At 42.2% G+C, this 288358-nt stretch overlaps 1 protein-coding gene across 2 annotated transcripts; it reads left to right on the top strand.

Moving 5' to 3' along the window:
• The first annotated feature begins 66646 nt into the window (after positions 1-66646).
• LOC148055452 (guanine nucleotide-binding protein G(q) subunit alpha) lies at positions 66647-222059 on the top strand. Of its 2 annotated transcripts, none has more exons than XM_087760283.1 (7): positions 66647-66796; positions 109061-109245; positions 156309-156463; positions 183190-183318; positions 184290-184419; positions 215937-216090; positions 221131-222059. In XM_087760283.1, the coding sequence occupies exons 1-7, from the start codon at positions 66661-66663 to the stop codon at positions 221319-221321; spliced, it is 1080 nt and encodes a 359-aa protein (XP_087616409.1). In that variant the 5' UTR covers positions 66647-66660; the 3' UTR covers positions 221322-222059. The 2 variants fall into 2 exon arrangements, with proteins under 2 accessions (XP_087616409.1, XP_087616410.1); XM_087760284.1 differs by having other exon boundaries at positions 66766-66892.
• Positions 222060-288358: the final 66299 nt, after the last annotated feature.

Below are 288358 nucleotides of genomic sequence, written 5' to 3'. Positions count from 1 at the left end.
AAGGAAACAGTTTGATAGATATAAGGGGAGTGAGTGAGTTCAAATTGATAGCAAAATACAAGACTGAATGTAGAACAAGATAAGGGGTGCTGAATGGTTATAGGGAGGATGGAGAACAGCCAATAAGGGGTTTTAACTCATAAAATTATGAGCAAATTAATTTGTATCAGCCATCAGACTGATCTTTTTTGTGTGGTGTTTGTATCCCTTTCTTCCACCTTCCACATATCTTCACTTATTTTTTTTAAAGCAGGGTTTCTTCAGCTTTGGTGTTTGAGAAATACCTCATACATTTTAAGACCTGATACATCTGAAATGCCTTAACTCTTAAATAAGAGCAGAATCCCACCCAAATAGACCTCTCTGTCTCATCTGAAAGAATCCTGTATGGTGCCATAGCTTTAAAGCACAGTGGACTCCATGGGCTTTAGGCAATCTCACATCACAGTGCTGTGCATAACTTGTGGCTGCTTTTTAAAATTCCTTTGTCCAAAGGAAGGGATCTTTTGGGTGCTTTTGAAACTCTAGAAGCTGTATTTTGGTTTTAAAGTGCCTGTTTAAGCATTGATAAGAAATGGGCAACAGAAATGAGAATGGGAGCTGTGACTGACAGATCCCATTGAATCCTGAAAAACTTCAATTCTTCCTAAATCCTCCCCTGTACTGTCAGAATCAATATAACAGCAGGTTAACTGTCTAAAGCCATGGACACTTGTTTTCTTTCTCAGTTTATTATAACATCTGTAAATTCCTTCATATCTGCTCTTTGTTAGACATTTGCAAAGATATGTTTTACTTTGAGCTGCTGTATCCTACAGACTTCTCAAGTAACTTGTTAAACCATCTTTCTCCCTCAAGGAAGGCATTCCAGGGCCTACATTTCCAAAATTCACTCAGGAACTAAGTAGTTGTATGTCTATGTTTGCTTTTATACGTACTGTGACTGTGTGCCAATATTAGGTAACTGCATGTATAAATGATTAGATATGTGCTTTAAAGCCCAACTAGAGAAAATGTTGATAATGTATATATGCTAATGTTAGACTCTAAAATCCCTGTTTCCCTTAGTTCTGTCAAATGCAATGAATTCTTTGCACCTTACTGTGGATGCTGGTAATGGAAATGGTCCAAGTGCTCTGTTATGCATAGGCAGCCAGTTTCTGCTGCTTTTCTGGAATGGTCCTTAGACTTGTGGCAGATGCTCACCTAAGCCAACAGAACTTTTGGCAGAGACAGCTCTTATCCCTTTGGGGGGCATTATACCTTGGCCCTTAGAAGACAGACTGAGAGTATCACTATCATCCTGACTATATTTGACCTTAAATTCACCAGAGCCTCATCACCCCCGAGCACAGCCTGCTAAGTTTTCCCAAAACAGAGCAATTTACCCAAATGCAGTTTCACCTAGTCCACTGTTTTCTCATCCAATGCCTCCTCCCAAGTGAATGCTTGCATTGAAGATTCACGTGAGCATAAATGTGGCTCCAGTCATATATTGCAGGTAAGAGTGTGGACCATGGAGTAGTCAGCATGTTACTGATCCACAGCTGAGCTTACCTTATTCTTCTAGCCATGCTTCGAGATGCCACTAGACTAAACCACCTAGTAAAAAAATATTTATATTCAGCAGGTGCCTAATTATGTCTAACTAGTAACAACTGACCCTCATTTCCATGTGAAAAATTGTTTTTATAAAATCCTAGATGAAGGCTTTGCAGAAATAGTACACTGTCACATCAAAACTCTAAAGGGATGTTAGGAGTGGCCACCACGTCCCACTGTTTTGGGCTCAGGACTTCCTCCTGCCTGGCCGTTGGAGCCCAGGCCTGTGAACCTGGGGACCTGGGGGCCTCTGCCCAGACTGAGAGACATGGCTGCTACTTTCCCATTTGAGGGTCAATCAGTAGCAAAGCTGAGCACATATCCCAGAGACACACAGAGAGGACAATGACATGGCCAGCTACAAGCAAGGTGCTGCCTTCAACAGCACCTACATATAGGACTCACATAAAACAAACACAGACAGACAAGTCCCCTTGCTCGTCTTTGGCTGATAGAGATAGTTTACTAGTGAAAGCACACACATGACACTCTAGATTCAGAAGCACATGCACATTCATGGATTCCTTGAGCACCAGCACAAACCCCCCGTCCATCCAATACCCCTGCCATCTTATCTGCTTCACAAGTCTCCTATTCGCTGGCTAGTCCAGCTTGATGCTCGCTAGCAAACATGCACACACTCTTCTCACAGGTAGTCTACGCTCGCAGGTCCCCCCGACTACCACCACAGACCCTCTGACCACCTGATACTCCTGTTCAGACCCAGGATCTCCTACTCGCCAGCTAGGCCAGCTTGAAGTTTGTTAGTGAATTACACAGACACACACATGCACACCAAGTTTGGGGAAGATACAGACACTCAGTCCCTCGTCAACAGCTGTCACCAGGCACATGGACCTGTGACTCACGGTCCCACTCCAGCCACTGGTGCTGAGCCACCTCAATCACCTCACTCATGCTTGTCCCTCTCAGTAATTGGTTTTTGAGACGCACACTGTTCCCATCCCAGTGGCTGGTGGCCGAGACCCTCACCTGCTCCAGATGGCATTGAGACCCCCACTCACTCCAGCTGCTGACACCACAGGCCCAAGGTGCCAACACCCCTGGTCTGACTTCAGTTGCTGGCCCCAAATCCACTCATGTTAGTCTTGCCAGTAGCTGGCCCTTAGTCCTCACAGCACACATACACATAGGATAGAGAGTGAGATTACGTAGAGAGATAGTTAAAGGATTTAAGAAGATAGGATAGACTGTGGTGATCAGACACCCTACCCCCATCTTTTGTTCCTCTCCAGTTCCCTTCCCCTGCTCATTCTTTCATAAGCTTGCATAGTTCCACCAAACCCTCTCCAACATCCTGGACCCTCAGGTTTTCATCCTTCATCCTTTTCATCAGTTACAAAGTCCCGTTTTTCCTGCAGTTTCTTGATAGCCCATTAATTAGTGTGACTGATGAAGTTTGTTTCTAGTCTTTACCTTTGTTATGTTTGCCTGTCAGGTTTGTGTCACTGTATGTTCTTGTTTATGGCTTCCTTTCTTATTATCCCCTTTGCACTGAAAAGGTTTTTGACCAGATACCCTTAAAGGATCAGACACTCTCTCTTTCCCCATACCATTACAAAAACCCAGTCACATCAGCTATCCTGGTCTTTGGTATAATACTAGACCCAGGGAGACTGATCAGTTTAAAAAGAGAAAGTGGTCTTCCCCAGGCAAAAAAACCCAAACCAAAACAAACAGAGCAACACTAATTCACACTATCAGCTGGAATAAGACAGCAAGCTTTCCACTCTATCTTCTTGCTCTCTCTTCAGCTGTCCTACCTCCCTAAAAGAAAAAAAAAAAAAAACACCACATGAAATCTGCCTCAACAGCTACTACAACTTCAGGGTATTATTATTATTCTTCCCCTAAACATCAGTTTAAGTCACAAAATTCTCGCTAGCACAAACAAAATGCTACATCTGTACACTGAGTAAATAGAAACGTGCAATGGGAATGGCAGTATGTTAGTTATCTCTGTCACAGGTATACTATCCTTCTAACTACAAGAGGTGCTGTTCCAACCACTCATTAAAGAGCTTGAATAGTCCTCTTTGAGTCCTCTAAATCCAGTGAAAGGAACTCCAAACATAATTGTGTTTCATGTATCCTCTGGCATTACCAATTCAGGCATCAAGGAAGTTCCATTCATGCAATGAAACCATGGTGTTTTCAAGTTTGGGGTTCCCCACTTCCCTTGTTGCAATCAACAGCTAAATTAATCTGACACTTCATCCATACAACAGGGTATATATGTGGTGTGTGGAGTGTGCTGGGGAAGAGAGGAACTGGAAAGAGGGTGGGGGGTAGGTAAAGGATTCAAAAGTAAAGTCATAAAAAATAATGAGGCTGTTCTGCCCAGCTTCCACTGCAGCAAAGGAGCAAACTACCCTTCCAAATTGGGTGTCCCAGCTCCACAGATGAACTAACTGGTCATAGTAAGCTGCAAGCAAATTGCTTTGACAATGGTATTACTGTTGTAAGAGTTCAAAGGTTTTGGACATCAAGTCAGCAGCTGCCAATCAAGCAGACAGAAAAAGCTGCTTGTTGATCCTATGATTTCTACCTAGGCTGCAATTATCCCTGACTATTCCTGTACCTCAGCAGCTCCTCTGATTAAACCAGCCTCCCTTTTACATCTCTTTCAGAGTGCGATTCACACACTAATAAGTTCCCTGCTCTCCACTGATATGTGAGACCCTCACTCAAATTATCTCTGTTTCAACCTGCTCAGAGTGACTTCCCCAGTTATCAAAAATTAATCATGCCTTCAAAAATGTTGAAACGTGGTCATTAGAGGCAAAAGGTCACAGGATGCAATATTCATTTTTCTCTATCTTCCAGTCATTCAGATGACATCTATAATGACAGCTGACATGCTGGAGGTTGTGAGAACACATTAATTTGTGCAGCCTTGCTTTTTCTATCATTTTGGTGCACCAGCTTGCTTTAAAGAATAGGTTTTAGCAAGGTTTGAGGTGAGAGGTTATTAATCATAGTAGCATTGTATGTGAAAAAGGGTGCTGTGTAGTCAGAAGACCGCTGTACAGCAGGGCAGTTAGGTTTTTTTACCACCTTCTCAGAGACAAAAGACAGTTTGACAATTGATTAGAACTTTCTGTAACCTTACAGTCCTGTGAAATGATGAGAGAGAAAGGGAGGGGAAAGAATGGTGAGAGGGGGAGGGAGAGAGAATGATTCTAATACTGACAATCTTAAATGTACAATAACTTTATGATTCTTGACTGAAACTGGTCATCAAAATCAGTCCCAACTCAATACAGTCTAAAAAAAGATCATTCTTGGAATAAGTCTTTTCAGCTGTATATTTCAGAGGCAGTCATAGGTACCAGCAGCCTGCAGTGACTCTCCTGCATACTTTGTATTGCACAGTGAAACCCTGGCATTGGATAACATCATTCCCAGCTGCAACATTCCAAAGTAGGTTTCAGCAAAATTAGCAGTGATGAATTGAAATTTGTTGACAGTAGGCTTGGGGGATGATTCTTAGTCCATCTTTTTTTCTTCCTTGAAACCAGAGGAATGATTTCCAAACCTAATTGCATGCAACTGAATGCATATATTTGCATGCGATGAACCAATGGAGAATACAAAGGCAAAATCTGAGTGTGCAATAAAATACTTGCCTTTGCCTATGGAGGGTTTCCTGGTGTGCAATGCATATGCAAATGAGTGTTGATAACTAGGTTTGCCTCATTTTTTTCATCTACCCTGATGCCTGTATTTTTCCCCTTGTCCAATGTATATTATCAGAGGCTCATAACTTAGAGTGGTTAGAGCCGGGTGCAGAGAGAGTAAGCATTGTTATGCTTCCCTCATAATGCTCTGGCAATGTGACTTAACCATAAACTGCAATCACCCTGCTATTTCAGTCCTGAGCTTTTCTCTCTACCACATGCAATAATTGCTATTTTCCGTGCTCCTGTCTTGGGATCTGAAACTGAAGAAGTCTCCTGAGTTCTTGTGGTCCAAACAGTAATGGAGCCTGACAACACGTTATAAACCAAACTTTACTGAGGAAGTAAGAAAGATGAACAACAACACGCCCATATGGCGACTCACCTGATCACCGATAGCAAACACAGGATCATAAGCGATGCAACGGCTCTGGCAGACTATCAATCATGGACACTTAATGTCCAGGTCATCTGACAGTAACAGCCAATCGTGCAAATGCCTTTTGAATGTGGGTAAGAGTTGTACCGCCCCTTAGCTCCACCAATGATAGTGTGATTTGAGAGAATCATACCTCACATGGCAGTAGCGTGTCCTACACATCATTTCAGATGATGTGGGCGGCATCCTGCCTACGTGACGATGTTGGTCAGGAGGCAGGGTGTTGCTTCCACCCCTTGATTCTCTCAAATCAACATTTGACATGGAGTTATAGCGTAGGATTTTATATGGCAGTTCACTAGCTATATAATTAGCTAGGTGAGGTTGGTGTTCTAACAAACACCTGCAGGGTATAAATTACATAGTCAAAGCTATATGCTCTCCACACTAGGCACTGATAACATCCTGAGTCAGAGGTCAAAAGCTGGTGCATCATGAGATGGGTACCATAGAACCATTTCTATCAAGTATCAGTTGCGTGGGCATCCGGGAGGGGATTACTACGGCATCTTCCCAATTGCTACAAGAGAGGCTGTGAAACAGATTACGACCAGCATCGAACTGCTCCAGTGAGGGTCCTTTCCACAGGGTGCAGTCCTTCAGGAGCAGGCTGCTCCAGCATGGGTCCCCCATGGGGTCACAAGTCCTGCCAGCAAACCTTCTCCAGCGTGGGCTCCTCTCTCCACAGGTCCACAGGTCCTGCCAAGAGCCTGCTCCAGCACGGGCTTCCCATGGGGGCACAGTCTCCTTCGGGCACATCCAGGGCCCACCTGCTGATGGCCATTCAGAAGCTGTGCAAAAACATTGTTTGGCAATTTATCAATTTGTTGGGGGGTGGGTAAACCCCCTTTCCAGCAGGAACCACCAAAGGCGGCCCCTCTCTGTCTGGCCAGTGGAGGTGCCCAGTCCTCTGCCCAGGTGAGGATTCCTCTGCATCTGACTGTGGGGCACAGGAGCCATTGCCACAGCACCCACCCCTGCCGCCAGGGCAAGCAGAGCCCCTGTGTCTCGCAGTCCCCATCACTGAGGTGAGTTAGAGCTGCCTCAGTGCGCCAGAGCCTCCGAGCCACTCCACCCAGCCTTCTCCTGGCTTTTTACAAAACTGGTTGCCCAGGGAGCAGAACTGTTCCCTGATATAGGCTTGCACCCCGCGAGTGCTCAAGGCAGGTAGAGGAAGGGCAGGGGTGTCTTCCCCTGTAGGGTTGGGAAGGGGGTCAGGGTCTGGTCCAGGGCCATTTTTGTCCCTGTCCCAATTATTATCCTTATCATTGTCCTGGTAGATAGTGGCCCTAACTTGGGCTGTTGTACCAGGACAATTGCTCTGGGCCTTGAGGGCCTGCTGGGCCAAGGGGGCTAACTTATGCTCGTCCCTCTCAGCCCCTTGCTTAGCTTCTCCCACCCGTTCAATGGCACCATGCAGACCGATAATTTCAGCTAGTATTTCAGACAGACTGTGTTGGCAGTGTGTCTACCCTGCGGATACTGGTCAAGGACAGGGTGTCAGCAGTCTGTCTATGCTGCTGATATTGGTCAAGGGGCAGGGTGTCAGAAGGCAGGGTGTCACTCACAAAGCACAAATTCAAATGCAGATTCAATATAAGTCTGAATGCCACATTATTAGTAAGTGTTCCCAGAACACCACTATAATATCCCATTAATTTTTTTTTCCCTTTCTCCTGTGCAAAACACTTCTCATTTTATAGAAGTGGAGGGACACAGAAAATCCATCAAAACTATAAAAATGAAACTCTGGTTCTTGCTTTTTATTCTCTACAGAAAGCTGGCTTGCTAGGAATGACTGGCTCAGACCAAAGTTCTCCAGAGTAATAAAAGCTTCCCTAACATGATTTTGTATTACCTAAGTATTTTTAAAAATATGAAGTGCAATTTTCACTGCCTCTGATGAAAATTCATCCTTACACAGTAAAAGCATCTAAACTAAAATTAAGACATAGACATAATCAAAAGCAATTTCTGTATTTCAGACTTTGTTTTCTTATGGTAACAGTTTTATTCTGTTAAAGGTTCCTATAGGTTTCTCCTATAAAAAGGTTCAACTTCCCCCAATACAAATTATTATTATTCTTCCACATAGATATTCTTAACTTACACTGTCACTTTGTTTTTAGTGTATATTAAGCTATAGTTAGTAGAAAGTCTACTACAGAAGCTACCATCCCAAGAAATGCAGTTCATATTAATGCAAAGCTTATCTCAGTCAGACAGCTCTAAACCCCACATGAGAGTACTAGGAACAGTATGATGAAGTTATTCCCACCTGCCCCCCCACCAAATGCATGAGGAAGATTAAGCAAGACGAAATTACTGTGCTCTAACTACCCAATCTTAGTCCAAATTTATCATTGGGAAGATTTTTTTTTCTAACTTTGGACTCCAGTAATCCTTGAATAAGTTTTACTGGGTCTACAGCTTGATCTAGCTCCCAAGACAAGCAAACTTCATTTTCAACTACAAAATCTTTAGATGCGTGGTGGTTTGTCCCTGGCCAGTGCTCTGCACTGGGGGATGAGGGGTGGGGGTGTGAGGGAGAGAGACTGAGAGAGATGGTGCAGGGTTCTTTCTGGATCTCAGTAAGAAAGGCCCAGTGACAAATGGCTTAATAAAAATAGCCATTTTAATAAGACAGAATAAAAAGAGGAATATAGATAGAGAGTAAATCTCATGTCCCTTCAGATGCTGGGAACCCCGCATTCATGCAGCATTGGATGGACCCCATATGGATTTCCCCACAGCATGATGTGAAGATTCTGTCCATGAAGACTAGCTCCTCCTTTTTGGTCACTGTCCTGGTTTCAGCTGGGATAGAGTTAATTTCCTTCCTAGTAGCTGGTATAGTGCTGTGTTTTGGATTTAGTATGAGAATAATGTTGATAACACACTGATGTTTTAGTTGTTGCTGAGCAGTGCTTATACTAAGTCAAGGACTTTTCAGCTTCTCATACTACCCTGCCAGTGAGGAGGCTGGAGGTGCACAAGTAGATGGGAGGGGGCACAGCCAGGACAGCTGACCCAAACTGGCCAAAGGGATATTCCATACCATGTGACATCATGCTGAACAAAAAACTGGGGGGAGTTGGCCGGGGGGGCCCGGCCACTGCTCGGGAACTGGCTGGGTATCGGTCAGCGGGTGGTGAGCAATTGCATTGTGCATCACTTGTTTTGTATATTCTTTTATCAATATTATTATTATTTTCCCTTCCTTTTCTGTCCTATTCAATTGTCTTTATCTCAACCCACGAGTTTTACCTTTTTTCCGATTCTCTCCCCCATCCTGCTGGGGAGGAGTAAGAGAACTGCTGTGTGGTGTTTAGCTGCCTGCCGGGTTAAACCATGACAGTCCTTTTTGGCACCCAACGTGGGGCTTGAAGTGTTGAGATAATGACAGATCTGACCAGAGCATGTTAAAATAAATATGTGATAAGCATTCATTATATTAGTTTAATAGTCACTGGTCGCAATGTTGATTTATTTGCTCTCAGAGTTGTTGTGCTTGTTCTCAGAGTTGTGTTATATAACACCTTACTTGCTGTGTATGTTCCGTGTTATGCTGTTTATCACCTCTGGGGGCTGGATTAAGGTTATTATTTTGCTGTACTGTGTAACGCTGGCTTATGATATGACAAAATCACTGGTCGTGAGAGTAATCTGGTATTTGTACTCAGCAATGCCGTCATCTCCATACTTCGGGAACCATTAATAACTATTAAATTATTAATAATTACAACCTTTACCTTTTCTCCTCGGAGAGCCAATTTATGGGGGAGACAAGGGGGGACACTTTCCCCTTCTCCTCCAGGCTAATTACTATCACTCTTGAGAATTTTGAATATCCTTGGGATGTTCAAGCCAGGATGTTCTTATTGCTATGTCTCCTGAATATGTTTCAGGTCGTCTTTAAGGTTAAACAAATATTTAAGAATATCATCCAGAGATCTGCCCCAAGGCTGGACAGTTATGACTGGCAGGGTGTGTGGGATAGTATGGGCAAGGACCTAGAACAGTGGTCACCTCCAATGTTTTGGAACTTCACCCCTGAACAAGGGCAGAATCCTGAAAAACTAGTAGAATATTCGGAAAAAGTATGCTGTCACCCTGGCAACTCCAGAGAGACACAAATCACTGCAACGTGCTGGGGCCTGGCCCATGCCTACCGAGCCCTGTTCAACACTATTCAGAACCCTCAAGGGGAAGAGAAGGTCTCTGGATCTGATGACAAAATGACAGGCACTGCAGCTACTCCAACCCCTGTGACAGGCACTGCAGCTGAACCAGAGAACAAACCTGTGCTGGTATCAGTTCCCCCTATACACAAGAAGAAATACTGAATGTGAAAGTCAGCTCATTTAGAAAGGGAAGAAACTCCTACTAAGAAGGGGAAGGCAAAAGAATAGGACGAGTCAGGCTACTCTGAATAGGGCCATCACAAGAAGAGGAGGAGGAAGAGGCAGAACCCATAAATGAGATGGTAACCACCCGATCCCTGTCCCTGAGTGAGCTGCGAGATACGCGAAAAGATTTCAGTTGTCGTCCAGGAGAGCACATCATCACCTGGCTGCTCTGATGCTGGGAGAACGGGGCCAGTAGCCTGGAATTAGAGGGTAGGGAAGCCAAGCAGCTGGGATCCCTTTCTAGGGAAGGGGGCATTGACAAAGCGATTGGAAAAGGGGCAAAAGCCCTCACCCGCTGGAGGCGACTGCTGTCAGGTGTGAAGGAAAGGTATCCCTTCAAGGAAGATGTTCTATGTCACCCAGGGAAGTGGACCACCATGGAGAGAGGTATCCAGTACCTGAGGGAATTAGCTGTGCTGGAGGTGATTTATGGTGACCTGGACAACGAGCAGTTATCCAAAGATCCAGATGAAATCAGGTGCACACAACCCATGTGGCGGAAGTTTGTACGGAGTGCACCATCGCTGCATGCCAACTCATTGGCAGTAATGACCTGGAAACACAGAGGGACAAATGGTGGATGAAATGGCTGGCCAAATCCGGCAATATGAAGAAAGTCTCTTCCTCCCTGCGGGTCTGTGTCTCGGCTGTGGATAAACTGTCCTGGGAGTTCCAGCAATTCAAAGAGGATATGCAATTCAAAGAGGGACTTTTGATTCGCTTTTACAAGAAGTGAGTCATGAATACTATGACCAGAACAAGAGGGGCCCTGCCTCCAGCCAGGTGGAGGAGAGGGACAGCTGGGTTTACTGGACTGTGTGGATTCGATGGCCTGGCACATCAGACCCACAGGAGTACAAGGCTTTAGTAGACACCGGTGCACAGTGTACCCTAATGCTATCAAGCTATGAAGGGGCAGAACCCATCTGTATTTCTGGAGTGACAGGGGGATCCCAACAGCTGACTGTATTGGAGGCTGAAGTGAGCTTAACCGGGAAGGAGTGGCAGAAGCACCCCATTGTGATTGGCCCAGAGGCTCTGTACATCCTTGGCATACACTACCTCAGGAGAGGGTATTTCAAGGACCCAAAAGGGTACCAGTGGGCTTTTGGTATAGCTGCCTTAGAGACAGAGGAAACGCAACAGCTGTCCACCTTGCCCAGTCTCCCAGAGGACCCATCTATTGTGGGGCTGCTGAGGGTCAAAAGACAACAGGTGCCAATCGCAACTACAACGGTGCACCGGCGGAAAGAAAGGCAAGAAAATAGTCCAAATCCTTCTGGAGGCTGGCTTTGCCATAAAACAAAGTAAGGTCAAGGGACTTACTCAGGAGATCCAGTTCTTAGGAATAAAATGGCAAGATGGATGTCATCAGATCCCAATGGATGTAATCAACAAAATAACAGCCATGTCCCCACCAACCAGCAAAAAGGAAACGCAGGCTTTCTTGGGCATTGTGGGTTTTTGGAGAATGCATATTCCAAATTACAGTCTCATCATAAGCCCTCTCTATCAAGTGACCTGGAAAAAGAACGATTTCAAATGGGGCCCTGAGCAACGACAAGCCTTTGAACAAATTAAACAGGAGGCAGTTCATGCAGTAGCCCTTGAACCAATCCGGGCAGGACAAGATGTAAAAAATGTGCTCTACACCGCAGCCGGGGAGAATGGCCCTACCTGGAGCCTCCGGCACAAAGCACCGGGGAGACTCGAAGTCGACCCCTAGGGTTTTGGAGTTGGGGATACAGAGGATCCGAGGCCTGCTATACTCCAACTGAACAAGAGATATTGGCAGCATATGAAGGGGTTAGAGCGGCTTCGGAAGTGATTGGTACTGAAGCACAGCACCTCCTGGCGCCCAGAATGCCGGTGCTGGGCTGGATGTTCAAAGGGAGGATCCCCTGTACACATCATGCAACTGATGCTACATGGAGTAAGTGGGTCGCACTGATCACACAGTGGGCTTGAATAGGAAACCCCAGTCGCCCAGGAATCTTGGAAGGGATCATGGACTGGCCAGAAGGCAAAGATTTCGGAATATCGCCAGAGGAGGAGGTGACGCATGCTGAGGAGGCCCCACTGTATAATTAACTGCCAGAAAATGAGAAGCAATATGCCCTGTTCACTGATGGGTCCTGTCGTCTTGTGGGGAAGCATCGGAGGTGGAAGGCTGCTGTATGGAATCCTGTACGACAAGTTGCAGAAACTGCTGAAGGAGAAGGTGAATTGAATCAGTTTGCAGAGGTGAAAGCCATCCAGCTGGCTTTAGATATTGCTGAATGAGAAAAGTGGCCAGTGCTCTATCTCTATACTGACTCATGGACGGTGGCAAATGCCCTGTGGGAGTGGTTGCAGCAATGGAAGCAGAGCAACTGGCCGCACAGAGGCAAACCCATCTGGGCTGCTGCATTGTGGCAAGATATTGCTGCCTGGATAGAGAACCTGGTTGTAAAAGTACGTCACGTAGATGCTCACGTACCCAAGAGTCGGGCCACTGAAGAACATCAAAACCACCAGCAGGTGGACCAGGCTGCTAAGATTGAAGTGGCTCAGGTGGATCTGGACTGGCAACAGAAGGGTGAATTATTGCTAGCTTGGTGGGCCCATGACACCTCAGGCCATGAAGGAAGTGGTGCAACATCTAGATGGGCCCGTGATCGAGGGGTGGACTTGACTATGGACACTATTGCACAGGTTATCCATGAATGCGAAACGTGCGCTGCTATCAAGCAAGCCAAGCGTTTCAAGCCTCTCTGGTATGGAGGACGATGGCTGAAATTTAAATATGGGGAGGCCTGGCAGATTGATTATATCACACTCCCACAAACCCGCCAAGGCAAGCGCCATGTGCTTACAATGGTGGAAGCAACCGCCGGATGGCTGGAAACATATCCCGTGCCCCATGCCACCGCCCGGAACACTATCCTGGGCCTTGAAAAGCAAGTCCTATGGCGACACGGCACCCCAGAAAGAATTGAGTCAGACAACGGGACTCATTTCCGAAACAACCTCATAGACACCTGGGCCAAAGAGCATGGCATTGAGTGGGTATATCACACCCCCTATCATGCACCAGCCTCTGGGAAAATCAAACGATAAAATGGACTGTTAAAGACTACACTGAGAGCAATGGGTGGTGGGACATTCAAACACTGGGATACACATTTAGCAAAGGCCACCTAGTTAGTCAACACTAGGGGATCTGGCAATCGAGCTGGCCCTGTGCCCTGGTTTCAGCTGGGATAGAGTTAATTTCCTTCCTAGTAGCTGGTATAGTGCTGTGTTTTGGATTTAGGATGAGAATAATGTTGATAACACACTGATGTTTTGGTTCTTGCTGAGCAGAGTTTACACTAGTCAAGGACTTTTCAGCTTCCCATACTCTGCCAGGTGCACAAGAAGCTGGGAGGGAGCACAGCCAGGACAGCTGACCCAGACTGGCCAAAGAGATATTTCATAGCATATGATGTCGTGCTCAGTGTATAAACTTGGGGAGTTCGCTGGGGGGCAGTGATCGCTGCTCAGGGATGGGATGGGCATCAGTCAGCAGGTGGTGAGCAATTGCATTGTGCATCACTTGTTTTGTATATTCTTTTATCATTATTATTATTATTTTCTGATATTCAGTGCCTGACTACCCTTTCAGTGAAGAAGTTTTTCCTAATAGCCAACCTAAACCTCCCCTGGCGCAACTTGAGGCCATTTCCTCTAGTCCCATCACTTGTTACATGGGAGAAGAGACCGACACCCACCTCACTACAACCTCCTTTCAGGTAGTTGTAAAGAGCGATAAGGTCTCCCCTGAGCCTCCTCACCAGCTTTGTTGCCCTTCTCTGGACATGCTCCAGCACCCCAATGTCCTTCTTGTAGTGAGGGGCCCAAAGCTGAACACAGTACTCAAGGTGCGGCCTCACCACTGCCGACTACAGGGGGATGATCACTTCCCTAGTCCTGCTGGCCACACTATTTCTGATACAAGCCAGGATGCCATTGGCCTTCTTGGCCACCTAGGCACACTGCTGGCTGTTGACCAACACCCCCAGGTCCTTTTCCTCCAGGCAGCTTTCCAGTCACTCTTCCCCAAGCCTGTAGTGTTGCATGGGGTTGTTGTGACCCAAGTGCAGGACCCAGCACTTAGCCTTGTTGAACCTCATACAATTGGCCTAGGCCCATCGATCCAGCCTGTCCAGATCCCTCTGTAGCGCCTTCCTACCCCCCCAGCAGATCAACACTCCCACCCAACTTGGTGTCGTCTGCAAACTTCCTGAGGGTGCACTCGATCCCCTCGTCCAGATCATCGATAAAGATGTTAAACAGAACTGGCCCTAGTACTGAGCCCGGGGGAGCACCACTTGTGACTGGCCGCCAACTGGATTTAACTCCATTCACCACAACTCTTTGGGCCCAGCCATCCAGACGGCTTTTTACCCAGTGAAGAGTACGCCCGTCCAAGCCATGAGCAGACAGTTTCTCCCCAGGAGAATGCTGTGGGAAACCTTGTCAAAGGCCTTACTAAAGTCCAAGTAGACAACATCCACAGCCTTCCCCTCATCCACCAAGCGGGTCACCTTGTCATAGAAGGAGATCTGGTTAGTCAAGCAGGACCTGCCTTTCCTAAACCCATGCTGACTGGGCCTGATCCCCTGGTTGTCCTGAATGTGCCACGTGATGGCACTCAGGATGATCTGCTCCATAACCTTCCCCGGCACCAAGGTCAGGCTGACAGGCCTGTAGTTCCCCGGATCCTCCTTCTGTCCCTTCTTGTAGATGGGCATCACATTTGCTAACCTCCAGTCAACTGGGACCTCCCCGGTTAGCCAGGACTGCTGATAGATGATGGAGAGTGGCTTAGTGAGTACTTCTGCCAGCTCCCTCAGTACCCTTGGGTGGATCCCATCCAGCCCCATAGACTTGTGTGTGTCTGAGTGGTGTAGCAGGTCACTAACCATTTCCCCTTGGATTATGGGGGCTTCATTCTGCTCCCTGTCCCTGTCTTCCAGCTCAGGGGGCTGGGTACCCTGAGAACAACTGGTCTGACTATTAAAGACTGAGGCAAAGAAGGCATTAAGTACCTCAGCTTTTTCCTCATCCTTTGTCACTATGTTTCCCTCTGCATCCAATAAAGGATGGATATTCTCCTTAGCCCTCCTTTTGTTGCTAATGTATTTGTAGAAACATTTTTTGTTGTCTTTTACAGCAGTAGCCAGTCTAAGCTCTGGTTGGGCTTTGGCCCTTCTAATTTTCTCCCTGCATAACCTCATGACATCCTTGTAGTTCTCCTGAGTTGCCTGCCCCTTCTTCCAAAGGTCTTAAACTCTCTTTTTTTTTTTTCCTGAGTTCCAGCCAAAGCTCTCAGTTCAGCCAGGCCAGTCTTCTTCCCCGCCATCTAATCTTTTGGCACATGCAGATGGCCTGCTCCTGTGCCTTTAAGATTTCCTTCTTGAAGAATGTCCAGCCTTCCTGGACTCCTTTGCCCTTCAGGACTGCCTCCCAAAGGACTCTGTCAACCAGGCCCCTAAACAGGCCAAACTCTGCCCTCCGGAAGTCCAAGGTGGTAGTTCTGCTGACCACCCTCCTTACTTCTCTGAGAATTGAAAACTCTGTCATTTCATGATCACTATGCCCAAGATGGCCTCCAACTGTCACATCACCCACCAGGTCTTCTCTGTTCACAAACAACAAGTCCAGTGGGGCACCTTCCCTAGTTGGCTCCCTCACCAGCTGTGTCAGGAAGTTATCTTCCACACACTCCAGGAACCTCCTAGACTGTTTCCTCTCCACTGTATTGTATTTCCAGCAGACATCTGGTAAGTTGAAGTCCCCCACGAGAACAAGGGCTAGCGATTGTGAGACTTCTCCCAACTGCTTATAGAATACTTCGTCTGCCCCTTCATCCTGGTTGGGTGGTCTATAACAGACTCCTACCATGATATCCGCCTTGCTGGCCTTTCCCCTGATTCTTACCCATAAACACTCGACCCTTTCATCACCATCATCAAGCTCTAGACAGTCAAAACACTCCCTAACATACAAGGCTACCCCACCACCTCTCCTTCCTTGCCTATCCCTTCTGAAGAATTTATAGCCATCCATTGCAGCACTCCAGTTGTGCGAGTCATCCCACCATGTTTCCGTGATTGGAACTATATCATAGTTTTCCAGCTGCACAATGGCTTCCAGCTCCTCCTGTTTGTTGCCCATGCTGCATGCATTGGCGTAGATGCACTTCAGTTGGGCTATTGATCCTGCCACCTTTTTTGGGGGAAAGCCCTAGTTCCTAAATGAACATTCTCAGGCGCTTCTGTGGATTCTAACACATCCATAGCCCTTGCGTCTTTGCTGCTGCATGGCTCTCCATTCCCTACCTCCACTGAGATGGCAGACCGAAGGACCTCACTAGCATACTGACCCTCAAATGTTGGTGTGCCACCCCCAGGCTTATCTGTAGCGAGCCTGGTTTTACCCCTTTCCCCCTTCAAATCTAGTTTAAAGCTCTTTCAATGAGCCCTGCTAACTCCTGTGCTAGGATCCCTTTCCCCCTTTGAGACAGGTATACCCCGTCTGTCACCAGCAGGCCTGGTGTCTTATAGACTGACCCATGATCAAAAAGCCCAAAGTTCTGCCAGTGACACCAGGCTCAGAGCCAGATATTGATCTGCTGGCTCTTCCTGCATCTTCCTCATCATTCTCTGCAACTGGAAGGATAGAGGATAGAGGAGAACACTACTTGTGCTCCTGATCCCTTAACCAGTCATCCCAAGGCCCTGAAGCCTCTCTTGATTGCCCTTGGACTTCTAGTTGCAACTCACTGCCTGCCTGAAAAATCAATAATGGATAGTAATCTGAGGGCCGTACCAGGGTAGGAAGCTTTCTCTTCATATCTTTAACCCAGGCCCCAGGGAGGCAGCAGACTTCCCTAAGAAGTGGGTCTGGTCTGCATATTGGGCCTTCTGTTCCCCTCAGGAGAGAGTCTCCTATGACAATGACCCATCTTTTTTTTCTTTGTGGAAGCGGTTTTGATGCAGGGCACAGGCCGACTTAACCTCAGCAACACCTCCGAGCTAGATGAACCATCGTCCTCGTCATTGTTCGGTTCCACTTGCAGAGTGTCATACCTATTATGCAAGGGCACCTGGGAAGGTGGGGTAGTCACAGAGGAGACGTGCCTGCTGCACTGGGCGGGAACTTGTCACCATTGCCCCCTATCCCTTAAGTCACTGTGTTCAGCCAGGCAGAGAGAGGATAGGGAATCCTCCATATCATGAGTCCTGTCTGCTTGACAGGCCTGTCCCAGGGAAGGTAGGATGTGATTCCAGTAGTCTATCTCTCTCTCACACTCCCTGATAATCCTCAGCCTACTCACCTCCTCCCGGAGCTCTGTCACTAAGCAGAGGAGCTCCTCTACCTGGGTACACTTCCCACAGGTGTGCTCACTGCTGCCATCTGGTACTGGCATAAGAGTAGGGCACAACCTGCAGCCTGACACCTGGGTGGCAGTGTGTTCCCGATGGAGCTCTTTCTGGGAAGCTGCGTCAGTCGTGGTGGGTGCAGAGCTTAGAGAGGCTTTTTGCCGGGTGGATACCATTGCTCCCTGGTCGATCTTCAGCGCCCTTCCGCGCAAACTGCCGCGCCACGGTCTGGTCGCTCGCGCTCCCTAAGGGCTTCCTTTATACATCGAGGAGGGGAGCTTGGCCGCCGTTGCTCCTGGCCCCGCCCAGGTCTCGCCAGTCGCTGTCGCGCGAGCTGCTGGCTCCTGGTGGCTCTCTCGGCTCCCCTGAGGCTCCCGGATTCCCTCTTGAGGGACAGGATGCCTTGCAGAGGGATCTAGATAAATTGGAGCATTGGGCTATGATTAATGGGATGAAATTTAACAAGTCGAAACGCCGGATTCTGCACCTGGGACAGAGTAACGCTGGGCACAAGTATAAATTGGGAGAGGAGTGGCTGGAGAGCAGCCCTGCAGAAAGGGACCTGGGGGTGCTGCTTGACAGCAGGCTCAATAGGAGTCAGCAGTGTGCCCTGGCAGCCACGAGGGCAAACTGCATTCTGGAGTGCATCAAACACAGCATAAGCAGCCGGTCAAAAGAGGTGATTATCCCACTGTATTCAGCGTTGGTGCGGCCTCACCTTGAATACTGTGTGCAGTTCTGGGCCCCACAATTTAAGAAGGATGTGAAGGTCCTTGAATGCGTCCAGAGGAGGGCAACAAAGCTGGTGACAGGGCTGGAAGGCATGTCCTATGAGGAGCGGCTAAGGACTTTGGGCTTGTCTAGTTTGGAGAGAAGGAGGCTGAGGGGCGACCTCATTGCTCTCTACAGCTCCCTGAGGAGGGGAAGTGGAGAGGGAGGTGCTGATCTCTTCTCCCTGGTATCCGTTGACAGGACACATGGGAATGGTTCAAAGCTGCACCAGGGGAGGTTGAGACTGGACATTAGGAAGCATTTCTTTACTGAGACGGTGGTCAAACACTGGAACAGGCTTCCTAGAGAGGTGGTCGATGCCCCATGCCTGTCAGTGTTTAAGAGGCATTTGGACAATGCCCCTAATAACATGCTTTAACTTTTGGTCAGCCCTGAATTGGTCAGGCAGTTGGACTAGATGATCGTTGTAGGTCCCTTCCAACTGAAATGGTCTATTCTATTCTATTCTTGTCTAGTCTCGTCTATTCTAGTCTAGTCTCGTCTAGTCTAGTCTAGTCTATCACAAACATCAAATCTTATAAGTAAAGTTTCTTGAGAAGATTGACTTTTTGCTTGATTTTAGTCTGTGGCGCCCAGAGGTATGACAAGCAGCAGGTATATTTTGTCATACATTCTCTAGTCAAGAAATCAACAACTGCTGTTGATATTTGCTTGATTGTTGCCCAGTGTATTGTTTGTCTTTTCTGTTCAGTTTGCAAGATGTCATGGTGAAACAACTTGTAAAGCTGGTGGCCTCGGACTTACTGTTTCAGTAAGTCTGGCACACTTGATTACAATACTCAGGGTGCTTCAGTTGCTTCTGATGTTAGTTGATGATGTGTAATATTACATCTGTGTGAACATACAGTATTCTACCAATGTTTTAAGGGCCTTAACCTGTTTATTTTCTCCAGAGTGTACTCAGCTTTATATTTTAATCCTTTTGCCTATAAGAAGACTAGAAACATAACTTGTTAAATAAGCAAATTGCTCTTAGTCATCTATTTATAGTAATATTTTCCATAAGTAGTTGGCAACCCTATCCGTGAATGAATTGCAAATTCTAGGATCAATGCATAGACTACATTTGAGTCATTTTGCCTTAAACGGTGCACCTTATAATGCTCTTCACTGAATGGTAATGAGAACTCAGATCTAAACTGAAGTCAGATCTATCTAAAGTAAACTAGTAAATGAGCAAACTAATGAGAAATGTAGCTGTGAAGGAGGAGGAATTTATTTCCTCTAAGACTGGTCAGACCAGCTGACTGCAGCTACTGTTGTAAATCAAAATGTTACAATATCTACAGAGCCAGTTATTTGTATAACACATTTTGCTAATAATAGTTATGCACAGTGTGTATAAAGACATATTAAAAGACAATATCATGTAAATGTGCTTTCATCTAGCCCTGCATTTAAAGCTTTTTTAGAAAACATTAGTTTCTGTTTAGCTGTAAAATTTCTGTCTAAAACCTCTGCCAGATCTCCCTTATCTGACTTCCTGCTATGGTCTAAAAACACATGATGTTCATGTGGGGACAAGGGGGAAAAATATTAAACTTACCCTGTCCTCAGCAGGAGCATTTATGAGGTAATAATGACTAAAATAACTAAATGTACCTTATTAACTCCTCAGATGCCAGTTTACCTTGGGTGCAAACCAAGCCAGACACTTCCAAGGTGTATGGCTACGGCTGGGAGCTGCCGGGACTGAGAAGGAGCTGGGACTGGCGGCAGGCTACTTCCGGCCTGCGGGGGGGCCAGATTGCCCCTCTTACCAAGTGGCGCTCGGGCACTAGCACTGGATGGACTGGAGAAGGAAGAAAAGAAGCTTGTCGCTGTCGCTGGGGCTAGGCAGGACCAGGGGCACTTGTCATACACGAAGCCCGCAGTTACGGGACCACAACCGCCCCTGAGGGCAGTCCGCCCGGCTGGTTGCCAGTGCTTCCCTCCCGCTGCGGCCAGTAAGTGCCTGCAGTCACGGAGCAAGTCACGGAGTTACAGCTACAGCGGCAGGGCGTGCGTATGTGCCCCCAGAACAGTTCGCAGCGCCCTGAAGCGCAACTAGTGGTGGGGCGGCTGTTGGGCGCGGCAATTTTGAATGTATGAAGGCAGGAGGCTAGATGGATATCTTTTTCTGAGGTGGTTGTCAATAGGAGTGCTTGTTTTAAGCACTACATGGGCGGAGGCCGGGCTAAGGATGGTTGGAATCCCGGGGAAACCACCGCATGCACAGGAGCGCTTCAGTGCTCCTATGGAGGTGGGTGGCTTCCTTAATGGTTCGAGTTCGCCGTGGCGCTCGTGGGGGAGGCGTGAGATTAGTGTCGAGGCCAGCGGCGCGCCTCAGCAGGCTAGGGCATGGTGGCTGGAGGAGGAGGCAGCAGGTAGTTCCTGCGTGGAGAGGAGGGCTGGGCTGGGCTAGCTGCCCAGCTGGCAGAGACTCGGCCCGGGGAGGCGGGAGCTCGCGCGGTTTGGGAGGAGTGCGTATGGGGGAGGGGGGGGAAGCAACTGTCCGCCTCCTGGTCCCTTCTTTCGTAGTCCCGTGGCTGTTGGTGAACAGTTCATGCTGGTTTAATGCTGTACTTTGTAGTTCCCTAGGTAGGTGGCAATATTGAGTGGGTGCAACATTATAAAATATTTTATTTTACCAGGTATAACCAGAGTTGTTTATTTGTGTGTGTTCGGTGGGATGCATACATTTACTTGCTTACAGTGGTCCTGCAGGTCAAATAAAATGTTTCACCCCTGCAGGCCACCAGGAGATGCTCCTAGAGCAGGAGGTGATTTGGGGAGGAACAAGTGTGGGGAAAATAAAGGGGTAAGAGGATAAAAAGGGCCGGATAAATAGCGTAGATAGTTTGTAAATAGCGTAATGGCATGTAAATAGTTGACTGGTCAGTATACTTGTCTGGATATGCCCTGCGCCTGATCAGGGAAGTCTGCCCTATCTTCTTATTAAATTCCTTTCTCTTTCCTGAGTGAGGGCTCTCTATTCTGTGTGCATGTGTGTGTATGGAGGTCTGAGTGCCAGCAACTGGAGTCAGATCATGAATTGAAGGGCCTGTGTGTCCATGGTGCCAGCAACTGGAGTAAGTGTGGGTGTGTGAGTGAGTGTATGATTGCTAGTGAAGATCAAGCCAGACTAGCTGGTGAGTGGATGAAGTGACCTGGGAGCTAGGGGGTGAGTAAGTCTCTAAGGGCTAGCTCTGGGTGTGAGAATGTGTGAGAATCTGGAGAACTACAGGCCTGTATCCGGGGAACTAAAGGCCTGTCAGCCTGACCTCGGTGCCGGGGAAGGTCATGGAGCAGATCATCTTGAGTGCCATCACACGGCACGTGCGGGACAACCAGGGGATCAGGCCCAGCCAGTATGGGTTTATGAAAGGGAGATCCTGTTTCACTAACCTGGTCTCCTTCTATGACAAGGTGACCCACTTAGTGGATGAGGGGAAGGCTGTGGATGTTGTCTACTTGGACTTTAGTAAGGCCTTTGACAAGGTTTCCCACAGCATTCTCCTGGAGAAGCTGGCCGCTCACGGCTTGGATGGGTGCACTCTACGCTGGGTTAAAAACTGGCTGGATGGCCGAGCCCAGAGAGTGGTGGTAAATGGAGTCAAATCCAGTTGGCGGCCGGTCACAAGTGGTGTTCCCCAGGGCTCAGTACTTGGGCCGGTCCTGTTCAACATCTTCATTGATGATCTGGATGAGGGGATTGAGTGCACCCTCAGGAAGTTTGCAGATGATACCAAGTTGGGTGGGAGTGTTGATCTGCTGGAGGGTAGGAAGGCCCTGCAGAGGGATCTGGACAGGCTGGATCGATGGGCCTAGGCCAACTGTATGAGATTCAACAAGGCTAAGTTCCGGGTCCTGCACTTGGGTCACAACAACCCCATGCAACGCTACAGGCTGGGGGAGGAGTGGCTGGAGAGCTGCCTGGCAGAAAAGGACCTGGGGGTGTTGGTCAACAGCTGCCTGAACATGAGCCAGCAGTGTGCCCAGGTGGCCAAGAAGGCCAAGAGCATCCTGGCTTGTATCAAGAATAGTGTGGCCAGCAGGACCAGGGAGGTGATAGTGCCCCTGTACTCGGCACTGGTGAGGCCGCACCTCGAGTACTGTGTTCAGCTTTGGGCCCCTCACTACAGGAAGGACATCGAGGCGCTGGAGCGTGTCCAGAGGAGGGCAATGAAGTTGGTGAAGGGTCTGGAGCACAAGTCTTATGAGGAGAGGCTGAGAGAGCTGGGGTTGTTTAGTCTGGAGAAGAGGAGGCTGAGGGGAGACCTTATTGGTCTCTGCAACTACCTGGAAGGAGGTTGTAGTGAGGTGGGGGTCGTTCTCTTCTCCCTAGTAACAAGGGATAGGACGAGAGGAAACGGCCTCAAGCTGCGCCAGGGGAGGTTTAGGTTAGATATTAGGAAAAACTTCTTCACCGAAAGGGTGGTCAAGCATTGGAACAGGCTGCCCAGGGAAGTGGTTGAGTCTCCATCCCTGGAGGTATTTAAAGAACGGATAGATGTGGTGCTCGAGGACATGGTATAGATGGACTTGGCAGTGTTAGGTTAACAGTTGGACTCGATGATCTTAAGGGTCTTTTCCAATCTTGACGATTCTATGATTCTATGATTCTATGAATGCCTGTGTGTCTCTAAGGGTGAGCACAGGAGGGTTGGCTATGAGATATGGGAAGTCCTGGTCAACTCTGGGTGGGCAGACTGAGCGTCCACCTTGTACATATGTATATATATATTCTCACTAGTGGACCTCCATCCTGCTTCAGCCAGAGAGGGGAGCAGAATGAAGCTGTTGGTGCTGTGTTCGTGTGAGGGCTCTGAGTGTCTGTCTGTTATCTGTATGGCCAGCCACATGTATGTGGTGTATATGTGTGCTCTGTGTGCATGTGCCTGATGGGTATACATTTTCATCCTCCCTACTGGTTGGACCTGGGGATATGGAGCAGCAGCAGCCTTGCCTCTCTTGGGCTGTTGGATCCGGCATGATATATTTTATTCTAACAAAATCTACCATGAGTATAGTATTACTTAAGCCCTGGAGATGAAAGGCTAATCTGTTGTGCGCTGTTACATCACCTAAATCAGTGGTGCTTTACAAGTGAGGGTCACTTTCCATATCTGAAGTATTGGGTTGTAATTTATTTATTTCTGTTCCTGTGACCACAATGTTCTCATTATCTATCTATATTATATATATATATTTGTAAATCGGAGAGGTAAAATAAAAGGGAGTAGAGGAACTAAGTGCAATGTTGCTATAGCTTCAGTCATACAAATATTTAAATGATTTTTTTTTCCTCAATGATATTCTTAGAAATGGCTGTCATCACATGTTTGTGTTTGTCCATTGATTCTTGTCCCACGTTGACATGCAGAATGTTTCAGAGGATCATTGAAGCTTCCTAATCGGAAACAACATAAAAAATTTTGGTAATGTGAATGTTAACAATGTTTTGATATCCTGTGTGGAATACTTAACACTGTCTTGAGCACACAAAAAAAGAGCAACCAAACCATTTTGGGTTCTCTATTTAGAGACAAGTGTTACTGTCTGACAGTAACAAGTGTTACTTACTGACAAGTGTTCCTGTCAAGGCCCTAGAATTATTTACTCTTTTAATAGCTGTGCATTAGTAGCATTTAGAGATTCTACTTGGGAGTTAGCACTGTTCTGCTACATGGGTACTAATCTGTAACAAAAACTTATGTCTCAAAGAGCTTTCCTAAGTTTACCGAGATAAGTATATAAGGTATGCAAGAGCAAAAATTAAGGGAAACACTAATTTTATTCTATGTTATAAGAATTCAGATGCCTGATTGCAGTAGTAGAGAAGCTCACAAGTAGTTCTGGGGGTATAAATAGTGTTTGAAGTAGTCCTTTGTATTCCTTGGTGTTGGGTCAGGGAGAGTCCAAGGCTTTCAGCAATTTGCAGACCCTGTACATTACAAAATTAAGTTTTAAGAGGAAAACTTTATAGCAGTTAGTGCTTGAACATTGGGCTGGGGGGGGAATAAAAATGTGCCCCCCCCCATTCATTCAGCTGGACTTAACACAGGTAGAGAGCATCACAAGACATTAATGTTATACCTACCACATCAAAGATGTAGGCTGGGGGTGCACAAGAAGCTGGGAGGGGACACAGCTGGGACAGCTGACCCCAACTGACCAAAGGGATATTCCATACCATATGACGTCATGCTCAGCAATAAAACTGGGGGTGGTGGAGGTTGGCCAGGCCTACCATTGCTTGAGGACTGGCTGGGCATTGGTTGGTTGGTGGTGAGCAATTGTTTTTTTTTTTATTGCATCACTTGTTATTCTTGTTATCTTTTTTCTTCTTGTCCTTGTTGTTTTCTTTCTTTCTCTCTCTCTCTCTCTCTCTTAGAAGTTATTAAACTGTCTTTATCTCAACCTATGAGTTTTCTCACTTTTACCCTTCCGATTCTCTCCCCATCCCACTGGGTAGGGGAATGAGCGAGCAGCTATGTAGTGCTTAGCTGCTTATTGGGGTTAAACCATGACAGATATAAAAAAATTAGAAGAATTCCAGCCGTTTGATCAAAAGATTGACTATAGCTAACTATGCAAATCTGTCAAAGGCTGTGAGTATATCAGATGTATTAAAAAACTTGGAACTGCAGCGGTTGCCTCTGAGAGAGAGATGTAATACGTTTAACAAAAGTTAGAATGTATTAGTGTACAAATAAATGAAACCATGCTTAGAACCTAGAGAAGCAGCAACTCAATTTTATGTGTATTTGTCACACATGGGGATGTACCTGTTTTGTGAGACATCTTTGCATTCTCCCTCATGTGAAGGTTTCTGCGGAAACACTGAGAGAGAGAGAGTAAGTAAGTACGTAAGTTCAGTGTTGCTTAACTTGTCAAAATTGCATAACTTTCCCTTGCCCTGATTCATCAAGGCTTATGAGAAGGTTCTTACAGCATCTCTGCCATGTGTTTGGGGCATATAATTTATACTTGTGACTGAAACTACTGTGCATGTACACAGAAGAAAAGCTGTGGGGCACCAAGAAGATAAAAGCAGCTCTCCATGGTGTGTGATCAGAACATTTTCTCCAGAATGCTCATGAGTGGCTTCTAGGAAAGGAGGTGGCTGCTTGTTGCCTGCAGGCTAGGGCTCCTCCTATGCTAAAGAAATCAACCAGCTTAAAGGTTCACTTCTCCCCTCCCATGTCTTGCAGGGAAGCACAAACTGTTCTTAGCAGTTTGGGTGTCTTGGTCTCTTCTCTATTTGGTTGTTGTTGTTGTTGTTCAACTGTTCTCCTTGCTTTTTCAAGCCAGTTAAAAATTATTTTTTTTTATTTTTAATTTTAAGGGCTTGACCCAAACTTCACCTCTGGAGAGTGTCTCTTTAGTCCACTGTCCAATTGGAGATGGAGGATTAGAAAGTAAGTTTAAAAAAAAAAAAGTGCAAATATACCTCTCCTGTCTTTTTTTTTCCCCCATGCTTTAAATAAGTTAAAAAAACCCCAAAACCTAAAAAAACCCCTAGTATTTCCATTCTTGTTTTAAACTTGTTTACAGTGATTAAAATAACACTCTTCACTTTATTTTACATGGCTTTACAATATTTACTTGAATTTGTTTACTTGATGCTAGTAAATGGCCATCCTATTTAATAATGTTGATTACACCTTTATTTAAAAAAAAAATCTATAATATTTGAAATTACTTCTATAAACATGAACAAATCAAGAAAGATTTAAACGGGGAAAAACCCACATTCTAGCTTGTTCAGACTGTCTCTACTAAACACTTGCTCTAAAAATATTTAATTATTTGAAATTACAGCAGTTTAAAAGTATTTAAAATATACTTTGTATTTCATCACTTGTTATTTGCCAAATCATTTGCCTATTAAAGCTGTTTCAGCTTCTTATTATAATAGTGAAAAAATGTGTTGTTTGTTCTGATGATCTGGCTGCGGTATGTGTGTATATAACATGCACACTTTTGTTTTCTTCAGCAATCTGTCAGAGTGTAAAGAATTCAGCTACTATCAGATAAGTAAATTTCACAGGATATGCTCCTCACCTGGTGAGGAGCATAACGTGTGGCAAATGTCTTAAAGGTAATTTAATCACCTTTCTTAGATGTAAATGTTCACAGGAACATAACTAAAAAAATCACTATATTCAGCTTGTAAACAAATGCAACTTTATTTCTTTTTTTTTAATAATTTGATAATAAAAGCAATACTACACCATATATTGTACCAAGCTCTCAGTACTGTTCTTGATTTAAAATTCCTTCCTGAAAAATTGTATTTTTGAGAAATATTGACACATGAATGCATAATGCTGAACCAATTTTAATGTAATCTGTTTCATAAACCTCCAAGTGAACATCCAATTTAAGACTATTAAGAGTAAGTAGTTTGATATTGCAGTAGATACAAACATCACCATGTATTACACATGCCATAATAAAGGAAAAAAATTCTGATTACCAATGTAGATAATTATTTTCAAATTTATTGGAAGACTCCTTAAATTTAAATGGCAGCTAAGACAAAGGAATGTTGTATTATCCTAGCAGCACTGTGTAGCTCTAGTATAGTGGATTATAATTGCAAATGATTGGGTATAATAGATGGTAAAGGTTTGTGCAGTTTCTAGGAGAGGCTGAATAGCTTAAAGGAAAAATCCACTGAAGATGCCTACAAAACAAGATACCTTCATTGTCCTAGCTCAAGGACTTATTAAGACAGTGTTGAGAAATGACTATATGCTTGCTGTCCTTTTACTCAGGTATTGTACAACAGCAGCAGATACCTAGTGTAGGGTGCGAGAAGACTTTGTCACAGTAACCCAGAATAGTTCACCTCCCCCCATCTGCATATACCCTTGCACGGGCGCCAACGTGGCAGCCAGCTGTGGATCTTGGAATTTGGACAACAGGACCTGGATTACATCAGCAAGTTCGCTAATGAGCAAAACAAGACATTGCATATGTACGATATGTTAATCAGTGCAAGTTTTATTATCCACCCCTGTGGTGCTTTCCCTTGAGCCTCACCCCGAGCAGAGCTCTGCTGCATCAGGTTTCTCCATTTTTACTAGCATCAGTGCCTAGGGCTCCCACTGTGGAAATGCTATGCTTTCAATAAAGCCAAAGCTTTTACTGGCTGAGTGTTGTGTCTTGTCCCTGAGGGATCCACACCTGCTTTTCGCTCATTACACCTAGACAAGAGGCATACTACTGGGCTAGATGAACTTTTGATTTAACCCAATATAGCTGCTTTTTTATGCGTGTAGGAAAACAAAATTAAGCTGTTCTTGGTCTCAAAAATTTACAGTTTAATTTTATTCTTTCCATCTTGTACTGGGTCTGGCTGGGATAGAGTTAATTTTCCTCAAAGCAGCTGGTATGGTGTTGTGTTTTGGATTTGTGATTAAAACAGTGTTGATACCACACCAATGTTTTCGCTATTGCTGAAAAGTGCTTGCACAGTGTCAAGGCCTTCTCTGTTTCTTGTTCTGCCCCCCAAGAGAGTAGGCTAGGGGTGGCAAGAGGCTGGGAGGGGACACAGTCGGGACAGCTGACTGGAACTGACTGAAGGGATATTCTAAACTATAGGACATTGTGCTCAACAATAAAAGCTAGGGGAAAGGAGGAGGAAGCAGGGGATGTTCATGGCTATGGCACTTGTCTTCCTAAGTATCTGTTGCATGTTCTGAGGCCCTACTTTCCAGGAAGTGGCTGATCAGCTGCCCACCAATGGGAAGTAGTGAATGAATGCCTTATTTTGCTTTATTTGTGTGCACAGCTTTTGCTTTCCTTATTAAATTGTCTTTATCTTAAACTATGAGTTTTCTCACCTTTGGTCTTCCGATTCCTTCCCCCATCACACTCTGGGTGGAGTGAGTTGGCTTTGGTGCCCAATAACTCAACACAGTACGCCACCTCTCCTGTTCTGAGTGACCACAATAACAGATGGAGCCCAAGTCATGGACTAGAATGAACTTGATGGACATTTGATGGATGTGGCCCATAGACTAAGGGAATGATATCTGTATATATGTCAAAGGACAGGAAGGAGTGTGGTGGTTAATGAGGATGTATTCGATAGTGTAGGACCTGGGCATGACAGAAACGGTACGGAATAAGGGATGGAGATTGTACTGGATCTGGCTGGGATGGAGTTAATTTTCTTCATAGCAGCCTGTATGGTGCTGTATTTTGGATTTGTGACTAAAACAGCATTGATAACACACCCATGTTTTGGCTGTTGCTGAACATTGCTCGCACAGCATCAAGGCTCTCTTTTGTTTCCCCCACTCTGCTCCCCACTTCCCCAGTGAATAGGTTAAGGGTGAGCAAGAAGTTGGGAGGGGACACAGCTGAGACAGCTGACCTGAATTGGCCGAAGGGATATTTCATGCCATATGATATCGTTCTGAACAATAAAAGCTTGAGGAAAGGAGGAGGAAGTGGGGATGTTTGTGGTTATGGCATTTGTCTTCCCAAGTAACTGCTACATGTGCTGAGGCCCTGCTTCCCAGGAAGTGGCTGGACATCTGCCCACTGACAGGAAGTAGTGAATAAATTCCTCTTTTTTGCCTTGCTCATGTACACAGCTTTTGCTTCACTTATTAATTTGTGGCTCAAGATAAACACCATTTTTTTTCTTGCTTTTGCTCTTCTGATTCTCTCCCTCATCCTGCTGGAGGGGAGTGAGCAATCAACTGGGTGGGTGCTTAGTTGCTGACCGTATTGGGAGCCTTGCAGGACGCATTGTATTCGAGGAGTTAGCGATCTTAACCAGGTCACATCTGTTCTATTGGACCTCATACATATGGCTTAGAGAAGCCCATTTGTTATTAATATAATCTGTAACTTATAATATCTTTGGGAAAGATAAACTGTATGTGGAAAAAGGGGTGGAATGTAGTGATCCTGACCGGGAGACCACTGTACATCAAGGAGTTAGTGATCCACATAACAGTTAACCTGAGTAGACCCAGGCCTGTGCTGTGCTGCACATACAGCATAGCCTTTAGGTCTCTCTTATGGCGCACAAATTCCTTGCCTGCAGGATAAACTCAGCCAGCTCATTGTAACAGAGGACCCTACAGGCAGCTCCCACTCTGTACAGGCAATTATGCCACGTGCATAGTCTTGACTTTATCTAAAATTGCAGCAAGAAGTTCTCATGCGAGCATCCTTTATGAATAGAATTGTTTTCTTATAAGAAAATCATATAATAGCTTGAATGACAGTCGTGGTTTAACCTGGCAGGCAGCTAAACACCACACAGCCGTTTGCTCACTCCCCCCCAGTGGGATGGGGGAGAGAATCGGAAAAAAGGTAAACTCCGTGGGTTGAGATAAAGACAATTGAATAGGACAGAAAAGGAAGGGAAAAGAAGAATAATAAAAATGATAAAAGAATATTAGAGGCGAGAATAAAAGAATATAAGAGGCGAGCAGCTTCAGAGCCGGCAGGATCGGCAGCGGAGCGCTCTAGCGCGGTGCACAGGGGGGTTTCCCGAATCCGGGGAGCCTCAGGGGAGCCGAGAGAGCCACCAGGAGCCAGCAGCTCGCGCGACAGCGACTGGCGAGACCTGGGCGGGGCCAGGAGCAACGGCGGCCAAGCTCCCCTCCTCGATGTATAAAGGAAGCCCTTAGGGAGCGCGAGCGACCAGACCGTGGCGCGGCAGTTTGCGCGGAAGGGCGCTGAAGATCGACCAGGGAGCAATGGTATCCACCCGGCAAAAAGCCTCTCTAAGCTCTGCACCCACCACGACTGACGCAGCTTCCCAGAAAGAGCTCCATCGGGAACACACTGCCACCCAGGTGTCAGGCTGCAGGTTGTGCCCTACTCTTATGCCAGTACCAGATGGCAGCAGTGAGCACACCTGTGGGAAGTGTACCCAGGTAGAGGAGCTCCTCTGCTTAGTGACAGAGCTCCGGGAGGAGGTGAGTAGGCTGAGGATTATCAGGGAGTGTGAGAGAGAGATAGACTACTGGAATCACATCCTACCTTCCCTGGGACAGGCCTGTCAAGCAGACAGGACTCATGATATGGAGGATTCCCTATCCTCTCTCTGCCTGGCTGAACACAGTGACTTAAGGGATAGGGGGCAATGGTGACAAGTTCCCGCCCAGTGCAGCAGGCACGTCTCCTCTGTGACTACCCCATCTTCCCAGGTGCCCTTGCATAATAGGTATGACACTCTGCAAGTGGAACCGAACAATGACGAGGACGATGGTTCATCTAGCTCGGAGGTGTTGCTGAGGTTAAGTCGGCCTGTGCCCTGCATCAAAACCGCTTCCACAAAGAAAAAAAAGATGGGTCATTGTCATAGGAGACTCTCTCCTGAGGGGAACAGAAGGCCCAATATGCAGACCAGACCCACTTCTTAGGGAAGTCTGCTGCCTCCCTGGGGCCTGGGTTAAAGATATGAAGAGAAAGCTTCCTACCCTGGTACGGCCCTCAGATTACTATCCATTATTGATTTTTCAGGCAGGCAGTGAGTTGCAACTAGAAGTCCAAGGGCAATCAAGAGAGGCTTCAGGGCCTTGGGATGACTGGTTAAGGGATCAGGAGCACAAGTAGTGTTCTCCTCTATCCTCTATCCTTCCAGTTGCAGAGAATGATGAGGAAGATGCAGGAAGAGCCAGCAGATCAATATCTGGCTCTGAGCCTGGTGTCACTGGCAGAACTTTGGGCTTTTTGATCATGGGTCAGTCTATAAGACACCAGGCCTGCTGGTGACAGACGGGGTATACCTGTCTCAAAGGGGGAAAGGGATCCTAGCACAGGAGTTAGCAGGGCTCATTGAAAGAGCTTTAAACTAGATTTGAAGGGGGAAAGGGGTAAAACCAGGCTCGCTACAGATAAGCCTGGGGGTGGCACACCAACATTTGAGGGTCAGTATGCTAGTGAGGTCCTTCGGTCTGCCATCTCAGTGGAGGTAGGGAATGGAGAGCCATGCAGCAGCAAAGACGCAAGGGCTATGGATGTGTTAGAATCCACAGAAGCGCCTGAGAATGTTCATTTAGGAACTAGGGCTTTCCCCCAAAAAAGGTGGCAGGATCAATAGCCCAACTGAAGTGCATCTACGCCAATGCATGCAGCATGGGCAACAAACAGGAGGAGCTGGAAGCCATTGTGCAGCTGGAAAACTATGATATAGTTCCAATCACGGAAACATGGTGGGATGACTCGCACAACTGGAGTGCTGCAATGGATGGCTATAAATTCTTCAGAAGGGATAGGCAAGGAAGGAGAGGTGGTGGGGTAGCCTTGTATGTTAGGGAGTGTTTTGACTGTCTAGAGCTTGATGATGGTGATGAAAGGGTCGAGTGTTTATGGGTAAGAATCAGGGGAAAGGCCAGCAAGGCGGATATCATGGTAGGAGTCTGTTATAGACCACCCAACCAGGATGAAGGGGCAGACGAAGTATTCTATAAGCAGTTGGGAGAAGTCTCACAATCGCTAGCCCTTGTTCTCGTGGGGGACTTCAACTTACCAGATGTCTGCTGGAAATACAATACAGTGGAGAGGAAACAGTCTAGGAGGTTCCTGGAGTGTGTGGAAGATAACTTCCTGACACAGCTGGTGAGGGAGCCAACTAGGGAAGGTGCCCCACTGGACTTGTTGTTTGTGAACAGAGAAGACCTGGTGGGTGATGTGACAGTTGGAGGCCATCTTGGGCATAGTGATCATGAAATGACAGAGTTTTCAATTCTCAGAGAAGTAAGGAGGGTGGTCAGCAGAACTACCACCTTGGACTTCCGGAGGGCAGAGTTTGGCCTGTTTAGGGGCCTGGTTGACAGAGTCCTTTGGGAGGCAGTCCTGAAGGGCAAAGGAGTCCAGGAAGGCTGGACATTCTTCAAGAAGGAAATCTTAAAGGCACAGGAGCAGGCCATCTGCATGTGCCAAAAGATTAGATGGCGGGGAAGAAGACTGGCCTGGCTGAACTGAGAGCTTTGGCTGGAACTCAGGAAAAAAAAAAAAGAGAGTTTAAGACCTTTGGAAGAAGGGGCAGGCAACTCAGGAGAACTACAAGGATGTCATGAGGTTATGCAGGGAGAAAATTAGAAGGGCCAAAGCCCAACCAGAGCTTAGACTGGCTACTGCTGTAAAAGACAACAAAAAATGTTTCTACAAATACATTAGCAACAAAAGGAGGGCTAAGGAGAATATCCATCCTTTATTGGATGCAGAGGGAAACATAGTGACAAAGGATGAGGAAAAAGCTGAGGTACTTAATGCCTTCTTTGCCTCAGTCTTTAATAGTCAGACCAGTTGTTCTCAGGGTACCCAGCCCCCTGAGCTGGAAGACAGGGACAGGGAGCAGAATGAAGCCCCCATAATCCAAGGGGAAATGGTTAGTGACCTGCTACACCACTCAGACACACACAAGTCTATGGGGCTGGATGGGATCCACCCAAGGGTACTGAGGGAGCTGGCAGAAGTACTCACTAAGCCACTCTCCATCATCTATCAGCAGTCCTGGCTAACCGGGGAGGTCCCAGTTGACTGGAGGTTAGCAAATGTGATGCCCATCTACAAGAAGGGACAGAAGGAGGATCCGGGGAACTACAGGCCTGTCAGCCTGACCTTGGTGCCGGGGAAGGTTATGGAGCAGATCATCCTGAGTGCCATCACGTGGCACATTCAGGACAACCAGGGGATCAGGCCCAGTCAGCATGGGTTTAGGAAAGGCAGGTCCTGCTTGACTAACCAGATCTCCTTCTATGACAAGGTGACCCGCTTGGTGGATGAGGGGAAGGCTGTGGATGTTGTCTACTTGGACTTTAGTAAGGCCTTTGACAAGGTTTCCCACAGCATTCTCCTGGGGAGAAACTGTCTGCTCATGGCTTGGACGGGCGTACTCTTCACTGGGTAAAAAGCCGTCTGGATGGCTGGGCCCAAAGAGTTGTGGTGAATGGAGTTAAATCCAGTTGGCGGCCAGTCACAAGTGGTGCTCCCCGGGCTCAGTACTAGGGCCAGTTCTGTTTAACATCTTTATCGATGATCTGGACGAGGGGATCGAGTGCACCCTCAGGAAGTTTGCAGACGACACCAAGTTGGGTGGGAGTGTTGATCTGCTGGGGGGGTAGGAAGGCGCTACAGAGGGATCTGGACAGGCTGGATCGATGGGCCTAGGCCAATTGTATGAGGTTCAACAAGGCTAAGTGCTGGGTCCTGCACTTGGGTCACAACAACCCCATGCAACACTACAGGCTTGGGGAAGAGTGACTGGAAAGCTGCCTGGAGGAAAAGGACCTGGGGGTGTTGGTCAACAGCCAGCAGTGTGCCTAGGTGGCCAAGAAGGCCAATGGCATCCTGGCTTGTATCAGAAATAGTGTGGCCAGCAGGACTAGGGAAGTGATCATCCCCCTGTAGTCGGCAGTGGTGAGGCCGCACCTTGAGTACTGTGTTCAGCTTTGGGCCCCTCACTACAAGAAGGACATTGAGGTGCTGGAGCATGTCCAGAGAAGGGCAACAAAGCTGGTGAGGAGGCTCAGGGGAGACCTTATCGCTCTTTACAACTACCTGAAAGGAGGTTGTAGTGAGGTGGGTGTCGGTCTCTTCTCCCATGTAACAAGTGATGGGACTAGAGGAAATGGCCTCAAGTTGCGCCAGGGGAGGTTTAGGTTGGCTATTAGGAAAAACTTCTTCACTGAAAGGGTAGTCAGGCACTGAATATCAGAAAATAATAATAATAATGATAAAAGAATATACAAAACAAGTGATGCACAATGCAATTGCTCACCACCTGCTGACTGATGCCCATCCCATCCCTGAGCAGCGATCACTGCCCCCCAGCCAAATCCCCCCAGCTTTATATACTGAGCATGACGTCATATGGTATGGAATAGCCCTTTGGCCAGTCTGGGTCAGCTGTCCTGGCTGTGCTCCCTCCCAGCTTCTTGTGCACCTGGCAGAGTATGGGAAGCTGAAAAGTCCTTGACTAGTGTAAACTCTGCTCAGCAAGAACCAAAACATCAGTGTGTTATCAACATTATTCTCATCCTAAATCCAAAACACAGCACTATACCAGCTACTAGGAAGGAAATTAACTCTATCCCAGCTGAAACCAGGGCACAGGGCCAGCTCGATTGCCAGATCCCCTAGTGTTGACTAACTAGGTGGCCTTTGCTAAATGTGTATCCCAGTGTTTGAATGTCCCACCACCCATTGCTCTCAGTGTAGTCTTTAACAGTCCATTTTATCGTTTGATTTTCCCAGAGGCTGGTGCATGATAGGGGGTGTGATATACCCACTCAATGCCATGCTCTTTGGCCCAGGTGTCTATGAGGTTGTTTCGGAAATGAGTCCCGTTGTCTGACTCAATTCTTTCTGGGGTGCCGTGTCGCCATAGGACTTGCTTTTCAAGGCCCAGGATAGTGTTCCGGGCGGTGGCATGGGGCACGGGATATGTTTCCAGCCATCCGGCGGTTGCTTCCACCATTGTAAGCACATGGCGCTTGCCTTGGCGGGTTTGTGGGAGTGTGATATAATCAATCTGCCAGGCCTCCCCATATTTAAATTTCAGCCATCGTCCTCCATACCAGAGAGGCTTGAAACGCTTGGCTTGCTTGATAGCAGCGCACGTTTCGCATTCATGGATAACCTGTGCAATAGTGTCCATAGTCAAGTCCACCCCTCGATCACGGGCCCATCTAGATGTTGCACCACTTCCTTCATGGCCTGAGGTGTCATGGGCCCACCAAGCTAGCAATAATTCACCCTTCTGTTGCCAGTCCAGATCCACCTGAGCCACTTCAATCTTAGCAGCCTGGTCCACCTGCTGGTGGTTTTGATGTTCTTCAGTGGCCCGACTCTTGGGTACGTGAGCATCTACGTGACGTACTTTTACAACCAGGTTCTCTATCCAGGCAGCAATATCTTGCCACAATGCAGCAGCCCAGATGGGTTTGCCTCTGTGCGGCCAGTTGCTCTGCTTCCATTGCTGCAACCACTCCCACAGGGCATTTGCCACCGTCCATGAGTCAGTATAGAGATAGAGCACTGGCCACTTTTCTCATTCAGCAATATCTAAAGCCAGCTGGATGACTTTCACCTCTGCAAACTGATTCAATTCACCTTCTCCTTCAGCAGTTTCTGCAACTTGTCGTACAGGATTCCATACAGCAGCCTTCCACCTCCGATGCTTCCCCACAAGACGACAGGACCCATCAGTGAACAGGGCATATTGCTTCTCATTTTCTGGCAGTTAATTATACAGTGGGGCCTCCTCAGCATGCGTCACCTCCTCCTCTGGCGATATTCCGAAATCTTTGCCTTCTGGCCAGTCCATGATCCCTTCCAAGATTCCTGGGCGACTGGGGTTTCCTATTCAAGCCCACTGTGTGATCAGTGCGACCCACTTACTCCATGTAGCATCAGTTGCATGATGTGTACAGGGGATCCTCCCTTTGAACATCCAGCCCAGCACCGGCATTCTGGGCGCCAGGAGGTGCTGTGCTTCAGTACCAATCACTTCCGAAGCCGCTCTAACCCCTTCATATGCTGCCAATATCTCTTGTTCAGTTGGAGTATAGCAGGCCTCGGATCCTCTGTATCCCCAACTCCAAAACCCTAGGGGTCGACTTCGAGTCTCCCCGGTGCTTTGTGCCGGAGGCTCCAGGTAGGGCCATTCTCCCCGGCTGCGGTGTAGAGCACATTTTTTACATCTTGTCCTGCCCGGATTGGTTCAAGGGCTACTGCATGAACTGCCTCCTGTTTAATTTGTTCAAAGGCTTGTCGTTGCTCAGGGCCCCATTTGAAATCGTTCTTTTTCCAGGTCACTTGATAGAGAGGGCTTATGATGAGACTGTAATTTGGAATATGCATTCTCCAAAAACCCACAATGCCCAAGAAAGCCTGCGTTTCCTTTTTGCTGGTTGGTGGGGACATGGCTGTTATTTTGTTGATTACATCCATTGGGATCTGACGACATCCATCTTGCCATTTTATTCCTAAGAACTGGATCTCCTGAGTAAGTCCCTTGACCTTACTTTGTTTTATGGCAAAGCCAGCCTCCAGAAGGATTTGGACTATTTTCTTGCCTTTCTTTCCGCCGGTGCACCGTTGTAGTTGCGATTGGCACCTGTTGTCTTTTGACCCTCAGCAGCCCCACAATAGATGGGTCCTCTGGGAGACTGGGCAAGGTGGACAGCTGTTGCGTTTCCTCTGTCTCTAAGGCAGCTATACCAAAAGCCCACTGGTACCCTTTTGGGTCCTTGAAATACCCTCTCCTGAGGTAGTGTATGCCAAGGATGTACAGAGCCTCTGGGCCAATCACAATGGGGTGCTTCTGCCACTCCTTCCCGGTTAAGCTCACTTCAGCCTCCAATACAGTCAGCTGTTGGGATCCCCCTGTCACTCCAGAAATACAGATGGGTTCTGCCCCTTCATAGCTTGATAGCATTAGGGTACACTGTGCACCGGTGTCTACTAAAGCCTTGTACTCCTGTGGGTCTGATGTGCCAGGCCATCGAATCCACACAGTCCAGTAAACCCAGCTGTCCCTCTCCTCCACCTGGCTGGAGGCAGGGCCCCTCTTGTTCTGGTCATAGTATTCATGACTCACTTCTTGTAAAAGCGAATCAAAAGTCCCTCTTTGAATTGCATATCCTCTTTGAATTGCTGGAACTCCCAGGACAGTTTATCCACAGCCGAGACACAGACCCGCAGGGAGGAAGAGACTTTCTTCATATTGCCGGATTTGGCCAGCCATTTCATCCACCATTTGTCCCTCTGTGTTTCCAGGTCATTACTGCCAATGAGTTGGCATGCAGCGATGGTGCACTCCGTACAAACTTCCGCCACATGGGTTGTGTGCACCTGATTTCATCTGGATCTTTGGATAACTGCTCGTTGTCCAGGTCACCATAAATCACCTCCAGCACAGCTAATTCCCTCAGGTACTGGATACCTCTCTCCATGGTGGTCCACTTGCCTGGGTGACATAGAACATCTTCCTTGAAGGGATACCTTTCCTTCACACCTGACAGCAGTCGCCTCCAGCGGGTGAGGGCTTTTGCCCCTTTTCCAATCGCTTTGTCAATGCCCCCTTCCCTAGAAAGGGATCCCAGCTGCTTGGCTTCCCTACCCTCTAATTCCAGGCTACTGGCCCCGTTATCCCAGCATCAGAGCAGCCAGGTGATGATGTGCTCTCCTGGACGACAACTGAAATCTTTTCGCGTATCTCGCAGCTCACTCAGGGACAGGGATCGGGTGGTTACCATCTCATTTATGGGTTCTGCCTCTTCCTCCTCCTGTTCTCGTGATGGCGCTGGTTCATCTACATCCCTTACTAAATGCGTTGATTTTCTTGTGTATTTTTTCTTGTGTATAGGGGGAAATGATTCCAGCACGGGTTGGTTCAGCTGCAGTACCTGTTGCAGAGGTTGGAGTATTCTCAGTACCGCCCACTGGGGCTGGAGTAGCCACAGTGCCTGTCGCAGGGGATGGAGTAGCTGCAGTGCATGTAGTTTTGTCGTCAGATCCAGAGACCTCTTCCCCTTGAGGGTTCTGAATAGTGTTGAACAGGGCTCGGTAGGCATGGGCCAGGCCCCAGCACATTGCGGTGATTTGTGTCTCTCTGGAGTTGCCAGGGTGACAGCATACTTTTTCCGAATATTCTACTAGTTTTTCAGGATTCTGCCCTTGTTCAGGGATGAACTTCCAAAACACTGGAGGTGCCCATGCTCTCTCACATACCCTGCCACTCATAACTATCCAGCCTTGGGGCAGATCTCTGGATGATATTCTTGAAATGCTTATTAACCTTAGACAAAACCGAAACAATATACCCAAGAAATACCAACAGAAGTATCTTGACTACCCAAGGATGTTCAAGATACTGAGAAGTTGTTGTAATGAAGGAGGAAACATCATAGAAGAAGGCAGCGAAGGTGCCATTCTGTATTTCCTCCATAAAATCTTCTCAGAGGAAGAGGCATAATTGCTAATTGTCTCCATGAGGTGGTATCCGAAGTACAGTAATGGCTTCGCTACAGAACCCAAATACCAGATAGCGCTCAAGGTCAGTGTTTTAATAACAAATCTCCCAGGCAAAACATCACTAATCACGGCAGAGCACAGCAAACTGCAACACCCACACATCTGTGTGGTTGAGATATGAACAGTTTAATAATTGAAAAAAAAAATAGTAATAATAATAATATACAAAGCAAGTGATACATGACACAATTGCTCACCACCCACTGACCGATGCCCAGCCTGTCCCCAGGCAGCGATCGCTGCCCCCCGACCAACTCCCCCCAGTTTATATACTGAGCATGACATCATATGGTATGGAATAGCCCTTTGGCCAGTCTGGGTCAGCTGTCCTGGCTGTGCTTCCTCCCAGCTTCTTGTGCACCTGGCAGAGCATGGGAAGCTGAAAAGTCCTTGACTAGTGTAAGCACTACTCAGCAACAACCAAAACATCAGTGTGTTATCAACATTGTTCTCATCCTAAATCCAAAACACAGCACTATACCAGTTACTAGGAAGGAAATCAACTCCATCCCAGCTGAAACGAGGACACTGCTGCAGTGACTGTGATTTCAAGATGAATTTTGAATTACAGCAGCACTGTCATTGCCATGTAAATGGAGCAAAAAGCTTTTCTGTGTGCAACTGATTAGTTATGTGTTGTGCACCAAGAATAAGCCTGAAATAAAAGCAAGATGAAGAGTGATTAGATATAGCTCTTATTATTTTTTTGCATGTCAAAATTATTCTCCATATCCTTTATTAGATATAGCCTTTTAACAGTCAGACGAGATCTCTCAAACTGCAGGCTCCATATATCATATTTAAGTTACACTCAAAAGGGAATTTTTCTTGTCAGTAAATAGACATCTACAAAGCTGAAATTCATGGTATTGCAGAGAATCTGCTACAAGTTTCTCCCTGCCAAGCTCCTTTTCTTTACAAAATAGTGCTGAGTGACCCTTTTCCTCAATGTTTGATTCATTGTATTTACTTTGCATTATACTTACTCCTCTAAATTTTAAGATTTATTTACATCTCTTTTTTTTTAAATCAAGTTTTGGTACACGTGGCACAGCTCTACCAAAAATGCTGGGTGCTGAGTAAGTGTCAAAAGTGCTCCTGTGTATGTGAATCATTGTGTCGGCGCTACATGCAGGCTTTGTGAACTAGACGATAGCAATATGTGTAATGGTGAATCTACAGCTGATGTCTCATTCCAAATACCAATATTTCATTTGTGTGATTTTCACAGTCTACAAACTAAAGTACTCTTCCTTTATGGCCACTGTATGCTTTGAAAATAGCATAAAGGCTTGCTGATAATTTAATAAAAGATTTAATAAAATATTATCATTCATGAACATTTCTAGATGTCCAAGGAAAAAAAAAGACAAGGGCAAGCATTGACCAGTTCAACAGTATTATGTGAGCTAGGTATACCACAGTCTCGCTTGTTTCGCAAATGATAAAACAAGCCATATTATCTTCCTGTCATATAAAAGTATTCTATAGTCTTTTATAGTCACAGGTTTCCATATAGTTATGCTAGTCTCTCATATTTGATGTAGAAAGAGCAAATATAAGACAGGATATAAACAAATGCATTAGAGCATTAAAGTTTACAACATTTGAGACTTAAAAAATGCTTATTCAAGATATTAGAAAAGGAGCTGAATTTTTGCATACACTTTTTGTGATTGACAAGATACTGACACTAATATTGCATTTTATAATAGTTTTCCTGTATTTCTTGCATTTCTTCATTGGTATATATAGGAGCCAAACTCATCAGCAATAAAGAATTCTTTTTTTACTTTTTCATACCTATCCATACAGTTCAGTAATATTTAAATATTTTTAAGCCTGTAATATGTATATAATAGCCTTGTAAAACCATATATTTTAGGGTACTTAGGTCTTGGAGTAAGCCATTTTGCTGTATTTATTTCCTTTATTCGTGTTCAGTAATTGCCAGCGTAGCACTTCTGATTATTCTGACCACATTATGAAGGCTATTTAGTTAATTTTGTCTCATTAAAGCATTAAAAATCGAGACTTGGAATTTTTACTGTAGTATTTTGCGTTTTCTCTTTGACTAGATTTCTTATGTTTATTTAAAATGTCCTATATTTTATAATTGACTATAACCTGTGGCCAAACTCCCAACTCTGCTGCTCTCTCACTACTCCTCCTCAACAGGATGGGGCAGAAATAGGATTTACAGGGATACTGCTTACCAATTACCATCACGGGCAAAACAGACTTGACTTGGGGAAAATTAGCTTATTGCCAATTAAGATAGATTTGGCTAGTGAAAAACAAAGACAAAAATTAAAACACCTTCCCCCCCACCTTTTCCCAGACTCAACTTCACTCATTCACTCCCAACTCCTCTACCTCTGCCCCCCCTGCCCTGAGCAGCACAGGGGGGAAGCTCAGTCCCTCTCTGCTGCTCCTTCCTCCTTACACTTTTACCCTGCTCCAGCGTGGGTCCCTCCACGGGCCACAATTCCTTCAGGAAATATCCAGCTACTCTGGTGTGGGGTCCTCCACAAGCTGCACTGTGGATACCTGCTCCAGGGTGGTCTCTTCCATGGGCTGCAGGGGAATCTCTGCTCTGGGGCCTGAAGCACCTTCTCCCCCTCCTTCTCTTACCTTGGTGTTCACATTGCTGTTTCTCATTCTCTTTTTTTTTTCCCCCTCCTCCTCTGTCTGTGTGGCATTTTTTACCCTTTCTTAAGTATGTTTTCAACGAGGTGCCACCAACTTGGCTGATTGTCTCAGCTGTGGCCTGCAGTGGGTCCATTGCAGAGCCAGCTGGAACCAGCTCTGTCTGGCACAGAGCAGCCCCTGACCTCTTCTCACAGAGGCCACCCCTGCAGCCCCTCTCCTGCTACCAAAACCTTTCCATGTAAAAAAAATTTACCTGATTTTTACTTGGGCCTATAACAAATCTTTGACATTATGCTGGATGCTGCTTCAAAGGTCACACAGCACAACTTAGTACATCCATCTAATATTTGTAACTATTTAAAAGAGCCTGAAACAGTTTTGGATTCACTGAGCTAGATGAAGCAATTGGAAGGAAGCAGAAAATTAAGGAAGAGTTTTATTATTATTGTTTAAGAACCTGGGAGGTGTCAAGTTCTTCAGAAACAAAAGATGGTGTTTATTAGTAATTCAACTATATTCAATATAATCCAAATTTAAAAACTGAACACAAAATAAATAAGGAGGGCTTCATCTGTTACAGTAAACAAACTCACATGAGTCACTGAGGATTCTGCACTTTCTCAAGCTTATGGTTATATAGGAAATTGGAAAACAAGGACTTTAGCAATTAACTGTAGTGCATATATGGTTGATGGAATTTAGAAAACACTAAGAGAAACATCCTGATGCGTCTGCTTAAAAAGTAATGTTTTTCAAAACTGTAGCCAAGGACAAGCACACTTTCACAACAGGACCATATAAAGACACAATCACAGTTGCCTGCCTCAGGAAAAAAAGTAGTGTGGCAGTGTGCTAGTTAACCTTGGCTGGCTGCCAGACACCCACCAAGCCACTCTCTCACTCCCCCTCCTCCATAAGAAGGGGGATAAAATAAGATGGACAAGCTTGTGGATTGAGATAAGGACAGGGAGATCACTTACCGATTACTGTCATGGGCAAAACAGACCACAATTAACAGAATTAAATTAACAGAAACTAATTTAATTTATTGCTAATTAAAAATAGAGTATGATAATGAGAAACAAAAATACCTAAAAACACCTTTCCTCCACCCTTCTTCCCAGGCTCAACTTCACTCCTGACTCTTCTACCTTCTCCCCCGCACTGAGCAGCCCAGGGGAACGGGGGTTGCAGTCAGTTCATAACAGTTCCTCTCTGCTGCTCATTCCTCACACTGTTCCCCTGCTCCAGCATGGGGTCCCTCTCACGGGATAAAGTCTTTCATGAACTTCTTCAGCATGGGTCCTTTCCATGGGGTACAGTCCTTCAGGAATGGACTGCTCCAGCGTAGGTTCCCCACGAGGTCACAGATCCTGACAGAAAACCTGCTCCTGCGTGGGCTCTTCTCCATGGGCTGCAGTTCCTGCAAGGAGTCTGCTCCAGCATGGACCTCTCCATGGGCTGCAGCTTCCTTCAGGGCACATCCACCTGCTGCAGTGTGCGGTCCTCCACAGGCTGCAGGGTGGCTATCTGCTCTGACATGGACCTCCATGGGCCGCAGGGGGACAATCTGTTTCACCATAGTCTTCTCTACAGGCTGCAGGGAAATCTCTGATCTTGCATCTGGAGCACCTCTTCCCCCTCCTTCATTGACCGTGGTGTCTGCAGGATTGTTTCTATCACATTTTTCTCACTCCTCTCTCTCACAGCTGCTGCTGTTTTTTACCCTTTCTTAAATATGTTATCACAGAGGCACCACCAGCTTTACTGATTGTCTCAGCTTTGGCCAGCGGTGGGTCTGTTTTGGAGACAGCTGGAACTGGCTCTGTCCAACATGGAGGCAGCTCCTGGTCTCTCCTCGCAGAGGCCTTCCCTGCACCACCCCCCTGCTACGAAAATCTTGCCATGTAAACCCAAAACAAATATTTTCTATTTTGGCCAGTTTTCAAAAACATTTCTAGAGCCTTAATTTGAGTCTGTTATTCAAGAATTGCAATAATGATCATAGAGATGTGTTAACAGAGTTTTGTGGTCATATTCCACAAGACAATTTTTTATGAATTTTGACTAGCAAGTGTGATGCTTAGATGTAAAATTCTGCAGAACTGCGAAGGCATTCATTATGCTGAATTATCTTCTGATTAAAGCCTCATAAATATTATGTTTCATGAGACAACACTTGAAACCAAGGTTTACCTTTGCAATAAAACCATTATTTTGAAGACTGAGGAAACAAGTTGCTCAACCAATAGGTTTTTTCCCTTTTTTCTCTGTTATCATGGATAGTTTGATATTTCAGAGTTTCATAAATGTTCAGAAACATGTCCACTGCAAATAAAAAAATACAGCCTTTAAATCAATAATCTACGTTAATGCAGGTCATAAAAAGAATGTGTTTTTTCTCCCACTAAGAGCAAAGTCCAATCAGTATCTCTATTTGGAAATCCTATCTACTGCTTAAGTAACAATAAATAATGAATAGCAGCATACATTTATTTTAAATATTAATATGTAAAAGTGTGAGGAGTTCAGTATCAACTGAACAGCGTAACCGTTACAGTATACCTGTTAGATGTATTATTCTGTGCATATTTGCAGCATGGCTGAAGTTTTCTCTGAACTCAGTTTGTACTCCTGTCTAGGCGGTATAGATGTATACAGCTATATGGAGGAAATGTATCCATTGAGAAAACGAGTTTTGTTGAAATACCTATATTAGCACACAGGGCTTCACATATATATTTGTATTACAACTACTACCAATTAGGACTGCAATCCCAATGTACTAGATGCTAAACAGAATTACAGAAAAAAAAAAAGAAATCCACTCCTAAACTATTGATTGCTATCTATCCATATGGGTTATAAAGTAGATCTGGTATTAACTTATGAAAAGACACAACTGTCACGTCCCACCTGGGGAGGAGGGGGGAGGAGTGACAAAGATTCGCAAATCCTCTCGGTGTGGATTAAGGTGGGCCAACACTCAAGGTCTGTACACAAACACCAGCTTTAATAGAAAGCTTCTATAGAGACAAATATTGAGCACAAATATTCGATACCCGCCAACCCTCTCACAGTTATATTCACCCCAGCTATGCGGTTTTACAGAAAATCAAGGTAGGCTATGCAGTACTTGACTTCAATTTAACAACTTTAACAACTTAATCACCTTAGGAAAAGTGAAACAAAAAGAGAGAGAGAGAGAGAGAGAGAAAGAGAGAGAGAGAATCACCAGTCCTGGATCCAGCGTTGGTCCTGCCAACAAGGGTATTCGGTGAGGGAAGAAGAAGATTCTTATAGAGATGTTAATTCTGCGCAGGGTGCTTGGTGAGAATAATTCCACAAATCACGCACGCACGAGCATGAGCACGAACGTAAACACGAGTACCAGTACACACACGAGCACACAACACACACAAACTACAGCACATTTATCAGGCTACATGATTAGTATAAACCCACCTAAATTTACACTTATTGGTTAGTGATTAACATTTCGTACACTATTGGTTTACTGTATTTAAATTAGCCTCGCTTGCTATGTAAATTAGCACGCATACTCCTTTCAGGTGTGGGGGGGCAAGTCTTTTCGGTCCTGAATTGAGTCGGTGGTCGCGATCTCCCCTCGCCACATTTACCTTTCACCTACTTTCTGCAGTTTTATCTTCTCTGGCCACCATCCAGTCTTTGGTGCCAAGATGTTCACATTTATTGGCTTGTTAGCTCTTCTTCAAGGTTAGAGCCGTTAGTTTTCCACAGTTTGCTATCTTTTAGCTCCCTCCCAAATTCCTTTCCCAAGGCACAAGTGGTTAGTAGTTTTGCTAATTGGAAAATTACATCAGCGACCAGTCAAAACCAAGAGGAGTGATACCAGGACTGTCCCCCAGGCAGTAGGTGTGTGTGGGGGAATAAGACGCTTCACAGATCATGGGGAATGAGGCCGAGGCAAGGCTGCCCTGTCTCCACAGGGCTCCCTCCCTCACCCTCACTCCAGGGTACTGTCCGGTCCTGGGTCCTAGCGATCGTCGCTCTGCATTGTGGTTTTAGCACCAGGCTGTTTGAGACATCTTGTTGTTTTACATTAGCAGTTCTCTACAACAACAGATGAACAAAGCAGTCAAATGGGGCAATGAAGAAAAAAATGGAATGTAAGAGACATTAAGCAAATTGTAATAACTAGTATCTAGCGTTTATAACATAAAATTCCAATAATAAATAGAACTCAGTTCAATGCTTGAACCAGAAATCATAAAGGTATAAAGAAAAATAATAACTGGGTACTTTTGCAGCAGAAAACCAGAATTAAAACGGTAATTAATTTTTACTTTATGTGATATAGGACACAGTAAATTTGTGAATGATCTGAGGTTAAAAACAAATTACTTCTTTATGAATCTTGGAGAGATACCTCAAAGTGGGTGCAAACCCCAATATTTTGTTTTTGCTGGTCTATTTTTTCATTAACTAGCACAAATGACCAAACCAGCAACACGATCATTTTGAAAAGAGTGAAGAAGCTGATATTTGGTGATATGAGGCCAAAGAAATAGAGGTTTGCTGAACTAATTTTAGGATATCAGGTTGATTAAAAAGGAGATTTCATCAAAAGAATTTTGAACTGAATAGAGAAACATAAGCGTAAGTACCAGTATACAAGATATACTAGACAATTTTACCTAATTATTGTTTACAACACTATCACCTTAAGGTCACCTATGAAGAGTCTAGCAGAAAATTTATGAGGATGGATATAATAACCATTAATGCCTGAGATATCTAGCACATTAGTATTTTGCAGCTGTTTAAAATAATGTAAGCCTAGACTCTGAAATATAGCTCTGTGTTTGTGCAAAAATAGCCTAACCTTTTTTTCTGGGAAAAAACATGCTAATAAACAGACAAAAGTGCTCTGATCATGAGTATTGATTACAATCTTGAACTCAGAATTTATGTTATAAACAAATCCAGCAACTGAGATTAAAAATTTCATTTCTGTGAAATGAATTCATGTGAATGAGCATAAGGATCAGACTTTTAAGTCTTAGAGTACTCTTTGTTACTTAAAATGACAGTAAAGCAAAAAGTAGATTTGAGAGTAATCAATTTATTAGAAATTGCAACCACGTGGGAGTTCCCCAATCACTTGTCTGAAAAAATAATAAATCATGCTTTTTGAAAGCTATCTGGCAAAATAAACGAAATTTATCACTTGTGTAAATGCACCATTATTTATTGATTTGTATGATGCACAAAATTTCAGACCAACAGTTAGATTATTTTCTGAAAACGGATTTTAGGGACTGATGGCAATTTATTCTGATTTAAATTCAAAAATGAACCAAGTGCTATAACACAGATTCACAAATAGCACAGCAGCATTTGTTGCCTCAAATAAAGGGAAAATCTTGCAACCTTTTAAAAAAATCTCTAATTGTATAAAATGTTTCCTTTCTGTTACTTCCTATTTGACTCTACAATATAATTTTACCTCTTCATTGCTGGGTTAGATGTAAAGAACTGACTAGTTTGTAGATCTCTGCATTTTTCTAGCACTTCACAAAAGCAAACTCATATTATAAAGGGAAGTCCCTAACTCACTTCTAATCTTCTGGTCTTTCTGTTTGCAACTTCCTGTAATACTGCAAAATAATTATGTTAAATGTCTAAATGGACAGTTTAATTATTTAATCTTCAGAGCCCCCAGTTGTACTTGAAGCGTCTCAACAAGGATTTTAATTTCATTTGATTTTGACATTTGACAAATTTATCTATTTAGAGCTCAGCTTCTGAAAGAATTTTCTACAGAGACAAATATTTCTAGTCACATGGAATTTTTAGCTAAATTTGATTCTAAGATTACAAGCTATTCCTACCAGGTGTTGATGAAATAACTAAAATAAATAAATAAATAATTTCATTAAAGTTGTAATTTATGCAAGGGAAACAAATGGTGACATTTTACAAAAATAATCTGTTTGGTCTGACTGTGTGCCTGGTATTAAGTAAAAAAAAATAAAAAAACCCAACAAGTTTTAGCTTCAGGATTTTCTCTTTGAACTGTACACCAAACATTTTTCTGAAAGCTATTCATATACTAAACTTAGTACACTACTTGCTTAACACATTGGATAGAACTTCAGAAGAAAAAGAAAACAAAATTCCAGTGATAAATTATAAAAGGTTTAATTTCTCTTGATTTCATCTTTTTTTTCTGTTTCAGAAATAATTTCTAATGGCAACAGCAATATTTCAGACTCAAAACTACAACTCGTAGTTTTCTCAGAATCTGGTAGTTGCCGGAAAAGAAGGAACAATGACGTGAGTTATATATGTTAAATTCTTTGCATCTGCAGAGAGGCAAAGTCTATGCGAAGAGATGGTATCTTTTAATAAAACAACTGATATACACATATTTGAAAAAAGAAGTTTTGGACTCATAAATTTTGGCATGCTGCTGATTATAAAGATATACAGACAATTTAAAGACAAAAAAATATAGGGCTTAACATATGTCAAATAAAGTTGTCAGTAGTTGGTTCAGTAAAGCAAATAAATACATACTGTGGTCTTCTTTACACAAGATTCAAGACAAAAAAAGCTGATACAGCAACTTCACTACTGCCTGCATTACTTCCTGGTTTACCCATAATTTACACATCACAGCATCCAATTAATAAAAAGATAAACAGTCAAGAACTTAATAAAACAAAGAAAACTGAATAAAAATTTTGAGTCTTAAAGGAAGAGTGCTATATAGTGCTATATAGCTTGCATCCATGATGTCACGGAGAGGCTGCTGAGCCTGGTAAAGCCTGTGGACTATCACCCATTCCTACTATTCCAAGTAGGGTTGAATGATGCTGCAATGAGGCAACTCAGAAATATCAAAACGGACTTTATGTCCCTCGGAACAATGTTAAAGGGATTGGGAGCACAAGTGGTGTTCTCCTCTATCCTCCCAGTTGGAGAAGGGGGTTTGAGAAAAAGGAGACAAATTGAACAGGTGAATGACTGGCTGTGTAGCTGGTGCCACGCTCAAGGTCTCGGCTTCTACGATCTTGGGCATACCTTTGAGAAAATGGGCCTGTTGACAGTTGACGGGGCTCAACTGACCAAGTGGGGCAAGAGTGTCCTGGGCAACAAGCTGGCTGGACTTATAAACAAAGCTTTAAACTAGATTTAGCAGGGGAAGGGGATGGAGTTCTAAGCACTAGAGAAGAGCCAGGGGCTGCTGAGACATTAGGAAGCAACAGGGAAACACCTGTGAATTGCCTCAAGGGAATTGCGCAGGTCGAGAGCTTATGGGTGAAAATTAGAGATCAAGCCAATAAAGGAAACTTTGTGGTTGGTGTCTACTACAGGCCACCCAGTCAAGGAGAGAAGGTTGATGAAGAGTTCTTTCTTCAACTTCAGGAAGCATCACGCTTGCAGGCCCTGATCCTGATAAGGGATGTCAGCCACCCGGACATCTGCTGGAAAAGTTGCACAGCGAACTGCAAGCAGTCCAGGAAACTACTGGAGTGCCTTGAGGACAACTTCCTAGTACAGGTGATGGAGAGCCCGACCAGAGGAGAGGCACTGCTGGACCTGTTGCTCACTAATGCGGAAGAACTTATTGGAGAGGTCAAGACTGTATGTAGCCTGGGCTGCAGTGATCATGCCCTGGTGGAATTCTCAGTCTTGAGGGGTACAGGACAGGTAAAAAGTAGTCAGGACCCTAAACCTCAGAAAGGCAAACTTTCAGCTGTTTAGGGTGCTAGTGCGTGGGATCCCTTGGGAAACTGCCCTCAGAGGCAAAGGAGTGAAAGAGAGCTGGGAGATATTTAAAGACATTTTTCTTAGGGCGCAAGAGCTCTCAATCCGATGTGCAAGAAGTCGGGCAGGGGAGGCAGGATGCCAGCTTGGCTAAGACCTCTTAGTCAAACTAAAACACAAAACCAAAATGCATAGGCAGTGGAGGCAGGGATACACATCCTGGGGAGACTATAGGGATATGGCCCGGGAGTGCAGGGAGGGGATCAGAAAAGCCAAGGCACAGCTGGAGCTGAACTTGGCTAGGGACATGAAAGAAGGGTTTCTTCAGGTACATAGGACAACAAAGGAAGATGAAAGAAACTGTACCCGCCCTGATGAGCGAAACAGGAGACCTGACTACAACTGACATGGAGAAGACTGAGGTGGTCAACAGTCTTCACCGGCAAGCGCTCTAGCCACGCCGCCCAACTCACAGAATCCAAAGGCAGGGACTGGGAGAATGAAGTACTGCCCACTGCAGGAGAAGATCAGGTTCAAGACCATCTAAGGAACCTGAATGTGCACAAGTCCGTGGGACCTGATGAGATGCATCTGTGGGTTCTGATGGAACTGGCAGATGAAGTTGCTAAGCCACTCTCCATCATATTTGAAAAGCTGTGGCAGACTGATGAAGTTCGCAGTGACTGGAAAAGGGGAAACATAACCCCCATTTTTAAAAAGGGAAAAAAGGAAGACACGGGGAACTACAGGCCAATCAGTCTCACATCTGTAAGATCATGGAGCAGATCCTCCTGGAAACTATGCTAAGGCACATGGAAAACAGAGAGGTGATTGGTGACAGCCAATGTGGCTTCACTAAGGGCAAATCGTGCTTGACAAATTTGGTGGCCTTCTACGATGGGGTTACAGCATTGGTAGATGAGGGAAGAGCGACTGACGTCATCTACCTGGACTTGTGCAAAGCATTTGATACTGTCCTGCACAATGTCCTCGTCTCTAAAATGGAGAGACATGGATTTGACGGGTGGACCACTCGGTGGATAAGGAATTGGCTGGATGGTTGAACTCAAAGAGTTGCGGTCAACGGCTCGATGTCCAGGTGGAGACCAGTGAGGAATAGTGTCCCTCAGGGGTCCATATTGGGACCAGTATTATTTAACATCTTTGTCGGGGACATGGACAGCGGGATTGAGTGCACCCTCAGCAAGTTTGCAGATGACACCAAGCTGAGTGGTGCGGTTGATGATACTCTAGAGAGAAGGGATGCCATCCAGTGGGACCTTGACAGGCTAGGGAGGTGGACCCAATGTGAACCTCATGAAGTTCAACAAGGCCAAGTGCAAGGTCCTGCACCTGGGTCAGGGCAATCCCAAACATGGATACAGGCTGGGCGATGAGTGGATTGAGAGCAGCCCTGTAGAGAAGGACTTGGGGATATTGGTGGATGAAAAATTGAATATGATCCTGAGCCATCAGTGTGCACTCGCAGCCCAGAAAGCCAATTGCATCCTGGGCTGCATCAAAAGAAGTGTGGCTAGCAGGTCAAGGGAGGTGATTCTGCCCCTCTACTCTGTTCTCATGAGACCCCATCTGGAGTACTGCATTCAGCTCTGGGGCCCCCAGCATAGGAAAGACATGGACCTGCTCAAGGGGGTTCAGAGGAGGGTCACAAAGATGATCAGAGGGATGGAGCACCTCTCCTATGAGGACAGACTGAGAGAGTTGGGATTGTTTAGCCTAGAGAAGGCTCTGGGGAGACCTTATAGCTGCCTTCCAGTACTTAAAGGGGGCCTATAGGAAAGATGGGGAGGGACTCTTTCTCGGGGAGTGTAGTGATAGGACAAGGGGTATCGGTTCTAAACTGAAAGAGGGTAGATTTAGATTAGACATAAGGAAGAAATTCTTTACTGTGAGGGTGGTGAGACACTGGAACAGGTTGCCCGGAGAAGTTGTGGATGCCCCATCCTTGGAAACATTCAAGGCCAGGTTGGATGGGGCTTTGAGCAACCTGGTCTAGTGGAAGGTGTCTCTGCCCATGGCAGATGGGTTGGAACTAGATGATCTTTAAGGTCCCTTCCAGCCCAAACCATTCTGTGATTCTATATAAATTTTCCCCTTTAAAGATTCTAAATTTGAATTCAACTTGTATTTCTACCTTCATAGGTTGATATGTTTCTGTCTGCATGTTTCTCCATCCATTGTTTGGTTAAGGTCTGTGGTGGATTAACCTTGGCTAACAGCCAAACGCCCACCCAGCCACTCACTTCCTCTCCTCAACAGGACAGAATGAGAAAATAGGATGAAAAAGCTTGTGGATCGAGATGAAGACGGGGAGATCACTGACCAATTACTGTCATGGGCAAAACAGACTCAACTTGGTGAAAATTAATTTAATTTATTGCCAAATAAAATAGACTTGGTTAGTGAGAAACAAAAAATAAAAATTAAAACTTTAGACTTGACATTAGGAAGCATTTCTTTACTGAGAGGGTGTTCAAACACTGGAACAGGCTTCCTAGAGAGGTGGTTGATGCCCCAAGCCTGTCAGTGTTTAAGAGGCATTTGGACAATGCCCCTAATAACATGCTTTAACTTTTGGTCAGCCCTGAATTGGTCAGGCACTTGGACTAGATGATCGTTGTAGGTCCCTTCCAACTGAAATGGTCTATTCTATTCTATTCTATTCTATTCTATTCTATTCTATTCTATTCTAAAACAACACCTTCCCACCTCACCCACACTCCTTTTTCCCAAGCTCAACTTCACTCCTTCATTCCTGACTCCTGTACTCCAGCAGCGCAGGGCAGGTGAGAGATGGGGGCTTATAGTCAGTCAATAACAGTTTGTCTCTGCCTCTCCTTCATCCTCACACTTTTCCCCTGCTCCAGTGTGGGTCCTCCCCATGGGCTGCAGTCCTTCAGGAAAACACGTAATCCAGCATGGGTTTTCCACAGGCTGCAATGTGAATATCTACTCTGGCGTGGTCTCTTCCACAGGCTGCAGGGGAATATCAGCTCCAGTGCCATGGAGCACCTCCTTAACCCTCCTTCTTCTCTGACCTTGATGTTTGCACTGTTGTTTCTCACTCTTCTTTCCCCTTCTCCTCATTCTGTGTGACATTTTTGCCCTTTCTTAAATATGCTTTCACAGATGTGCCACAAACTTTGTTGATTGGCTCAGCTTTGGCCAGCCATGGGTCCGTTGCGGAGCTGGCTGGAACCGGCTGTGTCTGGCACAGTGCAGCCCCTGACCTCTTCTCACAGAAGCCACCCCTGCAGCCCCCCTGCTACCAGAACTTTGCCACATACACCCAATACAACTTCTATCAAAAACTTCCACTGCCAAAATCTCCCACACATGAAACATAAAATCTTGAATTAAAAACATTGGTATGCATGCCAGAACACATTTAGGGTAATCTTTACTCATGGTTAGGCCCTTTTTCCATGTGCCAGCTTATTTTAGGTCATTAAAAACAGAATACATATGTGACTCAAGAACATCAGGAAGTGAAGGGGAAGGGTAGCCATTTATAATTACCTGAAATAAGATAACAGAGACATTGCCACTGCTGTGCACAGAAATTAAGTATGCTGTTTCTGATAAGCACTGAATTCATTCTTATAGCATGTCTTATGCTTTTTCCAAACAAGCTGCAAAAAAATACAACACAACTGATGTGCAATGCACTTTTGAACTAAGCCTTAAAAGGGGAACATTAAAGGCCATTGGTGTGATGGATTTAGATTTCCAGACTCCTAAAAGATATTTTTCCCATTAAAAACACTGCTTCTTGGTACACTGTGCAAGAAATTACATGAGAAGCCAAATTCTGTTTTTTCAGTATATCCACAGGGCTACTCTTTCACGAGTTTGAGCTGTTTACTTGTATTTAATGCTAAAAATGAGCCCTAAGGAAATACTTAGAAAGTTTAGCCCTCACCAAAAAGCCAGGAAAAGAAAGTAAGGCTTTATATGTAGGAGAATATGTAGATGCATTTTTTGTATTTGCTGAGCTTTTTGATATTCAAACAGGGCATCTGCCCCAGTTTCCTCCTAGAGCTTTTGGAGGAATAAACTGTATCTTATCCTGAATCTAACCTAAAGACTCATCCGAATCGGATTTTCATCCACAATATACGTAGAAACAACAGTATCACTGGCATGAAGTCATCAGCTTCCTTCTGACAACTGTGCACATATATTTGTTGACATTTATACACATGGGTCCTGAATGTGAAACGCATGTCATATGAACTATGGCATGACAAAATTTTTAGTGTACCCTTTATAAAGTGCAATTCCATTACAACCACATAAAATGGCTCTGCAGCAGTAAATCACCACATAATGTTTCTTTATTTCAACATTATGACTGACTTTTATACTGAATTTCCAACTATTCTATAACAGGATAGACATCTACCACCAGCCATGAAGTCTCATTTGGCTGTTGGGACTGGGCATTCAACTCTCCAGTGTTAGTAGCACATTACCAGAAACTGAAAAATACCCTTTCCTTAGTGTTAAAAATTTTTCTTGGGGTGCCATGTCACCATAAGACTTGCTTTTCAAGGCCCAGGATAGTGTTCCAGGCAGTGGCATGGGGCACGGGATGTTTCCAGCCATCCAGTGGTTGCTTCCACCATTGGAAGCACATGGCACTTACCTTGGCGGGTTTGTGGGAGTGTGATATAATCAATCTGCCAGGCCTCCCCATATTGATATTTCAACCATCGTCCTCCATACCAGAGAGGCTTGAACCGCTTGGCTTGGTGTCCATGGTCAAGTCCACCCCTTGATCACAAGCCCATCTAGATGTTGCATCTCTCCCTAGATGGCCTGAGGTGTCATGGGCCCACCAAGCTAGCAATAATTCACCCTTCTGTTGCCAGTCCAGATCCACCTGAGCCACTTCAATCTTAGCAGCCTGGTCCACCTGCTGGTGGTTTTGATGTTCTTCAGTGGCCTGACTCTTGGGTACATGAGCATCTATGTGACGTACTTTTACAACCAGGTTCTCTATCCAGGCAGCAATATCTTGCCACAATGCAGCAGCCCAGATGGGTTTGCCTCTGCGCTGCCAGTTGCTCTGCTTCCATTGCTGCAACCACCCCCACTCCATGAGTCAGTATAGAGATAGAGCACTGGCCACTTTTCTCATTCAGCAATATCTAAGGCCAGCTGGATGGCTTTCACCTCTGCAAACTGATTCGATTCACCTTCTCCTTCAGCAGTTTCTGCCGCTTGTCGTACAGGATTCCATACAGCAGCCTTCCACCTCCGATGTTTCCCCACAAGATGACAGGATCCATCAGTGAACAGGGCATATTGCTTCTCATTTTCTGGCAGTTAATTATACAGTGGGGCCTCCTCAGCATGCGTCACCTCCTCCTCTGGCGATATTCCGAAATCTTTGCCTTCTGGCCAGTCCATGATCCCTTCCAAGATTCCTGGGCGACTGGGGTTTCCTATTCAAGCCCACTGTGTGATCAGTGCGACCCACTTACTCCATGTAGCATCAGTTGCATGATGTGTACAGGGGATCCTCCCTTTGAACATCCAGCCCAGCACCGGCATTCTGGGCGCCAGGAGGTGCTGTGCTTCAGTACCAGTCACTTCCGAAGCCGCTCTAACCCCTTCATATGCTGCCAATATCTCTTGTTCAGTTGGAGTATAGCAGGCCTCGGATCCTCTGTATCCCCAACTCCAAAACCCTAGGGGTCGACTTCGAGTCTCCCCGGTGCTTTGTGCCGGAGGCTCCAGGTAGGGCCATTCTCCCCGGCTGCGGTGTAGAGCACATTTTTTACATCTTGTCCTGCCCGGATTGGTCCAAGGGCTACTGCATGAACTGCCTCCTGCTTAATTTGTTCAAAGGCTTGTTGTTGCTCAGGGCCCCATTTGAAATCGTTCTTCTTCTGAGTCACTTGATAGAGAGGGCTTACGATCAGACTGTAATTTGGAATATGCATTCTCCAAAATCCCGCAACACCCAAGAAAGCCTGTGTTTCCTTTTTGCTGGTTGGTGGAGACATGGCTGTTATTTTGTTGATTACATCCATTGGGATCTGACGACATCCATCTTGCCATTGTATTCCTAAAAACTGGATCTCCTGTGTAGGTCCCTTGACCTTGCTTTGTTTCATGGCAAAACTGGCTTTCAGGAGGATTTGGACTAAAGCAAAGTATGCCACAATTGATATCGCTAATACGTTTTTCTCAGTCCCTTTGGCAGCAGAGTTCAGGCCACAGTTCGCTTTCACTTGGTAGATCATCCATTACACCTGGAACCGACTGCCCTAGGGATGGAAACACAGCCCTGACCAGTCAAACCTTTTACGTACTGTAGAAGAGGATAAAGTCCCTGTAGTGCACATAAAAAAATATGCTGGGGAAGACAGTCTGGGTTACTCCCGCCTCAGGCAAAACAAACCCATTTGTGGGATCACTTTTGCGCAGGAACCTGGGTGCACTTGGTGGGTGATGCAGGAGGATAGGGAAGTCCAATGTGTACCTCTAGGGGAGGAGTTCATTGCAATGTTAAACCCAATGATCTGGTCCAAAGGGACCAGGGGTGGAAACTGTAATGAAAATACTTTAAAATTGTTTTAACCCATGATTTGAGTTGCATGTTATGGGAATTACTATAGCAGGAACCACCCAAACCAACGGAGGATAAGCCTCACAAGAAGCAGTGCAAGTGCAGCAGTGACACGACCTGAGCTGGCTTTGGTGCCCAATAACTCCATGCAACACACCACCTCTCCTGTCCTGAGTGACCACCATCACAGATGGAGCCCAAAGTCATGGACTAAAAGAACTCAGTGGACATTTTGTGGACATTTCTGGACATTTTAAAGACATTTTACAGGGCTGATCCATAGACTAAGGGAATGATATCTTTGTATTATATCAAAGGGTGGGAAGGGGTGTGGTGGTTAATGAGGATGTATTGGATAGTGTGGGACCTGAGCATAATGTAAATAGTATGGAATAAGGGGTGGAGAATGTGCTGGTTTTGGCTGGGATAGAGTTAATTTTCTTCACAGTGTCTGGTATGGGGCTGTGTTTTGGATTTGTGCTGAAAACAGTGTTGATAATACAGACATGTTTTTGTTATTGCTGAGCAGTGCTTACACAGAGTCCAGGTCTTTTCTGCTTCTCACTCCACCCCACTAGCAAGTAGGCTGGGGGTGTGCAAGAAGTCGGGAGGGGACAGAGCTGGGACAACTGACCCCAACTGACCAAAGGGATATTCCATACCATATGATGTCATGCTCAGCAATAAAAGCAGGGGGAAGAAGGAAGGGGGATGTTCGGAGTTATGGCGTTTTGTCTTCCCAAGTTACCATTACGCGTGATAGAGCCCTGCTTTCTTGAAGATGGCCCTAAACACCTGCCTGCCAATGGGAAGTAGTGAATGAATTCCTTATTTTGCTTTGCTTGCACACACAGCTGTTGCTTTCCCTATTAAACTGCCTTTATCTCAACCCATCAGTTTTCTCCCTTTTACCCTTCTGATTCTCTCCCCCATCCCATTGTGGGGGGAATGAGCGAGCAGCTGTGTGGTGCTTAGTTGCCAGCTGGTGTTAAACCACGACAACTTTATTACAGATTACCACAAATACCACAAAATTCACCACTAGCAAGTATACTACCACAAAAATCACCATTAGCAAGTATACCTATGATTAATAAAGTGAATATATATATAAGGCTATTACAAATTATTATCCATTATTATCAATTGCTATTAATAGCAAACGATAGTATAGCAGCAATAAATGGTATAGCAACAATCAATTATACCAATAACCAATAACAGCAACAAACAAGTAGGTGTATACTATTACAGGTTACTAGAAACTTATCATTAGTGAAGCAAACTTATTAACAATATAACAGCAGATATACTTATGATAGATTACTTTCTGTTCTTTCAGAGCAATTTTATTTTTCCAGACTCTTTTCCTGTTCTTGCAGTTAGAACAGCCAATGGCAATTACCAATTCTTATTTTCTCAGGATGTTTTCCTCCTCTTCTAGACTATTTTTCACCTTTTCAGACGATAAGTTGCCATTACAGTTCCTTGTTTTTTATGCTTATCGATGGTATCTTAGGATGTCTCCGGTTTCTAGGTGCCGAGCTGTACTTCAAAGATGCCAGCTGCACTTTTCAAGGATACTTCACAGGCCTAGTTCCCAGGCTAACAGTTCCCAGGCTTGCAGGCATTTCCTCTGTCAGTATTTTTTCCAGTAGACATTTTCTTCTGTTCAGTAATTTTCCCCTTCTAACCAGGCCACCTTTCTGGCTGCTCACATCATCTGGTTATTTGGGTACAGTGGAACAATAGGGGGAGCTCAACTTTTTTTTCCCTGGTAAATCCCACAGAATCATGACTAGTTTCTTAGCATAATCAAATATTAATGGTGGAATTTTCCTACCGTAAATACAAGAGGTTTGAATATGCAATACAGTTCAAAGTATAGTTAGAATTTTCTTAGGATCCAACCTAAAATTTAGCCACTGTCTTTTCTGAAAATTTCCCAGTCTTTTCAAAGAGAAGCTGTAATTCCATTAAACATTATCTAATTTGGAGTTAAAAACTCACTCTTTGCAATCTTTTTAGATATATCAGCACCAAAATAAAAACAAGATTTCAGAGTATTTTTCATCAGGTCCTATATACGGTAATGCAAATCCACAATTCAAAATGTAAATGGATTAGAAAGTGGAAATACAGCACCCTGAGTGCCTGCTTCATTGTTATACCCACACCAGATTAATAAATAGGTTTTATTCAAATGTGTATTTAAACCATCTTAGCACTCTATACAGCACTCTATATATGTCCAAAGAATCATTTTGTAAGTGTTGAAAAGTTTCTTTTCTCTCAGTCTCTTTAGACAAATGAAACCAGTCATGTTTCCCCACTAATGAATTTCCATAATTCTTTCAAGTATTATTATAGATTCACCAATCTTCATTCTTTTCCTTAAGAGAAGAGAACACGATCTATATTCAGTGCCAGGGGAATTTGGCTAATTGACAGTAATCACTGTAATACTATAGTTAGCTGTGCATCTCAGGCATGACAATTTTTCAATTTCTACCTGTGTTCAGGTTCAGAAATCATTCCATACTGGTTTAGGCAACATACTAACTGGCTATCTCTAATATAAATGGAGGTTTACAATACAACCCACATTTTTACTTCAGTATTCAACTGCCTCACTTCCTGCACAAGTACCAAATGAAAGCCAGTTATGTGCTATTGCCCTCTAACTAAGTTTTCTCCATTATTTTAAATACACTTGTAGGAATCGTATTTTTCTCAAGTATTTCTGGTGTCCTTACATAAGACTTATGGAGGACCATTTATTCTTAGTATAGCATGCTTTTTTAATAGATTCTCACATGAAAATAGAAAGATATCTCCATTGTTACTATATTTCCATTTAGAGGAAGACATTGATTAGTCATCTTAAAATCCTTCTCTGCACTCAGTTTAAAATAATAAATATGGGAATCAGTCTCCTGATGGACTTCTGTTATCATTTTATAAAATTATACATAGCTGCAAAAAGCATTTAATTGCCCATCCCAAAATGCAATTGACCAGGTCACAATTTTCATCCTCATGTCACTTATCACTCAGTCATGACAGACATTTCCTTTTATTTTCCATTAAGAGATTTGTTAGTAATGTGCAAAAGATATTTGATGCTCCTATTAATACAGGTTATAAAGCATATGCACAGTACAGGATTCACTACTGAAACTTCCAAATTCTTGCAGTGAATTTGAGTTTGAATTATATATTGTTAAAAAGACAATTGTAAGAAGACCTATTACACTAAGGACAGTAATTATTTTGTGTTGATATTTACTGGAAAATATCATACTGACTCATGATTTTATATATTCTAATGCTATGTGTATGGAAATTCTGTGGAAAGAGATATTTGCATAGCTTCCTAGCTGTGAACTGTCAGTTTGCATTCACATACAAATTACTTTTTAAACCAATTTTTTTCAATTTATGTCCTTTTGTTTTAATGTTTGCTAATCAGGAAAGTGTTTCCTTTTAAGACAACCAGGTGAAAATACAAATATAAATGTGAGAGAACTAAAATGCATTGTCCATTTAAATCTTTTGCTGATGGCAAACTCTCTTAGTTATGTCTTTTATTTGTGGCGTTGAATGATACCTAAAACTGTAATGATAGTGTGTGATATCTGCTGGAATTGCACCAAGAGTATCCAGTTATGATTTACTCAGCTACAGAATTATTTGGGCAGAACAATATAGAAATATTTTGACTTCCAGTTTTGCTGTAGTGGTGATCACTTTATTTTTATAGTTACATATAATGCATTCTGTGCTATAAGTACTTGATCCCATCTGGAACACTTTGCTTTCCATTGAAATACAAATATATTTTTTTAAAAGCCCAAATCTCCTATACTTACTACATACCTGTGTTTGATTAGGCATTGCTCAGGTATTTTAACTTCAGAAATGATATAATGCAAGATGATAATTTTTCATCTTCCATACTAACCTTTGTTATGAGGTTGTGAAAAGTGTTGTGGCATGCTTCGATTTTGGACTAGTCTTCCATTATAAAATTATGGCCAATGAGATAGTTATCCACAGTTATTTTAGTGACATATTTTGGACTGCAAAAATATAACCTCATTTGATACGCTCTTTGGATGATGGAAGGAATTATGAATAATACTTTCCAATTATATACTAAAAGAACTACCTCTATCAGCATACTGAATAACTGTTTTCTCCCTGTCTTGTGACACAAAAAGAAATAAGGTGGGAATGATGGCCTATCAAATTATTCTAATGGCTAGAATATTTTTGAGGATGTAGGATCAAATATTCACTTAATAAAGTGGAGGATTTACACAGTTACATTGTGTATAATAAAAATCTTAAAAGAGAACCCAGGGTCTGATACTACTATGTACAATGGTGAAAAACAATGTAATTCCATTGAAGATGATGTATTTACAGTGCTTTAAAACTTGAATGAAATCATAATTAGGTTGCATATACCAAATAATACACTATAGGAGAAGAATAAAAGCTACAGCAGGAAAAGAATGTTTGAGGTCTTAGATACATATCCCAAACATCTAATGTTGTTAACATTTATAACCCAGAAAAGCATGAGATGACTGCAAATAAACTAGTCAGTATGGAAAGTGTCTATAGGTTAATAAGAATGCACAATCATATGCCCAAGAGTTTGAGTTGCACAAAAATAAAAACCCTATAAAGAATAAAAGTTGCCTTTTAAAAAGTAGTGCGAATTCAAGAAATTGAAAGGAAAGGATAAATGTACTTGAATGCTGAAGAATGTGATAAATAAGCATAAAAGGAATCTTGATAGAAGTGACAGTATTCCTAAGCTGCCAAAATACAGATTTATAATTTAGGTTGCTTGGCATTCATTTCACGATAAAGACAGTAGATAAACAACAGGAAAAAAGTCATCAAAGAAGTGGCAAATGCTAATATTGAACACTTAACTATCTCCCTTTTCTGAGCTGCTGAATTACTGTAGTATCAACTTGTACTCTACTGATGTAACAGTGTAATTTGTGTCATATGGCTATATGTCAAGTGTTTTTTCATTGCTGGAACTTAAGATCCTTTTCCACCAGACCTATGTGGACTATATGGGAACAATTGGCTGATGCAGCTGATCCAGTGGCTCATTGCCACAGAAAGGGTGGTCCCACCTCCCCATACCTACCAGCCATTTCCCTTGCACTGGTTCTAAGGTTCGTCTGAACCTTTGTAAAGCCAATGCAACTCCAATTGCTACTGGAACAGGCTGCCCAGGGAAGTGGTTGAGTCTCTATCCCTGGAGGTATTTAAAAGAAGGGTAGACGTGGTGCTTGAGGACATGGTTTAGTGGTGGACTTGGCAGTGATAGGTTAACGGTTGGACTCGATGATCTTAAGGGTCTTTTCCAACCTTAACGATTCTATGATTCTATGAATTCTAACGTAATTCCTGAGAGCCAGAGCTGGCAAAAGAGAGGAAGAGGATGAGATGGTGCACAGCAGGGAAGGGAGCTGCAGAGGGTGATGGAGGGAAAGGATCTCCCTGTCTCTTCTGTCCCACTTGACTGCACTGTGAACACCAGAGCCCTCTGTCCACAGAAGCCATATCACCCGCAGAGCCCACTGCCCATGGCAGCCATCTCACCCTGTCACAGTCCATTTGGATCTCTCAAATTTACATGACAGATTATTCTGTAAATTAAACTTTATTTCATGAGCTCATTAGGTTAAAAAAACCCCAACCATCAAATCAAACAAGGGCTCAATCCCCTTTATACAGATTAGTCTAACAGGTTGACATGGAGCGAGCGGTGGATGTTGTCTACCTGGACTTCTCCAAGGCTTTTGATATGGTTCCCCATGGCCTTCTCCTGGAGACATTGATGCGTTATGGCCTAGACAAGTGGTCTGTGCAGTGGGTGAGGAATTGGCTGGCAGGCTGTACCCAAAGGGTGGTAGTAAATAGCTCTTTTTCAAACTGGCAACCCGTCACAAGCGGGGTCCCCCAGGGATCAATATTGGGCCCAACATTATTCAATATCTTCATAAGTGATCTGGATAATGGGATCAAGTGTAGCCTGATGAAGTTTGCAGATGACACCAAAGTGAGTGGGGAAGTAGGCACTCTGGAAGGGAGAGCCACCCTGCAGGAAGATCTGGATAGGCTGGAAGAATGGGCTAACAAGAACCTTATGAAGTTTAACAAGGACAAGTGTAAGGTCTTGCACCTGGGAAAACATAATCCAGGAGTGCAGCACAGGCTGGGATCTACCCAGCTGGGGAGCAGCTCTGTGGAAAGGGACCCGGGGGTCCTGGTGGACAGGAAGCTCAATATGAGCGAACAGTGTGCTGCTGCAGCAAAGAAAGCCAATAGAATGCTGGGTTGCATCAACAAGGGCATCATCATCAGAGATAAAGAAGTCGTTATCCCTCTCTACTTGGCGCTTGTCAGGCCAGACCTGGAATACTGTGTACAGTTCTGGTCCCCGTTATACAAAAAAGACGTGGACAGGCTGGATGGGGTCCAGAGAAGGGCCACCAAGATGATCAAGGGTCTGGGAAGCCTGCCATATGAGGATAGGCTGAGAGAGCTGGGTTTGTTCAGCCTTGAGAAAAGAAGGCTTAGAGGTGATCTCATCACCATGTACCAGTACTTAAAGGGGAGCTACAAAGAAGATGGAGACTTCCTTTTTACAAGGAGTCACATGGTGAGGACAAGGGGTAATGGGTACAAGTTACTCCCAGGGAGATTCTGATTGGACACGAGAGGTAAATTTTTCACAATGAGAACAGTCAATCATTGGCATAATCTCCCCAGGGAAGTGGTTGACTCCGCTACGCTGAACACGTTTAAGACTCAGCTGGACAGGGTGCTAGGCCATCTCATCTAGATTGTGCTCTTGCCTAGAAAGGTTGGACCAGATGATCCTTGAGGTCCCTTCCAACCTGGTATTCTATGATTCTATGATTCTATGATTATGTGATGTGAATTCTCTAATTCATTACTTCACTAATTCATGAGCCCGTTGCCCACAGGAGCCATCTCACACACAGAGCCTGGCACCAGGCCTCCGTGTCTCTCTTGCCCCTGCAGTTGCCATGGCACCTTCCCTTCTCATAACCTTCTCTCTACACTCTTGAGCCAGAGGAAAATTGAGCTGTGGACAAGACTTTATACTGCCCTGATGTCAAACTACCTCTCTTCAGCAGAGACACCAGAAGAGAAATACCAGGCCATAAGGAGACATTTTACAGAGGATTTTCTCTTGGCTACAAGGCGCAGTTTCTAGAAGTAGCTAGTATGTCGCAGTAAGCCAATATGGCAATGCGCCCCCTGTTGAGTGTCCAGAACAGATACAGCATGATGCGAGGTGAACAGCACACAAGGTGCCATTCCCCACGCGGAGCCAAGAACTAACCCTCACCGCGCTCGGGACTTGAACTGAAAAGCAATTATAATAACATCATAAGGGTCCTTGAGTGAGGGACGGAGGGACAAGTTACTATTCCCGTTTCAAAGAAGGAACAGGAAAAGGTCAGGATCGCCGTGCGTACCCTGGGCACCGTTCTCTCTCCCTCCTTGTCCCCCGGCTGGTGTAGCGCGGGCTCACCGGGGGTAATCCGGGTGGGCAGGGGAGCCGGGCTGCGCGGGGCGGTGGCATGCCTTCCAGCCGGCAGGTGGCGCCGCAGCTGCGCCGCAGGGGCGTGGCTCCTCCTCAGGGCTCAAAGAGGGGCGCCCAGAGGCACAGAAAACATATCTCAAACAATGAATATCTTTAGGTATATGGAAGAAATTAAAGACTGGGCTTGATTAGTGCAAAGAAAGATACAAAGATGATAGAGTGGTGGTTCCCCAATCTTTGTTGGCTCGTGGGCAAGAATATTGAAGATGTAGCATGTTTAATATCATACTTTGCTCACTTTGCTCCCTCTGACAGTCTCACTTTTAACTTTTAATTTCCTGTGACAGTGAGAAACATTAAAACATCTCACAGGCAATGGGTTTGCTATAAGACATGACTACTTGGATAGAGGAATATGAAATCATTAATGTTACAAGGAAAGTTTATCAGGAAGTATCTGTACAGGATTAGGTAACAGTATGGATAATATCTATGGATAATAATTATCTGATGGGTAATAATTGTATCTGTCCTTTACTGACAGTTCTTATTAGGATAAAATATTTATAAAGGATGTTTCATGTTTCAAAACAAAAGCCAACCATTATGGAGATGAGGGCTGAAAAAAATTTCCTTATAGGTTTATTATCACATAATTGTCCATTATAGGGGTTCTTCTAACTTCCACTAAGTCACAAAGCAAATGGTTAAAACAGTGTGTAATAGCTATCAGCTGATGCCTGATTCAGGACTACATGGCTCATCCATTAAAAATCTGAAGATATTTATTAAGTAGTGATTTTGAATCCAATTATGTCAATGGGAGTGGTACATACAGATTAAGTTTATGGTCCCTGGGATGTCTTTTCTCACAAAAAATGCAAAATTAAATGACAGTTTCACATTTGAGGTACACACAATGTTCATGCCTTCTACACTGAGCATGTAAAAGAGTTGGTTAAGAAAGCTGAGTCAGACTTCATCTACTGGGGAAGGTTGCAATAGTATATATTTTTTTCATAGGACTCTGTGCCCTCAATTTGGAGAGGGATTTTGATCAGTTGATCCATATGTCACAAATTCATTGACCCATTCATATCCTTTCTTTAGACTTGATGCCAGATGCTGTTTGCTGTGGACTTGAACTCAGTGCAGCAATGTTTCAGGCACAGAGCAGTTGTACATCCATTGAATATTTCTTGTAACCTGCACCACACACCCATTTTCATCTTTGTGGACCACAACTTTTAGGAGGAAATTCTGATATGTTGAGAATTTATTTCATGAAGAAAAATCTTTTCCCCTTTGGTTACTTATTTGCATTTTTACATTTATCATATTTGTAATTCAATGTATAGAAATCTTTATCACTGAATTTAATATTAACACATTAATCTGGGATCACAAGATAGACAGATAAATACATACATATACCCTACATACATATGAATTTTAAAATCCACATCAGGTAAATAAAGAAGATGCTTTTACTGAAATATCATTTTTGATTAATAAATAGGATTACAGAATTTAGAATAAAATTCACATATTCATTTACTGGAATAAAGAAACATACTTATAAAAATATTCCAAATTTTCTTAAATGCTTTTATACATTATACATAAAAATACAATATAGATCTAAACAAAAATCATGCATTTTTAAAGTAATGAAAGACATTTTCATGCTCTAAAAACTGAGAACTATATTATTCTATTGATTATTACATTTACATTTTTTTAATTTCCTCTTAGTCTTACACCTTATGGTGGACTCTACTTAATTCATATTGTCAGCATATATGAACAGTTGTAAGAAAGAGCATGTGATTTTCCAAACAGATGACAACAGGTGCTGGAGAGGACATCACATGAAACTAGAAGATGGAGAGTGATGCACCCCTCTACCTACTTAATAGACTATGACTTTCCTGGAAGATTTTGCAACATTCCCAGAAAACTAATTTAATATGGAGGTGGGAAAAGGTAGGGCAGGTGTGGGAATTTTGAAATATTCTACAAATCCACAAAAACTAGAACTTAATACATCCATCAAATTGTGTGCTATCACTCTGGGGGCTACTAAAGGCTATGTTAAAGACAGGCTTTCTAGTACTGGAACTGAAGGCAAACTGGCCTGGGGTTGTGAAAAAGGATGGTAGTTAAAAGCATTGGTTGAATAAAGGTCACAACAACAGAATATAAAATGCAATATATCGATGCCTTGAAATGATAGAATATTAGGTTCTTATAGGCAAGGGATGTATACTACTGTTTTTATTTGTTATAAAAGTCTTATTTCTTCTGTATATGACAGATCTATTCAAATACCATTTTCAGGATTACCAGCATAAAAAGTTACTAGTGTCTAGTATACTTTTATCCCCCACATTTTAATTTCCAGCTGAAGGTGGAGAAGATACTTCTCCCCTCATGTAAATTATTACATTTTTCCCCTTTCCCTATGAACCGAAGACATCTCTTCTAGGAAGAGAATGCAAAAGTATAATAAAAATGTGCGTTATCAACTAAAACCAAAGGTAGTAAAAGCAAATAAAACGTGCAGAATGTAAAAAAAAAAAAAAATCTGCCCTACAGGACAAATAAGAGAAGGCTGTGTTCCTCGCAGCCGTTTGGTGTGAGACCGTCTGCTCTCCTCCCCTCCCCGACGGCTGCGGGCCTGACAGGGGCGGCCTTCGAGCACCGGGCTTGGTTGGGGGCGGCATCCCGGGAGTTTTTGGCTCCACCAGCCGCTCATTCCCGGCGCGCAGCGGCGCAGGAAAAGAGTGGGAGAGGCAACGGGAGAGACAGTCCGCCATATTTCTGCCTCACCACGCCCGCGGAGCCAAGCCATTGAAAAGCCCGACGAGCTGGGCTCATGGTGTGCATGCTCCAGTCTCCGCCTGCCTGCCTTTTCTTCCTCTCTGGTAGCGCCCTTTTTACCCGCCCCCTCTCTCTTTCTTACTGTCAGGGCAGGAACGAGCCGCGACAGCTCTTCAGCAGCAACTCTCCCCGCGAGAGGGGCGAGCTACCGTGCCTGGAAGAAAGGTCCACCGTAAGGAAGTTCTCCCGCCAGGCGCACGCTGAGATTGCCGGGCGGCGGCGGGCTTGCCTACTTTCGTAGGAGCTGAACTATAGCTTTAGGACAGAGGGAGCGATAGGGAAGTGTGTGTGAGGGGGAGGGAGGGATTAGCGGCCATTAGCATTTCCGTGGGGGGTGGTTACTTCGGAAGGCGGTGGGGGTGTAGTTTGTGAGGGACACTCGGGGACCGCGTTGGTTGCAGGAGGAGGAGTTGGTGGCAGAGATAGCGGTGAGGGAAGGAGGGAGAGGGGTGTCTTTGCTGAGCAGCTTGGCTCGCCTAGATAGCACTGCTGCCGCTGCGGCTGCTATGGTGGATGTTTTCATGTTGCTTGGTGCATAATTTAGAGGAGAGGAGGAGTTGGAAGCGGCGACTATTAGAGGCAGGGAACGGGGGATCTGTGCTGCCGGGGGCCCCCTCTTTCTCCTTGCTTTTGTGTGGCATCGAGGCAGCTCCCTGCTTTTCCCCTGCAGCGCCCGGGTGGGGGCTCCCGGACAGAGAGCGTCTGTGTTCCCTGGGGCTGGTGCTCTGGTGGGGGGTGTGTGTGCGCGAGCGTTTTTAGGGTGGGGGGTGGGGGTTGTGTCTGAACCAGTTAGGAAGAATGACTTTGGAGTCCATCATGGCGTGCTGCCTGAGCGAGGAAGCCAAGGAAGCCCGGCGGATCAACGACGAGATCGAGCGGCAGCTGCGCCGGGACAAGCGGGACGCCCGTCGAGAACTGAAGCTGCTGCTGCTGGGTGAGTGCGGGCCGCCATCGGCACACACGCCTTAAGTGCCGCTGGGTGTGCAGCCCAGATGTCGCCGCCCCGGGCTCCCTCCGGCTGGCCCCACCGGTGCGTTACATGGCGCGGTCGGTTCGGTTTTCCCCGGGCGCTCGCCACCTTCGCCGCGGGGCGGCCGTGGGGGTGGCGGCGGTGACCCGCTCGCCGTTTCTCCGCCGCCGCGTTGTGTGTGTGCGCGCCCGTGTGCAGGCTTCGCCGAGGCTCTTGTAGCTGGGTAAATAACTGTGGTTCCTATGGGTGGGTTTGATATGGTAGGGAACCCAGTCTTCCAAAATGGAGAGGGAAAAGATGGCTGGTGAGTGAGAAGGTTTTGGGGGAATATCGGCGATGATGGGTGTAGGAGAGTGATGATAAGGAAGCAGATTAATGAAAGAACTCGCAGGGGGAGTTGCTTTGCAGATTGATGGTGACAGGCTTTAATATCTGCATTGTTCTGTGAGCCTTGGAAAGGTTGTTGGGTCACCGGTTGCATTTTTTTTAATTGTGATTTTTATTTAATGAGGCAAACTGGGATAAGGGGCTTATGTCCATATTGTAGACTGATTTTTAAAGCAAAAGGAGAAAGAAACCATAAAGACCCAGATGCACCCATGAAGCTGAAGAGTAACCTTAAGTATGCTGGAGGATAACAGGATCTTTAATACCTTTGGAATCCACCCACTATTCAGGAAATAAAATCTATTGTATCATTTCTCTTTAATTAAAACAGAGGTGGTTATTTTGGAGCCACAAGTGTGCAAAGGCAATTTTTGTTTAATAGGAATTTGACTTGTGTTAAAATAAGCCTTTTGAATTAAAATACATCTGTCTATATCTGATATGCTCTACTACATCATGTAGTTCTTGTGGCAATACAGCTTCTGCCTTAGACTAGCAGGCCTTGAAATATGTCTGCACCAGTGTTTGGTGTGTGGATGAATGGGAATGTTCCAAGTGGATATGGGGTGTTTATGCCAAAGACTTTTGTCTTGGGTCATGTACATGAAAGTAATGATTTATATTGGGGGAATAAACTGCCTTTTCAATAGGGTAAGGAGAGTTGAAAGGAAGTTAGAATTTATTTTAATGCTTGCTTATGAATGTGTTATTTCCTACTTTAAATAATACAGTTGGTCTTCTGTATATGCAGAAAGGTATTGGGATCCTTAACTGATGTGTAAAAAGGAGGGATGGAGACAGATAAAATGCTACCAGTAATAACGTTCTGTCTCATTTTGGCCTAATTTTTGGTTGATGGAAGTGTGTGCTGTGGCTATTTCAAGATCCAAAACCAAGAAAAAATAGAGGACAGATAGCTTGCATTTGTTTAATTTTATGGATGTGTAAGTATAATTACTTAACTATATACATTTGCTAGAGGAGAGGCAGTTGACATTTGACTTGTTACTCAGGTCCAAATTGTTTCTGCATTTCCTGGTTTTCTTGCAGTAATGCTAGAGGTTTCTCCCAAGTTTTTAAAAATGTGTGAAACTTATTGAATGATACCAACATATACCACCCAGAGAAGGACTTCAGAGATTTGGTTCTACAATCAGTAGTGCAGAACTTGTATTGTTTTATAAGATCCACCTGCTGGTAACGTTAAGTGTATGGATAGGTAACGGTAGATTAGGGTCTAATTGTGGCATTACTTTAGACCAAATGAAATAAGGTGATTTCAGAGCAAATAGATAAGAAGCCTTGGAAAGCTTTGGAGAAAACTCACTGATTGCCTGTATGAATGTTTTCTGCATATATCAGTATCAGTATAAACCATGCTTCTGAAGATGTAAGCATGATGTACGAGAAACCAAGAGAGGTAAACGTTCTGCTTCATACTTAATAGCATATCTGTATTTGAGTAGAAACCAGTATAGAAATTGTTATTGTGTACACATTTTTTTGTATTGTACTTTGTCAGCCTCAGTCATATATTTGATTGAAAGTGTTTGTGCATGTGCAGCTGTTTAACAGTTAATGATCTCATCTTGTAAAATGCAGTATAGTAGTGAACCACTGTTGAAGTCACGGGGTTGGATAGAGATTCAAGTTTCAATTTATTAAAAAAAAAAAAAAAAGACCCCACACCAAAACTTTCTAAAAATTTGTTTTAATTAATGGCTTTCTTAGGTATCTGACAGTACTTCTTTCAGTCACTCTCACTGCTTCCCCAGCATAGTCATTTGTTCAGTTCTTAAGTTTGTGTTATTTGTTTGGGTCATTCATATGGTTGAGATGGACAAAACCATTTTAAAAATAGGAAAATAATAATTAAAATGGTGAGACTGGGAACATAAATATCTGAAATTGCTTAAAGTCATCAATTTTGTTTAATTGACTTGACCTCTGCTGTCCCATTATGTATCTTTGTCCCTCAAAACTTAAAGTAGCAGTATTGCTTAACTTAATTTTATGTAAATGTTAGGCAAGCTTTTTTCAAAAGCGTCAACTTCTCAGTCCCACTTTGAAAAGTGTTGTTGGACTTAGAAGCCTAAGTGGGTTAAAGGCTTTTGAACATGGGGCAAAGGTATATCCTTTTGATCATAAGGGGAGAACACGGCTTAAGCTGAGCTGTGTTAATTGACCACGCGTCTTCTTTGAACTTGTTGCAAGTGCAAAGTAAAAAGGTATTAATTCAAAAGGTTTTAAGGAACAAATGAGCATATCTATGCCACATTTTTTTTCTTGTTTAAAAATTAGATGTACATACAAATGCACATATGTAGCAAATATAAAGAGAAAATTCTGGGTAAGAAAAGAGGATTTCCCCCCCCCCCCCCCCCCCCTCCTTAACTTGTAGAAATTATAGTGCTTCCTTGCAAAGTGAAATATTTCCCTCCTAACTGTGTAGGTTACTATTACTGTGTGACACACACTATGCTGTGTACACACTTCTTGTGTATTAATAATGATATCTTTTTACTTTTCATGGGATCAAAGATTTTAAAATGTTGAAAGTAATTTCTGGAAAACTTTTTTGCATTGTAAGATTATTTTAAATTATTAGTTAAAAAATAAACCCTCTCCATGATTAAACATTAAAATACCTCTTTTAGGTACTGCATTGAACATCATTGTCCGTTTCTAATCTATTCTAAAAATTAAGCAAAGTATCTTTTTTTATTATTGTAATTCTAAAAAATGAGAACTCTAACATATGCACTGAAGTGTATTACAAAGACATAGTAATAGTTCAGCTAGCACAACTTGGTTGTAATGTTTAAGGTACTTTGGAACAAATTCAGTCTTCCACTGAATTTGGTTTTCATCTCCCGTATTTTTCAAATTCTTCTGGATTTCATTACTACTGAACATTTTGTAAAACCTTATGATTGTTCTCCAGAGCGTAAAGTTGTTAATATCCATCTGTTGTTGGCTGTTGTAAAAACATTTATTGTTATAGTATGAAAAAAATGAGGTGTTCTTAGTGTTTTATATTGGTATATACCAATGTACAGTATTCTGCATGCTTGTGTTTTAAGCGTGTATGTACATATTTATTGTTAAGTAGTAGGAGCCGTGTGCTCTAGCTTTCTATATATATCATTTTGACTGTCATCAGTGGAAGTTTTGCCTGGTCTCAGAAAGCAATGTTTGGGCCTAAATGTTAGATTGTAGCCATAAACCTTCGCTACTGGACATACTATGCCTGTACACACTTATGTTATGCATTATTTTCTCATCAGGAAATGTTTTGAGTATCTAGAAAAATAATTAGCAATATCTTGCTAGCTATGTTTATATATCTATAAGCTTTGGCAAAATTAAGTATTGGAGGGCTTGACAGTGTGTTTGCTATTTTGTATCATGCTTGCAGGTATTGTGATGTGCAAAACATGGGTCTTAAGGCAAAGGTGTTCTTTTTGTTTGAAATAACAGATGAGTCAATGAAGCAAGGTGTCAAATATGAGTATCGTTTAATTCTCTGTATGTTACCAAAGGAAACAGGTGGAAGGTAAACCATTTGAATTTAGCATGAATTGCAACTAGTCTTAACTGGAAGACTTTTTTTGTTCTCTGAACCTACAGGATATATATATGTGTTTGTTTTTTTTTTTTTATACCTGTGTTAGCTGAATGAAAGATTTGTGTGCAGAACTTGGTGAATTAGGAAAGACTTAGACTTAAAAAAAAAAAACTTGAAGAGGAAGTGGGCCCATCAAGCCAACAATGAATCTTCCTTCCCTGCTGTAATCTGAAATGCTTATGCAAATAGACAGTATCCTCTACTTATATAAGTAGGTAAACTGATACTATGTGTGTTTCAGTTTTATGCACACAATTTAAAAATGCTGATATTGGATAGTATATTCTAATTGGCTCTTTGCTATTCATTAAAGCAGAAAACTTAATTATTTTGAAAGAGCATTGCAACCTTTTCTTATTATCTTGTATTGATCCATACTTGCACTGAACACTTGAAAATAATTTTAGGCAGTTACAACAGTATGTATTTATGATTAGAAAACAAACAAATACTTAATATATATCTTGATGATGTTTGTTTGAAACTAGATTGGTATCTCTTACTTCGGAGAAGCTGTTTCTAAGGTTATCTAATTTGATTCTGGATGACAAACACTGATATATTCTATTATATATAGACATATACATCCATATATAAAAATAACTGGTTTTGAGGAAAACATGAATCATCATCTTGATATCAATGTGATATCATGATTTCACATTTGCTGGAAAAGAGCATATTAATTTTTTTTAATGCATGATGAATGAATATTTTATTTTCAGCCTTTATAAAGGATGTTCTTGTGGGTTAGTTTTTTGTTGGTTTTGATTTTCCTTCTTCTTTAGAAGTGATCTACTGTAGTTAATGGAAATTAGCTTAGAACCTCAATAGTCAAAGAATTCTGACTAATTTAATTTTACTCATATGTCAAAAAGCCAAGGAACCCCAAATTTGTACTTCCCATTAAAAACAGTATTGAATTTGTACAGGAGGGAAACATATATGCTGAACAGAGGAATCTCTTGAGAAGGGACTTTTGGGTATATATTGTAATGTTAAGAAATAATTCTGTGTTTTTAGCTACTTCAAATTATTTTTGTTGGTGTATAAAGGCAATGGCAATTTCATAAAGGACAGCATTTCTTTTGAAGTAATATGACAGTCTCTGCAAAATTAATCCCAGGAAGGTGTGAAAATAGCATTATAAGGTAGATGTGTGTTTCTTGCTCTGCTGAATGGAATAACATTCAGGAAAGATGCGTTCTCATACTTGAACAAGATTGTAGAACAGCTGTTGCTAATAAAATTATGGGAAGTTTTTCAACATTCACCTTTTATTTGCTCTACTTATTTAAAGTCTGACTAGCAAGAATTGAGAGCAAGAAAGCAATATCAAAACTGAGGAAGGACTTGAATGTAGGAAATGCTATGGAGCCATATATATGGTGTTCTTAAGATCAAAGAAGTAAGCATGCAGCAGGCTTTAAGTATTGTGTTAACTCTGTGCAAAGAAATGAGATACATTAATACTGAAGGGCATGAGTCTAAGTGATACTGCAGTTTGGAAAGTTTTAAAAGTTATTAGGGAAGTTCCAGGAACAACATAAATGTGGGTGTGGTTCCCCCCCAAGTTAAATTTCAAGAATAGAATAGAATAGTTCAGTTGGAAGGGACCTACAACGATCATCTAGTCCAACTGCCTGACCACTTCAGGGCTGACCAAAAGTTAAAGCATGTTATTAAGGGCGTTGTCCAAATGCCTCTTAAACACTGACAGGCTTGGGGCATCAACCACCTCTCTAGGAAGCCTGTTCCAGTGTTTGACCACCCTCTCAGTAAAGAAATGCTTCCTAATGTCAAGTCTGAACCTCCTCTGATGCAGCTTTGAACCATTTCCACACAAGTATAAATTTAAGATTAAATCTTAAATGTTCTGAAAGCACATTGTTTCTCCCAAAGAATAATGTTCATAGAGAGAATAAACTGAAAGGTGATTGCTGACAGATTTTTGTTCTTTGTGGGTTTTGAAAGGACAAATTGCTTGGAATAATCAAGCTATTTAATTTGCATACTGTGTTTAATGTTTAGAGCTGGGTCAGTACTATAGAGTTTTGTCACAGAACTCCTGTGTGGATGCAGTTGCTAACAGAAAAATGCTATTGTTTTGTTTATGTGTTTGAGAAGGTGGTGTGACTATACCAGAAACAAACAAAACCCATCAGTCAAACAGAAGATTCCTCCTCTATTGGTCCATTCAAGCAGAAACATCCAACAAACTACTGTTAAGAACTACATGGTTTAGAAAAGCCCCACGGTGGTGGTGAAACTCATCTTTCTGTGGAGGGGAGGTGATGTCTAATATGTGTATAGGTTGAATAAAGCAATGGGACATCAAAAAGTGTATAAAAATGGAAACCCTTAGTGAATCAGTGAAGTGAAAAGATAGGTGTACTGCACCTGGCTGGGACTGACTTAATTTTCCTCATAGCAGCCCATATGGTGCTGTGTTTTAGATCGGTGTGTTATCAAACTCTGTTTTGGTCACCAATGTTTTAGCAACTTCTGAACAGTGCTTGCACAGCATCAAGGCCTTCTCTCTCTTTCTCATTCTGCTGCCCCAGGGAGTAAGCTGGGGGTGGGAAGAGGTTAGGAGGGGATGCAGCCAGGACAGCTGATCTGAATTGACCAAAGGGATATTCCATACCACATCACATCATACTCAGCAATAAAACTGGGGGGGGGGGAGTTTTTCCAAAGTACCTGTTGCTTGGGGACTGGCTGGCCATCAGTTTGCTGGTGGCGAGTGATTGCTTTTGCATCACTTCTTCTTTTTTTTTTTTTTTTTCCTTCACTTATTAAACTGTCTTTATCTTGGCTCACTAGTTTGGTTTTTTGTTTGTGTGTTGTTTTTTTTTTTTTTTCTTGCTTTTGCCCTTCTGATTCTTTCCCCCATCCTGCTGGGGAGGGAGTGAGCGAGTGACTGGGAGGGGGCTCACCTGCCAGATGGGGTCAAACCCACCCCAATAGGAGAGGCTGTATCACTGTTGTCTTCACGCAGCTGAGCTGTGTATTGGCACTTTCATCTCAGAACTTGGCTATTCATGAATTAGGCTAACCTTCTCTGTAGTGGAAGAAGCATCTGTTAGGAATGGCACTAGACTAGGGTTTTTCTTGGAGCAAATAGTTGGACTGAATGTCTTCCCAAGGTCCTGCCCTGATCTATGCCTTTTGTATTAGACGTAGGAAAATACCATGGTGGTTCTTGTTGAAATGCTTTAGGATTCACCACAAGCTATCAAGAGTCTGTTGCAGGAGGGTTTGTTTTTTGTTTGTTTTTGTTTTTTTTTTTCCTTAAGGGAAATTGGAAAGGGCAGTCAGCATTCAGCAGTTAGCCAATCTCAAGTTAAATTCTAGCGAAGAGCTAGAATTAGTTTAGAATTTAGAAATTAGCCATGATCTCAACCCAAAAAATCACCTTCTTGCTCATGGTTTTATAAATAGAGCAACTATGTAAGGAAATGTGTCTAGGTACATTTTGAAATTTTCCATTATAATAAATATTTTAGACATCACAGTATTTTCATTTATGGCACAGAACTTGCATTATTGCATAGTTCTGTTCACATGCCTGTCATTGTACCTGAGCTGTATGCTCACTGGCTGCTAGTGCACCACTTACTGGCACTTGGCTAGTTCATTGCTCTACTAGGTGCAAAGTCAAATGCCACATAATAATCTTTGGCAAGAGTCCTTGTACTGAGTGAGAACATTTATGTAAGTTAAGGAAAGTTGCTTTTCTCCTTGTTCTACAAACCCATCACAGGAGAGTTTCTCAACTCTTAAGTCTTTAATCTGAATGTTAATTCTCTTGCTCATGTTAGAGAATGTTGGATAAGAATGCCTGAAACTATTTCAACCCATGTTTCTGGGTAAATGGGAGTCATCCAGAAAGTCAGACTGAAGGTTTCTGTAGCAGCAAATGCTAACTTATAAGGCCAGAAAAACTCAAATGCATAAAAGTTGGGAAAGATGCCATAATTCCTTGTACTTTTAGGAACCTATCAGGCTTGGGAAACTGAGGATTTTTTTTTTTTTTTTTTTACTCTGATACTGGATTTACTAAGCACTATGTGTGCCACTTCATCTCATAGACCAGGGCAATACTAGCAACAAAAATTAAATGCTTATACTGGGTCTGGCTGGGATGGAGTTAATTTTCCTCATAGCAGCCTGTATGGTGCTGTGTTTTGGATTTGTGACTAAAACAGTGTTGATAACACACACCGATGTTTTGGTGATTGCTGAGCAATGCTTTCACAGTGTCAAGATTTTCTTTTTTTTCACCACTCTGCCCCCCACCCCAATGAATAAGTGGGGGAGGGTAGGAAGTTTGGAGTGGACACAGACAGGACAGCTATTCCACAACATATGATGTCATGCTCAGCAATAAAAGCTCTGGGAAAGAAGGAGGAAGGGGGGGGAAATGTTTGTGGTTATGGCATTTGTCTTCCCAAATAACTGTTGTACATGCTGAGGCCCTGCTTTCCAGGAAGTGGCTGGACATCTGCCTGCTGATGGGAAGTAGCGAATGAATTCCTCTTTTTGCTTTGCTTGCACGTGTGGCTTTTGCTTCACCTATTAAACTGTCTTTATCTTGATCCACAAGTTTTCAGCTTTTGCTCTTCTGATTATTTTCCTCATCCTACTGTGGGGAGGAGTGAATGAGTGATTGGGTGGGGGCTTAGCTGCTGGCCAGGGTCAACCCACCACAGTGCTGAAAACAAAGGAATGGCTTATGCATCTTCAGCTGGTTCTGAGGGGGAGGGAGAGAGTGAATGTGAATGCCTGAGGGTAATCTTCTACTGTGGCAAGTAGTTGAAAAAAAGCTTTTATATATGAACCTATAAGAGAAGACTGATTTTTTTTTTTTTTTTTTTTTCTTCTTCCTTCAAATAGGAAATGTATGACCAAGACCATTAATTTTAGGGCAAAAAATGCAGTCTTGAGCTAAAAACTCTTAGAGACAGAGGTACTTGCACAATTCTTGGTATATTATAAAAACTAACTTTCCCCTGTAAAACGTTGTCCCTGTTCTTAGCTTGAATTTGTTCAGGATTAGCTTCTAGTCACTTGTTATATCTTGTCTATTTTGACCTCTGATATTAAATATCTGACCCGTGGACACTTAGAAACTGAGACCAAGATACTCATTAATCTTTGTATCTATCGTGAAGCTAAATGAATTGATTTCCTAATGCTAACTGTAAGGTGAATTTTTGAATCTTTTAATCATTCTCATAGTTCTCTCTTTAATCCTTTCCAACATCACTTCTGAATTACAGACAATGAGAAATGAACACTGAGGTGTATATATTCTTTACTACAAGTACAGAAGTAAAATTTCTCTTCTGCTAGTTGAGATGCCACTGTTGAGATTTGTACAAGGAATACAACAGCCTTTTTAGTCATGGCATCAAACTATTCATGTTTAGATGTCTATCTACAATAACTAAAATATTTTTCAAAATAATTGCTTTTTAGGGTGGGTTCATTCATCGTTTGCAACCTGCTTTCTCTATTCCTGTATAGTTACCCTTACATTTAGCTGTATTCAGAAGCACAGTCTCTGCCTGTTCCTGGTTTACAGGTTATTCCAATTACTTCACATCATCATATCCTCTTAATTTACTAGTTCACAGCTTTTGTGTCACCTACAGGTATTGTCAGTAATAATTTTAGATTTTTCTTCTATCTTGTGGGTAAAGATACTGAAGTTTCTTATCAGAATTGGGGTATCACTGGGATCCTATTAGAAACAGAGCTGTCTGAGGACTTTCTTTTATGTAATTTAATACTTACTGCTTAAACAACTCTAATGTGTGCTATGTTTGTTTGAGGTATGACACCAAATCAGTTGCTTAGCAGAAGTCTAGTTCCTCAAAACTGCTGCACTTATAAACCAAACCATTAGAACTGTTGTAACTGCATAACTCTTGGTATGCAATCTCTCCCTCATCCCATTCCCTTTTTTTTTTTGTTTTGTTTTGTTATATTTCAAGACTTATAAGGCAGGAGGGCTTCTCAGTCAGTTCTTCTAAAACTCTTTGATAAGAGATGTCTTGACCTGCTGAGTAACAATGTTCTAACTTCAGTAACTGCTCTGTAACATCTTCAGTAACTGCTGTAGTGGAAACTCTTTCATTGTTACTTTAAATATGATCTGTGTTTCCCTAAAAACAAAACAGAAACATTTACAAACTATGTATGGATTTTCTGTGTTAATGTGAAGAGCCATATGCATTTAGTAAAGGACCAATGCTGTTTTAAGTATTTATTTGTATGAAAATGTGAAGTTTAAAAAACAACAACAACAAAAAAAATCAAAAAAGTCTCTGGAACCCTTGATTCTTCATTTGACTTTTTTTTTTACCCTTAACAATTTTTAATACTTCCCAAGGTTTTGGCTTACCTATTTCAACTTTCTCTTTTTACCTTCCCTCTTATCCAGACTGCTTTTACTGTTTTTCAGGCTTTCTTGTTTTGTGGAATTGAGGCCGTCTAGCTATTTAATGAAATGTTCTGAAATGACTCTCAGTTGTTCCCATTTTAAATTTAAATGCAGTTGTTCTCACTCCTAATTCTGTCAGCTTTTGTTCAGGTATCTCTCATGAAACATGAAATATTTGTACTACTGGTTTTGGACTTCTTTTGATTGCACATAGCAAATGTAATTGAGTCATGATCACATCTTCCAAGTGTTACTTTTTACTTCAGTTCTGCCACAAGTTCTTTTTCTTAATATGCTAAGACGTATTTCTGTATGGTGCTTTTCTGTGTTAGAAAATTATAATTTCTGAAATACAGAAATTCCAAGGTCATTTGCTTGAGACTTTTAGCATCAGTTACGTGGCCCTGGGAGACTATTACCTCCTTCCCTTTTCATTAAAGTTAACTGTTTGTTTAAAGATCCCCACTCAGTTGTCTGTCAAATCAGCTGTGACTTGATCATCTGTCATGGCTCCACCTTTTGTGTCAATTTTTTTTATCTATTAGAATTTAAACTGAAAACCTTAAAGATCACTGGCTAGAAGCCAATTTTGAAGCATGGAAATGTTAATCACTGAACTTTCACTCATGTAAATCTTTGTTTCAGTTATACCTCCCTGTTCAAATTTAATCTGTATATTAGCAAATTTTTGGGTTTGTCACCTACACAGCTAGCATTTTTGTACACACAGTTGAATTTCCTCTTTTAATTTGATGCTTTGTTTAATTTTAATCTTATTTTGATTTTTTTTTTTTCTGCTAAATAAGTGCACTATTGTTTTCCCTCTCATTCTTCCCTTTCAGTAGTGAAATGATACTCTGGCCTCTTTGGCCAGTCTGCCTTTCTGAATGTTGTTCCTTTTAACAATGAGAAGTATCCAAACTCTGCAACTCCATCTTCTACATACATCTAGTGACTGTTCCCCAAAACAAAACTCTCTATCGTATATTCTTTACCTGTCCAGGAGTTTACCTCTTGGTGTTGTGGTGTTTTTTTTTTTTTTCTCCTGGTACGGAATAGGATTATTGTTTAAATTGGGTGTCAAGCTAATAAATGTGGGGTGTTTAGATATTTATGATTTGGAAGAATCAAAATTATTGGTTTCATAGCAAAACTGAAGTATCATCAGTGGATACTCACAGATGACGTGTTCACACATGTTCAATTTTACTGTCATTGTCTGTGTTAGATATAGTTAAGCAAGTCCCTTGATCTATTGTCAGGGACTTGCTTGCATCCAAATAGAGTGCACTTTAATGGAATAGCTATCCCAGCTGTATGCACCTACCCCTTGGGATACCTGCAGACTTCTCTTATGTACTATATGCGCTGTGCTCATGGCTCATCTACCTCATGAGCACTATATGACTATACACCAATGCCTTTGTGCAAGGAGCAATGCTTGGTGAATGTTGGCAGCAGCTATTTAGCACTTCTGTGAAATATGAAAGAAGTGTCATGTTACACCTTGAGAAACAATGACTTTGGAGGACTGTTATAAGGCCTTCTGCATTTTCTGCAAAGGGTCCAAGTGTGTCCTTAACAGCTGCGTGGTTCTTGTTCTTCTGAAGGAATTGAATGCTCCAGGACTTAACTGCAAGTGGAAGAGTCTGGGATGCTTACAGTATACCTTCTCTCTCTGATCTGGCTTTTGGTCATGGCCAGACTTAATCTTACCAAGATGAGGATTTGGGGCCTGTGGGACTATGTTGTCCTACGTGCCTGTGATGACCAGCAGGTTGTGCATAATTTTCAGATGTGGATGAACACAGCTGAAGCATGGTTGGGATTTGACTCCTGCTCTCCAGCACTGACACATGCAGTCTGAGCTCCTGTGCCCCCTGGAAATTAGTTTCCTTGTCTAGTAGAACATTTAAACTGCTGCTTTGCTCAGTGCTCTTATGGTAACTAGGCAGTGAAATCCTCGAAGAGGGTTAGGCCCCAACAAATACGAAATCTCCCTTAGCCTTCAAGTAGTTGTGCTTGGCTCTTTGCCATTATTTTCTAAAAAGGGCAGGCAGACTTCTGATTTTTCCTTTTCTTACAATAGAATAGACTATTTCAGTTGGAAGGGACCTACAATGATCATCTAGTCCAACTGCCTGACCAATTCAGGGCTGACCAAAAGTTAAAGCATGTTATTAGGGGCATTGTCCAAATGCCTCTTAAACACTGACAGGCATGGGGCATCAACCACCTCTCTAGGAAGCCTCTTCCAGTGTTTGACCACCCTCTCAGTAAAGAAATGTTTCCTAATGTCAAGTCTGAACCTCCCCTGGCACAGCTTTGAACCATTCCCACGTGTCCTGTCACAGGATACCAGGGAGAAGAGATCAGCACCTCTCTCTCCACTTCCCCTCCTCAGGGAGCTGTAGAGAACAATGAGGTCGCCCCTCAGCCTCCTTCTCTCCAAACTAGACAAGCCCAAAGTCCTTAGCCGCTCCTCATAGGACATGCCTTCCAGCCCTGTCACCAGCTTTGTTGCCCTCCTCTGGACGCATTCAAGGACCTTCACATCCTTCTTAAATTGTGGGGCCCAGAACTGCACACAGTATTCAAGGTGAGGCTGCTTATGCTGCGTTTGATGCACCCCCAGAATGCTGACTGCCCTCGTGGCTGCCAGGGCACACTGCTGACTCCTATTGAGCCTGCTGTCAACCAGCACCCCCAGATCCCTTTCTGCAGGGCTGTTCTCCAGCCACTCCTTTCTCAATTTATGCTTGTGCCCAGCATTACTTTGCTGGATTCTGCACCTAGGATGTTTTGACTTGTTAAATTTCATCCCATTAATCATAGCCCAATGCTCCAATCTATCTAGATCCCTTTGCAAGGCCTCTTGTTCCTTGAGAGAGTCAGCAGCATCTCCCAGTTTGTTATCATCAGTAAAATTGCATTCAACTCCTGCATCCAGATCATGGATAAAAGTATTGGACAGAACTGGCCCTAGAATTGAGCCCTGAGGAACACCACTGGTGACTGGTCGCCAGCCAAATGTAGCCCCATTCACTACAATCCTTTGAGCCCTGCCCTTTAGCCAGTTCTTCACCCAGTGTACCATGTACCTGCTCATCCCATAGTTGGACAACTTGTCCAGAAGGGTGCTGTGAGGGACAGTATCAAAAGTCTTCCTAAAATCCAGAAAAAATACATCCACCACCTTCCCTTCATCCACCAGGCGGGTGACCTTATCATAGAAGGATATCAAATGAGTTAAACAGGACTTTCCCTTTGTGAACCCATGTTGACTGTGCCTGATGATTGCATTATTCTCTAAATGCCTTTCAGTAGTACCCAGTATGATCTTCTCCATAATTTTTCCAGGTACTGAGGTTAGACTAACAGGTCTGTAGTTTCCTGGGTCTTCCCTCATGCCCTTCTTGTATGGTGGAATAACGTTGGCTAGCTTCCAGTCAGTGGGGATCTCCCCAGACTCCCAAGACCTTTGGTAGATGACTGAGAGGGTTCCTGCCGTAACATCTGCTAGCTCCTTCAGTCCTCTGGGATGAATTCCTTCAGGCCCCATGGACTTGTGAACATTCAGCTGATACAGCTGGTCCCTTACAATTTTGGCGTCCACAAATGGAAAGGCACTGTTCCCACACTCGTGGTCTCCAACTCAGGGGACCGGGCAGCCCAAGGTTGATCAGTATCATTAAAGAATGAGGCAAAAAAGCATTGAATGCCTCTGCTTTTTCTTCATCCCTATTTGTCAGGTGACCATCTTCAGCAAGTATTGGTCCAATGTTTTCTTTAGACCTCCTCTTGCTGTTAATGTACTTAAAGCCCTTGTTATCTGAAACAACACTGGCCAGTTTCAACTCTAGTTTTGGTGGCACCAGTAGTCATTTGTTCTGAAAAACCTTATTATGAGATGTTCTAGACTATGCAGTCATATTGGTGTTTGGAAATAATTTTGACTAATATTTTTGAATGTGTATATGGAAGGTCTTGTCACTGTCTCCTCTAAATGTCTGTTTAAAACTACTGAAATTCAAGGCATTTATTTCTGGTACATCTGTCTTTAGATACTGGCTCCTCACACTGAAGCTATTGGCAGACTTGCACACCTGAATGCATGTATTTATGCTCATCATGTCACATTGTGTAGATGAAGAATCTATTTCAAGAGATTTCAGGATTCCCAGAGAGAACTGGGTCCTCCATCAGGGAGCACTTCAGTACCTGACTTATTTGCCCATTGACCTGATTTAGAAGTCTAGGCAGAATAGGATTAGTGAGTAGGCACATGTATAAATAATAACTGTGAGTTCAAGGCAGAATCAGAAGTCAGGACTCTACCTTTTGACTGACGGTGAGAACATGGTAATTTTTGTTCCTTTTATCTGATGATGCTTCCTACTTTTCAATACACGGAAGGAAGATATACTGCAGCGTAGACTGATAGCAAGTTTGCTTTCTTGAGAGACTGAAGATGGGAGTTTGAATTGTATTAGGCAAATGAGGGAAATGAATTAAAACTTTTCCACATCCAGCATGACTCTGCTAAAGACTAAGCTGTTTTATGTAGAAGAGGTTATTGCCTCCTCTGTCTGTATTTTGAAGCAGAGAAATTGCCCTCACACTGTATGACAAGCTTGCTCTGGTAGATAAACTCTGTCAGATGAGCCCCTCTGGGAGGCAAAAAGATGTTTTAGTTTATGGACTCTGGTGCTTAAGAATGTGGGACTAAACTCCTTTGTCTTGTCAACAATGGGATGCTTTGGGATGTCAGAAGCAAAATCCTAACCATCTGGGGAACTTAAATGTCAAAAACAGAGGCAGTATGGATTTTGCACAGTAGAAATACAGAGCAGCAGAGCAGATATGTAGAGGCTTTGCATTTGTGAAGTTGGGCCTAAATCCCAAATAATTCTTTCTTTTCTTATTGCTGTGAAGGGAAATTCAGACTGAACATGTCTTAGTCATTGAAAAAGGCCCTGCTAAAGACAGTCACTGAAAATCTCAAAAAGAACAGCAGGATGCACATCTGGAGTGTAAGTCAAAGCCTCAGTTCAGAGCCCTAGTTTCCAGGTAGAAAATGTGTTCTCATCACATACCTAACGAGAGACTTTTTGTAATAGTATATGTATTGCTCTATCCTCTTCTGCCTCACATTCAGGGGTCTGCAAGTTTGGGTCTTCAAATTCAAAGACAACTATTGGTGTACCGACAAATCTGATTGGTAAGGAACTTTGGAAACCTAAAAATAATGCTAAATAGATATGTTAAAGATATTTTTGAAAACGCAGTTCTGTTAATTAATATCCACACATTCCTTACATAATCTTTGGTTAAATTAAGAAAGAATTAATAAATAGAATAGATGAACAAAATACTAGCTGGTATTTGTTGCTTCTGGTTTTGTAGCAATGACATTGAGAAGGATTCAGTTAATTTTTGCTTGCCTTTTTTTTTTTTTCTTTCTTTCCTTTTTTTGATCCTGGTTAGTAAGTATTAAATATCCTTCTCGTGGTTTAACCCCAGCCAGCAACTAAGCACCACACAACCATTCACTCACTGCCCCACCCCCGGTTGGGATGGGGGAGAGAATCATAACAATAAAAGTGAGAAAACTCATTGGATGAGATAAGAACAGTTTAATAATTGAAACAAAAATAAAGTAGAATACTACTATTAATAACAATAATAAAAATAATAAACGAAGCAACCGATGCACAATGCAATTGCTCACTATCCACTGACTGATGCCCAGTCAGTCCCCGAGCAGTGGTCACTGCCCCCTGGCCAACTCCCCCCAGTTTATATACTGAGCATGATGTCGTATGGCATGGAATAGCCCTTTGGCTAGTGTGGGTCAGCTGTCCTGGCTGTGCCCCCTCCTAGCTTCTTGTGCACCTGGCAGAACAGGGGAAGCTGAAAAGTCCTTGACTAGTGTAAGCCCTACTTAGCAAGAACCAAAACATCAGTGTGTTATCAACATTATTCTCATCCTAAATCCAAAACACAGCACTATACCAGCTACTAGGAAGAAAATCAACTCTATCCCTGCCGAAACCAGGACAGTATCCACCCCTTATTCTATACCATCTACATCATGCCCAGGTCCCACACTTTCCAATACATTCCAATTAATCACCACCACTTTTCCTGTCTTTTGATATTTAATCATAGAATACCAGGTTGGAAGGGACCTCAAGGATCATCTGGTCCAACCTTTCTAGGCAAGAGCACAATCTAGATGAGATGGCCTAGCACCCTGTCCAGCTGAGTCTTAAACGTGTTCAGCGTAGCGGAGTCAACCACTTCCCTGGGGAGATTATGCCAATGATTGACTGTTCTCATTGTGAAAAATTTACCTCTCGTGTCCAGTTGGAATCTCCCTGGGAGTAACTTGTACCCATTACCCCTTGTCCTCACCATGTGACTCCTTGTAAAAAGGAAGTCTCCATCTTCTTTGTAGCTCCCCTTTAAGTACTGGTACATGGTGATGAGATCACCTCTAAGCCTTCTTTTCTCAAGGCTGAACAAACCCAGCTCTCTCAGCCTATCCTCATATGGCAGGCTTCCCAGACCCTTGATCATCTTGGTGGCCCTTCTCTGGACCCCATCCAGCCTGTCCACGTCTTTTTTGTATAACGGGGACCAGAACTGTACACAGTATTCCAGGTCTGGCCTGACAAGCGCCAAGTAGAGAGGGATAACGACTTCTTTATCTCTGATGATGATGCCCTTGTTGATGCAACCCAGCATTCTATTGGCTTTCTTTGCTGCAGCAGCACACTGTTCGCTCATATTGAGCTTCCTGTCCACCAGGACCCCCAGGTCCCTTTCCACAGAGCTGCTCCCCAGCTGGGTAGATCCCAGCCTGTGCTGCACTCCTGGATTATGTTTTCCCAGGTGCAAGACCTTACACTTGTCCTTGTTAAACTTCATAAGGTTCTTGTTAGCCCATAAACTGGTGTTAGCCCATTAATCTGAGTGATTCTTACTGTAATATTGTTGATATGGCATATAGCCACCATAGAAGTGATTGTAAATCAATTAACATCATACAATTTATTTCATTGGATATTCTCACCCAAAATCAAATCCCCTTGAGGTACACATCGGACTTCCCAATCCCCCTGCATCATCCACCAAGTGCACCCAGATCCTTGAGCAAAAGCAATCCCACGGATGGGTTTACCTTTGCCAGAGGTGGGAGTAACCTGGACTGTCTTCTCCAGCATATTTTTTAGGTGCACTACAGGGACTTTATCACCCTCTACAGTATGTAACAGTTTTGACTGGGCAGGGCCAGCTCGATTGGCAGATCCCCTAGTGTTAAACTAACTAGGTGACCTTTGCTAAATGTGTATCCCAGTGTTTGAATGTCCCACCACCCATTGCTCTCAGTGTAGTCTTTAACAGTCCATTGTATCGTTTGATTTTCCCGGAGGTTAGTGTATGATAGGGGATGTGATATACCTACTCAATGCCATGCTCTTTGGCCCAGGTGTCTATGAGGTTGTTTCGGAAATGAGTCCTGTTGTCTGACTCAGTTCTTTCTGGGGTGCCGTGTCGCCATAGGACTTGCTTTTCAAGGCCCAGGATAGTGTTCCGGGCAGTGGCATGGGGCACAGGATATGTTTCCAGCCATTCGGTGGTTGCTTCCACCATTGTAAGCACGTGGCGCTTGCCTTGGCGGTTTTGTGGGAGTGTGATATAATCAATCTGCCAGGCCTCCCCATATTTATATTTCAGCCATCGTCTTCCATACCACAGGGGCGTGAATCGCTTGGCTTGCTTGATTGCAGCACGTTTCACATTCATGGATAACCTGTGCAATAGTGTCCATAGTCAAATCCACCCCTCGATCACGAGCCCATCTAGATGTTGCATCTCTTCCTTGATGGCGTGAGGTGTCATGGGCCCACCAAGCTAGCAATAATTCACCCTTCTGTTGCCAGTCCAGATCCACCTGAGCCACTTCAATCTTAGCAGCCTGGTCCACCTGCTGGTGGTTTTGATGTTCTTCAGTGGCCTGACTCTTGGGTACGTGAGCATCTACATGACGTACTTTTACAACCAGGTTCTCTACCTGGGCAGCAATATCTTGCCACAATGCAGCAGCCCAGATGGGTTTGCCTCTGCGATGTCAGTTGCTCTGATTCCATTGCTGTAACCACCCCCACAGGGCATTTGCCACCCTCCATGAGTCAGTATAGAGATAGAGCACTGGCCACTTTTCTCATTCAGCAATATCTAAAGCCAGCTGGATGTCTTTCACCTCTGCAAACTGACTCGATTCACCTTCTACTTCAGCAGTTTCTGCCGCTTGTCGTACAGGATTCCATACAGCAGCTTTCCACCTCCGATGCTTCCCCACAGGATGACAGGACCCATCAGTGAACAGGGCATATTGCTTCTCATTTTCTGGTAGTTTATTATACAGTGGGGCCTCCTCAGCATGTGTCACCTCCTCCTCTGGTGATATTCCTAAACCTTTGCGTTCTGGCCAGTCCATGATCCCTTCCAAGATTCCTGGGCGACTGGGGTTTCCTATTTGAGCCCGTTGTGTGATCAGTGTGACCCACTTATTCCATGGAGCATCAGTTGCATGATGTGTACAGGAGACCCTCCCTTTGAACATCCAGCCCAGCACCGGCAGTCGGTGTGCCAGGAGGATCTGTGCTTCAGTATCAACAACTTCTAAAGCAGCTCAAACCCCTTCATATGCTGCCAATATGTCTTTTACAGTTGGAGTATAGCCAGCCTCGGATCCCTCTGTATCCCTGACTCCAAAACCCTAGGGGTCGACCTCGAGTCTCCCCTGGTGCTTTCTGCCAGAGGCTCCAGGTAGGGCCGTTCTCCCTGGCTGTGGTGTAGAGCACATTTTTTACATCTTGTTCTACCCGTACTGTCCCAAGGGCTACTTCATGAACTGTCTCCTGTTTAATTTGTTCAAAGGCTTGTCATTGCTCAGGGCCCCATTTGAAATCGTTCTTCTTCCGGGTCACTTGATAGAGAGGGCTTACAATCAGACTGTGCATGTAATTTGGAATATGCATTCTCCAAAAACCCACAATGCCCAAGAAAGCTTGTGTTTCCTTTCTGCTGGTTGGTGGAGACATGGCTGTTATTTTGTTTATCAATCACATCCCTTGGGATCTGACGACATCCATCTTGCCATTTTATTCCTAAAAACTGGATCTCCTGTGCGGGTCCCTTGACCTTACTTTGTTTTATGGCAAAGCCAGCCTCCAGAAGGATTTGGACTATTTGTTTCCCTTTCTCTAAAACTTCTTCTGCTGTATCGCTCCATACGATGATGCCATCAATGTATTGCAGGTGTTCTGGAGCCCCACCCTGTTCCAGTGCAGTCTGGATCAGTCCATGGCAAATGGTGGGGCTGTGTTTCCACCCCTGGGGCAGTCGATTCCAGGTGTACTGGATGCCCCTCCAAGTGAAAGCAAACTGTTGCTTGCACTCTGCTGCCAAAGGCATTGAGAAAAACACATTAGCGATATCAGTGGTGGCATACCACTTGGCTGCCTTTGACTCCAATTCATACTGAAGTTCTAGCATGTCTGGCACAGCAGCACTCAGCACTGGTGTGACTTCGTTCAGGCCCTGATAGTCTACTGTTAGTCTCCACTCTCCATTAGACTTTTGCACTGGCCATATGGGACTGTTAAAAGGTGAGCGAGTCTTGCTGATCACTCCTTGGCTCTCCAGTTGACGAATCAACTTATGGATGGGAATCAGGGAGTCTCTCTTGGTGTGATATTGCCGCTGGTGCACCGTTGTGGTGGCGATTGGTGGTACCTGTTGTTCTTCGACCCTCAGCAGCCCCACAACAGAAAGGTCCTTTGAGAGACCGGGCAAGGTGGACAGCTGTTTAATTTCCTTCGTCTCCAAGGCAGCTATGCCAAAAGCCCACTGGTACCCTTTTGGGTCCTTGAAATACCCTCTCCTGAGACAGTCTATGCCAAGGATGCATGGAGCCTCTGGGCCAGTCACAATGGGGTGCTTCTGCCGCTCCTTCCTGGTTAAGCTCACTTCAGCCTCCAATACAGTCAGCACTTGGGATCCCCCTGTCACTCCAGAAATACAGATGGGTTCTGCCCCTTCATAGCTTGATGGCATTAGGGTACGCTGTGCACCGGTGTCTACTAAAGCCTTGTACTCCTGTGGGTCTGATGTGCCAGGCCATCAAATCCACACAGTCCAGTAAACCCAGCTGTCCCTCTCCTCCACCTGGCTGGACGCAGGGCCCCTCTAGTCCTGGTCATAGCATTCGTTACTCACTTCTTGTAAATGCAAATCAGAAGTCCCTTTATTGAGATCGGAAGCAAAATCAGCCCTTCTGCTCTCTCTGGGGAACTGCTCACTGGAAACTGGAGCAGCAGTTTTCCTGGAAGAACCCTCTTTTGTAGTTGTTTTTCCTTGCAACTCACGTACTTGCGCCTCTAGGGTTGAGGTAGGTTTTCCATCCCACTTCCTCATGTCCTCTCCATGGTCACGCAGGTAAAACCACAGGGTGGCCTGTGGTATGTACCCACTATATCCTCTCTTTTGAGCAAAAAAATGCTGACTCCTAATGGCTGAGATACTGGTCCGTACAGGTGGGGAGTAGGATATATCCTCTTTGAGTTGCTGGACCTTCCAGGACAGTTTCTCCACAGCTGAGACGAGGGCGGAAGAGAAAATTTCTTTGTATTGCCATAGATGGCCAGCCATTTCATCCACCATCGGTCCCTCTTCATCTTTCCAGGTTGTTATGGCCAATGAGATGGCATATGATGATGGTGTGCTCCGTACAACCTTCGCCACCTCAGTCATGTGCACTGGACTTCATCTGGATCTTTGGAGAACTGCTCGTTGTCCAGGTCACCATATAAATCACCTCCAGCACAGCTAATTCCCTCAGGTACTGGAGACCTCTCTCCATGGTGGTCCACTTGCCTGGGTGACATAGAACATCTTCCTTGAAGGGATACCTTTCCTTCACACCTGACAGGAGTCGCCTCGAGCGGGTGAGGGCTTGTGCCCCTTTTCCAATCGCTTTGTCAATGCCCCCTTCCCTAGAAAGGGATCCCAGCTGCTTGGCTTCCCTACCCTCTAATTCCAGGCTACTGGCCCTGTTATCCCAGCATTGGCGCAGCCAAGTGATGATGTGCTCTCCTGGACGATGACTGAAATCTTTTCGCATATCTCGCAGCTCACTCAGGGACAGGGATCGGGTGGTTACCATCTCATTTATGGGTTCTGCCTCTTCCTCCTCCTGTTCTCATGATGGCCCTGGTTCATCTACAGCCCTTAGTAAATGAGCTGGTTTTCTAGTGTATTTTTTCTTGTGTATTGGGGTGACTGATACTGGTATGGGTTTGTTCTCTGGTTCAGCTGCAGTACCTGTCACCAGGGTTGGAGTAGCTGCAGTGCCTGTCACCAGGTTTGGACTAGCCCCAGTGTCTGTCACTGGGGTTGGAGTAGCCGCAGTGCCTGTCGTTTTGTTGTCAGACCCAGAGACCTTCTCTTCCCCTTGAGGGTTCTGAATAGTGTTGAACAGGGCTCGGTAGGCATGGGCCAGGCCCCAGCACATTGTGGTCATTTGTGTCTCCCTACAATTGCCAGGGTGACAGCATACTTTTTCCAAATATTCTACTAGTTTTTCAGGATTCTGCACTTGTTCAGGGGTGAAGTTCCAAAACATTGGAGGGGCCCACTGTCCTAGGCATTTGCCCATGCTCTCCCACACACCCTGCCACTCATAAGTATCCAGCCTTGGGGCAGATCTCTGGATGATATTCTTAACCTGCTTATTAATCTTAGACAAAACTGAAACAATATTCCCAAGAAATACCAATAGATGTATCTTAACTAGAATAGAATCATAGAATGCTTTGGGATGGAAGGGACCTTTAAAGGTCATCTAGTCAATCTCCCCTGCAATTGGCAGGGATATCTTCCACTAGATCAGCTTGCTCAGAGCCCCATCCAACCTGGCCTTGAACGCTTCCAGGGATGGGGCATCCACAACTTCTCTGGGCAACCTGTTCCAGTGTTTCACTACCCTCATAAAAAATTTCTTCCTTATATCTAGTCTGAATCTACCCTCTTTTAGTTTAAAACCATTACCCCTTGTCCTATCGCTATTGGCCCTGCTAAAACTACCCAAGGATGTTCAAGATACTGAAAAGTTGTTGTGATGAAGGAGGAAAGATCATATAAGAAGGTACCGAAGGTGCCATTCTGTATTTCCTCCATAAAAAATCTCTCAGAGGAAGAGGTATAATTGCTAATTGTCTCCATGAGGTGGTACCCGAAGTACAGTAATGGCTTCAGTACAAAACCCAAATACCAGATAAAGCTCAAGGTCAGTGTTTTAATAACAAATCTCCCAGGCAAAACATCACTAATCACTGCAGAGCACAGCAAACTGCAACACCCAACACCAATCTTTAACACGTACTGCAAAAACAAGAGCATGGTGCAGATCAGGTAGACTAATACCGAGAACAGATGAATCAAAATTATGACCGGCAACTGTTAACAGATACAAATTCTTTAATACACTCTGATTAATCTGTTATTACCTCAAACCCTTTGTGCCCCACGTTGGGTGCCAAAAAGGACTGTCGTGGTTTAACCCCAGCCAGCAACTAAGCACCACAGAGCTGCTTGCTCACCCTCCCCCTGCCTGCAGTGGGATGGGGGAGAGAATCAGGGGAAAAAAAAAAGTAAAACCCCTGGGTTGAGATAAAGACAATTTAATAGGACAGCAGAGGGAGAGACAATTATAATAATAATATTAAAAAAGAATATACAAAGCAAGTGATGCACAATGCATTTGCTCACCACCTGCCAACCAATGCCCAGCCAGTCCCCGAGCAGTGGTCACTGCCCCCTGGCCAACTCCCCCCAGTTTATATACTGAGCATGATGTCGTATGGCATGGAATAGCCCTTTGGCTAGTGTGGGTCAGCTGTCCTGGCTGTGCCCCCTCCTAGCTTCTTGTGCACCTGGCAGAACAGGGGAAGCTGAAAAGTCCTTGACTAGTGTAAACTCTACTCAGCAAGAACCAAAACATCAGTGTGTTATCAACATTATTCTCATCCTAAATCCAAAACACAGCACTATACCAGCTACTAGGAAGAAAATTAACTCTATCCCAGCCGAAACCAGGACAATGCTTTTAAGGCCTGTGAAAGACTTTTATTCCATAAAGGGCAGGTTTCTGTTTACAAAGCAGTATCTTAACTAAAATCAACAAATGCATTTTGTGTGCACGTGTCAGAATTTTATCAGCTTTTATGAAATAAATGTGCTGTCATCAGTGTTTAATCAACTGGAGCAAAGTTGAACAGTGGAGAAATTGAAGATATTTGAAATTAATTTTTGCTTTCACTCTGCTTTCTTTTTGGATGATAGGAGCTCAAAAGCACTTGTAATTAAAGGGAATAATTATTTAGCACTTTACATGTTCAGTGTACACCTACTAGCTAATCAGTGTGTCATCTTGGTGAGGCAGGTAAGTAGGTAATTATTATCCCAGTGATTGTACGTGGGGGAATGGAGACAAAGGCTATGTCTACTTTAGCAATTAGTGGGACAGGAGAGAGTGGGTCTGTAGGGCAAAACAGTACGTCTTGAGATCCTGATGTCCATGTTCCAGGGGTTGTTTTGTTTGTTTTTTTGTTTTGGGTTTTTTTTGTTGTTTTTTTTTGCTTTAGACCAGGTCTAGTCTGATCTCAGGGACTAAATTCCTGTTTGTGGCTAGAATGCATTAAGTGTGGTCTTGGAGTACATCTTAGTTTCCATTTGCCTTCTTAATTTCATTCTAAAGGAATCCAGTTCTTCACTTGAGGATTCTTAGATGCTCATGAATAGTATATGCATAGTAAGCAGGGATAATCAGGAGGTTAATTTCAAAAGTGTGCTCTTGAACCTAACTTAGGTCCAGAGGGATACTCTGAGCAGTGATTTCAAGTGGGAGTTTTGCCATGCCTACAGACTGAGAAAGCCAAGCATTCATTTATGGTTGGACTCGATGATCTTAAAGGTCTTTTCCAACTTAACCGATTCTATGATTCTATGTTTCTGTGATTTTCAGAGCTGCTAAGCACAGCTGAAGTGGCAGAAGGCTTATGTTTGCTAGACATCTCTAAATAATATTTTATGTACACAGAATAAAAACTTGGCCCTCGTGATTGAATACTACTTTGCACAAAAGTGGTAGAACTGGCATTTCACCTCAGGAACTTTCCTTCCCTTTTAATGCTGGGTGGTAATGAAATATTAATCCTTTAAATAGATCGATTTAGGTTTAGAAACATCTCTTAATTACGTCTGATTCTCATGAAGAACGTGAGCTGCGTATTCTCTTTTTTCTGTTTATCGGTGTCAGTAATAAGGTAAAAATCATTAGTCTCTTGGGTGACAACACTTTGAATATATTGTACTCTTTATGGTATTTCTATATTTTAAATTGTCTAAGCCATTGACGTTGTTCTACTTGTCCACTGCTTTGCTTTCCACATTAGACTGTAGAAAGTTTATATGGTAACCGAATTAATTGATTAGGGAAGTTTTTATTCTTTGATTAGGCAATGTAAAAACTATTCATTTATTTGTCTTTATTGACATCTAAATTACCAGTCTTTTTTTGTTTGATTTGACTTTCTTTCAGGTAATGGTTATAACTACTGTCAATTCACATCACTGAATTCAAGGGAAGCATCAGTGAAGTAGGAGATGATGAGAATTAATGTTTCTGGTGTTTTTAAAAATAAGAAAGCAAGCTGGGAAAACTGCAAACAAAAATTTCAGGCTGTCTTTTTGTCAGGAAGAAACAAAAGACAGCTCCCCTCCTGCTTCTCTTTGCATGTGCAGGTATATTCATACAGCCTTTAAATTAACTTTGACCTAGGCGATATGTGTAGCTGCACAACAGTATTCTTAGAATGAGAGGTTTGAAGTTGGCTTTCCCATGTTTCAGTTCTAAGTCTACCAAAATGACCCTGACTTCTGAATTTTTCCTATACTTAAACTGGGCCAGGTGTCTTTAACTTGATTTACAATTATTTTTTACACGTTTCTCAGAAATGCTTTACAAAGGTTATTGGTCACCAATAGAAGTAGAAAAGGAACAGTTTAAGTTAATAAAGAGATGGGAAGCTTTTGGTCGGATAGATGATAGAATAGGTTTAGAGTGTTGGAGAACTGTGTCTCAGAAAATATCCTAGACTAATTAGAAGGGGAAAAAAAAATCTTACTCAGCTGAGTTCGTAAGGGAGCGGACTATTACACTCTAATGTTATAAGAGTCAAATACTCCCCTAATTGTGGTCTTCTGTGGTATGGACAGCAAAAGGCTCCCATCCTTAGGTAGGCTATATAACATTGCTATAGGTCATGTATTATTTTTAAATAATAAGAAGAATAGTTGTTTATTAAGTGAGATGAAGAAGACAAAGCAAAATGGGTGCAAACTGAGACAAGATTGGATTTGGACCTAGGAAATTAGCTAGCCGAATTCACAGGACATGGAAATATAAAACATGAACTTTCTTGTCAATCATTCTCCAACTTCATGGACCAAGAGAATCTCAGACAATTTTTCTCTTATGGCTTCAAAGTAAATTAATAAATATCTCCTGAATTTAATTAGAAAGATGACCATTTCAAGTAAACAAATCATAGTGTAATTGCATCATGCATTGGTTTCTAGCTAAGATTGCCAATAAAATTAATAATGGTAAATATGAATAGATGCATCTTTTTATGTTAGCAATCCTTCCTAGCAAAAGCCAAGACAACATTATTCTTTAATAACATCTCCTTCCCTGTATTGGGTTTACATGGCAATGGGGGGGGGGGGGGGGAGGAGGGCTGCAGGTGTGGCTTCTGTGAGAATTCACCAGAAGCTGCCCCCATGTTGGGCAGAGCCAGTTTCAGCCAACTCCAAGATGGACCTGCTGCTGGACAAAGCTGAGACAATCAGTAAAGCTGGTAGCGCCTCTGTGATAACATATTTAAGAATATTTAAGCAGCAGCTGAGAGAAACAAGTGAGAAAATGTGAGAAATAATCCTGCACACAACAATGTCAGGGAAAAAGGAGGGGGAGGAGGTGATCCAGGTGCCAGAGCAGAGCTTCCCCTGCAGCCCGTGGTGAAGACCATGGTGAAGCAGGCTGTCCCCCTGCAGCCCGTGGAGGTCCACGGTGGAGCAGATATCCACCCTGCAGCTTGTGGAGGACCCCACGTCAGAGCAGGTAGATATACCATGAAGGAAGCTGCAGCCCATGGAGAGCCCACACTGGAGCAGGCTCCTGGCAGGAACTGCAGCCCGTGGAGAGGGGCCCACGTGGGAGCAGTCTGTTCCTGAAGGAAATGGACCCATGCTGGAGCAGTTTGTGAAGGACTGTATCCTATGGGAGGGGCCCCATGCTGGAGCAAGGGAACAGTGTGAGGAAGGAACAGTGGAGAGGAAGTGACTGCAACCCCCATTCCCCTGGGTTGCTGGGGGGGGGGGGGGAAGGTAGAAGAGTTAGGAGTGAAGTTGAGCCTGGGAAGAAGGGAAGGGTGGGAGTAAAGTGTTTTTAGTTTTGTTCTTATTTCTCACTGTCCTACTCTGTTACAATTAATTGGCAATAAATTAAATTAATTTCCCCAAGTTGAGTCTGTTTTGCCCATGACAGTAATTGGTGAGTGATCTCCCTGTCCTTATCTCGACCCACGAGCTTTTTGTCATATTTTCTCCCCCTGTTCTGTTGATGGAGGGGAGTGATAGAGCAGCTTGGTGGGCACCTGATAGCCAGCCAAGGCCAACGAACCACAGATGTTTGTGGTGCCCAATGTGGGGCTCTCAAGGAATTAGAGATACGGATAGTAATTGGGAGAGGTAACAGGCAAAACATGGACTGAACATTGCTAGAGAGCGGAACAATTGGGGGAATTTTTGTTCTTGTAATTGTGGTGAAGGAATGAGGGGTGGAGTGTGTGTAAATTGTCCACCTTTGTCAATGTTGTGATGACGTTATTTTGACTTTGGTATGAGGAATTCTTTTTGTTGATGTAAGTGAAGTTTGTGAAGATTGCATGATGGATATAATCTCACTGTCCTTATTTCAACCCACGAGCTTTTTGTCGTATTTTCTCCCCCTGTCCAGTTGAGGAGGGGGAGTGATAGAGCGGCTTGGTGGGCACCTGGTGGCCAGCCAAGGTCAACCCACCACAGGAACTAATCTGAGAAGTGATAATTCACATATAGCTGGCTTAACCACACAGGGCTCAAATCTGTTCTCATTCAGGTAAATGGATGTTTCACCACTGAATTGGAAATGAATAGGGTCAGGACCTGTACATATAATTTTGTGGTATCTTGCAAAGAACTGTTTCTCAAATAGAAATTAAAAAGCATTAGAACAGGTTAATAATAAACTTGTAACAGTAGAGCTGCATTAGACCAAATATAGGGAATTAGTGAAAAAATTAAGTGTTCTGCTCTTTTCACTTGACAGTTCAGTTTAAAAAATATAGTGGTTACTAGAAAATTAGAGTGAACTCTAAATAAATTTGTCTTCATTTGTTAGTATGCTATAACAAAGATGAAGTCACTTTTCAGGACAGCATTTAAACATGTTTAGTCTTATTAACTACTGAGTCCAGTAGAATTTAGTGAAATGAAAGAGGGCTAATAAATTAATTTTTAAAGCTTGGTATTTGTACATAACTAAGTTACACATGCAAAAAAAATTAATGTGGAGCAGCTGATATGTGGTAACTATTCACACCATGGTATCTTGGTTCTTGGACTCTTCCCATTTTAAAAAGCTGTTTAGGTACTTGGGTTACTAAGTGATGTGCAGAAATTTTTTTAAAGCTTCTAATGCTTTTTATTCTTTATTTTTAAAGAATGCCTCTGAAATGATTAAAAACCCTTGCAGTATATTCTCTTTAGCTCTAAGTTTTCTACCCTTATTCATGTTAATGAAGCCATAGTTTGCAGTAATCTGTTGGGACTACTTAAAGAGTAAGGATGTAAGAATAAAATCCTTAATAAAGTTTCTATGATTAACCTTTCCTGAGGTCATTATCACTTTCCTTAATTTATTTTTCCAAGCTGTTCTGTAACTTAATTTTTTGAAGAAGTGTGACTGTATATTTGCTATACTACAGAAATCAGTAAAATTGGTAACAGGAGATCATGAAGTGGTTTATTATTATTATTGAAAATGGTCTGAAGCTCTCTTCTGTTCACTTAGATGGTTCAAAGATCTTCAGGGGGAGATTGAACAGCTGGGTGTGGGTTTGTATGAAGGAGCTGTGTCTGAATGGCGCACACAGTCAGTGGAGGTGACACTTCATTCTTTGGTGGTGAATGGGGATCTCTAAATTGTAAATTCTGCAAAATGATATCCAAAGCCATATGGGGAGTCTGTTAATCAGAAATCGTGAAGTTAGTGGAAGGAGTAGTGTTTATATTAATATTTTCCTCGTGTTGAAAAATGATAGTTTTCAAAGGGACTTTTATTATAAAAGATTGAAGGCCTTTAAGGCAATAATGTTGTTATGCTGTTGCTTTTTTATATATCTAAAAGGGCTAGGCTATTTTTTTAGTCATTATAAGCTATTATCTGTAGTTTCTGTCTATGTGTCCAGGGCAGGCCTGAGAACAAAGAAAACATTCTTAACTTCTGTTGTATTTCCTAGAGTTTGTTTTTCACAAGACGCTTTCATATGTTCCAATCCCACTTAAGCTGTAGCCTCTAAATCCATTTTATATGATTTAGAGACTACAATTTATCAAAAAGTTTTTCTATTTTTAACTTAAAGAATTTAAGATCAATTATGGTTCCTCCACAAGTTCATGTACATGTGCCTTCTTACAGTTGCTGAAGAAGGACTTACAGGCCTGGTGTAATTTTAAATAAGCCAGTTGACAGCTGTTGTGTGTTGTTGTTGACAGCTGGTTGTGTGCCTGGTTGCTTGGTTTTTTGGTTGAAATGAAATTATAATATAAAAAAACTATGAAGAATGTTGCCTTGTGTGGATAACGTTTTAATAGCTGAAAATGTCAGCTAAAAATTTGGACTTGAACACTTTTCATTTGACTGTTGTGCAAAGGAATGACATATAAAATAAATGTTTATTTCCTGGAAGTAAAAGTTTCCTTTGCAAAAAGAGAAAAAAAAAAAGATGACAAACAAGCTACAAGTCCTCCCCCCTCCTTGTGTGAGCTGATATTGCATTATGATTCTTTGTCGGAATGTCGGAATATCAGAATAGGGACTGATTCCCTACCTAAGCACTAAGCATATTCTTAAGTATCTTGTTCCATAACAAATAAAAATGACTAGAAATATATTTGAGTCAGTTCTGCAAAACCAGAAGCAAGTATAAGTAGTGAAAAGTAGAAATATTGAAATGCTTATAAAACAAAAACCTTAATTAGCCAGTGACTTCAGTGAATTTAGAATTTTTCCTCAGATGCAGAGGTAAAGCAGGATTTATGATGTCAATAACTTATGCCAGTGAACAGCTTGTGGACTTCTATTAAACAAAAAGCCACATAACATTTCAAGAGAGAGCAGAACTATGAAGAAACTTTGGGAGAGAAAGGAGATGGTTTTTTGTAAGGTACATAAAGCTGTACCTCAGTAGTGTAGCTTATTTGCTAGAGCTGATGCTGTTTGAATAAAACAGTAGTTGTAACTCAACGCTTCTAATTCTTGCATTTATTAAGACTTGTCATACTGTAAAAGTACCAGTGAGTAGATACTGTTTCTGAAAGGCAACAAGGAACACTGCTTATCTATAATTTCCATTGTGTTCTAATTGAGATCATCCTATGATTTTTAATGCCTTTAATAGGGAGCAGTTATTTATTAATCTAGCCATTTCGGTTGATATTTTATGTGTGTGTATATATAAATTCTATAAAAACATTGCAAAAAATTATAAAAACTTTTTGAGGAGTTGCTGATTTGGTATATACAAGGTTACATAATCAAATCTAAATAAATATGTACTTTCAGCATATAACAAGCTTCTAGGTAATTATAAAGAGAAGCAGCTGCTTTTCTTGAAGAGAATGTTGGGAGTATTAGAACCATTAGTTTTGATTTGTCTGAAAAGGCCGGAAACCATTTTCCTTTTAGATATTGAATTAGCTCAGCTGAGCAGGTGGACAGAATGGAGCTGAATTCAAGCTAGTCTGGCTGAATGGGCACTATAGGTGAATGCTGTCCACATAATAATGCAATGCTCTGTTGTGCTGCTAATAATTTTGCAGAAGAAATGGAATATTAAGCTGTTCTTTTCAGCCATAGGAAAACAATGCTTTAAATGACATGGCGTGTTAATACACCGTGCTGTTATGAATGCAAATGCAAAATGAAGTGAACAGATGCTTTGACTGGTAAAATCTGTCCGTTTGTCCATGGTATCTTCTAATCTCATGTTCTTAGTGACCCAATAAAAGCTTCTGTCCTTCTCTTCCCCCAAGGTTAATTTTTTTTTTTTTAGTTTTCATTTATATTCATGAGCAAATACTGCATCTGAAAATGACATTGCATTTCAGTAATCGTGTAGTTAACATCAAAATACCTATATAGTATATGGTATAGTGCATAAGGCTAGCAAGGATGTCCTCTCAGAACTTAGCTATTCAATTTGCTTTCTCTCTCTTTTTTTTTTTTTTTTTAAATAAAAAGCAGGGATTTTTGTGTGTGTGTGTATAATCTAATTATTTTTTTAATTATAAATTTGTTCTTTGATAATATTGCCCTTGACCTGATTTCTTAAACTTGCAGAGTACCAGTAATATATTTGTATCTATAAAGTCTTCTTCATTCTGTGTGTGTCTGTGTACACACATGAAAGTATGCACATAGGTATGTTGATATTAAAATATACAAGGAACATGATTAAAACATGAATTTATTTAATGACTTCTTATTATTACTGTCCTCGTTTCAGCTGGGATAGAGTTAATTTTCTTCTTAATAGCTGGTATAGTGCTGTGTTTTGGATTTAGGATGAGAATAATGTTGATAACACACTGATGTTTTGGTTCTTGCTGAGTAGAGTTTACACTAGTCAAGGACTTTTCAGCTTCCCCTGTTCTGCCAGGTGCACAAGAAGCTGGGAGGGAGCATAGCCAGGACAGCTGACCCAGACTGGCCAAAGGGCTATTCCATACCATATGACATCATGCTCAGTATATAAGCTGCGGGGAGTTGGCCGGGGGGGGGGAAGGGATTGCTGCTCAGAGACTGGATGGATGGTGGCAAATGCCCTGTGGGGGTGGTTACAGCAATGGAAGCAGAGCAACTGACATCGCAGAGGCAAACCCATCTGGGCTGCCGCATTGTGGCAAGATATTGCTGCCCAGGTAGAGAACCTGGTTGTAAAAGTACGTCATGTAGATGCTCACGTACCCGAGTCAGGCCACTGAAGAACATCAAAACCACCAGCAGGTGGACCAGGCTGCTAAGATTGAAGTGGCTCAGGTGGATCTGGACTGGCAACAGAAGGGTGAATTATTGCTAGCTTGGTGGGCCCATGACACCTCAGGCCATCAAGGAAGAGATGCAACATCTAGATGGGCTCGTGATCGAGGGGTGGATTTGACTATGGACACTATTGCACAGGTTATCCATGAATGTGAAACGTGCTGCAATCAAGCAAGCCAAGCGATTCAAGCCCCTGTGGTATGGAAGACGATGGCTGAAATATAAATATGGGGAGGCCTGGCAGATTGATTATATCACACTCCCACAAAACCGCCAAGGCAAGCGCCATGTGCTTACAATGGTGGAAGCAACCACCGGATGGCTGGAAACATATCCTGTGCCCCATGCCACTGCCCGGAACACTATCCTGGGCCTTGAAAAGCAAGTCCTATGGCGATATGAAAAAGGACTGTTGTGGTTTAACTCCATTTGGCAACTGAGTATCACATAGCCGCTCGCTCACCCTCCCCCCACCCTGTGGGATGGTGGAGAGAATCAGTAAAAGAAAAGTAAAACCCCTGGGGTGAAATAAGGACAGTTTAATAGAACAGCAGAGGAAAATAATAATAATAGTAATAATGATAAAAGAATATACAAAACAAGTGATGCACAATGTAATTGCTCACCACCCGCTGACCAATGCCCAGCCCATCCCTGAGCAGCGATCACTGCCCCCCGGCCAACTCCCCCCAGCTTTATATACTGAGCATGACGTCATGTGGTATGGAATAGCCCTTTGGCCAGTCTGGGTCAGCTGTCCTGGCTGTGCCCCCTCCCAGCTTCTTGTGCACCTGGCAGAGCATGGGAAGCTGAAAAGTCCTTGACTAGTGTAAGCACTACTTAGCAACAACTAAACCATCAGTGTGTTATCAACATTATTCTCATCCTAAATCCAAAACACAGCACTATACCAGCTACTAGGAAGAAAAATAACTCTATTGCAGCCGAAACCAGGACAATTACCTGTTTTGCTAGATTTGAAATGGTTTAAATTAGACTTGGGGTCTCTCCTGAGATACAGGAATATAGAAGTTGTATTGTTCCTGTCCAGCTAGAGAGCTGGCTGGCCCTGGTTAATTTGTGAGGGAACATGGCCAGCTCCCATGAGGAGTGCTGGTGAAGGGGAACTGGCCAGCCTCTCCCCATTCCTTGCAAGGATAAAGTCTGTGGAGGGGCTAGTTTCCTTTGAGAGGGGCTGCTTGGTTCATGTACAGCTCCTTGCAGTGGCTGTGAAGACACAGAAGTGCAAGAGGACAGCAAAAAATAAATTGCTGGTGACTCTCTCCAAGGGAAGTAGCCATTAAAAAGCACTCTCAAGGTAAGAACATCCCACTGTAAGCAGCAGGAAATGTGTCACAATATTTGGAACTGTGCTTCCCTCTCTGGGGATTTATAATGGTGTTGCCCTTGAAACAGTATGGGTTTCTCTGTGTGCACACACATGTGGGTGGGTGGGTGTTGTGAGAGACAGATCAAACTGTAAGTGACCCTATAAATTTAGGACCAAGGGGGAATACAAACTCAGTGCTTGAGTCCCTCAGATTATGCGAGAGATGAAAATAAAAATTGAGTAGTGTTTTCATTGTCTTACTTCTGTGTCAGAGCTCCTTATTGTGAACTTTCATCTAGTCTGGTCTATGCATACTCACTAGGGGAGAAAGGATGAAGGATTACTGTTAGTTTTAAGGAACAGGTCTTTCAGGGACATAGCCTCTCTTAGCATTTCTTAATATCCTGTGAGAAACTTTCACTCTGAACAGTGGCTTTCATAAGGAAGAAATATGTTTTGTGCATAGCCAAGGAAGCAATAGTTGCAGTCTTGGAGCCTTAATGTGAGGGGAAAGAGGGAAAGGATTTTACAATGTATTCTCAAAGCTGGTAATTTTTTAGCCTTGCCCTCCCGCCTCCCTCAGATTACCTCCTTTTCTGTTCCTCTGTTGGAGGTTATGGCTCCTAGGTAGAGTTTCCTCTGTGTGTGTGCTTTTGTGTTTGTTTTTTTTTTTAAATTTTATTTTATTTAATTTTATGGAAGGGTGGTTTTGTTTGTTCCTTATCAAATGACTAATGCACCTCTTCCCCCCTCCCCCTTATGTTTAATTATGTAATCACATGTAATGACACTGAGGTAAATCTGAGACAACAGAGTAGCCAGGATGACAGTATATAGGAGTGAGATGAATGCTCTCTTAGAAACATCTATGAGTGGCCTTGAAACTAGGTAGGTTTAGGTCTAGATAGTTATTGCTCGTTCAGTCTTCTTAATAAGAAAGAGGAGTGTGAAGAAGTTCTTTACACTGGTACAAGGAAAAAGGGTTAAATATGAGAAGAAAATATTTACCATAAGACTTAATATTTAACTTACATTGTTAAGATAGTATTATGTTTATGGTACTCTCAAGATGTATTCTCTTTGGAAACCAATAAGGATATACAATGCATAATAAATATTGTAAGGTATATTATTTTAAAATTCATGTTATCCATGAGGATTCCTCACTGAAGTTGGTGGAAGACTTTGGTTGCAAGACTCTGGGCTTGTACTTTTTTGTGTTTGTTTGTGGTTTGACTGAAGTAAGAATTATGTTATCCTTTTAGTACAAGTGGTATGTTTGAGCCTTGAAAGCATCCTTCTCTTTTGGGTGTAGTGCTGACTGAGCAAATGGAAGTTACAGATAATGGAAACTATAAGACAAGCATCTGAATACTGATATTTGATATATAGTAGCTCTATGTTTCTAACATAAGTTGATAATAATACGAGTAAGTTGACTCTGTCTAATTATGTGTTCATAAACAGCTATCATGTTGTTATCTTACTAGCACAAAGGACGTGGAGTGTTCTGAAGCACAACCAACCAAAAAGCACAAGCAGAAGAGTCAGGGGATAGTTTTAGTATCTTCCCCAGGAGTATATTATATAGCACAATGAGATCCCAAATAGCTGCATGGAAGAAATGTTCTTAACCCATCACGTTAGAAGAACCAGCTTGATCTGCATTTATGTTTTGTACCATCTAAACCCATATGATAACGTTCTTTCTTTCGCATGATTAAACAACATATAAAAATGTTCTAAACCGAAGCATCGGTTGCCAGCAGGTCGAGGGAGGTGATTCTGCCCCTCTACTCTGCTCTCCTGAGACCCCACCTGGAGTACTGCATCCAGCTCTGGGGTCCCCAGCACAAGAAAGACATGGGCCTGTTAGAGCGGGTCCAGAGGAGGGCCACGAAGATGATGAGAGGGATGGAACACCTCTCCTATGGGGAAAGGCTGAGAGAGTTGGGGTTGTTCAGCCTGGAGAAGAGAAGGCTCCAGGGAGACCTTATTGTGGCCTTTCAATATATAAAGGGGGCTTAGAGACAGAGAGACTTTTTGCCAGGGCCTGTAGTGACAGGATAAGGGGTAATGGTTTTAAACTAAAAGAGGGTAGATTTAGATTGGACATAAGGAAGAAATGTTTTACGATGAGGGTGGTGAGACACTGGAACAGGTTGCCCAGAGAAGTTGTGGATGCGCCCTCCCTGGAAGTGTTAAAGGTCAGGTTAGATGGAGCTTTGAGCAACCTGCTCTAGTGGAAGATGTCCCTGCCCATGGCAGGGGGGTTGGACTAGATGATCTTTGAATGTCCCTTGCAACCCAAACCATTCTGTTCTAGAATAGAATAGAATTCTAGGCTAAAGCCTAGAATTTGAGTGAATATCTCTTCTGGAAACAGTGGCCAACCATTTTTGAGGGGAAAAAAACATGAAAGCACTAAGAAGCACTTGCTGTTCTTAGTCTCTCATTTAAGACAGTGACATTCAATAATATCAAAAAGTCTGCTTGACATAAATATTGCACTGTAACAGAAGTATAACTATTCCTATGACTTCTGTTTTCAGTGAAGAGATGTTTATGCTGGCTTTGATATGATAAAACAATTCATTTTGAAAGCATTTATACATTTTAAGAAACAAAATGCTCTGCAGTATCCTTTGATTTCCTGGATGGAGGCCCTTAATACAAGTGGGAGGTCAAAAGTTAATGTTAGGCTGTCAAAATAGACCTTATAAATGTAAAATATGTTAAATATTACCACCCACCCCCCTTTGGAAAGTGTACTTTTATGTTTTTGCACTTCAGTTTTTAACATACTATTAAAAATTAACAAATTACATAACATACTGGGTTTTAATCTGCATTTCTGATGTATAAAAATATATATCAAGTATACTTTCCAGATATTACAGTACTTATTTAAAATATTGATTAGAAAATCAAGCACCAAATATTTTATCTACAATTCATGAAAGCAGAATGTACAAAGTATAAAGTTGTATTTGTATGGTAAATGTGGTTTTTTTTTGTTTCCTAGATGTGTTTTGGTACATGATAATTACGTATAATACTAGAAAACATCAAGAGATCCAGACTCATCTTTTCCAGTTATAATGACTGAAATTTCATTCAGTGGAGAAAAACGTTAGTCAGAGGGGCCGGAGGGAGATGACATGACAAATTAGGAGGAGCCGTTGATTCCCTCGAGGGTAGAGAGGCCTTACAGAGAGATCTTGATAGATTAGAGCGCTGGGCAATCACCAACCGTGTGAAATTTAACAGGAACAAATGCCAGATTCTGCACCTGGGACAGTGTAATCCTGGATGTACATATAGACTGGGGGACAAGAGGCTGGAGCGCAGCCCTGCAGAAAGGGATCTGCGGGTTTTGATTGATGGTAAGCTCAATATGAGTCAACAATGTGCCCTGGTGGCCAAAAGGGCCAACCATGTCCTGGGGTGCATTAAGCACAGTATAGCTAACCTGTCGAAAGAAGTGACTGTCCCACTATACTCAGGATTGGTGCGGCCTCACCTTGAGTACTGTGTGCAGTTTTGGGATCATCAATATAAGAAGGACATCAAACTATTAGATTGTGTGCAAAGGAGGGCAACAAAAATGGTGAAAGGCCTCGAGGGCATGACTTATGAGGAGCAGCTGAGGATACCTAGGTTTGCTCAGCTTAGAGAAGAGGAGACTGAGGGGTGACCTCATTTCTGTCTACAACTTCCTTGTGAGGGGGAGCAGAGAGGAAGGTGCTGATGTATTCTCTGTGGTGTCTGGTGACAGGATGTGAGGGAATGGCTTAAAGCTGCATCAGGGGAAGTTCAGATTAGATATTAGGAAATAGTTCTTCACTGAAAGTGTGGTCAAGCACTGGAACAAGCTCCCCAGGAAAGTGGTTATGGCCCCAAGCCTGTCGGTGTTCAAGAAGCATTTGGACAATGCTCTTAGATACATGGTTTAACTTTTAGGTTGCCATGTGTGGAGGCAGGAAATTGGACTTGATCTTTGTGGGTCCCTTCCAATTCAGGATATTCTATGATTCTATGATTCAAAGCATATTCTGTTTTACCATTTTGTAGTTTTATTTTTGCAGGATGTGCACTAGGAAAAATAGTAGTAATGCAATAAATTGTGCATGATGTTTGTGTATAAGGGGTTAGTGCTGCATTTAAGCAACTTGACTATCTTCCTGGCTCTGCTATGAGTGTGATATCAGTCAATGTCTTGATCTTCTCATAATGCCGATCATGGGACTTTAAAAGGTCAAAAATATATAAAAATAGTGAAATCAAGGTTTAACTTCAGTGCTGTAATAGTTTTAAACCCCACTTTCCACCAGGAATAATGCTGTAATCATTGCAGCTTTGTTTAGCTAACCTTGGAGATTCATTATTCCCAACTTGTTTTGTTGTAGTTAATAACGTTGCTTGTTTTCTTCCCAGTTATTCTAGTTGTGGGGCAAGTATCTGAGCAAATCCCTAGAGACATGCATGTATTTGGTGTTCTGCCACTACTAAGCAGCTTTTCACTTAAAGAGGATTTTTTTTACAGAAATATTTGATTTCATAGTTTAAAAGAAAAAACCTGAAACTTTCTTTGTGTGCTTTTCTTGTCAGTAACAGTATAAAAATATTGACTTTCTTCCCCTTGATCATAACAATCTAAGAGAAGCTATTAATGTGAAGATTTCGTAAGTTCCTGTATATTGTGCTGAAAATGACCGTATTCACTTCCTAATAATTTCTGTGCAATCCCATACATTTTATTAGATCTATAATTCATATTCTTGTATTCTGTTTTAGTGCATTCTGTGCTGGAAATTTTCCATTATTTCCTTTTTCACCAGGACTACTTTTCACACTTTGCCCCTGTACATAGAATCATTTAGGTTGAAAAAGACCCTTAAGATCGTTAAGTCCAAACCTAACACTACCAAGTCCACCACTAAACCATGTCCTCAAGCACCACATCTACCCTTCTTTTAAATACCTCCAGGGATGGTGACTCAACCACTTCCCTGGGCAGCCTGTTCCAATGCCTGACTACCCTTTCAGTGAAGAAATTTTTCCTAGTATCCAAACTGGCTCAACTCGAGGCCATTTCCTCTCGTCCTACCGCTTGTTACTAGGGAGGAGAGACCAACCCCCACCTTACTACAACCTCCTTTCAGGGAGTTGTAGAGAGCAATAAGGTCTCCCCTCAGCCTCCTCTTCTCCAGACTAAACAACCCCAGCTCCCTCAGCCACTCCTCATAAGACTTGTTCTCTAGACCCTTCACCAACTTCGTTGCCCTTCTTTGGACACACTCAAGCACCTCGATGTCCTTCTTGTAGTGAGGGGCCCAAAACTGAACACAAAACTCGAGGTGCGGCTTCACCAGTGCTGAGTACAGGGGCACTATCACTTCCCTAGTCCTGCTGGCCACACTATTCCTGATACAAGCCAGGATGCCATTGGCCCTCTTGGCCACCTGGGCACACTGCTGGCTCATATTCAGCCAGCTGTTGACCAACACCCCTGGGTCCTTTTCCACCAGGCTGCTTTCCAGCCACTCTTCCCCAAGCCTGTAGCATTGCATGGGGTTGTTGTGACCCAAGCACAGGACATGTGACAGTCGATTCAGTTAAGGCGGGCTAGAAATGTTCTCTTCACTGTTGCTGCTGGCTTAACCAAAAGATTAGTCTGTGGGAAGAAACAGGATGGTTTATTGAGCATTAACCTAAGAAGGGACAGACTTGAGGAAGTACATAAGCAGAGAGAAATGACATTTTTATATATGTATGTATAGTATTATACTTTTTTTGTGTGCGCGTATGCGTGGCTTTATGAAAGAAGACATTGGTCCAATTCTGTTCCCTTACAGAATTCCAGAAAAGCTGAAGATAGGAATAGTTTTAATTCAGCACCAGTGAATCATAATGTTTGCAAATTTTAGCATACCTTTAGATCTCCAAATATAGTTTATTATCAGCCTTAGGCTAACAAAGTCTTAGTACAGTGCCACCCAATTAAAGAACCACAAAGCTGAATAAGATATAGACTCCTTAGGTTTTACTTTCTTCTTTGGATTTTAATTTTCTTTGCCTATATATTGCAATTTTTATAGACTCACAGTGTAAATAATCTGAAATATTGTCTTCTCTAATGTAATACAGATGGCTTTATCAGCATCTTTTCTTTCCATTTGTGTGTGATTTTGATTGCTACCTAAACTCCCAGTGAAGAATTAAAAGCTTCAATTTTTATTTTAAAACAGAGTAGATAATACAAACATGTTTTTACCATCTCAGTGGCTAAATTTTTATTTTATGATTTTTTTTTTTGAAGGAATATGGATTCCCTCTTAAAGAAGCATTATGTTGACCAAAAATGGAAGTTACTTTGTATTGCAGTGATTTAGAGACATTTGGTGCAAATGATTTTCTTATGCATTAGTTAAAGCAAAATTTTTGATAAGAGTTAATCATGTCAAAAAAGCATACCATATACTATTCTGTGCTTTATGGGTTCATATTGAACAGACTTATGTACTAAATGTGTGACATATATCTTGCAGGAAAAAGTGGAAAATATTACAGAATTATTAAAGCAATGTGTGATATGGTACTTTATTTCACTTCATATATAAGAACATGACTACATTGTGTAGGTTTTAGAAAAAGGGAAAAACTGAGATCTAAGGGTAGCCTGAAGCATTTTTTTTAGTATGCAGTAGTTCTGCATTGCCTAGGTCTGTAATTTTATAAACTCTTGAGAAAAGTCATGTTCTCTCCCCTCTGGTAGATTACATCCTGGTGGCCAGTCAATGCCCTGCAGAGATGGTCTGTGTATTTGGTGCTTTGCTCTTGACCACAGCACAGTCTGGGGATCATAGTGAAGGCTGATTGTGGAAGGAGGCTCAGTTTAACTTTTCAACTTTGGAGAAGTTTCATTGCAATAACAACCATTTGTGTTTCCACAGAGGAAGTAAAATAGGTCTGTATATAACATTGTGCTTGATTTTCTGGGAATGTGTGTGTAAGGAAGACTTGTGTTAGAAGTTTGTTTTATACACGTGGGAGATGGGGCTGAAGGTTTCAAAACAAAGTCCACAATGTCACGGTCTGTTTGGATCTCAAATTTTCAGGACAATGTACTCTGTGATTTAAACTTTATTTCATCATCTCATTAAGAAGTACAACAAACAAATATGACAAACAGGGGCTCAGTCCCCTTTTGCCCAGACTAGTCTATCACATGAATTCACTTATTCACCATTCAAGTCATAAGGTTTCATAATTTATAACCCATAACTCTTAATATCATGCACCTATGAACAAAAGAAAAGAATTAGTTACCTAGCCAACAATGAGAGTGCTTATCCTTCGTCCTCCGTCATGGTGCAGGCATCCCCTGTGTCACACCGGAAAGCATGAAAGCCTCAGCAGTCCAGCTGCTGTTGGATCTGCTTCAAAAGCTTTTTGGGTAAGCTGATGTTTTATACCTTCCAGCTTGGAGGTTTGGTCTATACTATTTCCATAAGTTAGCAGATTCTGGCAAGACTGGCAGACATAAGATGATAGCTGCAGTAGACAGCAATTTGCAGGTGATAATGGCTGCATAATGACCTTTTAGCTCTTTCTGGCCACCTGTCCTGCCTATGTGGTGCCCTGGCTTTGACCTAATGGCGCTTCTCCCAGCATACATCAGGCCTTAGCATGAGCTGTGTTAGCCAAAAATCTAAGCAGGAGTTGAGTGAACAGTCACGCACAGTAAAGCCAAAAGCTTTTAGAGGCTTCCAGGTTAGAATTTGCAATGTACTACCGCAGAAGTACTTAAGGGTTGCCAGCACAGCATCATGCTTTAACCTTACATTGCACTGCTTGTGAAATACACTACTCTGAGACACCTAAAACATCATGTAAAGCCATAAGGCTTTCTTTGTCCTGGGAGCCAAATATTAGAGCATGAATGAGGCATGAAAGCTTTATAAAAATTATCAAAATAAAATCCAGGCTGAAAGGCTAAGGACTGCATGCAGGTAAATGCATTGCATTTCTTAGGGGGCTAAGTAGCTAGGTGAACATACGGCATTCGTATGGCTGTGTAACTGTTTGTTCTAAATTTCGGTTCCTCCTTATAAATTATTCATATGATTTGTTTGCTTAGATAAGCTCTCCTAATCACAGAGAGACTGAATTGGGCCAAAGGAAAAAATGCTGTGATATCTTCTGTGCGAAATTCCCAACAAGCAGATCTTAACTTTAAATTGTTAAACATTCAGAATGTTAATTTATAAGTTATTATTTGTACTTTGTGTAAAGTACAAAGATGCAAAGAAATTTAAAGGAAGTAATGAGTCTTCGTTAACAAATATGAGCCAAATTTTAATTAAAGCTGATTTTATATGTTTCTGTGGTTGAAGTTTGCAGAACTGTAATTGTTATATTATTTGCCTTTCTAACAAATTTATATATTCATTGTATATTGCTGCTTAACATAATGTCCTGAAGGTTGGCCAAGCAAGATAATTTTTGTTATTATTCTATGAATTTTTGTGATAGAACATCTCATAATAATTCCCTAAAGTTAGTTGTTGTTGAGAACTGTATCTTCAGGAACGGAAATTTATGCTTATAATTTTAAATATGCAGTGGTATATTCTAGATATTTTTGAGAGTATATTTTGGTTTAGTTATTAGTTTAGTTATTAACTCATTGCTATCTTTTTTTCTACTTCTATTTTGTCTTCAAAATAAAAGTTTTAATTCAGTGTTGTTTCAGTTGTTACTGTGTTACTGCTGTTTTGATAATGAACTGGTCCTTGTAGCAAGCACCTTGCAAACACCGTAACCACTTGACAGTGTTCTGCCCTGCACTGAACAAGCTGTCTGCTTTGTGCAGAAAAGTCATGTTTGTGTCCAGTGGCTGAAGTATATTCTTCTTATTTGTCATGCAGGCACAGGAGAGAGTGGCAAAAGCACGTTCATCAAACAGATGAGAATCATTCATGGATCAGGTTACTCTGATGAAGACAAAAGGGGCTTTACAAAATTGGTGTACCAGAATATATTTACAGCAATGCAGGCCATGATCAGAGCCATGGATACCCTCAAAATCCCATACAAGTATGAACATAATAAGGTGAGATTTTTGTTTATTTCCATAGATGAAACTTTTCCTCTTTTATCTTTAGGAAAAGTACTGAAGGTCTTTAAAAATTATACATCACGTACAAATTATATTCTATCTAAAGTTTAGAAGAAAAGGGCTGCTTCTAGTCCTGCCTCTAGTTCTCTGCCCTTTGCACTGCTCTGACAACACAGGTGCTGTTCTTAACAAGATGTCTGGGGGGTTTATCATAGTGAGAGGGTAAAGGGCAGGCTAGTGTCTGTCTGTGAATTTAGTTATCTTTTTTCCTTTCCTCCCAGCCCATGTTCTGGCCAGAGCACAGTTAAGCCATTTTTCTGGTTTGTACCAGTACTACTTAAGGTTTTCTATTAATATTATGTAGGGAAAAAATAAAATTATTAGAAAAATAGGTGGGGATATCTGCTTGTGTGTTAGTATATTATGAAATAAAACTTTTGATACAAGGCCTTAGAATAAGAAAATTATTTTGAAAGTGATGATATAATTGAAATTTAGAAAGAGAAAATACATTTAAAGCATTTTGTAAGGTTTATCTTTGATTAGCCTAACTTCTTTCCATTTTTTTTCCATTCAGAAATTGAAATCAAATGTATAACTGGTATAACTAGTATTAAAAAGGAAATTTGCATGTGTATTTCAGCTCCATGTTTTTGCTGTACATAAAGCACTGAATTTCCTAACAAGCTGACTTGAAAAGTTAGTTGATTGTGAAGCGCACATTTTTCTTCGGAATTTATATTGACTGTCACTTTGCTGTAGTATACGAAAGTCCTAATCATAAATCAGTAAATTATTTCCTTGTATTATACTACAAAGTATATATTCTACGGTTATTGTTCAAATTGAGTGTTGAATCTATATAGAATGTTTTTATATAGTTGAAGTGAATTAGTTAGATGGGGCATAGCTGTATACACGTGGCCAGACCTTTCTAATTAGAGCTGTTCACTTTCTCTATATAAAAATAACTTGACTGAAAGTCTGTCTTTGCGCTCACTACTTCACAAGCATTCCCATCAGTTCTAATAGGGCTAGGTGTGGAGTAAAGTAAAACTTGCCAAAGACGTCAGGTTCTAGATGCAATTCCTTTAAAAACTCAGGGATTTTTTAATTCAGGGGAATTAAAAAAATGCAAACTTGTCTTTTTCCCCCCCCCCTTTTTTTCCCCCCTTTTTTTATTCTCCATTGAAAGCAAACTCATTAACCTTGCAACCTAAAAAACACAGGAAGGGCACTTCCTATGAATTTGAATCTCATATCAGGAAATTCAGTCTCTGGAGAGAATATCTCAAAGTTTGAGTAACAGCATATTTTTAGCACAGTACTTGTTTTGCACAGTAGCTTAGAAAACTACAGCTCAAGCTGATGTTTATGTGGCTGAGCCTAAAGAAAAGAGAGTGAAGTGACCCTTTTATCAAATTAAAAAAGTTCAGTTAAGTAGGCAGTTGGGATCTTTGTACAGTGTAAAAAATGACATCTAGGTTGGATTATTTTAATATCATCAATGTAGGAAGAGGCATGTTTTAAGTTAAGGAAGTTAGTTCTTCCAGCGTTGTGTTGGCTTCGTAGTCACCAATATGATTTATTATCAGAATAGTGAAAGTCAATTGATAAATGTAAATATTAGTGTTTACATTGTAATGTCTCAGAACTGATGGTAGGGCATTGTATCGTACTTCTTTCATCACACTTTTCATCACACTTCTTTCTCTTGTCAACTCCAGAATATGAGCTCTACTGAGGTTTAAGATAATGGGTGAGGGTTATCTTTTCTCTTAGGGATGTGACATAGGAAATGGTGGCTTATGGATTGGTTTTTAGTTTCCTTTTGAGTAAATGTTACTGTGTTTCCATTATTTTTAACCAGAAGTTGTGAAGTTTTTATATGCATCTTGAATTTTGGAGAAGCAGTTTATAAAATACAGAAAAGCCTTAGGTGGTTTTTTTTGTTTTGTTCTGTTTTTTACAGAAATAGACTTGAGCAATTCTCAAAATTGCCTGCCTGCAAAATTTTTGTGAATGTACAATAGTAACTCACGTGCAACCACTGACATTCAAATTCAGTTTTTTAAAATCTAAGATATAGAATCATAGAATCATAGAATGGTTTGGGTTGGAAGGGACCTTTAAAGATCATCTAGTTCCAACCCCCCTGCCATGGGTAGAGACACCTTTCACTAGACCAGGTTGTTCAAAGCCCCATCCAACCTGGCCTTGAACATTTCCATCCACAACTTCTCTGGGCAACCTGTTCCAGTGCCTCACCACCCTCATAGTAAAGAATTTCTTCCTAATATCTAATCTAAAACTACCCTCTTTCAGTTTGTAGCCATTGCCCCTTGTCCTATCACTATGCTCCCTTGTAAAAAGTCCATATAGATATATATATTTTAAAATCTTTTAAAAACCTGTCTTTTTAGAAATCTGACCTGTGTATCTATGTTCCTGTCAGTCCTTTCAAATACTGAATTAAGAAAACCATTAGCTTTAATTTTTTTAACTTCTGACATTCCCAGTGTTGTCCATAGTGGCTTAGAAGCCATTGCTCCAGGTAATGTAGTCCCCCATTTCTCCTCTTCTATCTTTTTTCATGTCTAATATTGCTGAAGGATGGCTTTTTATTTTTTCTCTCCTGTTGTTACAGAAGTTTTACTAAATAAATCTACTATTTTACTAAAGAACTGCTACCACTTTTACCCCTTAATGTTCCCTTTCAATGTAATTTCCAGAAGGCAGTTGCCTCTTCTTACAGACTGTCAGGAAGGTGTCACTCAGTAGTGGTTAGCAGGCAGGAAATCTTACTTGAATCCATGCCCATAATTTCCTGTGAGACTTCTTAAATATTTATAACAAGATACCTAATGTGAGTGATAGTAACAGAACAGGCTACAAGAAAATATAGAGACAGAAAACATAAAATTATGTCTTATTGTAGACCAAGTAGTTTGCTGTAAGTTTCAAAGAGTGGTTCCATCGCTGAAGTTGTTTCTGTATTTAAGCCTATTTCCTATAGGGAATGTTTAAAAATTAAAATAAGCAGGTTTGAGAAAATGCTTTTAAAGTCCAAAATCTTGCTGACATTATCTTCAAGGCCAAGTTTACTTTGTTGATAGCTTCCACACCCCACCCCCCCCCACCCCCACCCCCCCATAAGTCGGATGAATCTACTGTAACAAACACAGACAGAAAGTAAGACATCAGGATCAGGTATGGAGTCAAATTACATAAATTCTCATCTCAGGTAAACAATTTGGAGTCTTAAATGTTTTGGATCTCTTCAGTGAAATTTCATGTTGAACAAACATAGGTTGGAGAAAAGGACCTCACTCATATACCTTACCTGATATGCAAAGAGTATGAAAAATTGAATCCCAAGCAGCAGTGTGCAAGCTGTATGTGAGGTTCATTGACTCTCAGATGATGCAGAATGTGTGGGATTTATGGCCTTTTTTAAAAAGAATTATATTCTTGGGATGTTGAAATGAAATGCTTCTAAAGAATAGCTTATTGGTCTGGAACATACAAAGTGGCTCTTCAAGCAGATGGAGAAAACTGAACTGTGCCATCTGTGCAAACAGTATTCTTCATTGTCTCAAACCTGAAGCAGAGAGCTTAAGCAGGTTGTAGGAAAAAGGGATTTATACTAGTCATGTTAGTATTCGACATATCCTAGTACTCTCAGATGTCTTCCTCCAGACACACAATAATAAAGAAAAATTACCCAGTAAATAGAAGTTTTGCAGAAAGTTAAATGCTTCTAATACTGTGAAACTCCTGATGCAATTTTTTTGGCAAGAAATAGACTACCTAAGAGCCAGCCAACATGGAAGAGAGTGTAGTAAGATTTCAAGTATCGTAATCAATTAACATCTATTCAGATAAAGAAATTAAAGACAACTTTTTTTTTTTCAGGAGCTTTGCTTGACATGAGGTAAAAATTGGCTCCCCAATAGCTTTACATTTCCTCCCATGAGGATGTTCATCAAAGAGCTTTAGGGCCTTCAATAAAGCCATGAACAATTTCTTCCTCAGTGCTTCATAAAGAGTGAACTTCCACAAGGACTTCCACAATCCTAAATAGATCTCAGTCTCTCCCCAACTGCTTTTCTTTTTAACTGTCTCCCTCTGTCAGTCATTTACTCCTCTCGTGCCTAGCTGGCCTCTCTCTAGTCTTTTTACATTTGACCTTATAAAGTTTTTATCTATTTACCTGTGACCTTACCATATTGTCCTACTCTCTACTGTTTTAATTTTTCATTATATTTGAAGCAAACCTTTTTTAAAATCATCCTTTTATCAACGTAGTAACTTATATCCTGGCCTCCTCCTATCATTTTGCTTACTTCCCTCATTTGTTTACCTTTTGGTTAGAGCAGATATTTCTTGCATTTGTCTGTATTGCTCCAATGAATTTGTAAATTACTTGTTTCCATCTCTTATATTCTGCTTTACTATTTCATATTTTATCCCAACAGAAGTGACTTTTAGATTTATTTTTTTTCCAAGTGTAGGAAAAATGATTGTGTATCAGAGGTAAGGTAGGTTAGCAGGGTCACTCAAAGAGCTGAGAATATCTTTCTTAAAAATAAACATATAAATATAAAAGCAAACATTTTTCACTTTCCCAGTAAAATTATAGGTAATTTCACCTATATGAAATGAGGAGACTGTCTAAGCCTTCAGTTCTGCAAACTTACTTAAATGTTCGCATTTTAGAACAGCTGCAAGCCCCAAAAATTCAATTAATTAATCACATTTAAGTTCATGCATGCACTAACATTTAATTTTGAAAAGATTAGGACCTTGATTATGGAATATATATGCCAAATATAGGATACTGTAGACATAAATTTGAAAACTCAACGTTAGCTACTCATTTTTCAGTGCATTAAAATGTCTTCATTCCTCCTTTTATATTTCATTTTAAGAGAAGCACTTTATTTTTTTAAAACATATTTTAAGTGATTAACTACCCTTTGCTAATGGGAAGTGATAAGTCATATGCAAAAGCATATGTGTGGGGTGTGATGTCCATGTTTTATCTTTCCAATTCCACCATTTTACTGTTAGTAGAGAGAATGGGTGGTGAAAATGCTTGCTTACAGATTCTTGTAGATTTTATGATCACTCCTGCAGGGGTTAAAGGACAATAACTATCGGAAGACATTTCTAGCTTTTTTTGTTGTTGTTTCTTTTTTATAAGTATTCTTTCTCTTTTACTTCAGATATGTTTGTCACATAGTTATTTTTCTTGTTGTGTGCCTGAAAAGAAACATTAATGTGAGCATGTGTTCTGGCAATAAAAATGTGAAATACTCTCAAGGCAACTTTTCTATGTAATAGAGGTCTGGAGTTCATTTTTAAGGTAATGATGAGTGAGATGTCACAGTCTTGGAACGATTCTGACTTTTCCCTTTATTAACAGTAGTTATGTAACTATATGGGTATTTATATATAATATTTAATATACAAATATAAATATAATTTTTCTTAGAGTAAAATATTTGTTAACTTCCTAATTAGTTCATTCATTTGTACAAGTTATGTGTTTAGATAATCCAGCATTTAATTCTGAAATAATTTCAGATTGAAATATTTTCTTAAAAATCCTCTGAAACTTTAAGAAAATATTTCCTTCCCCCAATAAACATTTTTTGGGAAACTGACTGATCCAGTTATGTTCCATTTATGTTATGTGAAATTACTAAAAACATCAGTCTCATGTTTTCATCATTCATTTCTACTAACTCACAAGATTTGCTTGAAATAAGATTTACTGCCATGAATTAAGAAACCGTCAGCTAAAATGGGCCATTTTTTCTGAAGATTTTGTCGGTATCTCTTTTTCAGTTTGCACTTCCTATGTGGTAAAAGTCGTAATGTCTGAAATGCAAGAAAGCTTTCTCTTATTATACAATTCACCTTTGGTTTAGAAAATTGGCTAATTGTTAAGCAAATGAGTTGTGTTTTTTAAAAAAATTATAAATTAACCAACTTTTTTTTATCAAATGTTTGACTTTATTATTATTATTATGAGTAGTAGTAGTTTTGTATTTATAGGGGGATGTATTGCCTGATAGAGGTATTCACATAACTACTTTGTCTACTTTTTTCCTTCCATTTTTTTTCTTCCTGATTCAAGTAGGTATAAAGTCTAAACATTAGAGTTGATTATATATTCACAATATGTGATTCTGATCACATGCCTACCTGTTTTCAGAATATGGACCCATGTAACCTCCATTCTTACAGTAAAGTGAATACAAAGTCTAACTTTAAGTGACTACATAAAGGTGAGGCATGAGACAAAGGTCCAGTGTTTTATTTCTGGAAAAGGAGGTTGGCAAAGAAAGATTTTAAGTATGACATTATTGGTGTTTGTTTTGTTTTAATTTCCTTTTGACAATATCCTTTTCCAGAATCAAAGCACAAAGCCTCTGTTGCATGCCTCAATTTTGGCAAAAAAGTATATACACTTTGACTGGTTTTTGTAGATTATTTAATATTATGGTGGACCTAAGATATTGGATAAGTAGAAAATGATTTTTTATGAGCAAGTGACCTCTGTGAACAGTCTTGAGTTTGACAAAACAGAGCTTAGTATTGGGTTGGAAGGGTAACAGAGACAGAGTTGCTTTGAATCTCTTCTTACACTTCTCTAATTCTCATGTGGCTCTCAGTTTCTCAGCTCTTAGTCCGTATTGTGCATCAGAGTTCATGAAATTTATGCCTTGGCTGGGGCAAGTAATACTGTGAAAAAGCTGTTATGATTAAGGGTTTTTTCATGCTAATTAAGTTTGTTTCAGGTTGATGACTTTCCATTTTCCTTCATGTGACCAATAGGGCAGAGTTAAAATTTGGCTTGTTTTTTTTAGTTAACCTTGTTAGCTAATTTGTATACAGTGTAACAATAGATTGCATGTACATGTTTTGCAAATTTTGAGTTTTTCTTGAAAATTTTCAAAATGTAAATTATGTGCCCAAGTAGTTTGTTTGAAGATGTTCCTCTATTTTTAGATTTTGTTTTCTTTAATAAGCTATGACCCTTGTTTTGAGAACATATGCTCTCAGTATGTATTGTTGGCTGTACAAGCAGATAAATGAGTGTTCTTGGTGTGTGCATATGTTCTTTGCATCTTGCCTCCGGTCCTTATCCAGCTATTTTTTTGGACCAGAGAACCAAGTGCTGCCAGTTGTACAGGTTGTACAAAAAAGTAACTGTCTGTCACTGGAGCATAAAAAAGTCTTGGGCACACTTCTTCCCTTCTGGACTCTGGTACAGCCATATACTGGGTGGAGGGAGAATGGGAACATGCCATAGAGTAAGAGATATTAACAGAGCAGTTGTATAACCCTGGTGAATCCCATAGCAGTCTTTGTGGTGCCAATTGCACCACTTCATGGCTATTTTGATGTTTTTATTTCTGTTTATCCAAAAAAGAAAAACACACAAATCAAAATTATTGACATTGGATTTTTTTTGGTCATATTTTTCTTATCTAGTCTATATCTATTTGTAATCTACAGAGGTTTTGCTGTGTATGTCGTAGAAGGAAAGCACCATTTTGACCTTGGAAAGTCTGACTGCAAACTTGTTTTTTCTAACTGTACCATTTATAGGGCCACACTATGTCATTTTACATTCGTTAAGAGGTTTAGAACAAAATGGAAATCAAATTTTTGTGTGCGCATTTCTATTAGTGTGTTTATTCAATTATGATTATTTTTGAGGTAGTCCAGTAGTTTATTCTTTACTGCTGGTTCTGCTCAACTAGGTGCTTGACATTGGAGAAATATGGTAGCACCAATTATTCAAAGCTTCTTCAAGGATTATTTAAAACAGGAATCTGCTGAGTACAAAACAGACATAGCTTTTACACCTGCAGGGTTCACTCGGCCTACACTAGCAACTTGTAGTTGTACAGAAACAGGATTTCTGCCTCATCTAAGTATTTTAACAGGTGTTCTGACATAACAGAACTTTTGTGCAGTGTATTCCAGTATTTCTTTTGAATTGGGTATAGATGCAAAGGTAGTATCAGTTATCAATCCACTTTTTCAGAAACTGAAAAGATGTGAATAGTTTGGTTTGGAAGGGTTTTCTTTACTGTTACGATATTTATTAAGAGTAGGAATCATATTCCATTAAAAAAAACCCAACACCCTCCATTTCTATGTCTAAGCCATAATGTCATATGTTGATATATCATTTGGTAATAAACTAAGGCCAGAATAATTCATTGTACCAGCCTCTGAAAGCTAAACTTGCTTCTTAAAGGCACATCACAACAAAATAGGAAGAATCTTGTGTAATTTTAAGCTCTTGAAGGGTGGGGTTTTTTTACTTAACTCACAAAACCATGTAATCAGATAAAATTGTGTGTGTTTTCTGGGATGAAATATTTTTATTTTTAAGAAACATTTTATATACATTTTTAATGTTTTCTTTGATGACCCTATGCATTTTCTTAAAGCTGGTTTCATTCAAACTCTGGATTGAAAAGGGACTTTTGAAAGCTGAAATCTTTTGCAGTAAGGCTTTTTAATGACTTTTTTTCCCCGTAAAACCAGAACTTTCTGGGTTTCCTTTGGTTCTTTTTCTGCCTTTCCTTTCCTCTACTTTCTCTGTCAGCCTGGAACTTTTTAATACTGCCTTGGCCTTTGAAAACTTAAAACATTAAAAATAAAGGATTGAAAATAAAGCTACTCAAAACAGTGCAGAAATGTACTGGGTATTTGTGGTGGGTTGACCCTGACTGGATGCTAGGTGCCCACCAGAGCTGCTCTATTGCTCCCCCCTCCTCAGCTGGATAGGGGAGAGAAAATATAACAGAAGGCTTGTGGGTCAAGATAAGGACAGGGAGATCACTCACCAATTACTGTCACGGGCAAAACAGACTCAACTCAGAGAAATTAACTTAATTTATTGCCAATCAAATCAGAGTAGGGTAATGAGAAATAAAACCAAATCTTAAAACACCTTTTCCCCACCCCTCCCTTCTTCCTGGGCTCAACTTCACTCCCAATTTTCTCTACCTCCTCCCCCCGAATGGCACAGGGGGACAGGGAATGGGGGTTATGGTCAGTTCATCACACATTGTCTCTGCTGCTCCTTCCTCCTCTCGCTCTCTTCCCCTGCTCCAGCGTGGGATCCCTCCCATGGGAGACAGTCCTCCATGAACTTCTCCAATGTGGGTCCTTCCCACGGGCTGCAGTCCTTCAGGAACAGACTGCTCCAGCATGGAGGGTCACAAGTCCTGTCAGCAAACCTGCTCCAGCGTGGGCTCCTCTCTCCACAGGGTCACAGGTCCTGCCAGGAGCCTGCTCCAGTGCGGGCTTCCCACTGGGTCACAGCCTCCTTCAGGCGCATCTACCTGCTCTGGTGTGGGGTCCTCCACAGGCTGCAGGTGGATATCTGCTCCACCATGGATCTCCATGGGCTGCAGAGGAGACAGCCTGCATCGCCATGGTCTTCACCACAGGCTGCAGGGGAATCTCTGCTCCAGCACCTGGAGCACCTCCTCCCCCTTCTTCTTCATTGACCTCAGTGTCTGCAGGGTTGTTCCTCTCACATATTCTCACTCCTCTCTTCTGGCTGCTGTGTGCAGCAGGTTTTTTTTCCCCTTCTTAAATATCTTATCTCAGAGGCACTACCACCGTCACCGACTGGCTCAGCTTTGGCCAGTGGCGGGTCCATCTTGGAGCCAGCTGGCATTGGCTCTGTCAGACATAGGGGAAGCTTCTAGCATCTTCTCACAGAAGCCACTCCTGTAGCCCCCCCGCTACCAAAACCTGGCCACACAAACCCAATACAATATTATAAATTCTCTTGCAGTCAGTCTGCAAATTAAAATAAAAAGAACATAGGAAAGAATGAAATGTTGTGACATTTTTCAAAAGTAGTTTGTGGAACGTTTAATTTAGATGTACAGTTACAATTTGGGGAAGAAGATATCTTCAGCATTTATTCTCTTTTTTAAAAAGTTTTTTCAGCTACCTGCCGTTTCATAACTTGCTTGTGTTTTTTAAACCCTTTTCTGTAGCGAAAAAGTTAACTGGTTCTGTGGTAATGCAGGTGCCAATAGTATTGGACTGAGATATCACTAAAAGATATGAAGAACATTTGACTAGTACATGTAGTACATGTATGTACTGTGGCAGACAGTATAAAATGGATTTTTCTAAAAGAAAATTGGAGTTACTGTTCTGTTTCAGATTTGCTCATGGGGAAAGGTGTTTAAGGATATGTGTGAGGAAATTGAGGAATACATGAATGGACAGACCTTTTCAGGAGGTTGCAATGGGATCTCTGCAAGGGAGAACAAAGAGCATTCAGGTAGTTTCTAAACTATGTTCAGGAAGTTTCTAAGAACCCTATCTATCCCTTTTTGGATGCTCATCATCTTTTGTGGTCTTCCTGTAGAGCTTCCTGTGTACTGTTCTTGGATACCATATGAATCAGCAGTGTGTGTGGTATTTTACCCATCTGACAAATAAGAAAACTGCAACAACAATATTTTTAATATTCTTCATTGAGATTGGCTTTATTAAGAGAACTACTTTCTTAAATTGCACTGGAATGAATTTATGTGATCCAGTAGGTATTTTATAATTTCTGTCATATACTAGCTAGGATAGGCAGTAGAAAACAGCCTTTTATGAATGCATCTCAAGCAGATGTTACAACCATCTGGGTGTACTGAAACAGATGCCATCTACAGAAGCCTTTTCAACATAAAATGTAATCAAATTGTGGCTGTTCCACATTCTAATGTAAGTTTTCATCGTGTCCTGCATTACTGGGTTGAACTGCATGAAAATTGGATTGTATGGTTTCTTTCCCCTTGGGAAAGGAATGAAAATTAGATTTCTCATATAAAGCTATCCCAATGAGAGCTCTCATACACATATAAGTATTTATACAGTCAAATCTCCTCCAAAGTATATTTATTGTTGAATCTACTTTTAAGGTCAGGGTTAATGCCTGAATAAGTGTATTCAGTAATGTTTCTCTAATGTTCAGATGGTCTCATTAAGTTATTCCTTAAACATGACAGTTATTTCTTAGCAGGATACCAAATTAAGTTTTTTCACTAAACACCTTTTTTACCTATTCTGGATTTGGCGATTAGATCTCTTTGATCATGTTAGGGTTGTGTGTGTGGGTGGTGGTTTGGGGGGGGTAGGTTGGTGGGGTCTTTCACCTTGGGTATTCTCCATATCTGATCTTGACCAATTGTATTTTGCTGAAGAGAGTAAGAGGAGGAAAATAAACAAGAACTGTTATACTGCTGCTTTTTTCCTGCTTCCCATATTCCTTTCGAGTATTTAGTCTTTTTGAAACTTGGTGAGTTTCTCAGGAAATTTTCTCCAGCAGTATGGATCATGGAATTCATCACATGGGGGTCATTCTTTGACATAACCTCATTTTGTCCAGCTATATGAAGATAAGGTGGCTGTGAAGTACAGTCTTTCTGATTTAGTAGTATTTTCAAACACTTATTTTGCAGAGAGAGGGTTATATCAGCTGCAGAGTTTGAGAGAAATGTAATACAATGTTTGTTAAAATAAGTATGCCAAGTGACTGTGGAACCAAACAGAAAACAGAAAACATAATTTTAGGCTCTACAGTTGATGGTATTGTACGAAATACAAAACATCCCTTCTATAAGCTATGTGTAAAGAAGCAACAGTATCTTTTCCTTGTGAACAGCAAAAATATAATGCATGCTTTTACCATGAATTAATTTTGTCTCAGAAAATGGAGTTTATAGATACTTTGATAGGCTGAATTAAATGTGCTTAACCAGAACCATACCACACCCAAAATTCAGACATTTGTATTTATCTCCATCTCCTAATTATGCCTCAGTGCATCAGCAGATGAATGTAATGAGTAAGAAGAATAAGTTTTCTCTGTTATGATATACTACTGGTGCCAGCACTGTTATAGTTTATAAATAAAATCAGTAACTGAGCAAAGCATTTTCTTCTGCACTGTATAGAATTTTTTCCTCAGCATAACCAATTATAGAATAAGGGAAAGGCTTGTGCATTTTAAAATGTTTCTTCTGTTTTGATGGAATCTTGCCATTTTGAGTGTTAGTCTATGCTATATTTCATGCTTTTACAGCATCTTGCTATTCAGCAGCCCAATGCTGTTAGAGACCAATGGGTAGGACTGAAATATTAATATAATAGACTTCAAAATGAAGAAGAGTGCTGGAAAAGTGTTCAAAGCTGTTGTCCAGAGACTATTTGAATGTAGACCTCTTCTCCCCCTCCCACTGAGTGCTGAACTGTGGCACTATCCAGTGCCCCAGCCTCTGCATCCCTTGCCCTACTTGCACTCTCATAGTGAGCAGTCCCAGAATAACCCAACATTTGATTTACAGTGCAGAGTCATGAATGGAAAGCAGCAGTAGCATGCCCAACACACGCTGCCTTGGATTACCCTGAGGTAAAAAATCTCTTTGGAACTAGGTCCTCTTTGTGTAAATGATGCGTGGTGGGCTGTAGGGATCCTTCCATCTTCGATCCCCGTCTCTGTCAGCAACTCATTATGTGGCCACAAGAAAGTCAATTTTGCCAGAAGTGTTGAATATGTTTGTTAAATTTGGGTAATTCAATCTAAATATCTTATAATAATGCCTTAATTTGTTTTACTTGCTTAGTGCAGCATATGTTAGCTATTGAAATTGATGTACTTATTGGCAGCTAAGAACCTAAATATAGATCTTGGATTGTATCCTACAGCATTTACATTTGCATTAATATTGCTTACTTTAAAGCTATAAAACTTTAAACAAATAAATTTGAATATGATAATTGTCTCTTTTATCCTGCTCTTTTCACCTCTGTGTAAAACAAAGTTGTTTCCTCCCTTTATAAATTTATCGTACCAAAGTGTTAATCATACTAGTTTGGGGTTGCTGCAAAACCTGTATGATTGTAGAAATGAATGCTGGAATCATGTATTTGTGGCTCAGTGCCTTGTGCCACTGTGCAGGAATACAGAAATACATGCTCTGCATATTACAGGAGCTGGTTCAGCTCTCATAAATGAGTCCTAATTTTGGAAATTGTGGAGTGCGCATAGTCAATTTGTAATAAATAAATGTTAATGCTTTCCCTCATCCTCCTCCTTTTTTTACCATCTTACCTTTCTTCCTCCTCTTTTTAATGCACTTCCTTTTTAACTTTCCACTATCACTTTTTCAATTATATGAAAACAAAAGGATAGATTTTGCAACTGAATAGAAATCAGACGTAACTGTTAGGAATAAAAAACTCCTTTTCATCATCTTCCATCTCTTTTAATTGAATGCTGTTAACCAGAAATAGATTTGTGCCTGATAGATGGACAATAGGAGTACAGTGAATGTACTGAGATTCCTCTTTTTACTTGCACCATCTGCCTAACACAGGTAGAAAGAGATTGACTCAGCTAACCAGTATTTTCCTCCACCCCATTTGTGTTTTCAGTGTTGGCGCGCAATATGTATTGATAGTGCACGTGACTTCCATACAGATAGTACACTCACACAAACGTAATCTTTAGTGCATAGGTAGGTCAGTTCAGTTGGATGTACTGACAGGGTGGGGTCTACAGGGCAAGCACAGTAAGCTGATTCTTGCTAGGAGAAACACTCAGCTCAATCACCTAATTTTTACATATTTAATTTGTAGTTACTTGTTTGGTTTGTTTGTTTTTTTTTTAAACCAACACCCCACTACCACCCCAGCAGCTGTCTGATTCAGCTGCTGTGTGAGTTGCATGCAGTTAAATAGGAAGGGATAGTTTACCCCAGAGCTCTTTTTCCCATACAAACCCCTTTGTCTCTGATTTTTATGAAGATTATCTGTTGTGAGTTATTCTTTGCAGTTAAGAAGTACTTAGCCACTCATCCTGGACCCCCAGTACCTGCATTTCAGATTAGAAGAGGATGGTTAAAGGCTTTCCTACTATTTACCTCAACAAAACAATAAAGATGAAACACGTAGTTGAAATTGTAACTAAAAATGTGAGGGCTCTTGCCACATATTCACTCTGCAGGCAGAGTCCCTCTTGACATGTGTCCCTCCAAGCATGCTTCTAGTGGAAGCCTCAGGTAAAAATCTTTTAGTAAAACTAATTTGAACAAATATTCGAAGAAATCTTTAAACTTTATAGTATAAATTGAACTAGATTTGGCCCATAATTATTTTTTTTCTCCCCCAAGGGCATTCATGACTCTGTTAACTATGATGAGTCCAGTGGTTGTCATCTTAATCAAGTTGATGAGCACTTGCTGAAACTGATACCAGATTATTCATATAAGAATTCATGAACACAAATGATTTCAATATTTGTGGTTAAAGAAATTTTAGAACAAACTGGATAAAACTATGACAATCCTAAATTATCTGTGTTAAAACAATTTTATGTTAAGTTGGTTCTAAATGTTTCCCTATTGTAATAAAAAAAGTCATCATCATCTCAAATGATATCAGTTAAAAGCATAGAGAATGCCTTCAGCTCTGTGCCATATGAGAAAAGCAACAATGAAAATAAACTTAGAACCTAATTCTGGTTCAAGTTTTTTTTAAAAAAAGCTACATTAATGTATATGACATTACATATCAATATATTCACATATTATAGCATGCATAATTTGTAGCGTTTAAGGAGTTACGAATAAATATTCTAGAAATAAGAAGGAAAAATAATAAGTTAATTATAAATTAGGGCCTAGAGAATCAGGACAATTTTTTAATTTCTTACTTCGTATGCAGTTCAGCAGTCCTATGCACTAAATGGCTTTTTGCTTCTCCTGTACTGAGCCTCATGAAAATAAGTGTAGTGGGTTAAATGTGTTTTGGTTTTGGTTTTGTTTCGGGTTTTTTTTATTTTTTTAATGCGAACTAAAAAAGGGGGGGAGAAGAGGGTGAAGGGTATAATTAGAAGTCTCATAGGAGTTTGGGGGCTTATATTATACAATAATGAAACTTTGTATAGTTATATCACTATATGGTATTGTCCCCCCCAGTGGAGCAGAAATACACACAGTAATTTATTCATCATGTTCTCTTGCTGATTATTTGATTGTTGTTCAGTATGTGTGTGGGTAGTAAGGTTAATCTTATCCTCATACTGATTTTCAGGTAAATAGCAGAGTCTATATACTTCTAAAGCAAAATTGAAATTCATCTGTGATTCTCCATAATGCCAAAAATAAAAGGAATATACATGAGAAAGCAAGAAGTAAAGCATTTACACGTGGCCTTTATTTTTATTCAAATAACATATTGCAAATTGATTCAAACTATGTATATAGGTCAAGGAAAATGTACGGCTTACCAACACTTGCTCTAATGTTTCCATTTTACTTTATTGTTAGCCTTATGGTGTTTAATCATATAGAAGTATGCTTACTAGATGGCATGCACAGGAAGTAGTCTGAGGAAGAACTCCTTGAAAAATATAGTTGATACTATCCTTGCACTGTTTTGCTAAATTGTTTTACAAAAAAATCATCCAGTGCTCTGTCCCACTCAGGAACGTCCTCTCTGGAGCCAGGAGCTCTGTCAGCATCTCTTGGTCTGCCAAGATTCCAAGCTTATGGGTGTTCTGCTCTAAGAGGAAAGGAAGTTTCTTGTTTCCTGTACCTTGGCCTTACTGTGGTACAAAACATGAATAAGCACTCAGTAGTTTTAAAACATAGACATATCGAACCATGTTTCATTAAGTTCCAATATATTCAGAATTGCCCTCAGATAACTTAGACTTAGTAATTACATGAAACGTATTAAATCATTAAAACGTATTAAATCATTAAAAGTGTATTCCGTGTTTTTCTGGAAGGGTAGGTTGGGGGGGAGGGGCTTTGGTTGGTTTGGGGAGGTGTTTGGGGGTTTTTTGTTTGTTTTGTTTTTTTAAGATTAGTTTGAATTTCAGGAGATTGGAGTAATCTCAAGAATGTGCTGGAAGCCCCTCATTTTTAAGGTTCAAATATATGAAGAGTTGGAAAACATGTTATAGACAACAATCTTGAACATATAGGTAGATAAGTTTTTTATACTTCCTAATTTTTTTCTTTAAAGTTTGGTGATAAATCAAAGGTAAGTTCTTATGTTAAGTATATTTTTGTAATACAATTATATATCACCATAGGCACATATCAGTTAGAGATGTTTTCACTGGGCACACTTCTGTTTTTCCATGTTACCAAGCTGCACACACCTTTTGGAAGCTGGAGTGTTTATAGGTAATTTGGGGACTAACAGAAACTGTTTAACAAGTTTGGGCAGCAACTTGGAAGGCTACAGGGGCAGAGGGTGCAAATAAAAAAGGAAGTACTTCGAACAATGGAAAATACATGAAAAATGGAAAGGAATACTAGAGGAATAGAGTAGAGGCTGCAAAAATAAGATGATTATAACTTGTGTTACAGCAGCATGTGATCCAGTATAGGACCCTACTTAGTTTTATCTTAACTAATTTAATAAGACTTTTATATTAAAAATGTTTCTTTTTGTAAATAGATCTAAAAGGTGATCACACTCCCATCATCAATATTTGTCACAGGTAGAGTTTGTTTGTCAGTTGTAGAGTTCAATAGTTATTTATTCCTACTAGTATTCTCAAAAGAATAATAAAAAATAAAGGAAACATTATCAAATAAGGAATATAGTTCTCGCCTTTCCTTGAAGTTTTTTGTTTCAGCATTTATATAGGGTCTCCTAGTTCTCCTGCAAGATTTTTAATGACCTATCAAGCGTTGTTCTTCAATTTTTTTGTTTTTTGGTTGAAATCAGACATCTTCATATGTCCTCAGAGACTTCAAAGCAAGAACAGTTAGCCTGTACATAGTTTAGGAATCAGGGCGTTTCTCTTATGCTGTCAAAAGAAATCCTTCCACAGTAAAAGCTTCTGTTGAGAGCATAATTCTGCACTTGCCTCCAGAATTGGTTGATTCCAAACTGTTCTAATAGGTTCCTCTGACTCATTTCATTTGCTGGGTTACCAAAGGACAAGTAGGAATTGCTTCAGGCTCCCCCCCATCATAAAAAAAAACCCTTGGATTATATCTAACCCTTCTACTCCTCTAAAAGGGGTTTCATCCTAATGAGGAATTTATCCCTATTTTTATTGCTTTTTCCACTGATGTTTCAGAAAACTTAAATTTGGAAAAATGTGACATTTCAGACAATTTGATTTAGGATTTCAAAACTGTTGCAGTTTTTTTAATATTATGTTCAAAAGTTATTTATGCATAATATACTAAATAAGTATATCTTTGTGCTATATATTATGTTTAACTGCGTAGGTTTATTGTCTGCCTTCAGTGGGATTAACAAATAATAACTAGAACAGTAGAAAAATTTCTTCCAACTTTCTTATTTGACTAGTCTGGAGGTTTGCTTAAATGATTACTGTAGAGAAAGACTAAAATATTGGTTATTGATGATAGCAACTGTGATAAGCACTAAAATGCATAGGAACTTTTTTTTCCAAATTCTCAAATTGTGGTACAATGCAACATACCCTTGAGGACTGATATTCTGTTGATCACAGAATTGTTTAGGTTGAAAGGGACCTATTGAGATCATCTAGTTCACCTCCCTGCTCAAGCAGGGTCAGCTAAGAGCAGGTTGCCCAGGACTGAGTCCAGTTGGGTTTTGAATATCTCCATGGATGGAGACTCCACAACCTCTCTGGGCAACCTGTACCAGTGCTCAGTCACCCTCATAGTAAGAAACTGTTTTCTTGTGTTCAGATGAATTTCTTGTGTTTTAATTTGTGTCCATTGCCTATTGTTCTGTCAGTGGGCACTACTGAGAAGAGTCTGGCTCCCTCTTTCTCATTCCCCCCATTAGCTGTTTATACACATTGATAAGACACCCCTCCCTTGATGTATGAAGCATTCTCTGATTTTTCACTTATTTTGAACTAAGATAATTTCAGTTATTCCATACTAATAGCTATATATTTCCAAGTGCAAAGCCCTATGATTTTCTTCATGTATCTGAAAACAGGGAAGTATTATTTGGATCAAATACAATGAAGATGAATTGAAATAAAATGTTGCTTTAAATAGTCACTGCTGGGAGAAGAACAAAAAAGTTCTTTCTTCAGGGGAATCTAAATCCAATAGTAAGGAAACAACAAGCACTTCCAGTTTCAACAACAGGGAATGTTCAGCCAAGAAATGTAATGCAGGAAACAAAAAGTAGCAATATTTGTGCCAGTGAATCCTGTCCTATTTCAGTGACTTTTGTGTACACACACATACCCACCCACCTCACCCCATTTAGCTGAGCTGTAGTTAAGCTTTTAAATACTTAAAGGAAAAGCCCTAAATAGAGAAACACACAGTGTGCTATTTCTGTTGTTACTTTCTGTGGTGGTTTAACCTCTGCTGGCAACTAAGCGCCACACAGCTGCTCGCTCCCCCTCCCGGTGGGATGGGGGAGACAATCTGAAGAGCAAAAGTAAGAAAACTCATGGGTTGAGATAAGAACAGTTTAATAATTTAATAACAATAATAATAACAATAACAATAACAATAATAAAATTGTAATGAAAAGGACAACAACGAGAGAGAGAGAGAGAAGAACAAAACCCAGGAAAAACAAGTGATGGAAACCGCTCACCACCTGCCGACTGACACCCAGCCAGTCTCTGAGCAGCAATCCCTTTCCCCCCCCCCCGGCCAACTCCCCCCAGTTTATATACTGAGCATGATGTCATATGGTATGGAATAGCCCTTTGGCCAGTCTGGGTCAGCTGTCCTGGCTGTGCTCCCTCCCAGCTTCTTGTGCACCTGGCAGAGCATGGGAAGCTGGAAAGTCCTTGACTTAGTATAAACGCTGCTTAGCAACAACTAAAACATCAGTGTGTTATCAACATTATTCTCATCCTAAATCCAAAGCACAGCACTATACCAGCTACTAGGAAGGAAATTAACTCTATCCCAGCCGAAACCAGGACAGTATCCACCCCTTATTCTATACCATCTACATCATGCCCAGGTCCCATACTTTCCAATACATTTCAATTAATCAGCCGAAACCAGGACACTTTCTCATTAATCAGAACTATTGGCCAGGATATTACATGATGGACTTTTTTATTTTTTTCTCCCCCCCCCCCCCCCCATTTGAAGAAGTTGACATCACTAGAACAGTTTTAAACCTACACTCTTTTTCCTGCAAGTTTCTGTAGCTACACCTCTGATAAGTACTTATAAAATGGAGACATTGTGCTTAACACATTTTTATAATTGTTCCAAACACATTCTTGAGTATTTTTATTCCTGGTTACTTCTTTATACTAAAATTTGCAGTGGATCGGTGATACTTTTACTTCTGAACTTCATGGATTTGGGTAAATGGGTTTATCTGCTGTTTTGACAACTGGTTGGTGAAGACATGTTGATATCCTTTTTTGTGGTTGGATGGTCCTTTTGGAGTGATTTGTTTTAAGATCAGACTACTTTGATGTAACGTTTCTGTGTTACAGAACAGTAACAAACTTAACTTTGCTCAAATAATTTGTTAAATTTCATAGTCTGGATGAGATAGCTTTGTGTTTGCTACTGTTACCTGGGGAAGTGGTACCATTGTATCATTTTTCATTATAATTTTAATCATTTCTGGAGCATATTTTTTATGGTTCTTTTAAAATATGTTTTTTAACAAGCAAAATAATAGTTTTGAATTCCAAAGTTCTCTAGTGTTTGGGGAAAATCGCTTATATCCTAAAGATTTTTCCTTTTAGGTAGTTTGTAAATATTGGAACAATTCAGTTTTTAAAAATGCTGTACAGGATCTTATGTAGATTTTTTTAAGAAGAAATTTTCTATCGTAGTCATCATGGATCATAAGACCAATTTTAGACTGTCGTCTGGCAATTCCCAAAACAACCCTGCTTACCTTCCTGCTTATATTGGTTTTGGCTGGGATGGAGTTAATTTTCTTCATAGCAGCCAGTATGGTGCTGTGTTTTGGATTTGTGACCAAAACAGTGTTGATAACATACCAGCTGAACAATGCTTGCACAGCATCAAGGCCTTTTCTGTTTCTCACTCTGCCCCTCCCAGCAAGTAAGCTGGGGATGGACAAGAGGCTGGGAGGGCATTCAGCCAGGGCTGCTGACCCATGTTGACCAAAGGCATGTTCCATACCATATAACGTCATGCTCAGCAATAAAACTGGAGGGGGGAGTTTGCCAGGGGCTGCCATTGCTCGGGGACTGGCTGGGCATCAGTTGATTGGTGGCGAGTGATTGTTTTTTTGCATCACTTGTTTTCCTTTTGTTTTGTTTTGTCTTTTTTTCTCTTTTACTTATTAAACTGTCTTTATCTCAGCCCACAAGTTTTGTCACTTTTGCCCTTCTGATTCTCTTCCCCATCCCGCTGGGGGGGGAGTGAGTGAGCAGCTGTGTGATAATTATCTGCCTTCCAGGGTTAACCCACAGCACTGCTACAAATGTCTTCCTGCTTGCCTTCCTTCCTGAAGGAGACTATTTCAGAAAAAGACATATTCCCAATCTTATCTAATGAATTTTAATTTTATGCCTGAAATTTGAGGGCTTTTGTGCTTCTGATTGGATTGTCCTAACTCTTTTAGGCAGGAGGGACTGAAGGATTTGAAATGGGTTGGTTGGTTTGTTTTTCTCAGCGGTTAGGAGGAAGAAGGCCTAAGAAATTTTCATTCACTTTTTTTCCCATTTTTCAAAAGAAGTCTTATATTCTGATTGAATAAAGTAGCTTGAGTCCATTTTTGAACAAGGGAGAACAAAAGACAAGTCACTAACTGTAAGTTGTAGTGACTGTTTACTGAATGTTTACAGGAAGAGAGATGTAGATATAATTAGATCATTTCTTCCGAAAGCTTCATTACCTCCCAAAGAATCATCTGTCAGATTACAGTTGGGGAGGGGGGGGGGGAAATTTTGTGTGACTTTTCATGTGTTTTGGTGAAGCTAGTGAAAAGTTTTGCAGTCTTAATTATACTGAAATTACTGTCTGTCTTCGGTTCTTTTTTAAATTCTCTTCTGCACCCTTCCTGATTTCTTCCCTTACCCTGGCTAGCAAATCTATTTTGCATTATTTGCAAATACGTTGCGGGGCAGGGACATGACACAACCTTCATTAACTGCAGATGAATCTCAAAAGAATTCAAATGGAAACGCACCTAATATATATAATGTTAGCCTAAACAGGCACCTTTTTGCACTCCAGAATCTCAAGCATCTCTTTTCAAGCCATCTCCTTTCTGCATTTTTTTTTCTTTCCTTGCTTTCACTTTCCTTGAATGATAAGCTTTCTGTCAAATCTGTTGTGTCCTCTCTCTTAAGGATTATTGACATAAGGTCCAGGCTTGACATGCATGAAAGAACATCCAAACTCAAAACACTTGATACAACTTGTTCTCTGAAAATTGTTCTTCTTTTCTGTTAGTCTTGCTGATTATCAAGCTGGGAACCAGAAGAAGGTTCATTGGGAGCACTTTTCTTACTGGGTTGTGGGGAAGCAGAGGAGTTTAGCTTCTTGAATGGGACTGTTTTAATGGAACTTCTCCATAATATTGTATACAGTCTAGGACAGCAGAAACACTTTGCTTATGTTGTTTACGCTTCACATTTTACTTGTATCTCCTATATAAAAGTTCTTCAAAGTATGTAGATCAGTTATGTAGGACTGCAGAACTACTGGTAGTCTAAACTGATAAGTATGAAAAGAGATATATAAGGAAGTCCAAATTTATGTTCTTTCCTTTAGTTTCCCTCTGAGAAAATGTGTCCTTGCTTACCATGTGTAAAGAAGTTGTAGTGGTATGAAAACATGGTTCTGTAAATTTTTCTTTTTCCACTTGCAGTTTTGCCTTCTGAAGTAATGAAGCACCTTCCCATTTCTTTCTTTCTGCCTATATTTTAGATTTCTCCAAATGCATTGGATAATCTATTTTGTAATGCATTATTATTCTAGTCATTGTACAGTAATTCCAAGTTACTTCAAGTTTGGTTTCCATTAAAACAGAAAATTATGTGTAGCTCTGGGAGTTCTTACCCTTTGGTCATCTGCCTTTTCTTGAGGAAAAAAGATGTAATTAAAACAGACCACGATGAAGAAAACTCCCTATACATGCTGTTCCTTATTGTTCCCTTAGTGCAATTATTTAAAATACACAGTAAGAGGAATAGATCAATTAATTAAAATTCAGCTGTTAATGATAGCAAAAACTGATCGAAGCTTAGATATAACTATCTCAGAGCACCATACATGTCCTTTGCCAGTGATTTTATTAATCATAATTATAATACTGTACTTTATATAAACCACAACACTAAAGTATAAATAAATATATAAAAATATGTATTTTCATTATAATATATATTTTTAATATATACACACATGCACTTTATATATACTTTTATATATAATCAAAATATTATAATTTAGTGTCATGGTTTAACCCTGGCCGGCAACTAAGCACCACATAGCCGCTTGCTCACTCCCTCCCAGTGGGATGAGGGGGAGAATCAGAAGGGTAAAAGTGAGAAAACTTGTGGGTTGAGATAAAGACAGTTTAATAATTTAAAAAAAAATTGTAAGAAAAAAAAAAACACAACAAAGAGAGAGGAAAATAAAACCTAAGAAAGACAAGTGATGCAAAAGAAAACAATTGCTCACCACCAACCGACCGATGCCCCGAGCAACGGCAGCCCCCACCAACCTCCACCCCCTAGTTTTATTGCTGAGCATGACATCATATGGTATGGAATATCCCTTTGGTCAGTTGGGGTCAGCTGTCCCAGCTGTGTCCCCTCCCAACTTCTTGTTCACCCCCAGCCTACTCACTGGTGGGGCAGTGTGAGGAGCAGAAAAGGCCTTGACTCTGTGAAAGCACTTCTCAGCAATAACTAAAACATCTCTGTAGTATCAACACTGTTTTCAGCACCAATCCAAAACATAGCCCCATACAAGCTACTGTGAAGAAATTTAACTCTATCTCAGCCAAAACCAGTACAACTTTGAATTAATTTATCTTGTTTTGAAATAGTGTTCAATTTACAATTCAAATATGGTGGAGGCTAAATCCAGTCCTCACTGCTGTACTGTTAAGTGCATTATAATCACTATATATTTATAATAATTATAATTTCCATATTATAATATGGAAATAACATGTTCATTTCCCAGGATTTTTTTCTAGCAATATGATTTTCTTCTGCATCTGCATATAGCATTGGATCTCTGTTGACTTATTTCTGAGCCCTTCTTATTTACAGGCCCAACTCCGTTTTGAAAAAGGAAGTAACTTCTTCATATATTTCAATCTTTTCTACAAATTTCGGGTTTTTCCTAGAAAAATCTCCTTCCTAGTGCATCTTTAAAAATATTTCATATCTTTCTATGACACAACATTTTGTTGGAATCATGTTTAAAGAATACATGGGTTTTGAATTATTTGTTTTAGCATTGCATCAAAGACCAGGCTAAAAATTTGTTTTCCAGTATAACTTTACATCTTACTCAGATTTAAATATTCGATAAAGTTAATGAGAATCCTCTTCTGTTGAATTTAAATTATTTCTATAGATTGCAGTATATACTGTTTAAACATCTAAATGCAAAATCAAACATAAAATATGAATTTTAACTGTGAAGACTTACATTCCAAACCAAGTGAGATTTAGATGAAACAATATCAGACTAGATCCCCCGTAATAGAAAGATTTACTTATATATATAATGATCTCTCTTTAACCTTTACCTTCAGATATATGATAGTTATTTCATCCTTCCAGAATGACTGTGAACACTTATAATCCATTTGACAGAAGAGATTTTGAATTCATACATCTGCTGTTTACTGGGATGGAGTAATATTTATCAAAAGGCAATGCTTATTTTGATGATATAAGGAAAGGTTTTGAATGAGACACTGGTAAAGGCTGGGAAATCTTGACAAATGAACATTGGATTCAGTGAATCCACACTGATTCATATCAGCTGGCCCTGCATTCAACAATTACAGATTACTATTAATGAGATAATTTACTGATCTAGCAAGTTTTGGAAGGAATGTGGTTTTATTTTCTAAAATATTGCATTTTAGCACAAGTGATGTCGTGGTTTAACCCCAGCCAGCAACTAAGCACCACACAGCCGCTCACTCACTCCCCCCCGGTGGGATGGGGGAGAGAATCGGAAGAGTAAAAGAGAGAAAACTCATGGGTTGAGATAAAGACAGTTTAATAGGTAAAGCAAGAGCCGCACGCACAAGCAAAGCAAAGCAAGGAATTAATTCACTACTTCCCATGGGCAGGCAGGTGTTCAGCCATCCTCAGGAAAGCAGGGCTCCATCATGCGTAACGGTTACTTGGGAAGACAAACACCATCACACCAAACATCCCCCCCTTCCTTCTTCTTCTTCCCCCAGCTTATATACTGAGCATGATGTCATATGGTATGGAATAGCCCTTTGGCCAGTCTGGGTCAGCTGTCCTAGCTATGCTCCCTCCCAGCTTCTTGTGCACCTGGCAGAGCATGGGAAACTGAAAAGTCCTTGACTAGTGTAAGCACTACTTAGCAAATATTTAGCAACAGCTTATTACTGCTCAGCAAGAACCAAAATATCAGTGTGTTATCAACATTATTCTCATCCTAAATCCAAAACACAGCACTATACCAGCTACTAAGACGAAAATTAACTTTATCCCAGCTGAAACCAGGACAAGTGAAAATATTTTTTCCTTAATTGGCCCAAGATATTTAAATGTAACTGTAACTTCTCAATTAAAAGAAATATTTTAATCTTAAAATTTATTTTTGTGCTTAGTATTTTCCTTTTATTTTCAGAATACATGTCACGTGTAAGGTATTTCCTACATAATAGATACCATAATCATAGAATCATAGAATCATAGAATCGTCAAGGTTGGAAAAGACCCTTAAGATCATCGAGTCCAACCGTTAACCTATCACTGCCAAGTCCATCTATACCATGTCCTCGAGCACCACATCTATCCGTTCTTTAAATACCTCCAGGGATGGAGACTGAACCACTTCCCTGGGTAGCCTGTTCCAATGCTTGACCACCCTTTCGGTGAAGAAGTTTTTCCTAATATCTAACCTAAACCTCCCCTGGTGCAGATTGAGGCCATTTCCTCTCGTCCTATGACTCGTTACTAGGGAGAAGAGACCGACCCCCACCTCGCTACAACCTCCTTCCAGGTAGTTGTAGAGAGCAATAAGGTCTCCCCTCAGCCTCCTCTTCTGCAGACTAAACAACCCCAGTTCCCTCAGCCACTCCTCATAAGACTTGTTCTCTAGACCCTTCGCCAGCTTCGTTGCCCTTCTTTGGACACGCTCCAGCACCTCAATGTCCTTCTTGTAGTGAGGGGCCCAAGGCTGAACACAGTACTCGAGGTGCAGCCTCACCAGTGCCAAGCACAGGGGCACTATCACCTCCCTGGTCCTGCTGGCCACACTATTCCTGATACAAGCCAGGATGCCATTGGCCCTCTTGGCCACCTGAGCACACTGCTGGCTCATGTTCAGGTGGCTGTCAACCAACACCCCCAGGTTCTTTTCTGCCAGGCAGCTCTCCAGCCACTCCTCCCCCAGCCTGTAGTGTTGCATGGGGTTGTTGTGACCCAAGTGCAGGACCCAGCACTTAGCCTTGTTAAACCTCATACAGTTGGCCTCGGCCCATCGATCCAGCCTGTCCAGGTCCCTCTGCAGGGCCTTCCTACCCTCCAGCAGATCGACACTTCCACCCAACTTGGTGTCATCTGCAAACTTCCTGAGGGTGCACTCAATCCCCTCATCCAGATCATCAATGAAGATGTTGAACAGGACCGGCCCAAGTACTGAGCCCTGGGGAACACCACTCGTGACTGGCTGCGAACTGGATTTGACTCCATTCACCACCACTCTCTGGGCTCGGCCGTCCAGCCAGTTTTTAACCCAGTGTAGAGTGCACCCATCCAAGCCGTGTGCAGCCAGCTTCTCCAGGAGAATGCTGTGGGAGACTGTGTCAAAGGCCTTACCAAAGTCCAGGTAGACAACATCCACAGCCTTCCCCTCATCCACTAAGTGGGTCACCTTGTCATAGAAGACATAGGAGACCAGGTTAGTGAAACAGGATCTCCCTTTCATAAACCCATGCTGGCTGGGCCCAATCCCTCGGTTGTCCCGCACTTGCTGCATAATGGCACTCAAGATGATCTGCTCCATGACCTTCCCCGGCACCGAGGTCAGGCTGACAGGCTTGTAGTTTCCCGTATCCTCCTTCCGGCCCTTCTTGTAGAGGGGCGTCACATTTGGTAGCTTCCAGTCATCTGGGACCTCCCCGGTTGACCAGGTCTGCTGAGAGATGATGGAGAGTGGCTTGGCCAGCTCCTCTGCCAGCTCCCTCAGTATCCTTGGGTGGATCCCGTCTGGCCCCATGGACTTGTCCGCATCCAGGTGGAGGAGCAGGTTAGTGACTGCCACCTCTTTGACAACTGGGGCTTCATTCTGCATCCTATCTCCATCTCCCAGCTTAGGGGCCTGAAAACCCCGAGGATGACCAGTTTGACTATTAAAGACTGAGGCAAAGAAAGTATTAAGTACCTCTGCCTTCTCCTCATCCTTCGTGGCAATGTTTCCCTCCACATCCAATAAAGGATGGAGATTCTCCCTGGCCCTCCTTTTGTCACTGATATATTTGTAAAAACTTTTTTTGTTGTCTTTAGTGGCAGTGGCCAGTTTAAGTTCCAGCTGGGCCTTCGCCTTTCTGATCTTCTCCCTGCATAACCTCACAACATCCTTGTAATCCCCCTGAGTCGCCTGCCCCTTCTTCCAAAGGCGGTAGGCTCTTCTTTTTTTCCTGAGTTCCAGCCAAAGCTCTCTGCTTAGCCAGGCCGGTCTTCTCCCCCGCCTGCTCGTCTTATGGCACATGGGGACAGCCTGCTCCTGCGCCTTTAAGACTTCCTTCTTGAATAACGTCCAGCCTTCCTGGACTCCTTTGCCCTTCAGGACTGCCTCCCAAGGGACTCTGCTAACCAGACTCCTAAACAGTCCAAAGTCTGCCCTTCTAAAGTTCAGGGTAGCGGTCTTGCTGACCCCCTTCCTTACCTCTCCTAGAATTGAAAATTCTGTCATGTCATGGTTGCTGAGCCCAAGGCAGCCTCCGACCACCACATCGCCCACCAGGCCTTCTCTGTTTGTAAACAGCAGGTCCAGCGGGGCTCCTCCCCCGGTTGGCTCGCTTACCAGCTGCGTCAGGAAGTTCTCTCCCACACACTCTAGGAACCTCCGAGGCTGCTTTCTCTCTGCTGTGTTGTATTTCCAGCAGATAGCTGGTAAGTTGAAGTCTCCCACGAGAACAAGGGCTAGAGATTGTGAGACTTCAGCCAACCGCTTGTAGAATACTTCATCTGTTTCCTCGTCCTGGTTAGGTGGTCTGTAACAGACTCCCACCAGGATGTCTGCCTTGTTAGCCTTCCCCCTGATCTTAACCCATAAGCACTCAACCTTATCATTACTGTCGTTGAGCTCTAGACAGTCAAAACACTCCCTAACATACAGGGCTACCCCTCCCCCTCTCCTGCCTAGCCTGTCCCTTCTAAAGAGCTTGTAATAATGCATAGAAATAGTATAGCATTTTTTCTTCCAGACAAACCAGACAACAGTGACTTAAGTGCCATGTGTAATTGGTAATGTGATGAAGGAAATCACCATTGCCACCAAAGGCTTTTTTTTTACAAAGTTAGGTCCAGATATTTTTCAACTGTACATCTTTTGTATGATATATGTGGTCAAATCTAAATACTGCTGAATGGTTACAGAAAGACATGAATCACTGAATCTCCCTCTTTTGTTGTTGTATAATATACCATAAAAGGTGTTTGTCATATACAGGGGCAGGATTTTTTCAGTTGCAGAATCTTTTAAGTCATCCCAATAACTACTATGAACACCAGTAATTCATTTCATTCAATGAAGAGTGGCAAGAAGAAAGTTCTTAAGAGTCATACTGATTAACAAAGTCAAAATTTTAAGACTTGTACATTTTGCTTCGAAACAAAATCATTCTATTTCAAATATAATGTAAGTCTATATCTTCTAATACAGCAAACCCCATTTAAAGATTTCAACTTTTCAAAAATGATTAAGTTTTAGTAGTGTAATAAATATATAACTAATATTCTCTGTTTAGTGAGGTAGGAGTGATATTGACATAGCAATGGTTCTCATTTAAAAATTGCAAACAATAACCAAGATTTGTGGTGGGGCTTTTGTTTGTTTTGTTTTCTTAATAAAAGGTCTTTAGCCTAGGTCAGCTTTTGAGAGAATTTGTTATGCTTACAAAAAAACGCTGTGTTGTTAATCTCTTCATTCAGATATTATTGTAGTTTAGATGTCAGAAATCAGAACACCTCTGGAATTCTGTCAGCGAAGGATTGCACATTTTGAACAATTTTGTTGAGATTGTGCTAATAAAATACTGTAAAATGTTTTACAACATAAGCCTAATTACATTCCTAAAAAAAAAAAGTTAGTTTCTTCTATTACCATTTATATGTCACATTTTTAGCAGATATTTTCTTCTAACATGAGCAAAAAAAAAAAAAACCAAAACTGAAAAAAGGAAATAGACATTACAAAAGTTTCTGTCTTAGTGTTTGACTCGTTAATGTTCCATACAGTCATTCTTGAATCTTTCTCTTTTGTCAGTGGGCGGGCAAGGACTGCTGTAGTGGAAGTTGCAGCAGGGGCACACAATACACCAACCATTTCTGGTTACTTCCTCCTCCCATTATTTTTCATAGTGAAACAGGATTTGGGATGCTTTGTGATGTTGGCCAGAGCTACTTACAGGTTTTCCACCTGCAGCCTCCCGTCTGCGTGATTCTTTGAGGTGAATATAACTCAATAGTGAATATATAGTTCAGTGAGTGATAAATCTAAATGACCTAATTTAGCTACAAACTCCTGAACGTTTATTGTAATGTACTTCTCTAGAGAAGCAAATCTAGGACCTTGAAAATTGCATTAGTCCATCCTATTCTCAAGAGGCCAAAAATCACACAGAAGGCTTTTCCAATCTATCATTCCTGGACTAAGTAATTGAGAAAAGGATAACTAACAATCTCCATTAGCATGTTTCATGTATTAACATTTCAAATGCCTCTATATCAAGGTTCAAACTAGGGCAGAGCTGAAAGATTAGCTCTTTGTTATAATAATAAAACCTTTCAAGAGTAGACTTAGTTTCTAAAGGCTGATCTGAATGAAGGACTGTTTACTGAATGAGTATGTCTACACAATAATGTGATGTGGTTTAATAAACCTTTTAAAAGTGAATTCCAATTAATTTTCCCAAGTGTTTGCATGGAGAAGCCATTGGATTTGATAGTGAGTGGCACTTAGAATGCCTTGTAATACAGGAAGATTTTTTTAAAGTGGAAGAAAAATATAGGGAGTACTTAATTTATTCTTAAAATAGATTTATGGTGTGGTACCATATTTCTCACTGTTCACAAAAGGGGTCACAGAAATGCAAATATCAATATAAAAAATAAAATACTGTCTATAAGTAATAACCTAATTCTATATCAAAATAAATCAGTGAGCATAATTGCAGCAAGCATAGCACTTACTGGAGCTATAGCTGTGATATAAAACAGCCTGTATAATGTACCAGAGAAAAACTCAAAGCAATTATTTCAAACCCTGTTCATCAAGAACTGCATGATAAATGCATGTGGCTTTGGAATCCAGCAAAGCCTGTGAGTCAGTAAAAACTCTCGTACTGCCAAAGAATGAGCTCAATTTAAATGTTTCTTATGTCCAGACAATAAGTTGGTTATTTCCAAATAAGTCTTTTTCTGGTCATAAGCCTATGTTCAAGACCATAAAAGCTAGCTGGCTTCCAAGCTGTCTAAAAGAATCCATAACAGTTTAGTAGCTTGAAAGGAAATAAAGGGCTAAATGTCTGGCTCTTGAACTGAGTTTCACAAGAAAGTAAGAGTGTTAAGAATTTTGCAGTGCAGTAGCAGATGAAGTTTTTATTTGTTTTTCTGAAAGGGGGGCAAATTTATCAACCCATCTACAAGGCCTTCAGTAAACAAAACTAAAAAGTTGTAATGTGTTAATCAGAGCCATTCATATACAGTTATTCCTGTATATGTTGATGAGTATTGCTTAATGTGAGATGAAAATAAAGAAAGAAGTAATGGGTAATAGAAGATTGGGGGGGGGGGGGTGGAAACAGGAGCATGGTGTGGGTGAAAAATACAAACAATATTGATAGGGATTCAGTGGTGAAGTGCATATGAATAAGTTTGTTTATTTTCTTGACAGCTTTCAGTTTTGATGGTTTGTCTATTTAATAGTTCTGCTGGCTTCAAAAGATTTCTGTCTGGCTCCAAAGTAACCAGAAGGCTGTCTTCCAGCAGCCTACCATGTCATTAACACAATTACATATGTTTTCTTGATAGTTTTTTATGACCTACTATTCTTTTCACCAGCTGAGCAGTATAAATACTTAGACATTAGTCTCCAGGCTAATTGTGATATAGACAAGGAGCTCTGTTCTGAAGGCATGATCACTGATTTCAGCTGTTAATTAGAGACATGATTTTTTTTTTTATATTAGAATAGCAAAATGATAGATTCTAGTTATAAGATGGAGAATGCCCTTTCATCCATATTACGTGATATCAGGGAAAGCAATTTTAATCTCAAAGGTTTTTCTGCTTGCCTCTGTTTTCCCCTATCGCTGATTTTTTTCTCTATTTTTTTAATCCTCTTTAGACTATAAATGTGCGTATTTCTGATAAATCAATAAATGCAATTCTTTTCTAGGTCCTGCTTCAAGCTGCCCTGTATGTTCCTTTTGGGGATATTCTAGTGCACATTTTGAGACATGATGTAGTTGATAAGTATCTTAGGTTCCCTTCTACACCATTTCCTATATTTGCTGTTTCCTAATATAGCTCCATGTTTTCATTTGCACCAAGAGTTTATAAATATTTCTAGGGGCAGCTGTCTTCTGCTCTGTTTGATTGTCTCTTTGCACTGCTGAGACCGCACCTTGAATACTATGTTCAGTTTTGGGCACCTCACTACAAGAAGGAAATCAAGGTGCTGGACTGCGTCCAAAGAAGGGCAACGAAGCTGGTGAAGGGTCTAGAGAACAAGTCTTATGAGGAGAGGCTGAGGGACCTGGGGTTGTTTAGTCTGGAGAAGAGGAGGCTGAGGGGAGACCTTATTGCTCTCTACAACTACCTGGAAGGAGGTTGTAGCGAGGTGGGGGTCGGTCTCTTCTCCCAAGTAGCAAGTGATAGGACAAGAGGAAACGGCCTCAAGTTGCATCAGGTGAGGTTTAGATTGGATATTAGGAAAAATGTCTTCACTGAAAGGGTAGTCAGGTATTGGAACAGGCTGCCCAGGGAAGTGGTTGAGTGTCCATCCCTGGAGGTATTTACAAGACATGTAGATGTGGTACTTAGGGACATGGTTTAGTGGTGGACTTGGCAGTGTTAGATTAATGGTTGGACTCGATGATCTTAAAGGCCTTTTCCAACCTAAATGATTCTATGATTCTTCGATTTGTGTATGGCTCACAAGTTCTTGGCAAGCTGCCACTGATGTTTGGATGAGTAATTTGTTTTTCCCCAGAGTACTTCTTCTGCTTGTTGCTTGTTCTAACATCTTTATTTACTCATCATGTTGAAAGGAAGGACCAGAATTAATCTGGGCAAGGACTCTTGATGAAGAGAAAAGGGCTACTAATGCTATCGACCTCTATTTTTTTTCAGGGGCATGAACTCCTAGCAACCTTTAAGGCTTAGCAGTCAAGTTCCTGTTCTGGTACCAAGAACGTCGTTTGAACATTTAATACTGAAAATGGACTTATCTGTAATGAGGTTTTGAGAGGGTTCTACATGAAAACAGCCAATATGGTGGTGCCTTTACCATGTAAAATAATTTTTAAAAATCTAAATATAGCCAATATTATTAGAGCTGTGTTTCTCAGTTACTTTTAATAAATAATTTATCTGACCCATTGAATCTCTTAAAAAAAGCAGGGAGACCATTATAGCAGCATCATTTCAAATATGCTTCTAAAATAGTGTTTTAGGAATGTTTTTATTACTTCCCTTGGTTTTAAGATATACACCGTTCCTTTTATAATTGTACTCCTAGGACAGTAAGAGATAGCACTGCCCACAGGATGTCCTCTTTAAAGAAATTATTTCCTTTCCTGTGTCTTCCTCCTTGTTGCCATCACATTTTTATGGCACATAGAACAGGAGAACGTACTGAGTAGCAGTATTTTCTGTTATATTAATAAAAGTAGATTTGATGTGAATTAAGGCCACTGAATAATCCTTACAGAAGATTTCAGGGCACTTTTCAGCATATGAAACCTGTAATTAGGCAACACAGCCTTTTGAAACAGTTATCATCATTCATCAAATACATGTGGTAGTTGGATTTCCATTATGGTCTGATATCAAGGCAAGGAGAAAAACACAATGTCCAGATCTTTGTAAGACCCTTACGGAATTTATCTAATTTATTTGGTTTATGTAGGGATAGTAATTTCTAGAGTGCTCATTCATTACTTATTTATTTATTTATTTATTTATTGACATAGATGCATTAGTGCCAGACCCAGGATACTGTTAGTCATAGAGGTGAAAAAGGTTTTGGTAGGTTTAAAGGTTGGTATCAGTCAACCACTGTGATTTTTTTTTTTGTAAATCAAAGGCTTTGCTCACAGTCATAGCAATGAAGTTATAGGGACTTATGGTATTTACGATATATCAGGACTGATGGACAGAATTCATGGGCTCTTGTGAATCTAGTAGGTTATATGGGAGAAAAACAAACAATGAGATCTCTGATAACATTGAGAGGCTGACCAGAAATGTATGCTTGCCTCAATTTGATGAAACTGCTTGTTAAGCCTTTGGTCTTTATGGACTCAAAATATGATTGGACGGGGCTCTGAGCAACCTGATCTAGTTGAAGATGTCCCTGCTCATTGCAGGGGGGGTTGGACTAGATGACCTTTAAAGGTCCCTTCCAACCCAAACTATTGTATGATTCTAGGATTCTATGATCTGTAATTAAATTTTTGTTTCCTCAAGAGCCCACATTTTTAAAACATTTAGTACTTTTTTCTTCACTAATGGGTCTTGTAAATATCATGCAAAGAGCCCACTTATCAGAGTTGAAACAGTATTTGTGACCCTCACAACACTGCAATATCTGTGACAGCGTAGTGCAGGAAGCTGAGACAGCTTCTGCAGAGCAGCAGCCACGGAAGCGTGCATAGGCAGAGCCTTCTGTTCTTATCCAGAGTTTTTTGTTTTTCATGTGTAGGATTTTGTTCCCCCCCACACTATTATACTGGAGCTTTGCGCTGACTCGGGGGGTTGGACAAGATGATCTTTAAGGTCCCTTCCAACCCAAACCATTCTATGATTCTATGACTCTCAGGAGCAGACGCTGAAAACGTTTCTGTCTTTTTGCTGCTTAAATTGAACAGAGGGTGACCTACAAAGAGCAAAAGACTTTCTGACCTATTTTTCTGAATGAAAATACTTATTTGCCAGGTCCAAAAAGGAATGATGATCATTTTCTTATTGAGGCAGAGTTTAAAGCTCACTGAAGAAAATGGAAATTTTAATAATAACATCAGTTGGTACTGGGTCAGGTCAATGGTGTTTTGTTGGCTTTTTCAATATAATCCTCTCTTGTTCCTTAAGGTGAATTAATGCTGTCTTATTTTTTGACTTGCAGGCTATTTTGCTAACTATCTAGTTCAATCTTAATTTGCATTAAAACTGTAATTCCAGTTCAAAGTGCTTGTGTGTGTGTGTGTGGTAGCTGCATGCTGATTTCTTAAGTAGTTGTCTCTTTCTGATAGTACTTATGAACAGAGTAGATAGATAGGTCCTATTAATACGCTTCTTTCTGGACAGTAGAATTTAACAAACAGCCCGTCTTTTCTGCAACGACACTTTCCCTAAATTAACTTGATTAATATGTCTCCCAGATTTTCTGGGAAACTGCTCTGGGCATTTGTGAAAGAATTATTATGGGGGTAGATTCAGAACATTTGTGGCTAAGTAGAACCTTTTGACTCCAAGAGATTTGATAGAATATGTCAGTATTTTGCTGTTGACTTTGTCCCAAGATCTTCAGCTCCTTGTTGCATCCTGGAGAATCTCCAGAGTATATTGCACAGAATGATTAAGCAATTTAGTATAGATGTCTCGCTATACTAATAATGAGAATACATAGTTTTTCTCAATAGACTATGTTGTCACTTTTCTACCCTTTTTCTTCAGTTCCCAAAAGCTTCTTCCAGATTTAATTGAATCTAAATTCATTCCAAAAAGCTCCGTTTTGCTTTCCTTCACATATATTTAACACTCACTGAAAACAGGGGCTTAGTAGAAACATAATATAAACAAACAAACAAACAAAAAATCCTCCAGAAACTATTTTCATGACTAATGGTCCATTTTATAGGGACCACGTCCAGTTTTGGCTAACATCTTGAGAGGATACTCCATTTATGCTTTGGCAGATAAATAAACCTTCCCAAATGATTGTTAAATAACAGCCTTTCCCTGTCAATACTGATTAGTTAGTAAACAGAATTAATCACTTTAAAACACATGTTAATTTGGTTAAGTCAGAGTATGGATCAGTTTTGCACACTCCAAGCAACACAGGAAGAAGCTTTCAAGCTCTTATATAAACAAGACTCAATGTTTTTGCAAATAGGAAAGATGTGTTTTTATTTTGTTTTCTTCCTCCTTCCTAATGATGGAAGTTGGCACCGTGTTTCAGGAGACTGGTAGTTGCCTGAAGCCATGAAAGACAAGTCAGCAGTGCTTTGCTGTCCTTCTTTAAATGAGCTCTGCTTGGCATCTGATTTGACAGAGCAGAAATAAGGTATGTTTCTAGCAATGAAAAGACTGTGATTAATTTATAAAGCAGCTGCCACTTTATTATGTCAAACATGATATAAAACTTTAATCTCCCTCAAGGCACATTTCAAATAGTTACTCATTGCTATGCTATATATAATATGTCTGTGGTTTCTCTGGAGAAAATAATGTTGGGTTGCTATCTTTAAAAAGACTAAATTCATTATTCCATGACCCTGTTCAAGACAACAGCTTTTCATCTGAGATTAAATTTTACCATTTATTCAGTCCTGCCAGTTCTTTACTCTAGACAAATGCTTGCATAAAGGATTAGGGAAAGCACCCGAAAGAAGTAGGTGATCAGATACTATGTAGCTTTACATGCCTAGGATAAGTATGAAGCTAATTTTCAGAGTTTATTTCCAAAAAATGAGGTAATTGTTTAGAAAGACAATCATCTTGGTTAGAAAACAGACAAATGCAACCATTTGTTTGATGCAATTTTTTCAGAGGAAAATTCCCACTGGAATCATTCATTATTTTCAAAGGGACCCTCCAAATCATGATATTTCTAGAAATATCAGTTTGAAAATAATTTCTTTGCTATATGTTAGTCAGCAGAGGGCACTCTCTTTCTTTGAAAATACAAGAAAATATGGCTTAAAAGTACAGAGAATAAATGCTTCTCTTTGCAGTGCTTTTATTTGACTTATCTCAGTTTAAAATGTCATAAATATAATTTATAAGATTATTTTTAATGCAATACTTCCTCTTCTAAATTGAAACAGAGATATGATGGCTTAATTTTTTTAAAAAGAATCTGCTATTTGTTTCCCTCTGCCTGTCCTATATACATCTTAGGCTCTTCTCTGGATATTAAAGGCTGTGAAACTTCTGCAGTTCCTTTGTTTAGGCAATTGAATGGGATTGCCTGAATCAACTGACCGTAACTTCTACTCTACAAAGAGGCATACAGTTTTTTCAGTTCTAGCTATTTAAATCCATGAAGCCAAGCAAAGCTGTTATTCCTCTGATCCTTAAAAACACCTCTTCTGCAAGATGCATTCAGGTTTTGTACAGGAGTGAGGCTCAGGAGGAGTTCTGTGCATGTGTATGCTTCTTAGGCGAGAATTCACAGACTTTTTTTTTAAATGCACTCACTGTTGTATTGCAACAGTTGACTGATACAGTGGATTCTTTGGGATTTATCAAGTATAGCCATTTATTTCACTTGAAAATGGAATGAAAATTTGAATGTGTCCATGTTTGCATAACATTATCTTCAATAATGCCAACTATATCACTATATAAAAATGATATTGCAGAAAAAAATACCATTATTTACAATACTAATATTGAACACTGTTCTTCAGAACCAGGTGCTAGGACATGAAGCTTGTTATAAAGCTCTTAAAACCTGTGATGCATGTAAAACAGAAGAAGGATTAGTTTTAATTAAAAAAAACCCAAACAAACAGTGATTTATCCTACCTTCTTGTGAAGTCACTGTAGAGGTGTAGAGAGATTGGCAATTCAGTTTATTATTAACCATTATTGGTTTCCAGATCCATTTTTTTTTTCTGTGGGCAAAGCAGATGAAAGATGCTCTTTGGGAAGGATCGGGAGGGGGTGTTTTTTGTTTGTTTGTTTCCATGTTATATACTGTGGTCCAGTATGCCTTTTGATACCTGTTTCCTGGTGACCAGTTTGTCAGGCACATGCTATTGAACAATATGCATGATGAGGAAGCATGATGGAATGAAAAAGGCATCCCTGACTCTGGGGCTGGCATTGTTCTCTGCTCACTGTTGTTTAAAGCAGTTCCAAGTCTGCCCCAGGTTATACCGGCTGAATACAGGGAGAACTCTTTGATTTTTCTAGCTCCAGCTTTGCCTTTGTATAGTCTATTCTGCTCCATATAAGCTTGATACAGTAGTTTTAGTAACATTTATTTGGGGTTTCAACTGGAGTAACACTAAGAAGCAGTCCAGCAGTGCTCATTTTTGTCGTATATATACTACTGGTTTAGCTAGCTCGAGAAACAATGGTATGATTACTTATGTGTCCATATCATAATTATTTGTTTAATTACTGAAAAACATTTGTTTGAAGATGTTAGATTAAGAGCAGATCTAAAAAAAAAAAAATATCCAGGATACTGATATTTTTTCTGAAAACCTGATTGTATATGCGTACTTGGATATGTTTATGAAAACGTTTATTGATAATACTGTCTTTATATAGACAGAGCAGTAATTTGGATTATTTATGTTAGCTACAGTAACTGTTGTGGGGGAAGATTTTTTGGTAAATTCTTTCTTATGTTGATTCAAACCTGAAATGTTTTTAAGTCTGTTTCTGTCATGCAGATTTGTGTTAAATTTTAAATAGATTTTAGCACTTGAAAAAGATTTTACCACTTGGGCTTGTCAGTTACTAATTGTGAGGACTTCATGAGGCTTGCAAGATTGTTACTAGTGACTATGTCCAAGAGAAGAATTGGATTTAGTTTTATGTTCAGATTGTTTAAATTAGCAATGTTAGAACCCAAATGCTGCAATTAATTTCAAACTCCTTCAGAACTTCAATAAGGGTTTCTTCACCAAGACCTTTCACTACTTCCTTGGAAATCTTAAGGATTTATCTGAACCAGAACATGAATCCCATAATTTTGACACCCCTTCGTCTGGTAAAAGGTTCTGGTAAAAACCTATGAAAACTTGGTGGTAAAAGTAACATTTTGAAAACAAGTCAAAACAAGACTCATGTTTTAAAATACATAGTAAAAGAACTTTGGAACTCAGCAATCTGGATCGCCCTTTACTTATAGGGTCTGAAATTTACTTGTTGCTCTATTTTCTTCAAAGTAAAATTAGGCAAACCACGGAAAACAAACTAAACTTATTGAATTAATGGAATAAGGTCCTAATCAAGCACTTAATATATATAAATGGACTGTACTGAGTTCCATAATTAAAGAAGTGAAAGCTATTCCTTTGTTCACAATTAGAACACCATTGCATGTACATTTTTTTAAGGCGTCAGCTGAAGTGACAGTAATAGAATAGCATGTTTAAATATGCAGATTGTCTTGAGCAGTTGCAGGGCAAAATATCTAGCCTACTAACATGACATAAATAATGAGTAAAGTGTTTTCTTGTGTTCAGATGGAACTTCATGTGTCCTTTTCATGTGTCCATGTGTCCTCTTGTCCTGTCAGTGGGCACTACTGAGAAGATTCTGGCTCCTTTTTCTTCGTTCCCTCCCATCAGGTGTTTATACACATTGGTAAGATTCCCCCTGAGCCTTCCCTTCTCCAGGCTGAACAGTCCCAGTTCTCTCAGCTTCTTCCCATATGCAAGATGCTCCAGTCACTTAATCATCTTTGTGGCCCTGTGCTGGACTCTCTTCAGTAAGTCCATATCTTTCTTGTACTGGGGAGCCTAGAAATGAGCACAGTATTCTTCAATGCAGCCTTACCAATGCTGAGTAGAGAGGAAGGATCACCCCCTTCCACCTGATGGCAACACTCTTCCTAATGCAGCCCAGGAGGCTGTTGGCCTTCTTTGTTGCAAGGGTGCATTGCTGGCTCGTGGTCAGCTTGGTGTCCAGCAGGACCCCCAGGGCCTTCTCTGCAGAGCTGCTTTCTAGCCAGTCGGCCCCTAGCATATATTGGTGCATGGGGTTATTCCTCCCCAGATGGAGGACTTGGCATTTCCCCTTGTTGAACTTCATGAGGTTCCTGCCTGCCCATTTCTCCAGTCTGTCAAGGTCCCTCTGAATGGCAGCACAGCTCTCTGATGTATCTGTTGGAATATGTAGAATTCTACGGTGTTTTGGTTGGAGGGAATGATGAGAATATATAATTCTATCTCAAAATTACCCTCTTTCCCATCCTGGAGCCATAGTGTTCTAAAACACTTCTCTTTAAATAGTACACTATAGCAAAATGAAAAACTTTCTTTGAGCAGTGAAGAACAGAAAGCTGTCGTGAAAAACAAAGAAAATGAAATATAAAATACTGACAGAAAGATGAAAGGTAGTGTCATGGGTTTGATGAGGGAGTTTCCTGGGTCTTGCAACAAAAGAAATTTTTATTTTTCCTTCAAACCCTTTTAAAGACAGCTTATACATTAGGAAACCGGGACTGAATTATCTTAGCCATAGAAAGCTATGTTTCAGCTTGAAAGAACAGAGTATTCTCTGACTGTCAGAGACAAACTTAATTCTTTCCACAATCAGCAAGTAAGCTATAGCATACATTGTATTCTATCTGTGAAACTTCTTACTCAAAGGAAAACTTTCTTCATATATGCACAGATACATTTCCTTAAACTGAACTGATTGTTTAGACAAAGTGTATTTTTGTATTCAGGGCTGTATAGCAATGTGTGTGTGTGTGTTTATGTGTGGGTATTCAAGTAGCATGGTATAGTATGTCATTTAGTATTTCTATGACTAGTAATGCAGGTAGATCAGGTTTTGTACTGTCAGTAACACAGAAATATTTATAAAACAGTTTTTACCATTTCAAGTTGACAGCAATTTTTTTCTACAGGACTGAAACCAAGTTCATTATGAGTTATATATATACCTGTACTGTTGACATTTTATGATAATGGATCTAGTAGTCACTAGAAAATAGTTTTCTCTTATGTTTGAGAAATACCTTTTTGTGCCTTTTCATCAGTTTGTATTTACCAAAGGTTTTTCATAATGGTAAATGACATTCCTTTTATTCTTATAATTAATCATCTGAGATGTAATAATTATATAGTAATAATTATTAATAATATAGTAATAATTATTGTTATTTGGACACTAATAGGTTTATGCTTTCATCAGTGAAAATAATTGAGCTGTGTGTTGTGATAATTTTATATAACTGCACTTCCTAGTGGTATTTATGACCTTTGTAAAGTATTTTGAGATCTTTTGGTAAAAAATACTATATTATATAATACAAAATCTAAATGTCAGTATTTGCTTTGTAGAGTTGTCAATTCAGGAAGATTTTTATCATATTGAATGTGGAGTTAACGATTCTCTTTTCAGAGTTTTTTTGTAAATTGCTCTGCTTACACTTACCACAAACAACAGAATTAAGAAGTGCATCCAAAATCTAGCCTTCTTTTGAGAGAAAGAGATAGCAGAGACTTTAACAGTTGAAGTTATCTAAGATCACGGAAAGACTGATTCATTTAACTTCACCTGCCTGTTTGTCCTCTTAGTAGAGAGTATATTGCTTATGGACGCTTCACTTCTCTTTTTCCCCCTGTTTTGTTTTGCAAACCTGTTTTTTTCTATAGAGGTTGATTGCCAACAGCATCTGTTTAAGAAGTTGTTTCAGTTAATGGAAATATTCTTATAGTATGGGTTTTTGGGAGGGAAGGGGTGAATAGAGACAAAAGTGATAATTCAGGCCTTTACAATTAGATATTCTATCAAAATAACAGTAATGAGCATTTCAATAAATTTATATTTCTTTTATTTGTTAGGCAACAGCTTAAGTGATAGTCAGGCAACCTGAAGTTTATATATGGGAAATACAAAACCTGGAGAGTAAGTGACAAAACAGTCACACCCTTTTTTTGCCCTTCGGTGTTCATTGTCTTTGTGTCTGATGCAACTTAAAACTAAATAAGAAATCAGGAAAATTCAGGGCACTGATTTCAGTGTAGAAATAAATTTCTGATTTATTCAGCTACTCCGTAAGGTTTCTCTGAGCCCTATTAAAAATAAAAAAAGAAATATCATAGGTGTAGACATGATTTTTTTTTTCTTCCGTTATTCCAGTGTTTTCTTATATAAAAGTATTACAGGTAGAGTTTAATGATACATTTTGAACTGAGTCATTTTCAAACTTAAGTCACAAGATATTTTTTTTAAATCCTTATTTATTGTTTTACTGTAGTGCCCATGAGTCATGGGTTAGGACTCATTATTCAAAACATTTTACAGACAATGAACAGTAACAAAAAAATTTTCTTTATTGCAAACTCAAATTTTTAGATTCTGTTATGTGTCTGTGGAATTCTTTTTCAAAGAGCATATGCTATTTTTCCTACTCAAAAGATAGAATATAAAATAGGAAAGGATGACAAATTCTTATTTAGGCAGTTTTGATACCCTATTGACCTTTTTCAATAACTGCAGGATGATTAGCATTGTACCAAGCCTCCTTCTAGCAATTCACAATGCATTTTATTAATTTAAATACAGTTCTTCAGTGTAGCACACCATGAAACCTCTTTCTGTTTGGCCTAATCCATTCTGTGCTTCAGGTTTGCTCAAAGGAAGCAAGTACCTCTCTACAGTCCTCTTCCAAATTAGTTCTTTCAGGCTCCTATGTAAAAGTACTTTCCTACCTTGGACTGATCTTCAGAGATTTATGTTTTCTGATATGTTAAGGAACACATCCCCCATCTGTTACTTGTTCAAGACTGAAATATAGCCTACTATTACTCTCCTTGAATGTTACACCTGTTTCAATTATGTGCAGGTTTCCAGGAAAGTATTTACTTTTTCATTTGCTCTTGATTTAGTAGGTCCAAGGAAAAAGAAAAGAAGGGCAAAGGACAGATGACGAATTCCTCCAAAGCTGCATATCTTGCTATACAGCCCAGTAAGGCATGTACCACAGTTGTAGGTTACAAGTCATAGAATCATAGAATGCTTTGGGATGGAAGGGACCTTTAAAGGTCATCTAGTCCATCCCCCCTGCAATTGGCAGGGACATCTACAACTAGATAAGGTTGCTCAGAGCCCCATCCAGCCTGTCCTTGAATGTTTCCAAGGATGGATGGGGCATCTACCACCTCTCTGGGCAACCCGTTCCAGTGTTTTGCTACACCCTCATCATAAAACATTTCTTCCTTATATCTAGTCTGAATCTACCCTCTTTTAGTTTAGAACCATTACCCCTTGTCCTATCGCTATTGGCCCTGCTAAAAAGTCTGTCCCCATCTTTCTTATAAGCCCGCTTTAAGTATTGAAAGGATGCAGTAAGGTCTCCCCACAGCCTTCTCTTCCCCAGGCTAAACAACCCCAGCTCTTTCAGCCTTTCCTCATAGGAGAGGTGTTCCATCCCTCTGATCATTTTTGTGGACCTTCTCTGGAACCTCTCCAACAGGTCTATGTCCTTGTACTGAGGACCCCAGAGCTGGACACAGTACTCGAGGTGGGGTCTCACCAGAGCAGAGTAGAGGGGCAGAATCACCTCCCTCGACCTGCTGGCCACGCTTCTTTTGATGCAGCCCATGATACGATTGGCTTTCTGGGCTGCAAGAGCACATTGCTGGCTCATCTCCAGCTTTTTGTCTATCAGTACCCCCAAGTCCTTCTCCTCAGGGCTGCACTCAATCCTTTCATCCCCCAGCCTGTATTGATACTGGGGATTGCCCTGACCCAAGTGCAGGACCCTGCACTTGTCTTTGTTGAACCTCATGAGGTTCACATGGGCTCACCTCTCCAGCCTGTCCAGGTCCCTCTGGATGGCATCCCGTCCCTCAGGCGTGTCGACTGCACCACTCAGCTTGGTCTCATCTGCAAACTTGCTGAGGGTGTACTTGATCCCGCTGTCTATGTCATTGATGAAGATATTACATAATACTGGTCCCAGTACGGACCCCTGAGGGACCCCACTCGTCACTGATCTCCATCTGGACATTGAGCCATTGACCACTACCCTCTGGATGTGACCATGCAGCCAGTTTGCTATCCACTGAACAGTCCGCCCATCAAATCCGTATCCTTCCAATTTAGAGAGAAGGATATTGTGGGGGACCATGTCAAAGGCCTTACAGAAGTCCAGATAGATGACATCCGTATCTCTTTCCTCGTCCACTGATGCAGTCACTCCATCATAGAAGGCTACTAGGTTGGTCAGGCAGGACTTGCCCTTGGTGAAGCCATGCTGGCTGTCTCGAATCACCTCCCTGTCCTCCATGTGCCTTAGCATAGCTTCTAGGAGGATCTGTTCCATGGTCTTCCCAGGCACAGAAGTGAGGCTGACAGGTCGGTAGTTCCCAGGGTCCTCCTTTTTACCCTTTTTTAAAATGGCTGCAGTATTTCCCTTTTTCCAGTCCCCAGGGACTTCACCTGACTGCCATGACTTTTCAAATATCATGGAGAGTGGCTTAGCAACTACATCAGCCAATTCCCTCAGGACTCTGGGATGCATCTCATTGGGACCCATAGACTTATGTACATTCAGGTTCCTCAGGTGGTTGCGAATCTGATCTTCACTTACAGTGGGAGGAACTTTGCCCCCCTGATCCCCGTCAAATGGTCTATTGACTAGGGAGGTGTGAGGAGAGAGGTTGCCAGTGAAGACTGAGGCAAAGAAGTTGTTGAGTACCTCAGCCTTCTCCTCGTCTATTGTTACCAGCTCGCCACTTCTGCTCATCAGAGGGGGTACGCTTTCCTTAACCTTTCTTTTCTGGTTAATGTACCTATAGAAGCCCTTGTCATCAGGGTCTGAACTTGTAAATGACTCATGACTTTTGTTGACTGGCATAAATAATTGTTTCTCCTATAAGCAAGAGCTACATTCTCAAGAAATGGATCACTTCGGGGTTTTAGTCCTCTCAAGACAAGAGAGACAAATTCACGGTCATGATGATGGCTTTTTGTACTGACTTCCATTCAGCTTCTAGACTGCTTGGATCTGATCTCATGCCATTGTTGTCAATTATGCAGTCTATGTGAATTCTACTATCCAGACCTACCTAATATCACTGTGCTTGATGATTTAGTTACTGACAGGCCAAGCACTACAACCTTTCTTATAGGTTTGGGAAATCCTGTTACAAAATGGAAAATATTTGCTAAGATATATTTTCCCATGTGAGAGAGATTCTTTAAATGGGCATCTTAAAATCAGCTAGTCCACACAGACCATTGATATGAAACAACCTTGCCTACTGCATCTCAAGCATATTGCTTTCTTCTGTGGATTTAAGATCAGAAGAGGATTTTTTTTTTAAATAGACTGCATTTGTGTATGTCTCCCTCATAAATCTTTCTGGTAGGTTTGAAAGCTAGTTTGAAAAAATTGCAGAGACAATATCAAAAGGATAATAAAAATTTGAACTTTTTTCCAAGCTTGCTCCAACATTGACTGTAACCACTGTTGTAAGATTCCAAAAGGTTGGTGCATGTATGGAGAGAATATGGGAACAGATCCATTTGCTGGCCCACTTAGTCACTGAGGAACATCAGTGCTTTCAAAAAATTAGAAGATAATAGGTAGAAAACTGACACTATGGACCCTAAAGATTAAAAAAATATACTCATTTTGAATAGCAATTATGTGGAATAGAGTATTGCCAGAAAGACCAGTATAAAACTATAATGTTCTTCAAGCTCAGAATTAGTTTTTAACACTGTAAATAATTTTCTGAGGGGAATGATGAAGAAGGAAAAAAGAAGATAGCTATTTTGGTGTCCTCTAACACTCAGATTTCCTGGTTTCAGAATCTAATGGTCTTCCAGGAAATTCCAGTTTTCTTTGTCTGGGATAATTTTTTTTTAATACTTGTAGAAATCAAGGAAGAAACTTAAAAATCGAAGATTGATGTGATTTGTTAAAGATAATTGAATGAATCTTTTTATAAGATCTGTGGCAAATAATGTGCAAATTGTTACAGGTATTCTTGTATCCTCAGAAGGACATGGAAAATGTGTTCTTTGCTGATGTCAAAAGTGTATTAGACTGAAAAGTCAGCTACACCATCTAGATTTTGTTTGTAGAACATTACAGCTTAACTAGTAATTACATCTTAATTACCAGTTTGAATTTGGTGGTACTTGCAGAATCCTTCAGTTTTATCTTTTTTGTTTGTTTGTTTCACTGCTTTGATAGCAATTATTGGTGTTCCAAAAGAAAGAAATCTCAGAAGGTACAATTTTCTAAGGGGCAGCAGCTTTACTGTTTTGTTTCAAGTAATGTCTATTTTTGGGTACAGCAAAAAGTATCAGTGAAGACTAAGAAGTACTGGATAAAGTTTATACTGCAGAAACTGGATGAATGATGAGTCCTCAGATTTTTCATGCAAGCAATTTGAGTGCTAACATGAAAAGTAATGTTACAGAATTGATATTATATTAGTGGAAGGGAACTAAAACCAGTAATTAGCAGTAGTGGCACCACACATCATGCATAATGAGTCTTTTTCTGCATTAAATTTATGCTTCTGCATCTCATTAGGTTTCAGTAGAAGTACTTTTGGCTTTTACCAGAGCAAATGAGAAAAGAATTAAGCCAATAGATGAGATCCTGTATTTAGATCTCTCTCTCTTTGACCAGAAATTAGAAGCCAGTAAAAGATACTGAATGACAAAGACTCAGAGAAAGAAAGAAAAATTGTAATCTACAGGAAAGTATAGTACTTCTGGGGAACAAGAAGACATAGCCTAGACATAGTATAAAGACTTGAAATCTGTGTGAAGGGTTATTACTTTTTTTTTTTTTTTGAGCTGTATGTCAGTAGGGTACAAGTTGTCATGAGTCTACCCAAGCAAATCCCAGGGAACCAGAAACAGTGTTCACTGGGGAAATATGTTTATTTTAAAAAGGCTGAATTACATTTCTGATGGATACAACTCATTGGCATATGTCGGAGTCTATTTCAGAAGTTTTGCCACATAGTGCAAAGTCATATTAGTTGTAGGGCAGGACATACAGAACTGGTAAATAAAGCAATTTAAAATCTTGGACTATTTTGTAGTAATTATACATCTAAATGGATAACTGAATAAAGTAATTACCTTTTATGATTATCTGTACTGCTGATGTAGAATACTTGAGCATCTATTAGAGAATGTTTAGAGAACTGTTAGAGAAATATTTCAGTTATGATGAATTTCTGATGAAAGCTTAAGAGCAACTTTTGAATACTGAGTCAGTCTTTTACCTCTGTTAGCATTTTGATATCAGCTGGCCATTATTTCAGAGCTCAAGAACAATAAAAAAAAATCTGAATATATTGTTGTATCAGTTTGTCATAAGTAGTGAGCAAATACTTGGGGCATCATTCTTTTGGAAGAATACAAAGCCAATTGAACACATAACTGAGCTTGAGAAAAAAATATACAATCTTTTGAAAAAAAAAATCTTCCTGTTTCACAAGAGTATTGGCTTGTGCTTAGTAGAATACCATTTTTTTGTTATTTTGTTGTGAGACAGTAGAGACCCTTCCTGATTTGTCCAGTTTTGGTATGGGTGGATGTGATGTTCCAGAAGAAAATATACTTTGTTAGAACTTGGAGACTTGTGTTCTTATAATAGAGAGCATATGTTCTCCATATCTCAAAGAAAAACATTTTTCACATTGAACTTGGAGTTCTTGATTTCCACATGAGTAAACAATAGTTGCAGGTATAAAATTTTGTTAAGTAATGAGCAGTAGCATTTTCCTGGACTGTCTAAAAAGGGGGGTGACGGGTTGTATGTGTGTAAACAGGATAAATTACTTCAAAAAGAACAAAACCAATCCTTTCTGTATGCATTTACCTAATTTAAAATGCAGAGAGGTTTGTGTCCTTGCTGAAATGTGTCTAGTCTGAAATGCAGACTAGATTTGAGACTAGAATCCCTTGGGTTTTTTGCTTGACTAAGTTTTTATCTGTTCTTTTTCTCTCTTAGTGTATGTACATATAAATGAATCTCTTTAAAAGACAAATTTCCTCCCTCCTCCCCATTCTTTCTGCTCCCATCAGTCTAACTCTGCCAAGTTGGTTAACTGGTTATCATTTAAAAAGCAGGTATATTATATGCCCTAAAATTGTACCTGAAAAATTAAAGCTTTCTTAAAAATTAGCTTAATTAAATATAAATTTTAATGTGAACATTTTATCCATTTCAGCTAAATGATACTGGATTAGGATAAACTTATTCTGAAATAAGGGCCCATATACACATTTATTCACCTTCTCTCATATCATCCCTATTACTATTTTTCTTAGTTTGAACACACCTTATCATCATTCATTCATAACCTCACATTGGTGAGATGGCCAGTCTGAAAAATTATTCCTGTTAATCACATTCACTGTATATGAACTATTTGTAAACATAGAAAATGAAGTAAATTTTGTTTTCTTTGTTTCAAATTAGGCTCATGCACAGTTAGTTCGAGAAGTTGATGTAGAGAAGGTGTCAACTTTTGAGAATCCCTATGTAGATGCAATAAGAAGTTTATGGAATGACCCTGGAATCCAGGAATGTTATGATAGACGACGAGAATATCAGTTATCGGATTCAACTAAATAGTAAGTATATAGTGGTTACAAACAACTGTATCTTATTTTCTGTTCTTTCTAACGAAGTAATTCTTACTTTTCATCTTTTTATACTATATTTTTGTGTACATACATGTACAGTTTTTTGTGTGTGTACAAGTATCTGTGTGTGCATGCATATTCAGCACAAACATACACTTAATAACTTGAATGTAAAGGCTACTGTAAGGAAGGTAGTGTATCTAGTTTAGTATTATGTGTGTGTTTGTTTCCCAAAACATAAGCCTATGATAATTTGAAATCTTACATTAAGTTTATTACTAGGGAAGCGCAGTCAAGGGTAGACCTCCATGCAATTCATAAAAATTATAATGCCCTAGAACATCTATTTTCCCAGTTTTTTCCCTTTCCCTTTTCTTTCCCTTTTTCCTTTTCTCTTTTGCGGTCCTGGTGATTTGGTAAATAGTACCAAGCAAGTGTTCTTGTGTTTTGTTCAACTGCCTCTCTTTTGTACGAACAAGACCTAATCTTGAAAGAATATGGCTGCCAAGAAGGCAAACACATAACTGAAAACAGACTTCAATTTGTAAAGGGTGGAAAAAAAAGCATTTTAAGTTAAATCCTATTTGTTACAGATCAACAACAATGACAATGCATATGTGACTAAACTTGGTCTTGAATGGTACGCATGTACTCTCTTGCAGCAGGATTCTGATAAAACAACAATGTGGAATTTAACACTGGACCCTGAGGACTGTCTAGATGTTGGCTCCAAGAAATTCAATTGCTCTGAGTAATATACTATATAGCTCTGGTAAAATTTTTCATCTGTTCAAAAAAAAAAAAAAAAAAAAGGATGATAGTAGAGGAGGATGACCTTTTGGTGTTGCCCACTAGAAAAAGAATTAGCATACTTGGTTATTAAAGCTGTGTCAAAAACTTCCATGGTCTCCACTGGAACTTTTAGATTAGCTATGAAAATTAATCTGGTTATATCATTCTAGTCTCCATGTCAGGTTGGCAAGAAAGGAAGCCTCTCATTGAGGAAAGCATAGAAGAAACTGAAAGGCACCATGAAGGTCCCATTAAAGTTAATGGAACATGGCCATACACATAACAGAAGCCTGGGGTGAGATTTATCTGCACAGTAGTCTGAGTGTCCTTATCTAGCACAATCCTTTATACGTGACTGAGTCAAGACAAACTTAAAAATATCTTGCTGATGCAATTTAGGCAGCTAGAGAGCTACTGGTGCATGAATTAGGTCTGCTCAGATTTGCTCCGATGCTCTATTACCACACCACATTCTGCTTCTGCTTTATCAGCCCCACATACAGGGTTCCTGTTGTCCTATGCAATCTGCTGTCCTGTAGAGCTGGTTACCTTCCCAATCTATCACTTTTATTATTTATATATGCATATTTTGGTGCACAGTGGTGCAAAGTGCAGTAAAATCTCTCTTGTATTGCATGGATTCTCAGTGTCCCCAAATAGACAATATTGTGTTTTATTTTTCAGTGGTAAGAAAGCTAAAAATCATAGGAAATTACATATAAATGATAATCTTTAGGGTACATAAGTGGTAAAAGAAAATTTTAGAGACAAATTAGGCTGACTGTACTTTCTGATTGTTTTCATTTTGAAATGAACAGAAAACATAAGTAGAAGGTGAAACAGACCTTTCCTTATACTTTGAATTTCTTATATTTGTAGGTCCTAACTTTGGTTCCACAATAGATATAATACTGATTTCAAAATTGAAATAAATGTATATATTTTAACGGTTGCCTTAGAGGAATACAATAAAATTAGTAAGTCTCCAAAGTAGGAAATAAGCATCTGATACTACTTCAGATCAAATTGTACTGAATATCTTAGTTTTGACCTAGTTTAATGAAATCATCACCATAGTAGATCTTTTGAGTAATATTAAAATAGTATAGCTCATTAAGGAGCTATAGAAACAAAATTTTCATACATTTTCTTCCAAAAGGTAAATGTACTAGTTGATTGGTTATTTTTAAAGCTCAACATATGTAACCATTTCACAACATGATTTATTGCAGATTTGTAGATTTTAATTATAATAGATTATAGTTCATTTTGTGGAGTTCTGCAAAAATTGTTTTAGAACAAGTAATAAAACATTAGAATTATAAATCACTATATATAAGTCTTTATATGAGCCTCTCATATATTTATGCTTGCAAGTAGAGTTTCTTTACATATGTAAGTCCAGGAAAAGCAATTAGCAGAAACCAAAGAAAAAATGTTTCAAAAATACAGTCCACATGTTTAGGGATAAAACATCTAAACACAATTTGCTAGCTTTAAGTCCCTATGTCACAAAGCAACAAAAGGTAATGCTTTAAATTTACTACTGGGATTCACAAAGCGCTTAAAAGGAAGTAAACATTCAGTGCTCACTGACTTTGTGAGACTTCAGTAATTTCATACATAAAACCAAAACAATAGTTTGTTGTCCACCGGATCTCTTGTATATGTTTCAAAGCGTATATGTTTCAAAGCATATATGTCAATCTCATGCTGCTTCTTCCTTCACCACTTGCATGAGTCTCTCCTTTAGTCTTCTCAGTTTTTTTTCCCCCCAGTGTTCTTACAGTAGTAGTATTTTTAATGTTCCCTGTGTTGCTTTTTTTTTCCTCACTGTTAGTACACATTGTCTTTCTAAATCTTTCTCTGTATTTTGTTTCTGTTGTTGTTTCTAAATTCTGTCGCTAGTTTCTAATATATCCTGTAAGTTTCTATACTTTCACTTTCTGTCATCTTTTGACCTGCTTTGTCATTCTTAGCAACACTTTTGAAGTTTTATATCCACTGCTAGTACACTGGAAGAATACGTCAGATAGATGTGTATTTACCAGAAGAGGTGAGAGGAGTGTCTAAGAAAGTAAGTTTCCTGAAAGGTGGGAGTTGATTTGAACCTCTTGGTAGCTCAGCAAATACATTCCATTCTCTCCCCTTACCATTGGATGCACCAATGGTTGGATGTTCATATTGTTTTTAAGTAATTTCTAGACTTGTATCTGCAGTAAAGTCAAGAGCACATCATATAAATAGACATTATTCACTTCCCATATACATTACTGTGTGACTTACCCACTTATTTACCACTAAACCACTTCCCTTTATGGCTTCAAAGATACCATTCACAGTGTGAGACAGATGTAAACCAACACCACAGTGTGGATAGCCTGAAATAATAGCTGTGTGAGTTGAGATCTTTCTCTATATATATACTCTACAGACCTTAACCCAAATAGAAAAAAGTTACCAGACAACAGTCTGATTATATCATGGTTTTTCAAAGTCTAAAGGGAAGAGAGGCAACAGTCTTGCCAGGAAGAGACAGTTGTTAGAAGTAACATTTCACATTTGTGTTACAACTTGCAGAATTTGGGCTATAACTAAGAGTTTGTGGAGACTCATCACCATAGGAAGCATTTAGAATGTAACCGGAAAGCTTCCCATAACCTTGCTAAAAAACTTCACCTTTGCTAGCCCCATTAGATGGAAAAATTATGTCATTGTGTACCTCCAGCCAAGGGTTTTCTGGTTGTTACACAAGCACTGAGGATATTTGTTTAGGTAATTAAATATAATTCTCCCCCAAGTTCCTACCCCACTTTATCTATGCCAGTCAGTCTTTAATGCATTGTTTTTAGTCATACATACAGAGAATCCTTCAGGCTTTTGTTTCTGCATTTGCCATCAACTTTAAAAAGGAAGTCAAATAAAACTAAATTGTTATTGTATGATAATACAGCCTGCATATATCTGTGATAGTGTGAACTGAGTTATCTGGGCAGTTAATGCATAAGTGCAGAGATTCCAATACTTTCCTTTGTAATAAGAAGTGATGCAGAGCTCCACGATGCGACTCCCAGGACATTTTCAGCATATCACTGATTGTGAACAGGGAATGAAAGAGATCAATCCTGATTATGTCTTCTCATTAAACTTCATGTGTCACCTTTTGAAAAAATATTGTATTAACTGTAGTGCTTTGGTCAGCTAGTAATTTTTGTATGATAGTATTCTACCAGAGTTTGAAGTTCTCTGTAGATTCTACTGAACAATTAATTTCCTCATACCTATCCTTTAAAAGTAACATTTTGCTTCTATGTTACACTTCAGAAGTAGAGTTGATTGTGTGCCAAATAAAATGTGATTAGGGACCCACAAGGAGAAAGATCAGTATATGCACCTGTTGTGTTTTAACCCAACCAGCAACTATGCACCACACAGCCGCTCGCTCACTCCCCCCCCCCCCAGTGGGGTGGGGGAGAGAATTGGAAGGGTGAAAGTCAGAAAACTCGTGGGTTGAGATAAGAACAGTTTAATAACGGAAGTAAAATGAAAGAGAATGGTAGTAGTAGTAATAATAACAATAATATAATACAATAATAATATAAAAAGGAAGTGATACATGACACAATTGCTCACCACCCACTGACCGATGCCCCGCCCGTTCCCGAGCAGCGATTGCTTCCCCCCCGGCCAACTCGCCCCAGTTTATATACTGAGCATGATGTCATATGGTATGGAATAGCCCTTTGGCCAGTCTGGGTCAGCTGTCCTGGCTGTGCCCCCTCCCAGCTTTTTGTGCACCGGGCAGAGCATGGGAAGCTGAAAAGTCCTTGACTAGTGTAAACTCTACTTAGCAACAACTAAAACATCAGTGTGTTATCAACATTATTCTCATCCTAAATCCAAAACACAGCACTATACCAGCTACTAGGAAGAAAAATCAACACTATCCCAGCTGAAAGCAGAACAATATCCACCCCTTATTCCATACCATATACGTCATGCCCAGGTCCTATCCTTTCAAATACATTCCAATTAATCACCACCACTTTTCCAGTCTTTTGATATATTTATATATATATATATATATACACACACACACATATAGATATAATTTCCCTAGTCTATAGGCTATCCCTCTAAAATGTTTGTTGAGTTCATTAAGTCCATGACTTTGGGCTTCACTCATCATAACAGTCTTTCAGGGCAGGAGAGATGGTGTGTGGTGTTGGATTGTTGCATGCTGAAGCCGGTTCTGGTTCCATCACCACTGCACTTTGCTCAGTTCCTCAAAGTTCATTCTTCATTAATTTGGATGATTCTTACTGTATACTGTTGATATGGCACATAGTAATCATTGAAGTGATGACATCCAGTATTCTATAGCAACTAACATCATATAATTCAGTTCACTGGCTATTTTCACCCAAAATCAAATCCCCTTGAGGTACACATCGGACTTCCCCATCCTCCCACATCACCCACCAAGTGCATCCAGGTCCTTGAGCAAAAGCAATCCCACAAATGGGTTTACCTTTGCCTAAGGCAGGAGTAACCCAGACTGTCTTCCCCAGCATATTTTTTAGGTGCACTACAGGGACTTTATCCCCTTCTACAGTACGTAAAAGTCTTGATTGGGCAGGGCCAGCTCGATTGGCAGATCCCCTGGTGTTGACTAACCAAGTGGCCTTTGCTAAATGTGTATCCCAGTGTTTGAATGTCCCACCACCCATTGCTCTCAGTGTAGTCTTTAACAGTCCATTGTATTGTTCGATTTTCCCAGAGGCTGGTGCATGATAGGGGATGTGATATACCCACTCAATGCCATGCGCTTTGGCCCAGGTGTCTATGAGGTTGTTTCGGAAATGAGTCCCGTTGTCTAACTCAATTCTTTCTGGGGTGCCATGTCGCCATAGGACTTGGTTTTCAAGGCCCAGGATACTGTTCCAGGCAGTGGCATGGGGCATTGGATATGTTTCCAGCCATCCAGTGGTTGCTTCCACCATTGTAAGCACATGGCACTTGCCTTGGCGGGTTTGTGGAAGTGTGATATAATCAATCTGCCAGGCCTCCCCATATTTATATTTCAGCCATCGTCTTCCATACCAGAGAGGCTTGAACCACTTGGCTTGCTTGATTGCAGCGCATGTTTCACATTCATGGATAACCTGTGCAATAGTGTCCATGGTCAGGTCCACCCCTCGATCATGAGCCCATCTAGATGTTGCACCACTTCCTTGATGGCGTGAGGTGTCATGGGCCCATTAAGCTAGCAATAATTCACCCTTCTGTTGCCAGTCCACATCCACCTGAGCCACTTCAATCTTAGCAGCCTGGTCCACCTGCTGGTGGTTTTGATGTTCTTCAGTGGCCTGACTCTTGGGTACGTGAGCATCTACGTGACATACTTTTACAACCAGGTTCTCTATCCAGGCAGCAATATCTTGCCACAATGCAGCAGCCCAGATGGGTTTGCCTCTGTGCTGCCAGTTGCTCTGCTTCCATTGCTGTAACCACCCCCACAGGGCATTTGCCACCATCCATGAGTCAGTATAGAGATAGAGCACTGGCCACTTTTCTCATTCGGCAATATCTAAAGCCAGCTGGATGGCTTTCACCTCTGCAAACTGACTCGATTCACCTTCTCCTTCAGCAGTTTCTGCCACTTGTCTTACAGGATTCCATACAGCAGCCTTCCACCTCCGATGTTTCCCCACAAGATGACAGGACCCATCAGTGAACAGGGCATATTTCTTCTCATTTTCTGGTAGTTTATTATACAGTGGGGCCTCCTCAGCATGCGTCACCTCCTCCTCTGGTGATATTCCTAAATCTTTGCCTTCTGGCCAGTCCATGATCCCTTCCAAGATTCCTGGGCGACTGGGGTTTCCTATTCGAGCCCATTGTGTGATCAGTGCGACCCACTTATTCCATGGAGCATCAGTTGCATGATGTGTACAGGGGACCCTCCCTTTGAACATCCAGCCCAGCACTGGCAGTCGGGGTGCCAGGAGGATCTGTGCTTCAGTACCAATCACTTCCGAAGCAGCTCGAACCCCTTCATATGCTGCTAATATCTCTTTTTCAGTTGGAGTATAGCCAGCCTCAGATCCCTCTGTATCCCCAGCTCCAAAACCCTAGGGGTCGACCTCGACTCTCCCCTGGTGCTTTCTGCCAGAGGCTCCAGGTAGGGCCATTCTCCCCGGCTGCGGTGTAGAGCACATTTTTTACATCTTGTCCTGCCCGGACTGGCCCAAGGGCTACTGCATGAACTGCCTCCTGTTTAATTTGTTCAAAGGCTTGTCGTTGCTCCAGGCCCCATTTGAAATAGTTCTTCTTCTGGGTCACTTGATAGACAGGGCTTACGATCAGACTGTAATTTGGAATATGCATTCGCCAAAAACCCACAATGCCCACGAAAGCTTGTGTTTCCTTTTTGCTGGTTGGTGGGGACATGGCTGTTATTTTGTTTATCACATCCATTGGGATCTGACGACATCCATCTTGCCATTTTATTCCTAAAAACTGGATCTCCTGTGCAGGTCCCTTGACCTTACTTTGTTTTATGGCAAAGCCGGCATCCAGAAGGATTTGGACTATTTGTTTCCCTTTCTCAAAAACTTCTGCTGCTGTGTTGCCCCACACAATGATGTCATGAATGTATTGCAGGTGTTCTGGAGCCCCACCCTGTTCCAATGTAGTCTGGATCAGTCCATGGCAAATGGTAGGGCTGTGTTTCCACCCGTGGGGCAGTGGATTCCAGGTGTACTGGACCCCCCTCCAAGTGAAAGCAAACTGTGGTCTGCACTCTGCTGCCAAAGGGATTGAGAAAAACGCATTAGCGATGTCAATTGTGGCATACCACTTGGCTGCCTTTGACTCCAGTTCGTATTGAAGTTCTAGCATGTCTGGCACGGCAGCGCTCAGTGGCGGCGTGACTTCATTCAGACCCCGATAGTCTACTGTTAGTCTCCACTCTCCATTAGACTTTCGCACTGGCCATATGGGACTGTTAAAAGGGTGAGCGAGTCTTGCTGATCACTCCTTGGCTCTCCAGTTGATGAATCAGCTTATGGATGGGAATCAGGGAGTCTCTGTTGGTGCAATATTGCCGCCGGTGCACCGTTGTGGTAGCGATTGGCACCTGTTGTTCTTCGACCTTCAGCAACCCCACAACAGAAGGGTCCTTTGAGAGACCGGGCAAGGTGGACAGCTGTTTAATTTCCTCCGTCTCCAAGGCAGCTATACCAAAAGCCCACTGGTACCCTTTTGGGTCCTTGAAATACCCTCTCCTGAGGTAGTCTATGCCAAGGATGCACGGGGCCTCTGGGCCAGTCACAATGGGGTGCTTCTGCCACTCCTTCCCGGTTAAGCTCACTTCAGCCTCCAATACAGTCAGCTGTTGGGATCCCCCTGTCACTCCAGAAATACAGATGGATTCTGCCCCTTTATAGTTTGATGGCATTAGGGTACACTGTGCACCGGTGTCCACTAGAGCCTTATGCTCCTGTGGGTCTGATGTGCCAGGCCATTGAATCCACACAGTCCAGTAAACCTGGGTGTCCCTTTCCTCCACCTGGCTGGACGCAGGGCCCCTCTAGTCCCGGTCATAGCATTTTTTACTCCCTTCTTGTAAATGCGAATCAAAAACCCCTTTACTGAGATCGGAAGCAAAATCAGCCTTTTATCCTGCCTAGGGAACTGCTCACTGGAAACTGGAGCAGCAATTTTCCTGGAAGAACCCTCTTTTGTAGTTGTTTTTCCTTGCAACTCACGTACTCGTGCCTCTAGGGTCGAGGTAGATTTTCCATCCCACTTCCTCATGTCTTCTCCTTGGTCACACAGATAAAACCACAGGGTGGCCCGTGGTGTGTATTCACTATATCTTCTCTCTTGAACAAAGGGACACTTACTCCTGATGGCTGAGATACTGGTCCATACAGGTGAGGAGTAGGACATGTCCTCTTTGAATCGCTGGAACTCCCGGGATAATTTCTCTCTGGAGTTGCCAGGGTGACAGCATACTTTTTCCAAATGTTCTACTAGTTTATCAGGATTCTGCACTTGTTCAGGGGTGAAGTTCCAAAACGCTGGAGGGGCCCACCGTCCTAGGCATTTGCCCATACTCTCCCACATACCCTGCCACTCATAACTGTCCAGCCTTGGGGCAGATCTCTGGATGATATTCTTAAAATGCTTATTAACTCTAGACAAAACTGAAACAACATTCCCAAGAACTACCAATAGATATATCTTAACTACCCAAGGATGTTCAAGATATACTGAAAAGTTGTTGTAATGAAGGAGGAAAGATCATAGAAGAAGGCAGCAAAGGTGCCATTCTGTATTTCCTCCATAAAAAGTCTCTCAGAGGAAGATGTATAATTGCTAATTGTCTCCATGAGGTGGTACCCGAAGTACAGTAATGGCTTCACTACAGAACCCAAATACCAGATAACGCTCAAGGGCAGTGTTTTAATAACAAATCTCCCAGGCAAAAAATCACTAATCACTGCAGAGCACAGCAAACTGCAACACCCAACACCAATCTTTAACACGTACTGCAAAAACAAGAGCATGGTGCAGATCAGGTAGACTAATACTGAGAACAGATGAATCAATATTATGACCAGCATCTGTTAACAGATACAAATTCCCTAATACACTCTGATTAATCTGTTATTATCTCAAACCCTTCGTGCCCCATGTTGGGCGCCAAAAAGGACTGTTGTGGTTTAACCCCAGCCATCAACTATGCACCACACAGCCGCTCGCTCACTCCCCCCCCAGTGGGGTGGGGGAGAGAACTGGAAGGGTGAAAGTCAGAAAACTCATGGGTTGAGATAAGAACAGTTTAATAATTGAAGTAAAATGAAATAGAATGGTGGTAGTAGTAGTAGTAGTAATAATAATAATAATAATGTAATACAATAATAATATACAAAGGAAGTGATACACGACACAATTGCTCACCACCCACTGACCGATGCCCCGCCCGTTCCCGAGCAGCGATTGCTTCCCCCCCGGCCAACTCGCCCCAGTTTATATACTGAGCATGACGTCATATGGTATGGAATAGCCCTTTGGCCAGTCTGGGTCAGCTGTCCTGGCTGTGCCCCCTCCCAGCTTCCTGTGCACCTGGCAGATCATGGGAAGCCGAAAAGTCCTTGACTGGTGTAAGCACTACTTAGCAACAACTAAAACATCAGTGTGTTATCAACATTATTCTCATCCTAAATCCAAAACACAGCACTATACCAGCTACTAAGAAGAAAATTAACTCTATCCCAGCTGAAACCAGGACAGCACCTAAGTTATTACTACAGCACTTATCTCTGTTAATTGCTATTGCCTCTAGTAATCAGAACATAAATTCTTTTGTTTCATAAAACTATAGGGAATTCTTTGGGCATCCCGTGTCTGTATAATTTTGTTGCAGGTATCTATACCTATATCTAGGGTCTATATCTAGGGTCTAGAGCACAAGTCTTATCAGGAGCGGCTGAGGGAGCTGGGGTTGTTTAGCCTGGAGAAGAGGAGGCTGAGGGGAGACCTTATTGATCTCTACAGCTACCTGAAAGGAGGTTGTAGCGAGGTGGGGGTAAATCTCTTCTGATAAGTAACAAGCGATAGGACTAGAGGAAATGGCCTCAAGTTGTGCCAGGGGAGGTTTAGATTGGATACTAGGAAAAACTTCTTCACCGAAAGGGTGGTCAAGCACTGGAACAGGCTGCCCAGGGAAGTGGTTGAGTCCCCATCCCTGGAGGTATTTAAAAGAAGGGTAGACATGGTGCTCGAGGACATGGTATAGTGATGGACTTGGCAGTGTTAGGTTAATGGTTGGACTTGATGATCTTAAAGGTCTTTTCTAACCTTAACGATTCTATGATTCTATAAAAAGAAGAGACTTGTTATGCTGCTAACATCACTGGGATAGTAAATTATGAACAACTATCTGTAAAACCAGTTATTTGTCTGATGTAAGAGCCAAATTCTCATATACTCGTGATTTATAATAATACACAGGCACACCATCATTTAATAAACATTTTTATATTGTTCATTGCTTTTCTTCTCTTTTTAAAAATTTACTTGAAGATTCTAAAGCTAAATTTTTGCATAATTTGTGCTGCAGAATAGCAGATCCTGATTTTATATATTCGCAGTTTACATGACATAACTTGTGTATAGTTTACAATAAGATAAAACAGCAAATAAAAATGACAGGTCTTTACCACATGAAACAGGTTGAAGATTATGATGAAGTAGTAGTGATAGAAGTGTGCTTACCCTATCATGCAATAGACATACTAAATATAAAAGGAAAGTCTGAAGAAAGACATGGAATTTGCTGTGTAGTGGTGCTTCCTATAGAAAAACCGAAGATTAAGCAATTGAACTAGGGAAATTCAGAAAGGGAAGTGAGATTACATTAAGCAGTATACGGCATGCATTTCTTTCAGGATTATTTTTTTTTTTGGTGCAATACTGAATATGCTTTAAATATATGTATAATTTTTTAGCCCCATTTCCCATTTAGAAGTTTTGAAAAAATTGCACAATTGTTTTGGGGTTTGATGACTTCAGCTTTTAAGCCTTCTGCTAATTTTGGTTTTTAGCCATGTAGGAATTCTAAATTGAGAGAGGCAGTTAGGTAGGATTTGGATGGGATAAGAATAAAAAGAACATAGTGCAGCTTTCTTCACCTGCTACCTCACTTCCTGCTAATCTTAAATTTACTATATTTACATTAGACTAAGATTAGATAATTCTGGAAACTGGTAAACATGCCTCAACTTTTTGCCAGTCGTAAAGAGGCTCAGAGACGCAAACCTCCACAAAGATTCTGAAAATGCGACCAATAAGTCTTTACACTTAGCTTTGTTCACAGCTTGTGTTACTACACTGGAAATTGATTCCATTTACTGTACTGTGTGTTACCAAAGAGGATGCTTGTCTCAGTTAGTCTGGCAACTCCGACGTAGGAAAAAATCCTGCTACAACTACATTAACATTTAGCTTATGTGGAGTAGGGAGACAATAAAGTTGTATGTATTTTTCAAAAGTGCATAAAGAGCCCCTTCCCTTTCAGAGCTTATTGTATTCTAGCACATGGTCAAAATTATTGCTTATTTTGGGTAGTCTCATCAGCCAGTTCAGTGTTTTGCAAAAAGAAAATTAACATAACTCCCCCACCAAACCTCAACAACCCAGTAAGGGTAGCTCCACCCAATTTCAGAAGAAACAGGCCCCTGTCCTGGTTTCAGTTGGGATAGAGTTAATTTTCTTCTTAGTAGCTGGTATAATGCTGTGTTTTGGATTTGGTATGAGAATAATGTTGATAAAACACTGATGTTTTAGTTGTTGCTAAGTAATGCTTACACTAGTCAAGGACTTTTCAGCTTCTTGTGCTCTGCCAGGTGCATAGGAAGCTGGGAGGGAGCACAGCCAGGACAGCTGACCCAGACTGGCCAAAGGGCTATTCCATACCATATGACATCATGCTCAGCAATATAAAGCTGGGGGAAGAAGGAAGGGGGGGATGGACATTCGGAGTAATGGTGTTTTGTCTTCCCAAGTAACCGTTACGCGTGATGGAGCCCTGCTTTCCCGGGGATGGCTGAACACCTGCCTGCCAATGGGAAATAGTGAATGAATTCCTTGTTTTGTTTTGCTTGCGTGCGCAGCTTTTGCTTTACCTATTAAACTGTCTTTATCTCAGCCCATGAGTTTTCTCACTTTTACTCTTCTGATTCTCTCCCCCATCCCACTGTGGGGGGAGTGAATGAGCAGCTGTGTGGTGCTTAGTTGCTGGCTGGGGTTAAACCATGACACCCCAAAGGACAAAAATATAACAAACTGAATAAACCAAAGCTTACAACTAAGGCTACTTAATCAGACAATTTAGTTTTATTTTAACTTGAACTGTTAGTGTATGTGTATAAGACAGAGCATTTTGTAGAGGGTCATACCTATGAACTGTCTTAACTTTCAGGAAAATACATTTTTGCATTAAACCTAACACCTTTAGGGTTGAAAAGATGTAAATGTTTACTGTTGTTATCATATCTGGAAAAGTCAGCCATGCTGTGTCTATCTTTACATGTTGTTAAACACACTGAATACAGTTGTGCATGAAATGTTGCCGGTAGGCCTTACCTCTGTAGCTGTGGTTATAGAATCATAGAATCATTTAGGTTGGAAAAGACCTTTAAGATCATCGAGTCCACCCGTTAACCTAACACTACCAAGTCCACCACTCAACCATGTCCCTAAGCGCCACGGCTAAATGTCTTTATCCCTCCAAGGATGGGGACTCAACCACTTCCCTGGGCAGCCTGTTCCAATGCTTGACAACCCTTTTGGTGAAGAAATCTAAACCTTACCTGGTGCAACTTGAGGCTGTTTCCTCTTGTCCTATCACTTGCTACAGGGGAAAAGAGACCGACACCCATCTCCCTACAACCTCCTTTCAGGTAGTTGTAGAGGGCGATAATGTCTCCCCTGAGCCTCCTTTTCTCCAGGCTAAACAACCCCAGCTCCCTCAGCCTCTCCTCATAAGTCTTGTGCTCTAGACCCTTCACCAACTTCGTTGCCCTTCTTTGGACACACTCAAGCACCTCAATGTCTTTCTTGTAGTGAGGGGCCCAAAGCTGAACACGGTATTCGAGGTGCAGACTCACCAGTGCCGAGTACAGGAGGACAATCACTTCCCTAGTCCTGCTGGTCACACCATTTCTGATACAAGCTATTTTGCCTTCTTGGCCACCTAGACACACTGCTGGCTGTCGACCAACACCCCTGGTTCCTCTTCCGCCGGGCAGCTTTCCAGTCACTCTTCTCGAAGCCTGTAGCGATGCATGGGGTTGTTGTGACCGAAGTGCAGGACCCGGCACTTAGCCTTGTTGAATCTCATACAGTTGGCCCCGGCCCAACGATCCAGCCTGTCCAGGTCCCTCTGTAGGGCCTTCCTACCCTCCAGCAGATCGACACTCCTGCTCAACTTGATGTCGTCGGCAAACTTCCTGAGGGTGCACTCGATCCCCTCGTCCAGATCATCAATGAAGATATTAAACAGAACTGGCCCCAGTACTGAGCCCTGGGGAGCACCACTTGCGACTGGCTGCCAACGGGATTTAACTCCATTCACCACAACTCTTTGGGCCCAACCATCCAGCCAGTTTTTTACCCAGCACAGAGTACGCCCGTCCAAGCCATGAGCAGCCAGTTTCTCCACAGGAGAATGCTGTGGGAGACAGTGTCAAAGGCCTTACTAAAGTCCAGGTAGACAACATCCACAGCCTTCCCCTCATCCACCAAGCGGGTCACCTTGTCACTGAAGGAGATCCGGTTAGTCAAGCAGGACCTGCCTTTCCTAAACCCATGCTGACTGGGCGTGATCCCCTGGTTGACCTGTATGTGCTGCGTGATGGCACTCAGGATCATAGAATCATAGAATCGTTAAGGTTGGAAAAGACCCTTGAGATCCTCAAGTCCAACCGTTAACCTATCACTGCCAAGTCCATCACTATACCATGTCCTCGAGCACCATGTCTATCCATCCTTTAAATACCTCCAGGGATGGAGACGCAACCACTTCCCTGGGTAGCCTGTTCCAATGCTTGACCACCCTTTCAGTAAAGAAATTTTTCCTAATATCCAATCTAAACCTCCTCTGGCTCAACTTGAGGACATTTCCTCTAGTCCTAGCGATTGTTACTTAGCAGAAGAGACTGACACCCACCTTACTACAACCTCTTTTCAGGTAGTTGTAGAGAGCGATAAGGTCTCCCCTCAGCCTCTTCTCCAGGCTAAACAATCCCAGTTCCCTCAGCCTCTCCTCATAAGACTTGTGCTCTAGACCCTTCACCAGCTTCGTTGCCCTCCTCTGGACACGCTCCAGCACCTCAATGTCCTTCTTGTAGTGAGGGGCCCAAAACTGAACAAAGTACTCGAGCTGCGGCTTCACCAATGCACAGTACAGGGGCACTATCACCTCCCTGGTCCTGCTGGCCACACTATTCTTGATACAAGCCAGGATGCTATTGGCCTTCTTGGTCCCTTGGGCACACTGCTGACTTGTATTCAGCCGGCTGTCGACCAACACCCCCAGGTCCTTTTCCGCCAGGCAGCTCTCCAGCCACTCCTCCCCAAGCCTGTAGCGTTGCATGGGGTGGTTGTGACCCAAGTGCAGGACCCAGCACTTAGCCTTGTTGAATCTCATACAGTTGGCCGGGCCCATCGATCCATCCTGTCCAGGTCCCTCTGCAGGGCCTTCCTACCCTCCAGCAGATCAACACTTCCACCCGACTTGGTGTCATCTGCAAACTTCCTCAGGGTGCACTCAATCCCCTCATCCAGATCATTGATAAAGATATTAAACAGAACTGGCCCCAATACTGAGCCCTGGGGAACACCACTCATGACTGGCTGCCAACTGGATTTGACTCCGTTAACCACCACTCTCTGGGCTCGGCCGTCCAGCCAGTTTTTAACCCAGCGCAGAGTGCACTTATCCAAGCCGTGAGCAGCCAGCTTCTCCAGGAGAATGCTGTGGGAGACAGTGTCAAAGGCCTTACTAAAGTCCAAGTAGACAACATCCACAGCCTTCCTCTCATCCACTAAGTGGGTCACCTTGTCATAGAAGACATAGGAGACCAGGTTAGTGAAACAGGATCTCCCTTTCATAAACCCATGCTGGCTGAGCCTGATCCCCTCGTTGTCCCGCACGTGCTGCATAATGGCACTCAAGATGATCTGCTCCATAACCTTCCCCGGCACCAAGGTCAGGCTGACAGGCTTGTAGTTTCCCATATCCTCCTTCCGGCCCTTCTTGTAGAGGGGCGTCACATTTGCTAACCTCCAGTCAACTGGGACCTCCCCGGTTAGCCAGGACTGCTGAGAGATGATGGAAAGTGGCTTGGTGTGCACTTCCACCACCTCCCTCAATATACTTGGGTGGATCCCATCCAGCCCCATAGACTTGTGTGTGTCTAAATGGTGTAGCAGGTCACTAACCATTTCCCCTTGGATTATGGGGCCTTCATTCTTCTCCCTGTCCCTGCCTTCCAGCTCAGGAGGCTGTGTACCTGGAGAACAACTGGTCTGACTATTAAAGACTGAGGCAAAGAAGGCATTAAGTACCTCAGCCTTTTCCTCATCCTTTGTCACTATGTTTCCCTCTGCATCCAATAAAGGATGCAGATTCTCCTTAGCCCTCCTTTTGTTGCTGTCGTGGTTTAACCCCAGCCAGCAACTAAGCACCACACAGCCGCTCGCTCACTCCCCCCCGGTCGGATGGGGGAAAGAATCAGAAGAGTACAAGTGAGAAAACTCATGGGTTGAGATAAAGACAGTTTAATAGGTAAAGCAAAAGCCGCACGCGCAAGCAAAGCAAGGAATTCATTCACTACTTCCCATTGGCACCTTTGTCAGCCATCCTCAAGAAAGCAGGGCTCCATCACGTGTAATGGTTACTTGGGAAGACAAATGCCATCACTCAGAACGTCCTCCCGTTCCTTCTTCTTCTTCCCCCAGCTTATATACCAAGCATGATGTCATATAGTATGGAATAGCCCTTTGGCCAGTCTGGGTCAGCTGTCCTAGCTATGCTCCCTCCCAGCTTCCTATGCACCTGGCAGAGCACAAGAAGCTGCAAAGTCCTTGACTAGTGTAAACTCTGCTCAGCAAGAACCAAAACATCAATGTTATCAACATTAGTCTCATCCAAAATGCAAAACACAGCACTATGCCAGCTACTAAGAAGAAAACGAACTCTATCCCAGCTGAAACCAGCTAATGTATTTATAGAAACATTTTTTATTGTCTGTTAAAGCAGTAGCCAGATTAAGTTCTAGTTGGGCTTTGGCCCTTCTAATTTTCTCCCTGCATAACCTCATGACATCTTTGTAGAATCATAGAATCGTTGAATGGTTTGGGTTGGAAGATACATTTAAAGATTATCTAGTTCCACTGGCCCTGCTCTGGGCAGGGACATCTTTCCCTAGATCAGGTTGCTCAGAGCCTCATCCAACCTGACCTTTAATAGTTCCAGGGAGGGTGCATCCACAACTTCTCTGGGCAGCCTGTTGCATTGTCTCACCACCCTAATTGTAAAAAATTTCTTCTTTATATCCAATCTAAATATAGCCTCTTTTACTTTAAAACTGTTACCCCTTGTCCTGTCACTATGGGCCTCGGTTAAAAGTCTCTCTCTGTCTTTCCCATAAGACCTCTTTATATATTGAAAGGCCGCAATAAGGTCTTCCTGGAGCCTTCTCCTCTGCAGGCTGAACAATCCCAGCTCTCTCAGCCTTTCCCCATAGGAGAGGTATTCCAGCCCTCTGATCATCTTTATGGCGCTCCTCTTGACCCGCTCCAACAGGTCCATGTCTTTCTTGTGCTGGGGGCCCCAGAGCTGAACGCAGTACTCCAGGTGGGGTCTCACGAGAGAAGAGTAGAGGGCCAGAATCACCTCCCTCGACCTGCTGGCCACACTTCTTTTGATGCAGCCCAGGATATGGTTGGCTTTCTCGGCTGCAAGTGCATGTTTCCAGCTCATATCCAATTTTTCATCCACCAGTATCTCCGAGTCCTTCTCCTCAGGGCTGCTCTCAATCCCTTCGTCCCGAGTCTGTATTGATACTGGGGATTGCCCTGACCCAGGTGCAGGACCTTGCACTTGTCTTTGTTTGACTTCATGAAGTTCGCATGGGCCCACTCCTCAAGCCTGTCAAGGTCCCTCTGGATGGCATCCTTTCCCTCAGGCGTTTCAACTGCACCACTCAGCTTGGTCTCATCTGCAAACTTGCTGAGGGTGCACTCGATCCCACTGTCTGTGTCATTGATGAAGATATTAAAAGGTACTGGTCCCAGTACGGACCCCTGAGGGACACCACTTGCTACTGATCTCCATTTGGACATTGAGCCATTGACTGCAACTCTTTGGATGCAGCCATCCAGCCAATTCCTTATCCATCTAACAGTCCATCCATCAAACCCATATCTCTCCAATTTAGAGAGACGGACGTTGTGGGGACTGTATCAAAGGCCTTGCAGAAGTCAAGATAGATGACATCTGTAGCTCTTCCCTTGTCCACTGATGCAGTCACTCCATCGTAGGTGGCCACTAGATTAGTCAGGCACGATTTGCCCTTTGTGAAGCCATGTTGGCTTTCTCTAATCATCTCCGTGTCTTCCATGTTTTTGGACATGTCTTCCAGGACGATCTGTTCCATGATCTTACCAGACACAGAGGTGAGGCTGACTGGTCGGTAGTTCATCTGATGGAATTATTCCTGAGAAAATGCTAATATATCATGTGACTACCTCCAACAGAAGTCTGACCTCAAAGATACTGAAAAATACTAATTCATGGTTGGAGATGGATGTTTGTTTGAAGTGCCTGCCCCATATTTGTTCATATTGAAAATGTTTCAAAACTTCATTTATTGAAAGTAAATTCAGATAAGTTTTGATGGTCTGTCTTCATTAGCTGGCATAATTCTGGGAAATTAATTAAAGCTGAATGTTGAGTTACAAGGTTATGGTGAATGGGGTTATATTTAACCTCTTGAAGAGGGTTATTGGTTAAAACTACTCTTGTTTGTTTGTTCATTAAGTTTAGGAGTCTTGTCACTTCTTTGCCTGATTTCTATATGAGAAAAACATGGTTAAAATACAGAGCTAATTAGTCTATTCCTATTGTCACATTCTTTCTGTTTATTTTGTAATATGGACAAACAGTACCTTTGAAACTCTCTTTCAAGGGTATCATTAGCACCTTCATACCCTGGTAACTTCCTTGAAGGCTGGCTGCAGTTTTGGCCCTTGTCACAGGGAATATATAATTCATTAAAAGTAAGTACTTCTTTCTCAACACTGACTAGGAAACAAAAGTTTTTCTTCTATTTCTGGTCAGTGTGCATATCACAAGTTTTTCCTGATGTTAAGAGAGAGCTACTGTCAGCAGCTTGTTACACACACATTACTTTGGTAATGCATCTTGTGCCTGTTGCTATAGCAACCCCACAGAAAATTACCTCAGCAGCCATTCAAATTCATTTTTACAAAAGTAAAGTAGTTATAGCTATAATTAACTTTTTAAACTTGGTCTGTAGTATAAATTTACTCAGACCTATGTTACTGGTTTTTTTTAAAGTAATTTTATTCAATTTTCCTTTTTTTTGTTCTTTTGTATAATGCTTAGCTGAATAAGTACAGTTTGGGTGAGCGGTCATAACATACATAAGAGTATGTCTCATCAAAACAAGACATTTCTTAGCAGGTGGTAAAAATAAAATCATAGTGCCATGTAGTTCTGCCATAAATTGTTTGCACAGTTGCTGCTAACTGTATAACTGACTTCCCAGTAATAACTGTGATTATCTGGTTTTGGACTCCACCTTAAGATAATGGCCAGGATATTTCCAATATCCATATCATTAGTATGATTTTAAATTTTGAAGTTAATAAACTAAGAAAACATCTGGTTTTGGCAATTGTTGGCAACACTTTTTGTGAAAGTTCATGTTTACTACAAGTTTTCTGGTTTGTTTGCAAGAGTACATGTGTGTAGCAACTTCTAGTGTATACTGAAGAGGTGGTTGTATTAGAAAATCTGATTGCAGAATTTGTGCATGCATGTATGTGGTGAAGCTCCTAAGGGCTTGCAATTTTATTTGGGTGGGGGTTTTTTTAGCTAGACCCTTATCCTAAAATCCCTCATGCACGCCTGTTATGTGCTTAAAATTTTTGAATGTGCACATGATTTGTTTGCCCACATGAACAATGTATTTGTCAGTAGTTTGATTAGAACTGCAGTAGATGAGTGCTTAAAAGCCATGGTGAATTGGGTCTTTAATAAGTAATTATACAAAGAAATAAATAAAAATCTTCATTTTCTGATAGTATTCACTTTTACTCTTCATCCAGAGCAGTCTGAATTCAGAGACTCTCAAGACATTTCATGTAGCCCTATCATTTCATTGGGTGTCTTATAAATTAAATGTCTTCACAAGTCCTCTTCTGGTTGCAGATAAACCAGTGGAAGAGGTAACTCCATCCTGCTTCCCTGCTGGTGGTTATGGACTTCCCACACCCCAGTCTGTATCAGTCGAACAAGCTAGCTTAATTTGAACAATTTCCATATTGCTTCTTTGCTGTTCCAAATCATTTTCACAGCAATAGGTTATGGAGACATTGCACAAGCACAAGAGCTATCAGCTAGGGATGGACTGTGACTTTTGGAAAAAGGTGCAGTGAGAAGCAGCTGGTGTGGGGATTTGGCCTGCACAGTTGCAATTGGAAAAGGTGTTTGATGTTTTGATGTTTTTATTTAAAATTGCTGCTTGCGCCAGAGTCAATACCAATGTGATTCCCATTACTGTTCTCTATAATATGCTCACTGTCACAACACTGGGCATCCTCAGGTGCCACGAAGGAATACGTGGATTGAAACCAGCTCAAGCCTGTTGCTCTCCTCAAAATTCTTTTGTTAGTTGTTCAGTTCTTATACTCTATGTTGGACTGAGCCAGGTATACACTCCTCCCATGCTAGTCTGGCTAACTCAGAGAGACAGTCACACTCTCTTAATGAACTCAGTGAGAAACATTTACACCATCAGTTGATCCACTCAACTCGTTAATCCAACCCTTTTGATATGAAGAAGCCTTGAATATAATTCACTGCAACAATAAAGACTTATAGACTATGATAAACCCAAACTATGATAAACCCTTTATCAAAGGGTTATCCAAGGTGTGGCCTTACCTTGGGTACTGTGTGCAGTTCTGGGCCCCACAATTTAAAAAGGATGTCAAGGTCCTTGAATGCATCCAGAGGAGGGCAACAAAGCTGGTAAAAGGGCTGGAAGGCATGTCCTATGAGGAGCAGCTAAGGACTTTGGGCTTGTCTAGTTTGGAGAGAAGGAAGCTGAGAGGCGATCTCATTGCTCTCTACAGCTCCCTGAGGAGGGGAAGTGGAGAGGAAGGTGCTGATCTCTTCTCCCTGGTATCCAATGACAAGACGCATGGGAATGGTTCAAAGCTATGTCAGAGGAGGTTCAGACTTGACATTAGGAAGCATTTCTTTACCGAGAGGGTGGCCAAACACTGGAACAGGCTTCCTAGAGAAGTGGTCAATGCCCCAAGCCTGTCAGTGTTTAAGAGGCATTTGGACAATGCCCTTAATAACATGCTTTAACTTTTGGTCAGCCCTGAATTGGTCAGGCAGTTGGACTAGATGATCGTTGTAGGTCCCTTCCAACTGAAATCTATTCTATTCTGTTCTGTTCTAAATAAATTAAATTCTAAATGTTCTGTGTTATTGTAACAGCTATAATAATGATATTTGAAAATTGTGTGTGCTGGTAGTGTGTTTAAATAATAATGGCATTCTAGTTGTCTTTTCCTTTTTATGTAAATATTCACTTCTGTTCATTTACATTTTTCATATTCCCGCTCAGCATTTTGAAATATTCTGTCAACCCAATAAGTTATTTAAAAAAAATCAAGCCATCACCCCATCCCTCCTAATGGAAAATATCTTGGTTTTGTGTATGCAGTTCTAGAGGCATAAAAGTATACTGTTATGCAGTTAATACAAAAGTCATTATATTGATATTGAGCATAAGTGTGTTGATTTGTTCCACTGGCATTTTGGGAAGATTGTACATGACTAAAGAGAAACAATTTCTGCTATATTGCAAAATATTCAGATGTGGTACAAAGCAGTGGGTGCAGTAGAGCAGAAAGACTCTGATGTCAATCCTGATGATCCATGAGCTTACCCAATGACAATTTTTTTTTAATTAATTATGTTAATTTGTATCAGACAGGACATGAGTTTTAAAGAGAAATATAAGGAGATTTTATTGATTTTAGAGTATCTTGAAAGGAATTTTGTGTTGTTGATGCAGGCAAAGCTTTCAGTCTGGTTTTCAGAAACATGTTTAATTCCCTCTAAGTTGATAGAAGAATGGAAAGTTATATCTACTAATATAGTAACAGGAAGTGTGGCTAATGTGCTGCAAAAGTGTGAAATTAAGTAACATAAAATATGGTCATGAGAAGAAAGTTAAAATAAATCTCTATTCCTTTGCTTCAGAGCAAGAATGTACAAAATGCATTAAAATCTGAATTCTAGCCCAAGTAATTCTTCTACACAAATGTATTTGTTTAAAAAAACAAACCAAAACAAAATTTTAAGTGGATGTGGTGGGTTGACCCCAGTCAGCAACTAAGCACCCACCTAGCTGCTCACTCACTTCTTCCCCAGAGGGATGGGGAAGAGAATCAGAAGAGCAAAATTGAGAAAACATATGGGTTGAGATAAAGACACTTTAATAAGTGAAGGAAAGAGTGGGGCGAAAACCCGCAAGTGATGCAAAGGCATTCATTCAACACCTCCCACAAGCAGACCAATGCACAGCCAGTGTCCAAGCAATGGCTACTTTGGAAAAGACCAAACCCTAAGTTTTTACTGCTGAGTGTGATGTCATATGGTATGGAATATCCCTTTGGTCGATTTGGGTCAGCTGTCCGGGCTGTGTTCCCTCCCAATCTCTCGCCCACCCCCAGCCTACTCCCTGGGGCGGCAGAGTGAGAAAGAGAGAAGGCCTTGACGCTGTGCAAGCACTGTTCAGCAATAGCTAAAACACTGGTGTTATCAACACTGTTTTGGTCACCAATCTAAAACACAGCACCATACCAGCTGCTATGAAGAAAGTGAACTCCATCCCACCCAGACCCAGTATAATGGAAAAAGCTCTTTTTATTTTAAAACAATTCATTGAATATTTTCTATATGCTCATGGCAGGAATATAAAAATAATAAAAAATTGAAAAGTAAGGTTGTGCCACAAAGAACTATTAGTCTATTTTCATGAATACAGTGATATATTTATTCATTAAGTTTTAAGTTAGTGAGAAGGAAAAGTGGTAGGGGCTAAGTGTTGTTATTCATAAACAAAAATTGCAGGATGTATTCTAAATTGCTTTTGTTGCACTATAGATTCTGATTGTGATTTGTTAGTGACAAAGATTTTTTAAAGGATTTTGTGCATACTGTATGAATTTTTCTGTGAGGTACTCTTACTGATTTTGACACTGTTTCCATGATTCTGGGTTTGAATGCATAATTTAAGAGACTTTGTAGAGACCCCTACATCCTTTGATCTGTTAAGTTGTCCCGGTTTTGGCTGGGATAGAGTTAATTTTCTTCCTAGTAGCTGGTATAGTGCTGTGTTTTGGATTTAAGATGAGAATAATGTTGATAACACACTGATGTTTTAGTTGTTGCTAAGCAGTGTTTATACTAAGTCAAGGACTTGTCAGCTTCCCATACTCTGCCAGGTGCACAGGAAGCTGGGAGGAAGCTTAGCCAGGACAGCTGACCCAGACTGGCCAAAGGGCTATTCCATACCGTATGACATCATGCCCATTATATAAGCTGGGATGAGTTTGTCAGGGGGCAGTGATCGCTGCTCAGGGACTGGGTGGGCATCGGTTGGTGGGTGGTGAGTGGTTGCATCATTTGTTTTTCCTGGGTTTTGTTCCTTTCTCTCTCTCTCTTGTTGTTTTCCTTTTCATTACAATTTAATATTATTAAAATATTATATTTTATTTCAATTATTAAACTGTTCTTATCTCAACCCACAAGTTTTCTCACTTTTACCCTTCCGATTCTCTCCCCCCTCCCACTGCAGGGGAACAAGTGCTGTTCCCCAGGGCTCAGTACTGGGGCCAGTTCTGTTTAATATCTTCATTGATGATCTGGACGAGGGGATCGAGTGCACCCTCAGGAAGTTTGCAGACAACACCAAGCTGCACAGGAGTTTTGATCTGCTGGAGGGTAGGAAAGGTCTACAGAGGGACCTGGACAGGCTGGATCAATGGGCCTAGGCCAATTGTATGAGGTTCAACAAGGCTAAGTGCTGGGTCCTGCACTTGGGTCACAACCACCCCATGCATCGCTACAGGCTGGGGGAGGAGTGGCTGGAGAGCTGCCTGGAGGAAAAGGACCTGGGGGTGTTGGTCGACAGCTGGATGAATGAGTCAGCAACGTGCCCAGGTGACCAAGAAGGCCAATAGCATCCTGGCTTGTATCAAGAATAGTGTGACCAGCAGGACCAGGGAGGTGATAGTGCCCCTGTACTCGGCATTGGTGAGACCGCACCTCGAGTACTGTGTTCAGTTTTGGGCCCCTCACTACAAGAAGGACATTGAGGTGCTTGAGTGTGTCCAAAGAAGGGCAACGAAGTTGGTGAAGGGTCTGGAGCACAAGTCTTATGAGGAGCGGCTGAGGGAGCTGGGGTTGTTTAGCCTGGAGAAGAGGAGGCTGAGGGGAGACCTTATTGCTCTCTACAACTACCTGAAAGGAGGTTTTAGTAAGGTGGGTGTCAGTCTCTTCTGCTAAGTAACAATCGCTAGGACAAGAGGAAATGTCCTCAAGTTGAGCCAGAGGAGGTTTAGATTGGATATTAGGAAAAATTTCTTCACCAAAAGGGTTGTCAAGCATTGGAACAGGCTGCCTAGGGAAGTGGTTGAGTTCCCATCCCTGGAGGTATTATAAAGACGTGTAGATGTGGTGCTTAGGGACATGGTTTAGTGGTGGACTTGGCCATGTTAGGTTAATGGTTGGACTTGAGGATCTTTTCCAACCTAAACGATTCTATGATTCTATATCTAGGGAAGGAAATTGGACTCTGAGGTTGTGTAAGGATTCTGTATAGCCTCCACAAGGTGCTACTGGTGAAATGAGTAAGAAGTTTTATGTTTAGTACATGTGTAAGAGCAGAAATTGAGCAGAACTGAGTGAGGATGAGGAAAAGATTTCATTGTAAAGGGTAAATTAGTATTTCTGGATCTTAATTATGTCAGGTTTTTTTGCTAGTACAAAAAAAAATCCCTTCTGCTCTTTAAACAGTTTCCAGTAACACAAATGAGGTGTGCCTATTTAATAATATCCCTTTAATTTATTGTCTTTCTAAAAAAGAGTCAGATGTGCTCTACTGCATATCTTAGTAGTATGTCCACTATGCTCATGGTACAGAGGTACAGTAACCAGGTTCACATATTGGAGACTACAGCTGAGCTTTCCTAAGGAACACAACAAGCAATTATACGAATGGGTCACCTACAAATTTATTCTCTTAAAGCTCTCTTGCTTTCCTGAATACCACTATAGCATGTAGTGATCAATAGTGCTTCTTTCTACCCCTTTTTTCTGAAATAAAGTCACAAAACAAACCCAATGTTTTTGGTGAGGTGGGAAGGAAAAAAAGGCCAATTAGTGTTTCAGCATCTCTTTAGATTTCCTGTTGTGGTGGTTATGGATTTGTTATGGATTTCCCCAGCAAACTGATGATCAGCTTATCCATTCTGTTTTTTGTGTAAAACAACTAAGAACAGATGAAATGCTCAAATTTTCAAGCCCTTTTTCCTATTGGCAGAAACTAGTCAGGGTTCTGAGAAAATATTTTCAGAGTAGTAACTTCTGAATATGACAATTTTTCTGAGATATATGGTTCAATACATCTTTCTGAATATGTGTAATATTCTCACATTCAACATTTACTATCATCAGCTTAATCTTTCATGAATAAATTCATAGTGAGGAAAATTTGATAATATTTTTGGCTCCCTCACAGAGTTAACAAATTAATTCTTCTGTATGTTTGCTGTAAAGTAGAACTCAAATCGCTTTGTTTCTGTCATTGTTCGTAACAACTTACTTTCACTATTGCATAACAAATAATTCAGAGTATCTAGTAGTCTAATTATTCCTTGTGTGGATTTAATTAAAAAAGAACACCTTGAGTAATAACTATGAAGAAAAGAATACATTCAGAGCTTAGAGATATTTAATGATTTGATAAATTGCAAGGAGTACATTCCTACCCTCCCCTGGAATGAATCAGGGCAGCCTTAGGTTATTTTACCAGTAGCTAACTCTGACCAACTAGGTCATTTTTGTGCTTGGAAGTAATCAAATACACAAAAACTTAATTTCCTGCGGCAGTCTTTTTCCCAGACATCTACCTTGGGGACAGCCCAAGCTGCCTGGTGCACTGAATTCATGGAATGTGCAACTCCTGGACCCAAACAAGCTATCACACATTGGTATATTATCCCTCTTTTTTTGAAGCATCTCTTATGAAAGTTAATTAAAACCTCCAGTGCACTGCTGCTTTATACTTGAAAACCACCATTAAGCCATAGCAGGAGTTGTGTGTTGTAGTTAACAAGCCCTTACAAGCAATTTTATTGCAATTTCAGATTATTTTCTAAATGACTAGGATGTATTTCATGTACTGCAGGCTTATTAACTTGATCAGAAGTTTCAGTCTGGATGCAGGAATTTCAGGTGGAGAGTTTTTTAATTTGTCAGTGTGGGGTTTTTTTCTTTTATCTCCAAAGAGTGCCATTTATCCTCCTAACATTTTGAAACTGATAATAAGTTCAGTAGCACTTGGGAGATTCATGTTTATCTATCCTTTGTAGACATTGCAGAGTAATTATCAAGAAATATGTTATAGTTTCAGATAAAATTATAGTCTCTTATTTCTTATATTTCTTACACATTTAATCATATTATTTGTCTTTAAATTAAGCAGAATTGAATAACTGAAAATTTTGAATTGTTGGTGATTCAATCTGTGAAAGCCAAGAAAATTTATATGAAAATCATAATAATCATGTTGTCCTTTTGTAGAATTTACTTGAATCTATGAAAATTACCAGGAAGGGAGAATGGAGCACTCCTTTATATTTCCTTCCTTCTTTTATGTCGATATTGCTCTTTTTTCTGTTGCACTTCTTCCTATCCCACACCCCATTTCTTTTCCCAAGTCTTCCTTTCTCTTTTCCTCAGTGGGATTATGGTATCACTGTCTTGCATTCCTGTTGTTTCTCCCCATCTATAGTTATCTTAACGACTTGGACCGCATAGCAGATTCGGCCTATCTGCCAACTCAGCAAGATGTGCTTAGAGTTCGAGTCCCAACAACAGGGATCATTGAATATCCATTTGACTTACAAAGCATCATTTTCAGGTAGAAAAAAAGTTTAACACCCATTTGCTTTGTTTCTTTTGTTTCCTGTTACATTAGTAATACCATGTTGGTTAAAAGTACAAATTATTCAATGTTTTTAAAATTTGAGCTTGTTCATTTTATTTTCATGTTTTTGTCCATATATGATTAGCGGCTGTTGTTAAAGATGTCAAGAGGATGAGAGACAGACAGACTTGTCTTTTTCTGAAGGTAGTTGTTATTGAGAGCAAAACTGGAAGTAATTTTTCAATAAAATGAGTATATCAGTTTTATTATGAATAATAAATTATGAAATGTAAAGGTACCACTTCTGTACTTGATTTTTAGAGAGAAGTGATATTTTGAAAGTTTAATACCACTCCTACAAATAATTTTCCCCACAGCTCATTTTGAGTGCACATACAATTGCTTAAAGAATAACTATGCAATTACAATTTCAAGTTGGACACCCAAGTGTCTAGTTACATTAAGCTCCATAATCAATTGGGAGTACACTGTGCTAACAAATCTGAGTTTTTATTTTGACTATTAACAGCTTTAGTAAATAAAAATTGTATTCTGTTTATACTCTTAAAATGAGGCAGCCTTGACAAGTTTGGAATTTTGACTCTGGTAATTTCTTGGGAGAAAGGCAGGCCACCAACTTCATTCTGTGGACATGTGTTTCTGCTGAATATACAGGGCATACATTCTAGAATTGTGGCTCAGAATCATGAGAGTTTTGAATATCAGAAATTTAAGGGCTTTGAGACCAAATTCAGAAAGCACATCAGACTAAAAAGCAAATACGATAACCTGTTTACTTACAATACATTCCATTCGCAGTCTTCAATACGAATGGTAAAATTTTTAAGAAAAACAAACCAAATTGTGTTTTCAACTAAATTCTTGAATTCAGTATTCCATATGTGATTGTATGTTTCTCTGCTAAGTTATTTGTGGAGTTGATGTGGTCATTGTTAATTTTGCAGAATGGTGGATGTAGGAGGCCAACGATCGGAAAGAAGAAAATGGATACATTGCTTTGAAAATGTCACATCTATCATGTTCCTAGTAGCTCTTAGCGAATATGATCAAGTGCTTGTGGAGTCAGACAATGAGGTAAGCAAGCATCAGCATAAATCACCAGTTTTTAAGAAAAAAATAATTTCACTAAAATGAATTTTTAATTTTGAATATTATTTTAAATTTGATTAAAGCACAAGTTTGTAGAGAACTTCAGTAGAAATGTGTGTGGTTTTACATAATTATTTGGATACTGAATTTGTTGGACCAGTAAAGTATAATGATAGATTGAATACTTCATGATAAACAGCAAAATTCAAAGTTGTTAGTTCTTTTACGACATTTTCAAAACAGACTGACTTGTCCAGTCCTGGCTGCTTTCCAAATGTCTACCAGCAGTTGTATGCAACTACATGTACTGAAATGAGAAGTTCTACAGGGATTAAGAGGCTAGAATTCAGACTTATATCATAGAATTGTTTCGGTTGGAAAAGACCTTTAAGATCCTCAAGTCCAACTGTTAACCTAGCACTGCCAAGTCCACCACTAAACCACGTCCCTAAGCGCCATGGCTAAACATCTTTTAAATACCTCCAGGGATGGGGACTCATCACTTCCCTGGGCAGCCTGTTCCAATGCTTGACAACCCTTTTGGTAAAGAAATTTTTCCTAATATCCAATCTAAACCTCTCCTGGCGCAACTTGAGGCCATTTCCTCTTGTCCTATCGATTGTTACTTGGGAGAAGAGACCGACTCCGACCTCACTACAACCTCCTTTCAGGTAGTTGTAGAGGGCGATAAGGTCTCCCCTCAGCCTCCTCTTCTCCAGGCTAAACAACCCCAGCTCCCTCAGCCGCTCCTCATAAGACTTGTGCTCTAGACCCTTCACCAACTTCGTTGCCCTTCTTTGGACACACTCAAGCACCTCAATGTCCTTCTTGTAGTGAGGGGCCCAAAACTGAACACAGCATTCGAGGTGCAGCCTCACCAGTGCTGAGTACAAGGGGACGATCACTTCCCTAGTCCTGCTGACCACACCATTTCTGATACAAGCCAGGATGCTATTGGCCTTCTTGGTCACCTGGGCACGTTGCTGACTTGTATTCAGCCGGCTGTCGACCAACACCCCCAGGTCCTTTTCCTCCAGGCAGCTCTCCAGCCACTCCTCCCCCAGCCTGTAGCGATGCATGGGGTGGTTGTGACCCAAGTGCAGGACCCAGCACTTAGCCTTGTTGAACCTCATACAATTGGCCTAGGCCCATTGATCCAGCCTGTCCAGGTCCCTCTGTAGACCTTTCCTACCCTCCAGCAGATCAAAACTCCTGTGCAGCTTGGTGTTGTCTGCAAACTTCCTGAGGGTGCACTCGATCCCCTCGTCCAGATAATTGATAAAGATATTAAACAGAAGTGGCCCCAGTACTGAGCCCCGGGGAACACCACTTGTGACTGGCCGCCAACGGGATTTAACTCCATTCACCACAACTCTTTGGGCCCAGCCATCCAGACGTCTTTTTACCCAGCGAAGAGTACGCCCGTCCAAGCCATGAGCAGACAGTTTCTCCCCAGGAGAATGCTGTGGGAAACCTTGTCAAAGGCCTTACTAAAGTCCAAGTAGACAACATCCACAGCCTTCCCCTCATCCACTAAGCAGGTCACCTTGTCATAGAAGGAGATCCGGTTAGTCAAGCAGGACCTGCCTTTCCTAAACCCATGCTGACTGGGCCTGATCCCCTGGTTGTCCTGAATGTGCCACGTGATGGCACTCAGGATGATCTGCTCCATAACCTTACCCGGCACCAAGGTCAGGCTGACAGGCCTGTAGTTCCCCGGATCCTCCTTCCAGCCCTTCTTGTAGATGGGCATCAGTTTTGCTAACCTCCAGTCAACTGGGACCTCCCCGGTTAGCCAGGACTGCGGATAGATGATGGAGAGTGGCTTGGTGAGCACTTCTGCCAGCTCCCTCAGTACCCTTGGGTGGATCCCATCCAGCCCCATAGACTCATGTGTGTCTAAATGGTGTCGCAGGTCGCTAACCATTTCCCCTTGGATTATGGGGGCTTCATTCTGCTCCCTGTCCCTGTCTTCCAGCTCAGGGGGCTGGGTACCCTGAGAACAACTGGTCTGACTATTAAAGACTGAGGCAAAGAAGGCATTAAGTACCTCAGCCTTTTCCTCATCCTTTGTCACTATGTTTCCCTCTGCATCCAATAAAGGATGGATATTCTCCTTAGCCCTTCTTTTGTTGCTAATGTATTTATAGAAACATTTTTTATTGTCTGTTACGACAGTAGCCAGATTAAGTTCAAGTTGGGCTTTGGCCCTTCTAATTTTCTTCCTGCATAACCTCATGGCATCCTTGTAGTCCTCCTGAGTTGCCTGTCCCTTCTTCCAAAGGTCTTAAACTCTCTTTTTTTCATGAGTTCCAGCCAAAGCTCTCTGTTCAGCCAGGCCATTCTTCTTCCCCGCCGGCTCGTCTTTCGGCACATGAGGATGGCCTGCTTCTGTGCCTTTAAGATTTCCTTCTTGAAGAACGTCCAGCCTTCCTGGACTCCTTTGCCCTTCAGGACTGCCTCCCAAAGGACTCTGTCAACCAGGCCCCTAAACAGGCCAAACTCTGCCCTCCGGAAGTCCAAGGTGGTAGTTCTGCTGACCACCCTCCTTACTTCTCTGAGAATTGAAAACTCTATCATTTCATGATCGCTATGCCCAAGATGGCCTCCAACTGTCACATCACCCACCAGGTCTTCTCTGTTCACAAACAGCAAGTCCAGTGGGGCACCTTCCCTAGTTGTTGGCTCCCTCACCAGCTGTGTCAGGAAGTTATCTTCCACACACTCCAGGAACCTCCTAGACTGTTTCCTCTCCACTGTATTGTATTTCCAGCAGACATCTGGTAAGTTGAAGTCCCCCATGAGAACAAGGGCTAGTGATCGTGAGACTTTTCCCAGCTGCTTATAGAATACTTCGTCTGCCCCTTCATCCTGGTTGGGTGGTCTATAACAGACTCCTACCATGATATCTGCCTTGCTGGCCTTTCCCCTGATTCTCACCCATAAACACTCGACCCTATCGTCACCATCATCAAGCTCTAGACAGTCAAAACACTCCCTAACATACAAGGCTACCCCACCACCTCTCCTTCCTTGCCTGTCCCTTCTGAAGAGTTTATAGCCGTCCATTGCAGCACTCCAGTTGTGTGTGTCATCCCACCATGTTTCCATGATGGCAACTATATCACAGTTTTCCTGCTGCACAATGGCTTCCAGCTCCTCCTGTTTGTTGCCCATGCTGCATGCATTGGTGTAGATGCACTTCAGTTGGGCTATTGATCCCACCACCATTTTTCGGGGAGAAGCCCTAATTCCTACATGACCATTCTCAGGTGCTTCTGTGGTTTCTAAGACGTCCATAACCCTCAAATAATCTTCAAATCCTCAAATAATATGACACAAACTGATCTCCTCCATGGAGGGTCAATGGAACCTATCTATTTTGTGTTAAAAGTGGAATAGTTGACTGTAGAGAAATGTTCTTATTGTAACTGTTTGCATAGTTAGCGTTACATAGCAGAGCCATAAAAATAGACAGTGGGAATTAAAACAAAACTCATAGGTTCTTTGCTAGAACAGACCTTAAAGTAGTTAGATGAAAAAAAGAAAGCATTGCATTTATCAATTTGTTGGGGGGTGGGCAATTTATCAATTTTTTGGGGGGTGGGTAAACCCCCTTTCCAGCAGGAACCACCAAAGGCGGCCCCTCTCTGTCTGGCCAGTGGAGGTGCCCAGTCCTCTGCCCAGGTGAGGATTCCTCTGCATCTGACTGTGGGGCACAGGAGCCATTGCAACAGCACCCACCCCTGCCGCCAGGGCAAGCAGAGCCCCTGTGTCTCGCGGTCCCCATCACTGAGGTGAGTTAGAGCTGCCTCAGTGCGCCAGAGCCTCCGAGCCACTCCACCCAGCCTTCTCCTGGCTTTTTACAAAACTGGTTGCCCAGGGAGCAGAACTGTTCCCTGGTATAGGCTTGCACCCCACGAGTGCTCAAGGCAGGTAGAGGAAGGGCAGGGGTGTCTTCCCCTGTAGGGTTGGGAAGGGGGTCAGGGTCTGGTCCAGGGCCATTTTTGTCCCTGTCCCAATTATTATCCTTATCATTGTCCTGGTAGATAGTGGCCCTAACTTGGGCTGTTGTACCAGGACAATTGCTCTGGGCCTTGAGGGCCTGCTGGGCCAAGGGGGCTAGCTTATGCTCATCCCTCTCAGCCCCTTGCTTACCTTATCCTGCCCGTTTGAGGGTGCTGCGCAGCCCGGTAATTTCAACCCAGGCAGCGTCAAGGGCACAAGTCAGGAGGCTGATTAAGCAACCTTTGCCTTTTCCCCATTTGCAATGGCTGGCCTTATGCCACTGTTCAAATTCATCCCCAGTAGCCTGGGGATCCATCCAATTATCTTGGATCCAATACTTCTCCCATTGCAGGGAGCTCCAAACTTGCTCTTTTCCTGAAGTGTCCAGTAGCTGTCAGAAAGACTCCATCCTGTCTGTGATGCCAGTAATATGGTCTGAACAGTAATGGAGTCTGACAACATGTTATAAAACAAAACTTTGTTGAGGCAGTCAGAAAGATGACCAACAATGCGCCCATATAGCAAATCACCCAATCACCAATAGCAAACTCAGGATCATAAGCAATGCCATGGCCCTGGTGGACTGCCAACAACATTTGGTGTCCGGGTCATCTGGCAGCAACAGCCAATCGTGCAAATGCCTTTTGAATGCGGGTAAGTGTTGCACCGCCCCTTGACTCAGTGTGATTTGAGAGAATCATACCTTACATGAATATTGTGGGCGGCACCCTGCTTACGCTGCCAATGTCGGTCAGGGGGCAGGGTGTCAGGCGGTAGGGTATCAGATGTGATGTTAATTATTTTTTTCAGTGTATTGATCTAACAGAATCACACTACCAGTATTGTGTTTTTAACTAGAGCCCAAGTATGGAACATAGAGTGGAACATGAATGACACAAGGAAAAATAGTAGTGCAGATAGCTTGCAGCGTAAAATGCATCCTGCTTAATGGGTTAGAGAGAGATGAATTTAAGACTATAATGTCTGCTATAAATAGGCTCCTAGTCTTTGTGAACATTTTGGTTTCTGGTAAATGTAAATAAAAATACATTGAAATAGTCTTTTTAGGAGAAGGACATTAAAGAGAAACGTCACTTTCACAATTTTGTGTGGATGTTAGTGTGTTAAATTATTTATTACTTGGCCATCTTCTTTAGAAGATGGAAGAAGATGGAAGAATATCTTCCTGGGCTTTCAGAGTATACAATCTTGTCCTTTGTTGTTATCAGCTAAAAGTGTTCACATGTTATGAGCTGAATGGAACATATGGACTGAACATTTCCCTTCTATCTTGGGCTCTCCTACCACTTTGAAATGACTGAAGAGATATTATTCCATGACTTTTTTTCAACTCTTATGAAAAAAAACTTACTCATAAAGCTGTCTTGATTTTTCAAGTTTTCACTTTCAAAACAAAATGTTTTGGAGGTAAACATGGAGGTAAAAGTTCTAAAATTCCTCTTTGCTTGAAGATGGTTCTTCCACCTCACTGCTAAACTATTTATGTTCCTTATTAACATCAGTGAAAAACTTTTGAAACTTTTTGTTTTTCAGTTTGAAATATGTTCATAACTGTAATTCAAAGCATTTTTTCAAGTCATACATACAGAAACTTGTGGTACATTCCAGCAGCCTTAGGCTTGTGTTCCTCTAGCTCTTGGGTGGATCCAGCCTGTCTTGGAGCTAAGCACCCATCTGGGCAGCTTAGTTTTGGCTTTCAGTAAGCTGTATCCTGTCTATTAGACTGTTGTGAGACAGGTTAGTTTTACCCTACTGATGATGTGTTGTTGCAATAGTAATCCTGTTCAGTATGAGAGGAACTGCAGATTCAGACCCCTGGTGCACACGTTTGGCTGAAGAGCCACTGGCGCGAGGCTACCATCTGCAGGCTTATGACTGAACGCCTCTAAGTCAGAATCCCGCCTAGATGTAGCGATATCGCAGCGCCGCCAGCACCTCGGTGGGCTCACGACAGCTGGCCGCCCGTCCCACATGGGGCAGGCCTGGTGTGAAGCACCGGTTGTGGTCGGGACTGGAGGGGTGGACAGATGAGGCGCTGCCTCTCTCCCATCGCGTACCGCGTGATCGTGGGGCACCCAGCACTAAATCATTCGTAGATGACCTGATTCTGGGTCAGGGTTTCGTACGTAGCAGAGCTGCTCCCTTGCTGCGATCTATAGAGAATGAGCCCTCAACACAAGCTTTTGTAAAGAATAAAAACCCAAAAATTTAAAAAATAAAAAATTGCACCCATTTTTAAAACGGGTAGGAAGGAGGACCCTGGGAACTACCGACCTGTCAGCTTCACCTCTGTGCCTGGGAAGATCATGGAGCAGATCCTCCTAGAAGCTATGCTAAGGCACATGGAGGACAGGGAGGTGATTCGAGACAGCCAGCATGGCTTCACCAAGGGCAAGTCTTGCCTGACCAGCCTAGTGGCCTTCTATGATGGAGTGACTGCATCAGTGAACAAGGAAAGAGATACGGATGTCATCTATCTGGGCTTCTGTAAGGCCTTTGACACAGTCCCCCACAACATCCTTCTCTCTAAATTGGAAGGATATGGATTTGATGGGCGGACTGTTCAGTGGATAGCAAACTGGCTGCATGGTCACATCCAGAGGGTAGTGGTCTACGGCTCGATGTCCAGATGGAGATCAGTGACGAGTGGGGTCCCTCAGGGGTCCGTATTGGGACCAGTACCATTTAATATCTTCATCAGTGACATAGTGGGATTGAGTGCACCCTCAGCAAATTTGCAGATGACACCAAGCTGAGTGGTGCGGTTGACACGCCTGAGGGATGGGATGCCATCCAGAGGGACCTGGACAGGCTTGAGGAGTGGGTCCATGTGAATGAGGTTCAACAAGGCCAAGTGCAAGGTCCTGCGCCTGGGTCAGGACAATCCCCAGTATCAATACAGGCTGGGGGATGAAGGGATTGAGAGCAGCCCTGCAGGAGAGGGACTTGGGGGTACCGGTGGATGAAAAATTGGACGTGAGCCGGCAATGTGCACTCGCAGCCCAGAAAGCCAATTGTATCCTGGGCTGCATCAAAAGAAGCATGTCCAGCAGGTCGAGGGAGGTGATTCTGCCCCTCTACTCTGCTCTGGTGAGACCCCACCTGGAGTACTGCATTCAACTCTGGAGTCCTCAGCACAGGAAAGACATGGACCTGTTGGAGCGGTTCCAGAGGAGGGCCACAAAAATGGTCAGAGGGATGGAACACCTCTCCTATGAGGAAAGGCTGAGAGAGTTGGGGTTGTTTAGCCTGGGGAAGAGAAGGCTGTGGGGAGACCTTACTGCAGCCTTTCAGTACTTAAAGGGGGCTTATAAGAAAGATGGGGACAGACTTTTTAGTAGGGCCTGTTGCGATAGGACAAGGGGTAATGGCTTTAAACTAAAAGAGGGTAGATTCAGACTAGATATAAGGAAGAAATTTTTCACGATGAGGGTGGTGAAACACTGGAACGGGTTGCCCGGAGAGGTGGTAGATGCCCCATTGCTGGAAACTTTCAGGGTCAGGTTGGATGGGGCTCTGAGCAACCTGATCTCGTGGAAGATATCCCTGCTCATTGCAGGGGGTTGGACTAGATGACCTTTAAAGGTCCCTTCCATCCCAAAGCGTTCTATGATTATATATATATATATATATATATATTTTTAGCATACTAGGACACTGCTTTATTACCATCCTTTTCCCTTCTCTTCCAGTCCCAGAAAACAAGAATGTATTTATTTATTTATTCCACATAAAGCAAAGTGTATTTTTGTCAGAATGTGGGTGTGACAGAAATATGAAAAGGATTTAAATGTGTTAGTTCTCACCTTAAATTAAGAAATTTACAAGAAATATTGTTTTTATTCCTCACTGTGATGTGACAAGTTCATTAAGGAAGACAATAATTGAACTTGGGTACTTTGCTAATAAGTCAGTGGATATTTTTTCACACTCTGCAAAATTTAAATAACCTTTGAACTGTGAAACAGTATTAAAATTTCAGTACCAAAGTGAGAGAGTGTGTATAAATGCCCTACTTTTTTCTTATGGATAGCATCAGTGTGTTACTATGATAGAATCTAATCCTTCTTTGGTACTTGTGCCTGTCATCTGTGTAAGAGATCTGACTCAACAACTTGCAGTGTTCTGCTGCTCCTCTTGCATTGCTTTCATGGCCTGATTAAACAGTATGATTTTTGTAAGATGGCCTACTTTCTTTTTCTAATTAGTCCACTGCATGATATTGCCTGAAGTATTTTTCCTTGTAGCATGCTTTAACAAAGAAAACTATACTTTTTAAATTGTCTGTGCAATTCTTTTCAATTAATACATTGTTTCTTTAATCTCATTTTCATGTATAAATATAAATCTGTAAGAATTAATATTTGTCATTGAGTGCATCTGTGTTTGTTTATATGACCCTTCATCATTCTGAAACTGTTTTAGACTTCTTAAAGCTCAGGTTTGTATTTTCAAAATGTAGTGCATGATAGACTTTCTGCTGTAAATCTGTTTCTTTCCTTGTCATCTCTCCTCTCTTAAGTATGTGTCTAGTTTGTACATAACTAAGCATCTGATTTTGGTGCATAAATAAAAAATGTGAAAAATTGCTAAGGATAGTATATTTAAACATCTCTTTCAAAAATTTCAGACGGTGTACAGATTTGAAATGCCTCTCTCTACTTAAATGAGTATAAAAGGGCAGATACTTAGGTGTTCCAAATTCTGCCCTTAATAATACAGTAAGTCTATCTAGATTCATTGGTGAAAATGAGGAAAAAATTTGATCCAGATCACATAATATATTCATTACATTATTAGTACTGTAAATTAAGTAAATCTTCCCTCAATCTGATATGATGTGATGAAGGGAAACATAAGCTAAATTATCATCAGATGTGTTTGACCTTTTCACTTTTCCAGAAAAGTCTGACAGAATTAGTAGTGAGAGGAAAAATGAAGGGATCAGCTCTCTGATAAATGTATGATGTCCTACAGGTCAAATTTTCCCTGAGTTATACCAGTGGACCTGGAGAAACTTGCAGTTTTATCAAAAAGCAGAGTTTAGAACTTATTTTTAAATAAGTTAAATTTTAAATAAGTTAAACTTATTTTTAAATAAATTTATTTAAATCAACTTCTTTCCTTAAATAAAGGATTTTTCCTACGTGAAGTATATTATTATTCCATATTCCAGGATAAGCTGCATTCAAACATGGATCACAGGTAGCTCTTCTAAATATATAAAATCTCATGGTCTCAAGGCAATAAATACAGAAATGAGTTCCACTTTTCCAGGAGAACTAGTAATCTAGTGGACTAGAGACAGCAGAGTATAGTTTTAAAATCTGGGTTCGTAGAAAAGAGATTTTCATGACCTTTGCAGAGCTTGTTAAGTAGTTAGTACTAATAGGAATGGCAAAAGAAAGAATGGTATTTATTGATGCCTGGACAAATATCTTTTCCATGTTAACACACTAAAAGTCTGAGAGTTACATGATTTCATATAACTTCTGTAGGTCTATGGTAGTCTATAAAAGTGTGGGCTTTTTATACAGTGGGAATACAGTGTGTATTCCCAGAGGAAAACAGAAAAGACACTTAGGACATGATTTCCTCAGTTCAGCTAAATTAATGGACTAAACACTGCTAAATTTATAATAGGCTAAATGAAATTTTGAAATTTTTTAAGCTATCAAAAATAAAAAGTATTTTCTGAGGTATCATTGGAGACTGAAAAGCTACAGAGGCAATGGATGGCATAAAATATTCATTGATAAAAGATGATTTTTAGAAGCCAAGCAGAACATCCATTGGCCAAAATAATTGGGGAAGAAATGCCAGTTTAAATCATTTTGGTCAGTGTTAATATATTTTGGTTAAATATATATATAACAATATGATAGTAAAATGTGAGTTTGTAACAGGATTGGAGATAAATTTCACTAGTATTTAGAACTGTAATATTCTTTCCACTTTGACTTTTGAGTAAGGAATTTCACAAGTGCCCTATATATACATAATATGTATCCTATATATATACACACATATATCATATATCTATCTTTATGCCTTAGGAAAACAATATTTTCTCCATTATTTTACTTGTTAAGCATTTTCATTGATAAATGAAACCACATATAAAAGAATCATTGAAATGTCTCTTTGTTGAAACAGACATCTTAAAATATTAACATTAATAGAATTTTAAAAGCTTATATTTCATAGGATGTTTACTTGCTAGGTTTTCACTGACAGAATAACAAAACAAATAGAACCGATCATCTTTATTTTTAAGATCTAATTCATTTATATGTCCTGTTCAGACAGGTAATTTGTAATCCTCTGTCCTGGTTTCAGCTGGGATAGAGTTAATTTTTCTTTCTAGTAGCTGGTATACTGCTGTGTTTTGGATTTAGGATGAGAATAATTTTGATAACACACTGATGTTTTAGTTGTTGCTAAGTAGTGCTTACACCAGTCAAGGACTTTTCAGCTTCCCATGCTCTGCATGGCGTACAAGAAGCTGGGAGGGGCACAGCTAGGGGGGCTGACCCAGATTGGCCACAGGGCTATTCCACACCGTATGTCATGCTCAGTACATAAGCTGGGGGAAGTTGGCCGGGGGGGCAGCGATCGCTGCTCGGGAACGGGTGGGGCATCGGTTGACAGGTGGTGAGCAATTGTATAGTGTATCACTTACTTTGTACATTATTATTGTATTTTATTATTATTATTATTACTACTACTATTACTACTATTCTATTTCATTTTACTTCAATTATTAAGCCGTTCTTATCTCAACCCACTAGTTTTCTCACTTCTACTCTTTCAATTCTCTCCCCCATCCCACTGGGGTGGGGGGGGTGAGCGAGCGGCTGTGTGGTGCATAGTTGCTGGCTGGGGTTAAACCACGACAGTCCATTTTGGCGCCCAACATGGGGCACGAAGGGTTTGAGATAATAACAGATTAATCAGAGTGTATTAAGGAATTTGTATCTGTTAACAGTTGCCGGTCATAATATTGATTCATCTGTTCTCGGTATTAGTCTACCTGATCTGCACCATGCTCTTGTTTTTGCAGTACGTGTTAAAGATTGGTGTTGGGTTTTGCAGTTTGCTGTGCTCTGCAGTGATTAGTGATTTTTTGCCTGGGAGATTTGTTATTAAAACACTGCCCTTGAGCGTTATCTGGTATTTGGGTTCTGTAGTGAAGCCATTACTGTACTTCGGGTACCACCTCATGGAGACAATTAGCAATTATACCTCTTCCTCTGAGAGACTTTTTATGGAGGAAATACAGAATGGCACCTTTGCTGCCTTCTTCTATGATCTTTCCTCCTTCATTACAACAACTTTTCAGTATATCTTGAACATCCTTGGGTAGTTAAGATATATCTATTGGTAGTTCTTGGGAATGTTGTTTCAGTTTTGTCTAAGGTTAATAAGCAGGTTAAGAATATCATCCAGAGATCTGCCCCAAGGCTGGATAGTTATGAGTGGCAGGGTGTGTGGGAGAGCATGGGGAAATGCCTAGGACACTGGGCCCCTCCAGTATTTTGGAACTTCACCCCTGAACAAGTGCAGAATCCTGAAAAACTAGTAGAATATTTGGAAAAAGTATGCTGTCACCCTGGCAATTGTAGGGAGACACAAATGACCACAATGTGCTGGGGCCTGGCCCATGCCTACCGAGCCCTGTTCAACACTATTCAGAACCCTCAAGGGGAAGAGAAGGTCTCTGGATCTGACGACAAAAGGACAGGCGCTGTGGCTACACCAGACCTGGCATCAGGCGCTGTGGCTATGCCAGTCCCGGCATCAGGCGCTGCGGCTATGCCAGTCCCGGCAACAGGCACTGCGGCTATGCCAGCCCCCATGACAGGCACTGAGGCTATGCCAGAGAACCAACCCGTGCCAGTATCAGTCGCCCCTATACAGAAGAAAAAATACACAAGAAAATCAACTCGTTTAGTAAGGGATGTAGATGAACCAGGGCCATCAAGAGAAGAGGAGGAGGAAGAGGCAGAACCCATAAATGAGATGGTAACTACCCGATCCCTGTCCCTGAGTGAGCTGCGAGATATGCGAAAAGATTTCAGTTGTCGTCCAGGAGAGCACATCATCACTTGGCTGCGCTGATGCTGGGATAATGGGGCTAGTAGCCTGGAATGAGAGGGTAGGGAAGCCAAGGAACTGGGATCCCTTTCTAGGGAAGGGGGCATTGACAAAGCAATTGGAAAAGGGGCAAAAGTCCTCAGCCTGTGGAGGGGACACCCGTCAGGCATGAAGGAAAGGTATCCCTTCAAGGAAGATGTTCTATGTCACCCAGGGAAGTGGACCACCATGGAGAGAGGTATCCAGTACCTGAGGGAATTAGCTGTGCTGGAGGTGATTTATGGTGACCTGGACAACGAGCAGTTATCCAAAGATCCAGATGAAATCAGGTGCACACAACTCATGTGGCGGAAGTTTGTACGGAGCGCACCATCGCTGCATGCCAACTCATTGGCAGTAATGACCTGGAAACACATAGAGGGACAAATGGTGGATGAAATGGCTGGCCAAATCCGGCAATATGAAGAAAATCTCTTCCTCCCTGCGGGTCTGTGTCTCGGCTGTGGATAAACTGTCCTGGGAGTTCCAGCAATTCAAAGAGGATATGCAATTCAAAGAGGGACTTTTGATTCGCTTTTACAAGAAAGGAGTCATGAATACTATGACCAGAACAAGAGGGGCCCTGCCTCCAGCCAGGTGGAGGAGAGGGACAGCTGGGTTTACTGGACTGTGTGGATTCGATGGCCTGGCACATCAGACCCACAGGAGTACAAGGCTTTAGTAGACACCGGTGCACAGTGTACCCTAATGCCATCAAGCTATGAAGGGGCAGAACCCATCTGTATTTCTGGAGTGACAGGGGGATCCCAACAGCTGACTGTATTGGAGGCTGAAGTGAGCTTAACCGGGAAGGAGTGGCAGAAGCACCCCATTGTGACTGGCCCAGAGGCTCCGTGCATCCTTGGCATAAACTACCTCAGGAGAGGGTATTTCAAGGACCCAAAAGGGTACCGGTGGGCTTGGAGATGGAGGAAACGCAACAGCTGTCCACCTTGCCCAGTCTCCCAGAGGACCCTTTTGTTGTGGGGCTGCTGAGGGTCAAAGAACAACAGGTACCAATTGCCACCGCAATGGTGCACTGGCGGCAATATCGCACCAAGAGAGACTCCCTGATTCTCATCCATAAGTTGATTCGTTGACTGGAGAGCCAAGGAGTGATCAGCGAGACTTGCTCACCCTTTTAACAGTCCCACATGGCCAGTGCAAAAGTCTAATTGAGAGTGGAGACTAACAGTAGACTATTGGGGCCTCAATGAAGTCATGCCAGTGCTGAGTGCTGCTGTGCCAGACATGCTAGAACTTCAAAGGGAAACATTGCCACGAAGGATGAGGAGAAGGCAGAGGTACTTAATGCCTTCTTTGCCTCAGTCTTTAATAGTCAGCCTGGTCATCCTCGGGGTTTTCAGGCCCCTGAGCTGGGAGATGGAGATAGGATGCAGAATCAAGCCCCAGTTGTCAAAGAGGTGGCAGTCACTGACCTGCTCCTCCCCCTGAATGCTCACAAGTCCATGGGGCCAGACGGCATCCACCCGAGGATACTGAGGGAGCTGACAGAGGAGCTCGCAAAGCCACTCTCCATCATTTCTCAGCAGTCCTGGTCAACCAGGGAGGTCCCAGATGACTGGAAGTTAGCAAATGTCAATAAGGGTCGGAAGGAGGATCCGGGGAACTACAGGCCTGTCAGCCTGACCTCGGTGCCGGGGAAGGTCATGGAGCAGATCATCCTGAGTGCCATTACACGGCACATGTGGGACAACCAGGGGATCAGGATCAGCCAGCATGGGTTTATGAAAGGCAGGTCCTGTTTCACTAACCTGATCTCCTATGTCTTCTATGACAAGGTGACCCGCTTAGTGGATGAGGGGAAGGCTGTGGATGTTGTCTACTTGGACTTTAGTAAGGCCTTTGACACTGTCTCCCACAGCATTCTCCTGGGGAGAAACTGGCTACTCATGGCTTGGACAGGCATACTCTTCGCTGGGTAAAAAAATGGCTGTATGGCCAGGCCCAGAGAGTGGTGGTGAATGGAGTCAAATCCAGTTGGCAGCCAGTCACAAGTGGTGTTCCCCAGGGCTCAGTGTTGGGGCTGGTCCTGTTCAATATCTTCATTGATGATCTGGGTGAGGGGATTGAGTGCACCCTCAGGAAGTTTGCAGATGACACCAAGTTGGGTGGAAGTGTTGATCTGCTGGAGGGTAGGAAGGCGCTGTAGAGGGATCTGGACAGGCTGGATTGTTGGGCCAGGGCCAACTGTATGAGATTAAACAAGGCTAAGTGCCGGGTCCTGCACTTCGGTCACAACAACCCCATGCATCGCTACAGGCTGGGGGAAGAGTGGCTGGAGAGCTGCCTGGCAGAAAAGGACCTGGGGGTGTTGGTTGACAGCCGCCTGAATATGAGCCAGCAGTGTGCCCAGGTGGCCAAGAGGGCCAATGGCATCCTGGCTTGTATCAGGAATAGTGTAGCCAGCAGGACCAGGGAGGCGATAGTGCCCCTGTACTCGGCACTGGTGAGGCTGCACCTCGAGTACTGTGTTCAGCTTTGGGCCCCTCACTACAAGAAGGACATCGAGGTGCTGGAGCGTGTCCAAAGAAGGGCAACGAAGTTGGTGAAGGGTCTAGAGAACAAGTCTTATGAGGAGTGGCTGAGTGAGCTGGGATTGTTTAGCCTGGAGAAGAGGAGGCTGAGGGGAGACCTTATTGCTCTCTACAACTACCTGGAAGGAGGTTGTAGCGAGGTGGGGGTCAGTCTGTTCTCCCTGGTAACAAGTGATAGGACGAGAGGAAACGGCCTCAAGCTGCGCCAGGGGAAGTTTAGGTTGGATATTAGGAAAAACTTCTTCACCGAAAGGGTAGTCAGGCATTGGAACAGGCTGCCCAGGGAAGTGGTTGAGTCTCCATCCCTGGAGGTATTTAAAAGACAGGTAGACGTGGTGCTTGAGGACATGGTATAGTGGTGGACTTGGCAGTGCTAGGTTAACGGTTGGACTTGATGATCTTAAGGGTCTTTTCCGACCTTAACGATTCTATGATTCTTTTATTCAATATGAACCAGAGTCAAAGGCAGCCAAGAGTTATGCCACCATTGATATCGCTAATGTGTTTTTCTCAATGCCTTTGGCAGCAGAGTGCAGGCGACAGTTTGCTTTCACTTAGAGGGGCGTCCAGTACACCTGGAATCGACTTCCCCAAGGATGTGAACACAGCCCTACCATTTGCCATGGACTGATCCAGACTACATTGGAACAGGGTGGGGCTCCAGAACACCTGCAAGGCATTGATGACATCATCATATGGGGCAACACAGCAGCAGAAGTTTTTGAGAAAGGGAAGAAAATAGTCCAAATCCTTCTGAAAGCCGGCTTTGCCATAAAACAAAGTAAGGTCAAGGGACCTGCACAGGAGATCCAGTTTTTAGGAATAAAATGGCAAGATGGACGTCGTCAGATCCCAATGGATGTGATAAACAAAATAACAGCCATGTCTCCACCAACCAGCAAAAAGGAAGCACAAGCTTTCTTGGGCGTTGTGGGTTTTTGGAGAATGCATATTCCCTATTACAGTCTGATCGTAAGCCCTCTCTATCAAGTGACCCAGAAGAAGAACTATTTCAAATGGGGCCCTGAGCAACGACAAGCCTTTGAACAAATTAAACAAGAGGCAGTTCATGCAGTAGCCCTTGGGCCAGTCCAGGCAGGACAAGATGTAAAAAATGTGCTCTACACCGCAACCGGGGAGAATGGCCCTACCTGGAGCCTCTGGCAGAAAGCACCAGGGGAGAGTCGAGGTCGACCCCTAGGGTTTTGGAGCTGGGGATACAGAGGATCTGAGGCCTGCTATGCTCCAATGGAGAAAGAGATATTAGCAGCATATGAAGGGGTTCGAGCTGCTTCAGAAGTGATTGGTACTGAAGCACGGATCCTCCTGGCACCCCGACTGCCATTGCTGGGCTGGATGTTCAAAGGGAGGGTCCCCTGTACACATCATGCAACTGATGCTACATGGAGCAAGTGGGTCGCACTGATCATACAACGGGCTCGAATAGGAAACCCCAGTTGCCCAGGAATCTTGGAAGGGATCATGGACTGGCCAGAAGGCAAAGATTTAGGAATATCACCAGAGGAGGAGGTGATGCATGCTGAGGAGGCCCCACTGTATAATTAACTGCCAGAAAATGAGAAGCAATATGCCCTGTTCACTGATGGGTCCTGTCATCCTGTGGGGAAGCATCGGAGGCGGAAATCTGCTGTATGGAGTCCTGTATGAAAAGTGGCAGAAACTGCTGAAGGAGAAGGTGAATCGAGTCAGTTTGCAGAGGTGAAAGCCATCCAGCTGGCTTTAGATATTGCTGAATGAGAAAAGTGGCCAGTGCTCTATCTCTATACTGACTCATGGATGGTGGCAAATGCCCTGTGGGGGTGGTTACAGCAATGGAAGCAGAGCAACTGACAGCGCAGAGGCAAATCCATCTGGGCTGCCGCATTGTGGCAAGATATTGCTGCCTGGATAGAGAACCTGGTTGTAAAAGTACGTCACGTAGATGCTCACGTACCCAAGAGTCAGGCCACTGAAGAACATCAAAACCACCAGCAGGTGGACCAGGCTGCTAAGATTGAAGTGGCTCAGGTGGGTCTGGACTGGCAACAGAAGGGTGAATTATTGCTAGCTTGGTGGGCCCATGACACCTCAGGCCATCAAGGAAGAGATGCAACATCTAGATGGGCTCGTGATCGAGGGGTGGATTTGACTATGGACACTATTGCACAGGTTATCCATGAATGTGAAACATGCGCTGCAATCAAGCAAGCCAAGTGGTTCAAGCCTCTCTGGTATGGAAGACGATGGCTGAAATATAAATATGGGGAGGCCTGGCAGATTGATTATATCACACTCCCACAAACCCGCCAAGGCAAGTGCCATGTGCTTACAATGGTGGAAGCAACCACTGGATGGCTGGAAACATATCCAATGCCCCATGCCACCGCCCAGAACACTATCCTGGGCCTTGAAAAGAAAGTCCTATGGCAACATGGCACCCCTGAAAGAACTGAGTCAGACAACAGGACTCATTTCCGAAACAGCTTCATAGACACCTGGGCCAAAGAGCATGGCATTGAGTGTGTATATCACATCCCCTATCATGCACCAGCCTCTGGGAAAATCGAACAATACAATGGACTGTTAAAGACTACACTGAGAGCAATGGGTGGTGGGACATTCAAACACTGGGATACACATTTAGCAAAGGCCACCTAGTTAGTCAGCACTAGGGGATCTGCCAATCGAGCTGGCCCTGCCCCATCAAGACTTTTACGTACTGTAGAAGGGGATAAATTCCCTGTAGTGCACCTAAAAAAATATGCTGGGGAAGACAGTCTGGGTTACTCCTGCCTCAGGCAGAGGTAAGCCCATTTGTGGGATTGCTTTTGCTCAAGGACCTGGATGCACTTGGTGGGTGATGCAGGAGGATGGGGAAGTCCCATGTGTACCTCAAGGGGATTTGATTTTGGGTGAGAATAGCCAATGAACTGAATTGTATGATGTTAGTTGCTATATAATACTGGATGTCATCACTTCTATGGTGGCTATATGCCCAAATTAATGAAGAATGAACTTTGAGGAAACGGAGCAAAGTGCAGTGGTGATGGAACCAGAACTTCAGGGCTTCAGCATGCAACAATCCAACACCACACACCATCTCTCCTGCCCTGAAAGACTGTTATGATGAGTGAAGCCCAAAGTCATGGACTTAATGAACTCAACACACCTTTTAGAGGTGTTAGAGCCTATAGACTAAGGAAATTATATGTATGTGTGTGTATATCTATATATATATATAAAAAGACTGGAAAAGTGTTGGTGATTAATTGGAATGTATTTGAAAGGATAGGACCTTGGCATGACGTATATGGTATGGAATAAGGGGTGGATATTGTTCTGGTTTCAGCTGGGATAGTGTTGATTTTTCTTCCTAGTAGCTGGTATAGTGCTGTGTTTTGGATTTAGGATGAGAATAATGTTGATAACACACTGATGTTTTAGTTGTTGCTAAGTAGTGGTTACACTAGTCAAGGACTTTTCAGCTTCCCATGCTCTGCCCGGTGCACAAAAAGCTGGGAGGGGGCACAGCCAGGACAGCTGACCCAGACTGGCCAAAGGGCTATTCCATACCATATGACATCATGCTCAGTATATAAACTGGGGGGAGTCGGCTGGCGGGCAGCAATCGCTGCTCGGGGATGTGCTGGGCATTGGTCAGCAGGTGGTGAGCAATTGTATAGTGTATCACTTGCTTTGTATATGATTATTGTATTATGTTTTTATTATTATTACTATTACTGATATTCGATTTCATTTTACTTCTGTTATTAAACTGTTCTTATCTCAACCCACTAGTTTTCTGACTTTCACCCTTCCAGTTCTCTCCCCCATCCCACTGGGGTGGGGGGAGTGAGCGAGCGGCTGTGTGGTGCTTAGTTGCTGGTTGGGTTAAACCACGACATCCTCTTAAGAGAGTTGTTTACATTATTGGTTCTAATTAATTAGAGAAGGAAAAGGTTCTTTTCAAATAAAGAGTCTTGCTCCTTTTTTTAAGCTTTTTTTTGGGTTCTAAAGGTCATATTGCATCTTAATAAATTATTCAGTTTAGCTGCAACTAAAATTGTTAGTGTTTTAAAACAATAGGAATATAGGAAACTTTTTTATCCTTAAGTTTTCCTAGGTAGAATAGATTAAAGTTGTTTGGATTGTTAAAAAATATTCAAGTTAAAGTCTGTTGTATTAAAATTACATGAAATACATGAATGCAGGATAGGTATTTTTAGTGTGTATTCATTTGTGCTTGTATACAGGTATGTAGATGCAGGCCTATATGCTCATGTTTTGAATCTGGACAAAATACATCTGTAGAATAGATGAGTATCCAAAGTCTAGATGGAACTTCTGTATCGTTCATCAGTGTGCTCTGACAAATTGGTACAATGTTGCAGTCACACTTTCTTTTGATGTGGGCCAAAAATATGAAATGACATGAGGCCACAGAGTTCAGAATACTTTCATTCTTCATGGAGACAATTATCTGAAGAATGTATTTCATTTTTGCATCAGAACTATATTTCTGTTCACGTCTAGGCATGCTTCCGCTTTTCTTCCAGCACTTTGAGTTCCTTATTCACAGGCTAGTCCTACATGGCTTACAATGAAGGCTGAAAGAAAACAATGTTGAGATCAGAGCACTTTTTTTTCTACATTGTGTAAAAAAACATGTAAAACATTTAGTTGCCTGGTTTTTTCATCAGCATTCAGCAGTCCAGAACAATTGGGCATGGAGCAGAGGAATAATATGAACTCCCAGATAGAATTAAAATATTATTTCTATGGAAAATAAAATCTCCAGAACTCATTGTTTATTTGGAAACTAGAGAAAATAACACATTTATCTTCTGTGCCAAAATTATTTGCTGTATGTATTATATCTGTTCATGTGTATTCACATGCGTGCATATATATATTTTCTTTTTTTCTGTAGATAAAAAACCTTTTGAATATAAAGTATCAGTACTAAGAAGCATTTGCATAACAAAGAGCTAGAGCTTGTTCCTCTGTGTTAAAATGGATGGTTCATAATGGAAATGGGAGTTTGAATTATCATACACCTATTTGCAGATGTAAATGTTACTTGTAAAAAACTGACAAAACTGACCAGAAAAGGGCCTTTTTCATCAAGAATTTTATTTTAAAAGATTTTCACCTGTTTTTCTCAAAAATATGTGGGTATTTATGAAAAACTGTTTATTCCAGCATTCATGATATTTCATCAAAAAACAGTTTAATGGCCGTTTTTTATTTAAAAAGTAATTTGGCAGCGATGTTTGGACCACGTTCTTCGACCACTGTTTGGATCACATTTTTTGGACAAAATTTTTGTGATTTAATGATTGTCGAACAAATTTATTTCAGTGGATTTCAGCTGTCATTTGATCTGTCTGTCCCTCTTATGGATATATAAAATTGCAATATATTCTGAATGTTGCAACTTTAAGTTGTTGGAGGGGTTAGAGTTCTTCTTTAAGGTGACTTAGAAATACAGTTCTCAGCTACAGAGATGTCTTCCCAGTCTTCTACCAGCAGTTCTTTTCATGAGGCTGGTCTGCAGAAAGATTAAAACAAGTGAAGAGAATAAAGGAATCATTCCTGAGCTATGCATGTGTTTGAAGTAGTCTCTTACCGCATGTCATGATTTAACCCCAGTCGGCAACTAAGCACCACACAGCCACTTGCTCACCCTCCCCGCCCTGCACAGTGGGATGGGGGAGAGAATTGGGAAAAAAAAGTAAAACCCGTGGGTTGATATAAAGACAGTTTAATAGGACAGCAGAGGAAGAGAAAATAATAATAATAATAATGATAAAAGAATATACAAAACAAGTGAAGCACAATACAGTTGCTCACCACCCACTAACTGAGTTGACCTCAAGTCTCCCCTGGTGCTTTCTGCCAGAGGCTCCAGGTAGGGCTGTTCTCCCCAGCTGCGGTGTAGAGCACTTTTTTTACATCTTGCCCTGCCTGGACTGGCCCAAGGGCTACTGCATGAACTATCTCCTGTTTAATTTGTTCAAAGGCTTGTCATTGCTCAGGGCCCCATTTGAAATCGTTCTTCTTCCGGGTCACTTGATAGAGAGGGCTTACGATCAGACTGTAATAGGGAATATGCATTCTCCAAAAACCCGCAACGCCCAAGAAAGCTTGTGTTTCCTTTTTGCTGGTTGGTGGAGACATGGCTGTTATTTTGTTGATTACATCCATTGGGATCTGACGACATCCATCTTGCCATTGTATTCCTAAAAACTGGATCTCCTGTGCAGGTCCCTTGACCTTACTTTGTTTTATGGCAAAGCTGGCCTCCAGAAGGATTTGGACTATTTTCTTCCCTTTCTCAAAAACTTCTGCTGCTGTGTTGCCCCATATGATGATGTCATCAATGCCTTGCAGGTGTTCTGGAGCTTCACACTGTTCCAGTGCAGTCTGGATCAGTCCATGGCAAATGGTAGGGCTGTGTTCACATCCTTGGGGCAGTCGATTCCAGGTGTACTGGACGCCCCTCCAAGTGAAAGCAAACTGTGGTCTGCACTCTGCTGCCAAAGGGATTGAGAAAAACGCGTTAGCGATGTCAATGGTGGCATAACTCTTGGCTGCCTTTGACTCCAGTTCGTATTGAAGTTCTAGCATGTCTGGCACAGCAGCACTCAGCACTGGCATGACTTCGTTCAGGCCCCAATAGTCTACCATTAAGTCTCCACTCTCCATTAGACTTTCACACTGGCCATGTGGTGAGCGAGGTTAAAAGGTGAGCGAGTCTTGCTGATCACTCCTTGGCTCTCCAGTCGATGAATCAACTTATGGATGGGAATCAGGGAGTCTCTGTTGGTGCGATATTGCCGCCAGTGCACCATTGCGGTGGCAATTGGTACCTGTTGTTCTTTGACCCTCAGCAGCCCCACAACAAAAGGGTCCTCTGGGAGACTGGGCAAGGTGGACAGCTGTTTCATTTCCTTCATCTCCAAGCCCACCGGTACCCTTTTGGGTCCTTGAAATACCCTCTCCTGAGGTAGTTTATGCCAAGGATGCACGGAGCCTCTGGGCCAGTCACAATGGGGTGCTTCTGCCACTCCTTCCCGGTTAAGCTTACTTCAGCCTCCAATACAGTCAGCTGTTGGGATCCCCCTGTCACTCCAGAAATACAGATGGGTTCTGCCCCTTCATAGCTTCATGGCATTAGGGTACACTGTGCACCGGTGTCTACTAAAGCCTTGTACTCCTGTGGGTCTGATGTGCCAGGCCATTGAATCCACACATTCCAGTAAACCCAGTTGTCCCTTTCCTCCACCTGGCTGGAGGCAGGGCCCCTCTAGTCCTGATCATAGCATTCGTTACTCACTTCTTGTAAATGCGAATCAAAAATCCCTTTATTAAGATCAGAAGCAAAATCAGCCCTTCTACTCTGTCTGGGGAACTGTCCACTGGAAACTGGAGCAGCAGTTTTCCTGGAAGAACTCCCTTGTGTGAATGTTTTTCCGTGCAACTCACATCTCCGTATCTCTAGGGTCGAGGTAGATTTTCCATCCCACTTCCTCATGTCTTCTCCATGGTCACGCAGATAAAACCACAGGGTGGCCCGTGGTGTGTACCCTCTATATCTTCTCTCTTGAGCAGAACGCTTACTCCTAATGGCTGAGATAGATACTGGTCCATAGAGGTGGAGAAGGACATATCCTCTTTGAGTTGCTGGACCTTCCAGGACAGTTTCTCCACAGCTGAGGCAAGGGAGGAAGAGAGAATTTCTTTGTATTGTCAAAGCTGGCTACCCGCTACATCCTTCGTTGGTCCCTCTTCATCTTTCCAGCTCATTATTGCCAAAGAATTTGCATATAATGATGGTGTGCTCCATACAAACTTCCATCACATGGGTTGTGTGCACCGGACTTCATCTGGATCTTTGGGTAACTGCTTTTTATTCAGGTCATCATAAATCACCTCCAGCATGGCTAATTCCCTTAGGTACTGGATACCTCTCTCCATGGTGGTCCACTTGCCTGGGTGATATATAACATCTTCCTTGAAGGGACACCTTTCCTTCATGCCTGACAGGAGTCACTTCCAGAGGCTGGAGGCTTGTGCCCCTTTTCCAATTGCTTTGTCAATGCCCCCTTCCCTAGAAAGGGATCCCAGCTGTTTGGCTTATTTACCCTCTAAATTCCAGGCTACTGGCCCCATTATCCCAGCATCGGAGTAGCCAGGTGACAATGTGCTTGTCCAGACGACGGCTGAAATCTTTTCGCATATCTCGCAGCTCACTCAGGGATAGGGATCGGGTGGTTTCCATCTCGTTTATGAGTTCTTCCTCTTCTTCCTCCTCTCCTCGTGATGACCGTGCTTTTTCATCATCCCTTACTAAACAAGCTGACTTTTGCTTCCAAGATTTCTTCTTGTGTATAGGGGCAACCGATACCAGCACGGGTTGGTTCTCTGGTTCAGCTGCAGTGCCTGTTGCCAGGATTGGAGTAGCTGCAGTGCTTGTTGTGGGGGTTGCAGTAGCCGCAGTGCCTGTTCCTGGGGTTGGAGTAGCTGCAGTGCCTGTTGCTGGGGTTGGAGTAGCCGCAGTGCCTGTTGCCGGGGTTTGAGTAGCCACAGTGCCTGTTGCCAGGGTTGGAGTAGCCGCAATGCCTGTCACTGGGGTTTGAGTAGCTGCAGTGCTTGTTGTGGGGGTTAGAGTAGCCACAGTGCCTGTCGCCGGGGTTTGAGTAGCCACAGTGCTTGTTGCTGGGGTTTGAGTAGCCACAGTGCCTTTTGCTGGGGTTGGAGTAACTGCAGTGCCTGTCACTGGGGTTTGAGTAGCCACAGTGCCTGTCGCCGGGTTTTGAGTAGCCACAGTGCCTGTTGCTGGCGTTGGAGTAGCCGCAGTGCCTGTTGCCGGGGTTTGAGTAGCCACAGTGCCTGTTGCCAGGGTTGGAGTAGCCGCAATGCCTGTCACTGGAGTTTGAGTAGCTGCAGTGCTTGTTGTGGGGGTTAGAGTAGCCACAGTGCCTGTCGCCGGGGTTTGAGTAGCCACAGTGCTTGTTGCTGGGGTTTGAGTAGCCACAGTGCCTTTTGCTGGGGTTGGAGTAACTGCAGTGCCTGTCACTGGGGTTGGAGTAGCTGCAACGCCTGTCGCTGGGGTTTGAGTAGCTGCAGTGCCTGTTGCTGGGGTTGGAGTAGCCGCAGTGCCTGTCGCCGGGGTTGAAGTAGCTGCATTGATTGTTGTGGGGGTTGGAGTAACCGCAACGCCTGTTGCTGGGGGTTGGAGTAGCTGCAGCATTCTTAAATTGTTGTTTAACCCTAAGCCAGACCTGACACACATTCAGGAGACATAGCAATAGGACCATGCTGGTTTGAACATCCCAAGGATATTCAAAATTCTCAAGAGTTATTGTAATTAACCTGGTGAAGAAGGGGAAGATGGAGGAAGGTGTCTCCCCCATAGGTTGGCTCTCCGAGGAGAAAAACTAAAAAGTGTAATTATTAATAATTTCTGATAGATGGCTCCCGAAGTACAGAGGTGACAGCAATGCTGAGTATAAATATGAGATTTGTCTCATGACCAATAATTTTATCCTACCATAAGCCAGTGTTACACAGTACAGCAAAGTGACAACCTTAATCCATCTCCCAGAGGTGATAAACAGCACATAAATACTGAGAAACAGTATATATGGCAAGTGAGGTATTACATAAAACACAACTCTGAGAGCAAATACCACAACTCTGAGAACAAGTAAATCAATGTTGTGACCAGTGATTACTAAACTAATATAATGAATGCTTATCACAAATTTGTTTTAACACGCTCTGGTCAGATTTGTCATTAACTCAACCCTTTGAGCCCCACGTTGGGCACCAAAAAGGACTGTCATGGTTTAACCCCAGTCGGCAACTAAGCACCACACAGCCGCTCGGTCACCCTCCCTCCACCCCAGTGGGATGAAGGAGAGAATCAGGAAAAAAAAAGTACAATTTGTGGGTTGAGATAAAGACAGTTTAATAGGACAGCAGAGGAAGAGGAAATAATAATAATAATAATAATAATAATAATAGAATATACAAAACAAGTGATGCACAATGTAATTGCTCACCACCCACTGACCGATGCCCAGCCCGTCCCTGAGCAGCAATCACTGCCCCTGGCCAACTCCCTCCAGTTTATATACTGAGCATGATGTCATATGGTATGGAATAGCCCTTTGGCCAGTCTGGGTCAGCTGTCCCGGCTATGCTCCCTCCCAGCTTCTTGTGCACCTGGCAGAGCATGGGAAGCTGAAAAGTCCTTGAATAGTGTAAAAGCACTACTTAGCAACAACTAAAACATCAGTGTGTTATCAACATTATTCTCATCCTAAATCCAAAACACAGCACTATACCAGTTACTAGGAAGAAAATTAACTCTATCCCAGCCGAAACCAGGACACTGCATTTGAGTTATTCATCACAATACAATGGTTTGTACAACCATTACAATTCTGTCTCTCTCTGATAGCTAGTTATAGCTGCATGATTATATTTCATACTGATGGCAATAAATTAAAGTGTTTCCAATTTTGAAACTGTATTTACTTTTTTACATATGGAGGACTTGGCATTTACCTTATTTCCTCTTATTTTCCCTTATTTCCCAACCTTACATGTAGCAGCCCTCTTATATTTCCAGCCAAGGAATATGCTACAGGGTCTTTCTGTGCAGCCAGACAGTGCTGCTACTTAAATAATTGCTGTAAGTCTTATTTGGAGAATGGAGATATTCCTAATTAATATAGACTTTCCAGCAGAAAAAAAGACTCAAATGCGCAAACTTTTGTCATGTCAAATAATGGAGTACATCACTGTGATGCTAAATAACTTCAGAAATATTAACCCCTGCTTTGTGATCTTTGGGGATGGGGGAGCTGAAGCTCTTTTGTGTCAGTACCCCCTCTTCATCTGCAATTATCTCTGATTGAATCCTCTCTCACTCAGCTAACCATCTCTTACCAGCATAAGCAGTGTACTGGGTGTACATGGCAAGGTTTTGGTAGTGGGGAGGGGAAGGCTGCCTCTGTGGGAAGAGGTCAGAGACTGTCCTGTGCCAAACACAGCTGGTTCCAGTTGGCTCTCCAACAGCCCCACTGCAGGCCAAAGCTGAGCCAATCAGCAAAGTTTGTGGTGCCTCTGTGATAACATATTTAAGAAAGGGTAAAAAAAAAAAAATGCTGGATGGAGAGAGGAGGAGGGAACAAAAGGAGTGAGAAACAGCAGAGGGAGCACCAAGGTCAGAGCAGGAACTCAGTGGTAGAGCAGATATTCACTGCAGCCTTTGGAGAACCCACCCCAGAGCAGATGATAAATATTCTTGAAGGCACTGCAATCCATGGAAAACCTATGCTGGAGTAGATATTTCTGAAGGACTGCAGCCCATAGAGAACCCACGTTGGAGCAGAGGAAAAGTGTGAGAAGGAAGAAGCAACAGAGAGAAAATGCTACGTAGTGACCATAATCCTCATTCCTATCCCCATTGTGCTGCTGGTGGGGGGGGGGTGTGTGAGGCGCAAAGTTGAAGAGTCTGAAGAGGACTGAAGTTGAGCCTGGGAAAGTGGGGAGGAACGCTGTTTTAATGTTTGTCTTTTCTTTCCCACTACCTGAATCTGTAATTAAATATTTAATTGGCAATAAATTAAGTTAAATTTCCCCAAGTCTGTTTTGCCTGTGATGGTAATTGGCAACTGATCTCCCTGTCTCTATCTCAACCCACAAACTTTCTTGTTCCAGTTCTTCCTGTTTTCTCCCCCCCCATCCCTCTGGGGGCAGGGAAGTGAGAGAACAGCTGGGTGGCAGTTTGGCTGCTAGCCAAGGCTAACCCAGCACACATAGATATATACACAGCACAGGTTCATCATTAAAAAAAAATGCATCTTTACCTCACCACCTTATCTCTCATCATTTCAATGAAATTCAATCCCTCAAAATCTGTGAAATCCTAATTTTGTTAACAGAACCTATTTAAATTATTAATAATTTTTGAGAAAAAATAATAACTACATTTTTTTGTTTATATGTAACAGCATGTCAACTACATGCCACTCCAGTCAATCATAAAGACATTTAGTTATGGGTGAAATGATCCATTACTGCTTCTGTGTTGTTCCAGATTAATATTGTGCCCAGTCTTTTCTCTTGGAGCACTATTTTTTGTTAGCTGAGAAATGCTGCTTTTCCCTTCACTGGATATCAGCTGATACAGCTTTTAAATGCTTTTTTATCCCTTTTCAGCTATTTCTCAGAATTTGACTTGTTAGAGCCAAACTATTATAAATTATGACAATTATATTATTTCTGTAATTGCAAAAGTAATTGAAGTAATTGCAGATTTTTCCAGAGCAACAGAGATCTTGGGAGATGATAAAAACAGTGGTTCTGCTGCTCATTTTCCTTATGCCAGGTGCCTAGAGAGCTAGGGAGACCACAACAAGGTGTTGCTGCTGTCAAAGGGAGGTTGCTGTGAAGGTTGGCATGACTGGCTGTCAGCCACTGAGATGCCTTGAGCCAACTCCAGCTGCACATTTCTGTACATTAGTTATTCACAAGTTTCTGTCTGCAGCCTTTTCCATTGCAGCTGAAATAGGCTTTTGCTGGAAGCAATTTGGTGAGGTAGAGCTGGCTCATAAAATCAGAGCTAGTACTTGAACAAGCTATTAAATACTGCCAGAGCCAAACTATCTTAGAATCATAGAATCATAGAATGATTTGGGATGGAAGGGACCTTTAAAGGTCATCTAGTCCAACCCCCCTGCAATGGGCAGGGACATCTACAACTAGATCAGCTTGCTCAGAGCCCCATCCAGCCTGTCCTTGAATGTTTCCAAGGATGGGGCATCTACCACCTCTCTGGGCAACCTGTTCCAGTGTTTCACCACCCTCATCATAAAAAATTTCTTCCTTATATCTAGTCTGAATCTACCCTCTTTTAGTTTAAAACCATTACCCCTTGTCCTATCTCAACAGGCCTTGCTAAAAAGACTATCCCCATCTTTCTTGTAGGCCCCCTTTAAGTATTGAAAGGCAATAAGGTCTCCCCGCAGCCTTCTCTTCCCCAGGCTAAACAACCCCAGCTCTTTCAGCCTTTCCTCATAGGAGAGGTGTTCCATCCCTCTGATCATTTTTGTGGCCCTCCTCTGGACCCTCTCCAACAGGTCCACGTCCTTCCTGTGCTGAGGACTCCAGAGCTGAACGCAGTACTCCAGGTGGGGTCTCATCAAAGCAGAGCAGAGGGGCAGAATCACCTCCCTCAACCTGCTGGCCACGTTTCTTTGTATGCAGCCCAGGATACAATTGGCTTTCTGGGCTGCAAGTGCACATTGCCGGCTCATGTCCAATTTTTCATCCACCGGTACCCCCAAGTCCCTCTCCTGCAGGGCTGCTCTCAGTCCCTTCATCCCCCAGTCTGTATTGATACTAGGGATTGCCCTGACCCAGGTGCAGGACCTTGCACTTGGCCTTGTTGAACCTCATGAGGTTCACATGGGCCCACTCCTCAAGCCTGTCAAGGTCCCTCTGGATGGCATCCCGTCCCTCAGGCGTGTCAACCGTACCACTCAGCTTGGTGTCATCTGCAAATTTGCTGAGGGTGCACTCGATCCCACTGTCTATGATGTCATTGATGAAGACATTAAACAGCACTGGCCCTACTATGGACCCCTGAGGGACCCCACTTGTCACTGATCTCCATCTGGACATCGAGCCATTGACCACTACCCTCTGGATATGACCATCCAGCCAGTTTGCTATCCAAAGTCTTGCTTGGTTTGACAAGGCTTCCTTCACATTGCATCTGATATAAGGTCAGATCCCTAATGCAGGCCTTGCCCTATATTCCTTGTTATCCCATCCCTATTTCCAGAACTAGTTCATATTTCTTTAGCTGTACAAACAGCTAGTTTAGTTAATGTGTTTGTAGGAAGTAGTTTTCCCTTGGAGGTTAGTTTAGCGCTGGAAAAGGGAACCCAGAGACATGGTGAAATCTCCATCCTTGGAAGACTTGCCTAGACAAAGCCATGACTGACTTGGTCTCATGTTGCCAATAACCCTACTTGAGTGAAAAGCTGGGCTAGATGGGCTCCAGAGGTTCCTTTCAGCTAACACTTCTGGGATAATACTCTGCTGTCATTTCAGTGGTGTTTCAGTGGGAGATGTGTGACAGTGTGAGTACTTACAGCTGTTTACATTTAAATGGATTAAATATGTGGCTGTTACTTGGTCTATGGTGCCTAATGATCTCAGCAATGCAGCAGCATCCCTGCTGCTGTACACACACAGTTATGCTCTCTATGTTCCCTTAGGTTATAAAAGTAACTGCTCTCATCTAACTGTAGCATTTTACCACTGATAGACCTAACCCTTACTCTGAAGCCACCCATGTAGTCAAACTCTTCATGTGTATTGGGTAGGAGTGTATTGTATGATAAGTCTGATTCTGGAAATAAACTGTAAATTACTATTCCTAATTTTATAATGAGTAATTTCTGGTGAAATAAAGGAAAAATTCTTCTCCAAATATAAGTGTCCCAGTATTTTGTGCAAAGAATGTAGTAGGTTCCCTCTTGGGAAGAGCTACTCAGCAATAGAAGAGCATATGATGATATTTTCTAGTCAGTTCCTAACAGAGCAGCTTACAGCACAATTACTCTCTTGACTTATGCCTAATGATAAGCAAAGGAGTAGTTTTGCAGAAGTACATGCATATTTATAATTAGAATTAGGCTTAAGTACTTTGCTGAATCCAGATTGTTTACATGTTACAGAATAACAGAATGCTTGAAGTTGGAAGGGGCCTCTTGAGATCATCTAGTCCAACTTCCCTGTTCAAGCAAGGTCAGCTAGAGCACGTTGCCCAGGAATAATAATAAGGAATTAATAACAGTAAGAAATTAATTCTCCTAATATTTATCCTTGAGGCTTAAGTTGGATATTTATCAGCTACCCCAAAATAAATTTACTGCACTTACTCCTCATTGTAAATATGAGTGACAAATTTAACAAAAACTGTCCTTAAACTCAGAAATTCAAATTTTAATATTTTCCTAAAAGCTCCATTACTTTCTATTAGTATTTAAGCTATAACATTTCATCTCTTTGCTTCTTTTGTTATGCCTTTGCTTTCTTTTAAACTTTCTGATTCTATCAAACAGAAACTACAAAAAGCAAAAGGTTTTATTCATGTGGGCCTTTCAATAGAAGCCAGAGGCTAATAGTTTTTCATAATGATACATTTTAAATTCAGGTTTACAGTGATGGCTTTTGGGACTGAGAGTTTAATATGTGTTTAATGAGATCCTGTCTACCTTCCTTATAACAACAGGGAAAGGGAAAAAGCCAGTGAGATCTCCCTTAATTCAGGCAACTGGTAAACATTTTTATTTACTTCCTAAGGAGGGGCTCAATTTTGGAAAGACCACCCACCTGAAGGTAGCAATTACAGGGACGGAATGGAAGAGTTAGATCCTATAGGATTTATTATTGCTAAGACTATATGTCAGGAGAAGATACATGTATGCTCTTGTATTTAGAGCATGTTAGTTATTTTATTTTCTCACACCTTAATAGTTAGAGGTACTACTGTCCATACTGTGAGTGTAGTTTGTGGCAGAAAAAAAAAAAAAAACCACACAGAAAACAAAAATGGTAAAAAAAAAAATCTGTGTGAATTTAGGACATGTATTCCCTCATTTTTTCCCCTCCTCTGACTCCCCATCGAATTTTAACTATGATATTGTAATTAAGTCTATAAATTATAAAGTTATAAAAGGAATGGTCACAATTGTGCTTTAGCAATTAGCCTAAGGACTTATGTTTTATGCTCAGCTCTGTTGATATTTCAGTTTTTCTCCTTTTGGAATGAAATTCTTGCACCATTGAAATCAATACAACTGATTGCAAAAAAGCAAAGATTTTACTTCTCTGCCTTAGTTTCTCCATCTATAAATTTGTCTATTTACTTTCACTCACCACTCCAACATTCTGTAAAGTTTAATAAATTGCTTGAAGATTCTGTGGTGATACAAGATAACTAAACTATCAACTATTACAAAATTGCATTTTTTAGGTGGTGGGGTGTTTTTTTAGAGTTCCTATTTTCCATTCTTATGCAGGTCACTTTAAAATGTAAATTAATACAAGTGAAACTACACCTATAGCAAAACTGTCTGAGTTTTCTGACAGAATGTTATACATTAACAACAAAAGGAGGGCTAAGGAGAATCTCCATCCTTCAAAGGACAAAGGATGAGGAAAAGGCTGAGGTACTTAATGCCTTCTTTGCCTCAGTCTTTAATAGTCAGACCAGTTGTTCTCGGGGTACCCAGCCCCCTGAGCTGGAAGACAGGGACAGGGAGCAGAATGAAGCCCCCATAATCCAAGGGGAAATGGTTAGTGACCTGCTACACCACTCAGACACACACAAGTCTATGGGGCTGGATGGGATCCACCCAAGTATACTGAGCTGGTGGAAGTGCTCACCAAGCCACATATAATCAGTATTTACAATAGTACCTGTTACAGCTATCATGTCCATGACCTGTGTTTTAAAGAATAACTATGCTTGTGTCTTTGAGTTTGCAAAAGGAAACTGCCTTCATATTTAATTTACCACTTGCCTATGAATTGTAAATGAATCAGTTAAATCTTACATTTTGGTAAGATGGTGGAAAACATGAAATGGATCTGTTTATCAAATAAAATGGAATTGCATGGATTGATTTAAAAAATAATAATTTATTTTCACCACCACATAAATTCGTCTCTCTTTTTTCATTCCAGAATCGAATGGAAGAAAGCAAAGCACTCTTTAGGACAATTATCACATATCCATGGTTCCAGAATTCTTCGGTCATTCTGTTCTTAAATAAAAAAGATCTCTTAGAGGAGAAAATTATGTACTCCCATTTAGTTGATTATTTCCCAGAGTATGATGGTAAGTATATTGCCACCAGAGCTCATGCCCCATTTACACTGCTGTAATGAAAAAACGTAGTAGCCTTGCCCATATTTTGCTTAGAGGTTCTTAGGACAAAGACTATCACCCCTTCTTCATTACACCCATTTTATTCATTACAAATTGTACTTAGTACACCAAATGGTTAGTTTGTAGTTGAATGACTTGCTGGTTATGTTTTTTTAAAAATTATATTAAAAGGAAAAAATTATTAAAAATAACAATTTTTAATATTCCAAATTTTTAAAGTCACTGAAGTTTTATGGGATTTTCTAGATTGCTAGGATTTCATTTTATACCTCCATTAATTGTGGATAGGATGGAAGTACCTTTCATGTGAAATTATTGATTCTAGATGAGTAACATCATATTAGCAATGGACCTTATTCTGTTCTTGTTCATAAGTTGGGGTGAGGGTTTGAACTGAAATATAAAGCTAAAATTACATAAAAATACATTTCTCATTTTTACACAGGGTCTCACATGCTCTTCTTTTTATTTTTTGTTTTGGTTTTGTTTGTTTGGTTTTGTTGTTGTTGTTTTTTTTGTTTAAGGCTGGATATCTGAACAGAAGTGTCATAAATTCTCTGTGGCTGTCAGAGAAACCAGTATCACTCCTCCTACCCTTTCATTATACCATTTCTTTTTTGTTTCCTTTATTTTAATTTTATGTTACTTATGTGAAGTTTAATGTGCTTGTCCCAGAAAACAATATGTGGAACACACAGCTGTTTCTAAAGAAGCTGTACTTTCAGAAAGTTCTCCTGAGGTAAAAAGTTAGGTATTCTAAGGTAACTGAGTGGAGGCTTTGGTAACAGAGAAAAAAAATCAAATTCATACAATAACATCTTTTTTGTCTCACCAGAGAGTGAAAAGCAGATTCAAAAGCTACAAAAAAGATTAAATCTCTCACTTTCAAAACTAGAGAGTGATAAAAGGAAAAAGTTACAGTTTTTTCATGTTTGAGAGGAAAGGATGTGTTCACAGTGAACAGCCTGCAGGATCAGACCATACTTATTTATGAATCAGCATAAGTTTAGTTTGATAGTACTATACAGAAGATAACTGGCAGTTGAATAGAAAATATTCTTGTCCTTTCAAGTTACAAGTGTGACAGGTGCCCTAGATGACATCCTGCAGGTGAGAAGGCTCTATGGGCTCTTCTGTTATCATCACTCAAGTGGAGATATACCTGTGTTAAATGCTTGTCCAGAAAAAAACAGACAAAAATCACACAGAATAGTTGAGGTTGGAAGGGACCTCTGGAGATCATCTGGTCCAACCCCCCTGCTCAAACAAGATCACCTAGTGCCTGTTGCCCAGGTCCATGTCCAGATGGCTTTTGAATATCTCCAAGGAGGGAGACTCCACAACCTCTCTGAGCAACCTCTTCCAGTGTTCGGTCACCCTCAAAGTAAAAAAGGGTTTCCTGATGTTCAGATGGAAACTCCTGTGTTTCAGCTTGTGCCCATTGCCTCTTGTCCTGTCACTGGGCACCATCAACAAGAGCCTAGCCCGTCTTCTTTATACCCTTCCTTCAGGTATTTGTACACATTTATGAGATCCTCACCTGAGCCTTCTCTTCTTTAGGGTAAACAGTCCCAGGTTTCTCAGCCTTTCCTCCAGTCCCTTAGTCATCCTTGTGGCCCTTTTCTGGACTCTCTCCAGTAGCTCCATTTCTCTCTTGTACTGGGGAGCCAAGAACTGGACACAGGACTCCAGGTGTGGCCTCACCAGTGCTGAGTAGAGGGGAAGGATCACCTTCCTCGACCTGCTGGCAACATTCCTCCTAATGCAGCCCAGGATACCATTAGCCACCTTTGCGGCAAGGGCACATTGCTGGCTCATGTTCTACTTGGTGTCCATCAGGACCCCAGGTCCTTTTCTGCCAAGCTGCTTTCCAGTTGGGTCACCCCCAGCGTATATTGGTGCCTGGGGTTATTCCTCCCCAGGTGCAGGACTTGGCATTTCCCCTTGTTGAACTGCATGAGGTTCCTGTCAACCCATTTTTCCAGCCTATCCAGGTCCCTCTGGATGGCAGCCACTCCTCCCAGTTTTGTGTCATCAGCAAACTTGCTGATGGTACACTCTGCTCCATCATCCAGATCATTAAAGATGTTAAACAGGACTGGACCTAGTATTGACCCCTGGGGTACCCCACTAGTTACTGGCCTCCAACTAGACTTCATGCCACTGATCACCACCCTCTGATCCCAACCATTCAGCCAGTTTTCAATCCCCCTCACTGTCTGCTCATCCAGTCCGTACTTCAACAGCTTCCATATGAAGATTTTATGGGAGAAAATGTCAAAAGCCTTCCTGAATTCCAGGTAGACAATATCCACTGCTTTCCCCTCATCTACCAAGCCAGTCATTTCGTCGTAGGTTATCACGTTTTCAATCAGTCAACTCAGAGAAACCCTCTTCTTCTATTTTGCCACGAGTAATGGAAACAATAGAAGATTTTGGACCAGTAGGGCCATAACCAGTAGGCCAGACCTGAAAGTCTTTAAGCATCTGACTCTAATTCTGCAGATCTTGCTGGACTTAACCCCTTGGACAAGGTTATGGTTTGATTTGATTTCTTCTGGTGGAAAGATGGGGTGGGTTACACAGTCTGTGGCTTGCATGGGTCACTGTGTGGTCCCCTCTGCTGTTCCAGCACTCTGTTTGGAGATGTTGAAGATGGACAGATTTGGAGAACTCATCAGAATTAGGTATTTTTCAGCTGTATCACTTCTCCCATGCAGTTTCCTGTGTGGTAGCACAATGGAGAAAGTAGCATAGGGATGAGAAATGCTAACCAAGATGGCAAATTGGACTGATTAAACTAAGCAGTTGTACTGCACAGTATGTCATAACAATATTGGATGAGAGACTGAGACATGCTCAAGGGTCAGAGTATCACATGAAGGTATGCTTTCACAGCTAATACTAAAAGACTGACTCACAGACTGGAATGAAGAGCTGGGAGAGGGGAAAAAGACAAAAAGGGGCCATGCTTGGGAAGGAAAGAAGAAAAAAATGTCTAGAGCACACTCCCCTCCAGAGTCTTCAAAGAAAATAAATGATTACACTCACCAAGCTAATGTAGCCAAGCCAAATTGTAGTACTTTTTATATAGGACTTGATTATCATATAGAGAGAGACCCTTTGAAGACTGCTAAATTGGGAGCAATGGACAAGAAACCTACTGATTTGTATTATAATTCTTTTCCAAGATTATTTAGAGCATAACCACTTAGCATTGTAAATCTAACATTGGCTCATTCCTTTTTTTTCTAAATTGCCGAGGTGGCAAACTTTCTTTTTAACCTCAGTTTTCTGTACTTGAAATCTAGTCCAAAAAAAATTTAAATTACATGATAATCAGCAGACATGTTATTGGGTAAGCAAAATTTGGATACAGGCTTTGAATAGTGCAGTAGATTTTGAGAGAGGGAAAACCCTACTTGTGTCTACCCACTGTAAAACTGTTTAACAAAATTCTAGGAAGTTGATTAAAACAATAAATGGCTTATTTTGAAGAAATCATTGTCTTTGAAAGTCTAGGAGTCTCCTTTACAAGTATTTGATTAAGAGCAAAAAAAATAGTAGTAAAATTTACTGTTGCTGCTGTTTCTATAGTATATGTGCTGAAGCTAAAGGCTAGCATCTGTTGTGTTTAGAAATTTTAAAAATTTTGAACAGTCCTCTCTGTCCTACCTCAGAGAACTAATTATCTGTTTACATGTTCTTCTCTACATCTCAGCAAATGTGTAGTCTGTGTATGTGTATATATATATACACACATATATATTCATGTGCATACACCAGGATATTGCAGAATCATGTTCTCCTTCTACAAGGCTTTGCAACCAATAGATATCAGAAAGCATATGATTTCTCTTCTGTGCTTCCTTTGCTACCTAATTTTTGCAGTTATCCAAATTAGAAATGTTTGCAACTGTATTTAAGTATTAAAAATAAGTTTTATTGTGCGGTTATTGAAAGTTATGTGGGCACACGCTAACCCTCTAAGTACAGATTTCATAACCACTGAAGGATAGAACTATATTACAGCTGAAGGCTGGTATTTATATTGTCATGTAACAAGACCAGGACTAATGAGGAGATAGGAGGAGGAGGTACAGCAAACATACATGTTCTGTAGATACCCACATTGCAGAAACAGGAAAGCAAGGGAATAATGGCCTATGAAAATTGCATTGGAACAGAATTGCAGTATAGGAAAACAATAGCTTGTGGCTAATGTTCCTGCTTCTGTGCTGCTCTTTTGGCTGTGAACATGAACAAATCCTCACTGTTCTAGATTGGAAGTCATTATTTTGCCTTCTGTCTTGTGTAAAGCAGAACATGCAGTTTGGTTACATAGACTTTGTGTTCTTCTGAGAACTACAGACTTAATTTAGATTTAATAAGATTGTTATATATCATTTAGATAATTGTTTTGTCAGAACATTAACTTTTTGCAATTGAACAGCTTCAACTAGCAAGCATGTATATTTTATTATCACTAAAGTAAATGAAATTCTATTGGAGACAGTGTCAGACCAGTTTAGAATATAACTTGATTATGCTACGTTTTAAAAAAATGTACTTAAGTATAGTTTAAATATAATAGATATAGACTGAAAATGGGCCAATTCTATTAATTTTTTAAATATTTATTAGTATAAAGCATCTATTTCTGTTGTTCATTTTGTGTGGTTATATATCATCAATTTCATCTCTCCATTTTAAACATCTTATGGAAGAAAGGATAGTCAGCAGGAAAAGAACAGCTCTTGCATGATCAACTTCTGGAATTTCCTTCCATTTTTATTTTTTAATGATTCCTACAGGAAAAAAAATAGTATATGGTAGTATTTATTAGTAAAAATTTTCCCTTCTTCTCTTATATGAGAATCACAGACTGAGTCTTTCTTCTGTTTTCTGCTCCTAAGGTTTCCCTCCTAAAGAAGCTCAAATATTGAATTTACTTTAAGAAAAAAATGACTTTCTCTTCTTAATTATCAGGACCACAACGAGATGCACAAGCAGCACGAGAGTTCATCTTGAAGATGTTTGTAGACCTGAATCCAGACAGTGACAAAATTATCTACTCCCACTTCACATGTGCTACAGACACAGAAAATATACGCTTTGTCTTTGCTGCTGTCAAGGACACAATCCTACAGTTAAACCTGAAGGAGTACAACCTGGTCTAACTGTACCTAGGAGGCCCTTCAAGACCACCTTTGCGTGACTGAAGATACACAAGAGGGACTGTATTATCTGTGAAAAATAATTGCATAATACTAATTTATTGCTGGCCTGGACTCTGTGAATGTCCACAGAGTTTTTAGTTAATATTATGATTTTATTTAAACTATATGGAGGAAAAACAAAAGATGCTGAAGTACATTCACAGTACATTTTCTTATTTTTTAGGCAAAACCTTGTGACTCAATGTGTTTTAAATTCTCAGTTGTACACTCACAAAGGATAACAGTTTTTTGCTATTGAAGCAAAATCAAGCTGGTTTCCTCTTCCCCTGACCCTTTCTCTCTCCCTCCTTCCTCCCTCCCTTATGTTTTTAAAGGTACAATGGCTGTTTTCCCAGTCGTGTTCCTTGGTAAAATATTTTCTGTTGAGTGATTTGGTCAGGAAAAATGCTATCATCAGAACTGAAGTTATCGGTCATTCAAATTTTACAGAATGTACTTTCTCTGAAGGATCAAAAGTATTGATAGTGTGATTTTTAAATTCTTGACGTGGGTGTTTTCATTCTGTCTTCTCTTCGGAGGCTAGAATATTGGGATTGCAAAACAGAAATAGTTGTGTATGGATTTAGAATTTAACCATACTTTGACAGTTCAGAAAGATGCATAGAAGACAGTAATGAAATAATTAAAGACACAAACCTGGGATGTTCATGGAATATAATAGAATCTCTTTTTAATTGCCATGTGCCATTATTTTCTCTTTTCTTTATTCACAAATGCCAAACAGAAATGTCATGGACACTACATTTTCCCTAGTGGCTACAGACTGAAACAGTGGTGGTGGTTTGTTTTTTTTTTTTTCAGTTGTGTGCATTTTTTTCTTAAGTTAGAGTTTTTTTAAAGTGTGTTTTTCCACAGTAGAAAAAATATTTTTGTTGTATAAAATCTTGAGAAATCTGGTTTTTTATAAAACCAATACTTTTGAAACATAAGATACCAAATGCCAAACTGATGGACTGGGAACTGACCTGATTGAGTCAACTGCCAAACGGTAAACAAACATAGTTTCAGCTCATATGTTCCCTTTTTAGAAAGTGTTCCATTTTCTGATGTCAAAAACAACAGTGTGAGTGAATATGCTACTAGGTATACGTGTATAGAAGACAGTTTAACTCTCTCCTTATGTCAGAGATGGCATGAGATTGCATACAATGTTTTCTATAATAATATCAAAGCACCTTTGTACAGCATGAAATTATTGATGAGTGATCACATTCAGGAACCTTTCTTGATAAGGTTGCCTCTTAACCGATTCACAGACATTTGATAGGCTTCATGCAAAATAGAACATCTTGATGTAATGTCTTGATTAATGTAAATGAAACAGTGAGAAAATCACTCTTGAAATTTAAATGTGCAAATTTTTAACAACAAAATGTAGCACACACCGATGAGCAGCTTAGGTTGAAAGGTGTTTTTTTGACCAGGTGCATGATTGCTAGCAAGCTACAGAGAACTCAGAGGTCAGATGTAATTGGATTGATTATCTACAATGCCAAGCAGCACTAGGGTGCACTTAGCACAGAAATTGCTGCCTCTCAGCAGCAGAGGAGAGGTGGAAAAAGAATGACTTATTAGTTGAGTAACAAAGTTAACAATAAATACTAATGAGATGGTTCTTATCCTTAGCCCTCCCAACTCCAAAACAATAATAAGAACAGTTGCTATTTTTTATTCCCTCATAAAACACCTTATAATTGAAAACTGGTTGTAGGTATAGTGCAATTATGAATGCTACAATCATTGTACATATATCTATATATATATATGGCAGCATCCATATTGGCTTTGTAATCATTAATTTTTGGCAAATTGAATGTGCTGTGTTGATATGTATCTATGTAATTGTATCGTATGTCGTACAGCTAATTCACATTTTAAATGTTATTTTATTTACTTTTTTTAAGAGAAGAATGTAAATTTGGTCATTTTATTTCTGACTAGGGATTTGTTGTTTTTATTTAAAAAGCAAAAAAAGCTTATTATAGTACAGAGTGGTACTAGCATCGTGCTGTATAAAATAATTTGTACATTCCTGAGTAAAAGTAAATTGGAGACACGCAGAGGACATTCACAATCAAAACAATGCTTAAATCTTGTCAGGGCTTTATACAGATGTAGAAACCATTTTTGGTGGAAGAATTTATGCCATTATATCTAGGATTGGAACATAAGCTCTTAAATATGAATTTGTATTTGGCAGATTCAACTTCGGTTAATTTTACCTTTCTAATAGCCTTTATTAGAAAAGTTAATTTAGAGACATTTCAAACCATTGAACATAAGTACTAATGGGTATATGCTATTTCCTTAAAAATATCATGAAAAAATACAGAACATCAGATCAGTTAAACATTATTTCAGAAATTACAGAAACCTTAGATCTAACAACAACAAAGTCACTAGTGTTAACAATTTTAAGGAGGTAAAGAATTTTATTTAATAAACCTAAAGCAGGTAGTTGTAGGCTATAAAAAGTGACACTGACATTCTAAATACGTGATCAGAACAGTTATTCTTGTTATATATGTCATTATAAAATTGGTCCTGATCTTGCTTATAAACATAACAAATCTTCTGTTTCCACTGTTGACTCCGGAGTACATGATAATATCCCTTCTTTTAACCTGGGAATACATTGGCCACCTTGGATTTAGTGATATAAATAGAACAGTAGCAAAAAAAAAAAAAAAAAAAAAAAATCAGCCAGTGGTGTCTAATGAATGTTTAGGGTTTGTTTTGTTATGGGATACTGGGGGGGGGGGAATGGGGTTTTAAGTTTTGTATAAAAACAAAACAAAAGTTTACTCATGCTTTATAGATATATTATGATTGCAAAATTCAAGTGTGTGTGCCACTGGGCTATTTCTGGTATATTTTAATTGAGTTTAACCTGTGGCAATGTTTAGATCATTTACGCATATTCTGAAAAAATGTATGTTCAGCATGCTAATGCAAGCCTTACATGAATCACCTAACACAGCATTGCAGTGTGACAGTGTTTACAAAAACATTTCCTTTTTAAATGACATAGCTGTTCCCACTTGCAATATATTCCATTACTGTTGCTGTTTTAATTTGTGATTTCCACTATGCATTATAGTGCTTGAGTCCAGAAGTATGTGCCTCTAACATGAAGCTGAAGGCAAAAACAAGACAGAAACCCTTTTAACTTTGCCAAAATTATGTGATTTCATTGAATGTCATAAATGGGAGAGGAGGGAAGGAAAACATCTTGGGAACCTGTGTATTTTAGGTGTTCACTAGTACAAGAAAGCTGTAATATGTGTTTTACAGAAATCTTAAACTTGCTTTTTTCACTAACTGGCACTTTCCTGACATATATAGGATGATGAAGTTATAAGGGCGGTTTGCTTTTTATAATTCAGACTCTTTGGATTTTCAAGGTATATGAACCATAATTTTTAATCATACTGCCACATGATTGTGAAACACTTTTTTTTTAAGTTTGAAAGTGGAGAAGAGACTTTATGCTGGCTATCAGTCAGAACTGACTGCATGATTTGCAAAAACTTTAAAAGGAGGTAAAAGGGCTGCATATGAAAACATTGCTAGACTCCAAGCTTTTGGCTGTAAAATGCAAAAGACTTTCAGATTACTCAACCTAATGCCCCTTCCCTTGTTATGCATTCTTCACAAAATAATGAAATAATAGGAGAAAACAAAGACATGTTAACCCACATGAAAAAAAATAATGCCCAAATAATTTATTACATGTGTTGCTGTTCTTGGAGCTCTGTGCATGGTTATCCTGCATTACATTAGTAAACTAATGAAGTGTGCACAGTATATTAACAAGGCCTACAAAAGACCTAACTCTAGTTAAGAAACCAATAAAGTAAATATGTTTTGGAGAGACTGTCACAAGTTAGGAGATTAAAATGGCCTATTGTAGATATTTAATGGCTATTTTAGACATTCACACTTTTGTAGATACAGTCCCTCTTCAGACATAAGCAACTAAGGTCATATGTCCCTGTCCAATCCGTTAGTTTAGTAGAGATTTTGAAAAACAATGTGCTTTGGTTTGATAAGAACCACTGATATCTCCTTTTTTTTTTTTTTTTACTTTTATTTACCCATAATATTTTGAGTTGTATGAATCAAATCAAACATATCCATCTAATCAGTAATCCATTGAGGGTCATTATTTATCTAGTTACAGGGATTTTACTGTAACTTTCACTCAGGCTTTTTCACAGTAGCTATGCTGCAGGAAAGAAAGGAATAGACGAATTATTTGGGCAAAGTTGATGTTGAAGATAGTGTCAAAAATGCAAGAGAATTCAACCAGATCAATCTTATTCTAAAGCTGGTTTTGTGGGGTTTTTTTGTTTTCTCTCAAAAGATGGTCTAAGCTGAAGACTATTGCTGGATTCCTTATTTATGATGCTGCAGGAAATCCTTATTTGACCAATATATTGGGGGGGCTAGATACATTTTTTTAATTTTCAGTGTTTCAAAAAAATAAAGATCATATTTGTTATTCTTAAAGTGTCATTTAAATGCATATATTGTCTATTGTTTGGGGGACAAAAATAGGGTGTATTTTTTTGTTGAAAAAACTAATGCATAAATACTGCTCCTCAAAAATCTTGCTGGTTAAAACCAGTATTTTTGGCCATAACTTTGTACTATAGTATCTTTGTTCCTTGACATTTAACTTTTCTGAAATATATTTGGGCTTCTTGTTCTCCCAAAATGTTTCTTATGATAAATATCATATAGATGTATTATTTCAGTGATTACTTTTTTAATTATACATGCTCTTTCCTCATTGTCCATATATTAACATTTACTGAATATCTTTATTACAGCCAGAAAGTTCAAAACATTTAAGGTTCAGTACAGTGAATACAGTTATTTGACATTACTGCTAAAGATTTTTTGGCTTGTATACAACAGAAACTCAGAAGCATGGGGGAAAAGAAATAATAATCTATGTCTTTGTTAATAGAAAACTTTCAGAATTTGTAGGCTGTTAAGTGAATTTCTTAAGTGTTTTGCATGATTGCAGTAGTACTGCAAGAGCAGACTGTTTCTTTGATTTTTTGTTTGCCTAAGTGATGATAGGAATAACAGAAAGATGCCTACATGTTGCTTTTCAGGATTCTGGCTCATACTTGAACAACAGTCATCGGATCTCACAGCTTTACCACTGAAGAAATAGAATTTCAGGCCACTTGTAAAAATTACTTTGTTCTCTATTATGTGATTACAACAGTTTAAATAAGATTCTTGGAATACAAATAATTTGCCTAAGTAAGGACTTCAGTGAATTGCTATTTATTTTTCTTTCCTGTTGCAGAATGTAAAGGAGAGGCATCAGTGAGGAAGGATTTATTTTACCTTTACGTCTCAGTGAGAATAACATCAACAAACACACAAGTGCAAGTTGTAATATTTAGATATGTGAAATAGATGTAGAAACTATTTATGTGATAAACTGTGCATAGTTGTGACATAAACTTACATCACATACTATGTTCATATGACCTGATTGCCAAACCATTTTGTACTATACTGTCCCAAACACCTAGGAGTTTCAGAGTATTTGTAAACAGAGAAAGCTTCATCTGCCACAAAATATGCAGTTGCCTGCTCCTCATGAACACTTCTGGTATCAGTGACAGTGAAGTTTCATAAAGCAGCTGACCCAATTTCATAGCTCATTGCTGCCAAAATGAACCACCGTCTAATTCTTCCTCAGTTCCTGGGCCTCAGCTACATGGTGCTTTCCCTCTCCCTTGTGTCGGCCCTTGGTACTTGGTAAACCAGTAAACTGGGTGAAAACAACCCCACTCATTTCTGCTCTTCTTGCTTGGCTAGTTTAGTACTCTAATTTTCCATTTTTTGAGCCAGTTTGGCTAATCAATGGTTCAGACAAGTGCCAAGCTGACTAAAGGGAAGAGGTAGAAGTGTGTGGCCAAAAGAAAGGCTTACAAGTTAGAAAACAAGGAGTAAGACTACCCTCCTCTTAAAACCTAATCCTGAAATTTCCATGAACAGTGAGTAGTATCTAAAACCCTCATTTTAAGCACTTCATGGGCTACTAGGTATTTTGGCTTGGGAGGATTGCCCTTTTCACTTTGAAAGGTCTTGATTTAATTTTTATTCAGAAAAAAAAGCCTTTAAATAAAATGGTAGGACAAAAAAAAACAAACACTTTTCTGCTCCCCTGTAAGAATAACAAGTTTGTGTAAATATGGACTAAAATTAACTGTATTCAGACTGAAGCCAACAAGTCATGCTTGGTTTTAGGAATGGAAAAGTATAAGAAATGGGCTCTCATTTGTCTCACAGAAAAAAAAAAAAGAGTTCCTGTTTATTTCCAGTAAGATCTTAAAAAAAAAGTCTTCCTTCTGAAGATATTAAAAATGCCATGTCACTGCTCATGATATTCAAGGTTTACTGTCTCCTTGGCCAAAACACTCCTTCCTTCTCCCTTCACATTTGTCTATCACACTGATTAATTGCTTCCTGCCATGTAAGGAAAATATTTTTACAGTACTGCTCTATGTATGTACTTTCTGGAATGCTTTCTGATCCTTCTGAATTCAGTGTAAATTGGTCTAAAACTGAACAAGTGATGAAGTGTAGTACAGCTGAAGAATACCAGAGCTTCTTGCTTAGTCTTCTGTCATCTTCCTTCTACTATCTTCCTCTGATTATTTTTCTATATCTTCCCTTTATGCTGTTTGTCATAAAGAAAAGATTGCTTGACATATCAGATTCCGTTCTGGTAATAATTACAGAACTGTTTATACTGGCTAAATTAAAGATAATTTGTGACTAAGAACAGGATCAGAAAGTTCTGGTAATTGGGGGCAGTTCCCATGTGGATACACATTTTAGAAAAAACTACTATAAAAAAATAGTTATTATACAGTCTACTGAAGCATACAGTGGGCTAATGTGGGCTAAATTGGGCCAAAATTACTCATTTTAATTTGTCATTTCACACTGTCAATAGAGAATTGTATTTGCCAAAACGTTACTGAAAATTTGCTTTTTTTTCCACAGTCCTGTATGAGGTGGTTATTTCAATGATCAAAGACTGCCACTGAACTGAAGAAATGCATTTATTCAATATGTTGAATTGTATTCTTGCAGAGATACGTTATTACATAAAATTACTTTATATGATGCTAACAAAAAAAAGATGACTTGCATGCAGTAAATATTTAAGATATTGCACTTCTATACATTTATTATAAAGAAAAATCACTCTCTCCCTATAAATAAAATTCCATTTATCTCCAGATGAAGTATTTGGAGTCTCTTAACAATTGCCAGTTAAATGTGCTCAAAAGTTTGATTATTGTATACTAGAGGTATTAATTGGTTATCACAAGCTGTAGAATATTTGTTTTATTCTAAATGCTGTTTTTAGAAAGTTGGAATAACATTGTGTATCAATATCATGGTTCCTGCTTTTCTCAGCATGTCTTAGGAGAATATGGAAGGCAAACTTTCACAGTTACCGATAAGACCTGATTTACTTTAGGTTAAGTCAATGACTGAAGTGTAAAATCTATGATTAAGGTTTTTATTCAAATACTTTGGAATTTCACTGTTTTATCTGAACTTCTTAAGTTAAGCAACCTGAGTATTATTGTGGGGCAAAAGGCCAGATGTATACTTAATCAAATTGGATACTTCCCTTGCCTAATAATCTTTTTTTTTTTAACACATAAATCAATAATATGTTTATAATTTAGCTGATGGAGCTACTCTTCTTGAATTGCAACAGACTAGTGTGGTGATAAGACAAAAAGTCACTTTTCCTCATCTTAGGTACATAATCATATAATTCAAATTCTTCACCAGCTGTCAAAAGTGTTCAAATAATGTTATGATTAATATTTGTAAAAAACCCAGCTTAATTGTTTTTCAGTAATATTTACTATGGTCTGGAAATTGGTTGCATTACACCTGTTGTAGGAAGGTGTAGAAATGGTGACACAAGTGGAAGCTTTCTGTGGTTATGGATAAAATGAATCTCTTTTGATATATATTCATACATGTTTATTTCATTTCTGCTAATATGAAACAAAAGCAACTCCACTGAAGATAGCAAGACGTAATTCCATTTAAAACCAGAATAGCAAAATATTATATAGCTCCAGAAGATGAATACAGAAGTCATTCTAGATGATGGTGTTTAGTGTAAATGAGCTCAGCAAACTTCATTTCAGAAAAGCTTAAGTAAACCGAGAAACAATTTTTGAATGGTTTCAGTGTTTACCTGTTCAAGGATAATGGAAAAACAAAAATTGGGCATGAGATACTTTGTTAGCATATCTCAGAGCATATGTCATAGGCATATCCTATGAGGAGCAGCCGAGGACTCTGGGTTTGTCTAGTTTGGAGAGAAGGAGGCTGAGGGGCAACCTCATTGCTCTCCACAGCTTCCTGAGGAGGGGAAGCGGAGAGGGAGGTGCTGATCTTTTCTCCCTGGTATCCTGTGACAGGACACATGGGAATGGTTCAAAGCTGCATGAGGGGAGGTTCAGACTTGACATTAGGAAGCATTTCTTTACCAAGAGGGTGGTCAAACACTGGAACAGGCTTCCTAGAGAAGTGGTCAATGCCCCAAGCCTGTCAGTGTTTGAGGCATTTGGACAATGCCCGTAATAACATGCTTTAACTTTTGGTCAGCCCTGAATTGGTCAGGCAGTTGGACTAGATGATCCTTGTAGGTCCCTTCCAACTGAACTATTCTATTCTATTGACTCCTTTAAACATTTCTTGCCTAATTTGTCACAAAAGATAGAAAAGTAATGTAGGTTAAGAGCTCTTTCTCCCTTACTCTCATATTCTGAGTCCAATAATATATACTGTTGCAGAGTGTTCAGAATGACAGCTCCAAAGTGCAACAGAGGGGAACGGTGCAATGCAGCAAGACATGGAAGACTAATCTTGCATCCTAAATTAAGTAAGAGAAACTAATTCTAATAGTTGACCTGCAAAATATGCATAATTCGATTATTTGGTAACATATTATTCTTAATTATTTCTTAATAGAAAATATAATTCTTATTAGAAAATATAATTGTGACTTCGGTAGCTTAGCTGATCATCTTTTTAAGTCTTAATTCTTTTAATTCTTCATTCAATTGTTTTAATTAAAATGTAAAGAATAAGGATTGCCTTATGCTAGGCTACAAAAACTAGAAGGTAAATTCCTCTCCAGCACATAATATGTCTTGATTTGTTTTCTTATAGAGCCACAGATATGTCCTTTATTTATTCTTTTATTGCACAGCAAGTAAAAAGACAGGAATCTCTCATCAGAAATTTAATGAAATGGCATACATATCAGCTGTTCCAGACTTCATTTTCTGCAATATATTAATATTCTTTTAGTCTTTGCTTTCAACATTTTAATAGAATAGTGTATGGTTCTGCACCTGGGATGAAATAACCAAAGAGCCCAATACAGGTTAGGAAGCAGCCTTGCTGAAAGGGACCTAGGGGTCCTGGTAGACAACAAACTGACTAGCTAGCAATTTGTAAGGTGAGCTTTTGTGTCATCAAGGTAAAATGCAAGGGAAGAGCCAAGAGCACTGCACATATTATTCTGTTATTTTATGAAACATATCTTATTCTGGCCACAAATGGATCTAGTTTTAATCCGAGTTATGTTTGAGGGAAAACAATTTAAATATGATTTACTGTTATTTCATTACTGACCCTATTAGCTGTAATATTTAGCTATTTCAAAATGTAATGGGCAGAACTTAGAATCACTTAGCAGTGCTGTTTCTTTCCCAGTCATCACTCAATCTGATAGTAGGTATGTTTCTCCAGCTTTATCTGTCATTTTTTATAATCTAGTTCCTTAACAGATTAATACATTTTTAATATTTGAGTTAAATTAGCTTTTTTTTCTCCTAGAAATAAATAGCATTGCCAGAACTTGCCATTACTGCTGACATTATCTGCAGCTCTAGTGTTTTCCATTGTACAAAATTAGCAATATGTATTTTAATCACTTTTTATTATAATTTTTGAAGCCAAACTTCCTTTTATGCATTGTGTCTAATTCTTTTTTAATATTTATCTTGAACATTTTCAGAAACTTTGTGACTGATTTCCTAGATGATTTCTTAATTAATTTCAACTGAATGAATCCAAAAGCCTATCTTCACTAATGTTTCTCAGTCTTTTGATAACTAAATTGGGTAGGCAATCATCTGTTCTATTTCCACTGCCCGGTTTGCAGAACATATTGAACCATAAGATGTTCTATCTTAAAAAAAAACAACAGTGCTGTCTTTTAGAGACCAGCCTGTATATTCATAAAAGGCACCATTCATATTACTTTCCATATAATTTATGGATATAAATCACAAGATTTTAATTATTTTCAATATTTTATATGGTTTTGATTCAATAGACTTTATTTCCAGACATAAACATGATTTTGTTTTGTTCCTAATCTGTTTCATCCAAGTCTGTGAAGATTATTTTGGGACAGAATTTCACTCCTACTGTGGTATAAAAATTCAGTGTTTCCTGCAACCTTTGGTTACAGCTTAGATTTTGCCCAAAATTCAGTCACTCAGCAATTCAGACTATTATTTCAGCTATCCCTATATGATCCCTTTAATTAAGTGCTCTCCATTAAACCCAATTTAAAATGTTAACGGTAGCTTTCAAAGCTCTTCATTTAATATGGCTTGCAACTGATATATGTTGATTTTTGTAACTTAGCTTATACCTCAAGGAATGAGTTACAGGAATGGAGCATTGATATATCTAATTGCAACCTCTGTACTAAGAAGAGTGCATAAAACCAGCTGCTTGGCATTGTCAGTTAAACACACTATATCTAAGTCTTTAGTTCTGGTAAATCAAAGCTTTAAGGATATTAAATGTATGGGAACACATGCATTAACTGAAAAAAAAAAAGCTGGCAGGGTTAGGAAAAGAGTGAGGAAGGATATTATAAACCACTGAATTAAAAAAGAACACAAGTAATTACTCCTAAAACTCCTGCCTGTAATGTGTTAGAAAATTGTGTTTGGGGGGGACATAACCTCTTCAGTAATAAAATCTAATTTCTTTTTCTAAAAATTATATGCAGGAACTTTAAAACAAAAAATCTTTGCACACAATCTGAAGTGGCCTTTTTAAAAACTGAATTATGATGAAAAAGATTAGTCATCTGACCAGAAACCAATTATATAAATAGGCTTCCTGTTCCCACTCTGCCATAGTCATTATATGATCTAGTGGAAATTGATTCATTTCTCTCTTCCATTTCAAATAAGGGTGGTAGAGCAGAGAGAGAAAACCCAGTCCATCCAAACAGGCTTTTCTGAGAGGTGATGTATTAATGTTAGTTAAGTTTAGACTCTGCAATAAAAGATGATATAAAAATGCAAAACTTTATTGTGTTTCCAGCAATGGAAACGTATTTTTTCCAAAACATCTTTTAAGCCACTATGCTTTTAAGTCCCTCTTTGAACCTGGAGTTATTTACTGTGTTATTTAAGATCACCATAAAATATTTGAACCTGACAGAATCTAAAGATTGCTATTTGGACCCACCGCTATAAGAAGAGAGTGCAGTTTTAGTTCCTCCATAGATACTTGAACATTAATATAATATTAATTCAATTTAGTGGTTGTAAAAGTAAATATATGGGTTTTCTTTAAATCTGCTCTTTATAGAAGTATTCACACATGGAGTTACTTAAGGATTTGAGAGGATTCTTTCTTTTTTCCTTCCACTTACGAGAAACATCATCTGACACTTCCTTTGCTTCCTCATTTACTGTTCTTCCTCAACATCTTTTTTATTCCTCTCATTAGATGGGCTACCAGAAGTTTTATTTTACTCTCACCACTTCTTGTTTGTAGTGTTAGGGTAGAGAAAATCTTCATGTTGCAAAAATGAGATTAGTCTACCATGTAATTAGATTAGCAAAATATTGCGGTGATAACTCCTGGTCATCTGTTTTTAAAGTACTCCTACTGCAAGGACCAGTTTTCTGTTTTGAGATTTTTTACTGCTTTGTGATTTTATCCAATTAGTTGTTCATTTTTTTAAGTAAGTGCTACTTTAATTGGTATCCTTTAATCCAGGCTTTGCTGTTGAAGGGTAATAATGCGTATTTGGAAGATGGTTAAATCTGGGATATTTTTCACTGCACCAGTATTTGGGCTCATTAAACCTGTCAAACTTGATTGAGTCAGTAAGAAACTTTCTCTGAGCCTATTCCTTTTAAGGAGTGTAGCTACTGTAAGTTACCAAGCAATAAACTGTACAAAGCGTACATATGCCAAAGAAAATAAAGAAGTCAGCTGGAGTAAAACTTCATCGCTGTGTAAAATAACAATACAAATAACAACTAAACCACCCACCCTAAGGAGAAAGCCACACATGATTGTTAGCGCAAAATTTAGTTTATTTGCATCTCACAATGTTGAAATACACATAACTTTTAGAGTCTGTCTGTCTTTGAATCTCTGTCTTACATAGTTGTTTACTCCCAAGGAAACTGGACATAAAACATTACCAAATAAAAATTCTTTATCCATTTTTTCAGAGGTTAAAATGACCATGCTCTGCAAAGGCCCAGAAATACAAAATTCTCATTTTTCAGTACTTCATCAGTGAATGACAGCAGGATTTCTACTGCTTTTCTACCACTGCTCTTGCTCATAGTAGTTGAGAATATATTCTTGTCTAGAAGTCATTAAGGAAAAAATAGTATATGTAATTTAGGAGTAAAATTGAAATATTATTGGTATCAGGCATTGCTGGAGTACAATACTCTCTGACCAGGTTCTTTTAGATATTCCATGCATGGAGGGTGTAATGTTTAATATCAAATTTACTTATTTGAAGATAGTTGATGTTACACAGGATTTCTGATTTGGCAGAGTGATACAAAATATATTTCATAACACAATACAAATGTAAGTTACAGTTAGCAAAATATATCAATTACAATATTCAATTGCAGTGTTCAATTCTCCAGAACTTGACTGTATTATGGCACACAAGTATTCTGAAGAAACACTGATCTGGAAGCCTTACCCTGCTACCCATAAGACAGGAACCTATGTAGCTTCTCTCTTTGTGTCCCTTCCTTTGCCTGTTGCATTACAGTGCTTTTTTTAAAGAATCACTGATGAGGGAATTGGGATCCTCATGTTTTGAAAAAGAAGTTTTTACTGCTGTTTCTTAAGAACTGAGCGGGTGTATTTCAATGGAACCAAGTAGAAAAACCTCATATAGCACAATCCTGAAAACTCTTCTGTAGATGCTTATTTTTGCCTTTGAGTAATGCCAATAAAGGCAAGGAAGGTACATTAAGACAAAATTTGGATTACATGGACTTTGAATTTTTCCTTGGAGAGCCAGTACTAATGTGGGAAAAGAGATATGATGTGAATTTTCAAAGTTGTTAGGGTAGTGGGAATTGTACTACTGTGTACACCTTTCTGTAGTTCACCAAAAAAATAATTCTGACATTTATCTCAAACTGTATGTACTAGTCAACAAATATTGTTTGGCAAGGCAAATATTAACCTGCAATGAATAACATTATTCACAAAATAACCACATTTGTATGAAACTCCAGGATCAGAAAACTTGGAGGATCCTGACTCCTTTAAATCCTGCTCGCATTCTTTCTCATATTAGGGAGATATTACAAAAAGTTACTATCACTAAAAGTACAAAAATATTTAGCTTTCAAATTACAAAGTAACTTCTTTATAATTGCTTACTCTCATATATTTAATTGGTGAAGGTGGATATAGTTTTCTGTGGACCTTGAAATACTTAGTTTTATCTTTTAAAACAATATTTCATGTTTAAAACATAAATACATACAACTACCTTTGATCAAGAAATCAACAAATCAACCACTTATGCTTATTTAAATAAATATTTACTTATCGTTCTAGCAGATTCACCTTCACTGTTGCATAAACTTTGAGGCTTGTTACTGAATGCATTTAAAACATTGCAAGTTCAAAAGCTCAAGTACTATTACTGGGTTTGTGTTTTCTTCAGAATAAACCAGAAAAGAAAAATATGATAGGAAGATGACAAAGTAAAGATTCAGAGTCCAATAAAACTTTGAAGAAATACATGGAGAAAGCAGATAAAGCTCCAAGAATTTGATTTTTAATGTATACACTGTGTTATTATAAACTTGAGGGTCTGACTTCTGTATAATAAATTTCTCCTCCACCAAAAACAAAAAAAAACCAAACCCAAAAAAACCCACAAACTAAAAACCTAAAAACAAACCACAAAAAATGCTTTCTAAACCTGAAATAACTTGGAAAACATAAATCATAGAATCATTTATGTTGGAAAAGACCTTTAAGATCATCAAGTCGAACTGTTAACCTAGCACTGCCAAGTCCACCACTAAACCATGTCCCTAAGCCCCACGGCTAAACATCTTTTAAATACCTCCAGCGATGGGGACTCAACCACTTCCCTCGGCAGCCTGTTCCAATGCTTGACAACCCTTTTGGTGAAATTTTTCCTAATATCCAATCTAAATCTCTCCTGGAGCAACTTGAGGCCATTTCCTCTCGTCCTATCACTTGTTACTAGGGAGAAGAGACCGACCCCCACCTCACTGCAACCTCCTTTCAGGTAGTTGTAGAGAGCGATAAGGTCTCCCCTCAGCCTCCTTTTCTCCAGGCTAAACCACCCCAGTTCCCTCAGCCATTCCTCATAAGACATGTGCTCTAGACCCTTCACCAGCTTCATTGGTGATTTAACCAATTTTAAAATTATGTGCTGATTTTACAGACCTTTATTAGAACTAGAAAGTCACAACCAACACATTCACCACCTTTTGCAAACTCATTTATAAATGAGTCTTCAGAATCTGGGACATGGAGTACAATGTAGGAACACACCTACTCTTGTAATGCAAAACAGCTCTAGAGATTATTCTGCCCACAGAACAGAAGGGGCTGAACTGAAAGCACTCCTGAAACCCCATGGATCTCTAACCTGAAGGACTTGCCAACTTGACCACCCTCAGCATACAGTTATGTTTGCAGTTTTAGCAAAATTGAGTATGTAGTTCTTTCCCTTTGGCACTACATTACTTCAGGAGCTTGCTTGCAGTTCCATATCTTCAAAAAAGTGGGTGAATGGTTCTGTAATAAGTCTGTGTTTTGTATATTTAGGAATAGCAAACACACCTTTTGTAATAATGCTAATTGCTACTTGTTAGCAGGATTCACAGTAGCAGTGAAATAGCTCAGCCCAGATCCCACTGACACTGAACAACTAAGTAGCAGGCAGGAGTCAACTATTTCCCTACCACGTAGTAAGGTGGGTTCCTGGGACATTGGCAGGGCACCTGAACCAGACTTCCCCAGCTGGGAAAAGGTTTTTCTCACCTCCCTTCTGGCAGCAGGAGCTGGGGTGCTGCTGGCTATGACCAGCTGCTGCCTCTCTGCTAAGGAGCAGTTGCAGCATATCAGCACGGAGATCAAGCGGCAGCTGCATCATGACAAGTAGGACACCTGTCGGGAACTCAAGCTACTGCTGCTGCTGGGTCAGTGCAAGTTGCTGCCGCCAGGTCCCCGGCGAACTGCCCTCCTGCCTTGGGGCAGGGACACACCTCGCCCTGCCTCTGCCCTGGCAGGGCTGGGAGGTTTCTGCCTGGCATGTTCTGTCGTTTGCACAGGCACCATCTGGTCCCGCTCTATGCACAATGGAGGTGTGGGTAAAGCAGAGATTAAAATACCAACCAGTGCCAATGCTTCTTCCTTCAAAAGCCATTGGCTTTCTATTGGTGATGCTGAATGGCGTTGATGGTGGGAAGGTATCCTGTCAGTGTAGGCAATGTCTAAAGTTTTCACTGCTGCTACCATGTGTGTAACAGGACTGGAGACAAATGACAGATTTTCATATACCTTGGGCCTGTAGGGTTGTTACCTGGGCGTTGGTTTTGGGTTGTTAGGATTTTTTTTAAGAAACACCCCCCCACATCCAAAACCAGGAACTTAAAAAGAAGAAAGGCTATGATGTTATAGTGATGCTGTTGTAAAGTTGTGGTGACTTGTTCTTGTGAATGACAAGACATGTTTGAGTAAATGATAACTATAAACTCAGGAAATGGTATTTACACATTACCCTGACACATGATCTGTCCCATAGCTGGGCGAGGTCAGTGGTTCTTGAGCTTTGCATGAGCTCAGTACTGGGTTAAAGGCCTGTTTACGAGGAGAAGGAAGAGGGAGTACCAGCCTGCCCATCACTACTAGCATTTCTCTGGGCAGGTATCTAGAGTACATCTTCCATGGTTTCATCTCCTACACCGAACACTACTTTTTTGATGAATACGCTTTCACAGGTAGTAATTCAGCTTGAAGGAGATGTCGGTGAGAGCTTTAGTGTAGGTGAGGTTGATAGCTTTAAGCCTTTCTAACTGTTGCTGCTCTGAGCAGATACCGTACACATCTATAATGTGAATGAACTAACTTTACTTTGTGCTAGTGCTAACACTCCCTTGTTACAGTCTCTACCTTCATCTCTACTACAAAACTGGTCAAGCTATAACAGCTTACATAATGTACCTAATCAAATAACTAACCAGGAATTAACTTAAAAGGAATAATCAAACAGTAAGTTTTTAGGAAGAATGGAGAAAACTGTTGATCAAAACCAAGTTTAAACAGACTGTTGTCAGTATTAAATTACTAACCTGGTCTCCTTCTATGACAAGGTGACCTGCTTAGTGGATGAGGGGAAGGCTGTGGATGTTGTCTACTTGGACTTTAGTAAGGCCTTTGACACTATCTACCACAGCATTCTCCTGGGGAGACACTGGCTACTCATGGCTTGGACAGGCGTACTCTTCGCTGCGTAAAAAAATGGCTGTATGGCCAGGCCCAACGAATTGTGGTGAATGGAGTTAATTCAGTTGGCGGCCAGTCACAAGTGGTGTTCCCCAGGGCTCAGTACTGGGGCCAGTTCTGTTTAATATCTTTATCAATGATCTGGATGAGGGGATTGAGTGCACCCTGAGGACGTTTGCAGATGACACCAAGTTGGGTGGAAGTGTTGATCTGCTGGAGGGTAGGAAGGTTCTACAGAGGGATCTGGACAGGCTGGATTGATGGGCCGAGGCCAATTGTATGAGGTTCAACAAGGCTAAGTGCTGGGTCCTGCACTTGGGTCACAACAACCCCATTCAACACTACAGGCTTGGGGAGGAGTGGCTGGAGAGCTGCCTGGCAGAAAAGGACCCAGGGGTGTTGGTCAATAGCCGGCTGAATATGAACCGGCAGTGTGCCCAGGTGGCCAAGAAGGCCAATGGCATCCTGGTTTGTATCACAAATAGTGTAGCCAGCAGGACCAGGGAAGTGATTGTCCCCTTGTACTCGGCACTGGTGCGGCCGCACCTCGAGTACTGTGTTCAGCTTTGGGCCCCTCACTACAAGAAGGACATCGAGGTACTAGAGCATGTCCAAAGAAGAGCAACGATGCTGGTGAAGGGTCTAGAGAACAAGTCTTATGAGGAGCGGCTGAGGGAGCTGGGGTTGTTTAGTCTGGAGAAAAGGAGGCTGAGGGGAGACCTTATCGCTCTCTACAACTACTTGAAAGGAGGTTGTAGTAAGTTGGGGGTCGGTCGTTTCTCCCAAGTAGCAAGTGATAGGACAAGAGGAAATGTCCTCAAGCTGCGCTGGGGGAGGTTTAGATTGGATATTAGGAAAAATTTCTTCACTGAAAGGGTAGTCAGGCATTGGAACAGGCTGCCCAGGGAAGTGGTTGAGTCCCCATCCCTGGAGGTATTTACAAGACGTGCAATCATGGTGTTTAGGGACATGGTCTAGCGGTGGACTTGGTAGTGTTAGGTTAACAGTTGTACTCGATGATCTTAAAGGTCTCTTCCATCCTAAATGATTCTTTGATTCTATAAAAGAGTGATTATCCTGGACTATTCTCTGTCCAGCCATGTTTTGTCTCCAAAAAGCAGATCATTAAGGAGTGTTATGAGTGACACGAATATGACTTTTCCCCAGCCTGCATTCTTAGCCTCCAGCTAAGTAGCAAGAAATCTCCTGGTACTTTTTGTTTCCCTAAAAGAAGTAATTAAATTTTTATAGGTGTACTGGGTCTGGCTGGAATGGAGTTAATTTTCTTCGTATCACCCTGTATGGCACTTTGTTTTGTATTTGTAACTAAAATAGTGTTGATAAAACACCCGTGTTTTGGCTGTCACTAAGCACTTGCACAGCGTCAAGACTTTCTCTTTTTCCCACTCTGCCCTCCCCCCAGTGAGTAGGCTGGGGGTGAGCAAGAAGTTGGGAAGGGACCCAACCTGGACAGCTGACTCAAATAGACGAAAGGGATATTCCATGCCATGGAATGTCATGCTCAACAATAAAAACTGAGGGGAGGGTTTTTTTGCAGAGGTAGCCATTGCTCAGAGAGTGGCTGAGCATCAGTTTACTTGTGGGAAGTGATGAGTGATTGCCTTTACATCACTTGTTTTGTGTTTTTTCTTCCTCTTTCCTTTTCTTATTGAACTATCTTGGCCTACAAGTTTTCTCACTTTTGCTCTTATGATTCTCTCTTCCATCCCACTGCAGGGGGAGTGAGCAAGCAACTGGGTGGGGGCTTAGCTGTATCAACCCACCACAACAAAGAACAAATTCATCTTTGTGAGAATGGGAAAGTTCTAGATGTGCCATCAAGGTTAATTTTTTTCATGCCACTCGACAGGCTGGTGTTCATAGATGTGGTAAAATATAACTTACTATTTTTAAGTAGTGGCATAGGAATAAGAAATGCATTCATGGTGAAACCAATTTGAATTTGCATGAGTCAAGAAGATATGGAGTAAGCTAATACATACATATCAATTTAGTGATGATAGAGTAAATTTTACCAAGCTCTCAGTAGATCTGTCTAGATACTTGTTAATCTAAACTATCAAACTGTACAGATTAACCTGAAATAAATGCCATATTAGAGCTGAAGCTTTTCTCCTTTGGGTTTAATGTAAGCTCACATAGGCAGGATTGAGCATCTAGAATGAATAGGATTTTTTTCCCAGTACACCAATGGCATTGCATGTTGATTTGTCAGTTTTCTATCATAGCTGTAACTGGGTTGTATGTACCAGAAACTTTTTTGCTTTTGTTTTGAATGTGGTTTTTATGTATCATTTTTATTACCACCTGTAAACAGATCTGTTATGAATGGCTAGTGAAAAGCTTAAGGGCTGAGACTGAATTTGAGTTACTCAGTGAGAGTGACTGTGCCTGAATCCATGTGGGTGTCTTCATGCAGTGCTACAGGGTACAGTCAAGGCATCTTAGTCTGTGGAACTCAGTTCTTCATTGCACATACAGACATGAGACAGATCCCTGCTGTGCCTCAGCTTCTCACTGTTAACTGGCAATAATGGCACTTGTTTATCTTCCCAGGATAAGTATACTAGAGGAGTGCTTATATCTTGTGTCATGAGGGCAACCTTAATGTCATTTTCTTCCCATTGTGTGATATCTAATAGTGATTGCTTGCTTTTCTGCAGTCTTCCCCACCAAATTGCCTGTGTTGATATAGACTGGCTTCTGTGAACAGATTGTATATAGAACTGAGGAGCCCATCTACTTGCCTACTTGGTAAATTTGTTCTTTTTCTTTCCTAGCTGTGTGAAAATTAATACCAAGTAGGCATACTGTAAAACTAATCTAATTTGAATGCATGGAACGAGAGGAGGCTGTTTCCATTTGAAGAATAATCTTGTATTAATGTGGTTAATTGTTGTTCATTTTGTTTGTTTTAGTAGTTTGCTAACAGAGGATCCCCAAAACTGACTCTCGAGAGAAAACTGATACAATGAGCAAGTGTTGGATACGCCTTAAGATTCTGATTGATTGTGTACTTTGGTTTCTGAGATTAAATGAGATAATCCATTTCTTTACAAGCTAACCTGAACAAATACCCGATATAAATCAATTTTAATAGCCATAAGCTTCAGTATGATGGGCAATTGTAAAATATTAATGAACTGTTTGGTTCGTGCATGCCTGACTTGCATTATGGAGCATGAAATCCGGTGACCATTGTGGAGCATTGGAACAAGCTCCCCTGGGAGGTAGTCATGGCGCCAAGTCTGACAACATTCAAGAAGCAATTGGACAACACCCTCAGACATATGGTATGATTTTTGGGGTTGTCCTATGTAGGGACAGGAGTTGGACTCGATGATCCTTGTGGGTCCCTTCCAACTCAGGACATTCTATGATTCTATGATTCTATGACCATGTGACCCATCTAATTATCATTACATTTTAGGGGGAAATGAATGGCATGGAGCTGAATGTTAACTATTCCATTTTATTCCTTTACACATGTAGTTTGGCATATTATTCAGTAAGATTCTTTTTTTTTTTTTAAGAATCCTTGATTGGTGGGGAGTGTAAAGAGGGGTGGAAGATGCAATTAGATCTGGGTGTTTGTTCCTTTCTCTTTCCCGCACACACACATACATACACACACACACAAAGTGACAAAGTGGTTAATGTCTTTGCAGGTTGGTGTTGACATCGGGTATCTTATTGCCACAGTCCAATTAGAGTACTAATTACTGCGAACGATGTCACCGTAGGCAGAAGAATAATCCCATCATTTAATTAGTTGAATGATTTAAACAAAGATTTGCATAGATGCACTAATCAATTGCCATGAATTACAAAGCAGCAGTTGCCAGCGAGGGGTAACAGATCATACAGTTGGACGGAAAAAAAATCTCATCTCCTTGAACATAATTAATTTAATTGTCCTCATTAGCTGTACCATTTGTTTTGATTTTATTTCTCCCTTTCCCCACACATAACTTCTCCCTCCCTCTTTTCTTCTTCTCTGAGTGCATTGGTGAAGAGAGGCACACACACACTCACACTGCTGTATTTTCAGAGTGGTTGTGGCAGAGGTAGTCTATAAACACAGGGAAGTGAGGCTCTTCTGAGCGTATGAGTGTGTGCAGGAGAGAAGCAGGTTTCTGTCAAGTTTGGCTATTCTCTATGTGCAGATCAAATCAGCAGAAAGGGGCTCTGTTAGTCTGCTGCCTCTGGTTGTGCTTTTCGGGTTCATGCTCAGGTTGGTTGTGGCTGAGTTTTGTTACTACGTATAGGGAGAAGGGGGCAAGAGATTCAGGAATTGTTCATTGCACAGTATGCTTGTTCCAGGAACCTTTATATATATCTACGAGAGAGAGAGAGAGAGAGAGAGAGAGGCAGGCTTACTTTAAGGGGGGGAGGAGGGAACCTGTCCTAAACATATGCATTTCTGAGGTGGCTTTGATTTTTATCAGAACTGCTGGATTATATGAGGGAGGGGTGTAGATGGCTTTTAAATCTTTCTTGGGTCTTGAAAGACTTCTATAATATGAATGTCATTCAAATTTAGGGTATATTGTAACTTGGCATCTTTCAAAGCTTAGTGGAAATCTAGTGTGGTGCTTCTAATAGCAGACAACAGATATTCACCTTGAAGTCTGAAAACTGTATTCATAAATTCTTAATCTGGTCTTTCTCCAACTGCAGATGTCTCTTAGAGGAAGATGCTTTGGATTTTTTTAACTTCATTTACAGTAGGCTAGGCTCAACATCTTGATTATAAAACACAAAGAAACAATCATCTGTGAGTGTGACTGAATATCAAAGTGTGCTATATCTCTTCTATGTTCGCATGTCTGTCTGTCTCTTGGTCAAGGGTGCTCAACACCTATAACACACCTGTGTCTTCTTTTTTTTTCTCCCCCTCCACCACTCGGGAGAGAATGAGGATTTGTCTTCAGCTCCTGGGATGAGGAACCTGTAGGGGGGAAACGGCTTCCCTCCCTTCAGCATTCAGCTTAAAAAGTGCAGTGAGGGTGGTAGCATGTGGCAAGCGGTGCCCGGCATGGGGCAGGGCCGGGGCGTATAGAATCATAGAATTGTTAAGGTTGGAAAAGACCCTTAAGATCATCGAGTCCAACCGTTAACCTAGCACTGCCAAGTCCACCACTAAACCATGTCCTCAAGCACCACGTCTACCCGTCTTTTAAATACCTCCAGGGATGGAGACTGAACCACTTCCCTGGGCAGCCTGTTCCAATGCCTGACTACCCTTTCGGTGGAGAAGTTTTTCCTAATATCCAACCTAAACTTCCCCTGGTGCAGCTTGAGGCCATTTCCTCTCGTCCTATCACTAGGGAGAAGAGACCGACCCCCACCTCGCTACAACCTCCTTGCAGCTAGCTGTAGAGAGCAATAAGGTCTCCCCTCAGCCTCCTCTTCTCCAGGCTAAACAACCCCAGCTCCCTCAGCCGCTCCTCATAATACTTGTGCTCTAGGCCCTTCACCAGCTTCATTGCCCTTCTTTGGACAGGCTCCAGCACCTCGATGTCCTTCTTGTAGTGAGGGGCCCAAAACTGAACACAGTACTCGAGGTGCGACCTCACCAGTGCCGAGTACAGGGGCATTATCACCTCCCTGGTCCTGCTGGCCACACTGTTCCTGATACAAGCCAGGATGCCATTGGCCCTCTTGGCCACCTGGGCACACTGCTGGCTCATGTTCAGGCGACTGTCAACCAACACCCCCAGGTCCTTTTCAGCCAGGCAGCTCTCCAGCCACTCCTCCCCAAGCCTGTAGCGATGCATGGGGTTGTTGTGACCCAAGTGCAGGACTCGGCACATAGCCTTGTTCAATCTCATACAGTTGGCCCCGGCCCATCGATCCAGCCTGTCCAGATCCCTCTGTAGAACCTTCCTACCCTCCAGCAGATCAACACTTCCACCCGACTTGGTGTCATCTGCAAACTTCCTCAGGGTGCACTCAATCCCCTCATCCAGATCATTGATAAAGATATTAAACAGAACTGGCCCCAATACTGAGCCCTGGGGAACACCACTCATGACTGGCTGCCAACTGGATTTGACTCCGTTAACCACCACTCTCTGGGCTCGGCCGTCCAGCCAGTTTTTAACCCAGAGCAGAGTGCACCCATCCAAGCCGTGAGCAGCCAGCTTCTCCAGGAGAATGCTGTGGGAGACAGTGTCAAAGGCCTTACTAAAGTCCAAGTAGACAACATCCACAGCGTTCCCCTCATCCACTAAGTGGGTCACCTTGTCATAGAAGGAGACCAGGTTAGTGAAACAGGATCTCCCTTTCATAAACCCATGCTGGCTGGGCCTGATCCCCTGGTTGTCCCGCATGTGCCGTGTAACGGCACTCAAGATGATCTGCTCCATGACCTTCCCCGGCACCGAGGTCAGGCTGACAGGCCTGTAGTTCCCCGGATCCTCCTTCTGTCCCTTCTTGTAGAGGGGCATCACATTTGCTAACTTCCAGTCATCTGGGACCTCCCTGGTTGACCAGGACTGCTGATAAATGATGGAGAGTGGCTTGGCCAGCTCCTCTGCCAGCTCCCTCAGTATCCTTGGGTGGATCCCATCTGGCCCCATGGACTTGTCCGCATTCAGGTGGAGGAGCAGGTCAGTGACTGCCACCTCTTTGACAAATGGGGCTTCATTCTGCATCCTATCTCCCTCTCCCAGCTCAGGGGCCTGAAAACCCCGAGGATGACCAGTCTGACTATTAAAGACTGAGGCAAAGAAGGCATTAAGTACCTCAGCCTTCTCCTCATCCTTCGTGGCAATGTTTCCCTCCACATCCAACAAAGGATGGAGAGTCTCCCTGGCCCTCCTTTTGTCACTGATATATTTGTTAAAACATTTTTTGTTGTCTTTAACAGCGGTGGCAAGTTTAAGTTCTAGCTGGGCCTTCGCCTTTCTAATTTTCTCCCTGCATATCCTCACAACGTCCTTGTAGTCCTCCTGAGTCACCTGCCCCTTCTTCCAAAGGTGGTCCACTCTTCTTTTTTCCTGAGTTCCAGCCAAAGCTCTCTGTTCAGCCAGGCCGGTCTTCTCCCCCGCCTGCTCGTCTTTCAGCACATGGGGATGGCCTGCTCCTGCGCCTTTAAGACTTCCTCCTTGAATAACGTCCAGCCTTCCTGGACTCCTTTGCCCTTCAGGACTGTCTCCCAAGGGACTCTGTTAACCAGACTCCTAAACAGTCCAAAGTCTGCCCTTCTAAAGTTCAGGGTAGTGGTTTTGCTGACCCCTTCCTTACCTCTCCTAGAATCGAAAACTCTATCATGTCATGGTCGCTGAGCCCAAGACAGCCTCTGACCACCACATTGCCCACCAGGCCTTCTCTGTTCGTAAACAGCAGATCCAGCGGGGCACCTCCCCTGGTTGGCTCGCTTACCAGCTGCGTCAGGAAGTTATCTCCCACACACTCCAGAAACCTCCAAGACTGCTTCCTCTCTGCTGTGTTGTATTTCCAGCAGATATCTGGTAAGTTGAAGTCTCCCACGAGAACAAGGGCTAGAGATTGTGAGACTTCAGCCAACCGCTTGTAGAATACTTCATCTGTTTCCTCATCCTGGTTGGGTGGTCTATAACAGACTCCCACCAGGGTATCTGCCTTGAACACTGCCAATGACGGGGCATCCACAACTTCTCTGGGAAACCTGTTCCAGTGTCTCACCACCCTCATCGTAAAAAAATTCTTCCTTATGTCCAATCTAAACCTACCCTCTTTCAATTTAAAACTGTTGCCCCTTGTCCTGTCACTACAGGTGAATCATCGTAATGGATTAGTATAATTGCACCCTGTTTCTCATAATCTTTTTATAACAGTTCACTAATAGGCAATGTAGAAACACAGGTTATTGGACTGGGTGGACTTTTGATTTTACTTGGCAGAAGATGTTTATGATCCTTTGGGGGATTCAGATGGCTCCATTTGATTTACCACTTACATTTCTGTGGAAAAACAAATTTGAAATTACTACCTCCAAAGCTACATAGCTGTAATGGAAACATCTACTTTACCCTCAATGTTCTTTGGACTTTTTGGTCTTGGAATCAGAATTATTTTTAAGCATTAATATAAGCAACGACTTCTAATTTTTAATGTCCTATAACATACTCATGACTGTTTAAAGTAGATTTTCATTACACAACCATGCCTTCTTCAAAAAACCCCCTGACGTTATAGGGTTTTGATCTGCTTTCTCAGACCACACAGAAGTTTATTCATAAGTAAGTCTATTGGTTTAAGTGGCAAGGTTTCTCTTCTCTGTGAGAAGAGACCAGGGACTGCCTTGTGCAGGACACAGCCAGTTCCAGACAACTTGGTAACGGACCCACCGCTGGCCAAAGCTGAGCCAATCAGCAAAGCTGGTGGCACATCTGTGATAATGTATTGATGAAAGGAAAGAGCAAAATGCTGGAGGGCAGTGTGAGGAGCGAGGAAAAAAAGTGTGAGAAACAATACTGCAAACACCAAGGTCAGAGAAGAAGGAAGCGGAGGAAGTGCTCCAGGCACTGGAGCAGATATTTCCCTGCAGCCCATGGAAGAGACCACAGTGGAGCAGGTATTCCCTGCAGCCAGTAGAGAGGACCACACTGGAGAAGATATCCACAATGCAGCCTGTGGAGGACCCCATGCCACAGCAGGTGGATAGTTCCTGACAGGAACTGCAGCCCATGGAGAGCACCCACGCTGGAGCAGGTTTTTTTTAAGGACGGTAGCTCATGGGAAGGACCCATGCTGGAGCAGGGGAAAAGTGTGAGGAGGTAGGAGCAGCAGACAAGAACTTTTGTGAATTGAGCGCAACCCCCCATCCCCCATCCCCCCTGCATCGCTCACAGGGGAAGGGAGAGGAGTCAAGAATGAAGGAGTGAAGTTGAGCCTGGGAAAAAATGGGTAGGGGGTGAGGGGAAGGTGATTTAATTTTTGTCTTTCTTTCTTACCATGCAAATCTATTTTAATTGTCAATAAATTAAATTAATTTTTCCCAAGTCAAGTCTGTTTTGTCCATGACAGTAACTGGTAAGTGATCTTGCTGTCTTTATCTTGACCCACAAGCTTTTTCATCTTATTTTCTTCCTCTCTTGAGGAGAGGGAGTGAGAAAGCAGATAGGTGGGCATCTAGCGTCTGGTCAAGGTCAGCTCACCACAACAAGGAAGAAAGCCAGAACCCTTTAAGGATAAATACTTCCAAATTAATAAATGTAAATAATTTTCAGATGCATGCAGTTCCAGAAAAACCCACCCTTATAAAGTCTAACTCTTTTGCAAATTTTTAAATCACCGTGCACTTGTTTGTATTCCAATTGACAAATATAATAGAATAGTGGTGTCACATTACTGCAAATTATTGCAGGATCTTACTCACTTCAGAATTCTAGCTTGCAAAAATATGCTGCAAAATTAAACCACACAAACACCGTATGTACATAGCCTCTTTGGCATTCTAAACACCTTTTTTTAAATTATTATTCTTTTCATCCATGAATAACTAACGTCTTCAGACAGGAAAAGGGAGACAAAAAAGGGAATGTATCTTGCTTTGATTTCTCAGCTCAAAAATTGTCTCATTTAATGTGGATTTACTTTTCCTTTTAAGAAGTGTGCAACTTGTTAAGGGATGTTGAGAGTGTGGCCACATCCTCCAGCCACTTCAGCCCAGGACTCTCTCCTTGACCAGCTATTGCACCCCAGTCCAGTGCACCCAGGGACCCAGGGTCTCTGGCCAGGCTGAGAGACACGGCTGCCACTTTCCTGTTTGTAGGTTCAACCAGGAACAAAGCTGAGCATGTATCCCAGAGACACGGGCACAGACACACAGAGAGGACATTGACATGGCCGGTCACACAGAGTGCCATAGACAAGGTGCTGCCTTCAACAGCACTTACATATAGGACTCGCACAAAACAAACATAGACAGCCAAGTCCCCTTCCTCTCTGTCTCTCTCCATCTGTCAGTCTCTCTCAGTGCCTCTCTCCCTCTCTCGCAGTGTCTCTCCCCAAGACTGTCACCCCTGTGCACTCCCTCTCCCCCCCTCTCTGTCTCGGTGCCACTCTCTTTCTCTCTCAGTTGCCCTCTCAGTTGCTCTCTCACCATCTCTCTAGGGCTCTCATTCTCAGGCCCTCTCTCACTCAATCTCTTTCTGTCTTTTTCTTGTCCCCCCCCCCATGTCGTGTCTCCCTCTGTGCCTCTCTCCCCCACTCTCTCTCTCTCCCCCTCCCTTCCTCCCCCTCCCTTCCTCCCTCTCCCCTCTCTGCCTCTCCATCTCTCTCTGTGTCTTTTTGTCTTGGTGTCTGTCTTGGTCTCTCTCCCCCCTCCCTCCATCTCTCTCTCTCGGCATCTCTCTCTATCGGGCTCTAGGTCAGTCTCTTGGTCTTGGTCTCTGCCTCCTGCTCTCTGGCTCCCTCCCTCCCTCTCTGAGTCTTTTAATCTCTCTCTCTGTCTCTCTCTCTGTCCTTCAGTAGAGATTCCCCTGCAGACCATGGCAAAGCAGGTGGATATGCCCTCAAGGAACTGCAGTAAGTTCTCCTGACAGAAACTGCAGCCCATGGAGAATCCATGCTGGAGCAGATTTCTTCATAGTATCATAGAATCATAGAAGAGTTTGGGTTGGATGGGACCTTGTCCTGGTTTCAGCTGGGATAGAGTTAGTTTTCTTCTTAGTAGCTGGTAGAGCGCTGTGTTTTGGATTTAGGATGAGAATAATGTTGATAACACACTGATGTTTTGGTTCTTGCTGAGCAGAGTTTACACTAGTCAAGGAATTTTCAGCTTCTTGTGCTCTGCCAGGTGCATAAGAAGCTGGGAGGGAGCATAGCTAGGACAGCTGACCAAGACTGGCCAAAGGGCTATTCCATACCATATGACGTCATGCTCAGTATATAAACTGGGGGAAGAAGAAGGAAGGGGGGGACATTGGGCATGATGGTGTTTGTCTTCCCAAGTAACCGTTACGCGTGATGGAGCCCTGCTTTCCTGAGGATGGCTGAACACCTGCCTGCCCATGGGAAGTAGTGAATTAATTCCTTGCTTTGCTTTGCTTTGCTTGTGCGCGCGGCTTTTGCTTTACCCATTAAACTGTCTTTATCTCAACCCATGAGTTTTCTCACTTTTACTCTTCTGATTCTCTCCCCCATCCCACCGGTGGAGGGGAGTGAGCGAGCGGCTGTGTGGTGCTTGGTTGCTGGCTGGGGTTAAACCACGACAGACCTTTAAAGATCATCTAGTCCACCCCCCCTACCATGGGCAGGGATATCTTCCACTAGATCAGGTTGCTCAAAGCCCCATCCAACCTGACCTTGAACACTGCCAATGACGGGGCATCCACAACTTCTCTGGGAAACCTGTTCCAGTGTCTCACCACCCTCATCGTAAAAAAAATTCTTCCTTATGTCCAATCTAAACCTACCCTCTTTCAATTTAAAACTGTTGCCCCTTGTCCTGTCATTACAGGTGGTGGCAAAAAGTCTTTCTCCATCTTTCTTATAAGCCCCCTTTATATATTGAAAGGCCACAATAAGGTCTCCCCGGAGCCTTCTCTTCTCCAGGCTGAACAACCCCAACTCTCTCAGCCTTCCTTCATAAGAGAGGTGTTCCATCCCTCTGATCATCTTCGTGACCCTCCTTTGGACCCGCTCTAACAGGCCTTCTTTCTTGTGCTGGATGCAGTACTCCAGGTGGGGTCTCACGAGAATGAAGTAGAGGGGCAGAATCACCTCCCTCGACCTGCTGGCCACACTTTGTATGCAACCCAGGATATGATTGGCTTTCTGGGCAGCGAGTTCACATTGCTGGCTCATATCTAATTTTTCATCAACCAGAATCCCCAAGTCCTTTTCTGCAGGGCTGCTCTCAATCCATTCACTCCCCCCAGTCTGTATTGATACTGGGGATTGCCCTGACCCAAGTGCAGGACCTTGCACTCGGCCTTGTTGAACTTCATTTTGAACTTCATGAACTTTCCTGAAGGACTGCAGCCCATGGGAGGGACCCCACAATGGATGAGGGGAAAAGTGTGAGGCAGAAGGAGAAGCAGACAGGAGGTGTTATGTACTGACAGCAACCGTGGGAAAAAGGGGTGGAGGTGGGGGAAAAGTGTTTTAATTTTTGTCTTTGTTTCACACCATCCAAAGCTAAACTGGCAATAAATTAAATTAATTGTCGTCAAGTCTCTTTTGCCTGTGATAGTAATTGGTAAGTGATGTTGTATTCTTTATCTCAGTCCATGAGCTTTTTCATCTTATTTTCTGTCCTTGTCCTGTTGAGGAGGGGAGTGAGAGAGTGGCCAGGTGGGCATCTGACACTCAGCTGAAGTCCACCCACTATACTCGGTCTCTTGGTCTCTTTCTCTCTCTCAGTGTCTTTCAGTCTCTCTTTCGGTGCCTCTCTTTCTTGGTCTCTCTGTCATTCTTTGTTTATCGGTCTCTCTCAGTCTCTTGTTTCTCTCACTCTCTCAGAGCTTACCACTCTATCTTGGTCTCTTTTTCCTTCCTCTCTCTCAATCCCTCGGTCTCTCTCTTGGTGTCATCGCCCCCCCCCCCCCCCCGTCTCTGGCTCTCTGGCTCTCTCTGGCTCTTGGTCTCTCTCTACCCCTGCCTGCCCGCTGCCCAGACCCACACCCCACCCCACCCCCCGTTGTAGAACGTTTGGCATCACGGACAGGATCTTGATAAGAAATGCCATTTTGGAAGAGGAATAGTGGAGAGCAGGAAAAGCTCAAATGGGTACCAGGATGGCACCGCACACAGGCATGGGGGGCCTATCTCACAGTGTTTGGCCCAGGTGATCCCACTGGTGAGTTGAGAAACTGAGAAGGAATTGCCCCGGTACCTCACCCCTGAGGATATTAAGAAATGTTTAGAGAAGCATGGAGTAGGACAGGGCAGAGGGCAATGAGATCTAAATAGTATCTGGTTATTGTTAACTTGCCTTTGGCGACTGTGAGACCCTAAAAAGTGAGCAAAAGAAAACCAGCGAATTAGGGAATTACAAGCACAGCTAGTAAATCTGGAGACCCAGTTGCGCTCAGATAAATTCGAAGCCCAGGCACAGGGGGATATGCCAGAAATTCAAGTATGCACAGTGAAGAAGGGGCAGAGTGCCTGCACCGGGTGATGGGGGCATAGGGGTCGAGTAGTTAGTTACCTCAGTGATTATTGGGATGGCAGCAGTGGGGATTCCTCTACCAAGGAATGGACTGAAGGGTTCAAGGACAAAAATGGTAGAACAATCCCAGTGTGCCCTTTGGTTATTAAGAAAGCAAAAGGACCCTCCCCCAGGGTGCAGCAGCATAAGATATCAGTGCAAGACTATACTCAGACTGAGCTGCGGAATGTGGCAGACTTGTATTGTCAGAAGCCTGGAGAAAGATTAGGACAATGGTTACTGTGAGTGTGGAACCAAGGAGAGGATAGTGTACTACTGAGAAGAGACGCATCTGGGAGCAATTTCCCAAAATCCAATGGTGATGCAATGATTAGAAGGTGCTCAGGCAAATGGAAATGTGATTTATTCTCTTTGGGAATGGTTGCAGGGGGCAGTAAAGCTAAAGTACCCCTCCCCATTTGGTTGGACTGATAGAACAGTGACATGGAAGTATGGGGGGGGGGGGCAGTATTTGAGAGAACTGGCTGTTCAATAGGGTGTTTACAACCCTGCCTTCACTAGCCCCGATTTAGAAGTATTTACCTCAGGAATGTAATCCAGACTTTTAATCTTAAAGGGACCGACATCATTCCTGGGAGCAGCTCAGGAGAAAGCAGTTGTGATGTAATTCTAGCACTAAAGGAGTTAGGAGAATATCAAGCTGAAAGGGAAGAGAGGAGATTATTCTTTGTGGATAAACTGCAAAAGAAAAAAGTTACCTGAAAAGAGATGTATGTAGCTTTACTCCAGTCCAGAGTTCCAAAAGACAAAATTGATGGGAAACCTACCCCCTATTTATAGGGAAAATATCCCTTTCGAGGGAAAAAGAGATCACAAAAGGAAATTAGGATGATGGATAGACCGATTACACCCTCTGCTCTGTTAAAGTCAGTTCTTCACCAGCCAAGGAGAGAGACAAGGATGCTTAGTATAGCATTACTACAAGAATTTGTTTTCACATATTAGCTATGCACAAAGCAGTGCCCCAGCCTAATGCATGAAGGACCCTGAGAAAGAAAACCAATGAGTATTTTTTTTCTTCAAATAGGTATTACACATGAGTAACCACCAATAAGTTTAAAGCTCTCTCAATGAGGCCTGCTAACTCCTGAGCCAGAATCCTTTTCCCCCTTTGAGACAGGTGAACCCCATCTGTCTCCAGCAGGCCTGGTGCCATGTAAACTGCCCCATGACTGAAAAGCCCAAAATTCCACCGCTGGCACCAGCCTCTGAGCCACGTGTTAATGAGATGGGTCTTCCTGTTCCTTTCCGTATTCCTCCTGGCTACTGAAGGGATGGAGGAAAACACTACCGGCGCTCCTGAGCCTTCAAGTAATTGCCCCAGTTCTCTAAAGTCCCTTTTGATCGTCTTTGTGCCTCTATCAGCTACCTCATCACTGCCAACCTGAACAACCAATAGTGGATAATAATTGGATGATTTTACCAGCCTAGGGAGCTTCCTAGTAATGTCTCTTATCCTTGCCCCAGGGAGGCAGCAGACTTCCCTATGGGATGGGTCCGGTTGGCATATCGGGCCCTCTGTTCCCCTCAGAAGGGAGTCGCCTATGACAATTACCCTTCTTTTTTTCTTACCAGTGGCCGTTGTAATGCGTGGGGCTGACTGGTTCCCCCTAGTCAACCCCTTGGATGGATCACTGTCCGTATCTTCATCCTCCTGGCCCTCGAGTTCCAGAGCCTCGTACCTATTGTGTAAGGGCACCTGGGAGGGCGAGGTAGGCCGGGAGAGGATTTGCCTGCTGCGCCGAGAAGGGATCTGTTTCCATCCCCCTCCACCTCTTAGGTCCCCTCCTTCTGCCTGGTGGCAAGAGGGTAGGGGAGCCTCTCCTTCTCTTGATGCTTCCATCTGCTGTGCTCATCTCAGGGAGTGGCTCCACCAGTCTATCTCCCTCTTGCACTCCCTGTTACTCCTCAGTCTTGCTACTTCTTCTTTCAGCTCTGCCACCAGGCTGAGCAGAGCCTCCACCTGCTCGCACCTCACGCAGGTGTTGTCTCAACAGCCCTCCATCACCAGAGCAAAGCTCTGGCACTCCCTGCAGCCAGAGACCTGGGTGGCTGCATGTTTTAGTGGGAGCTCTGTCTGCATTGCCACAACCCTTCTGGCGATGGCTCTTGTCCAACTGGAAACCATGGCTAAGTCTCTTCCGGGAGGGCGTAGACCACAAGGAAAGCTCGCCAGCTGCCTGCTTGAACTGCCACGCAAACTACCGCGCCACGACCTGTTTGCCTGTCCTGGTCGCTCGCGCTCCCTAGGGGCCCGTTTAAATCTCCCGCGGTTGCCCCAGCAACACCCAAGCCCCATCTGCCTCGCTCGTGAGAGCAGCCAGTTTTTCTTTGGCGCGAGGGCCCCACCAGGCTCTTTATCAGGTTCCCCGGCACAGGAAACCCCCTTTTCCGCCCCAATCTAGCGCCCAGTCGCAGGACTTACTGTTGCTGCTTCCGGGATCTCCACGTTTAAATCTCCTGCAGTTGCCCCAGCAACACCCAAGCCCTGTCTGCCTCGCTCACGAGAGCAGCTGGTTTTTCTTTGGCGTGAGGGCCCCACCAGGCTCTTTATCAGGTTCCCCAGCACAGGAAACCCCTTTTTCCACCCCTTAGATATTCATGTAAGGATATCTAAGATGGTTTTCAGTGTACAAATGCATCCTTCGTTCTGAATTATTTCTGAATCACATTTCGGATAGCTGAATCAAGGTGGCATCCTTCTATAATGTAAAAAACTCAATGTGCTTTAATATTGAGAACCTGATTTTGCAGGGCTGGGGGTAGACTGATCCTCAGATAAACATCCTGGGTGGTAAAGACAATTACAGAATTTACAGTAACTCACTCAAACCTTTACTCAGATCTTAACCCATTAGTATGTGTGTTGAGACAGTAATTTTGCTTGAACTGGATTTTATTTCTTAGAAAGATATGTTAAAGCTATCAAATGTTAATTCATGAATTCTCCCCACGTACCTTGATTAAAACAGTCTTTCCGCTCTTTGAATACAACAGTTTAAATCTTGCTCTTGGCATTTCTGTTATGCAATTTTAAACATTTTAAATATTATATTAAGATAACATTAATTTCCTTGGAGGTTCAGCAAAATGATCATTAAATGCCAATGCTTTGTGCCAAAAGCTTTTTGTGTTGTCACTGGGTATTAGTAGGAAATGCCTGTTATTTTCCAACTGCAGTAAGCTTTGTGCTTTGTTTTGGGAAAATTTAACTCTCGTGCTTCTAGTTGATGCCACCACTGTTGAAACATGAATTTGTTTGAAATGTTCAAAGGAATAGTAGTTACTAGACAATTAGTTGTTGTAGGATATAACAAGCGCAATATTCTGAGGAGGAAAAGGATCACAGAGTTTTGTTCCCTTTGTTTTTTATTATCTAGTTTATGAAACCCATGAAGCATTACTTGGGGAGGTGAGAGATGAGGAGTGAGGAGAAGAGGACATGATCTGTTGAGAATGTTTGTTACCTTTAAGGTCTCAACAAGGTAATCAACAAAAAGGAATGAAGTGCCATCCCTGTGATTTTTCTATAAAGTAACATCTTACTGCTAGCCATTTTGGCTTTTTGTTGCTCCATCATTTTCTGAGATATCTCATAGTCATTATTCATGTTCCTTGAAGAAAGCAACAAAACTGAATAAGGGAGAAAATGTAATAGGGTTTTTCTGTGATTGCTATCATAAAGGAAGATAATTGAATATTTTTCTAATTTCATCCCATCTGGCCTTGTTTCCAAAGTAAATACTAGCATAATATGCAAGGCAAAATTAGAATTTTCTGAAATGCTATGGTTTTACTTAAAAGGGACGTTAATGACTGGTATAATGTAGTCATCTTTAGTCTTCTGAAAGAAAAGGAAGACATGAATTATTAAATTAAGATAAATGAATTATTAAAATAAGAAATAAAAAATTACAATTTTATGATAATGCTAATAAATTTTAAATGTTCTGTTAACAGCTAAGTGATTCTTGTTAGGATAGCCTTCAGATTATGTTCTAATATATTTGCTTATTTGTTCTTCATATAAACTACTCTGTATGCCTAATATTATTACTAACTGTATTGGGTCTGGCTGAGATGGAGTTAATTTTCCCCATAGCAGCTCTCATAGTGCTATGCTTTGTATTGGTAGCTAGAAAGGTGTTGATAACACACCAGTGTTTTGGCTACTTAATATAATACTTGGGAGGTACTCAAGGTGTTAGTGATCTTGAACTATTTGCTCTATTTGGCCTTGTACTTAGGGCTTGAGAAGTCCATATATTATTAATATAATCTGTAACTTATAATATGCTTGGGAAAGATAAACTGTATGTGGATCAAGGGGTAGAATGTATTGATCCTGACTGGGAAACCACTGCACATCAAGGAGTTAGTGATCCACACAACAGTTAACTTGAGTGGGCCCGGGCTTATGCTGTGCTGCACATACAGCGTGGCCTTCAGGCCTGTGTTGTGCTGCACAAATTCTTTGGCTGCAGAATAAACTCAGCCAGCTCATTGTAACAGAAGAGCCTGGAGGCAGCTCCCACTTGGTACCTGTGATTATGCCACCTGCATGGCCTTGCTTTTACCTAAAAGTGCAGCAAGAAGTTGTCATGTGAACATCCTTTATGAATAGAGTTGTTTCCTTGTAAGAAAATCCTATAATAGCTCGAATGACCAAAAAGGAGGAACTTCTCTCCATGGATGGGATATGTGTAGGACTCACACAAAACAAACATAGACAGCCAAGTCCCATTCCTCCTCTTCGGCTGGTAGAGATAGAAGGTCACTACTGAAAGCACACACACGACACTCTCTAGATTCACAAGCACACGTGCATTCATGGATCCCTCGAGTACTGGCATGGCCCCCTCTGTCCACCTGGTACCCCTGCCCGGATCCTGGGCCCGCTTCACGGGTCTCCTACTCGCCAGCTAGTCCAGCTTGATGCTCGTTAGCAAGCACGCACGCACGCACTCCCACACTCGTCCCACAGGCACTCTACATTTGCAAGTCCCCCTGGGGATACGCCAGCCTGGACCCAAGGCTCCCCCGCTACTTGTTGGCTTGTCCAGCTTAAAGTTTGCTAGTGAATTACACACCCATACCCCCATGCACACCAGGTATGGGGAAGATACAGTCACTTGGCCCCTCCCCCAGCAGCTGGCCCCAGGCACATGGGCTGTGACCCATGGTCCTGCTCTAGCCGCTGGTGCTGAGCCCCTCACTCACACCAATCCCCTGCCAGTATAGCTGGTTTTCAGGACATACATACACCGTTCCCACCCCAGTGGCTGGTGGCAGAGACTCCCACTTGCTCCATTAGCTGACATTGAGACCCCACTCACTCCAGTAGCTGACATGCCATGCCAAGGGTGCCTACGCCCCGGGTCTGACTGCGGTAGCTGGCACCAAATCCTCTCACGCCGGTTTCCCCAGTAGCTGGAACTCTGGGCACAAAGTCTGTAGGACCCTCCCTAGATCCAGACAGCTATGGCCCCTCCAACTACTGACGCCTGAATCATAGAATCATAGAATCATCAAGGTTGGAAAAGACCCTTAAGATCCTCAAGTCCAACCGTTAACCTATCACTGCCAAGTCCATCGCTAAACCATGTCCTCGAGCACCACGTCTACCCTTCTTTTAAATACCTCCAGGGATGGAGACTGAACCACTACCCTGGGCAGCCTGTTCCAATGCCTGACTACCCTTTCGGTGGAGAAGTTTTTCCTAATATCCAACCTAAACTTCCCCTGGTGCAGCTTGAGGCCGTTTCCTCTCGTCCTATCACTTGTTACTAGGGAGAAGAGACCGACCCCCACCTCGCTACAACCTCCTTTCAGGTAGTTGTAGAGGGCAATAAGGTCTCCCCTCAGCCTCCTCTTCTCCAGACTAAACCCCATCTCGTCGGGTCCCCTAGACTTGTTTATGTTCAGGTTCCTCAGGTGCTCTCAAACCTGATCTTCTCCTATGATGGGAGGGACTTCATTCCCCAGTCCCTGCCTTGAGGTTCAGGGACTTGAGAGATATGGGAAGAGTAATTGCCAGTGAAAACTGAGGCAAAAAAAAAAATTGAATTGAATGAAGTCCCTCCCATTGTAGGAGCAGATCAGGTTTGAGACCCCATGAGATGCATGCCAGGGTCCTGAGGGAATTGGCTGATGTAGTCGCTAAGATGCTCTCCACCATGTTTCAGAAGTCATGGCCGTCAGGCAAAATCCCCAGTGACTGGAAAAAAAGAATATCCCACCCATTTTTAAAAAGGGTAGAAATGAGGACCCTGGGAACTACCGACCTGTCAGCCTCACCTCTGTGCCTGGGAAGATCATGGAACAGATCTTCCTGGAAGTTATGTTAAGGCACATGGAGGACAGGGAGGTGATTCGAGACAGCCAACATATAGCTTCACGAAGGGAAAATCCTGCCTGACCAACCTAGTGGCCTTCTATGATGGAGTGACTGCATCAGTGAACAAGGGAAGAGCAACTGATGTAATCTAGCTTGACTTCTCTAAAGTCCTTTGATACGGTCCCCCACAACATTCATGTTGCTAAATTGGAGAGATATGGATTTGATGGGCAGACTGTTAGATGGATAAGGAATTGGCTGGATGGTCGCATCCAAAAAGTCAATGGCTCAATGTCCAAGTGGAACACAGTAACGGGCGGTGTCCTTCAGGGGTCCATACTGGGACCAATACTATGGTGTCAGGGCAATCCCCTGTATCCATACAGGCTGGGGGATGAATGGATTGAGAGCAGCCCTGCAGAAAAGGACTTAGGGATTCTGGTGGATGAAAAATTGGATATGAGCTGGCAATGTGCGCTTGCAGCCCAGAAAGCCAATCATATCCTGGGCTGCATCAAAAGAAGTGTCTTTTGGACACAAAAGAATCTCTTTCGGAGCCTGCACCAAGCCACTGCCAGTTTGTTCAAGGGGTCAAGCGCACCCGTCGCAAGCATATAAGAGCATATCTGGCAGGTTCCATCCTGAGTCTGTGGAAGACAAAGTATAATTTACTAGAAAAGAATGATAGGATCATTTACTGCAGCACATTGGTTGAAGTGTCAGAGAGAACACACTAGTTGTCATGTGGCTTGTTAATAATGTTGATGTTCACATGAGAAGTCTGTTCCTAAGCTGTGGAAATTCAGACACCCAGAACTTAGTGGAGACTTATTTGGACCATTTGGAGAAGAGAGCTAGAAGTTGGGTAACAGAAGCTTATTATATTTTAGGAATGATATGCCTATTATTTCCTAAGCAATTGTACACAAACAGTGAATTTTATTTCCTTAAAGGCCAAGAAGTATTCTGATTTTTAAAAAAATGGTTCTTCTGATTTGTGAGATCATTGTAGTTGCTGTTGCAAGCACTTCTTTAATGATCTAAGGAAAAAGATCTTTTGATCACATTGTAAGTTTGTTGATTTTTAATTTATGCATGTAATTTGGTACATTTGGGTTTAGTCTTTCCTAATGCAGAAAATCTTATGATACTATATTTATGAGGCTTTTGACTTTATAGTTGCATACATTTGGATTCCACATTGGGAAGATGCAGTTTTGTGGAGTCACTAGTGTTTACATCTGTGGTGGGTTGACTTTGGCTGGCTGCCAGACCCCCACCCACAATGCAGCAGCCCAGATGGGTTTACCTCTACGCTGCCAATTGGTCTGCTTCCACTGCTGTAGCCATCCCCACAGGGAATTTGCCGCCATTCATGAGTGTCACGGTCTGTTTGGATCTCTCAAATTTACAGGACAACATACTCTGTAAATTAAACTTTATTTTATGAGCTCATTAAGAAAGAAAACAAAAAACCACAACAAACAAGGGCTCAATCCCTGGCAGGGTGTGCCAGAGCCTTTCACTAGTACCTGATGGCAGTAGCGAGAACATCTGTGAGAGGTGTGACCAAGTAGATGATCTGCTCAGCTTGGTGGCAGAGCTTTGAGAGGAAGTGGACAGGTTAAGGAGCATCAGGGAGTCTGAGAAAGAGATAGACTGGTAGAACCATGCTCTGCTCTCCCTGAGACAGAAACAGGAACATCTACCAGATAAAACACAAGATCAAGGGGATCCTGTATCCTCCTCCCACCAGGCAGAAGGCAGTAACTTAAAGGAGTGAATGGAGGCAAGTCTATGCTCGGAGTGGCAGGAGAACCCCCTCCCTGCCTACCTCACCTTCTCTATACAACAGGTATGAGGCTCTGGATGTGGAAGGTCAGTCAGTTGATGATGTGGATGATGGTCAATCTACACCAGAGTTGTTGCCAAGGTCAGAAAGGCCTACCACCACATATCACAACCACCTCCACGAGGAAGAAAAGACAGGTTATAGTTGTAGGTGACTCCCTTCTGAGGGAAACAGAAGGTCCAATATGCCGGACAGACCCTCCTCTTAGGGAAGTCTGCTGCCTCCCTGGGGCCTGGGTTAAGGACATCACTAGGAAACTTCCTAGCCTGGTATGGCTCTCAGACTATTACCTGTTACTGCTCTTCCATGTGGGTGGCGATGAAGCTGCAGCACATAGTCCAAGGGCGATCAAAAGAGACTTCAGGGCCTTGGGATGGTTGGTAAGGGGATCCGGGGCACAGGTAATATTTTCCTCTATCCTTCCAGTTGCAGGCAGCAATATCGGAGGAAACAGACGGACCCAGTCTATTAACACATGGCTCCGTGGCTGGCGTCACCACCAGAATTTTGGGTTTTTCAATAACGGGATGGTTTACACGGCACCAGGCCTGCTGGCGCCGGATGGGATTCATCTCTCTCAAAGGGGGAAGAGTGTCTTTGCTCACGAGCTAGCGGGACTGACTGACAGAGCTTTAAACTAGACTTGAAGGGGAAAGGGGATAACATCAGGCTCGCCCGTGACAAGCCGTGGGACAACACACCAAGGTTTGAGGGATGGGGTGCTAGCGAGGGCCCTCAACCTGTTGCTCTGTGATGTGTTGGGTACACTGGAGCACACCTGAAGTCTTACAGAGATGAGCCAGGGGCTCCTGAGGTAATAGTAGCCAACAGGGGAACACCGGTGAAATACCTCAAAGGAATTAAGGTGTGTTCCTCCAAAAAGGTGACATGGCCGACAGCCCAGCTGAAGTGCCTCTACACCAATGCACGCAGCACGGGTAACAAACAGGAGGAGTTGGAAGCCACCATGCTGCTAGAAAGCTACAACCTAGTTGCCATTACTGAAACTTGGTGGGAAGAATCCCATGACTGGAGCACTGCTATCGATGGCTACACCTGTTCAGAAGGGACAGGTGAGAAAGGAGGGGTGGAGAGGTTGCCCTCTACATCAAGAAATGGATAGATTGTGAAGAGCTGTCTCCAAAGAACAGACATGAGCAGGTTGAAAGCTTATGGGTAAGAATTAGAGACCGAGCCAACAAAGGGAACCTTGTGGTCGGTGTCTACTACAGGCTGCCTGATCAAGGGGAGCTTATTGACGAAGCCTTCTTACTCCAGCTACAGGAGGCATTGCACTCGCAAGCTCTCATCCTGCTGGGGGACTTCAACCACCCTGACATCTGCTGGAAAAGTAGCACAGCGAGCTGTAGGCAATCCAGGAGACTCCTGGAATGCATGGAGGATAACTTCTTAGGCCAGGTAATAGACAGCCCTACCAGAGGGGATGCAATACTGCACCTGTTGGTCACCAATGCAAGTGAGCTCATTGGTGACGTCAAGATTGGAGGCAGCCTGGGCTGCAGTGATCATGCACTGGTGGAGTTCGCAGTCCTGAGGGATATGGGTCAGGTGGTAGTAAAGTCAGGACCCTGAATTTTAGGAAAGCAAACTTCCAGCTCTTCAAGGAGTTAGTCAATAGGACCCCCTGGGAAACTGCCCTCAGGGACAAGGGAGCAGAACAGAGCTGGCAGATCTTTAGGGGCGCTTTCCACAGAGTGCAAGAGCTCTCGATCCCCATGTGTAAGAAATCAGGAAAGGAAGGCAAGAGACCTGCATGGCTGAGTCAAGACCTGCTGGTCAAACTAAAGGGCAAGAAGGAAATGCACAGGCAGCGGAAACAGGGACAGGTATCCTGGGAAGAGTATAGGGACGTTGCCCGGTTATGTAGGGATGGGGTCAGGAAGGCCAAGGCCCAGCTGGAGCTGAACTTGGCAAGGGACGCAAAGAATAATAAGAAGGGCTTCTACAGGTATGTCAGCCAGAAAAGGAAGGTCGAAGAAAGTGTACCCCCCTGATGAACATGACTGGCAAACTGGTAACAACAGACGAGGAGGAGGCTGAGGTACTCAGCAACTTCTTGGCCTCAGTCTTCACTGGCAATCTCTCTTCCCACACCTCTCGAGTGGATGGACCTCAAGACGGGGACTGGGGGAGCAAAGTCCCTCCCACTGTAAGAGAAGATCAGGTTCGAGACCACCTGAGGAACCTGAACATGCATAAGTCTATGGGACCTGACGAGATGCATCCCAGCGTCCTGAGAGAACTGGCTGATGTAGTTGCCAAGCCACTCACCATGATATCTGAAAAGTCACGGCAGTCAGGTGAAGCCCCCGGTGACTGGAAAAAGGGAAACATTGCACCCATTTTTAAAAAGGGTAGAAATGAGGACCCTGGGAACTACCGACCTGTCAGCCTCACCTCTGTGCCTGGGAAGATCATGGAACAGATCCTCCTAGAAGCTATGTTAAGGCACATGGAGGACAGGGAGGTGATTCGAGACAGCCAGCATGGCTTCACCAAGGGCAAGTCTTGCCTGACCAACCTAGTGGCCTTCTATGATGGAGTGACTGCATCAGTGAACAAGGGAAGAGCAACTGATGTAATCTAGCTTGACTTCTCTAAAGTCCTTTGATACGGTCCCCCACAACATTCATGTTGCTAAATTGGAGAGATATGGATTTGATGGATGGACTGTTAGATGGATAAGGAATTGGCTGGATGGTCGCATCCAGAGGGTAGCGGTCAACGGCTCAATGTCCGGATGGAGATCAGTGGCGAGTGGTGTCCCTCAGGGGTCCGTATTAGGACCAGTACCATTTAATATCTTCATCAACGACATAGACAGTGGGATCGAGTGCACCCTCAGCAAATTTGCAGATGACACCAAGCTGAGTGGTGCGGGTGACACACCTGAGGGACGGGATGCCATCCAGAGGGACATGGACAGGCTTGAGGAGTGGGGCCATGTGAAACTCATGAAGTTCAACAAGGCCAAGTGCAAGGTCCTGCACCTGGGTTCGGGCAGTCCCCAGTATCAATACAGGCTGGGGGATGAAGGGACTGAGAGCAGCCCTGCAGGAGAGGGACTTGGGGGTACCGGTGGATGAAAAATTGGACATGAGCCGGCAATGTGCACTTGCAGCTCAGAAAGCCAATTGTATCCTGGGCTGCATACAAAGAAACGTGGCCAGCAGGTTGAGGGAGGTGATTCTGCCCCTCTGCTCTGCTTTGATGAGACCCCACCTGGAGTACTGCGTTCAGCTCTGGAGTCCTCAGCACAGGAAGGACGTGGACCTGTTGGAGAGGGTCCAGAGGAGGGCCACAAAAATGATCAGAGGGATGGAACACCTCTCCTATGAGGAAAGGCTGAGAGAGTTGGGGTTGTTCAGCCTGGAGAACAGAAGACTCCAGGGAGACCTAATTGCGGCCTTTCAATACTTTCAATAAGGGGGCTTATAAGAAAGATGGGGACAGACTTTTTAGTAGGGCCTGTTGAGATAGGACAAGGGGTAATGGCTTTAAACTAAAAGAGGGTAGATTCAGACTAGATATAAGGAAGAAATTTTTTATGATGAGGGTGGTGAAACACTGGAACAGGTTGCCCAGAGAGGTGGTAGATGCCCCATCCCTGGAAACGTTCAAGGTCAGGTTGGATGGGGCTCTGAGCAACCTGGTCTAGTGGAAGATGTCCCTGATCATTGCAGAGGGGTTGGACTAGATGACCTTTAAAGGTCCCTTCCAACCCAAACCATTCTATGATTCTATGATCCCCTTTGTACAGACTAGTCTAACATGTGAATTCACTAATTCATCACTTAAAAGTCATGAGGTTTCACACTCGCAAGTTCTCTAATTCATAACTTGCAACTCACAATTTATAACTTGGAACTCGTGCACCTATGAGCAAAATAATTACCTAGCAGATGGTGAGAGTGCCCATTCTTCCTCCTCCGTCATGGTGTGGGCATCCCCTGTATCACACCAGGAAGCATGAAAGCCTCGGTAGTCCGCTTCAAAAGCATTTTGGGTAAGCTGATGGTTTTACGCCTTCCAGCTTGGAAGTTTGGTCTATACCATTTCCATGAGTTAGCGGATTCTGACGAAACTGCCAGACAATCAGTTTCCATCAGAATCTGTCAGACAACCAATATGCAAAGATGATGGCTGCAGGAGACAGCAAGTGATAATGGCTGCATAATGACCTTTTAGCTCTTTCTGGCCACCTGTCCTACCTACATGGTACCCTTGCTTTGACCTAATGGCACTGCTTCCAGCATACATCAGGCCTTAGCATGAGCTGTGTTAGTCAAAAATCTGAGCAGGAGTTGAGTGAACAGTCACACTGAGTCAGTATACAGATAGAGTACTGTCCACTTTTCTCGTTCCGCAAGCTCTACAGCCAGTTGGATGGCTTTCAGTTTTGCAAACTAACTTGACTAGCCTTCTCCATCAACGGCTTCTATGACTTGTCATGTGGGACTCCACACAGCAGCTTTCCACTTCCAATGGTTTCCTACAACATGACAGGATCCGTCGGTAAACAGATGCGGTGGGTTGACCCTGGCTGGATGCCAGGTGCCCACCAAAGCCACTCTATCACTCCCCTCCTCAGCTGGACAGGGGAGAGAAAATATAACGAAAGGCTCGTGGATCGAGATAAGGACAGGGAGATCACTCAGCAATTACCATCACGGGCAAACAACAGGCTCGACTTTGGGAAATTAACTTAATTTATTGCCAATCAAATCAGAGTAGGGTAATGAGAAATAAAAACTAAATCTTAAAACACCTTCCCCCCACCCTCCCCTTCTTCCCGGGGTCAACTTCACTCCTGATTTTCTCTACCTCCTCCCCCCGAGCGGCACAAGGGGATGGGGAATGGGGGTTGCGGTCAGTTCATCACACGTTGTCTCTGCCGCTCCTTCCTCCTCACGGGGAGGATTCCTAACACTCTTCCCCTGCTCCACCGTGGGTCCCCCACGGGGGTCACAAGTCCTGCCAGCAAACCTGCTCCAGCGTGGGCTCCTCTCTCCACGGGTTCACAGGTCCTGCCAGGAGCCTGCTCCAGCGCGTGCTTCCCACGGGGTCACAGCCTCCTTCGGGCACATCCACCTGCTCTAACGTAGGGTCCTCCACAGGCTGCAGGTGGATATCTGCTCCACCGTGGACCTCCATGGGCTGCAGGGGAGACAGCCTGCTTCACTGTGGTCTTCACCACGGGCTGCAGGGGAATCTCTGCTCTGGCGCCTGGAGCACCTCCTCCCCCTCCTTCTTCACTGACCTTGGTGTCTGCACAGTTGTTTCTCTCACACATTCTCACTCCTGTCTTCTGGCTGCTGCTGTTTATTGCGCAGCAACTTTTTTCCCCCTTCTTAAATATGTTATCACAGAGGCGCTACCACCATGGCTGATTGGCTCGGCCTTGGCCAGTGGTGGGTCCGTCTTGGAGCCAGCCGGCATTGGCTCTAATGGACATAGGGGAAGCTTCTAGCATCTTCTCACAGAAGCCACTCCTGTAGCCCCCCCACTACCAAAACCTTGCCATGCAGACCCAATACAACAGAGCATAATGCCTTCCACCTTCTGATAACTCATTATATGGTGGTGAGTCACCTCCTCAGGCGATGTTCAAAAATCTCTGCGGTCTGGCCGGTCCAAGATCTTTTCCAGGATTCCTGGGTGGTTGGGGCTCCCCATTCGAGCCCGTTGCATGATCAATGCTACCCACTTAGTCCATGTAGTGTCAATTGCGTAATGGGAAAAGGGGTCCTGTCCTTTGAACTGTTGTAGAAGTCATTTTTTAGCTCAAATAAGGATCCAAAGACCTTTTGAAGCCTTAGACCGCAAGCTGTGAACTTTCACCTAGATACGCTGACTGTATGCTGAACTCCTACCTAGCTACATGAAGGAAGGCCCTGAAACTAGTGCAAACCAGGAAGATAAGGTAGCCGAAACCATCGACAGAAGATGCAACTATTCCAGATAAGAAAAGGAATGTCCTGCCTGGAGACAGGGAAAGGATCCAATAAGGAACAAGAAGACCCCAGACCCAAATATTACTATTGGACCGAACTGCCGCATGAGGGGAGGGGAACTTGGACTATAAGGGTATAATTGCCCAGGGATTTCTTTGTTTGGGGTCCCTCTCCGGAGGCACCCGGCTCGAGCTGCTCTTCACCACTGTACCACTCAATAAATTTGCCTGGCGTACATCATGTCATGTCAGAGACTCTGCTTCGGGGAAATCTAGGATCAAGCCTGAAGGGAGAGGAAGCGCCCGAGGGTGAGTGTGTGTGTGAGCGAGGAGTCGAAAAGGGGCGCCTGTCAGCTCAGTGGAGCTGCCCACTGCGAGGGGACTCCAGTCCTAGCAGTTAAAGTCTCGGGTGGTGTGTGTGTGACTCCCTGAATGGTGTATGAATGCTTGGGCGGCTGCTGCTCCCTTAACAGAACATCCAGTGTAGCACAGACAGTCGCGGTACCAAGAGGAGCTGTGCTTCTGTACCAGCTTCTTCTGAAGTGGCTCGAGCCGCCTCATATGCTGCTAGTATCTCTTTTTCAGTTGGGGTGTAGTGGGCTTCAGATCCTTGATACCCCCAGCTCCAAAACCCTAGAGGTCATCCTCGAGTTTCTCCTGATGTTTTCTGCCAGAGGCTCCAGGTGAGGCCATGCTCCCTGGCTGCAGTGTACAGCACATTTTGCACAGCTGGTCCTGAAAGGGTTAAAGCCAAGATAGACAAAGCCACTGCATCAAAATGCCTCCTGAAAAGCCTAGGGGCAAGGAGTATATTTAAATATCTTAGTCACTTAACTAAACAAAAGAAAGGCCTTTGTGATTTAGGGAGTAGTTAGAATGGTTGTAAGATAAGGGGGCTCCGGGATAATCCCATCTCAGACAACTGGGCCTTGGGAGAACAAATGCATGGAAGACAGGAAGTCACAATAGGATGACGACAGCCTTGAAGGACACAGTTTACATGATGCTGGGACTGAGTTTGCGCAGAAGTAGAGGTCAATCAGCGAGCACAGTGAAGAAGGCTACGAGCCTTCATCTGAAGACCCCCAAAGACCACCTGAAGACCACCACGGGAGAGCACTGCGCATGTGGATCGGACATTTGCATATGTTAATGAGTTCCAGGAAATCTCATGTTTATGTAAATGATTTTCTCGGAAATCCTGTGAATATGTAGGATTTTATAGTATATAATCTCTGAAAGTCCACCAAATCGGAGGAGCACTTATGGTGGAGAATCCCCAGTGCTGCCCAGCGCTGCAATAAAGACTACCTGCTTAATAGTAACTTCGTTGCTATTGAGTTTCATTTCAGGGACTCTCTGAATACTCCGTTTCTCCCTTGGGGAGATTCAGACTGTGAGGAGAAGCATCCGTGAATTTTTGTATCAATCAGTTTTGGCACCCCAGATGGGACCCTCTCTGCTCGGCTGCAGGACCCGTTGAGAACGGGACTCCCTAGGGTACCCCCGGAAAATTTCCGGAGGGACTCCTTGCCTCAATCGCATCGCTGCGGGAGCAGACAAGGACCGTCTTCGGAAAAAGGTATTCTTTCTTAAATTTGGTTTGGGACTAGTCATCTGTCGGAAACCCCTGTAAGCCGTGAGTGGTTCACGCTTGGTGGAGTATACCAGGCTGCTAGCGCCTTAAAGGTATACACTTGGGAGCACTTCGGTGCTCATCTGGGGGCACTTCGGTGCCCATCTGGGAGCACTTCGGTGCTCATTTGGAACTCTTGCATTTGGGTATATTGGATCTTGGCTTTGGAACTCGGTTATTTGATTTTGGGATTGTGTTTGGCATGTTATAAGGACAAGTAGTTGCTCTGTGTTTGCTTTTAGGATTTTTGTTCATTGTATTGGTATATGAGCGTTTTTGTTGTCAAAAGTGTCTATACTGTCCTGCGCGTCTGTGAATGAGACGTACTTGGTATTGGTATTTGAGTGTTTTGTCATCAAAAGTGTGTATGCTGTCCTGTGCGTGTGTGAATGAGACGTACTCTTAGTACGAAGTGAGTGCTGAGTCCTGATCCGCGGTTTCGTTGTCCCGAGAGGGAAACGGCCGGAGACGGACGAAGCGAAAGAAAAAGGTTGTAAGGATGTAAAACAGTAATTCTGTAACCCTCTAAGTGGTAAAGTGTGGACCGTGGAACTAACAGTTAAGATACTGCGGGAATACAGGAGAGAACTGGGACCAATAAAATGGGAGGGTCACAACAAAGTAAAGAGATACCAAAGAAATCTCCATTAGGTTGCATTTTATATCACTGGAAGGACATAGGGGGTCCTCCTGGAGGAAATGTGAATAAGAAAACTCTAATTAAGTATTGTAATCAGTGGTGGCCATTGTATAAATTAAATGATGAAGAAAAGTGGCCTGTGAATGGGACTCTGAAGTATAATGCCTTGCTGCAACTCCTGTTATTTTTAAGGAGGGAGGGAAAATGGGACGAAGCTATGCATGCGGATATGTTTTTCACCCTCCGAAATCACCCTGAGTGGCAGAAAGATTGTGGTTTTAATTTTGCTCCCCAAGATCCCATGGTGTTGGCTTTGGAAAAGGAAAATCAGAAAGAGTTAGGGAAGTTGAAGTGGTGTTGTTCAGCATGTAGTATTGGACAGAGGTGTTTGAAGGTGAAAGAGAAACCCAGAAAGGGGGAAGAAAAGTGCCTTTCCAGATGGATGATGTGGATAAGTGGAAGGATGCAGTTAAGAGGTATAGGGAGGACCCAAGTGGGATTGCGAAAAGGTTTGAGTGGATTACTAAGAATTTGGACCCGGATTGGAAAGATGTGGATCTTATGCTAGATGCTATGACTGAAACCGAGAAGCAGCTTGTATTAAAGGCAGCCCGAGCTCATGTAGAAACACAGATTGAGGGACGAGTATTACAGGGCACAGCCGAAGATCATGTGCCCTCCAGGGACCTGGGTTGGGACCCTAATGATCCAGCTCAGTACCGTTTGTTGCAACGATACCGAACCTGGATCAAATTGGGAATAGAACATGCGATCCCAAAGGCAGTTAACTGGTCTGCTCTGTATGCTATCAAGCAGGGGCAGACTGAAACGCCCACGGAGTTTTTAGATCGCTTACGGGCTGCTGTGAGAAGATTTACTACTATGGAACCGATGTCAGAAGCTGCCACACAGCAGTTGGTATCTCTGTTTCTGGGACAATCCACTAATGATTCCAGAAAGAAACTTCAGACACTTAGGGAACCAGATATAAGGAATTTAGAAAAATTGCTGGAGGAAGCGTGGAGAGTATATCGGAATGGGGAGGGGGAGGACAGAAGGAAACTGGGAAAGGAGATAGTGGCTGCATTAGCCACATTCTCTGTATTGAATCAAACCTTGTTACCTATAAGTAAACAAAATGTTAATGTTGTGGGAGCAACTGGGCAGGTTGAAAAAGCTTTTTTCTTGAAATCATTAAAATTTAGAATTAGGAAGAGTGTGGGGATTCACAAATTTCTCTACCTGCCTGAGGCTCCTAGACTGTTACTGGGAAGGGTCCTATTAGAACAACTAAATCCCGAAATAAAATTTAGCAATGGGGAAATTGAATTTAAAATACCAGACAAAAATCACATTGAAATTTTAAGCTTGGTTCTTTCTGAACCCCAAATTAGAGAAGAAGAAATTATACAAGAAATAAAAGACCAGGTATACCCAGGAGCGTGGGCCTCAGGAATACCTGGAATGGCTAAAAATGCTGAATTGGTTGTTGTTAAACTCAAAGAAGGGGCACGACCTGTTAAGATAAAGCAATACCCCTTGAAATCGGAGGATAGGCGAGGGGTAAAAAGCATTATAGAAGAGTTTATAACATTTGGACTATTAATTGAATGCTCTTCAGAATATAACACTCCCATTTTGCCCTTCAAAAAACCTGATGGCAAAACTTATCAATTGGTGCAAGATTTGTGGGTAATAAATAGTTGATTTGTATCCAGTAGTGGCAAACCCATATACTCTGCTGACTGGTTTAAAGGAAACCTATGAATGGTTTACTGTGTTAGATTTAAAGGATGCATTCTTTTGCCTTACCTTGGCTCCAGAAAACTGCAATTTATTTTCCTTTGAATGGGAAAACCCTGATACAGGACGAAAAACCCAACTGACCTGGACAGTGTTACCTCAAGGATTTAAAAACAGCCCTACCATTTTTGGAAATGAATTAGCTAAGGAATTAGAGACCTGGGAGAGGCCCCCAGGAAACGGGATTCTTTTGCAATATGTGGATGATATCTTAATAGCCACAGGAAAGGATGAAAAGTGCAAGGAATGGACTGTGAGCTTGTTGAATTTTCTGGGATTAAGTGGTTACCGAGTCTCATTACAGAAAGCCCAAATCTTGAAGAAGGAAGTAATATACCTGGGATTCGTGATTTCCAAGGGACAAAGACAGCTCGGGAATGACCGAAAGGAAGCTATCTGCAGAACTCCAGAACCAACCACAGTTAAAGAGCTTTGAACCTTTTTGGGAATGACAGGTTGGTGCCGATTATGGATCTATAATTATGGACTTTTGGTTAAACCTCTATATGAACTGTTGAAAATAGCCAGACACAATTAATATGGACTGATGAAGCTAAGAGGGCATTCAAGGAAGTGAAACTGGAGCTAATGAAGGGTCCAGCTTTGGGCCTACCAGATGTAACGAAACCTTTCTGGCTGTTCTCGTATGAAAGGCAAGGAGTGGCTCTGGGAATTCTGGCCCAGAAGCTGGGTCCTTATAAACGAGCTGTAGCATACTTCTCTAAAGAATTGGATGAAGTAAGCAAAGGATGGCCAGGATGCCTTCGGGCAGTGGCTGTCGTTGTTTTGATTATCCAAGAAGCTTGAAAATTTACTTTGGGACAAAAGATGATTGTGCACACTTCCCACATTGTAACCTCTGTTTTAGACGATATAGAAATCGTAAGTGATAAACAGGAAATGGAGACTGTCATGTATGATTGTATAGAAACTATTGAAACTGTATATGCAAGAAGACCAGACTTGAAGGAGGAGCTGCTGGAGGAAGCGGACCGAACCTGGTACACTGATGGGAGCAGTTTCTTAAAGAATGGAGTTCGAATGGCAGGATATGCTGGAACCACCACAGACCGACTGGTGGAAGCAAAGTCACTCCCTAAGGGCACATCTGCACAACGAGCTGAAATAATTGCCCTAGTGAGAGCGTTGGAGCTGGCCGAAGGGCTGCGAGTAAATATTTGGACAGATTCAAAATATGCCTTTGGTGTAGTCCATGCCCATGGAGCAATTTGGAATGAGGACTCTTAACTGCTCAAGGGAAAGGTATAAAACATGCTGATATAATTTTACGACTTTTAGATGCTGTACAACTTCCGTCAGCAGTGGCGATTATGCACTGCAAAGGGCATCAGAAAGGTAACACTGACAGGGAAGTGGGAAATAAATTGGCTGATCACGAGGCAAGACGAGCTGCGGAACAAGGTCAGGTATTAAGTAGAATTCCTGAAAAATCTTTGCCACTACCTGAGACAAACATGATTTAGATCTTTGTGAAACCACCTCTGACGGCATCTTATGTGGACAACAGTCTCAATTATATGAACCATGCTTATTAGAACATTCTGTTAACAATTGCAAATGGATGATCCTGTCTCCTGATGTGTTTGAAATGTTTGTAGAAATTAATGCCAGACGTGTGTGTTTAGTGACTAATAACTCATTGGTAGTTGAAGAATATCACCTAATCACTCCCTTTATGTGTTCGCATATACAGAAGAACAAGTGGCAATGTTTTGGCTTAAATATAAGTCGTGCAAACATATCTCTGGAAAAATTAAACAAAATCTTGAACCAATAATAACTAAGGACAAACTTATTGGTCTGTCTAGTCAAATTAAAGTCCTGTCCAGACAGACCCAAGGGTTACTGCACGAGCTATATCCATTTTTTTTCAAAGTGCTGGCCATTACTCCATCTGTGTATATAATCAAATTGTTACACTGTATTAAATTGAAAAATCCATACTATTACTTATAAAATCTTTTCAGTTCCCTTTGACTTGTACAGTTAGACTCCTGTTTTCAAAATATGCTTGCCAATTCCCAATTTCACAAGATGTTTCAACTAGCATATTCAAAAAATACAGAGGGAAAGGGTGAGAGCCCGAAAGAGACAGACACACAAGAGGGGGGTGGTGGGGGTGGAGCAAGAGATAGAGGGGCGCTAGGGGGGAGAGAGGGGGTAGATACGGCGGGGGGGGGGGCGAGAGAGAATGAGAGAGAGACTGAGGGAGACCGAGAAAGTAAGTGTTGGGGAATTTTTATGGTACCCCTTGAGGCGAAGTAAACACACTTTTGTGGTTTACTTTTGTGTTTGTTTTTTGTGTTACTTTTGTGTTTGTGCTTAAATATAAAAGAAAAAACTAATGAACAATGCATTGGGCAGAGTTCTACCACAATAAGCGGTTCTACATGGAGTTTGCAAAGATGCATTGCAAGCAGATTCCTTATATACGCTTGCACCAGCACCGATCTCTAGAGCGGTTGCATAGGGCACCTTAGCCCAGTTGCATAGGGCACCTTAGCCCGGCTGTGGGTCCATCCCCCAGCCCAGCTCTGCTGCCCAAAGGTGGCCCCTGAGCTTGGCCCCCTGAGCATTCCAGGATGGCTACAAGACAATGCTGGGGCTGTTTCTTATCTCATCACCAAGGGAAACTTCACTCCCTTGCAGGGAGTTGTTCTGTCTCTGGCATTCCTGCTTCCAGCCAGTTTAACCCCTTCTGCAGTTGGGACCTCTTGCCCTCCGTGCCAGATCATCCCTTGGTCACAAATTACCACTGCCGAGCAGTTACAATTTGAATTATTTCCCCTTTATAAGACAGATGGAGAGAGAGCTGGGGGGGGAGGGGAGAGAGCCCCGAGAAGGGGAGAGACTGAGAAAGAGAGGGTGACAGAGACACTGAGAAAGTGAGAGGCCAAGAGCATTACAGAGAGCTGGGGGGGTGGGGTGGCAGAGATGGGGGGAGACAGGGAGAAAGATAGCGAGACAGCGAGACTGAGAAAGAGAGAGTGTGAGAGAGGCCGAGAGAGACCGAGAATGACAGAGCGAGAAACCGAGAGGCTGAGAGAGAGGCCAAGACATGTTCAAAGGCCTTCTGTCACTCAGGGCCCCATTCAAAATAGTTCTTCTTTCAGGTCACTCAACAGAGAGGGCACACAAGCTGACTGTATCCCTGGGACAGTCATTTTCCAGGTGTACAGGACACCCCTCCACGTGAAAGCAAACTCTGGCCTACATTCTGCTGCCAAAGGAATTGAGAAAAATGCAATGTCAATTGTAGCATACCACTTGACTGCCTTTGACTCCAGTTTGTATTGGAGCTCTAGCATGTCTGGTGTGGCAGTACTCAGTGGTGGCGTGACTTCATTCAGGCCACAGTAGTCCACTGTTAACCTCCACCCTCTGTCAGGCTTTTGTACTGGCCATATGGGACTATTAAAAGGTGAGTGAGTCTTGCTGATTACTCCTTGGCTCTCCAACTGATGAATCAGCTCATGGATGGGACCCCGGTTGGTGCGATATATAGCCCTTGTTCTTGTGGGGGACTTCAACTTACCAGATGCCTGCTGGAAATACAATATGGCACAGAGGACACAGTCTAAGAGGTTCCTGGAGTGTGTGGAAGATAACTTCCTGACACAGCTGCCAACTAGGGAAGGTGCCCCACTGGATCTGTTGTTTGTGAACAGAGAAGGTTGGAGGCTGTCTTGGGCATAGCAATCATAAAATGATAGAGTTTTTGATTCTTGGAGAAGTAAGGAGGGAGGTCAGCAGAACCGCCACCTTGGACTTCTGGAGGGCAGACTTTGGCCTGTTTAGGAGCCTGGTTGACAGAGTCCTTTGGGAGGCAGTCCTGAAGGGCAAAGGAGTCCAGGAAGGCTGGATGTTATTCAAGAAGGAAGTCTCAAAGGCGCAGGAGCAGGCTGTCCCCATGTGCCAAAAGATGAGCTGACGGGAGAGAAGACCGGCCTGGCTGAACAGAGAGCTTTGGCTGGAACTCAGGAATAAAAGGAGAGTTTAAGACCTTTGGAAGAAGGGACAGGAAACTCAGGAGGACTACAAAGATGCTGTGAGGTTATGCAGGGAGAAAATTAGAAGGGCCAAAGCCCAACTAGAACTTAATCTGACTACTGTCGTAACAGACAATAAAAAATGTTTCGATAGATACATTAATAACAAAAGGAGGGCTAAGGAGAATCTTCATCCTTCATTGGATGCAGGGGGAAACATAGTGACAAAGGATGAGGAAAAGGCTGAGGTACTTAATGCCTTCTTTGCCTCAGTCTTTAATAGTCAGACCAGTTGTTCTCAGGGTACCCATCGTCCTGATCTGGAAGACAGGGACGGGGAGCAGAATGAAGCCCCCATAATCCAAGGGGAAATGGTTAGCCACCCGCTACACCACGTAGACACACACAAGTCTATGGGGCTGGATGGGATCCACCCAAGTATATTGAGGGAGTTGGTGGAAGTGCTCACCAAGCCACTTTCCATCATTTATCAGCAGTCCTGGCGGTCCCAGTTGACTGGAGGCTAGCAAATGTGATGACCATCTGCAAGAAGGGACGGAAGGAGGATCTGGGGAACTACAGGCCTGTCAGCCTGACCTCGGTGCCGGGGAAGGTTATGGAGCAGATCATCCTGAGTGCCATCACGTGGCACATTCAGGACAACCAGGGGATCAGGCCCAGTCAGCATGGGTTTAGGAAAGGCAGGTCCTGCTTCACTAACCTGGTCTCCTTCTATGCCAAGGTGACCCACTTAGTGGATGAGGGAAAGGCTGTGGATGTTGTCTATCTGGACTTTAGTAAAGCCTTTGACAAGGTTTCCCACAGCATTCTCCTGGGGAGAAACCGGCTACTCATGGCCTGGATGGGCGTACTGTCTGCTGGGTGGAAAAACTGGCTGTATGGCCAGGCGCAAAGAGTTATGGTGAATGGAGTTAAATCTAGTTCACGGCCAGTCACAAGTGGTGTTCCCCAGGGCTCAGTATTGGGGCCAGTTCTGTTTAATATCTTTATCAATGATCTGGATGAGGGGATTGAGTGCACCCTGAGGAAGTTTGCAGACGACACCAAGTTGGGTGGGAGTGTTGATCTGCTGGAGGGTAGGAAGGGTCTACAGAGGGACCTGGACAGGTGGGCCGGGCCAACTGTATGAGTTTCAACAAGGCTAAGTGCCGGGTCCTGCACTTCAGTCACAACAACCCCATGCAACGCTACAGGCTTGGGGAAGAGTGGCTGGAGAGCTGCCTGGAGGAAAAGGACCTGGGGGTGTTGGTCGACAGCCGGCTGAATATGAGCCAGCAGTGTGCCCACGTGGCCAAGAAGGCCAATGGCATCCTGGCTTGTATCAGAAATGATGTGGCCAGCAGGACTAGGGAAGTGATCGTCCCCTTGTACTCGGCACTGGTGAGGCCGCACCTCGAATACCATGTTCAGCTTTGGGCCCCTCACTACAAGAAAGACACTGAGGTGCTCGAGCATGTCCAGAGAAGGGCAATGAAGCTGGTGAAGGGTCTAGAGAACAAGTCTTATGAGGAGCGGCTGAGGGAACTGGGGTGATTTAGCCTGGAGAAAAGGAGGCTGAGGGGAGACCTTATTGCTCTCTACAACTACCTGCAAGGAGGTTGTAGCGAGGTGGGTGTTGGTCTCTTCTGCTAAGTAGGAAGCGCTAGGACAAGAGGAAATGTCCTCAAGTTGCGCTGGGGGAGGTTTAGATTGGATATTAGGAAAACTTTCTTCACTGAAAGGGTTGTCAGTTATTGGAACAGGCTGCCCAGGGAAGTGGTTGAGTCCCCATCCCTGGCAGTATTTAAAAGACATGTAGATGTGGTGCTTAGGGACACGGATTAGTGGTGGGCTTGGCAGTGTTAGGTTAACAGTTCGACTTGATGATCTTAAAGCTCTTTTCCAACCTAAAGAATTCTGTGATTCTGTGATATTGTCACCAGTGCACCATCATGGTAGCAATTGGTACCTGCTGTTCTTCGACGTGCAGCAACCTCTCAATGGATGGTTCTTCCAAGAGGCTGGGCAAGGTAGACAGCTGTTTAATCTTCTCTGTATCCACAGTGGCTACACCAAAAGCCCAACGGTACTCTTTTGCGTCCTTGAAGTACCCTCTCCTGATATAGTCTATGCTAAGGATACATGGGGCCTCCAGGCTGCTCACAGTGGGGTGCTTTTGCCACTTGTCCCCTCTTAAGCTCACCTCAGCCTCCAATAGAGATAACTTTTGGGATCCCCCTGTCACTCCAGAAATCCAGATGGGTTCTATGCCCTGATGCACCAGGTTACACTGTGCACCGGTGTCTACCAATGCCTGCGCATTTCAGACCACCCTCCTCCACATGGCCCATGTACACGGGATGTCATCTGGATCTTCAGAGACCTGGTTGTCATCCAGGTCACTGTAGAAGACTTACAGCACCGCTAATTCTCTCAGGTACTGGATGCCTTCCTTAGCAGTAGTCCACTTCCCTTGGTAATTCACAAGATCTTCCTTGAACAGATATATTGCCTTCACGCTTGACAGGAGCCATCTCCAGAGACTGTGGATTGTTGCCTCTTTTCCGATTTCTTTGTCAAGTCCCTGGTCCCCAGTGAGGGATCCCAGTTGTTGGGGTTCCTTGCCTTCTAATTCCTGACTGTTGGCCCCACTATCCCAGCATCAGAGCAGCCAGGCAGCAATCCGCTCACCTGGCTGGCGGCTGTAACCTTTCCACATATCTTGAAGCTTGTCCAGGGTCAGGGACTGTGTAGCTTCCGCCTCTTGTGTGATTCCTCTCACTTCTTCCTCCTGTTTCTTTGCTGAAGGACCGGCTTCCTGATCAGACCCTTCCTCCGCCTCCTCTCTTACTAATTGTTGATGTGGACCCATCAACCTCCGTGTCCACTGTTTCTTTTTTACTACTGGGGCAATTACTGTAGTTGGGGTTTGGGTCCCCAGCTCAACCATGGTGTCTTCAGGTGTGGTTTGGGTCCATGTCTCAATCATGGCATTCTCAAAGGTGGTTTGGGTCCCTGTCTTAACCATGCTCCTCTGATAGTACTGAACAGTGACTCGATAGGCACAGGCCAAGCCCCAGTACAGTGTTAGAAGCTGCTGGGTTTCATTGAGGTAAGGCACCCTTCTATCAGGTGGCATGTCAATTCAACAGGATTACTTCCATGTTCAGGCATAAAATCCCAGGCTATGGGAGGTGATAACCACCCTAAGCACCTGCCCAAATCCTTCCACACACCCTGCCACCCAGGGACCGATCGCCTCAGGGCACGTTTCAGTACGCCCCACCAAAAAGTTGTCTCTTCTTATGCTGGGATGAAACCAGGTTCCACAAACCCGGCAAAAAGCCAGCAGTGTTAGAGATAGTAGGATCAAACAGCTTACATAAGGATGTGCAAGAACCTTGGGAGCCCATGCAACAAAACTATCCATATCAGTCCCAGAGGAGAAGAGGGAGGTGTAATCCCTCATTCTCTCTGCAAGATAGCTCACAAAGCACAGTAAGGGCATCAATGCCAGGGCCAAGCGCATAGCCATTGTTTTTATCAAAATGTTCCCAGGCCCAGCAAATAGAGAGATAAGCAGTGCAGCAGTGCAGCAAACAGCAAGAGCTGAAAGCAGTCACTAACAAGCCGTAGTCTTTGTTATACAGTGAAGCAAGCAAACTCCGTGTCCTGCAAAGAAGCCTGCCAATTATTAACTACCACAGCTATAGCATGCTCAGATCAAAACTGCCGTTGTCTCAGGCCCTACGTTGGGCCCCAAAAAGAAAGCCTTGATGCTGTGCGAGCACTGCTCAGCAATAGTCAAAAGTTCGGTGTGTTATCAACACTGTTCTAGCCACAAATGCAAAACACAGCACTATATAGGCTACTATGAGGAAAGTTAACTCCATCCCAGCAAGACCCGGTACAACATCATAACTTCTTGAGAACAAGCAAAAACATAAACGTTCCTCATCTCCTAAATCTATTGCTCCTCATGTGCAGATTTACTAGTTTAGTTAGTTTAGGAAACAGATCAATTCATTATTTCTGTATGGAACAATATTTTACAGTCTGTCTCTGATACCAGAAATGTTTTGTTAGGTTAAACTGTATACAATAGTACAATAGTAAGTCTATGCTGAAGATTCTTCTATACTCACAAATATTTAGAAACAGGGAGGGGCTTTCCATAGAAGAAACATGACATGCAAAGAAAAAGAACTTGATTTTCTGGTTTGTATAATTTTTAAGATGATTTTCAATAAAATATCTAAAATTGATTTTATATATGTAGAACTAGAAAATCCCAAAATAATAACAATAAACAGATCAAGCTGCATTTTCATTAGTCTTGCTGTGACTTTTGGGTGTGTACGTGTGTGGAATTATATTCTATTAACTGTAGACCATTAATGACTTCTTTTTCAACCCTCCACATATAGTATTCCTGTGATGAATTGAGGGAGAAAAATTATGGTTTTACAAAGACTTTAATTAAGAATATAAACCAACAAATTTTTCAAAGCCTTTTAATATATACCTGACCCTCCTGAAGCTGAAATAGATTTCTTAACAGGCTGTTATGCTTAAGCTTGGCTTTTGTTGACACTAAAATATTTTATATAACTTGTAAAGCCTGGTTTTGAGACACTGTACAAAAAAGTAAGTTTTAAAATTACTTACCGTTTTGTATTTCTCAGTTTTGTTGCTTTTGAAGCAGTTCATCTAATAACTCTGTTACTCCTTCCATCCACCCTTAGCTATGCCACCTTGTCCCCCCTCCCGCCCCCCAAAATAGGGACGATGTTAAATCCAAAGACAGACGGATGTCCGGGTTGGAAATCAGCTTCAGTGAGTGTTAGACACACAATTGTCATTTGTGCTTTTAGCATCTCCTGCAATGTGGCCATTTTAAATAGTCTGAGAAAATGAGCAGAAGAAAGGAACAAACAAGAAAGCCTGTACACTTATACAGGTGTCTTGTTCTTCAGACATAAACTACTTTCAAAACTCACAATATTTCTGAAGACATTTCTTTGGGCTGGGGTTGCTCCATATTTGCCTGTTGCAGCTGTCATTTGAACCTCTTGTGGACGTCTCTGATATCTTCACAAAGACTAAGTTTTTAATTCCTTGAAGTGGTATTAATCTGTAGTCTCCATTAATTGTGATCACTCATCCTTCCATTCTTCTCAAAATCACAATGATAGCAGATGAAGGGATAGAACAAATACTTTACTCCTAGTATTAATAGCAGTAAGAGAGTAGTAGCTGAGAGAAATAAAACCACCCATATTGATAGTCCTGCTCCCTGTTGATGAATATATTACTTGTCTTCAGTGAGATTACTTATTGTGAGAAGCTGTATTCAAATATGAATAACTTATGATATTTTAGTGATATTGAGTGGTTTTCTTAAAGTTTTGGCATTCTCATGGCTGTGTAGAAAACGTGAGAGTATGTCTCAAGCTCAGATAAAAAAGACCAACTTTTAAAACTGATTTTTAAAATGCAGCACAGCTTGAGGTCCAGCTTTTGATTTGTGAAAGGTTGGGCTTGGCAGCAGTGGAAACAGCATATTTCCTTTTGCAAAGCAGGCATGCACTTTGCACCTGGAGTGCTGTATCCAGCTTTAGGTTCCCCAGTACAAGCTAGAGATTTACATTGCTCAGGAACTGTCTGGGCATTGGTCTGCTGGTGGTAAGTCATTGCTTTTGCATCACTTATTACTCTTTTTTTTCCCTTCACTTATTAGACTGTCTTGATCTCAACCCATTAGATTTTTTTCCCTTGCTTTTCCCTTCTGATTCTCTCCCCCCATCCCACTGTGGGGGGAGTGAGTGAGCAACTGGGTGGGGGCTTACCTGCCAGCCAGGGTCAACCCGCCAAACACAGGCATGGTGTTTCTATGCAATCTCTTTGATTAGAGGGTGGGCTTTTTTTGGTTTGTTTGTTTGTTGGTTGGTTTTTTTAAAATGCATCTAGTTTGCTATTTTCTTCTTATCTTACCTGTGCATTAATCCCTTCATGATGTTGACCAAATACATTGGCTTTTAGATTATAACTGTGCTTCATACATAGCTTAGAGTTGGACTTCGTTGGACTTCACTGTCCAGTTGTGTAAGGGTATGCGGAAGGAGAGCATCTGCTCTTTTAAGGGCATCTGGTCAAAGGAGCCATAATCAAGAACATGCAGAGACAAATGTTAAGGGAGGTCATGATAAGAACAAACCTGGTCAGTCCCACTAATTGGTAAGGACATGTGGAGTGTGATAATGTTTATTTTTTCAGTTGGGAGGATAAGGAAAGGGAGGGAGACAACCAAACAGAGTCATAAAACCTGACTGATTATCATTAACAGACAATAACAAGAAACAAAAAGGGGCCGGTCAGTACGCTTGTCTGGCTGAGCCCTGTGCCTGATCACTGCAGTCTGTCCTATCTTCTTCTATCTATAAAACTGTCTATCATCTCGTGTGTATGTGTGCTGCAAGGACTAAAGTGCCAGTGACCGGTGAGATCTCTGTGTGTGTGAGTGGAATTTGGTGCCAACTATTGGAGCCAGACCAGGGGTGTAGGCACCCCGTGGCCTGTAGTGCCAGCTACTTGAGTGAGAGGGGGTTCACGGTTAAAGGTTGGACTCGATGATCTTAAGGGTCTTTTCCAACCTTAACGATTCTATGATTCTATTGTTGGGTTTTGGGCCCCTCACTACAAGAAGGTCATAGAGGTGCTGGAGCATGCCCAAAGAAGGGCAACGAAGTTGGTGAAAGGTCTAGAGAACAAGTCTTATGAGGAGTGGCTGAGGGAACTGAGGTTGTTTAGTCTGGAGAAGAGGAGGCTGAGGGGAGACCTTATTGCCCTCTACAACTACCTGAAAGGAGGTTGTAGCGAGGTGGGGGTCGGTCTCTTCTCCCTAGTAACAAGTGATAGGACGAGAGGAAACGGCCTCAAGCTGCACCAGGGGAAGTTTAGGTTGGATATTAGGAAAAACTTCTCCACCGAAAGGGTAGTCAGGCATTGGAACAGGCTGCCCAGGGTAGTGGTTCAGTCTCCATCCCTGGAGGTATTTAAAAGAAGGGTAGACGTGGTGCTCGAGGACATGGTTTAGCGATGGACTTGGCAGTGATAGGTTAACGGTTGGACTTGAGGATCTTAAGGGTCTTTTCCAACCTTGATGATTCTATGATTCTATGATTCAGGCGTCAGTAGTTGGAGGGGCCATAGCTGTCTGGATCTAGGGAGGGTCCTACAGACTTTGTGCCCAGAGTTCCAGCTACTGGGGAAACCGGCGTGAGAGGATTTGGTGCCAGCTACCGCAGTCAGACCCGGGGCGTAGGCACCCTTGGCATGGCATGTCAGCTACTGGAGTGAGTGGGGTCTCAATGTCAGCTAATGGAGCAAGTGGGAGTCTCTGCCACCAGCCACTGGGGTGGGAACGGTGTATGTATGTCCTGAAAACCAGCTATACTGGCAGGGGATTGGTGTGAGTGAGGGGCTCAGCACCAGCGGCTAGAGCAGGACCATGGGTCACAGCCCATGTGCCTGGGGCCAGCTGCTGGGGGAGGGGCCAAGTGACTGTATCTTCCCCATACCTGGTGTGCATGGGGGTATGGGTGTGTAATTCACTAGCAAACTTTAAGCTGGACAAGCCAACAAGTAGCGGGGGAGCCTTGGGTCCAGGCTGGCGTATCCCCAGGGGGACTTGCAAATGTAGAGTGCCTGTGGGACGAGTGTGGGAGTGCGTGCGTGCGTGCTTGCTAACGAGCATCAAGCTGGACTAGCTGGCGAGTAGGAGACCCGTGAAGCGGGCCCAGGATCCGGGCAGGGGTACCAGGTGGACAGAGGGGGCCATGCCAGTACTCGAGGGATCCATGAATGCACGTGTGCTTGTGAATCTAGAGAGTGTCGTGTGTGTGCTTTCAGTAGTGACCTTCTATCTCTACCAGCCGAAGAGGAGGAATGGGACTTGGCTGTCTATGTTTGTTTTGTGTGAGTCCTACACATATCCCATCCATGGAGAGAAGTTCCTCCTTTTTGGTCATTCGAGCTATTATAGGATTTTCTTACAAGGAAACAACTCTATTCATAAAGGATGTTCACATGACAACTTCTTGCTGCACTTTTAGGTAAAAGCAAGGCCATGCAGGTGGCATAATCACAGGTACCAAGTGGGAGCTGCCTCCAGGCTCTTCTGTTACAATGAGCTGGCTGAGTTTATTCTGCAGCCAAAGAATTTGTGCAGCACAACACAGGCCTGAAGGCCACGCTGTATGTGCAGCACAGCATAAGCCCGGGCCCACTCAAGTTAACTGTTGTGTGGATCACTAACTCCTTGATGTGCAGTGGTTTCCCAGTCAGGATCAATACATTCTACCCCTTGATCCACATACAGTTTATCTTTCCCAAGCATATTATAAGTTACAGATTATATTAATAATATATGGACTTCTCAAGCCCTAAGTACAAGGCCAAATAGAGCAAATAGTTCAAGATCACTAACACCTTGAGTACCTCCCAAGTATTATATTAAGTAGCCAAAACACTGGTGTGTTATCAACACCTTTCTAGCTACCAATACAAAGCATAGCACTATGAGAGCTGCTATGGGGAAAATTAACTCCATCTCAGCCAGACCCAATACAGTTAGTAATAATATTAGGCATACAGAGTAGTTTATATGAAGAACAAATAAGCAAATATATTAGAACATAATCTGAAGGCTATCCTAACAAGAATCACTTAGCTGTTAACAGAACATTTAAAATTTATTAGCATTATCATAAAATTGTAATTTTTTATTTCTTATTTTAATAATTCATTTATCTTAATTTAATAATTCATGTCTTCCTTTTCTTTCAGAAGACTAAAGATGACTACATTATACCAGTCATTAACGTCCCTTTTAAGTAAAACCATAGCATTTCAGAAAATTCTAATTTTGCCTTGCATATTATGCTAGTATTTACTTTGGAAACAAGGCCAGATGGGATGAAATTAGAAAAATATTCAATTATCTTCCTTTATGATAGCAATCACAGAAAAACCCTATTACATTTTCTCCCTTATTCAGTTTTGTTGCTTTCTTCAAGGAACATGAATAATGACTATGAGATATCTCAGAAAATGATGGAGCAACAAAAAGCCAAAATGGCTAGCAGTAAGATGTTACTTTATAGAAAAATCACAGGGATGGCACTTCATTCCTTTTTGTTGATTACCTTGTTGAGACCTTAAAGGTAACAAACATTCTCAACAGATCATGTCCTCTTCTCCTCACTCCTCATCTCTCACCTCCCCAAGTAATGCTTCATGGGTTTCATAAACTAGATAATAAAAAACAAAGGGAACAAAACTCTGTGATCCTTTTCCTCCTCAGAATATTGCGCTTGTTATATCCTACAACAACTAATTGTCTAGTAACTACTATTCCTTTGAACATTTCAAACAAATTCATGTTTCAACAGTGGTGGCATCAACTAGAAGCACGAGAGTTAAATTTTCCCAAAACAAAGCACAAAGCTTACTGCAGTTGGAAAATAACAGGCATTTCCTACTAATACCCAGTGACAACACAAAAAGCTTTTGGCACAAAGCATTGGCATTTAATGATCATTTTGCTGAACCTCCAAGGAAATTAATGTTATCTTAATATAATATTTAAAATGTTTAAAATTGCATAACAGAAATGCCAAGAGCAAGATTTAAACTGTTGTATTCAAAGAGCGGAAAGACTGTTTTAATCAAGGTACGTGGGGAGAATTCATGAATTAACATTTGATAGCTTTAACATATCTTTCTAAGAAATAAAATCCAGTTCAAGCAAAATTACTGTCTCAACACACATACTAATGGGTTAAGATCTGAGTAAAGGTTTGAGTGAGTTACTGTAAATTCTGTAATTGTCTTTACCACCCAGGATGTTTATCTGAGGATCAGTCTACCCCCAGCCCTGCAAAATCAGGTTCTCAATATTAAAGCACATTGAGTTTTTTACATTATAGAAGGATGCCACCTTGATTCAGCTATCCGAAATGTGATTCAGAAATAATTCAGAACGAAGGATGCATTTGTACACTGAAAACCATCTTAGATATCCTTACATGAATATCTAAGGGGTGGAAAAAGGGGTTTCCTGTGCTGGGGAACCTGATAAAGAGCCTGGTGGGGCCCTCACGCCAAAGAAAAACCAGCTGCTCTCGTGAGCGAGGCAGACAGGGCTTGGGTGTTGCTGGGGCAACTGCAGGAGACTTAAACGTGGAGATCCCGGAAGCAGCAACAGTAAGTCCTGCGACTGGGCGCTAGATTGGGGCGGAAAAGGGGGTTTCCTGTGCCGGGGAACCTGATAAAGAGCCTGGTGGGGCCCTCGCGCCAAAGAAAAACTGGCTGCTCTCACGAGCGAGGCAGATGGGGCTTGGGTGTTGCTGGGGCAACCGCGGGAGATTTAAACGGGCCCCTAGGGAGCGCGAGCGACCAGGACAGGCAAACAGGTCGTGGCGCGGTAGTTTGCGTGGCAGTTCAAGCAGGCAGCTGGCGAGCTTTCCTTGTGGTCTACGCCCTCCCGGAAGAGACTTAGCCATGGTTTCCAGTTGGACAAGAGCCATCGCCAGAAGGGTTGTGGCAATGCAGACAGAGCTCCCACTAAAACATGCAGCCACCCAGGTCTCTGGCTGCAGGGAGTGCCAGAGCTTTGCTCTGGTGATGGAGGGCTGTTGAGACAACACCTGCGTGAGGTGCGAGCAGGTGGAGGCTCTGCTCAGCCTGGTGGCAGAGCTGAAAGAAGAAGTAGCAAGACTGAGGAGTAACAGGGAGTGCAAGAGGGAGATAGACTGGTGGAGCCACTCCCTGAGATGAGCACAGCAGATGGAAGCATCAAGAGAAGGAGAGGCTCCCCTACCCTCTTGCCACCAGGCAGAAGGAGGGGACCTAAGAGGTGGAGGGGGATGGAAACAGATCCCTTCTCGGCGCAGCAGGCAAATCCTCTCCCGGCCTACCTCGCCCTCCCAGGTGCCCTTACACAATAGGTACGAGGCTCTGGAACTCGAGGGCCAGGAGGATGAAGATACGGACAGTGATCCATCCAAGGGGTTGACTAGGGGGAACCAGTCAGCCCCACGCATTACAACGGCCACTGGTAAGAAAAAAAGAAGGGTAATTGTCATAGGCGACTCCCTTCTGAGGGGAACAGAGGGCCCGATATGCCAACCGGACCCATCCCATAGGGAAGTCTGCTGCCTCCCTGGGGCAAGGATAAGAGACATTACTAGGAAGCTCCCTAGGCTGGTAAAATCATCCAATTATTATCCACTATTGGTTGTTCAGGTTGGCAGTGATGAGGTAGCTGATAGAGGCACAAAGACGATCAAAAGGGACTTTAGAGAACTGGGGCAATTACTTGAAGGCTCAGGAGCGCCGGTAGTGTTTTCCTCCATCCCTTCAGTAGCCAGGAGGAATACGGAAAGGAACAGGAAGACCCATCTCATTAACACGTGGCTCAGAGGCTGGTGCCAGCGGTGGAATTTTGGGCTTTTCAGTCATGGGGCAGTTTACATGGCACCAGGCCTGCTGGAGACAGATGGGGTTCACCTGTCTCAAAGGGGGAAAAGGATTCTGGCTCAGGAGTTAGCAGGCCTCATTGAGAGAGCTTTAAACTTATTGGTGGTTACTCATGTGTAATACCTATTTGAAGAAAAAAAATACTCATTGGTTTTCTTTCTCAGGGTCCTTCATGCATTAGGCTGGGGCACTGCTTTGTGCATAGCTAATATGTGAAAACAAATTCTTGTAGTAATGCTATACTAAGCATCCTTGTCTCTCTCCTTGGCTGGTGAAGAACTGACTTTAACAGAGCAGAGGGTGTAATCGGTCTATCCATCATCCTAATTTCCTTTTGTGATCTCTTTTTCCCTCGAAAGGGATATTTTCCCTATAAATAGGGGGTAGGTTTCCCATCAATTTTGTCTTTTGGAACTCTGGACTGGAGTAAAGCTACATACATCTCTTTTCAGGTAACTTTTTTCTTTTGCAGTTTATCCACAAAGAATAATCTCCTCTCTTCCCTTTCAGCTTGATATTCTCCTAACTCCTTTAGTGCTAGAATTACATCACAACTGCTTTCTCCTGAGCTGCTCCCAGGAATGATGTCGGTCCCTTTAAGATTAAAAGTCTGGATTACATTCCTGAGGTAAATACTTCTAAATCGGGGCTAGTGAAGGCAGGGTTGTAAACACCCTATTGAACAGCCAGTTCTCTCAAATACTGCGCCCCCCCATACTTCCATGTCACTGTTCTATCAGTCCAACCAAATGGGGAGGGGTACTTTAGCTTTACTGCCCCCTGCAACCATTCCCAAAGAGAATAAATCACATTTCCATTTGCCTGAGCACCTTCTAATCATTGCATCACCATTGGATTTTGGGAAATTGCTCCCAGATGCGTCTCTTCTCAGTAGTACACTATCCTCTCCTTGGTTCCACACTCACAGTAACCATTGTCCTAATCTTTCTCCAGGCTTCTGACAATACAAGTCTGCCACATTCCGCAGCTCAGTATGAGTATAGTCTTGCACTGATATCTTATGCTGCTGCACCCTGGGGGAGGGTCCTTTTGCTTTCTTAATAACCAAAGGGCACACTGGGATTGTTCTACCATTTTTGTCCTTGAACCCTTCAGTCCATTCCTTGGTAGAGGAATCCCCACTGCTGCCATCCCAATAATCACTGAGGTAACTAACTACTCGACCCCTATGCCCCCATCACCCGGTGCAGGCACTCTGCCCCTTCTTCACTGTGCATACTTGAATTTCTGGCATATCCCCCTGTGCCTGGGCTTCGAATTTATCTGAGCGCAACTGGGTCTCCAGATTTACTAGCTGTGCTTGTAATTCCCTAATTCGCTGGTTTTCTTTTGCTCACTTTTTAGGGTCTCACAGTCGCCAAAGGCAAGTTAACAATAACCAGATACTATTTAGATCTCATTGCCCTCTGCCCTGTCCTACTCCATGCTTCTCTAAACATTTCTTAATATCCTCAGGGGTGAGGTACCGGGGCAATTCCTTCTCAGTTTCTCAACTCACCAGTGGGATCACCTGGGCCAAACACTGTGAGATAGGCCCCCCATGCCTGTGTGCGGTGCCATCCTGGTACCCATTTGAGCTTTTCCTGCTCTCCACTATTCCTCTTCCAAAATGGCATTTCTTATCAAGATCCTGTCCGTGATGCCAAACGTTCTACAACGGGGGGTGGGGTGGGGTGTGGGTCTGGGCAGCGGGCAGGCAGGGGTAGAGAGAGACCAAGAGCCAGAGAGAGCCAGAGAGCCAGAGACGGGGGGGGGGGGGGGGCGATGACACCAAGAGAGAGACCGAGGGATTGAGAGAGAGGAAGGAAAAAGAGACCAAGATAGAGTGGTAAGCTCTGAGAGAGTGAGAGAAACAAGAGACTGAGAGAGACCGATAAACAAAGAATGACAGAGAGACCAAGAAAGAGAGGCACCGAAAGAGAGACTGAAAGACACTGAGAGAGAGAAAGAGACCAAGAGACCGAGTATAGTGGGTGGACTTCAGCTGAGTGTCAGATGCCCACCTGGCCACTCTCTCACTCCCCCTCCTCAACAGGACAAGGACAGAAAATAAGATGAAAAAGCTCATGGACTGAGATAAAGAATACAACATCACTTACCAATTACTATCACAGGCAAAAGAGACTTGACGACAATTAATTTAATTTATTGCCAGTTTAGCTTTGGATGGTGTGAAACAAAGACAAAAATTAAAACACTTTTCCCCCACCTCCACCCCTTTTTCCCACGGTTGCTGTCAGTACATAACACCTCCTGTCTGCTTCTCCTTCTGCCTCACACTTTTCCCCTCATCCATTGTGGGGTCCCTCCCATGGGCTGCAGTCCTTCAGGAAAGTTCATGAAGTTCAAAATGAAGTTCAACAAGGCCGAGTGCAAGGTCCTGCACTTGGGTCAGGGCAATCCCCAGTATCAATACAGACTGGGGGGAGTGAATGGATTGAGAGCAGCCCTGCAGAAAAGGACTTGGGGATTCTGGTTGATGAAAAATTAGATATGAGCCAGCAATGTGAACTCGCTGCCCAGAAAGCCAATCATATCCTGGGTTGCATACAAAGTGTGGCCAGCAGGTCGAGGGAGGTGATTCTGCCCCTCTACTTCATTCTCGTGAGACCCCACCTGGAGTACTGCATCCAGCACAAGAAAGAAGGCCTGTTAGAGCGGGTCCAAAGGAGGGTCACGAAGATGATCAGAGGGATGGAACACCTCTCTTATGAAGGAAGGCTGAGAGAGTTGGGGTTGTTCAGCCTGGAGAAGAGAAGGCTCCGGGGAGACCTTATTGTGGCCTTTCAATATATAAAGGGGGCTTATAAGAAAGATGGAGAAAGACTTTTTGCCACCACCTGTAATGACAGGACAAGGGGCAACAGTTTTAAATTGAAAGAGGGTAGGTTTAGATTGGACATAAGGAAGAATTTTTTTTACGATGAGGGTGGTGAGACACTGGAACAGGTTTCCCAGAGAAGTTGTGGATGCCCCGTCATTGGCAGTGTTCAAGGTCAGGTTGGATGGGGCTTTGAGCAACCTGATCTAGTGGAAGATATCCCTGCCCATGGTAGGGGGGGTGGACTAGATGATCTTTAAAGGTCTGTCGTGGTTTAA

The sequence above is a fragment of the Nipponia nippon genome, unplaced genomic scaffold (genome assembly GCF_047370975.1).
Source record: "Nipponia nippon isolate SJK-2023a ecotype South Korea unplaced genomic scaffold, ASM4737097v1 scaffold_22, whole genome shotgun sequence".
Taxonomy (NCBI): Eukaryota; Metazoa; Chordata; class Aves; order Pelecaniformes; family Threskiornithidae; genus Nipponia; species Nipponia nippon.
Note: the sequence above shows the minus strand (reverse complement) of the source record. Positions and strands in the feature narration are given on the sequence as shown.

Excerpts from the sequence above, each read along its gene's own strand:
- LOC148055452 (XM_087760283.1), top strand. The coding sequence starts at position 66,661 with ATGACTTTGGAGTCCATCATGGCGTGCTGCCTGAGCGAGGAAGCCAAG. Across the intron at positions 184,420-215,936 it reads TTGTGGAGTCAGACAATGAG|AATCGAATGGAAGAAAGCAA; the intron begins GTAAGCAAGCAT and ends TTTTCATTCCAG. Across the intron at positions 216,091-221,130 it reads TTATTTCCCAGAGTATGATG|GACCACAACGAGATGCACAA; the intron begins GTAAGTATATTG and ends CTTAATTATCAG.